Source organism: Lytechinus variegatus, chromosome 7 (assembly GCF_018143015.1).
Source record: "Lytechinus variegatus isolate NC3 chromosome 7, Lvar_3.0, whole genome shotgun sequence".
Classification (NCBI taxonomy): domain Eukaryota; kingdom Metazoa; phylum Echinodermata; class Echinoidea; order Temnopleuroida; family Toxopneustidae; genus Lytechinus; species Lytechinus variegatus.
In genome coordinates, this window is record NC_054746.1 from 43,222,505 (window position 1) to 43,510,862 (window position 288,358).

Below are 288,358 nucleotides of genomic sequence, written 5' to 3' on the forward strand. Positions count from 1 at the left end.
ATAATTCCTTGTTTTTTCCTCTTTCTATTCCTCTTTTCCAGATCATCACCATCCTGATAGTATGATGAGCATCCTGATAGTATGATGAGCATCTACATGTATAACCATACTGGTATTGTATGTATATTACCTCTCAAGCTTTCCTTGGGTTTTCTGGTCAAGCCTACTAATTTTTGGTTTGATACTTTATTATATTTTTTTTACTTAAAAAAATGAAAGACATTTTAATATATTTCTAAGTTCTTGGTGATCGAAATCCTCATTCTCAGACTGTACAGCATGGATGCATTATCCACCATGTCAAAATTGATGATGCTGCTCAAATTAACTTTCTACTGAAGATCAAAGTAGTGTTTTTCATCACATGGACAAAGCCCCAACTAAACTACCAGGTGTGCACAGTAATTACCATGTTACAGTGTAGCTGACATCCATACATGTACATGTATGTAGGGCCTATTCCCTCATCAATCCCCCCCCCTGCCCTCCCAAATTGCCAGAATAGAGACTTTTAGGAGCAGTAAACGAGAACGTAGCAGTCGTCTGATCGTTCGAGTCAACGTCGTCATTTGCCCTTGTTCACTACAGATGCGAATACCTTTCACTACAGATGCGAATGATTTCACTCGACTTGTACGTGTACGTACGTCCACGTGAAACAGCGAGATAACCAGCGGGTCATGACACGCTGCCCGACCCGGAAGATCCGGCGTATCATCGCGCGGCAACCCGGTCAGGTGATGCAAAGGTGCAACTTGTGCACACTTGCTCTTTCACTTGCTTTGATTCCTTTTTACGTGAGTTATATGTAGGATATATATCGATATATATTTTGGAGATCAGAAAGCAATTTCAAATATGATGAACATAATGCAACGTACAACTTACATTAATTTTGTAAAAAGTCACTGAAAACTGTTTTAAAAGGGAAAGGTTGATCTTCATGCTGGGCTTGAACGGTTAAAATGACGTCACTCGCGTGCATGTTGACTATGATTTTGGAGAACCGCAAAATGGATGTGGCGAGGTTCTCGATTCTGATAGTGGACGTGTGCGAAGACCTGAGGCATATGGAATGCCAAAAAATAACGTCATCTTGTATCAGTCGTCTATGTCGACGTGCATTTCTAAACGTGCTCAATTATCAAATAACTGTTGATGATAACAGTTCATACTTTAATTCCTATTAGAAATTCACACAGTACTAGCAAAATTCTTTGATATTTTGTATCCAATATCTCTGTATAGCATTTATCGGCCAAGTATGGAGTTCGATCTCCTTTATTAACATGTTTCATTTCTCAAACTGTGGTGTTTTCTTCAATATTTTTCATTCTTTTTTATGTCTTCCTCATTGATATGTTTATAAATACATGTACATGTAGATAAGATATTTTCAATATTTTCTAAACTAAATATTACACTCTCTAATTGATGTTCTAAATTTGAAAAGCATTCTGTAGTCAGGGAGGGCTTCCCTTTAACTTAAGACTAGCACTTCCTCTTGACTAAAAGTGCCCTTGAACACAACCAAGAATCTCAATCATAGACACACACACAATACTCTTCTGCAATCAAGCTCAAGACACAAAATCAAATCTAATTTGTTAGAAGTTATACAGTAGAACAAACTTGGCATTATAGAAATACAATGCAAGGTCTTGGATTCGAACCTGGCTAAGATAATTCATCTTTTTTTTTTGTTGAAACATAAATAACAGTTCTACAATCAATTTGAATTACTTCTCACACAAACCAGTGTGATTACAAACAAAATTCTGTTAGATCTGGTTGTTGTTATGCAACTTTTTCACAAAGATACAGTCCGATAAGTAATCGCATTTAAAGGTCAAGTCCACTTCAGATAAAAGTTGATTTGAATCAATAGAGAAAAATCAGACAAGCACAATGCTGAAGATTTCATCAAAATCGGATGTAAAATAAGAAAGTTATGACATTTCAAAGTTTCGCTTATTTTTAACAAAATAGTTTTATGAACGAGCCAGTTACATCCAAATGAGAGAGTCGATGATGTCACTCACTATTTCTTTTGTTTTTTATTGTTTGAATTATACAATATTTCAATTTTTACGAATTTGATGATAAGGACCTTGCCTGAAGCACAATATGTTAAAATAATGGAATTCCAAGTGTTCAGGGAGGAATGAAACTTCATTTCACATGACAATGACGAGAAAATAAAAATATTTCATATTTCATATAATAAAATAGAAAAGAAATAGTGAGTGAGTGATGTCATCAGTTCCTCATTTGCATACCGACCAAGATGTGCATATAAGTGTTTTGTGAAATGAAGCGAAATTTTAAAATACCATAACTTTCTTATTTTACTTCCAATTTTGATGAAATTTTCAGTGTTATGCTTGTTGAATTTTTCTCTTTTTATTCAAATCAAGTTTTTGTTGGGGTGGACTTGTCCTTTAAGTAATGTCTGAACTTTAACTGATACTCCCAAGAACCTGTATCACACTGAATTCTAGTCCTTACTGATGCTTAACTTCTTCAGTTTGACCCGATTATCTCTAATGAATCTTCGAGAAACTAGAATTAGTTTTTCTGACTTTGGTTAAACTCCCATAGAACCATCATGATAATGTTCTTGTCTATAAAAAATCTCAACTGTCTGTTTTATCACTTGCACAGGCATGTAGATTGTGGGCTTATAGGACCATTCAAGATCCTCCCCAAATACAAATGTATACCGGTATGGTCAAAGAGCCCTTTCCCTATCTGCCCCTGTACTCTAGAATTCTCTACAGTTCAACTGCACCATGCTCCATATTTAAATCTATTCTTAATATATTCTGTAAAGTGCATAGTCTTTTGACTATTATGCGCTATATAAATTTCAAATATCATTATTATTATTATTTAGAAAAAAGGAGGAAACAGAGAAAAGGAAAACAAAAATGGTGAAATGTGACATCAATTTCTGAAAATCATGTCAAAATCTATTACAAAATGATATTTTCATTTAATAAAGTCAAAACTTTAGAGGAATTTTGCCCAATGCGCCATGTTCTGTCTCTCAAAACTTTTGGCTCACAATATGCATGCTCACTAATCATTTGAGTAATTAAAATCTTTTGATTTTTTTGTTTGTAGTCTGTGGCTTGAGTCCTTCTTTTCCCCAATTATTTTCTGGCTCTCAGTGACAAATAATTAAGAACCAGGGAGATATACATGTAGGATAAAGAATACAAAGAAGAAATGAGTATGACAGAAAAAGAGAAAGTGTCATTGATGTAGATGTAAGGGGATACCAATAGAGTAAAAGCTACAAGGCTGAATTGAAAAAAGACTGCCAAGAAAATATAAGTGTTATACTCCCACATGATGACATACTGTATACTGAAACCAAAACTAACAAAAATATATCGATACCATATTATTAGAAGATACACAATGCTCTTTATGTTCATACTCATTAGAGTGGTCTCCATTTCCTGAAAATTAATATGAATTATTACAATATGATTGAGTGATATACTTTATTGGTTGTGCATAGGCCATAAGTAACCATATAGGCCTATGTACAGATGACATACATGTACATTTGTAAATCATCAAGTAAAACATAGGACAGCAAATGCACTGCAATCAACAGTGTACCTGGTGGGTGTTTAAAAGATGTTCATAAGTTATGCGCAACTTAAAAAAAAACGACTGTTGTTCCTTTCTTGTGGTAAATGATACACACCAAATTTTCATTTTCTAAAGAAAGGATCACCAGTCACTCGTAAAGTCACTTGTACAGGTAACTTATGAATAGCTTTGTGAATCACCTACCAGGATGGAGAAAATTGAGATTGTATTTCATTAATGAGCATTAGTTCTTGAATCTTAAAATCATATTAATTCACAAAACTGTCTTTATTCAACTATGATTGTGGATCATTAAATAATGATTATTGCACTTCACTACTGAACAGGGGGGTGTTTCACAAAGATTTAAGTATGACTTAGATTCGCACTTAAATGTCTTGTTGCGCGCAGTTTAAGAGGCATGACAGCATTGGTCAGATCAAGCCCAGAGGATGCGCACTACTGCGTATTGATCAATAAGATTGCGTGTTGCATATCATGTACGCGTCGACATTTAAGTGCGACCTAAGTCATACTTAAATCTTTGTGAAACACCCCCCAGGTCAAACAACTCTAATGAAGAGGACACTGAAACAGAAATAATCACATCTATCCACATCAATGAAAATCTAGAATTTGGAATCGACATGGCACAGATAATCTACACAGATTGAAGAGCTCCATCACCAACCAACCCTACATTGTAACTTTAGACCCTTTCCTTAGGAGCGGCAGAATGGGGGGGGGGGCAGGGGGACTTGCCCCAAAAAATTCACCACACAGAAAATTTTTTTTTTCCAAAATGGAAAATGCCCTTTTTTCAAAATAAAATATCCTGTTTGAACCTACTACATTCTGGGTTAAATAGTTACAATTTTTTTGGCTCATGCTTCATGCTCACATCAATAAGGGTGTTTTCATACTGAAGGCAAAGTGGAGTTACTCCAGAGTAACTCTGGATTGAGTTGATACGCTTGTACTGCGGATCAACATTACACCTAAGTTAAATACACCCCTTTCAAACTGGCAAGCTCCGCAGCTGTGTATCCGCAGTCATTTTCATGATTTCCAAGTGAGTTTTCGCCATATGTGTGGCACGCGAAAACTCCCCCATGCAGAAATGAATGATGTTGCGCGGGAGACAGGCGATACCACACTTCCGGTGTGGACTTACATGTACTCTGTTTGTAACCCTTTTCTTGACATGGGTTGAGTACTCTGCTTTGAATCTAGATCAAAATAATCCTTGAATTTTCGTACTGCCCTCCAAAGTGGAGTAACTCCACTTCAGCTATCAGTATGAAAGTAGTATTATTGTTTGGTAAGGTACTCATCCTGTTTATGGTTACAAAAGATGATTAAAATGTCCAGTTATCAGGTTGGAATATCACACATTTTTACTCGCATCAATAATTGTGTAAACTGTAGTGTAGTTAAGACCAAAAGCTTTGGTCTCTGTTATATTGGGTGTTCCACTGAACTCTGTTGGCTCCACTCACCAATTACAGAGACCGAAGTTCTAACTCATCTGTACAGGGGGACTCAATGGCCATATGTACATGGCAGCGAGTCCAAACTTCGCGTGTCCATAATGTGTCCGGACAGTCATTATCTAAAAAACGAACCAATATCCTTAAAATCTGACATTATCATTGTGAAAAGTGACCTAAAATTACCCTTTGATGTAAGTTTTTTTAGGACGAGTACAGTATTCATGAAAGTATTGACAAAAGATCGGCAAATCTGATATTCTCAACAAGCAGGACGATATCACCATTTTGCAAGCAGAAATCATTAAAAATGTGAGTTAAATGTGGTACTAACCGATTCTATAGCATTTTGCCATCAATCTGATATAAATATTTCAAGTTTAGAGCTTGAGTTTTTGTTTGAATCTCCACAAAAACTTTGGCCCGGGAAGTTAGGTCACACTCTTTCAGAACGGTTTTCAAGCACAGAATAGAATTTTGAGATCGCGATACCGGCGAAACCCCTCAACCTACTTTACATTTCCATCCATGATTTTATAGTTTACAATCTTGCCGTCAATGCATGGTAACTATTTCTTGAATTGGTTTGGTATAAATTATGAATATTTTGTGAACAAATTTTAGCCTGGTTCATATTTTTTAAAAGTCTGCGAAGTTTGGACACTCCATCATACAAAGTTCAGATAAACCAAGGAAATGGGAGTTGCGCAACAGCCAAAGTCACTGTTTTTTTTCCTTTTAAGTTCATTTTTTCCTGTTTTGGTGCATTTAAGGCCAAAATGGAATAAGCCTAATTTTGTCAAATTCTTTTTATATATTATAGACAAAAATGGATGAGCCCCGTCAGGGGATTTTGCGCTTAGACAGCAGAACTCCAAGACTGTTTAATTCTCAAGAAATTTATTTTTGAATGCTCTTAGAAACGCAACTTTTACACTCAATTTTTCTTACCGTGGGGGGTCCCACACCCTCTCCCGCTCGATCGCTTCCGTATCTCATGCTTTCAAAAATATTGTGCCCCCCGGGGGGCCACTTCCCATTCACGAGTGGATACCATGCGCGACCATGGGGTCTCGAAAAGCACCCTAAACACGTAATTTCCATATTCCGAAAATGCACCCCTTAACAAGTACAGGTATTGGCGTCTGAAACCCTACCCTTAACAAGTATTGGAAACAAAACGATACTCTTGGCAAATATTCCCTGAAATGAACCCCTAAACAAGTACAGGAATGTTTTCTTGTTACGGGTCCTTCGGTCGTCGGCTTTACCTTATTTGGTTTAGTATACGACCCCACCTTCTACACCTCGCGCAAATCGGACTCTAAACACAAAGTGTTGGGGCTAAAAGGACATCCTTTATAATACATTTTAATTTTGTTTTATCATCCCGCAAATTCGACCCTAAACACGTAATTTTCCTAGAGAAATAGATACCCTTTTTTCATTATTTTTGTGTTTTTGACACCCTTATCACGTTACGTACGTAACGTGCCCTATCGTGAAAAAGACATCCTTTTTATGTGTTTTTTTGGTAGCGCATGGTATCCACTCTTCAATGTAATGTAAGTGGCCCCCTCCCGGGTGTGCCCCCTTCGGGATTTTGCCCCCAAAAAACTGTAAGTGTTCCGGCGCGCCTGCATGCTGCCACCATAACGGAGTCCTCCATCTCTGTACTGTAGGACTGAAAAAAATCCTCCTATTAAAAACACTACACTAGTAACAGCAGATTATTCTGTCTAAATTGTCCAATGCTAACTATTAAAGACAAGACAAATCCCCAGAAAAGAAATTTATACCTATTTCAATTTCTAATGGGATACATTCCTGTCTTATTTAATAAAACTCAATCACTAGTACAGACACTACTAGATCTACATGTAGTCAACCCTTCATTTTTAAACATAACCCTTGAAGTTCAAACTAGATCTAGATCTAATCAATATAATCATGCCAAGATGTTAGCTAACCTATCGTATCAGGTGCCTTGCCTTGACGAGATAAAAGCCTGAAGCTGAGTCAGACACCTTGCGGAGCGTGGTTAGTGAGAAACCAGGTGAGTTGAACAGACATGATGACAATGAAAAAATGACAGATGATGTCGGTAGATTATTCCAAGTCAAAACAAACTTAAACTTAAAGAGAAGCTGACAAACACACACACGAAAAAAGGTGTCTGACTCTCTCTTTGTGTACCGGTATCGTCCCTGTATGTATCCTCACTGATATGACTTGTTTTATTGGAAGCTCCTTGATTTGACGACAGATCCATTCACAGACAGTCGGTAATCTTGATCAGCACCCATCAAAGTTCACCAGTTTTACTGAGCTGATCGCGATCGATCGCGAAGACCGACCAACTGTGTTGCTAGAATGGGCCGCAGACGTGGCATGGCCGCTGGGCGTTCGGTCGTACGAGGCTTGGGTATGGTATACCGGTACCGCACCGGTACGCTGCTTTGGGGCGGCTCCACTGTTTACTCGCTCGCTCAAAACTTTTTTCGACAAATTATGGTATCGGCAAGAAAGCAAATCATAAATAGGAAAATGTTGGAAAAGGGAATTGCAAAAAGCGGGTTCGTAAGACTAGTACATGGGGGATAAGGGGAGCCGGGCAGGGAAGTCAGCTTCCGCACAGCATTAGCAGCTACCAAAAAGTTGTTTTTTCTGGCTCTCGATCTAAATGCCTGAAGTTAAATCTGTAGAAAAGAAAGAGAAATAATTTTTTTTGTAGATAACCATAGCCCCCCGCCTCCCCTATTCCACAGAGGGGAGACCTTTGAAAGACCAAAAATTTGCAAGGTCTTACAGCAGTCTCCAAGATCACTGAAATTTGACATCTCTGTGGAATGGCTCAGAAAGACCCTTCAAAGAAAAAAAAAAGAAGCTGATTGGCACTTCTTGTCCCATAAGAGATCTTTTATGCAACAAGTGATCTTTCAGAATTATTTCCATGGACTTTACCTGTATCTTTCCCGAGGTCTTTCAATGATCTTTCCCGGCCAGGATCTAGTCTACAATTTCTCACGAGTCTTACAGCTATAGATCTCTGCACAAATCTTTAAAGACTGTTGAAAGATCACGCAAAGACTAAGAAATTTGAAAGTTCATCGAGAGACCAATCAAAGACTGCTGAAAGACCAGCACACCATTTTCCTGTAACACCGCTGAAAGACTATTGAACGGTTTCAAATAGTTTTGGAGATCATGGAGACCACAAAGACCACTGAAAGATCCATCAGGAATTGTGAAAGACCTCAGAGATCTTTGAAACTTTGTTGAAAGACTTTTGAAAGATCAAGCAAGTTTCATTTCCTTACAGCAGTCTTTCAGAGGTCTTGCTGTCTGTAGAATGGCCGGTAGAACATATCTTTTACTGGTTAGGGTCACTCATGATGTGTCATGAAGTGGTTCACTCCCGAATATGCATTAGGACTAATGTAAGTTCAGTTACAATACAAAGCAGGCAACTGCACTTCATATACCACTTGTAAGAACCGCTTTTGCTCTGAATACACTTGCTGAATATACTTGCTTGTACTGGTCCCAAGTTTCGGAATTCAAATTCCTGATTTAACTGGTTCTGCCAGTGTCTCTGTATTTAAATGCAAATTGAAATTGCTTCTACCAAGCAATTAGTTGAGAATATTTAATGTACATATAGTATGTCATGACTTTTTTTCTTAGCACCATAGTCTACTGGAGTCTACCCCTTCCAGGCTGGCCGCTCTCTATTTATTCGCCCACTTTGTTTTCTCTTGCAATTATTTTTTCACTTTTCCTTTTTTATCTTTCTTGCAATGCCCCCTACATGGGGCTTTTTTCTTTCTTTTTGTCCCTTTATTCTTTGTCATCTCCCCTCTCCACTCTTTTGTACCTTATGTGTTCCTTTCTACCTTTGCCTTTAGCAGATATCAAAGTCTCTTTTGCAAATTTACTCTCTCACAAATGTTATTTTTTTTCTCAAGGTAGTTTTACCTACATGAACTAGTAAAAACTTTCATGTACGATATTCTCTTTTGTGGAACTTGCTCTCACAAGCCCAGCTTCCTTTAAGGTCTCTTCCTGTTTAAGGAATATTTTTTTATGTTTTTGTTAAAATACATGTATCTTTAAAAACTCTAGTTACATGTAAAGGACAAGTCCACCCCAACAAAAAAGTTGATTTGAATAAAAACGAGAAAAATCTAACCAGCACAACTGAAAATTTCATCAAAATCAGATGTAAAATAAGAAAGTTATGACATTTTAAAGTTTTACTTAATTTCACATAAACAGTTTCACATTGTGCACATCCTGGTCAGTATGCAAATGAGGAGACAGATGACGTCATCTATTCACTGTTTCTTTTGTATTTTATTATATGAAATATTTGAATTTTCTCCTCATTGCCAAGTGAAACAATGATTAATTCCTCCCTGAACATGTGGAATTAGCATTGCTTAATACAATTATAATTCAATCAAGTTGGTCCTGAATAAAACGAAATTCAAACAATAAAAAACAAACTTGAATAGTGAGTGAAGAACATCAACTGTCCCATTTGCATGTCACTGTTTTGTTAAGAATAAGCAGAAATTCTAAATGTCATAAATTTTCTTATAGTACATCTGATATTTTTTTTTACTTTCAGCATTAAGCTAGTTTGATTTTTCTCTATTTTATAATCACATTTTCTGGGTGTGCTTGACCTTTAATTTTAAACTAATTTTCGAAAACACAGAAAAGAAATGAATGAAGACATTATAGATCCTTGTTCAGTAATCTTTATTAATATTTTGGTATTATAATATATATATATGTATATACATACAGTACATGTACATACATATATATGCCTGTAAATATTTACAGTATGAATGTATTCATAGATTTCAAAATCATTTTTTTATTATGCACGATTATTGAAAACATTCAACAAAGAGACAATGAGAAATTTGATCAAAATAGGATAATAAATAAATGATAAGAAATTTATCCTAAAGTAATGTAATCTATATCACTTGACTATCACCTATAAAGGCATTGATCAGAGCATAAGACAGACACAAGATATATAGAATATATCATGCATAATTTAATAGACCTTTCTTTTTTTAAATACATATAGAAAATAGTTGCATCAAATGTTAATTATACTGTATGGCTACAAATATAGAAATGCAATATTTTCTTGAACCCTTTCCCAATGTTTTGGGTTATTTCAAGAATACAGCGGCCTACTACCAAAACCATTCCCTACAATACCAATGAAATATATGAAACAAATGGATACCAGAAAGAGAAATAGAAAGCTAAATGTCTTGTGATGCTACACAATATTTTTCTAAAAGACATTATATAATGCAGTCAGAATAGATTTGAACATAATCTAAGTACTATAGAAATGCTTAAAATAGATATGTTGAACTAAAATCTTTAAAAACATTTTACATATAGTGTCATTTACACAAAAGATGCTTGTCTGATACCTATATGCTTTACAGATAAAAGTAAAATAATGAAAAACATGTTCATTAAAGAACATGTTAGCATAAAGAGCAATATTGCTCAAACGAAGCCTTAACTTAGCCATGTATTAGTACATACAAGTTGATTTAATGATCTAATTGCATTTTTTCTTCATTTGAAAACCATGTTAAGCATATTTTTTTTGCATTTTTACTGCAATCACATATCACAGCATGCACACTGGTGGATAATGCTTTGCATTTATTGGACTTAACACACATGCATTAAAAAGCGTGGGACCTTGTAATTTAAACTGTGTTCTTGCGTTATGACATTTTCCAAAATGTTAAGTACAGTGCATATTAATCAAGTTTTCTAGAACAAGTCAATTCCACTTCTGATGATTTATTCATAATTCATCTGATTTAATGATTCCATTATTTTTTAGGGGGGTATGTAAAAAAAAATTGCTCCATAATCTATATTTCAGTACTTTCAATTCTATCTTTTTTTAAATAACTTGTTTAGATTGAATGAACCTAAAGGGGGGGGGGGGGCATGTTGAATACCATCTTGTATTCCAGTCTTTTGCAACAAATATTTTTTGGTTGACCAGTTCAGATTGTGTTTTAATTTTACCTAAAATCAAATATTAATTATGATTTAATGCTGTAGGATGATTGAAATGAACTTGTTAGATAATTAAGTTTGTTGGGTATGGCCCTAATGATGTGAAAGACAGAATTAATATAATTTAATCTCAGACATGAGGATATACCAATTCATAAAATCATATTTAAAACTACTTACAGTATATCATCTACATCATTGTCTTATGGAACTTCAACAAATTCAGATCATACAAAGATAAACCAAATAAACATTCTTCTTCTTGGAACGTCATCACAACTATTTCTAAATCTTACCATAAATAATCAATAATTATAGTAAATGAGATTGCATATTGGTCCATACTCTTCTCTGGAAGGTCTTAATGAATTACATATATTAAAAACGACTACAAGTCTTTCATGAAAAAAAAAGAGAAAAAAACTTGCTAGATTCTCAGACTGCAAATTACGCCTCCGCCAATACCAAATCAGGAATATATATTGCACACTTCTAAAATTTTCAAAAACTTTGATAATCTTTAATTAGATCACTCCCATATGATTTCAAGAAAAAAAAGTTAAACTCTGATCTATCGGATATATAATTAATTGTGACAAGCCATAACATACAGAACCTTTGACTCAGTGACCCCCCCCCCCTTAAAAAAAACATCAATGTGACTTGAAAAGGCCCACAAACATGAGCCAACTTTGAAATGATTCCATCCTACAGTTTTCTTGTATATCATGAGAGCAAGCTATTTTCATTTACTGTATGTAATGACATTTGAACTTCATAACCCAATATCTGAAGAGATGATTGTCACTGCCGTATAATTGATTGAGTCATCTTCATTAATTGCAAGAATTAGCAGAGTCACTTTCATAAATGCAATGACCTCTGTGTCCTTGATCATGGCTCTAAGGACCTGATTCACACTACAGTAAGTTTGAATTTGATCCATCGAACTGTTATAACTGTTCATGAGAATTAAAACGGGATGAATGGAAAGACCGACCCAGCAACTAGGCATAAAAAAAGAGACTTACATTATTAATGGCAATATTCACACTTTTGGATCAACAAGTAAAGCAATGAAAAGAACAAAAAAAGAATATTAAAAAAATATACATTACATGTAGCAAATGAACTATACCAAATGATCCCATTATATCTCAACACACACAAAAAAAGTAATTCTATAATAGTGAAACTTTTCAATGAAAAAATTTGAAGGTATGTGTTTCAATAAAAAGCAAAAATAATCATTTTAAGTAACAAGGGTCAGCATATTCTGCATTTGGTTCATGTTTCACCACAACTCACTCCCTCACACCAATTATAATTTTTTTTACATTGTTATGACCAAAATTTAAAATTGCCATCCTTTTTCAATTTGAAATCATTTATCAATGAAATTTATTCAAATTCAAATGTATATTCAAACATTTCCAACAGAAGAGAGAAATGGCGTTATACATACTTGAATTACAGATACATGTATACATACATTGTAAACAACTCTTGGTAAATACGTACAATACATTGAAAAACACAAGTTTAGATATCTGTGGGGAAATGGAGGGTATACTAAAAGCATTGCTTGTGTAATTTAGACCAAATCCCTGCCCAAAAAGGGAGCAAAAAATAATTGGCTCGTGAAAAAAAAAACAGAACAGAGATGATAAGACACTGTAATGCTGCTGGACAAATGAAAAAGGGAAACAAGTAGCAAAGGATGTGATGACCATGTTGTAAAATGATAGAGTTACGACAATTTTTGCTTAAATGGTTTAATAGGCATAATATAAGTGATATGTAAATGACATTACATATTATTTCAATATGATTTTATTATATGAAATTGTGTATTTGAAATTATAGATTTTTAAACTTCATACTTAACTATACTTGTCAAACTTTTAAAATGAATGAATGAACCAAATTTTAATCCTAAGATTAATTGGCTCATTTAGATATGAGGATGGTGGGGGGAGCTGTTCTGATCAATTCTATCTATTCTGCTATCCATGCATCCACCCCAAAATTTGGTATGCACACCTCACTTAAATTTCAAGTTTTTAAATATCATTTTCCACATCTTAAAGATTTTCCAACAAAAAATGTAGCTATAGCAAAATCATTTTGAACATTTCTGTGTATTTATAGCTTTTCCTGATTTTGTAGTTTTCTATCTTTTGATTTCGTTGCTTTTCCAGTGGAAATCATTACACACATTCAAAAAGAAAATTTAATCCTTAATAAATCAATCAGATCAATTAGAATGAAAATCATCAAATTATCAACAATGTCATCTTCCAGTCATTTTGTACATCTCCCAGCCATTTTCTGTATATATATTTGCCTTACTCACAAGGCAATGCAAAGCTATACCCATTATGTCACAAATTTGGTCTCAAAATTGCAGGAGACCTCAATAAAGAAAGAAAAAAGTTAAATTTGGTGACCGTAACCTTGTGCATTCTGGTAAAATATCAAGAGGGACTATCTTTCGCCCCCCCCCCCTCCAAGTCCTTCTCAGGTTATTTCTGATTTATCCAAAGGATCTATGAATTATTGACAAGATGCAACCTTTTAATGACCATATGATATTACCATCACCCCCCCCCCCCTTCTGATACAACCAAGTTGTTAGTTCAAACGTGGCGCCTATGATAATAAATGATAATAATCACTTCTTTGAAAAAATCTTTTGTGATACTGACAAGAAAAAGTGGAGTTACATGTATATCCATACTCTGTGTTTGAACGTTTTTGACACCTTAATGGAATGTTCAATAAACAAGTGAGATTGAATTATCATTTTAAGGATGTTCTGCAGTTAAAATGAAGTCAGTGTAATTTTCACCATACTTTTCACAGAGGTACTTTAGTCCATGTGAACCATTATAGCTATTAAAAGGTCTTTATCTTTTACCTACAGACTTTGAATTTGCCATAATTGGATAGCATGGGAAACGGTGTACCCAAGAGATGGACCAATAATCATGATAGAATTCTAATAGGAGCTTGAAGATACCAAGAAGTAAACTCATTAAAACTGAGATAACATCCATCCCATTCATTTTCTGATACAGAAATATCTCAAGATTCATCAGTATTTAAAACTCTTTAAACAAAAGCTAAAATTAGATTTAACCATGTTCTACAAATACTATGAAAATTGGGTAAAAGATCCATCGCACTGTCTCTATTTCAAAATTTTGACTTGAAATTCTGGGACATGATATGTAATATTAGTAAATCCTTATGTACATGTACAAGCTTTATAGAAAAAGAAAAAAAACCTTTGGAAATTACTGGTAAATTTTGTATTTTTTAACTACTTACAATAAATGTAAAAAAAATCATGAATCAGGAAGTTCTTAAATTTGATAAATCCCATATCTAAAATATAATAGGAAAATTTTACTCTTTGATTGGATATTTACAACAGTAATAGTTGACCTACAGTATAATGATAGTTAGCCTTAAAGTTAAGGCCTAAAATCTTGTCACATCACACATATTTGGCAACTTTTATGTTTTAAGTTTCATTACATAAGAACCAATAAAATCATAATAATCTAACACAGATAAAGTTATTCATCTTCTTTAATGTTGACAATGCAGCCATACCACGTTTTTGCAAAACAGAATATTTTCTGAACTTTAATTCATCTGTAGAATTCAATAGGGATGGCTATTATGCATCTTATCAAAAGTCAAAACCACATCTTTTGTTAAGAAATCTTGCAAGAATATACACCAGGGGGGGGGCATTTCATGAAAGTAGTCAGCACCGACTAAATTGTCAGTGCTGACACTTTACTTAAATCCTTGGTTTTGATTGGCTGAAAGGCTCTAGCCTCTGACTGTTACTATAGGAACTGTCGGAGAAAGTCAATTTATCAGTGCTGACAACTTTCGTGAAATGGCATCCTGCTCATCCTCATATTCACAAAACATAACAAGCAGGAAAACAAATAGTGTCTTGGAATTTCAAATGCACCTTTCACTGTAGCTTTCCACATTGTTCTATCAATTATGATTGGGAGGATTAGAAATGGAAAGAAGCCTGCACGATTTCTACAGGGAAGACATGACTTTGCCTGTTGGTAACCTGCCTCAGTTAGAAGGATGTATAAGCATGTACGTGTGTGCTTGCATAAGCGCAGTTCCATTCCATGTAGTACTGTTGATACTTTGTTGTTTCAGGCTCATGCTAAATGATGGCGCTCTTCTGCATTCCATGCTCCAGATATTTACAACTAAAAATACTACAATCTCATTTTATAATCACAGTTCATTTCAGATACTAGGTAAATACTTTCAATTTTTGTTGTTTATATTAGGAGTAGAGGGAAAGTTCATGCTCTTGTTTTTTTTAATGAGATTTTTGTCTTTATGTTGCACGATTGATCAAATCAAAAATGCATTTACAATAATGTGTTTAGAATTGATTATCCATTTATGATTACCGACAAACCGTTCCTTTTTGAGAAATGCCAATTGTGAATACACCTGCTTGTGCTTTAAATCAGCAATAATTACAGAGGATACAAATCATATTAGGATAAGAAAAGCCTGATTTTTACCTGATAGAAAACACAAACACAAGCTATGACAACATTTAGCAACTCATTTTAGGGGTTATCATTCTTATTATAAAATTAAAAACAATTAAGGGGGGCTTTTTCACTCTATGAAATAGCATAGGTCAAAGTCAAATATGACTTCAATATATTTGTTCAACAATCTGCAGTGGCAATAAGGACAGCAAGTGAATAATAGATTCACCCAGGAGGTACACACATTAATCTACATGATCACCAGGACAGATCACAGATATTGCCTTACACATAAGTAGTACAGTAATAGAAGAATAAGAGCAGTAGATGCAGGTCTGACAAAGCTTTGAACCAAGGTGCCGATTTCATACCACTGTGCCTCCCATTGTTACTTGCTGAGTCATTCCCTGGAGAAGAGAAATAAGGAAAGAGGAGGGGGGATTCAGGTTAAAACTGTTTAAATCAATATAATACATGTACTGGAATTTCAAAATCATCAAAGTCTGCATTAATTTTTGGAAATGTATATGTGAAAAGACAACACATTTCAAACAACTTTAGTTCATTCATTGTGAGATAAATAAAATCATGATCACACATCAACACTTGTACATGTACCTAATATTGTATATCTAATCTAACATTGATAATATATGGGATAGCATTCACAACTATACTTTTGAAAATTTGTTTATTCATAAGTATTTACAAGACTTACATGTATATCATTACAATTTTGAATTGCTGAAATGGTCAGATCAGAGTTAGTTTGCACTAATGCAGAACTGCTTTTAGAAGCAACAGGCAGGAAATAACTGAAAGGTTTTCAGCATTACATATAAATCTAGGACAAAATGGGCCAAAGTCATTGCATGGTCAAAGGTCACTTGAGCGTGTGTACAAAATCTTACTTCTCACTGCAGTTACATGAAAATGATTCACTTAATTGTGTGAACTGGAGAATGATGTCACATATTCATGGAGATGGTGCAGAAGTGTGCAATTACCTACCAGTAGATAGATGGCTCCCTTTCAGAAGATTTATTGAAAGGCTACTACAGTACATGCTAAGAAAAGTTTTGAACCGACAAAAGTAGGAACCATCTTTGTTTAAAAATTCCCATAATGAGCTCCAAGAATAGTGAACCATGTATTCCACTTATTAACATCCATTTGTATCGTTTGGTAATTGTTTTTTTCTTTTGAAATTATTTCTCTCTGATAACCTCTTTAATTATTGTTGTCATTTTTTATATTAATGAAAATGAAGTGAAAATTGAAATGAAAAACCATGGTTAAAGAAATAGTAAACTGAAAATAAATTTTCAAAAAGTGATACCATCATATCATAGCAAAATATTGGTGAAACCTTTGAAAGGGGACCTTCGCTTCTAATGCACAGAACCCCAGGGGGGCCTGTCAAATATATTGCTGTACACACATGACCAAAAAATGCATTGACGGGTATTTTTTCAGTTTTGGGCGCGGGTCGCGCATGCACTCGTAAAGGGTATCAAAAACACAGATTTTCAGAAAAAAGGGTGGTTTTGAAAGACTGGTCATATTGTAAATTGCGGGGTCAAATGTATTTATGGTACGTTTTTTCCCCAAGCTTTATCCCTTTTTTTTTTTCTCCTTGTTTCTGAAAAGTGTGGTGTCTAATTTAACTGCACTGGGGGCATGTACCCATGAATTTAGTTTTGTCTCTTTAAGCTTATTGTTAGCAAGTACAAAAAAAAATTATTTAGGGGTAATATTCTGCCGACAAATTGTTTAGGAGCCAAAATGTGTAAATTAAGCCCGTGAAAAACTTGTTTAGGGGGTTATTTTGAACACAGAGAAAAACTCACATGTGTAAAGCATTATATTTGACTGCCCCCCCCCTCCCCGGGCATACAACCTTTAAAAGGAAAACTGAGGGTGCTTTAAATTTTGAAAATAAGTGATCTAGGACATCAAACATCCAAAATTTACCCTGTCCAATTTTTTCTTCAATCATTCACCATCCAATTATTCTTCTTTTTCACAATCATTATATCTTTTTACTACTTAACATAAGAACAGGCACAAAATAATAACATGATAACATGAAGCCATGAAGAGGTAAATAAAGCAAGCACTAACTGGTTTGAACTAGGCTCAGGCAATGACTGACTGACTGACAATGACGAAACATTCACCGTGACAATAACTCTCTTGAAGTACCACTCAGACCCTGTGGTGCAAGACGGAGGGGACAAAACGGATGGACAAAGGGGATGAAGAACGGAAAGAAAAAATATAGGAGTGGGGTGACAGAGGTACATTTTAAAAGAAATCAAGGAGGGGGATATTTGGAAGAAAAAAAATCAAAGAGGGGGAAATTGAGATAGAGAACAGGGAATGGATGAGAATGAATAAAAGGGTATAAATCAAACAATGATAATTATCAAAATGTGGAATAATAGAAGCAATGTTCCACATGATACAGTATATGACCAAGGCAAATATTGAAGGAAGGTAATGTTGTTGAAGGATGATGAAAGTGATGGGTGGAATAGAGCAACAAGGAGATACATGTAAATAAAGGATAATATAGATGATGAGGTGGATAGATAAATAGAAAAAAAGAGTGAAAAAAAATGGGGAGATGAAGTATACATATAGAAAAAATAGAGAAGGGAGAAATAGAGGATGAATAGAATGAAAGGTATGGGTGGAAGTAGTAAAAAGAGGGAGGGGAGAGGGTTGAGGGAAATATAATAAGGGATAAATAAATGTAAAGGTACATGAAGCAAACAGAGAAATGAAGGGAATAAGTGGAATAAAAAAACAGGGGTCAATAAGTGAATAGATAGGGTAGAGTGGGAGAAATTTTAAGTAATTGGGGAAAGTAAAGCATTTACAAGGGAGGAAGAAAGGGGATGATACAAAGGGTGGCAATGCAGGGAATGAAGGAGCAACATGGAAACAGAATAGAAATATTATATGAGAATGTACTATTATCTTAAGAGTAATATTTAACCAAAAATTATACATGATAGCCTGTATTTGAGGTGCAAATGTGACTGCAGTACAGATAAAATAAACTAATAAAGATTAAGCTCATGATGAAAACTGACTGAAGTTTCAGAGTAAGGGAGTAAGAAGGAAAAAGTGAGGTTGGCATGCAATTCCTCCCTACAAAAAAAAACAGAGCTACATGTACATTTCAAATGAAAAGTTCTCTTATAATCTTCCAATATAAGTTTTCCATGAAAAGTTTCATGAGATTTTGTAGCTCTGTAGGTACATTTGTTCGCCTATAAAATCTTTGCATGGGTGAATTTGAGAATCTCATTTCTCATTTACAAAAGGAGGGTTATTTCTTTCCATTTTCTCCTTTCATGGAAGTTGTTACCCCAGAGTCTCATCCTCCTTCTATATCATATGTTTTTGAGTATCTTACAGCACTTGTAATTGTTTGCATGCACTCTACTGAATATTTTAACTTGTATTAGAAAGGCATTGATCCATGTTTGCAACTTTTGTCCTTGTTTTTTTTTTTAATTCAACAACAATTATACATTGATTAGGCTCGAGCCAAAGGGAAAGGAACAAAATGACAAAGACTATTTGTTTTGCTCACATAGTATGGCTCATACAATATTTGCTCTGGCAACAAACTGTTCCGATAGAAAATCTACATAAAATAAATGTTCAACCGTACCAAAACCCAACCTTCACCTTACGTCTTATTGCAGAGGCAAAATGTCTGATAACCAAACTTTTTAGAAAAGATTTGCCAACAGATGTAAAAATGACTTTCTAAAAAATACTTACCACTTTCCCTGGCCTAGCCCATGTACTGACAAACCCTTCTTGACACGCTGTTACAAGACAGTCTTCTCTGAAGAGCAATGAAGTGAGTCTCTCATGTGCAACCTTTTTAGCCACAATTGGTTCTAATGTGAGAACTTCATCCAACCTTGGACATAGCTGAGTACCAATAGCTTTTGATGCTTCCTCAAAGATCCTCAGGTGCATCTTATTCAAATGTGAATGCACGCTACTCTTACTTGATACACTGTCCTTCTTGTTCTTCTCCTTGTGCTTGTCCGACAATGAAAGAGTAGAGAACTTTGAGTGGGTTCCATCAGGATGGTTAGAGCTGGCATTGCTTTTGTGTGAGATGTTATTGCAATGGGATGCAGACAGCTGAGTGTTGGTGCGAGTTCTTGCAGGGGGTTGGAACTGTTGGATCATGTCCTCTGTAAGTTCCCATAGGCACAACTGAGTATCTTGACCGATAGAGCCAAACCTGTATAGGTGTGGTGGAGGGAGGTCACTTGTACTGCGTATAGAGTTTCTTGAGTAGTTGCTGAATGAACGTTCCCTGTTATTACTCATGTCATTATTCTGAGAACCAAAGTCATCATCGCTACCAAAGTCTGTGCCATCCACATTCATCATCCCTGTCGTATAGTGATCAAAGGTCACTACACTCACCCAAGAACTATGACCCCTTCCCCTCGCTATGACCCTTTGTTCAAAGAATGACCATACAGTAACAAGATCATCCTCTCCACCTACTACAATGTACTTTCCATCAGGACTCCAACAAACACATATCAAGCCACCAAAGTAACTCTTCATCATCCCATGGAGTTCCATTGTGTCATAGTTGAACACGCGGAGGAAACCATCCTGCGAAACACATGCTAAATAATTAGCATCTGGAGAAAAGGCAAACTCATTGGCAGAACCTTCACCAACTGCCCATCTGTAGACGGGGTTCCTTGGCATTTTACTCTTACATGTGAAGACAGCATATCCTTCTCCCTGCTTTACAAGCTGGTAGTGAGGAGGTGTATTCACTGGTACTACAGTCTCATTGTATACATACATAAATCCACTCTGATGTGATGCAATGAACATGTGCTCAGTTCCAGGAACCCACTTTAGGCACATTACTTTGCTTTTGTCGATCATTCTCTGAAAATGACAATGATTAAAAAAGAAACAAAGAGAAAATTCAGGGAATTAGTTTTAAGGACTATGACGAGTATCAAAATCACATCAACCTTGACACGCCTAAACATGCAATATTTGTCTATTTGAAGTCAGAATACCACAGGGATTTCTTTACTTATTTAGTTTGTTGCTTGAGTACAATGTGTACATGTACTTAAATATCAGTTTCAGGGGTATCTTGTTCAGCAATTCACTTTAAAAGAATATATTGTGAAAAGGGAATCTACATGTACCTCCTACATGTGCATGTGGGTCTGATGACAAATGACGAAAATAAGATAAGCAGTTTTGTTTCTTCATACAATAAAACAGAGGAAGAATGCATATTCCCTCTAAGTAGGGTTTATTCCCAACTACATGTACATTTATAGGCTGTAACATTACATACTACACATAAGTAGCTAAAATGAATTCAAAGTATCATGCTCCAGCTGACAGATTGTTCTCTCTTCATTGAATAGGAAAACACATGCAAAATATAGATTAAGAAATTCAAATTCTACAATCAGGTCACCGACACTTACAAAAACAGCATTATAATGGTGGTCTGACATCTATTTCTGAAGCTATTACGTCAATGCTTAATGTCAAGTCTAAAACCTAAACACCGTTAATATTAGAACACAAAACAAGAGAAGACTTGCCTCTTCATTGTATATCCTGCTAATATCTTTTCTGATGGGATCAATAAGTTGAACTTGGCCAGCTGAGAAGCCTACTATAACAGATACACCCTTAGCATTGGCAGTAAGCTGGTTGAAATCATGACATGTTGGTAGTGTCCCTCCCTTGTATGTCCTCTTATCTAAAGGCTTGGTCAAATCAGCTGCCTGAAAATACAAATCATTAGAATTGAAAATGGTTAGATAACATTTTTAAAGAAATGATTTGCTCCAATGAATGCTGTACATGTACAGACTGAATGCTTGCCTACATGAAAAACAAGCAAGATTACAAAATGAATGTTCATGCATGCAAGTTTTCTTAAATTCATGTTCAGATGGAGCATGCCCATCAATTTTCAGTTTTCATGACAAAATCTCAAATTCCTTAAAATCTATTTTGCTATAAGAAGAGAACAGTGACACACACACAGTGTGAAATTTAACGGGAAACCTAGCATTTGTACAATTTCTAATTTGTGAATACGGAGACAGTAACAGAATATTGATATTCAGAAAATCTGAAGAAAAAAAATTATTGCAGTGGTTGCATACATTACATTGTACATCACAGGCCCACTTAATACTGACAAAATATGTATATGAGTGGTATTGAACAATTCTCATGTACATGTAGCCTCACAAGCAAGACTTGATGGATATACATGTATGTTGAATTTTCCCTCTCTGCAGGTTTTTTTTTTAAGTTGTAATTCAGATTGCCCTTTTTAAGCATATTTTTAGTTTGAAGCCTTTTAGGCCTGTGAGTTTATGTTGCTGTCTAAAATTTGAGTTTGTTCTCTGCAGCTATACTTTGAAAGATCTATAGACATATATTCATTAGATAATCAGAAAAGAATCATAACTATCATCATAAATTTCATCCATTTTCTGCTAGACGTCTCTAATAACCTCTGAATACTTGTGCAAAATTTGCAGACATGGGGCAAGGTTACCACTGTTGTGTTTTTCATACATGTACATGCACTAAAATGACATGCCATACATGTACATTGTACTTCATAAGATAAAGATAACAAGAACTTTTGTAACATGAAGACATGTCATAATGGCACCTTGAAACTCTTTAGGAAATGCTTCAAATCATCTAAAAGTATTTTAAGATAAATATTTTATGTTCTTCTTCTTCTTCCTGTTACTGCAGGCAAACTCCTCAATTGGTATATAATTGCTGCAGGCGTGTGTGGCTAATGATGTTCTTAAAGCTTCATAACCTGCTGGGCACTTCAATAGCATGGATGTGACTCACGTATTTTGGGATGAAAAGAATAGTAATCATAATCTACATAATAATTTTTTCACCTCAGTTTTTTCATGAAATTTATATTCTATGAATCCTATGACAAATCTATAAGTAAGACAGAAATTAATGTTCTATCTTTTTAAGGAGATGAAGGGAATGTATATTCTAAATCTGAATTATGATTCAATGTCAGAATCAACATGACTGATTTCTCATCATCATTATTACATGTTGATTCAATTTAGGAAGCAAGGATGATCGATTGCTTTGTGAGAATGATAAAAGTGAATAATGGTGGCACGGTTTCTGATCATGGATAGTTTGGATACCTCAATGATCTAATAAAATCGATATGCACTCTGAATCAAAGTTGAAGATCAGATGAAAGGTTGATGATTAATCACATAAATCACCTTATAGACCTACTTGGAGAGTATGCTTGCATAATAATTTTCACTGTCCAATGTATTCTGGCTCCTTATGATTGATCAGGGTTGCAATAAAAATGTTTTTCATAATAAACAACCTTTTTTAATTGTGCTTTTAAACATTTTAAAACCTTTCTTTTTCAACAAATGATGCAATTTTCTGTAAATCAATTAAACTATACAGTACTGGTTTAAGCTCTTGAGGTTTTAAATACATATTTGGAGTACATGCACCTAAGTAAGAGGTGACTACAACTTTTTTTTACTGAATTTCCAACAGAAAAGTTCATATTTCCCAAAGATTAATAAATCATGTAAATTGAATGCTTCAATAAAAAAGAACACTAAAGTTGACATTTTATTCCTCATACCTGTACATGAAGTCCAGAGGTATTTTGAGTCTTGTTAATCCAGGGGGTAGGGCCAACAAGTTAGGCTTAAATCTATAAATAAAGCTCTCCAAATGCTTGTTTTTAATTGAGGAATTCTGATCAAATACATGTTAAAAACCTTTACCTTCTTTATATTTCTTATGTAGTGTTTTTCCTTTTTTTTGTATTAAAATCTATTGGCAATAATTTTCCAATCATTAACAACAAGTACAAAAATGTTACATAATTTAGAGATAAAAATTATGGTAAGAATTCACACTGGATTTATACATGAAATTATGTTTTTGAGTAATTTGGGGTCTGACATGGACTTGTTGTGTAATATTATTACCACGTACCCATGCATGCATCCCAAAAATAATCTTGAACAATACGATGTAGCCCTGTCAAGTTATGAATTTATCATAGAAATTTTTGAGAGAGCCATTATGGTTCCCTCAGACTGTTAGGGTTAAGGTTTGCTAACTGATTATCTTAAACTGTTCAAATTAAAAGAACAAAGCACAAAGTTTCACCTACTTTTGTGTGCACCTCAGGATACAATGTCAGTTTTACAGTCAGAGTCTATAAAAAATATCATGATGCTTGTGCAACACTTAGTGGAAGCTGAAGGGTGACATCTGATGTAGACGAGTGGCACCTGTCTAGATCCGAGGTACATGTACACCCCAGAAGACTGTTAAATTTAGAGGTGGGAAAAGAATGGTGTGGGGCTACATCAGATATGGTGGTGTAAGAATGATCTGCAGAGTAGATTGGAACAGACGGCATGAAGTATCAACAGATTCTGATCTCCAGCTACATTCCCACCTACAAGAAAGGGCAGATTTTCCAGCAGAACAGAGCTCCTTCTCACCCTTCAGCTTCCACCAAGAAATTTCTTAAGCTCAAGAAGATCATATATCATGAAAATTGGCCAGCACAGTCTCCAGACATGAACATTATTGAGCAGAATGAAGGAGAACACATGTAAAACGAAGCCAATAAATGTAGAGGCATTCTGGAACACTTGTGAGGCTGTCTTTAATGCCATGCCATTCTTGAAACCCACATCAAACAACTGTATGACTCCCTCCTAAGATATATGGCAGACTGTTATCAAGGCCAAAAGGAAGTCACAGCAGATGCTTTAGTGTTAATTCCTGGTGTTGCAGTCAGTTTGATGTTGATATGATGTCAGAAATGTAGTTTGTTGATTCAGTCTGAATGATTTGTAAATTGCGACATGACTTTTGTCCAGCTGACAATAGACCTATGTGGCATTATTCATTTCATTGAATGGTTTATTTATTTCAAGTAAAACTATCATACACATACTGCAACCAAAAAACCTGAAATGTATGTAGTACATGTAGCATAAAACAAAAATGTACTAATGATAAAACTAATGGCACGTTAAGAAAAATCCAGTATACAAAATGAAATTATAATGAAATATGTACTTCACAAGTTAAGGAGATTGATAAAATACGGTATTGCACTGTCCTGCATGTTTATTGCATATATTTTTGTTTATTGCGTAAAGTCATGTGTCACTGTTCTAAGGTTAGATTAAATGTTGTATCATTAATAATATTTGAATAATGAGAAATAATTTGAAACATTATTTATCAAAGATAAGAGGATTTTTAGTAAAGTTAGAAAGTGTTTAATTCATCAGAAGTACCTGCAACAAGACTATGTCCATGACTGTACATGTATTTAGCTTATTTTAAATAGTGTATCTTTCTCTGTCCAAAAGTGAGCACAACACTAAGATGTTTGTTAAAATGAGTATATTCTGATGGATTGATGTGTACAATAAACAGGGAGAAAAGGAACATGACAAAGCAATGGCAAAGGGAGAAATAGAAAGAGGATTGAAAGAGTGGTTTTGAGAAACAGTTTTAGTTAGAGAAAATAATACACAACTTAAGAAATAAAAGTATTAAAAAGACATCTAAAATCTCATCCATGCAAATTTACAACGCATACATGTAAGTCTATGCAATGTTTGAAAATATTTTGGTTTCTAAAAAAGGGCAATTCAAAACGTGTTTGAAAAGTTAACGTTTTAAAACACCCGTTTAAAATATGCCAACCCTGTGATTGATACACAATTTGTGTGTATTTCCATCCAAATCTCACATCAATTAGATCACACTAAATTTAACGGAATCGATGTTTCCAATGCAATGTCCTGCATTACAATAAACTTCCATTAAAAAAACTCTACAAACTAGTAGACTATCACCTTTCTTTTTCTGATTTTGTTGTTTTGGGGGCATTTTTTTTCATTCACCCTTTTTTAGCCAGCCATGTTGGCCATGTTTATATCATAAACTCACATGCCTGGCTCTGGTGGGGACGAGTCAAATGTCAGAAATTATTTAAATCCCAGAAAAGGTGATTATTTCTTATTCAGTTCATTTCTTGCATAGTATAGAGTATACATGTAGATTTACCAAAGTACCATACTGGCAAAAACTAGGCCTGCATGTTAAGTTTAGTCTTGATTTTATATGCGCTTATCAGCAATGTGAATGCTGGTGTTCTTATTTCATGGTAATCAAGAAAAGGTCTCCAACATTCTTGTCTAACATTATATAAGGCCTTGCTTCTGCGAATTCTGCCATTCGCGACCGCACTCGCTCGGATTCCCCTCTGCTTCATCCACTTACCTTCCGTACTCCCTTGTATGGATAAAAGTATAGCTCTCGACCAACGTTGAAACATATCTTGTCATTACACACCCCAGTCTCATTGATACTGGTAAATGACACTTTTACGGGATGGCAGCACTGGACACTGTACGGTTGCCTGGTAGGTCTGGAATACTCAGACAAGGTCATGAGTTTATAAGTCCCCTCTCGAGTGGTGAATTGTGTTTTCACCTCGTCTTTTCCTCCTCCTTCTGCAGTCGCCATGTTTTTGGAAGCTGAACAGAATCCCGGATGTGAACGGCGCACGGTGGCGCTGCTGCTGGCCATAATATGCACGGGCGGCGGCTAATTCAAGCAGTTTGGTCTTGGTCTACACGCCCCTCTCGGCAGAGTCCGATCCTGGTTGGGGTTTATTACCCCCTCCCCCGACCCAAGGCAGAATGACAACATTGGTATATCTACGGGCCCATATTGAGAAATAATCGCGAATTTGACATTGTGTTCATGCACAGAATTCCCCAACCCTCATTTTAGAGAAATTTTGCAATTAAGCAAGTTTTCTTTGGCTACACTCTTTCCCGAATTTTGAAGCTCTTGTTTTATTCTTATGGGATTCTTATTAAGGTTCCTTAAAGAACCCAATAATTTTCTTTACACAACATTTGTTTTTGTTATGGTGTGGAGAAAGCAACAAATTTTGCACGGTCTTGATGATTACCCACATTCTTTAAGGTCAAGTCCACCTCAGAAAAACTTTTTTGATTTGAATCGCTAGAGAAAAATTGGAAAAATCAGACAAGCATAATGCTGAAAATTTCATCACGATCGTATATGAATGTATGTATGTATTTGAGTTTTGTCAGACGTGTATCAATCAGATATGATTATTTACGTCTGGGACCGACCTTTAACGTCACCATCCGAAAGACGTGACCAGGGCTCGAACCTCTGCATCAATTTGTAACTTCCCCACAGCTTGGATTACAGGCGCACGCCACAACGCCCAGTATATGAAATAAGAAAGTATATGAAATAAGAAAGTTATGACATTTTAAAGTTTCGCGTATTTTTCACAAAATAGTTACCGTATATATGCACAATTTAGTCACATCATGCAAATAAGAGAATCGATGATATCCCTCACTCACCATTTCTTTTGTTTTTTATTGTTTGAATCATACAATATCTCAATTTTTACAGATTTGACAATAAATACCAACTTGACTGAAACATAAAATGTTAAACAATGGTAATCCCACATGTTCAGGGTGAAATAAAACTTTGTTTCACAATGAGGAGACAATTAGAATATTTAATATTTCATATAATAAAATACAAAAGAAATAGTGAGTGTGTGATGTCATCAGTTCCATCATTTGCATACCGACTATAACTATTTTGTGAAATTAAGCGAAACTTAAAATTGTCATAACTTTCTTATTTTTGATCCGATTTTGATGAAGTTTTCAGTTTTATGCTAGTTGGATTTTTCTCTTTTTATTCAAATCCACTTTAGGTTGGGGTGGACTTTCACTTTAAGTTTACACCATCAAGAACCAATTGGGACTGGTCGACGGGTTTCTTATTATAATGGTTTTAAAGGACTGTTAATAATCATTGTCTGCTTCTTTCAAGAACCTTAATACGATAGGGGAGAGCGGGGCGAGCCAACCCCTTTTTCACGCTCTTCTAGAATCGTCATTTCTTTAGAAGGAATGTCGTGCTTTATAGGATGTGTAAAGGTCTATCTATCCTAATACCTTATTTTCGGCGAGGACATGCATACGGTTTTGGCAAAAATGGGCCATAAAGAAAATGTTCGCTGCAGGGCGAACCTGCCCCACCCACCGGTTAGGCGGGGAGAGTTCGACCACATACCGACATACATGTACTTGCATTCCGTGTCATGATTATAAGGATATTTTTGTAGGCCTATGGGTCTATATGTAGCGAAAAGTATAGGGCAGACGTCGCAAGACCCCACTCGGGCAGCCTAACGTGAGCTATGTAATTATATTTTTTTCACTTAATTCTTATATTTCTAATCTGCAATGTATTGTTTACTTGTGGGTTTTCTTGTTCTCCTTTATTACTTTTTTCCCTCTTTATCTTTTGCTACACTCCCTCTCTATTCTCACCTTTTCACATGCTCACTCTTGCCATTCTTGCTCCCCTTTCTTGCTCCTCACCTGTTTTTTTTTTTTTTTTTTTTTTATATGTATACACAAATTAAATCTGTCTTATTACATGCAACTTCTCATTCTATTTCTTTTTATACTATTACTGCATTTTAAACATAATGTTTTTTCTTCTTTAATGGTCACTGCATGTTATGTATTTATTTCTTTGTTATGTATTTTTTAAAATGTAAACTCACATTGTTAGTCCTCGAACTTTTTGATGATTATTTTTTAATAAAACCTAATTGAATTTGAATTTGAATATACACTTATATAATTTTCTAGACCTATATACAAATCTGAATTTCCTGCCCAAAAATTTCAAAGATATCAGCATTTAATATTTTCAAATGTAGGCCTATAAATGCTTAAAAATGATTTGTATAGGTATACACTGACATGAAAACAATGATATTTTTGAGCATGCATGAATTCCTGAGCAGGATAATAATTATTTATCTCACTGTGGGGGGGGGGGGTATAAGGGGCGACGTGCATATTGGTAAAGGCTCTCGTCTTTCAATCTGAGGGACGTAGGTTCGATTTCCAGGGATGGCGTGTTTTCTTTCTGCAAGAAATTTACCCACATTGTACTGCACTTAACCCAGGTGAGGTAAATGGGTACCGACAGGAAGTAATGCCTCAAAAAGCTATGAGCACCGGAATCGGTAGACGAGATGAGCCGGGGTAATATAGGAGCGCCTTGAGCACCTAACAAAGTGGACACGTACACAATAGAAATCTTATGTTATTTATTTATATATAGTTGAAAACGGGCCATATTAATCAAATTGTGCATTAGTGAACAGGATTGGTTTATATGTCTCATTAAAGCATGGGGGCTCAGTGGTAGAGCGCCCGCCTCATGGTTCGATCCTCGGCCGAGTCATACCAAAGACTATTAAGAATGGGACCTTACGCATTTCTGTTAGGCGCTCGGCATTTAGATTGGAGAAGGGTAATGGGGATGATAACAATATTATTAGTTAAGCACCCGGGGGGAGTCAAATACATTGCTGTACACGCGTGACCCCCCCCCCCAAAAAAATCAATAAATAGGGGTGTTTTTTCAGTTTTGCACGCGGGCCGCGCGTATCATAAACACCGATTAAAAAAAAGGGTTGTTTTGAAAGACTGGTCAATGATCAATCGCAGGGTCAAACGTATTAAGGATATTTTTCCAAAGCCCTTTTTTAAGGCTAGATAAACGTGTTTAGGGTATGTCCCCCAAGCTTTTCCCCGGGGTCATATTCTGGGGACAACTTGTTTAGAGGCCAAAATGTGTAAATAACTCCCGCGAAAATATTGTTTAAGGGGTTATTTTGCACAGAGAAAAACCCGTTTAGGGGGTGTTTAGAAATAATTTTGCCACGCGTGTGTACAGCAATACATTTGACTGCCCCCCCCCCTATAGCAGGGCCCGCTGGTAGAGCAGTTTCCCAACTGAAGTGGCTACCCTGAACGTTATCATCATTATCATCATGAAAGAAATGATAAAAACAATTTTTGTTACCATTAATTCAATCCGTATGTCGTCATATTACTGCGGGTCCCTGCGAGCATGAGCTGAGATTTGAGTTTGATAAAGTCCTGTTGACCTGAAACGGGACATTTTAAACAGTCTTTTGGCATTTTTTTAATGTCAATTTTCTGTCTCTATACCAGTGAACAAGAAATATTCACCTCAAAGGAGAAGGGGAAATTTTAAATAAAATAAATGAAAAATGAATGAATGAAAGGCATCTTGTCACATACTGATGATATCTTGATGCGATTCAGACGTCGGGGCTGGGGTGATCCTACTTCCTTTAAAAAACCCCTAATATTATTGTAAAGTTTATTTTTAATGGTCTCCTAATCACTCATATTACGCCTAATCCGTAAGCAGTCCTGGGGTTTAATTTATTATGTTTTAATTGTTTATTTTAGGTTTTCATTACTAATAATATTTTCTCTTTTTTTTTGGGGGGGGGGGAGGTTGGGGTCACACCCCCAGCGGGCCTATCTTTCGGGCCCAATATATTACAATTTTCGGAGGAAACTCGAGCTGTACACAGACCTTTTCGGGGTGCAGATTTTTAATGTTTCAAAGAAATCTGAAAGTGAAGGAACAAAGTGACCATGCTTATCACAAAAACAACAAAATTTGATACACAATTTTGGCGATTTACTGTAAGATTTCAGCAAAATGTGCAAGTTTTTACCATTTTACCATTCAGTAGATGGAAAGAGCAGCTGCCACCATCCTCTACCAACATTGGTGGTATAATAACAAACTCTCTTCTGTGGTGATTTATCCCCACATTTTTGGTGGCAATAACTTGATATTCAAGATAAATTTTTTGTGCCCTCTTTTGTAGTTAATGGAAATTTTATAAAATACTTAACTCATCATGATTTTAACAAGAGAAATTTTCCCCTGTATTTTGAAACTTGTTTTTTTGCAAAGGAACTTTAATATTTTTCTCCAAATAATTGCTCCAATAATAATAATAATGGCATTGAAGAACTGATATTTTACTACTAGGCCAATGTGACACTCCCAAAACGGCTTCTAGGAATGGTTGAGGCTAAAACTGGAACCCTATTATTCTACAGAGGAGAGAAGTAAAAAAAAAATAACAAAAGAAACACACAAACAACACACATACACACTTAAAAAAATCATTTCTAATTACATCTAGGGTATCACATTAGTAAAAAATAAAATCAGCTTAGAAAAATTGAAAAAAGTCATGAAATTTTTGGAAATATTTTCAGTGGTAAAAATATTGTTCCTTTCCATTGCTATTTGTTGGTGGTTGAAAATATTTGAAATGATAAATGTATAAAGAATTTTCCATAATTAAAGAAGCCATCAGAAATACTAATCAGCATAGTTTCAAGTCTTAAATTTGGGATATTACATCCATCAATCACACTTTTTCTTTATGGCTTGATACATGTAAGAACTTCAGAAGCAAAGCCTGTAGAATTCATTGTTATGAATAGGTAAATAAAAGTCTGGTTTAAGAGATTGACTTTTCTTTTACCCATCTTTCATGATTCCCCCTCTTCTCATTAGTTTGGGATGACCTGAAAAAAAAATCTTCATTGAATAGGAAAGACAAAGCTCTATTTACAAATCACATCAGTAACACACAACATTTTATTATATATGAGTCAATGATTTATTATCAGATAATAGGAAAATGTGTGCATACTAACAGTTCCATATAAAGTATCATACCAACAATATATATATATACACATAGGATCTTCTTTTTTACACACTTTTGTCAATTCTTCACAAATATGTCTGCACACAGATGAATGGCTGATCATGAATCATTTTCTCTTATATTTCATATGAAGGTTTAAGAAAACATTTTAAAATATTTTAGTTCATTTAGCCACTTTAAGACAGATTCACATGCAGGGAATGAATAAGAACTGTAAAAATCAAGTTGTGCAAAATAGCTTCATAGTGTTTTAAAACATTATAAAAACTCAGAACAAATCAAGTTAGGCAAGTTAATATTTTACTCTGTGTATGTACTCCATATGCTGGTTGGTAAACCACATCAAGAATGTGACCACTACATAATCCCATAATTATACAACTATTTTTTTGTATTCATGTGCTAGAGTTAATTCTGATGAATGGATAACACTGACTGCAGTTCTACCAGATAACAAGCAAGGCTTAATCTCCTTGAAGTCGTCAAGGACAAGTAATTAGTAATTCATGGTTTTGGTTTCAGTTTTTATCCAGATAAATTTTGAATCAAATATTAAAGTATTACTAAAATAAACTAAAGATTGTAGCCAATCACCTGTGTTTATTAGGTCACTTGCATCACTTGTACACCTTCTTATTGTCTGCACTAACATACACCAGAGTGCATTAAGTGCCCATCAAAGGCAAGTAATTAATGGCACACATAAGACATGCAATATATCTATTAATGTCATTGAGGATGTATGTGACCATGCTTTATTTGAATCTTAACAATCATTCAAGTTTGTGACCAGTTTAGGGGCCATTTATCCATATTCCAGACCAGTTATGTAACAAATAATGCACAGGTTTAACATTGTGATGCTAGTCATAATGCAGATATCTCAGGAATATTAATTATATTGTTGAGCTAAAACACACTCCTCATGTTGAATCATTATAAATCCCAAGGAGTGAACTGCATCCCTACATACACACCCACACCTTAACACGTACTTGTACATTGTATAGTGCACATAAGGCAAGAGTGGGTTAAAATCTGAAGAGTGATAACCATAAAGTTCATTGTTCTGTCCTTTCATATGACACCTAAATGAGGAATCATTTTAGTTCTGCTTAGATCATAACAAGCTTGATTTTGAACACAATTGATATAAACATGACATTTCATCTAGTAGCTTGTTGATACCTCAAGAGTGAAATCCACAATGTTATTCACTCCATCACCTTGACAATGATCTATGCATCAAATATTTTGTCAACTCAATACAATCAGTAACATTTTCACATTTTTTTTCATGTCTGAAAATGTCATGTCACAAAATTCTGGATTCAGGTGTAATATGAAAAACCGACAACCAATTGATGTTTTTCCTTGAAATTAAGATACTGCCAAAGATTAAGAGGGTGATCCAAGTCTTACATATATTTGTCACATCACAATCATCATTTGACTAAGTAAGCATAAAATCATAGTAATTTGTCAAATGACTCTCCAGGTTTAAAAATCAAATAATATGTACATGTGTTTGTTTTTGCTTTTTTAAAATCATGAGAAATGTTATTTACTAAAACTTACTGGAAACACTTTCTCCATTAAAAACTTTAAAGTAGAATTACAGGCAACGCAACAAGCTTTTAAGAATGGCACATTCTAATATGCATATTTCTTCAATGGTGATCTTCTTTTTTTCAATTTTCAATGAATTCAAGCTTGAATACATAATGACTTGTGGCAGAAGAATCAATACATTCTGGTAAGGGGCAGCTGGCTAAAACATATAATAAAATCATCTTATTTACTGTATGAACAGTTATAAAGAAATTAAAATATGAAAAATGTATGAATACAGTACAGGTAATGATATTAAAATAAATGAATACAGAAAAGGTAAGGTATATCTAATTTGGGGGTTACACATGTGTTGTATATGCATTATATATGAATATATCTTGTTGCTGAAACATAAAAAACAAAGTGAGGGTGGGCACAATTTTTTTTCTTCAAAGAAACAAATTGTTTCATTATTTAATCTTTGTTATTTTAATAGTAATTAATTTCTAAGTAATTCAAAGAAATAAAAATATGTCAGAATGATAAATAAGCATTTTCCTCTTTATTGCAGCATTAAACCTAAGATAAACTGAATATATATAATAATGTCAGGAGTGTAAGGATAAACAACCAAATAGTTAGTCTTTTAATGTCTGAAAAGCTTATTAGTGCATAATATCAAGATGTCTGACCACAAAATTGCATCAGAACTGATCAAGAAAATTTGAATTAATGTCTGAACAAGAAGCGGGGAATATTTTCTTTAAAAATGAATAAATTAAGAGGATCAAGTGATATAGGCAAGTCTATTTATGAAATATATTTAACATTTTGTAATATTGTACCAAGAGGAGTGTTCTCATGATTATTGTTTTGGAACATAGCTATTTAAAACACATCATTCCTAATTCATTCAAAGTGTTGAGATAATGTATTCACAGGCTGAATAGAACATTGTATATTGTGTAATTTTACACAGAATATGCTTGCGAATTGTGTTAAAACTCAAGCATATTCAACATTTAGGGCCTGCACTTCGCTTTCTTCCTTCAATAGAAATAAAACAATTATGTAAGATTTTTTTTTTCTAACAGAAGTAGAATAACCAAATTCTAAGTGAAATGTTATACCACCAATCTTCCATTAAAAATCATAATTTCTGGAATGGAATAAAGTAATATGGATATTTAAATACAAGCTGAATATTAATCAGATACCCCAACCTTTAAGACACAAGAATTGGAAGTCAAATTCATACATTTTCAGTTTCTTTACCATTTTTTTTACAAATGAACTAAATTATCAAAAGCTGGGCACACATACTGAGTGAAAATGATTAGAACCTTCTTATTACATCAGAGAAAGTATGTAAAAACTGAAGTCTAAAAAAATGAATAAATAGTTCACAAGATATTTTAGACAAACAGAAATCATACTGCTAAAGAAGCTTGCCCTCAATCAAAAATAACAGCAGAAAATTTTGAGAAAAATAATTCTAAAAGATTGACATTAATTGATCAAAATATAATAAATCACATGTGAGCCTATGCCATATAAAGCACATGAATGGTGTTTTTATTCAGTACATAATGAATACATATTATTTTTAGAGATATATATGAAATAACGTGTCTGATTAAACATTCATGCACAGGTAAAAAACAAAACAAAAAACAATGGCACTTTTAGTAATTTATGGTACACATGATATAGGAGAGCAGCCAGCATGTAAAATCACAAACCATGAATAAATGTCATATGCCTTACTGTTACTGCATGATGTATTCTTTGTCAAACATAAAACAAAGTGTTTCTCTCATTTTAATGCTTACATGAGCACCAACTTGAGATCAAGAGGACTTCCCTTAAAAATCAAGTCCACCCAAACCAGCAAACATTTCAATGTTTTAAAATTCAAATGTAAAATGATAAAATCTCTCTGTTCAAGTTACAAAGATGATTTTGGATATTGCTGCAAAAGTAGAATACACTGTGTTTTGAATTTCCAGAAAATGTAAAAAGAGAAAACCAAACAGGTTTGAATACAAACTACATTGTGTTAAATAAGTGAGAGTAATTAAAAAATCATTTCACATATTCAATTGAGCCTAATGTTAGGGTGTACTTTGACTGAATTGAGAGTAGAATTGTAGGTGAAGTCTTATTCATGAGGGCAATATACCAGAGCAAATTAAAAGAGAAAATAACTTACAGAAATAATCTTGATAGAAATTTCTGAAATTTGAATATATTTTAGTGAAAAGCTTCGATTATAAAAGTAATAGATCTGATGATGCACTTTGATATACAATTTTCATTCCTACTCAGGCACTTCACAAAGAAATCCTCTTTTTGTAGCAAAAAAAGCATTTACAGTATCAACAAATTCTTCATTCCTTCTTTTTGGTGCTCAGTCCTGAATACTTCATTTTCCTATTCCAAAACCTGTAGACTACGTGATTGGGTACCAGTAGCCAATAGGTAGAAGATAATACACACAAAAGCAACAAAAATATATATATATCAAAAAAAGAAAAGAAAAAAGGGAGATACATAATGTAATCTTTGTTTATGAGAAACAAGACAAAAAATATCTTGCGTATAAGAGTTCCTTGATGTGTATAATCTTGCATATAGATAAATGACTAATTTTATACAACCCCCTAACTCTTCAAATGCAAATATATGATAACATATCAAGAATCCCAATCACTAATTGTAATCATCATGTAGATTTCCCTATTCAATCTTGTACTGGTCCATACCTAATAGTACCAAACAACACATCTTTATTGAGTTTCATATCAATAGAATAGAAAATGTATAATATATTTATGTATATATTTATATATATAAAACCTATAAAATTATTGAACATTACAAGAAGTATTCACATATGTTACAATCAAAGTAAATTCTAAATATCTATCCTCCTCTCTCCCGCCTTCAGATGATATATATCATGAAGATAATGAACCACAATGGATAAGGAATATAGAAGTCTCTGTCCGTTAGGGAGGGCATTTGAAATCATATATACACATAAAGACAGTTGAATGGGGGGGGGGGGGAAGCATGACTGCAAAATTTGAAATAAAATATTTTGAAAAATCTTGTTAAGAATTACTTGATAGCCAAAGAAATAAAGGAGATGAGCTTTGGAGTGCTGAATGATATTTGCATCGTACCGGGTATTCACCTAACTAGGTGTAGATTGGCAAGGTATAAATACCCCCCTTGCCAAAGAATGCTATTACCTTGGTGGGATTTGAACCCCTGACCCTCTGATGTGAGAGTCAGAATCACTGCATCCAAACACAAGAATGAATCATTTCAAGCCTTATTTGATAAGATTTGAATCTTCAAATTGGCAATGATTATTTCTTTCTGAGATTGATAAAGTATTAGAAAGTGATAAATGTGCCATTTTGTACCTGATACATCCTGGTTCCCAATTCAACCCTCTTGATGCAACTTACTTCTGCGTTATTATTTACACGCTGTTATTCAAAATATATTTGATTTCTGTACAAGCTAAGGTAAATAATGGAATAATATAACTGGGCATTAAAGGAAATTTAGATTGAGGATAAAGGGATATACAGGTATTTACATAAAAAACACAAATGAAGAATATGTTGAATAGCAAACATTAGTGATAAGACATACACAGAGAAATGCTTAATAATCTTGGCTTACCCCAGAGATAAAAGTTGACAACTGATTTTATATGAGAACTGCATGGAAGACTAAATCACAGCTCATTTCAAGTTTTATCTAGATACATCATACCATTTCTTTGGGAAGATTTAGGAGTATTTCTCTTCTCTCTGGCAAGCGTTATCACCAGAAAGTTGAGAATGTTTTTCTACAATAACTCATTTCATATTGCTAGTATATTGATAACCGTCATGTAATTAAATGATAAAAAGCAGTGAGTCTTCAATCATACAATTGCTATTATCTGTAAAAATACAAATGGTATCTCCTGTAAAAATACAAATAGGAATGAACGTGTATTGGAAAATCAAGGAAATAAGAGGGAATGTACTGTTCTACCTGTCATTGCCTACAGCAACCAACCTCAATGTTACATGTTTGTGAGTCAGTGTGTTTTGACCAGACTTTTTTCTAAGACTGTCCAATGAATGGATTTTTAACTTTTTAACTCTCCAGAGGAGTTGTCCTCTGGAAGAACTTTCATCCAGGAAAGTTGTTCTAAGGAACCATCATCCAGAGGAGCTATCCTCTGGGGGAATCTGTCCTAGTTCTGCTGGTCATGATGCCTTGGTTCTAGAATTTCCTAGTCATTAATGAATGTGGTGTTTAACAAACATGGCAATTTTCTCAAAAAAGTTATTCTTCCTCATAATTACACCTTAAAGTCAAAATCTAAAGATCATTTATTTTTCCGATGTATTTGTAATAAATTCATTTTTAAAAAGAGGAATTCACTACCAAAATAAAGATGGTTGAAAATTTTAATATGGTCTAAAAAGGGAAGATGATTTTTTTTTTATTCATCACTATCTGAACTAGAAATAATCAATCATGCATCTATATCCGTATTGCACATTTAATTTCTAATTTCTAAAACTTTCATATATTTCATAATCTTGTCACATTTGCATAGGAGCCGACATGAAACAGAGTAACAATTTAATTTGGTTACTGGATCTATAAGCAATTTGCAGAACAAGCCATGTTTATGAATGGCATCTATTAACTTAGATATTTGACCTTGTCAAAGTTATATTGGGTCATTATGTTAAGGATGTTGACATTTCATAATTTGTGCTGTATGATAGATGATACAGGATTGCATGTCGTAGAGCTCTGTGCTAACTTGTGAACTCTGCTTCGCTGACCCGGGCTGACCAGCCAGGCATTCTTAATAATACAGTCCGGACTTGCTTCTTAAATCAGGTCAAATTTAATTGAGAATATAATCAGGGACAGGTAGGCTTGAGAGTTAGTCATATTACTTCTGATTTCAAGGTCAAGACCCTTGTTTTATGATATTTCATTTAAGAATATAATCAACATTGAAGAATGAAACCACAATTAATGAAAATCTTTGAGATTCTTGTAGTTAAAACATCATGTTGAGGTAACCTAGTAAAGTTTTCTATTTTCCATGTTCTACTTACTTAACCCTAAAAAGACTGGGCTAATTTGATGCCTTAAAGGACTCTGGGTGGGAGGCTGAATGATTCAGCCCCCCCCCCCATGAACTCAGCTGTTGACTGCATGATCAAGATGAAAATACGCATGCATGTTACTCATGGCATAATCTACAAAACTGTCTGATCAATTTTTTTTGAAAAATCTCATTATACATTAGTGTATTTGTAAGAAGTTGCTTTATGCAAGAGTGAATAAAAAATAGCAGTTTATTGAAGACAAATCAGGAATTCTCATAGCTTTTGACCCAGGAGGAAAATGACAAAGTAAGATGTCATTTCATAGTAGATCTAGAGTAGGCATATTAAAGAATCAAGTGTATTTAGACTTTCAGTTGCCACACCAAAGGGCTTGGGCTTATAGTTGTGCTGTGGTTTCATTGAACATGAAAACACACCTCTTACAGCAGTTAATGAAATACTCCAGAAGTGCATTACATGCAGCTCAACAAATAAGCTATTTTTATAGAAATTGTATATTGGACATAGTGACAATACCAACTGCATTATAAAGATGTCCAATCAAAACTCATCAGGTAAATCCAATTTAATCTGTCTCCTATCATACCTTGCTATCTCGAGATAGCAAGATACAGAAAATTTCTCAAGCAGTATGGCAATACAATACACCTGAAGCTGTGGTATTAGTTTATGATTGATATTCATTCAAGGAATGCACTCTTATCTTTGACATGCCTGAAGCATTCTAAGGCAGACAACATGGTGTTACAACTCATATCACAACAAAAATAAAATGGCTTCATAAGTGGTTATTCTGATATTACCCAAACTAAACAATAAAATAATGTTAAAATATCTGCGATCGAAGTATCATCCTTTTTCAAATCTTGTGCAATACTGGAGAAGAGGAGCTTTCCTTCAGTGATTTGAAGACTTTGAGGAAGTTTGTCATTGTCCAGACTGAATTGAAGGCAGATGATTAGCTTAACCAGTGAAGTGGTACCCACTGAGGTTGTATTTGTATCCTGTCTATTTCAGAGATCAAATCATTATAGGCACGGTCATGATCGTGATGTATGATCACATGATCAAAATAATGTCCATACATATCTTCCATCCCTCGTCCAGTGTCAATGATTTCTCTCAGTTCTTGCTCCTATCAAGATAAATCAAAAGGAGATACAATTATTGCAATAATCAACCCATAGAGGTCAACACCATAACTTTTATACCATGAAGATTTTCTGCTCTTTAAATTAGCAACAATTCTTAATTTTCTATTTATTGTCATGCATTAAAAAAAATCATATTGAGATAACACAAATCAAAATGAATAATGAATGTTAAATGTTTCTTAAGTTATCAAATTGCATTCTTAAACAGTGATTTTGTTGTTTCCATTGTATTGCCTTAGCTTAACGCTTCTTAGCTTTTTTCTATTCATTCAAATAAACTTTTTGTTGGGATGGATTTGCCATTAAAGTTAAATGGCTTTTATCTTGATCAGCACAACAAACTGCTCTGGAAATTGTAAACTTTTATCATTTATATTAGCTAAAAGGAGCTGATATTCTGTAGATTAAACTTAAAATTGTACTTTTGTTAAGATATGATTAGGGTTTAGAAAGTAGACTCCCATTATGTCAGAACAGATAGAATTTTGGGTATGTAATTCAGCACAAAAACGGATAACCAATCGAGGGTACCCAATTATTTATAAGTTACCTTAAGATTATGAATAGCCTCCTGGTAGGGATCATAATACACCTGAAAGAATCTAAAGAAAGAAGGTATAATTACCTTAAGAAGTTGACCTGCTTCTGTTCTCTGCTGTCTCAATCTATCAATGGAAGGTGGACAGATGAAGATGAAATAAGGCTTCAAACAAGACTTCTTCAGGATCTTAAGTGCCTGTAAAGACAATACATCGATCATTTCATTTGTATGTATATTGGAGAAGTTTAATCAAATAGCTTTTATGTGTATATGACAATGCATGAACTGATTTCTAAACAAACATAACAAAAAACAAAGACAAGGCATAAGCGATTTTGTGTCTCGCCCACTTGTGAAAATAACTAGAAATATCGCATCATAAGAGTCTTGCAAGTAAACTTTAACGTAGACCTCAAAACAACCTTTGACCTTTTCATGTTACCTCTGACTGCACCATGACATTCAGGTCTCCTTAACATGTCTACCACCCAAGTTTGGTTTAAAAGTGACTTACCGTTGCAGAGTTATGTGTCATAAGAGAGTCTTGCATGTAAACTTTAACGTAGACCTCAAATAACCTTTGACCTTTCCATGTTACCTCCGACTGCACCATGACATTCAGGTCTCCTTAACATGTCTACCACCCAAGTTTGGTTTAAAAGTGACTTACCGTTGCAGAGTTATGTGTCATAAGAGAGTCTTGCATGTAAACTTTAACGTAGACCTCAAAATAACCTTTGACCTTTCCATGTTACCTCTGACTGCACCATGACATTCAGGTCTCCTTAACATGTCTACCACCCAAGTTTGGTTTAAAAGTGACTTACCGTTGCAGAGTTATGTGTCATAAGAGAGTCTTGAATGTAAACTTTAACTTTGACCTCAAAATAACCTTTGACCTTACCATGTGACCTCTGACTGCAGCATAACATGCAGGTCCCCTAAGTCCATCTACCATCCAAGTTTGGTTGAAAAGTGACTTACGGATGCAGAGTTATGTGTCATAAGTGAGTCTTGAATGTAAACTTTAATGTTGACCTCAAAATGACCTTTTAACCTTACCATGTCACCTCCGAATGCAGTACAACTACAACCCAAGTTTGGGTGAAAAGTGACTTATGGTTGACTCTATGACCCAAGTTTGGGTAAAAAGAGACGGTTGCAGAGTTATGTGTCACAAGAGACTCTTGCACGTAAACAATGAAATTGACCTAAAATGACCTTTGACATTACCATGTGACCTCCGACTGCAGCATAGCACGCAGGTCTCATAAGTACCTCTACAACCCAAGTTTGGGTGAAAAGTGACTTATGGTTGAAGAGTTATGTGTCATAAAGTTTGTGACGGACAGACAGCATTTGGATCCTTTACGTCTCGCCTTCACCTCTGGTGAGCGAGACCAAGGTCCAAATATTAATACCTCAGGAGAGTAGTCTAGAATAAGTAGAAATACAATTGAATGTGAGGAACATTACACAATGGGAACACCATGACTTTAAACATGGTCACAATGTTTCTGACACATTCAAATAATGTGTCTTGCTTCTTTAATCCATGATAAATATCATGAGCATTGGGCATAGACTGAGGAAGTAGTTTGCTTTGGATTTTCTGATTTATTGCCCAAAGTCATAATACCACGGCAGTGCAGTATCCGACACATTGTAGCTATTCTTGCATACATGAAATCTGAATTTCTTGCGTTGAAATACCGTTTTAGGAACCCAAAATATATCGTTTCAAAGATGAAAGTGATATCTGGGGCCCGTCTTACAAAGAGTTGCGATTGATCTGATCAATCGCAACTATGGATGGCAAGCAACATCAACACATAAAATGCATGTTTTTTCAAAAAAATCTAGATATGATGTATACTTATAAATTCATCAATTACTTGACAATTTGGCATGTTCTCCTTTCTTTACAATGGACATTTTGCAAATTTCCTGTAGAAAGTTATGACACTGTTGGATTTCCAGAGTTATGATTGATTGGATCAATCGTATCTCTTTGTAAGATGGGGCCCTGGATTGATTTTATAGCAAAAGGCACACGTCAAATGAATTGAACTGATTAAAGATCAAACTCATTTTCTAATATTAGCACTTTTTAACTACCAAAATATGTTTTACATTATTATGAAAGCTATTACTTGACAAAATTCCATAAAATATTAAACTATGGGCATAATCAAGACAAATTCAAATAAAGCACTTTCACGAACATTGAGCTGGTTGAAATAGCTAAAACAATTCAGAACAACTCAGCCCAAGCTTGAAAAAGCTGGGCCGAGTTGTTCTGAACCTCATAGCAGATCATGCTTGGTAAAACATTTGACCATAACAACAGAGCATGCCAAACACCAAAAAGTCACACTATAGTTGCCCATTTTGGAATTCTATGGGGGGGGGGGGGTTGGAACATGGTTTGAAACTAAACTTTTTCAGGATTTTTCAGGGAAGATAGAAAATCTCCTCTAATTTGAAATGTTTTCAGGGGAAAATATGCTCAATGGCCCGCACATTGATTATTTCCTGAAAATTTGTAAATGTGCATATGGTACAGATGACCACTTTATAAAAGGGGGTGGGAGGGGATTGGTATTGCATTGCACTTATATTATCCAGAGTAATATATCAACCCTCATTTTATTGTGAAAGTTCTATCTCTTGCTGTGATAGTTAATACCTGCCCCATTATCATGTATTTAGGTAACGGACAGAATGCATTTACTTCACTTGTTGAAAAGAGTATGCAGAAATGCCACTGGAAGTATTACAAATTTGAAATTAATGTGCATGGGAGCAGAGAAAATGGTAGGGGTGGGAGGGGTCCCACCCAAGGCATGAATTTTGTTTGCTTGTTTTCAGAAAAGAATTATGGCTTTAGTGCATCAGACTAAAAATTTTAAATAGACTCTACTGATTCTCAAACATAAACCAACAAAGGATACACATTAATAACTTAATCTCATTGGTCTTTTAACTTGTGAAAATGCTTTAAAGTGGCAATATAAAGATTGACATGCATTTCATCTTGAGTCAAAATTCAATCACATCCATATGACAGCATGCAGATACTTGCAGACAAATATGAACAAAAAATGCTTGACTTATTAAAAAATGATTAACGAGGGCTTTCATTTCACATGCATTCTAATCTAATAAATGAATTCTCACAACTCAACCATTTCAATATCTTGTGCATACTTTATAGATTCTGAAATCCATATTTCATAATAGGACAAAATACATTTTAAAGATAGTGTCCATGAATGTAGAACATGCTAAATTTTGACAAAACAATGAATGAAACAGGAAAGCTGCTCTGAGATATGAATATTGGCTTTATGGCAGGATTTCTGATAATAGACATGGTATAGACATTTGATAAGGTGCTTTTTATCAATCAGGTATGAATATTCTGCTGCTGCATGAAGTCCATTCCAACCAACCTCAAAAACATTCCGAGCCTTTTTTATTTTTATTTCACAAAATTGCTAGACAAGAGAGCATACACAGGCCAATACAAGAAAAAACAAAAAGGCAGATGCATATGAGTAAACATTGAATACACACACCCGTTGGACAGGCCCTCGCCTGTACATGCATTCTCTAATTTCCGTAGGCTGGTGGCAGAGAGAATGAAAAAACAAAATATTATTGATGTTAATAATGATGAACTGGGTGGTGAAGTATTACATCATGTTTATACAGAATTTAATTATTAACACAAACATGCAGTTGGAAGGAATTAGTCATACAAAGAAATATGTTATTAAAGCATAAAGCATTTTGGTTGATATGTTTTCTAAGACTGGATTTTTAACCCTAATAAGATGGGGGGGGGCTGTTTCAGCCCCACCCCCGACATTTTTTTTGGATAAATCTGCTGCACAAAATTTTTTGACATCGCTCACTGAATTTTTATTTTCAAGTCTCACGCAACTTTTGAGACCAAATTTAAGACCCCCGAACACGCGGTTCCGAAATTATGCAACATTTGCTAAGTGCATGTAGACCCCAAATTGCTCAAAAACGTGAATTTGCGTACAAATCCAATGCAAATAGTGTTTTGAGCCAAAATTCATAAGTGTATCAATATTTTACTGATAAAAATCAATTAATTTCATCTTGCTTATAGTCAAATAAAGTCCCGTGCAATTAACATTGAAAAAACAATAAAAAACAAAAAGTAAAGAAATACATAAGAAATTTAGAAAACAATAAAATACATAAGAAATAAATGTGATGTTGAATTTTTTTACAGTAAATTTGATCAGATTCCTATTAAGACTCTGTGAATAAAAAAATTAGCATTTTATGGGCATTATTTAATTGATTGGAGCAAATTGTTGATTTTACGCATAAATTAACAATGAGATTTTTTGCAGAATTTGATCTTATACTTTTGTAGATTATGCTTTGGGTAACGCGCGTGCCAATTTTTTTTGGGATTGCACGATAGATGGCAGAGATCATAAGGGGGGGCTGAATCAGCCCCCCCCCAGTCTTCGTAGGTGTCAAAATAGCCCAGTCAATTTAGGGTTAATATCCATACTTCCCAAAAGTGTATTGCAACACATATCAACTGGAGGAGAGGTTAATCTATTCTTTTCCACTCACAATATGCTTTACAGAATGAAGCAATGATTAAGCATCTTTGCAAGTTAATTTGTGTATTATTGGTAATATGTCTCTACTGGAAATGTATTAGTGTAGGAGTATTGAACCAAGTGTTTGGTATGGTACCATAACATGCATATAGACAAATAATTTTGTGCTTAAATGATATTAAATCTCTACATTAATTTTTATTGATCAAACACAAAAATGTTCTCTCATGAATGTAACATGCAGGTGTGGTGACATTATACAAACCATCTCTAACCAAGGGTTAAGAAGCAAAGGACTTTCTATATGCATCTTGGTGTATCCACACTCATTGTTTGAAATGAGCCACTAAAACAAAAACACACGCACCAAAACCCAAGAACTATCTTAAATTAAAGAGTACTTTTTGATTCTGTAAATTTTACCTGAGCATGAAGATTTAGAAGACAGATCTTAGACTCGTCGATAACAGCTTGAATAGAATCCAATGATGTACCATAGAGGTTTCCTTCATAATCTCCATACTCTACAAACTTATTAGCTGCAACATCCTGTTCAAAACGTGTTTTACTGATGAAGTGGTAGTCAACACCGTTGATTTCATGCTCTTTCATCACTCTTGTAGTATCTGAAAAGAGAGATTTATGCAGAGAAATACAAATGTAGCACACACACAATACACACCCATTACATGCGTGAATTGACTGAAAAAAAAATATAATCTGATATCAAGTTTTGGACCCTAAATCAAATGGATGGGGAGGCGTGCTTGAGACCCATCCCCTCGCATGAAATTAATGATTGCACAATCCGACATATCAGAGCTGAAGAAAATTGCAAATATGTCATTAGTCCCGAGTCACAGACGAAACTGCTGTTTCGATTAACTGACCCTGGACAAAGACACTTCACTGTCATGAAGAGTTTGTGACAATAGTTTCTCAATGTTCCACAAAGCGTCTACGTAGCTGTTACAAAAACTCCCAAATAAAAGAGGAATGGTCATTTATACTGGCTGCTATAGAGTGCAATTGGGGGACTGCTGGTGAGTGCTGAGTATGTGAGCAAAATTTGAGTGGATTTATTATTAGTGAAAGCCACATCTGAGGAAATTGAGCATGACAGGGAGATTTCAACAAAGTAAATTAGATATGACATATATTTCATTCAAACAGTGTAGTAGGTTTCACAGTACACCATGTGTCTTTCTTGGGCGAGTGTTGGTCCTGAAAAGGACCACCTAAACTCGACGTTTTGACAAATGTGCTCTTGTCATCTTCAGGAGAATGAGCAAAGTTTGATAAAGCAGGCCTTATATACTCTTTCAAGGTGCCGTATGCACAGTGCCTTGCAGGGTACATGTCTCATTCAAACAATATTTACTAAATAAAAACCTTCAGTGGACCTATCAAATAATTGATGTATTTATAATGTTTAAAGTTCTTTTTTTTCACCCAAATCATCTGATTTTCGTTGATTTTTACTTACGAGGTACAGCTGCCTTGAATCTTCTATCTGATTCCAATAATCTTTGTTTGAGTTCTTGTCTTCCAACATGTGGAGGTCCAATCAGTACAATGGGTCTCTTTCTATGAGGTTCAGGTTGATACATACCTACCTCCTCATACGTTAGTGGCTCATCAATATCTACATCATTACAAATACAATTGGAAAAAGAAATTTTTATTCATAACTATGATAATGAATGAACAAAATTAAATTCTATTCATATCTGATAATGAAATGAACAAATGTTTGATTTACAGATAGAGTATTTTGCTGAAAGAGAGCTAACATTTACAAATAGCAAACACACTATGAAGAGGTATTAGGTAAAAAAATGTTACACGTAATATATGGAAACTTACCGTTTCGGTCGTTGTACATATTTTTCTTCTTTTTCTTTTTCTTGTTATTTTTCCCTCTACAGCTACAAAGGAGAGATGCTTTTTGTGGTTTTTGATCTTCATCATCATTTGATGGTTCCTTCATTGCTTCTCGTCTGTGAATCAAATAATTAACTTAGTTAGGATGATGAAAAATAGTCCTTTAATACATTTTGCATATTTAATGTTGATCCCTCAAATGAGACCAAAAAACAAAATGATTGAAAAGAAAACAATGATCTTTAACTTTTACAGTTGATACTCAAGAATCTATACCAATCCTTGTCACTCCTCTATGCATAGTTGGATCAGGTTTGTACTTGATCTGTCAATTATTCACTTATTGCAAGAATGGCAATGGGACAAACAAAACATAATGCCTCCTGTAGACAACTACCCATAGTGAGAAGGGGCATTAAAACAGGATATTGTACCCTTTTTCAAATGACTGCTTTCATTTAAAAATATCAAATGTGCAATTAGAATACAGGTAGCAGAAGAGGTAATATATACAGCTAACCAATCAATCAGTGGTGGAGTTAAAATCTTTTTCTCTCCCCCCCACCCCCATTCAAAAACAAACCGAATCTAATGTATCATAGTAATAAGGTATGTTGTTGATAAACTCACTGATTTTGGAAAGCTTTGCTTGGTACAAGGCCAGCCAATGATTGGTCTTCATCACCTTCTCTGAATGCTTGCCACCAGTTAGAATCATCAGCATTAATAATGTGTAAGATATCACCTTTGATGAATGATAAACCAAGCTCACGACATGGAATGTACATATCATCCTCAGGATCATAGTCAAAGTTGGCTCTCATGTGCATCTAAAGAAAAAACAATAAAATTGTGTCATATGCATCGAAAGATAAATGACAAAATTGTGTCATATGCATTGAAAGATAAATGACAAAATTGTGTCATATGGATCTAAAGAAAAACAGCAAAATTGTGTCATGTGCATCTAAAGATAAACGAGTTATGCCATACGGATCTGCTAATAAACAACAAATTGTATCATATGCATGTACAGATAAACAACATATAATTCAGCTAAAGATACACAACCAATTCAAACCATGATAAAGAAACCATTATAATGATACCAAATACTAGTACTCTATTGATTGGAGTAGTGGCAAATCCTTAGAATCAAAACTTGTAAGATGGCAGCCATGCATATTAATGAATGATGATATTTCTTACCAGTACAGTATTAGCAGTTGGTGGATGGTCTACATCGGCTTGTGATGGCACTATAAGGAATGTCATGGTACCAGTTTGATTCGCCTGTTGACAAAAAAACAAATAACTATTCATCTCTTACTCTACAAGTCAACGGTCAATAGAAATAGTGTTAATATTCTTCTAGAACATGAGCAAACTTGTGGCAGCCAAGCTTACCCTGTGCACAACTATTGATTTGGTCAATAAAAAAAAATATATCTTCACCATGTCATGAAGCAACTTAAACATTTGATCATAATTATGTAGAAGAGCCATGGTGTAGTATTTCAGACAAACAGAGGGTCATGCGTTGGAGTCCAACAGCGGTCTAGCGTCCTTTGGCAAGGCGGTAATCCACACTTCACCACTCTCGACCCAGGTGCTAAATGGGTACCCGGTAGGATGCGAAAGATATTGTATGTTTGATTTTACCAGCGCCATAATGAGGCTGCGATAAATGCAAGGAATGCTCCCCAGGGAGTGGAAATTGTGCACTTTTTGTGTGGGATTGAAATGAATCCAATGACCGGGGTAATAATGTGCTGTAACGAGCTATGAGCCATTCTGGAAAAAGCGCTTTATAAAAATTGGCTATTATTATCATCAGAATAGCAATGATGGAATAGATATCTCACTTATTATGAATAGTTATGAATGACATACCATGAGGTCTGATAGTTCATTAACTGATTTGCCAGTGACGATCTCATTATTGATTTGTAAGATCTCATCTCCTTCATGTAGTAGACCGCTCTTCTCTGCCATTCCACCTTTGATGATACGACCAATAATGATAGATTCATTCTCATTCAGGATTGTTGCACCCTAAATATAAACAAATTACAAGACACAACATATTTATTCACCTTTTCTCTCCTCCCAATTAAGAAATAAATATATATCACTATCCTCATTTGATACTCATTTCATGTGTAGTGTAGTAATTAAATATTGGCAAGGTATAATGGTGATGATGATACAGATGGTGGTGATGATCATGGTGACGATAATAATATTGATGGTGATGATGTTGATGATGATGGTAATACTGATGGTGGTGACAGTAACAGTGACAATGGTTGATAATGGTGGATGTGGTGATGAAAGTAATCATGACCCAGCACAGAACTTCTGTGAGACATGCCCTTAAACACTTATCTCTTCACTACAGTCTATCAATATCAGCCAATTTACATTGATTTTTTATAAGGATATGTGCACAAAAACTTGTCCTATCAATTATTAAATAAAAATACAAAAGCTCCAACAGATTATTCAGAAGTTGTAAAGCAAAGAATGTCACATCAAGATTCAATCTACCACCTCACAATATATCACTAGCTTTCCACAGGAGGAGAAAAATAATCAGACACAATAACAATAAAAGTTGTGTTTTAATTTGTTGATGGCTGTACTCACCAATGGTTCACCCGTCTTCTCAATCCTGACAATCTTAACTGAATCTTCAACATCATCAGGTAGCTCAATATCATGATATACATCATTAGGTAATTCACCAGGGTCAGGGTTGGCTACATTGTCATGTGCTCGCAAAAGACCCTACAAACAGAATATATAAATATGAAAACCAGTCACTTCGGACCGGTGTAAATACATGCAGTCAGTGAAAGTGATGGGACAAATGGATCACTTCATGGAGAAAAGTGTTTCATCCAATGACACCACAAGCCTAAGGTCATTAGGTTATACTTGATATTTCACACAGGGAACAATCAAATTATACTTTGTAGGAATAAAAGGTAGCATATTTCCCAAATAAATTAAACTAAACTGAAGTTACCATCATTATATGATGAAAATCATAAACCAGCACTAAAATGACAGATGATTCGTGGAGATAGTAGTAACTGCTCTGTAATGGGCAAAATGAGCAAGGCATCCGATAAGTAGATGAGTCTTTTTCCACGCAATGAATCATGCATGTGTCCACTTGCTCTTATTTGTGTTGGTAGTTTTATTTTAGCATACTTGGTGTGGATCATTTCACAATGTTTGGCCTACTTAACCTACAATATGTCAAAAAATAAAAAATCCTTCTCTGTGATATGAGAGCAATTAATCTAGACTTTCTCTGGATATCATTTTAACTGGAAGTATTCAACTTTAGCTATAAATTTACATATCATAATTTTTTTAATTGGGTCCATGTATAATAAAGAAATAAGAGGGAGTGAGTGATATTACCCTTAGAAGAGGATTGGAAAGCAATCTCCTGAGCTCATCGGCTTCTCCTTTAGAACCTCTTGCACTGTATGCAATCTATTTAGAGATAAACCAACAAGAAAAATCATTAGATGTAAAAAAATATATTACAAATATATAGTTTTCAACCATCAAATCAACATTTGCACAGGGGACTCAGGGCTGACATTTTAGGGCCTGAAATCTGTGACTATGGATGACTTTATTAGTCGGGAACTAGGTAAAACAGGGAGATAAATGTATCTATTATTATTGTTTTTGTGATATGTTTCATTACATGATCTTTCATGATATTTGACAGGGAATTAAAACTTTCACTAGTGGAATGCCTCTGGGATTCTTGCCTGCATTATGCAGTTCAATACAGAAGCAGTGTCAAGTGCTCATCAAATTTGTGGTACCTGTTAACCATTATATCCAAGCATAACATGATACTGACAGGTGAGACAAAATGAAACTCAAGATTTAATAAAATGTTAATACATGCTTTTATTACCTCTACCGCTAGTGTTTCACTGTTGGCTGCAACTGGCAGAGGGGGTGACTTTGATAATTGTAATTCTCCTACTGTATGTTGGATACCAACTGCATGCTGTACATCTGAGTTGTGGAAGAACTGTTGTATGAAGTTTAAATCCTCCCTATCCTGAGGACTACCAAGCTTACTCTGTGCAATGGCTAGAGTAGCAAAGAGATCTTGGAGGTCTAGAATAAAAATTAAAAGAGAGCAATGTAATGATTCATAAGACTACACCAGGGCAGGTATTGCATTGAAAGGTATAAGAATAAGACAAGTTGGTCAAGCATATTAAGCCTTTTGATGCAAAAACTGCTTAACCTTGTATTTCTTTTGTGTAGGATATCATGAGCTCTTGTGACCCTGCTGACTCTTGTAAAGAGGTAATTAGTAAAGCTAAACATCTTTCAGGAAATGCTTTGACTAAACCCCCAAAAAGGGAAAACTCATCAGGATAACACCTGAGAAATTATTTTGAGTTCAGTTCATTTAGACAAAACATCAGATACAAAGCAAATGAAAACAAATACATAAGGACTAATTGATATTGACCAATCATCCAAATGGTCATTTGGATGATAAAATATTGCAGACATACAAAAATAAGCATAATTGCGAGTATTTTTTAGTGAGTGACAGATCATTGCATGTGAATTGAAAAGTAGAAGAGAACTGGCATTTCATTCATTGTTCGATGTTTCCTGACCTAAACAAACCCTAAACCTGATCCTGCACACTCACTCAATATCTTTTTTGGAGGAGGCTGCCCTGGTGTAGAGTACTGTCTGGAAGTGCCTGCATCTTCAAAAAGTGGATTATCACTGACTGGCTCTAATGAAATGCTGCCCTGGCTGTTATTCTGACTGGAGTTCTGCAAATCATCAAAATAAAGAAAATCATTTTAAAAGGGTGATTCCTTGTGTGTTGTGGATTTTCTACCAAAAATAGTAAAAATGTATGCTTCCACCATTTTCAGATCAAGAATATATTACACAAATAACTTCTTAAATTTGCAAATGACCTCTGAGACCTTTGACCTTGTGATCCCATATCTATCCAGATCTATGAACATTGTTTTCTAACAAATCTTCATTTATAGCCAATAAGAAATGATTTCAGGGGCCTGTTGCATAAAACTTTTTACCTGAGAAAACTCTGGTAAAAACTGAAAACTAAGGTTAGTCTGATTTCTGCCATTGACTTTTACACAGGGCAAAAACTCCGGTAAAAACAACCTGAGTTTTCTCAGGTAAAAAGTTTTATGCAACAGGGCCCAGGTATCATATGACCGCTGTGACCTTCTGCTATGCCTTTGACTTCATGACCCTTGTAGATCATCATACATTCTATCTGCATACATAGACCCAAGATTGAACCTGAACCCTTATTGGGGGTTATCAGATCAAAAGCAATCATCATCAGTTGTGCTAAGTGTTTTTGGAATTTGAATTTTTAATTTGGAAAACAATAACATAAAATCTTGTCTACAAAAGAACACATTCAAACTCAATTCCATCCACATAGAATGATGTCTTATAATTCAGGTGATTGTGAAGCCAAGAAATCCTGCTATCAGGAATTATGAATTTGAGTATTTTCCTGAAGTAAAATCTAAAAATTTTGAATTCTGAATCTTCACAGCTTTCCAATACAGTCCGACCTCTCTTATCCGGACACGTTGGGACCAGCACCAATCCGGATAAGGGATTTATCCGGATCTGGGAGACCCAATATAAAATACATGCAGCTGCGCTGCCGGCTGCCTCCCCAGGCCACCGGCAGTAGCTACACTATTGTAGTGGGCGTATGGTACATATTCACTGCAGTGTCAGTGCAAATTATAGGCAGTTTTTTCATGGAAATGAAAGCAATCGATGTCCAAAACTCTTGGATAATTTACCTGCTAAAATGACTGAGGTATACATCGAGCATACCTCGAAAGAAAGAGAATGACTCGATGAAACCAAGTTTTACAATTAGATCATCGCGGCGGGTATCGCAGCTTCGCAATGTCAGCCATTGTTACACTGACTGTAGGCTCAAACATGATAGATGGCGCTGTCCGTATTGAGGCCTAAAGTTAGCTAGCAAGACATGTGTTGTTTTTCCCGCGAAGCAAAAAGAGAAACGTGATTAAATGTTTGCGCTGCACCCTGATTTACTGGAAATTATCATTCCTAAAGTTCTTTTGGTGATTTGGGTGAGATATTTTCATGAAAAATATGTTTGGTGTTGGGTGACTATGTTGGGAAATATATGTAATCCAAGTGAGATTACGTATAGGATTGAGTTTAGATGGAAATCTCATTTCCTCACGTACCGGTACTACATTGAAAAAAAAAAATCTCGGCAAGTGTGCGTCCGGATAATAGAGAGATCCGGATAAGGGGAGGCCGGATGAGAGAGGTCGGACTGTAGTTGTTTCGACTTCTTTATGACCTATTATCTGTGTGTTTCACTCCACTTACGATGAATGGCCAAAATGAAGACACTACTGGTGAACATTTATACATGGTCAATCATTTGCATTTCAGTTAATGATACAATGATTTTTCCCCTTTAGAAGTGGAATGTAGGTCATGAATAGAGTGTAGTTAATTCACTGCCAGTGCAAATTTAATACAGAGCAAAGAAAGTGCACACACTAGGGTAAAACTTAACCGAAATGCCTCCAAGAGCCCGAGAAAAGCTTTTAAAAGCCCCTGGTATTCACATGGGATCAAATGTCAACTGAAATACAATGTAGTAAATTTTGGCTGGTGAGCTTAAAAGAAGTAGCCCCATAAATTTTCATATAAATTGTTCTACACTGTGCACATGTAAGGCAGACATATCATTATTAAAATATGTTCTTACCTGCTGTATTGTAACACCATATTTGCTTGTTCCTGTTTGCTTATAACTCAGGTTATTGTTCTGTTTGGAGTTTGGGATCAAGTCTGTGCCATTGGTCAAAGTATGTCCATTAACTTTTACACTGGCTGTTGATTGAACAGGTGGATCTTTCATACCACTTGCTGCCACAAAATCTGCTGGACAGTCCACCCCCATCTCACGTTGGGGGCGTGATCCGACATGGACAGCCACACTTGGTTCTGGCATTGTGTTCTTTTGCCAAGTTCTGTTAGTTGGCAATGAGGCACTTTGTACATTAGATTGGACATCAAGGTTAGCAAGGTCCACAGGGGGCGATTCCTCACCGTTGAGCACTTTTGGTTGGACTAAAGGTTCCTGGACAGGAGGAGATGTTTCATGATGTGGAGATTCTGTCTCAGGGACACTAATATCTGATTGGAATTCTAAGCTGAAGGCTAGGTTGTCGTGCCCTTCCGGTTTGTTCACTGCCTGAAAGTCTTCACCAAACAGTTGATTCAACTGGTCATGGCTGTTGCCATCCTTGGATGCCTTGGCAGAGGTTGCCGTTAGTGGAGGTTCAACATGAGATTCACTGTTCTCGGGTTCATCGTATCCATTGCTATGAGTATGGAGTTCTACATGAGTATTGTTGAAGTCTACTGGATGATTTGAGTTGTTGAGAGTTGTAAGATCTACAGGCTCCACATTATTATCAGCAGCAATCTGGGCAATCTTATCCCTTGTCTGTTGCTCAACTGCAATCACATAAGCTTGCTGTAATCGCTTTTTCTCTAGATCATCAATACCTTTATGTATAGAAAAAAAAAACAGATCAAATATCATGATTAACATCAGGTTGACGTCAGGATATATCATGAGATAATTTTTTCATATCATAGTTGTATTGATAAATGAATATACTACAATAATCTTCTTGATTTCAAGATTAAGAATTCCTTTTTTTTTCATTTGCACAGGAAAATGACAATAACAATTATTCAGTGCTCAAATGGATTGAAACCTATAACACTTTACTAGGGTTTTTGTGATTTCCTTGTTTGGACCTATTAGGCCTAAATGCTATTTCAGAAAAAGTTGTTACACATAATCTCATTGTAAATAGAATTAGAGAGCTCTGTCAAACAAAGCAGGAAATAAAATATGACGACAGAAATTTTTCAAGATCTGTAGGTTTCATCAATACAAGCTGGCATGAAAATATATAATGTCCCTATGCAATAGAAGTGAAGACAAAATGCGTAATTGAAGAGCAGAAAATCACCCAGTTTTTCTTTGTACAAACCTAGCTATAAAAAAAGCTAGCCAAATGAGCAACATGGGGGGAGGGGGGGGGGGGGAACCATACAGTGAAAACAGTAAATATAGCATGGCATGGGGAATGTCGAACGAAGAGTTAAACACTGTTCTCATTGTACGTTCTTAAACTGGCTAACTGGATTTACTGGAAACCAGTTCAAGAAACCAGTTTTGAAGATCGTTTTGCTAGCGTACCCATTTGATCACCCGAAAGTGGTTTTCAAAACCACTTCACATATTAGCAGTCTTGTTGATGTGGGAACACTCAGTGGGGTAACATCTTTCACAAGAAATTCGAAACCGCAGCATAGGCATTCCACATACAGTGTGTGGAGTAGTACGCTCAAAACATGCCAAGATCGGTTCCAAAAGAACGGTTGTGTCCTCACTTACACTAAAACCAGTTTAACGAGGCAAAGCGATCTTCAAAACTACATCGCGAGGTGGTTTTTTAACCAGTTTGGAAGATCGCTTCGACCGTTCTCATTACACGTTACACTAGTTTCCAGTAAACTACTTTTAGAACAGCAGTGAGAACCAAAACGGGGTCTTATACTACTCCATGCTAAAATTCTATGACCTGTATTAAAACAGAGATACACTGTAGGGCAACCTGGGGCCCGTTGCAGAAAGAGTTGCAATCAATCACAACTCTAAAGAGTCATGAGCAACTTGATTTTCAACCAATCAGTAGCGCGCATTTGGGACTTGCAATTGATTTTTTTGACTTGCGTTTAAATGCAACTCTTTCTGCAATGGACCCCTGGCCCTGAGGAATGACCCTAGCCACAATTTTTATCTCTCAAGCAAATACATGTAGGACTGGAGAATTTAACACAAAAATCCTGTTTTGTATGCATTTTTATTGGTTAATTATGTGGGGTTTTTCAAATGTTAAAGATGAAGAAATAAACTTTTCTTTTGTTAAAAGCAATGGTAACTTTCCCCCAGTGCTTCATCATTACAATCACTATTAAAAAATAGGCAATGAATAAAATGAATGTGTATGCTCCAAGTCCAATAGTGATTTAAAAAATGAATTTTTGATTTTACATGAAAACTCATTCTGAAATAATGAATATAAAACATCCTTGTACTTTACATTAATTATGTTTAAGAACATGATGAAGTTCGGGTGGTTTTCTTTAGGAATTGAGATAAAAGGTAGCATTTTCATGAAATTGCCGAAAGTTGAAATGTTCGGGAGAAATGGAGGCCATCTAATTCTGGTATTAAAGGGGCAACAGGTACCCCTTTATTTAAGATATGGTGCCCCTACTAGTCTGTACACTTGTAAACACACCTCATAATTTTTATAAGACTTTGACATGTTTGAGCTTTTGCTTTGTTGGCATACATGTCCATAATGTCCTGCTAGTAGAATTGTGAAGATAAATGCACAGGCAAGCTGGGCAGACTTAAAGCAATGCATCATGCATACTAACCTTTCTGACACTACACATAACATAAGTACGTATCACAACCACCAGTGGCTCTAGCTCTTTGTGCACGACCATAAATCCATAACAAGAACTGCAATACTGCCGGACTACTTTACTCAAGTACAGCAAAGATCATTCAAATATATCCAAAAAAGAGAGTAGTATGCATGTATTATCTGCAGAAGTAGCATGTAAATTATAGATCCAGCGTCCTATTATGACTGAACATGCACACAATAACACACCAGTTGTTCTGCCACAGAATTTAGTGGAGGTGGCAGCGTATGCATGATTTCACTCCCTGCTACTCAGTGTCTATTTACACCATACCCATACATTACATGTAATTCAGAGATCAGAGCACTCACAATCACAGTCTACATTTCACACTTTAGTGACAATAATACACTTCACCAACTGTACGTCGCTGAGCACTAGACCATGATCAAGATTCAGTATACAGGTGTGGTAAAATATAACATGAGCTAATCAGCCTGTACGAGCCCCATGGTACACTAAAATATCTGATCCAGACTGATTTATACATAATTTCATAAAAAAGGGCTAACACAAAGACTACATTGTGAAAATCTCAGCTCCTTACTCATTTGACCTTCCTTCTAGACCTGCATTCTTTACATTCCTTTGTGACAAGGACTACTCCATTTGTATCATGAGGGGAGAATATATTTACTTTTGTCTGTTCATACTCCCTTCCATAGAGGTCCATGGTCTGATCACTTACAAACTTTATTTTGAATTGGTTGCTCACACCTTTAATTATCCCAATAGGCTCGTATATAAAAATTCTTCTCCTTTCTTGCTGGACACTTAGAATGGGAAATGGTATGCCTAATAAAAATTATTTTATTATTATTGATATCATTATTACTATTACATTAATAGTATTATTGTTATTATAATCATCATCATTATCATTATTATTATTAATATTATCATCACCATCATCATTATCATCCTTATTATTCTTACTATAATTCTCATTATCATCATCATCATCATCATCATTATCATTATTATTTTCATCACTATTATCATTAACTTATCATTATTTACCATCGTTATCATTATAATTGATAATATCATCAAAATACAATTACCGGTACTTTAATATTCTTTTAAATAAAGGCATGTTACCAGAAATGAGTATTAAAAGACGTAATTCACATTTCTAACCTTTGGCAGATGAATAAATATCAATCATAACATGAAAATATGTTTTCAATCATTTTTTTTGTGGGAGGCAGGCTGTAACCAAAAGAACTCCAAACATATAGTTGAGGAGGTTTAACCCTATCCAGCCCCGCCTCCCCCCTCCACATTGCATTGTCATGATAACTCTGTAATGCCAAAAGATCACGCTGCGACGTTTCATGACTTTATTCCTTCAAGTCTCGCGCAACTTTTAAGACCAAATTTGATTTTATATTTAATCCTATATTTATACATGTATATTATATTCCTAAATATCACCCCCCCTGAGAATACTCTGAATTTAATTTTCTAATATCTCCAAACCACCGGATCATTATATCTCAAACAAAAAATAAATGCTTTTATGTACCATACTTTTCCAAGGCAGTGTTTTTTAAATAGCAAATGAAGACTGCCATATTTATGTCTTCATTACCACTACTTGCTAGACACTATACGATACTAGTGAGAGTAGAATGCCAGTACAGCTGATATAACATTATGTTGCTATTTTAAATATGATTATTGCAGGGAGTGTCCTATGTGTAATGTCAAGTGCATTATGCCAAAGATACATATCTATATGTGCACTGCAAGCAGCTGTATGTCATTTACATTTTATCTAATTGTTTTGCGAGTGCCAATGCACATCACTCAGAATCTTATGTTCAAGTTATGATATAAAATTGAACCTGCTTTATTATGAAAACCTCTAATTCACTTAATTAATGTTAGTGTTACTCTTTTTCATTATCAAATAACCATAATTTTTTTTTATTATAAAAAAAAAGCTTTTTCATTATAGAAAAAAGCTTTTTTGTTTTTACAGTAAATTCCATAAACAGGCACTAAACTGCCTCTAAAGTATGAAAAGAAAGGGAACAAGATTTTGTGATATCATAATGCAATTACATGTATACCATTTATTAATTTATCTATCACAGCAAACCTACATGTATCAAATTCCTCATATTGTTTTGGACATGATTTGACAAGGACAATTATCTTGCTTTATGCACAAGCAAGAGTCCATGGGCAGGGGGAGGGGGGCTGTAGAAAGTTGCACTTATATACAACTCAAAATATTACAAGCAAGTCACAAATACAGTACACCAGTCTGGATTGGTTGAAATGGAAGTTTGTTTCATGTTTTACTTGCATTTAAAGAGAAATGCCAGTAGTTGCAGTAAACACTGATTTCATGAGAAAGTCTGTAAAACTAGGCTTAATTGTCAGAATATCATTGAGGATCTAGATCTGGTAAAGTTACGTAAACGCTGAAAATGTTCACACTGAATATCACCAACAAAGACAGGCACAAATGGGACAGTGTATTATTATTGCTGGAATAAAGACAATACACAATTTCTTCCAGAATCCTTTGGCACATATTTTTTATTCATACAAACAAACACTTGGGTGGTCATTATATAAGATTCTGTCAAAAGTCATTTTGAGATTGTGACCAAAACTGGAATTTATCTTTAAAGGTCAAGTCCACCTCAGAAAAATGTTGATTTGAATCAATAGAGAAAAATCAGATAAGCACAATGCTAAAAATTTCATCAAAATCGGATGTAAAATAAGAAAGTTATGACATTTCAAAGTTTCGCTTATTTTCAACAAAATAGTTATATGAACGAGCCAGTTACATCCAAATGAGAGAGTCGATGATGTCACTCTCTCACTATTTCTTTTGTTTTTTTATTGTTTGAATTATACAATATTTCAATTTTTACGAATTTGACGATTAGGACCTCCTTGCCTGAAGCACAAAATAAACTCCACGTGTTCAGGGCAAAATAAAACTTTGTTTCACAGGACAATGATGAGAAAATGAGAAAATGAGAATATTTCATATTTCATACAATAAAATACAAAAGAAATAGTGAGTGAGTGATGTCATCAACTCTTTCATTTGGATGTAACTGGCTCGTTCATATAACTATTTTGTTGAAAATAAGCGAAACTTTAAAATGCCATAACTTTCTTATTTTACATCCGATTTTGATCAAATTTTCAGTGTTATGCTTGTTGAATTTTTCTCTTTTTATTCAAATCAAGTTTTTGTTGGGGTGGACTTGTCCTTTAATGACAACTATTTGTACAACAATCCATTACACTGTTATCAAACAGGAAAACACACATTTCATGACAACCATGTCCTTCTATTGATTGTAAAGTACCCCCTCTGTAGCTAATTTATATTTATGTGTGCAGGTTCCTCCAGTGAGAATCCTGAGTCAATAAATTTCTAAAAGATTTATTATGTGCTTTTGATGCCTCTGTCCATGAGAACAAATTCCAAATCTAGCTATTTGGGGATATTTGGACAAGTGCCAAGTTTTACTGACCATGAATTTGACCCGATATCCCAAGTTTGATAGAAATTTAAATCTGGAACCCATTTCATAAAGAGTTAAAATAGTTGTAAATTTTATCAAATGGGACCTTTGGGCTTCAATGAGGTGCAAAGTGAGGTACTGATAAAAAGTGGTAGAGGGCATAAATATTCAGGATACTGGGATGTGGGGTCAAATAAGCACACGTCAGATTCAACTATTCAATTCATTCAGCTCCACAAATCACAATTTCATTGGCACTGTCTTGTATATCATGCAATGCAATGGAATATTTTACAATTTTATCCACGATAAAAACATTAATTGAAAATTAATAAAAAAAAATCATATTTAGCTTACCTCCATCTCTAATGGTCCTCCTTTTAACTCGCAGATTTATTGTTCTTGATTTTACACACTGGAAAACAGACAAGAGGAATAATACTTACATAATTACATTCTTAAAATTAACCCCAAATGAACATCAAATCTTTGTGATCTTACACACATGGGAACATCACACTGAATTTATGAACTTTTATTTAAAGCGAGATTTGAATAGTTACAATGATCAATAATTTCAAGAGAAAATGTTTAAAGGGAGAATCCAACCTTGGTAATAATATGATTCGTCTAAAGGAGAAAAATATATATATATAAGAAAAAGAAGTGCCATGATAAATGTTTGAAAGAAAATGAACAGTGAGTTATGGCTATTTTAAAATTGAATTCACGATAGACTATCAGCATTTTATTTGGTGATCTAGTAAAAATTGTGACAAATGGTATTGTATGCATGCAACTTATATGGCGTATAATTCCAAACTACCATACTAGATATCAGGAATTTCGGGGGGGGGGGTGCTTATAGGACTATTTCAGTGTTGATCAGAAGTGAAAAAAAGACTAGACTTACCTGATGAATATGTGCAATGACCTCTTCATGGGTTGCATTTTCTAATGACCTTCCATTGACCTCTAAGATTTCATCTCCAATTTCAAGATCTGCTCGATCAGCTGGGGAACCTGTATAATAAAGGAAAACTCATATCAAGCCTAGGCTAGGGGCTAATAGAATACTCACCCACCATCAATCTGGACCAATAAAATATAAAAATGTGATATCTGTTTATATATGTAAATGAACTCAATCTTCAATGCTTTCTGCTAGATCAAGCATCGAAATGGTCACATTAAATATTGAAAGAAATTAATCAATTCTGCTTCAAACATGCGATTCATAAATTATAGTCAGAATCTGGTAGCTCCAAAATTAGTAGGTTTCTTTGAGGTGGAAAAATAATATTGATGTGCATTAAATTCTAAAATAACTAACTTAAGCTTCAGGAATACATAGAAGTAACGGCACACTTGTATGGTACTAGTTGCGCTGACTGTGAACCATCAAAAAGTTTTGGGGCAAAAATAAAACATCAGCACTAGTTTTCACTCTCCACAAGCAAGTTTAAAACTAAATCACAACAGCACTACACCACCAATTTCTTAAATTTAACCGCAGTTCAGACATTTCGCTTACTAGCTCAGACCTGGCCAGAGGTAGCAAACATACCCCCATCCCGCTGGTCTAATGTACCTATGGTAGAACATGGACCTATAACAATTGTAATAGGTCCATGGGTAGAACCAGCATAATACCCCTTTCATAAACCCAATTATTCGGCTAATAGCAGCATAATTTGGTCGTAAAATCGGAGGAGGACCAGAGTTATCCGCATTATTTTGATGCTGCTATTATCCACATAAGAGCAGCATTGGGACCAGATTTTGACTTAATGAACGCATTTCCAAATAATGCGGATAATTGCCATGGTGCGGTGACAAGGTCACCCTTTTCCAACTCCATCGCATCGGAGGGGGCGTGTCCAGTTGTCATGACGATTATCCGCCTTTTTCTGGACGGTCGCTCGTAAAAATAGTGCGGATTATTTTCGGAGTTTGTGAACGCAATTTTTATTGAATTATCCGCATTACTCTTAGACGGCTAATTGGAGGATGGGTTTATGAAATGGGAACAAGATTACCTTTTAGCCTAGCGCACTATATGCGATGCGATTGCAACAAAATATTAGAATGTGCCCCAACCTGCAGTGCTCTGCAGCTGCAATCCGTCTTGTTGCAGAAAAATCACCGACCAAATCTTAGTCATTCGACATGTCAAAGCTTTCTGTGATTTTTCTGCAATTTTAATAATTTCACCTGATCAGATTTGTCCTAGACAATGAAATCATGACCAACTTTCTGCAGCACATAGTTTCTTCTGGTCTTGCCGCGTAGAGTTTGACTTAGTCGCCTGATTGGATTGTTGCGCTGGATATTCACACAACTCAACATAGTAAATTGGAAAATAACATCTTATTTAACTGGCCTGATTGGTGTAACTGCTTCAGAGCTGAGGTTGAACAATGCTTATCGGTCAAGTATACACGTAGATCTCAAATTTTGAATTTAAATTGATATTCAAGTCTAAAAATCTGAAATAAGCATGTTGTAACCCAAAATCTGGGGCAAAATTGCAAATCCGAGACAGAAAAAAAAAGTTCATCAAATTGGCCTTGCATCAGTGCAAGAAGGAGGCACCATGGAGATGCAGGGTTTTGCAGAGCTGGCCTGCAATGCAAATGCACCGATATGCAATTGGCAAATTGTTCCAATCGGATCTTAGTGCAATCACATCACATTTTGTGCACAGGGTTTTAGGAGCATTAAAAGAGCTGATCAGAGCTGCGCAAGGAAAAGTTTACAGAAAATTACATTAGAAACAAGGGAGATACCGCCTGTCCTTCCTATTCTGCAGTTATTACTAAAATATAATTCATCATGCGAGGCGTTAATACATTCCATGCAAAAAAATATCTAAATAATACTATTTCTAAAAGTCAAGAACCGATTTAAAAGGGACTTATGAGCATATGTTTGGTCAGGATATTACCCCAGTCAATAATTAACCCTCATGTATGTAATTAAAGCTGTAATTGGTGACACTAATGAGCAAACCATTTAGGAGACCAAACAGAAGGGATTGGAAGAGACAAGGACATTATTATTTTTTGTTAAGTATGGTTAGATCTGTATAATCATATACATGTACAGTACAATGGTACATATATCATTTTTGTGAAGACTTTGTAATGAAAACTATACCGGAATGCTACATGTACTACTACTCCTGCAATCGCTGCTATTAATATTTTTGAAGCATCAAACAGCTGATGAGGTTAAGTACAAGAAGAAAAACAAAGAGGGAGAAAAACATAAGAGAAAAAAAAGAGAAAGGGAAAGAAAACCAAGAAGGAAAAGATGGAGAAGGAAAAGAAGAAGGAGAAATAGTAGAAGACAAAGAAGATGATGAAGATCAAATAAAATACAAAAAACAAGTGGAACATCCCCCACAATCTCATCTGTATCATGCAATCAATTAATCATTCTTGAAATGTCCAAATGTCAGCGACTCCAAAGTCCATTATTTTTATAGGCATTTATGATAAGATACTGTCAAGCATTGATAATAAAATTTCAATTTGTATTTTTCTTGAATTTCTACAATAATCAGCAATAGTATCCAGCTTACCAAAGAGAAAATAAGTTTAAATAGATTAGAAATTTCAAAATCTTAACTTTGGTTATGAAATTGATGTTGATAATGCTACTGTGGTTGGAAAATCAGCACTATGTCTTACTTTTGCTGTATCACCAAGACAAAAAGGGTGTGTGAATTGTGTGTGCATTATGATATAATTGTAACGGGATTATTTAATAATCTACTGAGTTCTTGCATAAAAGTATTTTTCTCAATAATGCCTATTTTATGAATTTGCAGATGTGCATCAGATGCAGCTTAATTTGATTCAAGAAAGGTTAAAGGACCCAAATATGTCCCAATACTTGGGTTTTGCTTTTAAAAGGACTCAATATTGTTTGTTTTATTGTTTTGTTTTGTTAAATATGCATCAATAGGTGGTTTCAAACCGCCTCGATCACAAGAATCCCCGTTAAATTACGAGAACTTTTTAAGGCTAGAAAATACCCGTTAATTATTCCAGCATTCACACCGCCCCGAAACACATCCTTCGGGATAAGTTCCCGAAGTTACGAGCATGTGCAGTGTGGTCTGATAAGCAGGCAAGGCGGGAGATTCAAAATCACTAGCCCAGCAGCCACCCATGCCGCCGCGCCCAACGACACGCTGGGATAAAAGTTCCCGTAATTTGCTTTCACATCGCCAAAATACCTGCGACCTTGGAAAAAACCCCACGAAAGTTCTCCTAATTTCGCCAAGTACCTACTATTTAGCGGGTATTTTCTTTCGGGGATATTACACATAGTTTGCTTTCACATTACCAAAATACCTGGTATTTTCTGATCGGGGTAAATTTCCCGATCAGAGAATACCTGGAACTGGCGAACTTCGAGGCGGTCTGAAACCACCTAAAGACTTATTGTAAGCCACACTTCTTTCCCTTGCTGCACTAAAAAATAATGCACACTATTTCTGACTTCATAATGCAAGACAGACATACATGTATATCGCCGAGCTGCATTATTCTGATCTGTATTCAATCCGGACTATTTAAGGATAAATTCATGAAAGAGTTACAGTACTACCATGCCTTCAAAGATTTGACTGACCTTTGAGTGAGACTATTGAACAAATGCCCCCATTCCCTGTCAAATACTCATTTATGATAATAAATAATTATAAACTTCTTACATACAGAAGCCTTTACAAAATACACAAATCCCTTTTGTAAGTAAAATATTCCGATGAGTGAATAGAAAAAAATACAAAAAAATAGTTTTGAAAGTTCAGTCGACATGCTCAAGTGCGTTTGCATGAATTTCCCTGACTTTTTGACTGTTTGCGCAAAACAAAATAAATCAATTGTCTGGGTAAGTAGAGTTCACTTGGAGGTAAATAATGACTGTTTGTCTCACAGGGCCAATGGTGTCAAACAGTCATTGTATCACTTGTATTTTGTTATTTGAAATAATTCTATTTTACATGTACATCCAATAATTAACCTGGTTTGTAAAAAAAACACTAAATACCTGACAATATGATCATTTCATTTCACTTATTTTTGTATTTCTTTCTTTCACATACTAAAACCCCACTACAATAAATGCATAATCATGAAATCACAAACCAATAAAAAGTAAACAAGTACCATACACCTGTAGCAATACAATCAGTCAAGTAAATAAGGGTGTATTTATGCTTCCATTGCGAGGACAGAATCAGCGATTTCAAACGTCGATTCAAAACGCCGATCGTAAACGTGGTTCTGGGAGTGCTGTTAATGCTTAACTTTTCAGAGCAAATCATGATCTCCAGCTGGCTTCGCATTGTAAAGCGAGGTCAAATTGAGCGCGCCTTTTTTCGAAAGTTTTTTTTTCGGATTGTTGTTATTACGTGGAGATAACATGGAGCAATACGACTGTATTTGCCCGCAGATTTTCATCTCACCGGAAGCATGTACCAAATGACGTCATTTAAACACGTTTATGATCGTGGTTCTGTTTATACTTCCCCAGAAAGCCTGATTCTGGTCAAACGACGTTTACAAACACACCTTTTTGTGAGTTTACGATCGGCGTTTTGAAACAGCGTTTAAATGAAAGTAAGCATGGATGCAACCGTGTTTTGGACTAATCACATTTGGAAACGCTGATTCTGGCCTGAAAAGTGGAAGCATAAACACGGCTTTAGTTATATAAATAGCTTAACTGAAGTCAGATAGGTCATCCATAAAAAGCAAACTTGTAAAAACTGCCCTGATGAAATTATAAAGGGTGGAAGATGGATCTAATTTTATACATAAAAGATCAAAGTTTGATTTTAATTTGGATACGGAAAAGAAGGAAACATGTGAAAAGGAGAAAGAGGAGTGAACTGTAATACAAGTTATAAGACAAATAGTGTGTGACAATAGCAGCCTTATTTACATACAGGCCAAGATTTTGTAAAATGAAGTGAAATGTATTTGCATGACATAATTCATGAAGTGTATGAAGTTTCATGTTCAAGTGTAAAATCAATGATTTTGACATGTATTATTGATCTGTGGACATGGACACCATTCTCATCCATGTATCCTAACACTTGAACTGGAATATTTTTTTATCTCAATTCTGTGATCTGACATTTAGTGACTTTTAAATAGTACCATTAAATGGTAATCAAATAATTTCATTTCAACAATTGTTCTACCCTCGCAAAAATGTATGCAGTGTTCATCTACTGTTTGCTTCTTTTCCTATGCTAATGAGACCCCCCCCCAAAAAAAAAAAATGAAGTAAACTCCAAGAAATAAACGACTTATGGTATGTCTAGACCACTATAATGGGCTTACCATAGAGTTTGATCTTTTTGTTCTTCATTTCAGCCAGCATGATCATGTATCCTCCTATGTCCATCATTTTCTTCCTATGGTTTTGATTGGAGGGTGGGGAACTGGATTCTACAGGCACACCCATCATTCAATAATACTCCTCAGAAACTATTCCTTTGATTATCAGAGTCTATTTCATCAACACTGCAAAAATATCTTCAAGAGAATTGTAGTAACTGAAGAGTACATCTATTCTTGTTATTGCCAACAATTACAGCACCCACACAATGAAAGAGTATACTGAACAAAATCCAAAATGATCACAAAATCAAAATACATGTAAATCCATGGTCTTGTCTTTGCGTTAGATCAAATCCCTCAATAGACAATTTAAAAAAAAACTTATGCATCACAGAGCAGTTTTACAGAAAGGAGCACTCTTGCCAAATGACAATCCACTGAAGACTAGAGAGTATTATCATTGGTCAAATAGGATGAAGCTCCATGTATATCCAGATAAAGATGTATTCCTATCATGTAGACAGAGCAGAGCCAATATGTAACCTAATTAACATGATTAATAAAGTTGGAACAGAAATTAATCAAGTGTCCTGTCAGGAAGATTCTCATTGAACTATACATCGCCAGCTGCACAAGCATCAAGGTCTGAGCAGAAATTAAGCACGTAATTTGAGGATATACTTATTTTGTCCATCATTCAACCATGAACTTGCACCGGCTGACAGGATATTGATTCCTACCCTCAGTCTCAAGATATGTCTTCCCAAATGATCAGCGCTGTTAGAGCAAATAACAAGGTCAAGCAGCAATTGAGCACACTAAGAAGATGAAAGCATTTATCTCTCGGGTAAAAACTCCGGTACATCTTTCACATCGGATGCAGGTCTACCTAATCAATGGAACATCACCCCTCTAACATGTAGAGCTGGAATGTTGGTAGATGTTTTTACAGAAAGATCATTTACAGTGACACTCTCTATGATTGAAGACTTTATGATACTCAATAAGGAATGGGATGGCAAACAATATGATAAGAATAATCAGAGTTTAGCTATGGTCCAGTACCACCACCACTATTGTTTGCAAACTCCAAGGAATGCCAGGATCCTTTTTCGACCAAAAGAAACTCATCAACAAACAAAGTTTATCCATCAGTATAGAAAATATTTCCATAGAATGGGTAGAATGACCTCTTCGGTGACACTGCCAGCTTTTATGAGTTCGACTTGGGAAGTAAAGATACACTCGCAGTATGGAACCACAATCTCCCCCATACACCCGCAGAGATACGATATGCATACACTCATACAGACTCTTGATATTAGTTCACAAGCCCCTCCCCCTGGCCTGTTGAGTATTGCATCAATCTGGCTTGGATGTGTATATAGGCCAGGCTACAGGTAGCAAGGAAACTGAAGCAGCTTTGTTCCTGTTTACTTTCCAGATGATTTTCAGAGGGATTAACTTACATGCAACTTTATCACATATTAAAGCCTCTTACAATTTCTGGTAAATTCCCTATGTAGCCTACATGTACATGTCAGTGCATATAACTGTTCCAATTCAATACTAGATAAGAATGCGTATGCCTGAAAACAGTTATGAAGTACTAGTATGATGAGGGGAATATACATTTGTTGGAATTTGGAAATGTGACATTTACAATGTACTTTGATTTGGTGTTCATTTTTGTAATTATTAAAGCAGTTCTCAAGGATGCAAGGATAGAATAGGCTAACGCTTCAGAATAGTCTTTGTCTAATATGGCTTCCTAAAATCCAAGCACTTAATTAGTAAGAAACATGCTAAAAAATCACACTTTAAAAAAGAATCAATGACTAAAAAAAATCAAATATGGCCACTACACTTATCTAATCTTGACTAAAATGTGAGAGTGTGACCCTTTACCAAGATGCCTTCGACAGAATTACATGTAGCCACTGACATTAAGTTCAGTTTCAGCTAGTGTAAAATTGGTTTGTCTTGACCTTTTATGAGAAATGAATCACAAATTGTTCTCTAGAGCTACAAAAATAAACATGTACATGGAGGCACATGTCTAACATTTACTTCCACGTAATACTATTATTCTGGTCGAACCTCTCTCATATTACATGTAGGCTCCCAAAGAAGACAAAATAATCATCAGCAAACACTATAGTTGAATAAAATTTTCTTTTAATAATGTGACATCTACCAGAAAAATCTTGCTATGAAAATTGAAGCATCATTTTAGATATCAATTAGACCCATTATTTAACATGTTATACACTGTCTAAAATTATGTGAAAACAATAGTAGAGCAAGTCACAGTATTCATATTGAGTAATTGGGATTCATATTGTTATGGGAAACCTATATTAGCAATATAGCCCAGAAGGCAGAAGTCCCAAAATTTCATAACATTTGGGGTACATACATGTTCAGGGGCCTGTGAGGGAGCCATAAGATAGATTATTAATTCAACATATTGATAATAATAAAGTAAGTCAACTAACTTTTTCCTATCCTGCTTATATGTTTACATGTTTATATTTGTTATGGATCCCTTTTTTATTGATCTTTTCTTTACAATTGTAAATATCTATACTGGTAATTATTATTGTTTTGATTGTCAAAAAAGAAATACTATAGTAATCTGGACCATTTATATAGCGCAGTTATAATACTATGAGTATCTTTACTTGGTATCATAATTAACACCTCAAATGTAGCCAAGCCGCCAAATAGGTACTCAAGCATAATTCCAGGAATATCTTCCTACCAGGTACCCATTCACCTCACCTGGGTTGAGTGCAGCAAAATGTGGGTAAATCACTTTCAAACTACATCCCTCATAATAAAAACAAGTCATAACCACTAGACCATGACGCCCCCAATTAATGCACCCTACATACCCTTTCAGCAAAACTAGGGAATTTTCAGAGGAATTCAGCCTTGGTCATAGCATGTTGTGTTGGAAAGGAGAAAAATAAATTTGACATGTCCAAAGGACAAAAGACACAGATGCCCTCACTTTGATAATGCGATCAGAAATTCATTCAATATGATTGAACTTAATGTCGTGCAGAAACCAATATGCATAATGAACACATCAAGACCTTTGACCTAAAGACTCGCACTTTCCATTAAGATGATATGACGGTCAGGTCATTTGATATGACCTAACTGTATTTTGATGTCATCTATCTAAACACCCATTTAAAAAAATATTAGATGACATCACATAAGCAGCCAATTTGAAGTCTTCATGGGATTAGTGACTACCAATTATCACAACTTTTAAAATTGAGAACTTTCTTGCTGTGTATCAGATAATGTTCAAACTGTCACCTACCAACTTGTCTGATTTTCCTTTTTCTCTAAAAACAAATTTTTATTTGTGTTGGATTCCCCTTTAATACTGATAAAATGTTTTTTTCTTAATCAAGCCTGTCTCTCTTTCCTTCCATTGGAAAACACACAGTGTGAAAATAACAATATTGAACATTTAATAATTTACATGCCAATTTCCATTTCGCTATGACTACCAAGTATTTTCTTCAGTCAGTTTCTTTAATACTTTTTTCAATTATTTTTTTTTCTTTAAGAAAGAGGAGCTTTTGTGTTTATAGTGCATATATGTTTTCTGCATGAATTCCATTCATGAAAAGAGACATTTAGCCTCCATGCAAATCATCTCAACCCCTAGAAAGGAAGTATTCAATATAAATACCATGAGCAACCAAATGACAAATAAATCTACCCAAGTAATATGAGAGAAAGAGAGAGAGAGAAAATCACTTCTATTGCAGATTTCTTTGGATAGTGACAGTTAATTTTCATCACAATTCGGGTGGAGTCTACTTTAGATTTTAATCTCAATTTGACAGAAGACTTTCTGGGTGAGATTATGTCAGCCATGGAGGCTGCTTATCATTTAGAAACTACACGTATACACTGTAAGTTCAATGTCTTGGCATTTAAATTCTTGCTATAGTTTCACATCATGTGTACACATAATGTGTAAATCATAAATCTTGGTATCTTCATCATTATAAAAAAAGGTTTAAGTTAATAATATTTTGTAGTTTATAACCCTTACACTTTGCCATGTATCTGTTCAAATTCATTCACTTAAGTTACATGTCCGGGTTACATGTATATATCCCTGTACTATAAATAATAGTCATTGTTACAGCATTTCATATTTTGATTTGCAATGTGTATTAAAGGTTAAGTCCACCCAAACTAAAAGTTTTTATTCGGATGAATAGACAGCGTGCGACACTGGCACTGGTCTGACGGTTCCAGGTGGGTGTTTCATAAAGCTGTTCTTAAGTTAAGAACGACTGGTGATCCTTTTTTGTGGTAAATGGTATATACATTGGCGATGGTTAAGCGCATAAGAAAGGTTCACCAGTCGTTCTTAAAGTCGCTCTTATCTTACGAACAGCTTTATGAAACGGCCCCCAGACCAGTAAAATGGCTGCCAGGCCAGTAACTTTCAGAAATAGCCACAATTGCTGGTCCGACATGACCAATAAAATATATTCAATTCAATTCAATTCAGTATTTATTTATATATCAAACTGATACAAATGGTATTTTCAGATCATTTGTAAATTATCAAATGGCTCTGGTGTTATAACAAAATGGCTCTCTTAGATTTCTCTCATGAATTATGTTGTGCGTGCACTGTATGTATGTTTTTAGGGGGCAATAATAGCAATAAAAGACAGAACAAATAAATTCAAGTCTTTTTATTTATCCTTTTCTTTATTTTTCGGGACAAGTAAAATTCATGTTTGGACCAGTAAAAATTGGGTATCTACTCACTGGTCCAACATGAACAAGTTGGACCAGTAGAAAAAAAGGGGTTAGTGTGGAGCCCTGGATTAGAGAAAAATCAACAAGTATAATTTTGGAAATTTCATCAAAAAGTAACACTTAAAAGTTTAACATATTTTTCACAGCAGTTAGGCTTACATAGAGGTCTACCTCCATGATGCAAACGAGAGAGCCAATGATGTCACACACTCACTCTCTCTTTGTATTTTATATATAGAATTATAGATCATAAAACGTGTCCATGGTGCAGATTTGCCAAATAGAAAACTCTTCCTTGAATCACAAAACATGGCAATTCCACATGTTCAGGAAGGTATCAAACGATCTTTCACATTATGAGGGAAAAAAATAAAAATTATTTCATATTACAAATTTACGAAATCGAAAGAAATCATAAGAGTCATGGCTAATGTTATACATGTAGGTTCGCTTATTTGCAAACAGACCAGGATGTGCACTTCCATGACATTTAGGTAAGTGCAGTGCTTGAAACCCAGTGTAACAGCTGTAAATCCAGGGCAATTGCACTGCATTACCATAGAGTGCTTTCATACAGATTTATAACCAATTTCAAGGAAATGTTTATCCTTATTTCAGGGGTATGAGTGGTCACAAATAAAAAGATCTGAAAAAAGCTGAAGAATGATGAAAAAGTCTGAAATAAGAAACTTTTAGTACAGAGGAAAGCCAAAATAAGCTGAAATTAAACTGAAAATAAAAACAAAAAAATCTGAACTCTCACACCCCTGTTATTTGATATTACCTTTTGTATTGAAACCAACCCTTTTTGGGGGGTGGACTTCCTTTTTAAACAGTATCATTAGCATTTTTTCTACATTTATATTTCTCTGTCACTAACATTTTTCTTTAAGTGGAATATATAAAATTATTTTCTTAACTTGTACACTGTATAGAAAGAATGTTTCTAACGCGATTGACATTCCTTGATAATGGATGCACTACATGTACATGTATACAGGATACTGGACAAATAGTTTGATATTATCATTACATGATTACCATCATTATCAGGCCAGATTCTATCAACGTTGCACTGGTCAGAATCTGGTATTCCAAAACAGCATTTCAAAATTAAGGATCTATATAAGTTCCCAACATACATGTAAGGAAATAAATAAACTGATTTCAAAACCATGATCAAAGAAATCGGAAGCAATATGAAAATGTTACACCTCCTCACTTTCCTTTATCCAAATTGTACCTCATACAGGTCACCATGTCATGCATTATTAGTCACCACAGAGGGTGTATTCAGGTTGCTACATAACTTCTTAGATGAACTTGCCCTAAATGGCACTCAGTATATAATGCATAGTGGGTATGTGCCGTGAAGGGGACCCCCATTTTTACACTCAAATTTCCGTTCCAAGGCAAAGCATTTTTGTCTTATTGAGAAAAAGAACAAAGAAAGCCACTCCAAAGCATAGTATTTTCTTCTTTTTGAAAAAAAAGAAAGAAAGAAATCCGCTCCAAAGCTTGGCATATTTTTCGTTACGCCATTCCGGTCGCATTGATCTGCTACAATGAGCTGCAATTTTGGTGAAAAGCGGCCGAAGAGCACTGCCCGACCATTGCTTTTGCGTGAGCGCACCCGCCGGGCTAGCTGCATCATACACGCATGCCCGTTCCATAGGGATGCGTACACAGTCACACGCTGGCGATCCGTTCCAAGGACCCGTTTTCACAAACATTTGTAGTTCCGAAGCCTGTTCCGAGGACCCTCCTTTTTAAAATTAGCCCGCTCCAAGGCCCGTTTTTTGTCTCGCCCGCGGCACACTGCCACTACTTTTTTGGTCGAGTGCCCCCCCCCCCCCCCGGACGTGCTCTCACGTCCCAGCTTGCTCCTACTGCAGAAAACACTTTTCGTCAAATATGGATGATTATATGACACCTAGATAGATCCTTGTGATTTGATTGGTTGTTTGATATCGTTCATTCAGTCCATTTTGCAATGACATCATCAACTGTCCAAGTATTCTGTCCATTGCACTCATAACCATTCATTTATAAAATTTGTATACCAGTTAACTGAAGATGCCATCGAAGAATCAGGACAACAAACATAAGGACGAGGTCAAAAGGTGGTGTCAGTCATGTATGTAGAAGTTCAAAACAAACATCTATTTGAGCTGATCCAGGATACCAGACTCTAACAGGTTGGGCTGCAATTCTAGTCTGTGGCAGGTTCTTAAAGATTCAAACTTGCAAAAAAAAGTATTGCAGTGGTTTTTTTTTTAAGGTCAAGATTTTTATGATTTTAAAGCAAATTACAAGCACTGTAGTATTCAGGAAAGAAGAATGTGCATCTTTAGCTGAAAATGAGTCTTGTTGCTGGCTCAATGGGAAGAGTTAATACCTTAGGCAGCTCTTTCAAACCTAAACTGAGTTCACTTTGGACAAAAGCTACTTTCCTTTAAGCCACAGGGAGAATCACAAAAGTCAAGTTACATTATTCTCTTCTCCCCCCTCATCTACTTAATTTATAGCAGAATTGTAGTAATCAATGTGACTTTTGTGAGTCTTCCTCTATGTTTGGATTAGAAGAAAAAGCTTCCCTCAAAGAGGGGCCAACTTTGGGTGTGTTTATGCTTCCATTGCGGAGCCAGAATCAGCGCTTTCAAACATCGTGTCAGAACGCCAATCGCAAACGTGGTTCTGGGAGTGCTGTTTATGCTTGTTTTTCAGAGGTGAAATCTCAATCTGCAGCTGGCTTCTCATTGTAATTTTAGTTGAACAGGAAAGCAAGGTCAAATTGGGCGCGCCTTTTTCAAGTTTTTTTTCAGAATGTAGTTACAGTCGACTGCTATTTTAAATTGAAACAATTTATGATATTTCAGTATTTGCATAGAGCCACTTGACATGGCCATAGAATTTCTACCCTGGTGAGGATAATAATATCACAAAATAAAAAAGTATTAAAGTAGACAACCGAAGAATCAAAAGTATTTTATAATGACTTTTTTTGGTCATCATTGTAAAGGGGAAGTATTACTAATCAGATATATAACTTCACCTTTTAAAATAGTGATTAGAGTTTGCAGAAATCAGCTCTCAAAAATGACTTATTTTCATGGCATATTTCTGCCTTCGTCCGTCCTCTGGCGAGCTCCAGCTGAGTGACGTCACACCACGAGCAGTGAGCAGCTGAGCTGACAGCAGCCCACTGAAGACGATCTTTCCAATCAGTGTTTTTTGCTCTTAGAATAGTTTATTCCTCTCAAGATTGGTCTTATTACATAGATAAAAGTTTGAATTTTCTGAACAGTAAAATGAAATGCACATTTAACATATTTTGGTAACCGATATTTAGCTTAGAAAAAATTATTTGTTTTCAAGAAATATACGTGAATAAACAAAGCATATTTTCACTTAGAAATCATGCTTGCACCACATTGATATTATTATCAATATAAAGCATAGACATTCGTCTTCACAACTGAATAAAAATTATGAAATTTAATTACTTAGCAAGTTCAGGAACCACAAAAAAACACGGCAATATATGATCGCGAAATGATTGGAATTGCACTTGGATTGCCGAAGCATTGCGAGGCAACTGCAGCGAACGCACTTTGTTCATATATCGTTATGAACGCAGTCTATATAATAGCATGGTCTGTGGACAAATCTGTACGCACGCGTTTTTTTTTATGAGTGCGGGGATCCTGGTTCGAAACTCTTTGATTTTTTTTTGGTTCTGGATTTTTTTTTTTTTAATTATGTTCCTTCCCCATTCCTATCAGCTCTTTTTTCTCTTTTTATTTTCATGTGAGATTCTATTCAGTCCTGTATTTATTAAATCTTACTTCTTAATTGCTGCTTTTGATTTTCAAGTTCTTGATTAGATTCTCTACTTATAATTATTTGGGCAGCGACTCACTCACTCACTGACTGGAGTGGAGCAACACAATGACGACTGCAGTGGACAAAATTGGTCTTTACAGTCCACAATTCAATAAAAACGGGCAAAGGAACACAGTTCTGAATCACGTTTGGTCTGAAGTTGTCGAAAACAGAAGAAGAAAACGGTAAATTCGGAAGATATTGAATAGGTCAGTAAGGTGATTCAGTGCATGATGCACAGAGAGATGATGAGCACGTCGATTGTGTGACGTCATAATTCTCGACCGTTTTCGGCTGCGTGATTGTCGGTCTGGGGGGCTGAGAAGGGTGTCTAATAATTTCATTTCTTGCATTTCCACGACATCTATAAGACTTTTTAGTGACATATTTGTGTATAAAAAGACAATACCTTTCCATCCATATATAATTTGTCTATAATCATCACTTTCGTGAAATTTTCTTCGTGTGTCTCCTTTAAAAAAAAAGTTTAAATAAGACATAGGGATCCAAATGTCGTCCGTCCGTCACAAATCTAATGACACATAACTCCACAACCGCAAGGTGCTTTTCAACCAAACTTGGATGGTAGATGGACTTGGGGGACCTGCATGTTATGCTGCAGTTGGAGGTCACATGGTAAGGTCAAAGGTCATTTTCAGGTCAATGTTAAAGTTTACATGCAAGACTCTCTTATGACACCTAACTCCGCAACCGTAGGTCACTTTTCAACCAAACTTGGATGGTAGATGGACATGGGGGACCTGCATGTTATGCTGCAGTTGGAGGTCACATGGTAAGGTCAAAGGTCATTTTCAGGTCAACGTTAAAGTTTACATGCAAGACTCTCCTATGACACCTAACTCCGCAACCGTAAGTCGCTTTTCAACCAAACTTGGATGGTAGATGGACTTGGGGGACCTGCATGTTTGGCTGCAGTCGGAGGTCACATGGTAAGGTCAAAGGTCATTTTCAGGTCAACGTTAAAGTTTACATGCAAGACTCTCTTATGACACCTAACTCTGCAACCGTAAGTCACTTTTCAACCAAATTTGGATGGTGGATAGACTTGGGGGACCTGCATGTTATGCTGCAGTCGGAGGTCACACGATAAGGTCAAAGGTCATTTTCAGGTCAACCTTACCGAACTCCGCAACCGTAAGGTGCTTTTCAACCAAACTTGGATGGTAGATGGACTTGGGGGACCTGTATGCTATGCTGCAGTCGGAGGTCACATGATAAGGTCAAAGGTCATTTTCAGGTCAACATTAAAGTTTACGTGCAAGGCTCTTAAGGCAAGTGTTATTCCATCCCAGTCATATTACAATGAAGTTTTGATACAATTCTGTTGCATGCCCTCGCGAATCACGATATTTCTGGTTATTTTTATACGTGGGCGAGACACAAAATTGCTTTTGCCTTGTTTTATTCTACTTCTCTGGCTCAGCGATGTCTCATCATAACTCATGTTCTGTATTTTAAATCCCTCAACATTCATCGTGATACATGTAGTGATCACGGTGATAGAAGGGGAGACCGGGGTTAGTTTGAACAAGGGGCAAGTTGAAACGTTGTAATTTTCTTTAAAGCCTGTAGCATAAATTTATGCAATACTGCCCTCAATTTATTGCTATTAATAATACAACATTGTTGAATTATTATTGCAATATATTGAGGGCAGTATTGCATAAATTTATTTTACAGGCGTTAAAGAAAATTGCAATGTTTCAACTTACCCCATGTTCCAACTAACCCCAGTCTCCCCTACTTAATTTGATATTCACACATGCAAATGTACATTGGTCATTATTAAAACCAGGGAGATGAGAGATAATTCCATGGAGGTAACTCCCTGTAATAGCACCATGTAACTGCATTTGTCTGTGGATTTTCATCTCACAGAAAGCATACCAAATGACTTCATTTAAACACATTTACGATAGTGGTTCTGTTTATACTTCACTAGAAACCCTGATTCTGGTCAAATAATGTTTAAAAACACACCTTTTATAACTTTACAATCGTTTAAACGAAAGTAAGCAAGGATGCAACTGTGTTTTGGACTAATCAAGTAGGAAAACGTTGATTCTGACCTGAAAAGTGGAAGCATTAACACGCCCTTTGACTATTGGGATAGGATGTGCTGTAACAGCAGGTGATGGCATAGACAAATGTATAATTTAAATAAATCACCAGGTATTTTAGGGCCGGAACAAGCTATTGTAATTTATCATCACTAATTGTCATGCTTCTTACCTTGTAAGATGGCATCAACACTCGGTAAGAAACCTTCCTCTAGACCTCCCATCACAGAGAATCCAAATCGTTGATCGTTAGGTCCAATCTCTAGTATTGTTGTCATCTCTACCTCCTATAGAAAAAAAAATTATCCCCATGATTCACAAAGAAGGAAAGGTTTCATTGATACACGTAATTACATCTAGAATTTCTTGGAAAAACTAGCTGCAAGGATTAAGATGATGTATTTTCCTTTGATCAATTTCATGGCCAGTAGCCAAAGAAAACAAGCCTCCACTACGCGATTCAATAGGCGGTTTCAAACCGCCTCGATCACAAGAATCCCCGTTAAATTACGGGAACTGTTTTCGGCTAAAAAATACCCGTTAATTATTCCTGCATTCACACCGCCCCGAAACACATCCTTCGGGATAAGTTCCCGAAGTTTCGAGCATGCGCATTATGGTCTGATAAGCAGGCAAGGCGCGAAATTCAAAATCACTAGCCCAGCAGCCACCCACGCCGCCGCGCCCAACGACACGCTGGGCTAAAAGTTCCCGTAATTTGCTTTCACATCGCCAAAATACCTGCGACCTTGGAAAAATCCCCACGAAAGTTCTCGTAATTTCACCAAGTACCTACTATTTAGCGGGTATTTTCTTTTGGGGAAATTACGCGTAGTTTGCTTTCACATTACCAAAATACCTGGTATTTTCTGATCGGGGTAAATTTCCCGATCAGAGAATACCTGGAACTGGCGAACTTCGAGGCGGTCTGAAACCACCTCGCGATTCAATATAGCAGCAGCGCTGACTTTGAAAATGACTCTGAAATAATTATTCACAAAAAACATAATTCGTATAGAATGCTAGTACGTTCATTGACCCTAAATGACATTTGACCTTGATCAAGTGACCTACGCCTGGATTACCCATGAAAACATTTCATTAACTGTAAGATCTTTCAAAGTTAGCAATGATGGCAATTCAACAATTACCTACAACATGGCCAAAGTTCATTGACCTTAAATGACCTTTGATCTTAAGTCATGTGACCTGAAACTCATACAGGATGTTAAGTGATATTTCATTATTCTTATGTCCAAGTTTTATGAGCTAGATCTATAAACTTTAAAATTGATGATGGTAATTCAACAAATACCCCAAATATGACCAAAGTTCATTAACCCTAAATGATCTTTGACCTTGGAACTCGCACAGGATGTTCAGCGATACTTGATTACTTTTATGACTAAGGTTTATGAACTAGGTCCATATACTTTTTAAGTTATGATGCCATTATAAAACTTAACCTCGGGTTAAGATGATGTTGACAAGGCCACTGCCATAGGAAAAGCAGCATATAGGCTCGCTCTGCTATGCAAGAAAATTTAATCAAAATCGGATTAAAATAAGTAAGTTATGACATTTTAAGTTTTGCTTAATTTCACAAAACAGTTATATGCAAATCCCGGTCAGTATGCAAATGAGGGAACTGATTACATCACTCACTCACTTTTTTCTATTTCATTACAATGTATGAAATATTCTAATTTTCTCCTCAGATTTATTTTTCCCTGAACATATAAACATCTTACAGTTCAGTCCAGTTGGTACTTATTGTCAAATCTGTAAAATTTAAACAATTCAAACAACAAAAAACAAAAGAAATAGTGAGGGACATTGATTCTCTCATTTGCATTTGCCTAAATTGTGCAAGTAACTATTTTGTAAAATAAATAGTGAAACTTTAAAATGTTATAACTTTCTTTTTTTACACCCGATTTTGATGAAACTTTCAACTTTCTGAGATGGAATTGATTTCTAAATTAAAGGACAGATAGCCAATGCTTATAAACCCTTAATCAGATTAGATTAACTGACATACTTGTACATGTACATGTATGTTCATGAGCAAGTTTGAATTGGATTGAGACAGAAATTGCATACCATCTACCAGGAAGGCAGTTTATAAACATGTAGATAACCAAAATTATTCTTGTCAAAGTCTAAACTTTGGCCTTTAACTTTATGAATTACAATTGAATGACATTTTCTCGGGTGTGCATGTACATGTACATGTGAAAGAAACTTTGAAGTACACTTTCAATAATACAGTCTGACTCTCAGAATGATTTCTCCCAGTCACACATGAGTGCACTAATGTTCACTACATGCTTAACATAAGACTTATGTCTTAACACTGTTTTGTATCCTCAATGAAAAAGCGCTATCCAATCCAATTATTATTATTATAAACTGCACATTTCTCCAACATCCTTACATGGACTGTCCCAAATTTTAGCATAAAATTATTGCTTTTGAAATAATGATTAAGATTCTATGAACAATGTCAGGATACTAAATAAACCAAAGCCTCTTTTTATTGAAATTATGATGAAGATGTAATTCCATAACTTGAGATCCATGGAGTCTGTTTATCTTGTGCTGTTTTCGCCTCCAGATGGTGCTATTACACTTAACCAAACTCTGTACACAACCTCTGCATTATTATCTGCTCTGACAGATTTAAAAAAAAATTATTTTTTATAAGAAAATATTCCATGCATATTACCTACTTGTTAAAAAACTTGTGTGTATTTGAGAGTGATTTGGTTGTGTGTAGAATTATCATTTTTGGTTTGTTTCTAAATCACTGCACTCTGTTTATTTTTATATTTTTTTCAGTGTTGAAGCTAATTGTCATCCCCTTCGGCAAAATGCCAACCATGCTAGGCAAGTTGTCTTGGCCTAGGTAGGGCCGTCTGCACCAGCCCGAGTTTTCAAATTAGCGTGCTATTTCTGATCCGGCAAATTATCCCGATCTGAACAATCTCAAGATTATTTGTAATGGAGACGCACTTACATGTATTGTGATAGTTCGCTGGATTTATAGCGAGATTCCAAGCCCAAGTCAACTTGGGATTATTTGCAAAGTAGCGCACACTCTTACGAATTATCCCGCTAATTCACAGGTGCAGACGCACTTGGGATTATTTATTTATGGCGTCACATCATTATGCATTGATGTCTCGCTCGAACACGAATTGCTCTTTTTACAATGATGGAGACAGGGTTTCTTGAATCTTGAGATAAATCGCAAAGAGGGCTGATCGGACTAAACTCTTGAGATTGAGCAAACTCAGGCTGGTGCAGCACCACCTAGTGATTTTGATTTCTTGCATCAAACAAAATGTTTTGAATTGGAAGGTCATGTAAGTATAGCATTGATAGGTTATCATGGCCCAAAGCCCAGTCACAACAAACTTATTGACGAGTTTGTATTCATCATTATTTGAGCGAATTTTGAAGACTGTCAGAAATCTATACCTACATGTACTGTACTTGTAGACTAAGGGTGTGTTCAATGTCAATATTCAAATTTAAAGGTAAAAGACAGTTGCAGCAAACAATAGTTTCATGAGAAAGTCTTTCAAATCAAGGCTAATTGTCAAAATATTATCATACATGTAGATCTGGTTTATTAATGTAAAATCATGAAATCTGTCGCTCAAAATCAATAACTTTGATGATCACTAAAACAGAAAAGCATACAGGTGAGAATTTGTATTGATATTGCTTCCAAAAAATACCCAACGTTTGATGGAATTCCGCACTTATTTTGCTCATTTCTCGGTAGGTACGCATTTTCTTCCACAGCTTTTTGGCACATATTTTTAATTTATACATACAAACACTTTGGTGGTAATTTCATTGGATTCTGTTCAAACTCATTTTGAGATTGTTACCACAACTGGTATTTATCTTTAAAAAGCAACATGAAAAGCAATTACAAAACACAGAAATAATGAGAATTATGAGATACAAAGGGTGTGTTCAATGTCCTCCATTCCCAGTCGTAAAAATAAACATCTTTCAGATCACGATTTGGAGGAATATTGAAACGCTAAAAAAAGTAAGTTTGGAAAGCGATCAGCACAGATATGACGTTAAAAATTGCAAATGCTACAAAATGCAACACTGAACACAATTGAGTTTTGAAACGTCTGTAAATTTCCTCTCACAATAGAAGACTACTTGTGTCAGAATTGACTTTTCTTGAGAATAGTCAAACTTTGCAGGAAGTTGATCAACAAGAGCAGGGAAATTAAAGATAATTAATGTAGTTATCAACAGCTTTATTTTTTACACTGAAAATTGCACCCTGAGCATGTTTGTGTTTTATAATTGCATTTTCAATCTTGATTCATGTTGCTGTTAAAATTTGAAAATCAACATTGAACACACCCTAATTATGGGAAATTTACCGAAAACAGGATGATCATTGCTGTTGAAGACAAGGACATGGTAAACATATTTTCCATTTTATGCTTCATGGTGATGGTCTAATAATTTGTTAATAAAATTGTATTATAAGTCAATTTACAATTTAATTTACATACCTCTACATGCTTGTTTGAGGACCAGCTACTCTCTTCATGAAGTTCAAATCCATCATTCTCATAACCCTCATTATCTTGGTTGCCATAGTGACTACCCCCATTGACAGAGATTGGCCCCAGCTTAACATCTCCATTCATCATCATGAGGAAGTGATCTCAAATCCAGCATCAACTTGCTGGTCAGTGGCTAAAAAAATATAAGTATTAATACTATATTAATATTACATTTAATTTGTCACCATGATGAATACATGTTGCCATGACATAATGAAATACACACATAGAGCATGTGACAGTGACATTGTGATTGATTACGGTATATAGACAACACTGGCAAAATGATGATATGGGTATAACATGGTGGAGAAAATTTTCTAAATGGTTCCAAGCAAAAGCAAGTGGAGTGCCTCTGGCCTGTGGCAGTCTCGCTTGCATTACATGATTCAATAAAGCAGCAGTGCTGACTTTGAAAACTACTATAAAATAATTATTCACAAAAAAACAAGTTTCATACAATGTTCATTTACCCTAATTGACCTTGATCATGTGACCTAAGACTTGTCAGTGATACTTGATTACCATTTCATAAACTATATCCATAAACTTTGTTATGATGGTAATTAAACAATTACCCTCAACATGGTTCATTGAACTCAAATGACCTTTGACTTTGGTCATGTGACCTGAAACTCGCATAGGATGTTCAGTGATACATGATTACTCTTATGTCCAAGTTTTTATGGACTAAATCCATAAACATTCAAAGTTATGATGGTATATGTATTAAACAAATACCCCCAACTTAGACAAAGTTCATTGACCCTAAATGACCTTTGACTTTGGTCATATGACCTGAAACATAGGCAGGATATTTTAAATACTTAATAACCTTATGTAATTCCACTTGCGTCCAACCTCAAACCCTCGCACATGCGATGTTTTGAAATCGGCAGCGAATTATTTATATGTGTGAGGAACTCCAGTTGGCTCTAAATCACCAATTTTGAGACTGATACAGGCACATGTGGAAAAAAAGGTGAAACTCTGTGTAAAGTAAGAATACTAGTTTTTATTTTTTTAAATATCATGATGTTGCATGAATTTTATATTTCCCCCCATAAAATCCCACCTTTGTCATTCGTAGTATCAGAGTGAGTTTTTGGTCTCGATGTTCGGGTAGGTGGAAGGGTGGAAGGAAGCAATTTTGGTCAAAAAAAAACAAGTGGAATGCCTCTGGCGGTCTCACCTGCATCACGCAATTCAATATAGCAGCAGTGCTAACTTTGAAAACTACTATAACTCACACAAGATGTTCAGTGATACTTGGATGTTCAGTGATACTCTTATGTCCACGTTTATGAACTAGACCAATACACTTACAGAGATACATGTATGATGGTAATTCAACAAATAGCCCCATCATGGCCAAAGATCATTGACATTACATGACCTTTGACCTTGATCATGTGACCTGAAACTTGCACAGGATGCTCAGTTATACTTGATTACTATTATGTCCAAGTTTCATGAATCTGATCCACAAACTTTCAAAGTTATGATGGTAATTCAACAGATACCCCCAATTCGGCCAAAGTTCATTGACCCTAAATGACCTTTGACCTTGGTCATGTGACGTGAAACTCATGCAGGATGTTCAGTGATACTTGAATAACCTTCTGAACAAGTTTCATGTACTAAGTCCATATACTCTATAACTTATGATGACATTTCAAAAACTTAACCTTAGGTGAAGATTTTGATGTTGATTCCCCCAACATGGTCTAAGTTCATTGACCCTAAATGACCTTTGACCTTGGTCATGTGACATGAAACTCAGGCAGGATGTTCAGTAATACTTGATTAACCTTCTGGCCAAGTTTCATGTACTAAGTCCATATACTTTCTAAGTTATGCTGTCATTTCAAAAAGTTAACCTTCGGTTAAGATTTGGTGTTGACGCTGCCGCCGTCGAAAAGCAGCGCCTACAGTCTCACACTGCTATGCAGGTGAGACACAAAATTACAAGAAAAAAAAAACACACAAAACAAAGCAAAATTACACCTAAATGAAGGGGCTTTCGGTCAAATATTTAAAAAGGACCCTGGGAACTATTTTTTTAATGGGGCGCTGAAATAAATATGCAAAGAAAAAAAAAGGGTTTTCACAACATTCCCTAATTCTTTTTCCTCACTCATCTATTAGTATTTAGGGATGATTTTAATTTTCTCACATTATGTTCTCCTTTCCTTCCTTTCATTCTTTCCTCGTGTTTGACTTTTTTTATATCTATATTGTTTCTTTCCCTTCATCTACTTTTCTCTTTTACCCTGTCCATTTTCCTTTCTTGCCCCCCCCCCCCCCCGCTCTTTTTCTTCTCATTCTATCCCTTTCCCTCTTCTCCTTTTGCCTTTTCAATTTTTTTTTCTTGGCGAAATCTGTCACTGTTGGGGGGGGGGTGTCCCCTGCCCTGCCTGTAATGTCACTGTTAGTAGTGAAAAGACTAGGAAACACTCAATTCCCATTATAAACACACATATATTTTATCTTGCCTATCTGCACTCGCAACATTTATTTAGCAAGATACCAATGTGTTGGGTGTTAGCAAGAAGTGGTGACGGATGACCAAAAAAAGCAGATTAGGGGGTGATACTGATCTTCCTTTTTCATTTCATTTCATTAATTTTGAAAATAATAGCAATCAAAGTAAATACATTATTTTCATCTCAACATCATTGGGGAAAGGAGATACAATAATTACATCAAAATAAAACAATACATTCATGAAAGTAGCAAAATACATGTAATAATGATCATGTAACTTAAAAAAAATGTCACGTGGAGGAAATCTGAGAAAGCAGGTCATGAAATAGGTTCCCCATATAATCAACTTTTATGATTGTGGGGAACAATGGGAAGACAAGACAAGACAAGACAATCATTTTCATAATTACAAAAATTATCTAGAATGTTCCATTTTAATTGGTCAAAATCTAAATGGGAAAAAACCTCGCAAATGGCGCAGTCGCTATCATTAATTTAAGCCTTATTTGATAATTTAATATTGGCTATAAGAATAAAACTTAATATCAAGGCTCGACATTAGCGGTGGCCCGGGGCCACTAAAATTCATCTTGGGCAACCATTATTGAAAAAATGTTAAGTTTTGGTGGCCCGAATCGGGCAACCAATAATTTTCAAAGTAGCGCAATTTTTCTCCCGATTTTGCATGCATTTATCAACTTTCTATAGTTCAAATTGCAAGTCAATTCGTCATGCGCCTTTTTTGTTAATCTACACACAAATAGACCCACACAAAGATTGCACAGTCATGACAGTATGTAGGCCTACCGCTAGCATACAGTAACTATTATTCAGCCGGCCGTGCCGGCTGTCTGGCTGAGCTTTGCATGCATCAAACCACTGCAGCTGGCTGTGCGCTAGTAGACTATTCAGACTCAGGGAGCTGCGATGCGAAATGTTACTGCTAAGAAATCTTCCCCAGAACTTTGAAAATCTACGTCAAAGTCACATTTTACACCAAAGAAATGCCCTTCTACTGTCCATAAATATTACTGAAACCTGATAATTTGCAAGCATTAAAAGGAGGAATTATGACCTCTCTTTTGACTCAAAAAGACCGATTTCCAAATGCATTAATACACATAAAACACATAGGTGAGTACATCACAGTCCCACATGTGCATTTATATGTATGTTGATATTTGGTTTATTTTCGAAGCTGTCTTGAATAGACAGCTTCTTTCTTTCTTGTTTATAAATGACTTCTTAAACCACTCTTAAAGGATACACACAAAGAAAATTCACGAAAGTGATGATTATAGACAAATTATATATGAATGGAAAGGTCTTGTCTTTTTATACACAAATACATGTCACTAAAAAGTCTTTATTATACAGATGTTGTGGAAATGCAAGAAATGAAATTAATAGAGACCCTTCTCAGCCCCCCAGCCGCCCCCAGGCAGACATTCACGCGATCGAAAACAGTCGAGAATAATGACGTCACATGATCGACTACACACTATCTCTCTGACTCTGTGCATAATACACTGATACACCTTCCTGGTCTCTATTTTTCTTCGAATTTACCGTTTTCTTCATGTGTTGTGATATCCGATTTCGACATCTTCAGACTATAAGAGAACCAGAACTGTGTTACTTTGTCCATTTTTATTGAATTATGAACTGGAAAGACCGATTTTGTCCACTCGACAGTCTTCGTTGTGTTGCTCTGATTCCAAGCTGTACGGTCCCATTCACTTGCTGCCGATGCAGGTTACGCTGCACTGTTTGATCCAGTCAAAAGTCAAGGTAAGCATGTTTGGAAACTGTAGTCTGTACTTGTTCTGACGATGCATTCAGGTCAGATGACAGATACAGATCTGATATAATTTTAGAATCATGCATTTTGGCATGACTACTATTAAAATTAAAAAGTCTTTATTTTAGAAATAATGTTTTTGCACAATTCCAGCAGATTTTTCTTCACAAAGACTTCAGTCAGATTTCTAAATAAACTGGTCAGGACTCAGGCGATTAAATTATTTAGGAGCATGAGCACTGGCATGGACCATGGCTGAAAATATGCTGTTTCATAGGAATGTTTGGCATTATCGTAGTTTTTGTCACCAGTCCATTCACTGCCGTTTATTTCGTCAACGGCGGTGATCCACTCCCATTGACTTTGTACACAACGAGCGCACAAACACCAAATTTCACGATAAGGCCAAATGTTTAAGTTTTTATTATACACAGGTCTAGTACCCAATGCGTTTATGCTCAGGAGGGCCCTGTATCGTATACATCCAGATACACAGAATTATATCACCATAATGCCGATGTCATGAAGCAAGACAAATTTTCAGCAGTGGTTACCCTGATCATGCTGATTCCTGGCCAAAACTAGAGTCTGGTGTTTCTTTCTGATTAGAGTGCTTCTACATATGAATGCGTAGTGCCTTCAACATAAAACAATGAAGATAAATGCACTCTTTGTAATGACACAGAGTACCGTACCTCAAGTGATTCACTACCGCTAAGCGGTAAGTAGAGTGGGGCCTACACAAACATCACTTGAGCGTTGAGGTAGAGCACCAGTGTTCTGAGTGGAATTTTCAGGTGTCTAAACCTACTATTATTTGTTGTTGACCGGGAATTACATGCCACCGCACGTCGTCAATCATCAAGATAATGAAATTCATACTTTGATTTGATTATTTAAATTATTTCTTTATTTTTTCTCTCTTCTACACACAGATCTGCACACTTGCTGACTCTGGTGACTTCTGGTCTCTGCTCGCTACTTCAATCTGGGAGATTCCATCATGTCCTCTTACTGATTTGGATATAGCCATTTTTTTCTTCACTCTTTCCAGGAGCTACGGTGCAAGTTTTGGACTGATAATGATGCAACAGAAAATTTATCTTTATCGATCTTGGAAACGATTTTGAGCACAGTTTTGGAGAGAACTAAAAAAATTGACTTGGACAGGAATACAGCTTGTCGAAAATAAGAACACACAACTTAAAACGAAAAAAACAATTTTAATGTTATTAGGGCATTTTGCAAGAAATTTTCTAATCAATCACACGTCCCAAATCAAGGGTAAGTCCTTTGATTAAAGACAAACATGTACATGTAGTTGAACTGCTATTGCAACTCGACCTTATTACGCTTGAATTTGAATTTAAAACTTACGCTTGATTTGCAATGGAACATAAGTTTCTTGCAGTGCCCCATATTTGTGTTTTGTTATCTAACATGCTGATTTTTCTCGAAAGGTATAATATATTTGTCCTTTTAAACGGTATTTGAATATGGGTACGCCTTTTATTTGTTTTCCACAATATTTATTGCATGTACATGTATGAACAGAAGTGAAATATTTATTGTGAAGCACTGAATGTTGTGTGCTGTTGTGTGATGGTTCATCATTTTTTTTTGTTCTAAGACTGTAAGCCTGGTGGGTGTGAGGAAGTGGCCTGGATGAAAGAAAAGTGAACATGTGCCCAATTACAGATTTGCATATTTTAAGACAATTTTGTTTCTGGATAAATATTGCTATGCATTCCCTACATTAAGAGTAAAGGAGAAGTCCACACAATCAAAAATTCATTTGAATTTAAAGAAAAATAAGATATTGCAGGAAATTTCATAAAAACTTTGATTCAAATTTATATAATTACTACTCTAACATTGAGAAATTTTGCCTAATTTATAAAACGATGATATGCTCATCTGTGTCGATGTGCAAATTACACTAACCGTTATGTCACACGCACTAAGTTCTTTTGTATTTTGTTGTTTGATATATTTACATGACATGTAGATTTGATATTTAATTTTCTATTTATTTTCTGAAAAATTTTCAGAGGGATTTTAATTCCTCCAAATAACATTTAGAGTTACAGTTCCGTAAATGTAACCTATTGTGTTCGGATGAAGAAATTCCTATACTCAAATCTGCAAAGAATTAAAAAACAAAATGCCACAAAAAAATTAGAAACGAATGTGATGTGAGTGACAACACTAATTTGCATATCATTGTTTTGTGACTGTTTTGAGTAAAAACAGCAAGGGAAATTACTCTATTCAAATAATTTTTAGTTGATGTGGACTTGACTTTTAACTCATCCTGTACCCCTCCCATCCCAAATAAGAGTAGAATCTAATCAAGAACTTGAAAATCAAAAGCAGCAATTAAATAAGATTTGATAAATACAGGTCTGAATGGGATTTCACAAGAAAAAAAAGCTGGGTAGGGACGAGAAGGAATAAAAAAAATACCCGTTTTAATCCGAGTTTTGAACCAGGGTCCTCGCACACGACAAAACGATGGCCAACACGTTTGGCCACAGACCATTCCCTACATTGCAGCGGGCTTTTAAGATATATGAAACAAAGTCCGCTCGTCGCTGTGGGCTAATCATGTTTCGGCAATTCAACTGCAATTTCAATCATTTCGCGATGGATATTGCCATGTTATTTTGTGGTTCCTGACTTTGTTACGTAATGAAATTTCATAATTTTTTTTTCAGTCGTGACGAAGAATGTCTATGCTTTATATTGATTATAATATCAATTTGTCGCAAGTGTGATTTCTAAGTGAAAATATGCTTTGTTTATTCAAATATATTTCTTGAAAAAAAAAATCATTTTTTCTAAGCTAAATATCGGTTACCAAAATACGTTAAATGTGCACTTTATTTCACTGTTCAGTAAATTCAAACTTTTATCTATATAACAAGACCAATCTTGTGAGGAATAAACAATTCTAAGAGCAAAAAACGCTGATTGGAAAGATCGTCTTCAATGGGCTGCTGTCAGCTCAGCTGCTCACGCTCATTGTGTGACGTCACTCAGCTGGAGCTCGCAAGAGGACCGATGGAAGGCAGAAATATGGCATGAAAATAAATCATTTTTGAGAGCTGATTTCTGCAAACTCTAATGACTATTTTGAAAAGTGAAGTTATATATCTGATTAGTAATACTTCCCCTTTACAATGATGACCACAAAAAGGCATTATAAAATACTTTGGATTCTTCGAGTGTCTCCTTTAAGGAAGTACATGTAAATACTTTGGGAAGGCATTTTATTGATATGAAATGTGAATTTTTCCATCATTTTGTCAAATATAGGGAAGGAATTTTCTCACTGTTTTTTTCCAGATAACTTGCCGTTTTCTTATTTTTCTGTCATTTTTTTTTACAGTGATTAAACCATTTATACCCCTTCCCATTGAATATGCCTGATTAAAGAACATGTTTCTACTGAATAATAATAATTTTCCCCATTTTTCTGATAATTTAGTCTTATTGATTTTTCTTACATATTCTTTTGTTTTTTTCTCATTTTTTTCCTGTTCTTTGTTTTTTCTTACTTCATTATTTTATTTGTCTTATTTCACTAATTCATTTTTACAATTTTTTTTTTTTTTTCAATATACTATTCTAAAAATTATTTTGTTTATTTCCCCCTTTTATACATTGTTCTCATTCTGCAGCATATTTTCTGTGATTTTCTCCTGCTATAATATGCTGGAAAAGAGAAAATAAACTGGATTTGGGGCCTGCATAATCTAGGTTTTACGATAAAAAAGGAAGGAAAAATCATTGTTTTGTAAATCAATCTGAGTTTGCTATATGCACTATTTATTTACTTTACCATTATGAGTGTGTGTCTATACAGAGATTAAAAGTCCACACAACCTGGGAACAATACAATTTTATTCTTTCAATCATTTCATATTCACAATGATAGAACAATTTATATATTACCACAAAATAAGCAAAGTAAAATAACAGCAAGCACGATTTACACACAAGATGTACAAAGAATAGTGGTACGTGGTAGTGACTGCAGAATATTTGTTTGTTTTTCTTTATATTTTTAATAAATGTTTTTCTTTATATTTTTCGGGCCACCAAACTTTACTAATGGGCCACCAAAAAAAATTATTTGAAGGTTTTGGTGGCCCGTTCGGGCAAAAAAAAGTTAATGTGGAGCCTTGTTAATATACTTAAAACTTCAGACTTCATACAGTAAGGACTTCCCCTTCTACTTTTTAATTGAGGGTGTAAATATCGACTCCCCCCCCCCCATTTTGATAATTCTGCCTCGAATGATAATTGTAGCACCATCAGAGTCTTTACTTCCTTCTTTAATAACCTACATATTGTATGGTGAAAGGGCCTATGATAATTAATTTATAAATCCTCAGGAAATGTCATTTACACTTTTTTATTCTTTAAATGTTTATCGAGACGAAACAAGATTACCAATTTGTCTTGATAGAGGCTATCGAGACTTCCTTACCAGAATGCATCACAATTCACAAGCAGAGTTTCGTCCAAATGGGTGGACAAACCTCTCTGGTTTTGCGAGATTTTTTTCTTTTTCAAATTGTCACTGTTGAACACCATAGCAGCAACCGAGAGGATCAATCGCCATCAAGCATAAATTTCGGTGAGTTTTTATTCATTTTTTTTAAGTTAGGTCAGTGAGAATGATCTTCTTGTGAAAAGATGTTCCAAAAGTAGGCCTATCACATTTATAAAATTGCATGAGTTCCCCAACGTTATGCGACGCACCCGTTTATAATGTTGGTGAAGAACAGGAAACAAGATGGCGGCATAAAAACACCGGGCAAGTCTCTTCTGTCTTTTCATAATATTTTTCTCATTTTTTGATGAATTCTTTTTTAAAAATAAAATCGATAACGTTGAAATGTTGGAAATGAAGTTGTAAACTTGTACCGCATGTACATGATTTAGAAGGAAAGTAGAAATCTCGGGGGCGAAAGTTTCAGGTTATTTAGCGGTACACGCAGATGAATGGGAAGGAATACCTGGCTTCGTTGAGAATGAGAGTAAGCATACGTTAGTAGATCTAGACTAGCCTAGGTCTAAATGATTTTTACTCTCTAACGCAGAAGCCTCCTGCTGAGAACGAGGTTATAAACCTCGTTCGTAGGATGAGTGACTGAAATCTTCATTCTCTCAACTCATGACTCATGTTCACAACATTGCAGTCACAGCAATTATCACACACCAAAGCCATTTCTATCAAACAAGCATGCAATTCTGGTGCACACACTTCCAATGGATGTATCAGAATTTTGTGATACACTCATGCGAATTGCACGCGAGCTAAATCCTAGTCAAAGTCTACGGTAGCAATCATTGGTTTATCGAATTAGATCCAAATACCAGTATACGGTAAACGTAAGTCGTAACGCTCATTTCGCGATCGACTTCAAGTTCAAGTAACTTAATAATCTATTTACTAGTGATACTTCAGAGAAAAGGTCGACTAACCTGTGATAATATTGAATAAGGCAAATCCGCCGGTATCTTTTGAGACTAAGAATAGTTCTACAATATAACTTAAAAAAGAGTCGGTTTGGTGACCTCATTAACTTCCCACCGCTTGTATTAGCTAGCCGGTTAGTTGCGCTGCGCTGCAAATGCAGAAACCGGAACATATTCTCAAAAAAAGGCGCAAACAAATAAAAGGAAAACTAAGGAAATAATGGGATATCAATTGTCTCTCTACTGTATATTTTACTCAAGTAAAAAAAAAAGACTTATATCTGACAGGGTACTACTAGTAGTGACTTCTTCATACTTTTGTGACTTTGTTTTAGCTTGCTTTATTTGCGCAATGAATTAGCTTTAGACATCTCAAAACAATTTGGGACAACTCTGTCCCCCGCCCCCCCCCCCCCCTTGTCATGGCCCACTCAGTATTGCGGGCACCAAAGGGACTAAGTGACAGCGTTATTTAGACTTGGATTTTATAATTTATTATGTTTGTCAAATCAATTAAAGCCTAAATTAGAAAAGTGATACTGTTTTCCATTAAATAATTTGATGAGAGGACAGAACGTACTGGGCGATCGCGAGATCGACATAATAGTCGATCCACTGGTAGATCCAGGGGGCTCATCCAGCTCGTCCCCACCCCCCCCCCTTGAAAGCCATAATCAAAATTTTTAATGTAAATATGCCATCCGCATTTCGACCCAAGTGTGCCCCCTCCTACAAATCGAGGACCTATATTTTTTCCTTTTTTTTTGCTCGGTCAAATTTTATCGGGAAAAAGTGCCCCCCCTTTGGGAAAATCCTGGATCCACCCCAGAATCAATCCAAAGTAAGTCTAATGTTATATTTTTAAAAAGGACATCTGCAGAGGAAAGGAACACGGTAGAACAAATTAGAATACTAGAAAGAAATCAAATTTCGAAGAATCTCAACACAAACTGAGAAAAAAATATCATTTGCATATTATGAAATTGATAAAAATTTGTTTAAAAAAAATATATATATACATAAATATATATATACATATATAATATAATATAATATATATATATATATATATATATATATATATACATATATATATATATATATATATATATATTTATATATGTTTCTGTCGGCGTATGTCCCCAACTCCAAGTTCAACGGAGCATCAGAAAAATAGAATTTATGCCATAACATATATGGGCCCATAATCTGATGTGGTATACCAGAAAGCAGACCAAAAGCATTGATGTATATACTTTTTCCCCTGGGCCTACGTGGAAGTAGAAACCATCGTGATCTGACCGACCTCTAACTGGGACCGACCTGATCCCTATTTTATGATAGAATACTACACCGTACCCCCCCCCCTTTTTTACATTATTATCATTAAAAAAAACAAGTGCACACCTAGTTACCGATAACATTTCCATTTATTTAAAAGCAACATAAAAGAGCATTGTAGATTAAATGCTTTGCTCAATGCTTTGCCGCGGCTGTGGATCGAACATTATGTCAGTGTATTCGATCATTAAGGTCTGAAATCCGAGACTACGTCTGAATCCGCCTCCTCTCGCTCGCTTGCTTTACTTCATTTCGAGTCCAGCTCCGATATGATCGAACGAGGCTGAGCCGAGCTTCGTAATCCTAAACCTTATTCAGTATTAAATAATTTAAAACTGCACGTTAAACCTGTAATCAAATTAAATCGGTATAATTACCGGGTACCTGATTTCGGCAAAACGTCCATTAAAATTTTGAATATACTTAATATTTATCGCATGTAGTCTTCATTCAGACGAGGTGGCCGAGTGGTTAAGGCGATGGACTGCTAATCCATTGTGCTCTGCACGCGTGGGTTCGAATCCCATCCTCGTCGAGTTTTTTTTTTTTTTACGTAGTAGTAGTTATATTAGGATGGGGGTCGAGTGTCCGGATACTTTTATTTCTAAGGCGATGGACTGCTAATCCATTGTGCTCTGCACGCGTGGGTTCGAATCCCATCCTCGTCGAGTTTTTTTTTTTTTTACGTAGTAGTAGTATATTAGGATGGGGGTCGAGTGTCCGGACACTTTTATTTTTGAAGCTTTCTTTTTTGTCTTAGGACTACACTAAAAATGTTAATAGTTGTAATCATCTTCTATTTTGTTCTCTACAATATTCTCATAACTTCATTCGCTTGTAAATTTTTCCAAATTAGTTTCTAAATTTGAGATCGTCCGGACATACAACCTGTCCGGATACACAACATCTGGGTATAGTAGCACACTGCAAAACACAGGTAACTCATTGGTGTTGCTATATTAATGCCAATTTGCCGTTAGCCTACCGCCAAACCGGCGTTGTTTCTCTTGTGTGGACCGATATTGATACCAGGCTGGTGTTAATTTAACACCAGCGTTTTTGCAGTGTAGTTGTAGATGCAGTATTTTATTACTATCATCATTATTTTGGTTTAACTTGAAGTTTTTTTGTGAAACTTCTCTTTATTGTCTCGCGGGCCGCAGTTTCAGAGCCCAGGCAACAGACGAAAGACGTTACAGAAATACAAACCCGGATACAAATACAATTTTGTTGGTTTACTAATGGACCTACATGGATTTACTCTGCAAATCAGATATCAGTTTTCAGGTTTTTCAAGTTTATTTATTAAACAACCAAAAACATCACATCATAATCATAGTAGATATACATACAACGTAAATGGGTACATAAACATACATTAATTAGATTATTGCATAGACGAATTGGTTTTAGGACCCCTTTAAAAGCAAAACTTGTGAGTAGGGCCCTGGAATACTTATGATTATTAACATAAAACATAGGACTAATCTACAAGATACAAAGGAGAGAAAAAAAAATACATAATAAGGTTAAGATGCTAAAAATAGAATGGAAAACTAGTACAAACACACATATATACACCTTCCACACACACACACACACACACACACACACACACACGACCACATCCACCCGCATTATGCACATACTAAACATATAGGTTATCCACTTAAATGCAAATACACAAAAATACATATTGAAGGAAGATAATCAGAATCTGTCAAGATCGAAAGCAAGTTTTTGGATAATCTATTGAACATGAAAAGTGTTTTACTATTTTCATATCAGCAGGTAAATTGTTCCACTCTTTTAAACAGGATACAGAGCATGAATGCGCCCTCTATCTATACGTCATCAGTCTTTATTAAAAAAATCAAACGGGCACACACCACGAACTTTTCCCCATAGACTCATGTGTTAAAAATGAGATTTTAAAAATTCGCCCAAATTGATAATGTCTTAATAATGACACCCTCCAAACCTTTATCATTCGATAGTTCATCTTTAAGCGCTTATAAAAAGGGGGTTTTCATCATTTTTTCGTGCTATAGCGGCCCAAACCAAGACTACGTGTAAACTCGGCCCCCCCCCCCATATTGGTGTAGCAAAAAAGAGAAAAGGGGAATAAAGAAAAAAAGGAGGTAAAACAGAGGAGAACAAAAGAAGAGGAGGAAGACGAGTGAATAAAATAAGATGAGGGAAAGGCTTGGAAAATAAAAAGAATCTTTCATGTCACTATATCAAAATTTCGCTCGGGCTTCGCGCTCGCATTGCCTGTTTGGTGATTTTCATATCTTGTTCAATAAATAAATATCAAGTTTGGAAGTCAATTTACAAAATACATTTCACCGCTCGGAAATCGAACTTTTATTATTTTATGTGATTTACAAATTGACTTTTAAATAGTGCTCTGTAAAATTTCAGAATATGATATGCGTTGTTGGGTTGTGGTATATATGAATGTCTACCCACCTAGAACATGCAAAACGTTTACTAGTAACTAGTGACTATTATACTACTAGACCGATTTTTTACTCAAACAAGAGCGACTTTTGTTAGGAATAGAGTTATGGAGTGCTCAGCTCAAGAAGCTCACGAATTACTCATTAAAATATTGACGACTTGCCTACGTGCCCCTACTAAAACATGTTACAAAGCCGCTAGGACAGAACATCATTTTTGTCTCGCCTACATAGCAGAGCGAGACAATAATTGGCGCCTCTTTTTGACGATGGGGACGGCGTCAACACTGAAATCTTAACCAAAGTTAAGGTTTTGAAATGTCATAGTTCATGAAACTTGGAAACAAGGGTCATAAAGTATAGCGGAATATCCTGACTACGTTTGTTTAAGGTAACATGACCAAGGTCAAAGGTAATTCAGGGGTGGATCCAGCCTTCGCCAATAGGGGGCCCCGGAATTTTTTTTCAGCCATATTTTCCCCGATCGGCCGCTCGAAGATGCCTATACCTGTTAAAGAGTAATTGCAGTTATAGCCATGAAGACGTTACATATTTCAACAATCAAATAATGCGAGCGCGAAGCGCGAGCTGAAAAATTTTGACATTTCTACATAAGGAATGGAAAACTTTAATCAATTTTTGTAATCATGAACATCATAGCTATATAACTAAACGATTGATGCGAGCGCGAAGCGCGATCAGAAAAATTATAGTTTTAGACCTAGAACGGGACACTCTGTTCATGTTTTGTAAATCGTGAAAAGGATGAGTAAGAGGGGAACTTCCTACATTAATAATTCGCAGGGGCGGAAATCTCTCTCAAAAGGTAGGGGGACACAGGGGCGGATCCAGCCTTTCCCCAATAGGGGGGGGGGGCGGAAATTTGTTTCAGCCATCTTTTCCCCGATCGGCAGCTCGAAGATGATTTTTGTTTGTTTCTTTGAAGGGGTAGTCCTCATTAGTCACTTCTTAGCTTTATTCTTATAAATTAATACATAAAATCATAATCCTTATGATGCGAGCGCGAAGCGCGAGCTAATTTTTTTTGGAAATTTTATGTATTTTTTCTTAAAATGTGAAAATTCTGGGCAATGTTTGTTATCCTGAAAAAATGTGTGTGCAACTTAATAAATACTACGAACGCAAAGCGCGAGCAGAAATAAACTGATGGAAAAGATACCTGTTAAAGACTGCGTGCAGTTAGCATTTAACAATCAAATAATGCGAGCGCGAAGCGCGAGCTGATTTTTTTACATTTTCACCTTAAGAATGAAAATTCTAAGCACTTTTTGTAACTCAAGCAGAATAGGTATAATAATAAGTATACAATTGATGCGAGAGCGAAGCGTGAGCGGAAAATTTCGAGATTTAGTCCTATAATATTTACTGAAAGACACTCTATTCATGTTTTGTAAATCATGAAAAGGATGAGTATTAATAATGCGAGCGCAAAGCGCGAGCAGAAAATTTTTATATACGTTTAGAACTGGTACCTGTTGAAAAGGTACCTGTTAAGGACTGATTGCACTTAGTCATGAAGGCGTTACATATTTCAACAATTAAAAACTGCGGGCGCGAAGCGCGAGCTGAAAAAATGAAATCTCTAAGGAAACAATGGAAAATTTTTATCAATTTTTCTAATCGTGATCAGGATAGCTATATAATTCAACAATTGATGCGAGTGCGAAGGGCGAGCAGAAAAAAAATTATATATTAAAAAAGATTTAGTTTTGAAATGGGATGAGTAATTGGGAGTCTTCCTACATTAATAATGCGGGCACAAAGCCGAGCAGAAAATTTTCGATATTGTGATCTGAAACTGGATATTGATTTGAATAGAGAATAAGTTGCGCATCTGAATAAACTTGCGGGCGCGTTTCAAACTTAGACCTATAGAATCTAGGCATTCTAAATACATCTTGATAAAAATCAAAGCGATCGCGAAGCGCACTCTTAAAATATTTAATATTCCGATCTGAAAAAGAGTCAATTACAGCATTATATTTGAAGCACTTTTTAGCAAAATTGTGAGGTTTGTTTGCTTGAAATTTATTTCTGCGTTCCACATGTTCAACATAATACAACATAATCAATTATTACATAGATTCTACATATATATACATTTTAGACACACATATCATTTACAATCTCTTTCTGAATATAAAAAAGTATATGAAAAATATGATTTAACTGAATTTCAGAACGCAGGAGACCGTCGTCATGAGAGACCTGCTTGATGTTGACGACGGCCTCGACGGATATTGATCGCACTTTAAAAAAAAGAGCAAAAATTTCCATTATTATTACTTTGAGTTTTGACATATAGGACCGGGACATCTTTTCGACATGTCATGAAAATGATGACTATCTTTCTATTCCTCTTGCTAAGCGCGAGATGAAACAAAAGGAACAATTTGATTATTAAATTGATATCATATTTATTAATGTCTAATGGGGGCGGGAAATCTGATGATATTATGGCATAAAAACTGGACATTTCACTTTTGTAACTATGAATAGGATGCATCAATTAATATATTTTTTACCATCAATGTGAGCGAAAATTGCGAGCTAAAATTTTTGATAAACTGTCATGAAAAGGGGATTTAAGTAGTTTGTTGTATAATCAATATTGAAACCTATATAACTCGCCAATCAAATGCCAGCGTGCAGACAATCAGACCTCAATAGGTGTATTTTAAAAACTATGGAATACACGAATTTCACGAAAATAATAGGTACCTGATAAATCAATATTTGCGAGCGCGTTTTTACAGACATTTTTACAGAGCACTTTTATAAATCAATTTGTTAATCACACAAAATAACAAAAGTTCGATTTCCGAGGTGAAATATGTTTTGTATATTGACTTCCAAACTTGATATTTGAGCTCCATATGGAACAAGACATGTAAATCACCTAACAGGCAATGAGCGAAAATTTTATATAGTGGCACGAAAGATTTCTTTTATTTTCGAAGTCTTCTCCTCATCTTATTTTATGCACTCGTCGTCCTTCTCTTCTTTTTCTCATTTCTTTTCCCCTTTTCCTTCTTTCTTTCCCTTTTTTTCTTTGTTTTGCTCCGCCGATAAGGGGGGGGGGGTGGCCCCCTGGATCCGCCTATGGGGACAAGGGGCGGGAAAATTTGACGAGCAAAAAAAAGGTTATCATCCCAAAGTACGGTCATCTCGTCCCAACTCGTCCCAAAATACATGTTTTATTTCGATTTAGAATGATGTATTTCTTACCATCATAAAAGACAAAAAAAAGTAGGGGGACATTTGATATTGTGTCCCCCCTATTATTTTGAGTAGGGGGGACACGTCCCCCCTGCCCCCTGGGATTTCCGCCCATGATAATTCGAGCACAAAGGGTGAGCAGAAAAATTTTGATATTGTGTTTTGAAACTGGATACATCTTTTATCATGAAAATAAAAGCGAGTGCGAAGCGCGAGCATAAAATATTTGATATTCCGATCTAAAAAAAGGGATCAATTTCAGCTTTATATTTCAAACACTTAAGGTGGATATAAAGTCTTAAAAACTTGATAAAGTCTTTCCAAGTCTTCCTCTCATCCTAGTTTATTCACTCGTCTTCCTCCTCTTCTTTTTCTCTTTTCTTCCCTCTTCTTTCCTCCCTTTTTTTTTTCTTTCCCCCTTTTTTCTTGCTCCGCAATAGGGGGGGGGGATCGGGCCCCTCGGGATCTGGATCCGCCTATGTAATTTAGGGTCAATGCAGGCCTGGCCGCCTGGGTCAATGAACTTAGAAAATGTTGGGAGAATTAACATCCAAATCTTACCAACATTTGCTGGCCATGGTACTTGAGAACTTTGTAATTGGGCGTGGTCGCCTGGGCGCCATGAGTTGCAGACTGGAGAGTTTGAATTCGCGCCTAGCCCGCTTTCCAGACCATAATGCGCTTGCTCGTAACTTCGAGAACTTCGATAATTTCTCAGAAGTCTCTTTGGGACGGAATGTATGAATGCGGAAATAATAACACAAAGTCTTAAGGCCTGAACAACTTCTTGTAATGTGATCGAGGCGGTCTGAATATAATACGGATTATTAATTTCCACTTTCCAAATAACTATGGAGCGCAAGTTATCCCGACCTAAAACTAGCTACACGGCGGGTCATTGCTTGCTTGTTATTTGTGTTGAACGTGACCATGTAAACATGTGCTTTGTAATCTTTGCAATTATAGGCATATGGCTTAAAAAGAATGCAACTTATATAACTTATACTAGTTGCATTCTTTTTAAGCCATACCCATACTCAATTTCAGCGCCCCTTAGTTCTAACATCAGTTTGGCGCCCCCTCGTTCGAACATCAATTCGGCGCCCCCTAGTTCGAACATCAATTCGGCGCATCCCCCCGTTCGAACATCATTTTGGCATCCCTTCGAACTCAATTTGCCTTCCCTAGTTCGAATATCATTTCGCCCCCCCCCCTTAGCTCGAATATCAATTTGGCGCCCCTAGTTCTAACATCAATTTGGCGCCCCCCTAGTTTGAGTATCAATCTGGCGCCCCCTAGCTCGAACATCGATTCGGCCCCTCCCCAGTTCGAGTATCAATTTGGCGCCTCCAGTTCGAACATCATTTCGGCGCCCTCCTAGTTCTAATATCATTTCGGCGCCCCTACATGTTGGTCCAACATCAATTTGGCGTCCCTAGTTCGAATATCAATTCGGCGCCCCTACATGTAGGTCGATCGTCAATTCGGCCCCCAGTTCGAACATCATTTGGCATCCCTTCGAACTCAATTTGCCTTCCATAGTCCGAATATCATTTCGCCCCCTCCCCCTAGCTCGAGTATCAATTTTGCGCCCCTTAGTTCGAACATCAATTCGGCGCCCCCCTAGTTTGAGTATCAATTTGGCGCCCCCAGTTCGAACATCATTTCGGCGCCCTCCTAGTTCGAATATCAATTCGGCGCCCCTAGTTCGAATATCATTTCGCCCCCCCCCCTAGGTCGAGTATCAATTTGGCGCCACCTAGTTCCAACATGAATTTGGCGCCCCCTAGTTCCAACATCAATTTGGCGCCCCTACGTCAAACATCAATCCCCCCCTGTTCGAACATCGATTTGGCCCCCAGTTCGAACATCGTTTTGACATTCCTTCGAACATCATTTCGGCGCCCTTTTGGTTCAACATCATTTTCTTTCCTCCTCTTCCTCTTTTTTCTTCTCGTCCTTCCCCCTCTTCCTCTCCCTTCCCCCCCTTCTCTCTCTTTTTTCTTCTCTTCTTTCTTCCCTCTTCCTCTCTCTCCCTTTTTCTCCTTTTCCCCCTCTTCCTCTCTCTTTCCCCCCTCTTCTTTCCCCTCTTGCTCTTTTTTCTCCCCCTCTCTTTTCTTCTCTTCCTTCCCCCTCTTCCTCTTTTTCTTCCCCCTCCCCCTCCCTTTTTCTTCTCTTCCTTCCTCTTTTTTTCTCTTTCTTTCCCCTCTTCTCCTTTTTCATCTTTTCTTTCCCCTCTTCTTTTTCTTCTTTTCTTTCCCCTCTCCTTTTCTTCTCTTCTTTCCTCACTCTCTCTCTCTCTCCCTTTTCTTTTCCTCTCATCCTCTTTTTTCTTCCCCCTCTCCCTTTTCTTCTCTTCCTCTTTTTCTTTCCTCTTTTTCCTCTCTCTCTTTTTTCTCCTTTTCCTTTCTCTCTCTCTTTCCTTCTCTTTCTTTCCCCTTTCCTCTCCCTTTTCTTTCCCTTCTTCCCCCTCTTCCCTTTTTCTTCTTTTCTTTCCCCCTTTCCTCTCTCTTTTTTCTCCTCTTCTTCCTTCTCCCTCTTCCTCTCTCTTTCCCCTCTTCTTTTCCCCTTTCTCTCTCTTCTCTTCTTTCCTCCTTCTTCCTCTCTCCTTTTTTTCTCCTTTCCCTTCCCCCTCTCTCCTTTCCTCTTTTCTTTCCCCCTTTTCCTCTCTCCTTTTTTTCTCCTTTCCCTTCCCCCTCTCTCCTTTCCTCTTTTCTTTCCCCCTTTTCCTCTCTCGTTTTTTCTTCCCTTCTTCCCCCTCTTCCTTTCTTCTTTTTCTTTTTCTCTTTCACCTCTTCCCCTCTTTTTTCTCTTTCTTCTCTCTCTTCTTTTTTTTTTAGCCGAAGGGGGGGGGGGCAAGGCCCCCCATGGATCTGCGCCTGCATCTGTCACCTCAAGAGGCGTAAGATATTTATTTATGTTTTTTTTAGTTTTTGAGTGTTATATTTCCTGTAATAAAAGAAAAGGAAATTCACTTTCAACTTATTTCATTGTTATTTGTTGCAGTATCGTAACAGTACATTACTCCCGCGCTCAATCTTAATTTGGCAATGAACCTGACTTTTTTCAGGGGTAGCCCCCACTAAATTCTGAAGTTTTGTGTACATCTTGTTTTTTTTCCAAAGAAGATTCAATGCAGGCGTGCGCCCAGGATTCTGCACCTGGGGGCCCGACCTGGTTTTGGTACCCCTGTGTACTATTGTAAAATGGTGCCCCCATGAACATGAACCATGAAAACGATGGGTATCTAAATTATGCGAGCGCGTAAAGTGAGCTGAAATTTTTTTATATTCCGACATGAAACTGGACATTCTGCAGGGGTCGCGGAACGGTTTTCAAAGTGGGAGGGGAAGGCTGACCATGCAAAAAATCACAAACCTATGGTCACTTTTACGTTTTGTAAATGGTTTTGGAAAAAAGTTGGGGCTGAAGCCCCCAGGCCCCCCCCCCCCGTTTCCGCGGCCCCTATTGTAACATCCATGAACAGGATGGGTACATAATATCTAAACAACTAATGCGAGAGTGAAGCGCTAGCTGAAAAAGATTTTGGACATTCTAAGTACTTTTAGTATTATGAACAAGATGGGTATCCAGTGGCATACCGTGAGTCACGGCATGGGGGGGGGGGGGGACCAGCAAAAAAATTGAGTCACCTAGTAAGCTGGTTTGCTGATCTAACAGAGACATTTTAAGGACAGTGTCATTAAACGAATTTGTATGTCACTGATCATATAATGCGAGCGCGAAGCGCGAGCTAAAATTTTTTGATATTCAGACCTAAAAGGGACATTATAAGCAAATTTTGTAATCATGATATGACCTGTTTCGCTAAACAAACAATGCGAGCGCGAATTTTTTTATATATTGACCCCAAGCAGACATTGTAAGGGCTATATTTTAGGAATCTATTAAGAGTATACATATCTCACCATAGTAATCTAATGCGAGTGCCAAGCGCTTGCTGATTTTTTTTTTTGAGTTATATGCATCCAAACACATAACTCTAATCATGATTAGCATGCGCATCTCACTAATCAAATATTGCAAGCGCGAGCTGAAAATTTAGGAAATTCAGACCTGAAGAGGGACATTTTTAAGGTTTGTTTTTAGGAATTCACGAAGACCATACCTATTTCACTAACCAAATGAAGCGAGCGCGAAGCGCGAGCTGAAATTTTTGTATGAATTGACCCCAAACATGATATTTTAAGGACTATTTTTTAAAAGAATCCATTATGAGTGCACATATCTCACCATATTCATCTAATGCGAGTGTCAAGCGCAAGCTGGTTTAGTTAGAATTACACATAGAGACATATTTTTTGAAGTCATGATTATCATACGCATCTCACTAGTCAAATATTGCGAGCGCGAAGCGCGAGCTGAAAAATCAGGAAATTCACACCTTAAGAGGGGCATTCTAAGGCTTGTTTATAGGAATTCATGTAGACCATGCGTATTTAATCAAACGATCTAATCAAACGATGCGAGCGCAAGCTGAATTTTTTTATATTCAGATCAGAAAAAGGGACATTTTAAGGACTGATATTAGGAATTCATGAAGAGCAGGCATATTTCATTAATCCACTATTGCGGACGGGATATGTTTTACATTAAGACCTTAAAATTATATGTCACTACATAAAACAATAATAATTCGAAGTGCGAGGAAATATATTTGGTGTATATTGACTTGAAAACGGCAGGTTTGAGTACAACAGGATTATATATTTCGTTAAACAGACAATGCGAGCGTCAGGAACAATGAAGACAAATGCCCTGAGTAAATTATGTTTCATAAAGTTATGATATTTTTTTATTTTCATGTAATATAACATATCATTATAATGAAATATAACATAATCAACAATAATTTCTTCCTTCCCACTACGTTTCTCTCACTTTCTCCCTCTTTTTCTCTTTTCCCCCGTTTTTTTTTTTTTTTGCCAGCCGATTGTAATTTTTTGTAAGCAAGAACAGAATGCAATGAAAACTCGATTTCGCGAGGAATATGATTTGCGCATATTGACTTTAAAATGGGATATTCAATGTTCCGTGTTATATCCTCGTGAGCAGATTATCTTCTTGTACAGGGAATACGACCGCGAAGCGCGAGCCAATATTTTCATTTTTTTTATGGACCGTTCTTTTTTTTTCCTATTCCCTTTTGCGCGCACATTCATGCCAATCCTCTCGCGTACAGTGATCTCTTTTTTTTCGCGCACCAAACATTATACGCGCGTCTGTGTGAGATTATGCAGAGATATTTTGATTGGGAGCGAGCAGGTGCTGCGTGCTTCATTTGTTTATGCATACAGAAGAAACAATTGGATCCAGGAGATTTAGTTTTGGTTGTATTTCCGAATTTTTTCTCAAATTATCAAATCCACTTTCTCTTTAGAATGGAGGATATGACAGAACTACCAAATGAAAAGCCGATGCAGGAAAGAGGAGAGAATGAAGGAAACCCAATGAGGTATCCTCCAAGACAATTTGCAGCCACACCCGATCCTGAAAACCCTCACAGAGTTTTGAGAGTGGATGGTGAAGAACTAAGGATTGCACGGGATCGAAACAATGTGCCTGAAATCACCATCGAGTCAATGACTTCAACCACCGAGGAGTCAAAAGATGATGCGCACGATGGGGGAGATGAAGAGGGGGAACAACAAAGCGTGGTGAGAGATAAGAAAGAATCTGAAGAGAAGGAAAATACGGAAAATGAATCCCAAAGGTGAGTTAATGGTTCCGTAGTAGAATCTTCTTCATCTTCTGTATCCTTCCTCCGCTGTATCGGAGATCCGCAGTTTGATACTGCATTAATGGTAGCGTTACATATTTTGACGTGAGAGTAAGGTAGATCGAGAGAGGTGAATCTTATGCAAGAAATTTAAGACAAGTAGGTTAAGGTCGTTTCTGGAGGAATCTGCTAATTCGACGTCAGGTAGAAACAGGACGGAAGCGGTAAATTGTTGAGGTTCTTGATCATTGAAATACACAGAAAAATACTGCAGTTCCTCGTCTTCTTTTATTAAGTGTAGAAGTGTTTTCCTGTGTGTGCTAAACGCTGGGCATTCTCCAACAAAATGTACAACGCTTTCCACTTCGGAGTGGCAGAACTTGCAGGACGTTGTGGTACTTTGATTCAGAGAGAATAATCTTCTATTCGTTGGGTATGTACTGCAGGATAATTGAGCTCTGATGGATATAGCTTCCCTCAAGAGAGGGCTGGAGACTTGCTTTGGGTAATAATTCTTTTTATTACGTTGGGTCATGCCCGACCATAGACTTAGAGAAGATTTTTTAGCAACTGCAATTTCAAGGGCTGCATAGTGTTGTTTATAAATTTTTCCCATTGCTAGCTTTTTCCATACTTTATATGGAATGCGCTCTCTAAGGATGTTAGTGAGACTTGGAAGCTCATAACTATTGAGAATTTTTATCCAGCGTCTTACCAATGGTGTGTTGTTTGCTATACCATTCAATAGGATTCTTCTTTCAGTGCGCTCGTCTGAAAGGCTTGCATATTGCCCAAGTAAGAGAAGAATTTCATAGTCGATTCGCTTATCCATTGGAAGGATATCTAGCAATAAATAAACAATTTCGTCAGCCGCACTCCTTGGCAAACCAAGCACTCTTTTAAAAAGAAAAGATTGAGCCTTGTTCAGACGGGACAGCATGTAGTTGGTAAGTTGGATAATCTGAATCCCATATAGCATTCTTGGTATGCAGAACATTTTCCAAAGATGAGTACATATTGGTGGCAGCAGGCGTAGAGTTCCTTGCTTTGTTCCAGTAAGCGAGAAGAAGGTGTTATATCCCTTTGATATGATGTCATTGGTGTGATCAATATTACAATTGCTTTTTATTATGCCAAGGTGTGGGTGCTCTCTGCTTTCCTTGATCGTCATTCCTCCCATTTTCCACTCGATTGAACTTACACTGGTTGATGTTTTTTTGTTTATTACTACTACGGCACTTTTTTGTGGATTAATTGTATATCTCCAGGCACAGGAATAATTGAAGGTGAGGTCCAGCATTGATTGGAGTTCACGAGGGCATGTACTGATAAGAGCAACGTCATCTGCTAGTACTATCACTCCCATGTAGCAACCGTTAATAGAGCATCCTAGACAAGCATTCCTTAGTGATTTGATCAGGCCATCGATGAAGACTGTATATAAGGTGGGAGAGAGCACACTTCCCTGTTTTACACCTTGAAGGATTTGAAAAGGAGAGCTGACTTTTCCTTCCCACATGACTCTACTGGTACTACCATTGTAGAATTCTTCCAGTGTAGATAACAGAGATTCATGGAGGCCTAGGTTTTGAAGCTTAGAAAATAGGCCTTTATGCCAAACGATGTCAAATGCTTTCTGTGCATCAAGAAGAGCAAGATATGTTGTGCATTTCTTGGCAGAGTTCAGTTGGATTATTAATTCCAGTGAGGATGCAGTAAGGAGGCAAGATTTGCCTTTCTGGAATCCAAATTGTAACTGGTCTGGGACATCATTTATTGCAAGTGGAATTTCTAGTTGAGATTTGATGAGCATTTCCAAAACTTTACCAATTGTTGAAGAAACTGTTATGCCTCGGTAGTTAGAAGGATCTTTAACATCTTTTCCTTTTCCTTTGTGAACTGGGACTATAAGGCCGGACTTCAAAGGTTCAGGAATATACTTTAGGGATATACATCGATTGAAGAGGGCGAGGAGTAATTTCCGAGCTATTGGGCCAAGATAAATAAGATGCTCAGGAGATATATTATCAGGTCCTGCAGCTTTTTGTTTCTTGAGAGAGTTAATAGCTTCATCTAGATCTTTTGAAGTAGAGGGTTGAAGTGGTTGATTCAGATTGTCCTGGAACGGGCGAGTGGGGAAGGCTTCATCTATTTCAGGCGGAGAAGAGGCATTTATATAATCCGGTTTAGCAAGATCTGAGAAATATGTGTTGAAGCCATCTAAAACTGCCTCTCCTTCATACGTTGTACCCCTATAAGACAGTGTGTCGGTGGACCGAGATCCTTTGGTGCGTTTGACAAGCCTATAGAAGAGTTTGTCATTGCTACCTTTAGCATCCTCAATTTCTGAAAGGAGATTATTGTGACACATCCTCCGTGCTTGCCTGATGCTACTTCTGAAAAGACGTTTGGTGTATATATGCTTGATCCAGAGAGGGTCCTTGCCTTTTGGTTTCCCGCTGGCCCTCCAGAGACGCCAATAATGTTGAGATTGTTTATAACATGCCTCTACCTTTTTTGTCCACTCTCTTTTCCCTTTCCTTTTTCTTTTCTGACGGCCCTTCGAGTGTGGTAGAGTTAGTGATACCTTCAGCATTTCTTTGCTAAGTTGATCAAGCAACAAGTCAATTTTAGTCGGATCCAAACACATTGTAGGAAGATTAAAGAAAAGTTTCTTTGATATTTGTTCCATAGGAAGAGTATAGAGATGGTGCCGCTGGTCTGCACTGCACTGATGCCAAAATATCTTAGGACGAAGTATACACTTTCCAGATCCTCCAGTAATGCGATCAGGTATATCATGATCTACTTGATAATTGGCTGAAAGTGGTAGTGAAAATGTCACTTTAACCGGTGTGTGGTCAGAGGTGTTTAGAGGATCATCATGCTCAATAAGAAGGTCAGAGAAGCAGTTTTCTAGTTTTGCAGGTATTATAAAGTCATCAATGTATGAATGTCGTAAACCATCATCTGATTGGAAGGTGTACAGCTCCTTTTTATTTTGGAGAGATGACAAGTTAATCATGTTCTCACTAATCAGAAATTCCTTTAGAATACGTTTTGTAGGTTTCTTGCACGATGCATTTGTCAGATCAGCATTCAGATCTCCACCAAGTATAATCAAGGCCTCTTTATGAGTTGTTTCGATGTGGGATATGGTAGAGAGCATATGATGATACTCAGAAATACTATTGGCATCAACATCACACGGAAAGTATCCATTGCAGATAATTAAATGCGAGTTTGATGGCTCATGGAGTAGATCTGTAATAATTAATCTTTGTGATTGAGATTCTATCTTTGTTGCTTTCCAAGAGCTTGATGTTCTGATGAATGTAGCTACTCCACCCTTTGCTCTCCTTCTTGGTAGTGGTAACGATGAGTTATTTTGCTGTGATATACTAAAGACTTGGAAGTTATCATTGATATTAGCAAGCTCATTAAGGTCCCAATGGTAAAGCCAGTGTTCTTGAATTAATAGGATATCCAATTCTTCTAATAGACGTGATATGAAAGCATTGTTAGACTGTGCCCCCCTGCAGTTGAAGGTTCCCATTCTTAGTTGTTTTCCTTGTTGTTTTCTAGTAAGTGGAGACTTGTGGAGGTTAAGTGTAGTATTTGTTGGTGTTGGGCTCTCAGTGCTTGGCGAATGACAGGGTCTGTAGTGGATAGGGGTAGTGCTAGAAGATTTATTGTATACATCACTGCCTGGTAAGTGTTCTCCATTAGAGTTTTGTGGTCGGCGGTTGAGGCTCGGCCCTGCCGAAAATCCTGTTGCTTTGGTGAAGGTGTTAGGTTGGAGGCCTCCTGATTCAGTTCTTGAGTGACTGATGATCTATCTTTTGTGATGCTGTTATCCTGTTGTTTCCTGGGCTGTTGTAATATAAGGCATTCTTGAAGAGATATTGGGCTGAGGGGCCTAGAGGTGTGGTAGTGGCTGTTTCTATTTTTCTTTCTCTGAGGTAGATCTGAATCATTGGTATCATGACGAGAGTTACTCTGCTCTTGACCATCTTTAACCTTGTCTGCATAAGATACAAACTGTGCCTGCATATCGTTTATATCTCTTGCTGTATCCTGTTGAGTTTTTGATGTTACATAACTTGTTTGTGCTGGCCATTGTTCATTATAGTTGACTGCACTTTGCCTTCTTTCATTTGAATGAAACTTGGTGTTTTGACTCTTCCTGTTATTATTATTTATTCCTTTGCTGACATATGGATGGTTTGGTTTCCTTCTGATGAATTCTGGGTGTTTCTTTTTCTCACTGAAGGGAGGTTGAGCCTGAATACTAGTGTCATAGTTAGAAGCCTTGTCTGAGCTGGTATCGTCAGATAAGAAGCATTCATCAATCAATGGAGAAAATGAGTTCCTGATGGGTATTCTATCTCTAGTATTACATGTAGATGTTCTCCTTTTCATCTGACCTTTAGGCTCATTTCTGACTCTAGAAGTTGACTTTGAGGTATGTTGCAGGGGAGGATTCTCATTCATCATAAGATCAACTCCTTGTTGAAGGCACTGTGCATATATGAAGTCGAGTTGAAGTTGTAAGTCATATACTGTATCATCCCGATCTTTTACAGCCTTCTCTAATTTATGAATGTAGTGATCTTTCTGTTTAAGTAGATTCTGATCATTAAAACGCAGATCTTGTAACTGCTTGATTTCTCTGGTAGACTCCCCCATCTGCCTGTGAAGACTCTCATTTTCGCTCATGGTCAGGCTAGTAAGTGATCTCTGAACTTTGAGGTCTTCTCTCAATCGATCTTTTTCTTTTTTCATTTTGAAACAATGAGTGCAGGGACCTGTAGAATCCAAAGAGTCTTGACTTTGATTGACATTATTACTCTTCTTGAGTAATTTTTCCCCTTCTGGCTCTAACTGCTCTACTGGAGAGATGATGGAGGGGGACTGGTTAGCATTAGGAACTGGGTCAGGAGTACCAGATTCTTCTTCCAAAACCTCTGGAGTCTCCATGCTCAAGGTTGGAGGATTCACAATACTACAGGAGGAGCAGATAACTGATTCGTCTTTAACTGCTCTGGTAGGGAGGCAATGAAGGTGAAACCACTTGCAGCAATCTTGACATTCAACAGAGTTTTCAGTATTTGGTGAATTGCAAATAGCACAGTTTTCTTCTTGAGAAACCTGACTTTCTTGAGATGGTGTAGGTGGTGTAGACAGCTTCATAGGTATATCTTCCTGGAATCTGCAATCTGCACAGATGAAATCAATCTCATCCATACCTAGAAGGTGGGTCAAGTCTTGTGGAGACAAGATTGTGCATTCAAAATGTAGCCATCTGTTGCAGGAGGCACAAAGAATAGTCTCTGTACAGGCATGTGCTTCGCAAACTGGACATGTACATGTTGCCTTTCCTTTTCTTTTGCAGTCGCACCCATTGCGCTTCATGGGAGTCTTTTTGGAGAGCAGGTCAAGTCTTCTTTTAATCTCTTCAAGAGTTGATTTTACATCAGTCATATCCACTTGAAGATCAGAAGCATCCATGTTAATGATTTTTGATAACAGCTCTGGAATCAGCTGTGTCTGCTTTCCTCTGACTAGTAATTTGCTAGTTGCTCCGAAGAAAGTGATGGTTAATTTCTTCTGTTTGCCTCGCTTCCCATTAACGAGTTTATTGTAAGTTTCGATGGTATTCTTTGCAATCCCTTTGATTTAATCTTCGAGATCATGGAGATATGCTGCAGAGCCCTTTGATGATTACAGCACATGATGATGAAGAGATGATCTAGATCTGCTTGAGCCTAGGCTAGGCCTTATATTTCCCAGGTATATTTCCCACTAGGATTTATTTTCAGGGATCTCAAAAGAGGGGGAGGAGACACGGGCCGGATGTGCACCCACCGTGATCTGCCTATGCTTCTTTTTGCATAACTTTTTTGCATGCCCGTCTGAATTCTTTCTCAACTTTGTTTTAGGCCCACCTTTTGTTTTGTTGGGATTTATTTAGGACCCGCGTAGCTTTAGGACCACCTGCCGTTTTTTTTTTTTTTTTTGCTTGTCAATTTTTTTTTCTGGTACTAAATCCTTTATTTGTGGTTGACCCTTTTTTTTTGCTTCTCAATTTTTTTGGCGAACGAATTTGCCCCCCCCCCCTCCCCTTTGGAAAATCCTAGGTACGCCACTGCCCCCTGCCATACAGATCTTGGGCCTACTATATTTTTCCTTTGTTTTAATTATTTTGCAGTTTTGGCCAAGCATTTTTCCTCCTTGTACCATCCCCGGTGTTGTTATCATGTTCTTTCTATGATGGTTGTCTTTGAACAGAATAGATTTTGGTAAACCGGTTGAAAGAGTAGCATCTCCGATGAAGCCACGACCATCGTCTCCGATTCCTGGACGACGACCTCAGATCCCATTAATGGCTTTAGTTGTTGGAGCAGCCGTGGAGAAAAGTAGATTGGATGATACATTGGGAAGCGACGAGGCCATTTATCAACAATCAGCGTCCAAATACAACTCTCTTTTGAATCCACGCGGTATTTACTTTAAAAATAAATATATATTGTGTACAAGTTGCCAGTGTTTAATAAAGCTGTTCGTAAGAACAAGAAAATTTCTTGCATTCGAGGTCGGGGAGCAATTCATCACTATTTTTGTTGATTGCCTGAGAAGCAATGTTACTCCGGGCTGTTACTATGGTAACCAGGGGCGGATCCAGCTTTCGCCAATAAGGGGGGGGGGGCGAAAATTATTTTCATCAACATTTTTCTCGATTGGCCGCTATAATCTGATTCTTTTGGTTGGTTTTTCAGGGGGTAGTCGTAACTAAAAACTGAAGTTTTAAGTATATGTTATTTTTTATTGTTTATAAACAAGATAAGGTATATCATATGGTCTTAATGTATAATGCGAGCGCGAAGCGCGAGCTAAAATTGTTTGATATTTTATGTCCTTAGAACTGAAGATTCTGAGCAGTTTTTATAATCATGAACAAAGATAAGTATCCAACTAAGCAATGCGAGCGCGAAGCGCGAGCTGAAATTTTATTATAGTAACGTGAAAAGGAATTTAATTAGGACTGTTTTTAGTGATTAATGAAGAGGATATACAAGGATCACCAATTAAATAATGAGAGTGCGGAGGGCGAGTTCAATTTTTTTTAGCCAAAAGGTTGTCAATCAATGGAATAAACTCCCACAGTCCATAGTTGAGGCACCAACACTCCTGCAATTTAAGACACAATTATCTAAATTGGGGTGTTTTTTTTTTTGGGGGGGGGGGTCTAAGAGCCTTCTTAACCTTGCCACACTCATCTGTACATCCTCGTCATGAATACAGTGAGATGCAGCCATCAAGGTAACTTCAAGGTAACAAGGTAACTGAAAACTAGACAGTCTAAGCACGTTTTTATTTAAATAAAGAACAAGCTGTGTGTCTCAAACAATTAAATGCGAGCGCGAAGCACGATCGTAATTTGTTGATATACTGACATGATAAAGGAGCATTTTGACAAATTTTGGAAAGAATTTTCAAAGAGGATATGTATCTCACAAATCAAACAATGCGAGCGCGCAGCGCGAGCTGAAAATTTTGATATAACAATTTGTGTAAATCAAACAAAATAATGAAAGCTTGATGTGCGAGCTAAAATATTGCGTGCAAATCGATTTCAGAACTGGATATATGAAGTGTCATTTAATCCTTTTGAATGGGATTAATTACAAAGGCAATGCGAGCGCGAAGCGAGAGCGAAATTTTTTATAGAAAGTCTATTTTCCAATTCTTCCCCTCACCTTTCTCACCTTTTTCTTATTTCCTTTTTGGGTCGGGCCGGCCATTACGAGGCTGTAAATTACACATCATAGGTATAATACCTCTTTCTTATTTTTCTTTCTGTTTTTCGTAGTTTCTATCAAGGTAAAGAGAACACATTTCTTTCTGCAGGTTGTCAAAAAATAGGGGGGCCGGGGCCGGATCGGCCCCCTCCTGGATCCGCGCCTGGTAACTGTCAGATAAAAAAGTCCGACAAGTCCTATCATGGAAGGCTCCCACAAGTCACAATTGGCACATGTCGTGTGTAAATTCAATATTAGTTACAGTTACAGTTGATTCTATTTCTCATTTAATTTTTGCAAACGGTAAATTGTAGAATCCATTTAAGTTTACTCGAATGTTCTGACATTTAATGAATTATTGCTGGCAATTAAGACAAAGAAACATTAATACCATTATCAAGATAAGCTAAAACGTCATTAAAAAGAAACAGTAAGAGGTATGATAACCAATACCGCATACATTCGTAATTCCGAAGGTTCGTAATTCCGAAGGTTCGGAATTCCGAAGGTTCGTAATTCCGAAGGTTCGTCAATCCGAAAACGAAATAAGGTTCGTAATTCCGAAGGTTCGTTAATCCGAAAACGAAATAAGGTTCGTAATTCCGAAAGTTCGTTAATCCGAAAACAAAATAAGGTTCGTAATTCCGAAGGTTCGTTAATCCGAAAACGAAATAAGGTTCGTTAATCCGAAAATTAAATAAGGTTCGTATTTCCGAAAATGAAAATAATTCATTTTGGTAACAAAAACGATGTTGTCATTACAAGATTACACGATATTATGCAATGATAGTAATAACGATCGATGATACATGCTTGTGTTGGGGCCAAAGCATGTATTTCATTAAGAATATAGGCGCCCTGATCAAACATAGGCTAATTTCGATTTTATCTGAGCAATTGCTGCCTAAGCAAATGGTTTAATTAAAGATGCAGGGGATCAAGTGTGTTGGAAGCGTGCGAGAAACCTCTAGATAATAGGATTTGTATTGGAGGGGATGTCATTTTTAATAACAGCTTCTGCTGGTAATAAAAATAAAAATAATACTAATAATGATCCTTGTGAGATGTTGAAAGCGCGAATCGCAAGCTCAAACTAGTAGACATTTCATGTAACAAGACGCGAAGTGAGCATTCGGAGCATTTTTTGTAATCGTGAGAAAGATGTGTATCTTTCTAAAGAATTAATGCGAGGGCGAGCTGTAATTTGTTTATATACTGGCCTGGGGCCCGTTGCATGAAACTTTTTACCTGAGAAAACTCAGGTTGTTTTTACAGGAGTTTTTGCCCTGTGCTAAAGTCAATGGCGGAAATCAGACTAACCTTAGTTTTCAGTTTTTACCAGAGTTTTCTCAGGTAAAAAGTTTTATGCAACAGGCTTCAGAAAGTAATCTTTTAAGGACTGCATTTAGTGACTCATGAATAGAATATATATCTCACGAACTAAATAATGAGAGCGCGAACAGCAAGCTTGAAATTTGTGATATTCCAACCTAAAAACTGGACATTTCATACTTCTTTTTTTGTAACCAGGAATAGAATGAGTTCCTCAATGAACAATACTTGATGCGAGCGAGAAACGTGAGCCAAATTTTTCCGATTTTCCAACCTAAAACTGGACATTCTAAGCATTCTTGTAAAAAAAATAATAATAGCTGGGAGAATAGTTTTCAGAACTGAAGTGGCTTCCCTGGGTAAATAATATCTATATCAATATTATCATTCTAGGCCCACATGAAATTTCCAAAAGTTTGAGCACGTGATTCGCTCGCAACATCTCACAAGGATGCCCTTTTAACAGTAATTGACCAAAAAGGTGAATTTTACATCTTCAGATTTGACTTTTTCCCCCAAACCGCTTGCTCTGTTCGCTCGCAGAAATGAAACGTAAATATATAACTTTAGTGATCACTTAAAAAATTGTGCTCAAGTTAGTTACTACAAAACACACAACCTCAATTACACAGATGATAATCTAATGGTGAAAATATCCGTTTGCATCAAATTGCCCCTATTGGCCCCTGTTTTTTTGCTTTGCCCCCCCCCCAAAAAAAAAAACGTTCCGCCGCCATTGGTTAAAACACGCATCGTCTTCATGGCTAACTGCAAAAAGTTCTTAAAATGTCCCCTTTAGATCAGGTCAGAGCTTATATATTTAAAAATTCTGTTCGCGCTTCTTGCTAGCAGTTATTATCTAAATTTAGTTACATAGGCATCTCGCTTTGAAGATCACAAACATATTAAAAAAAATATATAGCTCGCGCTCGCATTATTTAAAAAGGGTTTATCATGTTATTACATATTTACTTTATTTTATAAGGATAAAGCTAATTATTGACTGTTAGGACTACCCTTTCAAAGAAACAAACAAAAATCAACTTTAAACTGCCGATCAAGGAAAATATGGCTAAAAAAATTGCCCCCCCCCCCTCTATTTGACGAGAGTTGGATCCGCCGGGAGGGAGGCAGGGGGCATCAAAAATGAAGTAAAAAACAGGGAATTAATATTTTCCCAAATGGGAAAGTTCCTTTTTCAAAAATAAATATGCCGTTTTTCATTTTTTTTTTTTTATAAAATACTCTTTTTAAAGTATACAAGTTAAGTTTTTAGGCTGGAATATTGAAAATTTTCAGCTTGCGCTTCGCACTCTCATTCGATTGGTGAAATATGCATCCTAAAGAGGTCACTAAATGCTTTCTTTAACATGTTCCTTTTCTGGTCAGTATGTTTAAGCTCGCGTTTTGCGCTCGTGTTAATTCTTTAGTTAGATGCACATCTTTTTAATGACAGCAGAAATCTGCTCGGATTTTTAAAAACTAATTTTCATTTTTTATTGAAATAACCTAAAGTTTTAGCTTGTGATTCACGCTCGCAACACCTCGCAATAATGCCATTTTAAGAATAACTGACCACAAAAAACGTTATACAACTTCACCTTTGATTTTGTTTTACCAAGCCGCTCGCTCATTATATTCTCTCCCGAAAAATAAAGCCTAAATATACATTTTGCCATGATAAGAAGTCACTTCAAAAAAGTTTTTCTCTACTTAATCAAACTTCAAGCAGATGATAATCTTAAGGTGAAAATATCACCAAAGTGCCCATTTTGACGTATGAGTTTCATTTTTTGGCTTTACCCCCAACGAAAATTCGTTCGGCCGCCCTTGCCTTCGCATCCTCATAATAATTGAACGGCAACAGTGTCCCCCGCCCCCCTCCCCTTGCCTCTGCCTCTGCTTTCCCGGTTTTCATTTTTCGGATTAACGAACCGTATTTTGTTTTCGGATTAACGAACCTTATTTTATTTTCGGATTAACGAACCTTATTTCGTTTTCGGATTAACGAACCTTCGGAAAAAAAACGAACCTTATTTCGTTTTCGGATCAACGAACCTTCGGAAAAACGAACCTTATTTCGTTTTCGGATCAACGAACCTTCGGAACAACGAACCTTTTTTCGTTTTCGGATTAACGAACCTTCGGAACAACGAACCTTATTTCGTTTTCGGATTAACGAACCTTCGGAACAACGAACCTTATTTCGTTTTCGGATTACCAAACTTCGGAATAACGAATCGTCGGAATTACGCCACAAATGTTCGGATTAACGAACCCTTTTTCGTTTTCGGATTAACGAACATCGAGGTATAGGCAATTTACGTGTTTCGGAATTACGAACCTTCGGAATAAAGAACCTTCGGAATTACGAAGCTTCGGAATTACGAAGTGTAACCAAAAAAAACGGCCCTCTCAACCTCAAGAGTTCTGTTTGCCTCGTGATGTCAACGCCCCACACCCCTTTCCTGCATTGTTAGTGTATTGCTTTGAAAATTGAACCTGTAACTTGGATCAATCACTCCCTTTATCACAAACATAACTCTCATCTTTCTGATCTCGATCAGAAGGGGTGGGTATAAGTTTATTGGGACCAGCTCATAAACTAGAGGGGCAGCGATCCTGACGGGGGGGGGGGTCGGGTTTTTTTTAGGCGACTGTACCTGATATAATTTATGTGGGCATAGCCGTTTTTGCTTTGTTAACATTGTTATATATCATTTTACTTCCCATCATTATTGGTGATGATGAGTCACCCGGCTAAAAATTAGTATAATAAAATAGAATGTATTTATTAATTTTCTTTCAATATGAGAAGACAACCAGGTGAGCAGGAAGTCTCTTGTTGCTGAGATAATGCAAACAGATCCACACGGGAACAAACTAGAGAGAGCACCATCCCTCGGTCGTTATCAACCTATGGGATCAGATGATGTTAGTCTACTCAGACCAAGTGAGATGCAATCATACAAGTACGTTGTCTGACATCGTATCGATTAAAAAACTATCCTGATCCAAGAAATTCAAACTCGAATACATTTTATTATGCGCAAAGGTATATACTACTTTGCTGTTTTCATCTTCCCTTTTATGCGCATTATCTGAGCCCCTTCTGAGCCCGGAAATTTCAGTCATTATCTCTGAGCTGGAACCAGATTTATTGATTATGACAAACTGCAATACAATGGCAATTTTTATGGGAATTTATCATCACTGCTTTTAACCAATATTTTACCGGAGTTATAATTGACTATATCATTATAAGAAACTATATGAAGCGGATCCTTGGTTGAAATCAGTCGCCATTCACCAGTCATGATTCATATCTATATTCATATTATATTACCGCATATCGTTCTGACTGGGAAATGAATTCTGAATGAAAGGAGAAGAGAAGGTTGATGGAACTTGGACTTTAAAAAAGTGAAAAACCGGGGGATTCCAATCAATAAAGTTACCTGCTGTTTGTCACTACTGGGGCCCATTGCATAAAACTTTTTACCTGAGAAAACTCAGGTTGTTTTTACCAGAGTTTTTTCCCTGTGTCAAAGTCAATGGCAGAAATCAGACTAACCTTAGTTTCCAGTTTTTACCAGAGTTTTCTCAGGTAAAAAGTTTTATGCAACAGGCCCCTTGTCTGATACCCGGTCTGTACCCTTCTAATTTCTAAAGCACGATTTCGTTTGTATATAAAACGTTGTACTCATGATTACCACTCCCATCTGCCAACAACTAGAAGTTTTATTTAGTGAATACTACATGGAAGCTATTTTACGAAATGGTGTGATTATCATGATACATAATAAATTGTGTTGTCATGTAAAAATAGATAGTCAAGCATGACGAAATACGTCAAGTTAACCTTGCCAAATTGACTTATATATAAAAAGTTTTATACCGTCATGGTGAGATCAGTTATCTGGTCATGACGATTTATTTTCATTTGGTCCAATGTCAATGCGTCCAATTGCCAACTCGTCTACTATCATTTGGTTTACCATCAGTTCATCGAATAACCACATGGTCTAATTGCCATTTCGTCTAATAACTATTTAGTCCATATACCATTTGGTCTAATTAGAAAAAGTGTTAATTGGGCAAAGTAAAATATAAATATTAGACCAACTGGTTATGAGACGAAATTGTCATAGACGAACTGGTTTGATTACACGAAGTGATGATTGGACCAAATGGTTGTTATACGAAATTTACCGTCATTGCGACTATCATAACTCTTTATAATGTCGACATGGCAAGAAAAAACATATCGCTATTTCGTCACGTGCACCTTAAAGCTTCTGTAATATGTAACCAAATTCATTTAGAATAGGGGGAGAAAAAAGTGCGGCAACGTAGGCCTGAAATCAAAATCTTTAATTGATCATGAACGCCCCTCGTCCAAAATTATATTCACGAATCTCCGAATAATTGTGATGATAGGTCAAGAAGCTCATCTGAAACGCAGCATTCAGTGTCTCAATCAGAAAAGCTATCTCCTACAGAATCAGCAGGGAAGGAGAGTATAGAAGTAACCAAGGAAACCGACACAGATAAAGGAATATCTTTCCTTAAAAAATTCCTTGGCGCGCGGGGTAAGTTGACTTTTGTTTCATCTTTATTTTATTACTTAGAGGGGGGGGAGGGAGCAACAAGGACGTATGACGCGAGTCATGGGACAACATATTTTTTCTTGGGGGAGGGGGGGGGGGTGTTTCAATCAATCTTCTGGTCAATCAAATTCATAAGAATTGTTATGGTTTCAAGCTCTGAAAGTTTCGAGTTTATTCATTTCCATATTCAGAGAATGAACTTAGCAACGAACACATATAAAAGTAAAGTCATATATGAACATATAATTAAAAAATAAACGTCATAACAAATACTTCAGTCATAACTAATATCGTAAGGAAATGATCAGTAACAAATAATAGTTGTTTCAAAATACTATTTGAAATTTTTATTTTAAACAATATAGATTATAAATTAAGATAAACTTATCAATGACTCTTCTACAGTTGCAGATGAAGGTTGGCTCCTAATGCAATTTGCCTCCCCTTTCAGTTGCTTTACAGATATGTTTTTTTTTTTTTGGGGGGGGGGAATGATCTCACGCGGCTTTGTATTAGAAAATGCTTTCGTCATTGAGCATGGGTTTTTGTATATGTATTTTTTTGTAGGTTCGGATTCTGGTCCGGTCTCCTCAGCAGACAAGGTTTGTATATCTTGCATGGTGATTGATAAAAAAGGGTCTCCGTATTATTTTGATTTGAAAACATTTATCTATAGAGGTAATAATTCGATTACACCTACGTGACGCGAAAAACTTTATCCTCTTCAAGTAAAAAAATATGATTGCCCACATGACCAGTGTAGGTCTATATTTTCTAATTGAATATAAAACTAAATTTTGAACCTCCCCCTATTAAAAGGGAGGGCCACCAAGGGAACATTACTTATTTTTTTACGCATTCTTAGTTGTATTCATTGCTTACCTTGTAATAAAGTCAATAGGTGTGATTTTTTTTCTTCTTCCCCGTCTCCTCCCCATTGTTCCCTCAACAGACTTTAAATTACAAACTGATTCTGATCTTATTCAACTGAATAAATCCACAAAGTGCATTATCCTTTTTTACTTTTTATTTTTTAATTCTTAAATGAATCCAAACTGAAAATGGTCTATCCATCCATCCATCCGTGTTTTTTTTTTTGGCTTTTATACGGAAAATAAATACTATACTATAGTCTACTATGAAAAAATACAAACATGAAAAAGGGAGATGGGACCTTTGCGATTCCAATATAAAGTGAATAGTTTTGTAAACGCGCTGAGACAGTAAACTTCGAAAGGAATTGCTCTTTTCTCAGTTGAATAATGAATGAATATGAAGGACAAATCAATAGTTTATTCAATGTTATATTCTAAAGGTGCTCTTGTTCATTGGATGACGAATAATTAATTTTGAATTGAGATGCTTGAAAAGAACAAGAATTTCAATTTACGCAGATTCATGCCAACACTATCACCCTTCTCCATTCCGCGAGCATTTAGGCTAGCTATATGCCACTGAATTGGAATATATTGTAAAATTTCTCCCAGTCAATGTTTCGTTCACCGTTAACGATATCAAATCCCAGCGTCTCTCAAATTAATATTTTTTGTTCAATTCTTTCAGAAACCAGTGACATCCTCAAAAGACGCTGATGTAAATGAAAGTGGTACGTATATTTATCATGCTTGTCAATAATCTTCAGTGACCACAACACTCCTGAAGATTTTATGACATTTTGTTGTTTAATTCACATTTCTGACTCTTTTTTTAAACAAGTTTACCAAAAGGAAATTAGATCGGCTTTTAAACACTTTTACGCTTGACAATCACGCATTGATAGGAATTTCATTTTGAATTTGTCATGTATTTATAACAGGAGGTTTAGCATCAACTGCTGGTGTTTTAACATCAATGATCAGATGGAAAACGAAAAAGAAACTGCATACAGGAACTCGAGAAACTCGTGAAAAGGTAATCCTTCAATACGAATTTGTTCTTTTATCCATTTTCAAAACATAGCTTTCTTTTTCAAATAAGAATTTGGAAGTTGTTTTGATCTGTCTCATCATGACTGATTAGAGAGACGGACATTAAATAAAACCGACGTTTTACTTCAAGTAGAAGCCATTTTGACCACTCTAAATATTCCATGTATATCATAATCTGATAGATTGCTTAATTTTCGTTTTTTTTTCTTCTTTGCGAAAGTATCCGGGATATTTAGATCTGTTCACTCGACTATCACGTGAATTAAATACATCAGTGCCATTTCCGATTCTTCTTCAAACTCGACGAGAGGCTTTGCCAATTATTCAGAACATCGCCAAAGGTTTGTGATCTTCTTTGTTCTACTCATTGAATCATAATTCAGAATAAATCAAAGAGCACAATGCGAAGCTCCCAGCCCACAGAAAATCGCAGTACAATAACTGATTGATTCACATTATTTATCGTGAAATTACCCAATATCTGTGACGCATCTAATGTTTGGGGGAGTGGATTATTTTTCTTCATACATTATTAACAGTGGTGTAGTGAGGCAAACATTTTGAGGGGGCTCGATATGGTGTATCATGTAAAATCAATAAAAAGTTGCAAGCGAGCAAAAAATTTGACATTCTTATTGACTTAATATTCAGAAATAATATCACAGTTCACCCTTATCCCTTTCCTTTTCTCTTATTTATTTGGTCGTGAAAGATGGGGGGGGGGGGGGTGGGGGGCAAAGCCCCCATCTGTACGCCAGTGATTATCAATAATCAGTAACAAGCCATGGGTTAATATTCTAGTTTATAAAAAAATGATTTTAAAAATTAAAGAAGTTTTAAAATTCACAACGGTTAAAAAATGAAGAGTAAGCAAAAATACAAATTTTCAACAGAATTTTCTTTTTTTTTCTTCAAACGGATGAAAAGCCTGATTTTGAAAGTTATTTCATGGCTTTATCCACAACTAAAACAAACCCCCAAATCACTCGGTTACACTTATAGTTAAATAGAAAGAAACGAGTGCTCCTTGATTATAAGTGATTTGTAAGAAAATCAGATTTCTTGTAAGAATGTTAATACTTCAATAGAAGAAACATTTGGTTTTGAGACACACTGTACAGTTACATGTACTTGAACAGATTTAAGACCTGTATTCATAGGAGATAATTAACATTAACTTTCATTTGCAGCATACAAGTCTACATTAGGTCTCCATCATCAAATGACTCGACAAGCCTGTGCCAAGGTGGAGAAGTTGCGGTCAGAATTACAAGATAGCGATGTGTTTCTGTGATTTAGTATCATCAGATGATAGAACAACTTGGGCATAGATGGAGAAAATACGAGCCGAAATACATGATAGTGATGAGTTTCTGTGATGATAGGATCAGTTTGTAACACGCAAGGTTGACGATTCATTTATGATCAGAATTACAGGATAGCTGTGTTTTTCTGTGATCATCAAAATAATGATTGAACAAGCATGTGTGTAGATGGAGAGGTTCAATCAGGACTACATGTTACGGTGGTGAGGTTCTTCATCATGTCAGACTGAACATTATGGAAGAATACTTTCCCGCAAAATCGTTGAACATTTACGTTCAGATTTATACACATAGAAACTATTTGTTTTTCAGAATTTTAGTTGTTACTGAAAATCTGATGGAAATAGTAAACTTAGAGTGGGTGGACTTAAATTGATTCTAACAAACAAAACAATGATGTACTAACATCTAATATTATTTTTGTGTTGCATCTGTCCCAGTTGAAAAGTAAAAATTGATGTACAATGATATCACAATAACATTGTATGAAATTTATACGAGGTAGGTCCTTCACTTAGGAAATGGCTTAAACCTCTTTTGTGAATGTGAGCATTAATATATACCATGTCCACTTTATTAAATATTTCACTACAAAATGAAAGTTACTTTGGACCGGACAAATTTGACTGGCCAAAAAATAAGTTTTCACTTTGTTTGAGTTCAAGATTCAGAGTAAAAAACTAAACAAGTGGTACTATTCTGAACACCCTGAAGTTTTCATCTATTCCAAGCTCAAGTAGTTTGAGATGGATGTGTTGAGCAGAGAAAGATGATGATGACCATATGGAAAGAACATGGGATCTGGAACAAGGATGGTGAAAGATGAATGAGGAAGATAAAAGATTACATTGAATGATATGATGAAGGAAAGCAGCAAGGTAGGTCTAAAGATGGAGCATTTTCAAAGCAGAAAGAAGAGGAAGGAGGGAATGTAGTCCATAAAGTGAAGAGTTAAGAACCCCTCATAAGAGGGAAATGCTGACTGGAATGAATTATGAAATCTGTCAATGTTGAACCACTAGATTTGAAGAATATATTTTGAATTCAAATTTGTTTCTCTTTGAAGAACGAATAATGAAACAAATAAGAACAAAGTATTACTGAACAGCAAACACATAATATATTTGACATCCATCACTGAGCATTCAAGTTACACAGTCCACTAAAACATTTTCTTAAAATTATTTATAAAAGTAATATGACATAAATATACATCTTTTTGAAAGAGGAAAAATAAAATGTTACAGTTTGTACATGCATCTCAACAAAACCATATTGCGCCCTGTAAAAGTTACTTTTAATAGTAACATCTACAAACATTCAAGTATGCTTCTGACTGACCAATCACATGGCATCACATGGAAAAAAAAACATTGATCAGAACATCATTACTATTCATCAAAGGCTATGTCCACACAAACAATTTTCCTTTCAAATAATTAAAGAACAATCAAAGAGATACAACATTCAAATTTAATAAATCAGAAGTAAAATAAAAACTTAAGAAATGTTGAAGTTTTGATTAATTTTACAAAATAGTGATATGCCAATCCTGGTTGGTACACAAATGAGGGTATCAATGACACCACCCACTCACTATTTCTTTCGAATGGGATTATATGAAGTATGAATTTTTTTTTCTTCATCAAATTAAGTAATACATGTGTTAGGTTAGCTTCTTGAAAATTTTATACAATTTTGTAAAGAGGTTTGTACACCAATTTTGCTATCATTGTTCTTTATGATTGTGATGTTGAAACATACAGTAGTTATTAATTCATTTATACACATTATCATGGAATGTAAAGTATACAAATACAAATGCCCTTAGATAGCCAATCATTACATAAAAATCAATATCACCTTGGGGATAGTAGTCACTATATAGTAATGGAGCATAAAATTTAAAAGGAATAACCATTCCAAGCAGTATTATGCAAGTACTAGATTTTAAGAAGACTGATGTTGTTTGAATCAAATACTCTCTATACACAAGTTTTGTTTGATTCTTGATATATTATCAAGTGCAATCTTCAAGTGATTTATAGGAAAGAGAATTGAATAAATACATAAACTTGATAATGATCTTGTCACAACTTTCACACTTTAGGCTTAATCTCTATCTTCCTTTTAAGCTCTTATTTTGAGTTGGTTACGGAAATAATCACCAAATACATTATATTCATACTTCATGATAGTACTTGATGATAAGGGCCCTGTTTCACAAAGAGTTGCAATTGATCCAATAAATTGTGACTATGGAAATCCATCAGTGTTATACTTTTTTCTTCAGGAAATTTGCAAAATGTCCTTTGTAAACAATGTAAACAAAGGAGTACACCCCAAAATCTTCAAGAAATTAATGAATACCGGTATATGGATATACATTCATTTTAAAACATACATGTATTTTATATGTTGATTTTGCTGGCTTTCCAGAGTTGCGATTGATTAGATCAATTGTAACTCTTTGTAAGACGGGACCCAGAGCTCCATCTTACAAAGAGTTGCGATTTATCTGGGCCCCGTCTTACAAAGAATTATGATAAATCCGATCAACCTCAACTGTATGAAAATTTGCAAACTGTCCTTTGTAAACGGAGAAGCACACTGAATTTTTAAGAAAATTACATTTGCATGAAAATGTGTAATATCTAGAATATATTTTGATTTTACATGCACTATATATGCTGGTGTTGCTGGCTTTCCATATTGCGATTGATTGGATCAAATGCAATTCTTTGACATTGATGGCTTGCCATGGTTAAGATTGATCAGATTACTTGCAAATCTTTGTGAAACAGGGCCCAGTTGCTCTCTTAATGAAACTCTAATTTGGTCCAATCAGTGGGCCTCTGCAGCTTTATGTTTGATCAAGTAAATCCCCTTTAACTCATATATTTTAAAGGCAGTAGACAGGATTCAAGATTTCACAAAAATTGAAGCAGGATGAAAAATGACTTTTAAAGACAAGTTCAAACAGCATCATACCTCGCTTGAATCACTTATAATTTATGCAATCCTGCATAACATAATATGTTATCATTACCCTTCTCCGTCCTTAAAACGTCGAGCACCTGATGAGGAAGATGGTCCCAATTTTTATAGTCTTTGGTGGAGATGGAACCTTCAACCTCCCATTCATGTCGTGAATGCTCTACCACTGACCCACCACGCCTTTCTTTCAATGGTTTTGATATCAATTTTTCAGTCTGTTGTCCCAATATTTTATGTTCATCTCAAGCTCAATCCATAGCATTCTAGATCCATTTCGATTGAAATAAAGCTCCAATTTACATTATTTTATAGGGTACCTGTAAGTACCTAGGCAAGTATTCAATTCAATACTTTTCGCCAGAATTTTAAGTATATACTCGGTATACTGCTCAATCAAAATGCTGAACATTCTTTGCTATTTAATTGCCATTTTGTCTAAGTATTTTACTTAAAAGTGTACAGCTTACAAATGAACGAATGCATAATCAACTTTGCTATGCACAGATCGATACAAGCATTGCACATTATTTGGCTCAGATGTCATGAAGTCAATGTTTATTAGAAGTTTGCTTGATAAGGTGAAATTCTTACGGGTGATCTGAATAAGCATATTGCTTAGCCAGGTAAAATGCTAAATAATTTACTGATTTTTAATACTTTGAATTTAATATCAGCCCTAGTTGGAGAGTAGCCAGGTGTGAATTGATGCCAGTTTCCTATTGGAATAATAATAATTAACAGTTCTTGTATAGTGCATACCACAATTATCAATAACGTCTCTATGCGCTTCTAAAGGACTGGGATATTATTACCCCAGCTGTAGCTTAGCAGCCGTAATTACTAAGATTACAGCGCACACGCATTTCAAGGAATAAATTCCTGCCAGGTACCAATTCACCTCACCTGGGTTGAGTGCAGCACAATGTGGATAAATTTCTTGACGAAGGAAATTACACCATGGCTGGGATTCGAACACACGACCCTCTGTTTCAATGTGGAGACTAATCTACTGGGCCACAACGCTCCACAATTTTAACACATGACCCTCTGATTACAAAGCTACAGAGTTCAAACCATTTCAAAACATTACTTCGACACTACATTTACATACATGTATGTGCAAATGAGAATACCATTTATTTGAAGGATAATCTATAAGTTCACCAAATCTATGCCAATATACAAGAGCAACGATGGCAGTGTTACATTTCATCCAGATCCAGGTCCTCTTCAGGAAAGTCACCTGTCGTCACATATTCAGGTTTTACAAAGCCACCATACTTAGGAGGGCATTCAAAGTATCTCTTACCACCAACACTGAAAAATGAAACAAAGAAAATAATTTAATATAAAAAACAAAGAAAAGGAAAGCAGAAGTCAAAATAACTGGCATTGGATATTTGAGGAACTTATCCAAACTGAAATTGTATACTTGATGGAATCAAAAGAACAGAACTGAGCACCATACATGTACAAATAAAATATATAAATATAACGAAACTCTCAAAATGCAAGCAATGTTGTAAAATGTACTTGTGAATAATGTCTGCAATTTAGATAAGTAGTTTATAGATATAAATTTGAAAAGAAAAATAGATTCTTTACTGCACAGTCAAAATGCATTCCTTCACCAATGCCAATCCAAAAATACATTAATAAAAAAGGCTTCAATTTTTTTTTCTTCCAAAAATGAGTTTCGAGTTTTAACCTCAAAATCTAATAAGACCATCTTCACTCAAGAGTTTGAAATTGTTTTGTCTGATGAAATGTGAGGATAAGTGATGAAAAGGCATTTGCTGGATTCATGCAGGGAAAGAAAGATATGGCTATGACTGCATAACATAAAAGCTGATCATCTTGTTAATAAATGGGGGTAATAATCTGATTTTCTATCAGGATATATAAGACTTACCTGCCATCATTCTTGCCTAGAGGTTCATCATATTGTACACCAACCCAGAAGCCAGGTTTGAAGTCTGTCTTCCCTATAAACACAAACAATGGCATGGCTCATATTACAATTGGAGTTTAGATTTGTTTTCGAAGGGAGAGGACGTGTTTTTGCTTTGCTCTGAATATTGTCAACAAATAGCCGAAAGCACATGGAAATGACAGTTAAATTTTAGATCGTATGAAAGCTGATCGGACACCAGAGACAGTGATGTGATTTTTAGTGTTTGACTCTTGAAGACTGCGACGTTATCGTCGGTAAGAACATTAATTTTCGTCAACTTAAATATTCAATATTGTTTGAAAATCAACATCACGCGTGAGATACTAACGCGCATCACTAAGACGCACATGACTTTACGCTAAAATAAGGCATCTTTGAAGCGCAACATCCATCTCCATCCATCTCATCTAAATCAGGTCGGGTCATTGTGACGTCATCGATAAACAGAGTATGCCAGGGCCTAAGAAAAATCAATCCATAACGTTCGAAGATTTCATTGAAATCAAGTCTGAACTTCAAAAACAAAACTCTGACATCACAACTCAATGAAATAAAATCTGGTCAAGATGAGCTTCGAAAATCTGCTGAGTTCTTTAGCGATAAAGTGGATGAGCTCACCTGCGAGGTGAAAGGACTGAGTAGTGAGAATGCTTCCATGAAGAGAGAAAATGAGCAACTGAAAGCAAAGATGACGGCACTTGAACACCAGGTGAATGACTTGGATCAATATCATAGAAGGATAATAATAATAATACACAACATTTATAAAGTGCTTTATACATAATGTTTCAAAGCGCAAGAGGATCAACTTAGAAGTGGCAGGCGTTCCTGAGAAGGAAGGTGAGAATGTGAGAGAGGCTGTCCTTCACGTCATAAAGAAAATTTCACCAGAGGTATCCAACGTCGACATTGATGTGACACATCGACTTGGTCAGAGGAGAGAAGATGGTCCAGCCAGACCAATCATCGTTCAATTCACAACCAGGAGGATGAAGGATACTCTATACTCAGGCCGTAAAAAACTGAGGGAAACATCAACCCGTCAACTGGGATTCTCAAGAGATGAAGGAAAGGTGTTCCTCAACGAAAATCTAGCCCCAGCCAAGAAGTCTCTCCTGAAGAAAGCGAATGACGAGAGGAAGAAGGCGGGATACAACTTCTTATGGACAACGAATGGCACCATTCTGGTGAGGAAGAGCTTGAATGTTCCACTGGTTGCTATTCATTGAGAAGAGGATCTGAACAAAATTAAGTAAAACTCTCTTACGCATATATTGTTGATGTTTTATGTAAATAATGATTGACTTTGATATGATTACGAATATTTCAAACGATTCCAATGATTTTATTTATGATATTGGTGTTAATAATGATGAACTTAAAATTGATTTAGATCCAAACGATGAGGCTTCGAGTGTCATATTTTCAAACTACTACACTCAGGCTTCAGCCAAAAACATTTTCAAAGGTTTACCTTCTTCCTGCTTGTCTATTTTGCATCTTAATATCAGAAGCCTAAACAAGAATTTTGAGCAATTTCGTTTATTTTTAGATAACTCAGGTGTTTCCCAAAATACAGTAATAGGTTTAACTGAGACATGGCTGTCAGATAAATATATTAATATGAATGCACTCCCAGGTTATGATATACTTACAAATAATCGTGTTGATAAAATTGGTGGTGGTGTTGCAATTTTTGTGCCAAGTCAATTTAAGTATGTTATTATTGAAGAAATGAATTTAATGAATGAAACTGCAGAAACTTTATTCATTGAAATTAGTGATCGTGATAACAAAAAAACTGTATTGGGAGTTGTTTTTAAGCCCCCTTGCAGCAATAGTGCTGATTTTCTAGAAACTTTAAATAATTTACTACATTATCATTTTGTTCAAAACAAAAGATGTATCATAATGGGAGACTTTAATTATGACCTGTTAGCGAGTGATACTAATATTTTAGCAAATGACTTTTTAGAGACATTCCTTTCTGCCTCCTTTTTGCCACTTATTTCTAGACCCACTAGAATTACTAATACTTCCGCAACTCTGATTGACAATTTTTTCTCCAATATTCGTTTAGAATTTAAAGCTGGTATAATTATCTCAGACATGTCTGATCATTTCCCAATTTTCATGTATTGTTCTAATCAATATCAGCCAAACAACTTTCCCAATTATGTACCTAAGAGGCGTGTATATAGTGATCTAAATATATCTCGTTTGAAACAGAGTTTACAAGAAACTTGGGATGATGTATAAAGTACAGAATGTGTTGACGAGTCCTACGAAACATTTATTGATATCTTCATGAGTCATGTTAATGAAAATATCCCTTTTGCAAAGCCCAAGTCTAAAAATTATAAAAGATCACCTAGATTACCTTGGATAACGAATTCAATTCTTCATTCGATAAATAAAAAAAATTGATTATACTATAAATATATATCAAGATTAACTGAGAATACTCGGAGCCAATATACCAATTATAAGAATATACTAACAGGGGTCATCCGTACTGCTAAAAAGGCATATTACAATGTTCAATTTAATCAATGCAAGAATGATCTTAAAAAAACATGGAAATTGATCAATTCTACCATCAATAATGGACCAAAGTTTTCAAAGATAACCAAGCTTATGCATAATGATTCTATTATTGAAGATGGCAAATATTTTCAATAATTATTTTTCACAAATTGGATTTGAGCTCTCTAGAAGTATACCAACAAATTCCCATTCATTTCATCAATATCTGGGAGATAGAAATCAAAATTCTATGTTTTTTTCTCCTACGAACGCACAGGAGATAATTAAAATTATATCTAGCCTAAAATCAAATAAAAGTGCAGGTTTCCATAATATTGATAACATCCTTTTACAGAAAACTATGAATTATATAATTGACCCTCTTATTTATATATTCAATTTGTCATTATCATCGGGAATTATTCCAAAATCAATGAAAATTTCTAAGATAATATCAGTCTTCAAAAAGGGTGATAGTTCTTTAGCAAGTAACTACAGACCCATTTCATTGCTTACAAACTTATCTAAAATTCTTGAAAAATTGGTTCACATACGAACCATAGGTTTTTTTAAAAAGCACAACATCCTATCCGATACTCAATTTGGTTTCCAAGAAAAGAGTAGCACTTCCCATGCAATACTTTCTTTAGTTCAAACAGTTGCCAAAGCTTATGACAAGTCTTCGAATACGATTGGTATGTTCTTAGATTTTTCATTTGATCATAATATTCTCCTTTATAAACTTTCTCATTATGGAATTAGAGGGGAACCACTAAAGTGGTTCAAGAATTATCTAACCGGGTGTTCACAGTTTGTTTCACTTGATGGTAATATTTCTGAACGTAAACCTGTTCTTTGTGGAGTTCCACAGGGCAGCATTCTTGGCCTACTTTTGTTCATTACTTATATAAATGATATTGATATGTCATCAAGATTGCTTCAATTTATACTTTTCGCTGATGACTCTAATATATTTCTGTCGCACCCCGACCCAGATCAATTGATGCAAATATTCAATGACGAACTAAAAAATGTTTCTAATTGGATAACAGCTAACAAACTTTCTCTTAACCTAGCAAAAACTAGCTACATGCTATTTAGCAACAAGATTACGACTGTACCAAAAGACGTAATTTTAAATGATACTGGTATTCAAAGAGTGCGATCAACTAAATTTTTGGGACTGATCATTGACGATAAACTTCCTTGGAAAACACATATTGATAATATTTGTAAAATCATTGCTCGCAATATTGGTGTCATTAGAAAATTAAGTCACTTCTTACCCCATTATATTTTGTTATCATTATATTCAACGTTAATTTTACCTTATCTGAATTACGGAGTTGTTGCATGGGGTAGCGCAGCGAATTCTCAAATTAATAGACTTTTTATATTACAAAAAAGAGCGATTCGTATTATTAGTCATGCAGATTTCAGGGCACATACAAATATTCTGTTTTTGAAAAATAAAGTCTTGAAGGTAAAAGATTTATATTCTTTTCAACTCGGACAGTTAAAGTACAAGTTTATTACTAAACAATTACCGTTACCGTTTGATAATATGTTTGTAAAAAATGATACAATTCATAAGCACTTCACTTGCCAGGCGAGTTCCTTTCATTTACCTCTGAATAGAACATCGTTTGCACAGAAGACATTTGTTTTTACTGGTCCAAAATTATGGAATTCTTTTTTAAAGGAAATTATACAATGTAATTCAATACAAAATTTCAAAGGAAACTTAAATTTCATATTAAATTATCGGGTTTTTTTTCCACAAAGTTATGTAACTCAGAACTTAATATGTAAATGTGTTTGTTAATTTCTCTTTGGATATATATGTTTAATCGTTTTATGATTTCTGTATACAGTGTATACTGATTCATTAATTTTTATTTTTATTTATTTTTATTCTTGTTTATTTTTTATTCATTGTATATATGTATTGTTTATTTCTTTATTTTATCTTATTCTTATTCATAAAATGTATTTATGAAAGGGGGCCTTCACCCTACAAGCTCTGCTTTTTAGTTGGTCTCCTTCTCTTTCGATTTCATAGTATTATTGTATTATAGAAATGCTTTATATATCATATTTTGTAAATATGTATATTGAACTATCATTGTAAATGTAAAAAGATTGAAAGAGAAAATAAATGAATTGAAATTCATCAACAGCTACAAGATACTGAGAATTTCGCAGATTTTATAAGTGTAAAGTGAAATTTCTTTTTTTTTTTTTTTTTTTTAAATAGATATTTGATTTACATGACTTTTGATCCCGGACTTCATGTACACTCTGATGTCTCCATGGAAAGCTAGTCTACTGACCATGTTTCGATCCTAATTCAAATTTAAGTCAAGAATTCCAGTAGAATATTGCAAGTTAATTTACAATGTGACCTGATTGAACCATTAAGTTAAACCATGACTTTTGATCTCTTTGAACTAATATACACTCCAGTGCTCTGTTTACAATGGCAATTGGTCAAAGCTCTGCCCCCCTCCCCTCTTCTCAGTCACTCTGCTACCTTTGCAATGTCTCTCTTCAGGGGCATGTTTCACAAAGATTAAATTGTAACTTAAGCCAACGTGCTCATTATGTAATCTGATTGATGTATATGCAGTAGTGTGCATGATCTGACTATTGCTGAGATGTACTATATACCACATGCAACTGACATCTAAGTGCAACTGTAATTCACACTTAACTCTTGGTGAAACACCCCATAAGTCTGCATCCATGCAACACTGATAACATCAATAGTAATCTTGCATTATTTTAAGTTGAAAGCCATGATACACATAGACTAAAATACACTTGAGCTTAAAACATTCAATAACCTTTCACAAGAAACAGCTTTATATTTACCAACAAATTTGACAGTTCCTCTTTTAGTGGGTGGTGCATTAGGTACAGCAACTTCACATCTTGATTCCACTGTAATAGCATTAGCAAGTCTTTCTTCTTCTGCTGCTTTCTCTTCTTTCTCTGCATCTATCCTTGCTTGTTCCTCAGGACTCACCTCCTTGAATTGTCCCATCTTCATTTTCTTCTTGAATGCTCGCACAGAATCTGTTTCACCCATTATTTGGGAAGAAATAGTCAATGAACTATATTCTCACTCCCTTTTCAATATAACACGTGCATTTTTTACGTTGTAATGCTATACATGTACTTAGGTGTGAAAAACAGAGGGTTACAATTATGGAATAAGAATTTCTAGACGCAGAACCTGCCAGGTAAAAGCAAATATTGTAATTAAAATCATGAAACTTGAACAATAATACAGGTATGTTAAGTCAGTTTTCTCACTGGGCTTGTGAAGTAGCCACAACATGGTAACACCCCAAATGTGCTGAACAATATAAAACTTGACAAAGCCTGAAATGGGTCAGGGTATGACATTAGACAAGGCCTGTAATCTGACAACTTTGCAAACCATTCAGCAAACTACACATCTACTCGCTCTTTGCTAAAGAAAACTTGAGCATTGGTAGCATTCTATATTCAGTCCCGGGACTATACTTGCCTGCTCTTTTATCGTATTCATCTTGAGAAATCTCAAATTTCTCCACCTTTGAGACATCTTCAAATTCCCCTGCAGCTCTGTTGGTATCCCTATTGATTACCTGTATGTAAAGATAAATTAGATTCAATAAAAAATAAGATTTGATATGGATATTTAATAACCCAATAACAATTTTCAAGAGTTTTTTTAAGGGTTGGAACAAAATCATGATTTTTCTAACTTTATTATACAAATTTCAAAGTTGAACATTATTTTATAAATGTTTTTCATGCACTTTAAGCTCTAAAACAAAAAAAGATTGAATAATTTAGAAAATTGATTGATTTTAGAAGAAACGCTTATGATGTACTTAGTGTTGTTGAAATGTTGATTATTTTTCATAAATTACCTCCTTTATTAGACCATTACTATGAAATGGCCATACATATACACCTGTGTAATCAAAGCAAATAAGCTAAATATAAAACAAAATCAAACTCACATGAATCCTCATTCCATCTTCTACTGGGTAAGATCCTAACAAAGCATCATCATTATTGATAGGTCCAACTAACTTTCCTTCTGATGTATAGAGCTCTAGATCTGTAGCTGCTGCATTGCATCCCGTTATCAACTCAAATTTACCCTGAAAATAATACAAAATGTAACATTCATAACAAGCATTACCTTTAATACTTAGCTCTAAATGACTGGAGGATTGATGTCAACTGAGCAAATGTCATGTGTGTTTGTGATAGCATCAACCAAATGTAGTATGTCTTCTAGGGTCTATCACTCTACAAGAAGGACTATAAAATCATGACAATGACTCAGAGCCAGACAGTGTCGAGAAATTGGACTGAGGCTCTCTGTGTGGCATGTAAACCCAGTTGTTATGTGTCCGGATATGCATGACAGATTGTGTGTCTGGATAACTGATTTTCAGTAGATCAAGGCATAGCTAGACTGTTTGAAGAGCTTGACATTAGCAGTGACCTGGGCCAACCAAAAATGAGATTCGGGCCACCAAAATTCTGTAAAAGCTAACACTTGGTGGCCCAGTTGGCAAGGCTACGTAAGTTTTGATAAATAGTAATATTTTCTATTGTTTTAGAAACTTAGGGTCACTAAATTTGCTTTGTGGGCCAACAAAATTGTGAAATTGATGATTTTGGTAGACCAATCAAGCCACCAAGAATTTTTTAGTGTGAAGCCTTGCTATTTTGAAAAATTAAGAAGCAAACTTTATCAATTTTAGTATGGCAAGTTCCCCAAAGTCTGCGCAGTCCCCTTGTCTGTGCATATGCCTATCTGTGTTATAAGAAGATATGCCAAAAACCCAAACTTTACACATGCATTACATAGCGCAAATATTCATTACAAAATCTGTAAAATGGTGGAAAAATAATGAATTTTGGGCATTTCATTAGGCGGCCTCTAAATGCAGCATTTCTCATCAAAATCCCTGAATCTCGTACAAAGTGAATGGGTGCGCAGACATTGGGCACCATTTTTTGTTCAATCTGAAAATGACTGCCCATGTTTTTTTTTGCAGTACTTATTATGCAAAGTTCAAGACAAAAGAGTTGAATACCACCACTCTACCAGGATGGTACTGGAAGTAGTAAAACATTGACAGAATCAGATCAGATGTAGGGAAATCAAGTGCACTATTGAAATATTTTTCTAGTGTCTGTACTAAAGATCCTGATAAACCTCTCCCATCTGTTCACATCATGATATGGGGGGGGGGGCACTCACATACATTGGTGGTACGGGGACGTGTCGCTTTTATGACCTAAATTTCTGTTCTCTAGATACCCTGAATGACAAAAGTTCAGTTCAGAAGCTGCCCAGCCCCGCTCGCAAGACCCCCTTACGAGACATCTCAGTTCCCCAGCCCTGTATATTGTCAAGCGCAGGCACCACATGCAAGAGGATGAACGTACGGCTTCGCAACTCCCTACACATAACTAGTAGCCGCTCCATGCATGGCTAGTGCATGCCCGGGGGGGGGGGACCAAAAAAGAAGTAGGTATGTGCCGCAGGCGAGACAAAAAACGGAGGCCTTGGAGCGGGCTTATTGTAAAAAGGAGGGACCTCGAAACTACAAATGTTTGTGAAAACGGGGGTCCTTGGAACGGGTCGCCTGCGAGTGCGTATGCATCCCTATGGAACGTGCATGCAGCTAGCTCGGCGGCACAGGCGCCGGGTGCGTTAGCACAGAGACGATGGTCGGACAGCGCTCTGCGGCCGCTTTTCACCAAAATTGCAGCTCATCGTAGCAGATCAATGTGGCCGGAACGGCGTAACGGGAAATATGCGAAGCTTTGGAGCGGATTTCTTTGTTCTTTTTATCAATAAGACAAAAATGCTATGCCTTGGAACAGAAATTTGAGTGTAAAAATGGGGGTCCCCTCCGCGGCACATACCCACTATGCATTCCATACTGAGTGCCCCCCCTTCCCCGGAGCATGCACAGCGCTATACCAAGTTACCAACAGTGCCGCAATCCTGTTTCGTAGACCCTGTTTTTCACAACACGCGGTGTATATTTAGTTCCCAAGACCCCGTACTTAACCTTTTTAGTCAGTTCCTTAGACCCCCATTTCAGAGTTTTGTGAGGCACACTCCCATCAACAAATAATTTGAATTCTTCATATTTTAGACACAATTGTTATTACTGAAGAATGTGTATTAAAGAAATTAGAGAATTTTAATATATCGAAATCACCAGGTCCAGATGGGTTGCATAACTTGCATCTCCGTGTCTCGCGTGAACTGGCACCTGTTCTTGCAAAATCTTTGATTATTATTTACTCAAACTCTCTTGCATTTATAAGGCATAGTACCAAATGTGTGGAAAAAAGCCAATGATAGTGCCGTATTCAAAAAGGGTGATCATAAACTCCTTTCAAACTACAGACCAATAAGTCTTACATGTAATGAAATGTAAAATCATGGAGTCTATCCTGAGGGATAAAATAAATGAGCAACAATCTTCTCAGTGCAAAACAAATTGAATTTGTATTAGGTCGATCTACAATGTTGCAAATATTCAATGTTCTAGATGAGTGGACAAATATGTTGAAAGTTGGTAATGCAGTTGAGGTCATCTACCTAGACTCCATGAAGGCCTTTGATAAGGTCCCACACCAGAGACTTTTAGCTAAAAAGTTGAGGGATTTGGCATATCTTACATTGACAAGTGGGTACCATACCATGCATGACCCAAAAAACATGCAAAAAGAATGTCTTTTTTCAAGATAGGGCTCGTTTCGTACGTAACGTAATAAGGGTGTCAAAAACAATTCTCTTATCTTTGCATTCTGTTAACTTCCTTGCAAACTACATGAAAATATACAAGAGGTAGGGGGCTATTGTAACTTAATGATGAATGCGATATTTCTCGGTCAACAATAATAATTTCTTGCTGCATACCGCAAGAACATCATGTTTACAAAAGGAGACATTCCAAAGACGTTATAACAACGGATTGGTAGAATTTTCAGCAATTGAAAATTGGCAATCGAGATGATTAATTTTTTCAGAGAAAATATGACTCTTAGAGCCATGTGTTTTAGCACAGTAGCATACAAACATAAGCGTTGGTGGTGCAAAGGAAAGTACCCCACAAGTCAGCGATGCGCTTATTTATTTGTTTGGATGGGACGCTTCTATTGGTTGGCTGAAACATATAAAAGTTTGATGATTGGTTGATGATAAAATATTATTAGGCATGTCAGAGATAAAATAGGGGATGTCCTTACAGAGATAAGACAATTTTCAGAATACCGATTTAAAAAAATTTTGGCGAGCTGTTATCTTACAAGAAAAGTTAAGACAATTTTCAGAATACCACCTTTTGTTTTACCATAAGTAACGGTGTATTAACCGCACCCGTGTATTAACCGCACCCCAACTTTGGAGTAAAAAAAAAAAAAAAAAAAAATTTCTCACATTTACATGCATATTTGAGGTACGAAGAAACAAAATCTAAGTTTTTTAAGATTTCAAAGTATCCAAAAAGATTACCGGTATGCAGATATATGCTGTTCTTGATCAATTCATCTACAAATGTTAGAAAGAAAGAACGGTCCCGACAATATTGGCAACTTACACACTCGCTCACCTCACAGTCACAGTGTACACACACAGCACTGCCATTACATTGCAAACTACGATACAGTACAAGTCATGCCAGTACATCTTATCAAATTATGATCTGTGTCTTTCCCAGGCCCAGCGTAGGAGGAAGAAACATTCACATTTCTTGCATCACAATCTCACAATCACTTTCAGAAATTTGATGTCTTAGCATGAATTTTGGATACGGGATTATAGGAAGGTTCAAGAAACAAAGAAATTGGCATTTTTTCCATTTGTTTTTTACGGCTTCTTGCCGTCTCTCTCGTGCGTGGTTTACATGGTATCTTGTGAAAAGCAAACAGGAAGGAAAAAAAACAAGCTGGCGCGAAACGGGACTTTGAATAGCGCCAGCTTAAGTCGCACTATAACCACATTACAACGCAATCTCTAAGCTCACTCAACTCTCGCTCAGCGGTGACAAAATATTACCGAGTATGCTTGGCGTCTCTTTAAATTCGCCAGGGAACTTCACTACTTTGAATCGAGAATAAAGTCAAAATTAGTGTCATGAAGGTGGGTGCGTTTGTTATGGACAACATTTAATTAATATTGCAATAATCGCTTCCCATTATCCGCGGCTCATACCCCTCTAAACGACATTGCCTGGGCGGCTACGCCCGGCCACTCGATGTGTTGTGAACTGGCAGACATCGTACATGTACGGGAGGGGTTACGGCGGGCTGGCTCAGACCCGTCACCGTGTATAAACCGCACCCCCGACTTTTGCTTCTGCCCCGCCGAGAAAAAGGTGCAGTTAATACACCGTTACTTACGGTAATATTCAGTACTATAGTACAGGCACATGGCCAATATTGGAGACTGTCTCCAATGTGGGAGATTATCTCTAAGTCCAATATCAGAGACTTTTGTAAAGAATTTGGGTATCCAATTTCAGAGACAGTCTCCAGTTTTGGGGATCAATTTCCTTTGTTTACATTTGCTGCAAAAGGATTACCTTGGCGGAAAATAAAAATGTGATAAGCAGATTCCTCATGAAAATTTACCCCTTTTCACTGTGACCGTCTACTTTAAAAATTCACCGTCTACTTTTGTTATGATAAGGATTTTTGTTGTCAATCACAAACGAAACAAATGGGCTTCTGACCTCAGTGAGACAAAATTTTGGGTGGAAAAAATCATGTTTTTGTTGGTGTTGTTTCTTTTGTCCTTTTGCAAAGCAAGTCTCCAATGTGGGAGATTGTCTTCCCTATTGCACTTGTTCACTGCTACCACCCTGCCTGTGGGGAATCTACAGATAGGACTATGGTATGCCAATGTTGCACAGAGCACACACTTTAAAAATCATTGAAATATCACTTTTGTGACCAAAATTACTAATTTCCATACAGTTGCAATTTATTTTTCATTCGTAACTTGGGAATAATTTTTGTATTCACCAGAGCACTCAAAAACTTGAATTTGGGGCATATTTTTGTGTACGCCCTCTTTTGGTGAAAAGTAATATGGCAAGAAAATTTTTATTTTTTGATCTCTATTTTTAATTAAGAAAAAAATGATTTAAAGAATCAAATTTAAATAAGAGCCAAGATGTAGGAAAAATAGGTGTAATGAAAACTGTCAGTGTAAAAAAATCAAGCATTTGCCCCAAAGAAAAAGAGAAAATAAGCCAAACATTGCCACCCTTATTTTGCCACACAAGGATACATAACTGAGAACAAGGTTATATTATAACCTTGTTCATTGAATGAGTGCCCTATTGGGGAGAGTCTCCCATATTGGCCATGCGCCTCTACTGATTATTCTTCTTCTTCTGGAAACAGTACAGTCCACCGTCTGGTGTATTGTCGTACTGGTGAAGTGCAGCGTGCAAGTGTATGTACAGTACATTGTCATTATCAGATAAAAAAATTGCTTAAGTTACAGTGTGCAAGTACAAACAAAAAAATTTTGGGAGAGTTAGATCTATAAACTGAAGATGACATACAACTGAACTACTGAATTCATATTTTTTTGTGTGTGATTCAAAGACAAAACAGAAGAATTCCAATGTCAATGAAATTGTATCTTTTTTTTCTAAAAATGTCCGGACACCCAACCTCCCAGCATACGTCGTGACTGAACTCCACGCCCACGGGGCGGGGCTCTGGCCCGACGACTGGCGTCAGAGCCCCCCGCTCGCGCTCAGTGAACTTACCTTCAGCTCAGCAATGGTAATACTTTTCGGAAATCGCTTTTCTGATGCAAATGACGTCAATGAGTTCGAGATTTGCACGTTGACATAACTGGCCGTTACCACGGAGTAATCACCCGCCATATTTTTAAACTACGATAGAGAAAATTGATTAATAAATAAGAAACTGTAGTGTAATGTCAGACAGGAGAAATTGGTTCCTCTTGATGAAGCTCAATAACACAACTCTGTGGTACGTGTCATGTACGTACGTACCGTGTGTGCCATGTGCCATTGAGCTTCATCATGCACCATCAATAGCGTGGCGCGCTCTCTGGCTCAGCAGGGAAATTCCCTTTGAGCTGGCGTGAGCTTCAGATTTATGACTGAGATGTGAGGGTCTGGACAGTGCTAAAAACTATGCTGCTCATGAGCTTGTAATGACAGAAAAGAGAACTTCATTTGATCAAATTTATTATACCGTACATGATTTACAGGATATACAGAAATGACTGTTTGGGAAGATAAAGTGCGGGAACTTGCCATCGGCGAGATAAAACGTAAGTAATTTCCACATGGCAGACGTAGACGCAGCGGCACGTGCGATACTTGTTTACACGTTTCGATGAGGATTATCACAGTTCTATGATTGCCCTATTTGAATTGCATAGGACCTTAATTGCTGAGTCCGTCACGCTACTGTTCTTCAATAATCTTCCAAGGGCCCGTTTCTCAACACCGTCATAAGTTCCCATAAGACGATAAGTCTAACTTCTTGACTAAATTAGAGATAGTGAGCTACTTGTCCGCTAACAGTTTCATGAAGCCCTCCTTGCCAAGATCGAGTACAACAACCTCACTAAATATTTTAGGACACCCCCGAACCTGTCATAACTTCTTTCTGAATTTCAATACACTAGTTCAATTTCATTTGTTAAAGGTCAAGTCCACCTCAGAAAAATGTTGATTTGAATCAGACAAAAAAAATCAGACAAGCACAATGTTAAAAATTTCATCAAAATCGGATGTAAAATAAGAAAGTTATGACATTTCAAAGTTTCGCTTATTTTTAACAAGATAGTTTATGAATGAGCCAGTTACATCCAAATGAGAGAGTCGATGATGTCACTCACTCACTATTTCTTTTGTTTTTTATTGTTTGAATTATACAGTATTTCAATTTTTACGAATTTGACGATTAGGACCTTGCCTGAAGCTGAAGCACAAAATGTTAAAATAATGGAATTCCACATGTTCAGGGAGGAATGAAACTTCATTTCACATGACAATGACGAGAAAATAAAAGTATTTCATATAATAAAATACAAAAGAAATAGTGAGTGAGTGATGTCATTAGTTCCTCATTTGCATACTAATCGAGATGTGCATTTGTTGTGAAATTAAGCGAAACTTTAAAATGCCATAACTTTCTTATTTTACATCCGATTTTGATGAAATTTTCAGTGTTATGCTTGTTGAAATTTTTCTCTTTTTATTAATCAATTCAAGTTTTTGTTGGGGTGGACTTGTCCTTTAATACTATGTCTTTTTTTCTTATATAACTTAATTTCCAATGATTTCGTCTATTAGATCTTATGCATTCATATCTTTTATATGCAGATATTGAAATCAAAGACAATGATTTTGAAGAGACCAATATTTATGCCAATAAATTGAAAAGAGTAAAATATTGAAAGATGAATATATGCTTGTGAAAAAGCTATACTATAGGCCTACTGAAAAGATGTCATCATCAAGAGATGAAAAGATTGAAGTAAATCTATATCTGTTGATGAAATAAGAAAAATCCTTGTTTTATGAAATATTCTTTTTATTTATGAAATGCAGGATATGAGGTTTCAGAGATGGAATTTCATTTTCCATGGAGGCCATTTCTGCAAAATTTGTCCAAAGACTCATCAAATAAATGGGCTGCACACATTAAAGAGGTAATTATTATTAATTTTAACGATATGATATTAAGACACAAATTAAGAAGACACTGTTTCATTGGACTGTTTGTAAATTATGTGAGACTTTTCACTGGTTACCTTTTCTTCAATTTCTTGGGTGCTAAATCAGATTTTCATTTAAGTGGAATCCTATCCAAATAATCTTTTTTAAAGCAAAAAGAAAAATCAGACAGGTTGATTGGTGAAAGTTTGAACAATATCGGATAAACAAAATTATGAATTATTAAAAGGAGTAAAACTTAGTAATCACTATACCCATGGAGACTTCAAATTGGCCGCATATGTGATGTCATAGTGATGTGAGGCAAGGACTGCTCTTCCTTGTACTCCAATACATAAAATGGCTAAAATGGCCTTTAAAAAAGTTATTCTTCAAAATTTCAAATATTTTTCTTTCATGAGGACATCAAACAATATACTACTTGGGTTATATTTAGATTACTGCCCCTGCCCTGGGGAATTGGTACTTAAGAGAAAACAACAATTGCCTGATAATTAAGTACATGGCCTATGAGAAAGTTGTCCTTGCCCCTTGTCTTAATTTACTTACCCAGTTGCCAATTTAAAATCTACATAGTCTTAGAGATCTCAAATTTAAAGCAGCCATAACTTTCTTATCGCCTGTCTGATTTCTGTCAATTTTTCACCATTCTGTTTTCTTATTTTTTTCCTTTCCAACACAACATTTATGACCAAGGCTTGGTCATAAAGTCCTGATTTTAAAAAGCTTCTATTTGAAAAAACTGAATGAAAAAAGGGGAGGTAGTTATAGGGAATGCTCTTTCACTCTGTTAAAGGTAAATGCTAATTTTGGTAACAATATCAAAATGAGTTTGTACAGAATCCAATGAAATGACCACCAAAGTGTCTGTTTGTATTTAATGCATGTGCCAAGGGATTCTGGAAGAAATTGGGTAATTGCTGAGAAATCAGCAAATAAGCACAGGATTTGGGTAGAGCATCGGGCCCGACGCTCACGTAAGCAATAATTATACATTGTCCCACGTGCGCTTAATTGTGTTGGGGATCTTCGGTGTGAACATTTTTCAGCGCAGATTTCAAGATTCACAAAGTTCAGTTAATGTAACTGTACCAGATCTAGATCCTTGATTATATACTGACAATTAAGCCTTGTTTTACAGACTTTTTCATGAAATCAGTGTTTACTGCAACTACTAGAATTTCTCTTTAAAACAAGGAAAATTTGTGGTAGGACGTTTTGTAGCACAAAAACAGTCACCGATGAATCCTTAGGGCATTTGATTGTGAAGTCATGCATACCTCCAGAACAAACTTGTTAAATGGTCCTTAGCAGCGGTAGTGCCAAATCATTTCAAAATAGTCCTTAGCTCAACAATCAAAAGAAGACATTATTTTCATTATCAATTTATTATTATTGTGTTGTGGTTTGTAAAATGTGTGCACACAGAGACATGTTCAAATATTATCGTCCGAAAATTTTTTATCTTGAGTGCACTCATATGAAGGTTCAAATCTTGCTTCCACATACTTTCTCATATCACAAAAAGGAAAATGAAAATAAAGTTATTGAGATTTTTTTGTCTTTTCACTTTGATCCAGTTTGGTTCCTACATCAAGAAGTTGGAATGGAAAGATGTAAAGTTTGAGGAAGTTGAAATTCTTTCTCATTTTCTGCCAAAACTGTTTACTGTTTTAGACTCCAAAGATTTAGGATGCAGAGCTGTGAGAGGGTAAGGATTATTATGTTATTCTATAAATTATCAGTAACTTGATTGATAAAAATTCAGTAGTAATGTGTTTCAATATGGGAATCTGGCAGATATATGATTATAAATCATAAGCCAATTTTAAAAGAAAATATTAAAAATGAAACTATTAATGCATGATGAATCTGTATACAAAACAAACATGACTACATCAGTATGATCATCATCATTGTTATAATCATATATATCAGACATCTGTGGAATCAGTCTGATAAAAGTATTAACTAACACAAAATTTACAAATTGACATTTTATCAAGAGATTAGAATCCAAGACCAATTGCATGAACGAGTCTTTGCAAGGACAATGATTCCTGTCCCAGGTTTATTATTATGATGCACATACAAGATTCCTTACTAAAATTATTGTCAACTAATATAATAATGAACTTAATCAGCTCAATTTTACATCCATTTTAATATGTAATGACATTTATGTTATTCATAATGATAAAGGGGAATTTGATAATGAAGGAGATCAGATGGAGGTGATGGTGGCAATAATGGTGATGGGGTGGATGTGATTATGGTGGTGGGGGTGATAATGGTGGTAGGGTGGTTGTGATTATTGTAGTGGGGTGATAACGGTGGTAGGGTGGTTGTGATTATGGTGGTGGGGTGATAACGGTGGTAGGGTGGTTGTTATTATGGTGGTGGGGTGATAATGGTGGAAGGGTGGTTGTGATTATGGTAGTGGGGTGATGTGGTGGTAGGGTGGTTGTGATTATGGTGGTCGGGGTGATAATGGTGGTAGGGTGGTTGTGATTATGGTGGTGGGGTGATAATGGTGGTAGGGTGGTTGTGATTATGGTGGTGGGGTGATAATGGTGGTAGGGTGGTTGTGATTATGGTGATGGGGTGATAATGGTGGTAGGATGGTTGTGATTATGGTGGTGGGGTGATAATGGTGGTAGGATGGTTGTGATTATGGTGGTGGGGTGACAATGGTGGTAGGGTGGTTGTGATTATGGTGGTGGAGGTGATAATGGTGGTAGGGTGGTTGTGATTATGGTGGTGGGGTGATAATGGTGGTAGGGTGGTTGTGATTATGGTGGTGGGGGTGATAATGGTGGTAGGGTGGTTGTGATTATGGTGGTGGGGTGATAATGGTGGTAGGGTGGTTGTGATTATGGTGGTGGGGATGGTTGTGATCGTGGTGGTGGTGGGGGTGTTTGTGATTATGGTGGTGATGGTTGTGATTATGGTGGTGATGGTTGTGATTATGGTGGTGGTGGTTGTGATTATGGTGGGGGTGGTTGTGATTGTAGTGGTAGGGATGAAGGTGGTGGTGAATCTGGTCATGATGTTATAAGCGTTGAGGTGGTTCAGGGGTGTGAGAGTTCAGATTTTTATCTGATTTCACATTTTTTGGGTGTGATTTTCAGCTTAATATCAGCTCTTTTTTTTTGGCTTTGCTCTGTACAAAAAGTACCGGTATGTGAGCTCGTTCTATTTCAGGGATTTTCACATTTTGTCATTCCTCAGCTTTTTTCAGATCTTTTTTATTTGTGACCACTCACGCCCCTGGTGGTTGTGAGACTTATGATAATGGCAGTACTTATGATTGTGGTGGTTAGGAATTTGATGATGATCCACTCAGGAAAAAATATGTCCATCAAATCTGGTCTTGTTCTTCCATGCACAGTATTTAAATGAGAAAAGTAACCAGATCTTAATTCTTGCGATTTCTTTGTAGAATCCTTCAAAGTTTACCAGCTCTTTACCATGAAAACATAGTGAATACCATGGCAACCCTACTCTGTGAAACCATAGCAGCAGTGGATAACACAGACAAACAGCAGATACAAAATATGCTTTGTATGCTTCGGACTCATCTTGAAAATTTCAAACTAGGAGAAGAATGTGTTAAACAAGAGGTTGTTGTTGGTAAGTATAGTATGTTGGACATATACTATGACATGATCAGTTTTTAATGATAAGCTCCCCCAAAATACTTCTGTGTGCAAATCTAATTATATATTGCAGAAAAGATAGAAATACTGCCCCAAACTACTTGTTTAATGCCTAAAAATTCTATAACTCCTCTTAATGATGTTTGCAATCTCTGTTTCATGTTTGAAAATAATCATTTTTTTTAGAATCACCGTCCCTTGTATTATCCTATGACAATGGCAGCTTATTCTTTTATCATAAGACATGTTTTCATACAATATCTGATTTTATTTTGATTTTTGTTTACTTACAGTGATGACCTTTTTGGCAGAATCATTAGCTGTTCTGGTTTCATATAGTAGGTGAGAAAATTGTTGAGTTTTATACAGCTTTGACATAAGTTGGAAATGGTATTAGGCCAAGAAAAAAAGAAAACAAATTAATGAAGAGTTTCAAAATGATTTGAATTATTTTAAAGTACAAATCCATGATCCCCCTTTTCTAGTTTGCCTGTTAATTCAAAGCTCATTTTCAGTGCTGTCGGGCAAGATAATATTGATCAGACTAAATCATCTAGTGTTAAAAAAGTTGAAACCTTATGAGATCTGAAAAACAAATGAAGACATTCTGAATATACTGAATATTATAAACATTCAGACTGTAGCATGGCACAAATAGATTACTGATCAACAATATGGTATTCATTCAATAATCATATACTCTCATTGGATGACCTTCTAATTCATTTAAACATTAGATCTGATAGCAGTACTCTACTTCAAAGTCAGGCTATGCAGCAATGCCTAGTGCTAATAAAAACAGGTTTGACTGTCATACAGAAGTGTTCATCCTCTATTAGTAGTAGAATTGAAGCAAGGTGTATGGAAACCATATCATCCCTTGAGACTTTGCTAAGACTTCTTGCAACTATTCTCAAAACAGGTGAGTTGTATCCTTTAAATTTTGTAATGATGATAATAATAGTCAGTTCTTGTATAGCGTATAACATATTATAAACAATGTCTCTTTGTGCTTCCAAAGTACTTGGATATTATTACCCTGGCTTTAGCCCCGCAGCCTTTTACAGCACTGTAACATTTCAAGGAATAAATTCCTGCCAGACACCCATTCACCTAACCTGGGTTGAGTGCAGCACAATGTGGATAAATTTCTTGCTGAAGGAAACTAAGCCATGGCTGGGATTTGAACCCATGACCCTCTGTTTCAAAGTCTGGAGACTAGTCCACTGGGCCACAACGCTCCACAAATAATTGTATAATTGTGTTAATTTTTGTTTCCATCATGTGATAGATTTCATCAGTTTATTAATATTAGATAAATAGAAGAGATTGTTTTCTATTGATATTTGTTTAGCAGATTGCTGAATGAATCTAAGCATGACACTTGTATCAGTCCCTCCACTTTAGTAATATTCAAATGTTAGAGTTACAGTGTTAAATTTATTGATATAAAATCTTTACTGAAATTTCAGACAGGCTTTAAAACAGCTTGTTCTACAGCATTGTCATCTGTAATCTTTCAAAATGATAATGTAGTGATCGGACCATCATTAACCATTCTCTTATTTGTGATTTTATTTGAATAACTACAGTAAGAAATCAAAGTAACTAAGTCATTCCCAATATATGTTAATTTAGACATGTTCTTAGCTGACTGCCGAAGTGCTGCTAGTCTGATGTTTGCTTTGATCTGTAAAACATGGATTCCGTCAGGGAAACATCTTGTTGATATGGTAAGGGCACATGCACTTAAACAAAGAAAGGTAAACACTGGTAAAGTTGTAGATCATACCCATATCTAAAATAGAGACACAACACTTAATTTGAATGTCATAAGACAAACATGTTTAAATGGATCTAACTGGATTAGTTTGCAAAAAAATGTCCATTTGGTTTGAAATATTATTGGCAAAAGAATTGTAAGTGTGAGTTGATTTTGAGACCAGGGCGAATTAGGATTGCGGAAAGAAAAATAAAGAATTGCTAGGACAGTTTTGGTATGGGATTTACGTTATGCATCATGTAACTATTCTATTCCTCCATTTTGAAAGATAACTTGATATTTAAGTTTTAGAGGATGATGTCTGAGTTATGTCTTCAATTCCATTTACAAAGAATTGAATAAGAAAATGATGATTTTGTATTATATTTTTTTGCAGGTAGCATCAATGTTTCATTATTCCCAGACTCCAGCTGTTGAATCAAGCCATCTCCATCAGCTCACCTGTGATCTATGTCAGAGTGTACCTGATCTCTCTTGTTTGTATCTATGCCATGGGTTTATAGTGATGTTAGAACCACAGGATCTGATCCAGGATCTTGGTCAGGGTAACACATTGATGTTAGATGTGTTCTTCCCTCGTATTCATCAACTCACACAACGGTAAAACATCTTGTATCTCAATAGTGTAGTAGGTTTCTCGGTACACCATGTATTTTTCATGTATCTTTCTTGAGCAAGTGTTGGTCCTGAAAAGGACCACCCAGAGTTGGATGGTCCTTTTCAGGACCAACACTTGCTCAAGAAAGATACATGGTGTACTGTGAAACCTACTACACTATTCTTCTTCACCATGGAAACCTTCAGAAGTTAATATTTTATCTCTCTTAAGTTTGTGCCTTTCTTTGTATGTAGCCTTTGATTGCATGCTTTGGAGATGTGTGTTGAATTCAAGTGCAAGACAGTACACAGTGCAATGAACTTGTTTCTATTTAAAGGGGAAATTCACCCTGAAGGAAAGTTTGTTGTTAAATAGTAGAAAAATAATTTTAAAAATATTGGAGAAGGTTTGAGAAAAATATAGTAAAGATTAAGAAAGATATTAGAATTTTAAATTTGGGATTTGTGACATCATAAATAAGCAGCTGCCCCATATGTTATTTGATATAAAATGCATAAATTTCCATTTTTTTATGGTTCATGATGATTTTTTTTGTTTTCTGTTTAAGAATGGGTGTGAAATGATTTGTCTATTGATATAAAGTGCAGTAAAAAACATTTTCAATATTCTAAGAAAATGACATTCCATTGATTTTTTACCAAACGATATGTATGAAAGCTGCTCTGATGCCACAAATCAAATAATTGAAATTCTAATAACTTTTTCATTCTTTGATGGATTTTTCTCAAACCTTTGGCAATATTTTTTATTGATTTTTCTACTATTTTTGCAATATACTTTTTGTCAGGTTGAAATTCCCCTTTAAAGATAACACAGTGAAATGCTGTACACAATGTTGTAATAATGGGCAATATATCGCTTGATTTACTTATTAGGCAGCAACATTTTTAGTTTGAAGAATATAAAATGGGATAGCTTCTTTCTTATAATTATTAGAATAGATCAAGGTCAAAAATTAAATGTTAGATGGTAAATAGTTAAATGTTAACATCTTCAATTACTTTATCACAATATTTCAGACTTTCAGTATTCTTTATCTAAACTTATCTTCATTATCCATATGTTTAAGATTTGAAAAGTACTAATTCTACTTGATGGAATTGACAGTACATCTTCCAACATATTTTATTTGCTTTTCCCATGCAGCCTTGCTAATTCTAGTTCATCATTAGCAGCAGCCAGAACGCTGTGTCAATGGGTGGAGGTAACAGTGAATGCGGTAGAATCAACGCATTTCATGAGTACCCTCTCTGGTCCATCACCTATTCCTCAGAATCTCCTCATGTATGTAATGACCCATTGGGACCATCCGATCGATGTAAGTTGTTAATTAATTTTAAATATATATGACTTATATAAAACTCGGTTTCCTTGTGTTTATTTTCACTAAAAAAAAAGCATTTCAATTTCCAGCTGTGTATGATATAATAACATATCACTGAATTGGTCAGATTACACTTGGAGACGCATTCTACAATGTGATTATTGATGAGATTACAGCACTTAAGAATGACTTCAAGTTAGACTTTTGTCTTTGTAAAACACCCTCTGGATGAGTAAGGGTTTGAGAAGAGAGATGACAGATGAAGGAGAGAGGGGATATGAAAGAATAATTTGATTGGGTAATAGTAAGAAAGGTTTTATTCAGGGACTATCCCATAGTTCCAATGGTTTAAATAGTCAATGGATTAACCTTTTGACTACTGAATTCTCTCATTTATATATATTTGCAACTCAATTGTTGTAAACGTTTTGTGTCTTTTCACAGGGTATCCGTCATCAGACCAAAGCAATATTTGAAGGTGTAATGAAGCTACATGTCAAGTCTCTTGTTAGCGGTAAGATTTACTCCCTCTTTAAGACATTATTGCCCATTTTGATAGATAGTGCTATTAATCAGTTTATTATACTTATATAAATACAACACAAATGGAAGTCATACATGTATATAGGGTCTCCCTTCTCTCATTTGTATCATAAAAATGAAAGAAAATTGAAGTGTTCTTTGCCAGTCATATTGATGCTTGGGTGATATATTAAAAAAGAAATTTCAGGAGAGTAAGAAAATGTTATTGCCAAAACAGAGAGCTGACACATGACTGAATATCACTGAAAAGCTAGTCACATCTGAATAGATTTCAAGACACAGTAATTATCATCTTGTCAATTTTATAAGCAAGGTACATAAATATTGTTGTCATGCAGTCAAGAATCAATCTGTATTTGTAATAGTACTCCTCTTGCATCTGGAGCTATAAATATAAGTGATCTCTAATGAAATTAAATTAAGTGCTGTTTTCTTGGTTTATAACTAGTTGCTGCACACCAGGACGCTTTCACACTGGACATACTATCCACTCTGGTAAACAGTGATTGGCATACAAGAGGAAAGTATGGAGTGTTAGGATGTATGGTTGAGGTTGTAGGAGCATCTAATGTTATCAACCTTTATCCTGGTATTCTCCAACAACTTCTGACAGTGATGAGTGAACATGCCATGGCAACACATGTAAGTTTCATTATCATCAGCAATAGACTAGTTCATTGTTCGTCATTCAAATTTTCTCATATCTTTAAACATGGAGAAGTCATTTTTGTCAGCTTAGAGCAGTCGATCACTAAGTAACAGAGATGTCCCATTTTGACCTAAAATTCCCTTTTGAAAAATGAATTCTTCTTGATATCATGAATATATCATGAATGAACAATAGACAGCTACAGTACAGTATTCCATTCAATGCATACACACTTCACTCACAGACATATGGAGAGTACTTTTTCTTTTTGCTTGACTTATTAAAGCTTGATGTTTATTATGAAGCTGGCATGAAATAAGTGTTGCTATGTCAGGAAATTGCAGAGTTGCATGTTTGTGAGTTTTAGATTTTTGTTTCATGTTACATGTACCTTAATCTGCACATGTTCAGATTATTTCTATGAACTGGCTCAATATTAATTTCTTCCCCTTATTCATTTGTATGTTTATTGTATCCTCTTGGAGCCTATATTTGGGTCAGAAATATAAACATTCATTGATGCCAAAGGATTGATAGTTTCCTTAATCCAGGTCTGATATTAATCAGCTTTCATTACAGTATTTACATCTTTTTTTTATGAACATTATTATGCAAATGTTGAAGCCTGATATTTGACAAAGCTGTCACTTGAAAGTGAACTCAAGGGCATTGATGGTCAGAGATATGTCAATATATTTTCCTTTCAGTCATGTGAAGTAATAGAGAAACTCTTCAACCAACACAAGAAAGAATTGGAACAGATGAAGGGTAATGTTTCTCTCGTGTGGAATGAAACTTGGATTATACCAATCCTAGATGTATTGAGTGACCAAACCAAACCAAACAAACAAAAAGGATTCATTATTGATGTGAGTATTATATAACTTCAAATTCTGAAAGATATCTATTTTCTTGTCATGGATTCAACTCAGGATTTTATTTAAACTTTGCATTAATGAAGAAAAATGGCTCCTTACATTTTAAAAACATTATATTATTGTATAATTATCTAAGTAATGATCCTAGATTCATTATTGCGGATTGAAATAATCGCTAGAGGGTATTCATTTGTCTCGCAATCTACTATGGTCAACAAGGAAATTCGTGATCACTCTCGCAAAAAGTGTTCACTGGCTTTCTAGGAAATTTGTGATCACTCTCGCAAAAAGTGTTCACTAGCTTACAAGTTCACGAGCTTTCGAGTGCCGCTGCAACTCTTTATCAAGTGACACGGATTGTCCGATATCGTTTATTTATACTAACCTCCAAGACCGTACGCACTAACGCGAGAACAATAGGTAGGCACTGATCCGTTGTGTGATTGGTCAGGAGTTATGCAAATAAGCCGGGGGTATATGCAAATACGCCGTGGGTCGGCAATATTCGGCAATATGCAAATGAGACCAAAATTGGCGGGCTCGCTAGTTTCCCGAGGGCGGGGGTTGACTGGCTGAGCGGTCCCTCGATCGGGGCCGGGAACGATCGGGTCGGCGTGCACTGCCAGGTAAGGGGGTATTGTGCTGTTGGATGGTTCGCATCCAGAAATCGGGGATGTCGATCCCGCTGTCTCTGTTGAAATTGTTAGGACAAAGACGTATACTAATAGCCTCCTTAATCGACATCCCCGATTTCTGGATGCGAACCATCCGACAGCACAATACCCCCTTACCTGGCAGTGCACGCCGACCCGATCGTTCCCGGCCCCGATCGAGGGACCGCTCAGCCAGTCAACCCCCGCCCACGGGAAACTAGCGAGCCCGCCAATTTTGGTCTCATTTGCATATTGCCGACCCACGGCGTATTTGCATATACCCCCGGCTTATTTGCATAACTCCTGACCAATCACACAACGGATCAGTGCCCACCTATTGTTCTCGCGTTTGTGCGTACGGTCTTGGAGGTTAGTATAAATAGAGTACGATATCGGACAATCCGTGTCACTTGATAAAGAGTTGCAGCGGCACTCGAAAGCTCGTGAACTTGTAAGCTAGCGAACACTTTTTGCGAGAGTGATCACGAATTTCCTAGAAAGCCAGTGAACACTTTTTGCGAGAGTGATCACGAATTTCCTTGTTGACCATAGTAGATTGCGAGACAAATGAATACCCTCTAGCGATTAATGATCCTAGAATTTATGATTATAATTTGTCTGTACTACTTTCTAATTGATTGATTGGATAAATGTATATATTCAAGTCAATGTATTGATGCTTATTTATTGAAAAAGCCAGATTGATTATGTTGCATTTAGTTTAGAGCGCTTAGAGGCTTCTGATAAAAGAGGTGTTAAGTGCTATATATTAAAGTAAGTATAATCATTATTAATCATTGTAAGTTTTTAAAAGTAAAATCAGTCCTCATATTAAAATATCACTGTTTTGAATTATACTTTTGAATCATTAATCATAAATATAGTGGTCTTTATTATTTCATATTTTCTTATTTTGTAAATTTGATTTGATACAGTATCTGATCCCCAAGCTCCTGAAATGTCATCCAACAAGCCTTGAATTCATCATACAACACCTGAGCTGTGAGGATTCTTCTTCTGCTCCAAGAAAGGAAAAAGACAAACCTACCAGTGATGCCTTCCAGCCTAGTAGATCACCCTCTGATGGTGGGAGATTAGGGGCTCTTTTGTCTTGTCTGAAGATGGCTAGATCACTGGGGTTGCTTAGGAGTGTTCAAGATAACACAAAGAAGAAGAAACGAAACAAGGACTTGGGTGGAGAAGAGCAGAACAAAAAAGAGAAATCAGATTTGAAAGAAATGGAAGATGATAAATCAAGAGTATGGAAGGGCCTTGTTCCGGTTAGACTTCTCTATCAAGCTGTGTGCCACTCCACTCATCAGGTATGCTGCTATTCATTCTCATTACAATTCATAAATTATTATTATTTGTTTGGTATCACTTGTGCCTGGGAGGCAAAAAGCAAACTGAAACACCGTGACCTGCAGGTCTCTCCTCCCAATATATGAAAAAATGAAAATCAATTATTAACTGTTCGAAATAGAAATTTGCAACAGAAATACTCCGAAAATTTGTTTTGCCACTTGATAGACAGAATGACGTAGCTCTGTCCCTTGAATCGTTGAGTGTCAAATAGGGTAGCAGCAAGTCCTATCTTTTAACATCTTTTGGCCTGATATGGCCGGGGTTTGAACTCCTGACCTCCCAGTTGTGAGGCGGACTTGCTACCTACTGAGCCAACACACCGCTATATAAAACGGTATATTATTATTATATCATTTATGAGATATTATATGTTGCTCTATTAGGCCTACTATTAATGTAAAGGTACAGTCTGTTACGGTTGATGGGTAACTTGGCATCGATGGATGATTTTATAAATAAGGAGCTTAATCAAAAGGTTGTAATATATTGCTCGTTATCTTTCAGATTCGTATTGATACCATTGGTCTTCTGTGTGACTCTAACAAGACAACGGAGGACGTCTCAGAGATGGATCTTTCACTTCTTATCTTTGCTCTTGCCTTCAATCTCAACAATCCCTCTCCATCATTCAGGCAACAGTTTATCAGTCATATTAAGAAAGTAAGTCAATTCTCATGAATAAGTGATAACCCCCTCTGGTTGCCCCCCCCCCCCCATTTACCTGAAATTATCCATTCCAACAATGTTTAATTTCAGTTTGGGACAAGTTCAAGTCTCTTTTTGAACTTTTGCAGTGACCCAATTTTATTTGATTTTTTTTCTGTATATGTGAAATCCATACCATTTCTGTGTTTGTGTAAATTGTATTGTATTCAGATGTAAATCTTGTAAATTTGTATGTATGAATTGTATCTTTTTATCGAATGGAATGACTAAATCTTGAATCATGATATAGAAATGTCCTGCCATGATTAATTAATGAACAGATGAAATACTAATTATGATGTGTCATTTTTAGATGTTAAGTAAAAGTTAACTACTAATGAGAACAGCATACTTCTTTCATTCTACATCTGTTCCTTCCAATTCAATTCCTTTAAATCTCTTGGCCCACTTTGGAATGAATTCCCTCCAATTTTACACAAGACTAAAATAATTTTTTGAAACACATCTTTTATGTTAAATCTTAGTGTTTTTATGCCTCCAACAACACTTTGTATCCTCTGAAACGGTGTTAGTTATTATTATTGTTATTTTTATTTCCCCTCTCTGAGTAACAAATGAGCCAGTTTTTCTCACCAGAAAGGAAAGATTTTTTATGGGATTTACTGCAAATGAAGAAATCAAAATCATTTTGCATTTTGTCTGCAATTAAATCATCCCTTCACAATCACCTCAGATCAGAGAATGGTTTTGACAGTGCCCCCCCCCCTCAGAAGTATTCTTTGATATGATGTTTCCATGATCCTATCAATCTTGATAGCTTTGATCTGTTTTTCGTGCAGCTTCTCGTTCGCTTGAGGGAAAGTGGAAGAATCCTTTCAATGAAATCCCAGAGAGCCGGAGATTCCAATGATAATTCTTCAGGATTGCATATCAAGTATAAGGTTGGTGTCTCCTTTTCTAAAATGTCTATATTTCTTTCAGATATTTTTCAAGTTCTCAAATCTGATCCAACAATTCACTGTGTTTCTTTAAGAAGAAAATCATGAGGCAATAATGAAGCATGTATTGATCACCATGATGTCATGTTATCCTCAATAATACCTGTATATAACAGGTCTTTGGTTACCTCAGGCAACCTTTGCCCAAGGCCAGCAGGTCCTAAGCAGAATGTAGCCTCAAGACTGGCCTTGACTTCATACCTGTAAATGATCAGGGATTCTTAGATTTGCTCTCATGTGAATCTTCTTTTTTTTATCTTTACTGATTGTAGGAATTCCTTGAATGGTTGTGTTCATTGATGTTTGACAATCTGAGTCCAGGGTTTGGTTACCCATGTCGAGCTACCTCACTTCAAATCTTAACAGCTATCCATTCAACCTTTAATGGGTCAAGCAGTGGTGAGCATCCTTACATTACACATCAGATTTCCACCGAGGCATTGTACAGGGACAACCCAGTTCCAATAGGCAATGGGTTAGCCAAATGATTACTGAAAGGGGTTACCTGGTTCCAGTAGGCAATGTATTGACTGCTGAATTATGTTATATCCGTAGGAATCGCCTCTTTTGTTATCACTGATTTATTATTTGAATAGACTTTTTGATTACAGTTTCACAATGCTTTACTCCTCTGTATAGCAACCAGTCCTCTGCTATAAATTGATGCTTATAGCAGAGGAGATTTAAATGTAGTTTGGACGTTGGAATAGATACATCTTACCCAGAAATCACAGGTCATTTGAGCTTTTTCTTAAAGATTTGCCTTCAGTAAGGGAAAAATTGAAACACTTTGCTTTCACTCGATTGTAGAAGTTCCTTTAGATAACAGTTGTAGATTGCAACAAAAAGTAACATTGAGCAAACTTTACAAATTGCCTATATTTATGTAATTGTGTTTGATATACTCTCCATATGTGTTGCATTATTAAGTTCAAATGTGACTTCTTCATCCTTTTGTGTTGTTCATTTTAATGATCAAATAAAACAATTCTCTTCATGATTTTTCAGGTCTGTTTGACACATCATTGTTATGGTGTAGAAACAGAGTTAATCTCCTTGTGATGAGACTAATGGATAACTATGAGAGCAATAGGATCATGGCCTTTGACCTCTTAGCTAGTCTTCCACAAGACATTCTTGGATTACAGGTAAATTAAAATGAGTTCAGGTATTAAAGTTTAATAATTTCAATCTTCCGTGACAGGAATTTGTCTTAAAGTGCAAGAGTACTAAAATGAATAAATTACACATGCAAACAGCTTTTGCAGCACATCTACTAATGTACTTTTACATGGATGTGAACTTATCTCACTGATCCAAATTATGCTGAGGGAATTGTTGATGACATAATATTCAGATAAATTTGATTAAGGGGATAATCATTATAATAATCATAATGTAGACTTTCACATACTCTAAGATGTGCATTGCATGATTTCATGTTTGTTTTAAAGGGGAAGTTCACCCTAAAGAAAACTTTATTGTGAAAATAGCAGAAAAAATAGTAAAAAATATTGGTGAAGGTTTGAGGAAAATCCGTTAAAGAGTAAGAAAGTTATTAGAGTTCAAAATTTTGGATTTGTGACATCATAAACGAGCAGCTGCCCCATGTGTTATGTAATATAAAATGTATGAATTTCAAATTTTGTATGGTTCCTGATGACTTAATTTTGTATTCTTTTCATGATCGGGTGTGAAATGATTTGTCTATTGATATACAAAAGTTACAGTGAAAACCATTTTCAATTTTCTGAGAAAATGACATTTCATTGATTTTTTACCATTCGCTATGTAGGAATGCTGCTCGTATATGACGTCACAAATCAAATAATTGAAATTCTAATAACTTTTTAATTATTTGATGAATTTTTCTCAAACCCTCGGCAATATTTTTTATTATTTTTTCTGCTATTTTTACAATAAACTTTTTGTCAGGGTGAAATTCCCCTTTAAGTTTTGAATTGTTCTATCACCTGTAACAGGATGCTCAAGAGCTTGAAGATTGCTACAGAGTTGCATACAATCTTGCTGTCAGCAACAAACCTTACAACTGTGAAACAGCAGCCTTTGTCTTCAGACTTCTCATCAGACAAACCCAACCTAGTCTCCATACCAGTCTATCAAAAAACAGCAATACAGAGGCAAAAGAGAACCAACCCCAAGCTAGACTTGATGTTAGGAGTTCCACAGAATCCAACACAATCTGTGTTATTCAGAACCTATGTGATACTCTTGAAGGACAGGTAGAAGTGGCTGGAGAGAGTCTATTAGAGGCTGCTGTACAGGGCCCTATGTATGGATTGTTGCATTGTTTGAGGATTCTGCTAAGAGACACAGATCTTAGGTGAGATAGAGAGAGAAAGAAAAAGATAGCTCTTATATATAAAATGGTATGAAATTGTTGTGCACTTGCAATTTTCACAATTGAAATTGTTAGATATTCTGCTGGGAAAAATTTTCATGCTATGAAAGTGACCATTAACAGTCCACAATAAATTATAATTTCACAGTACACAATTTTAAATAAAAAAAAATCTCATAACATTTTATGCAGGAAAATCAATTCCTAGCAGGGCGGGCTATAAACAATCATGGAATAAAAATTAGAGACATTTGGGAAAATTTGATGTTTCAACTTGCATAGCTCCAGTCGTCATACTCTTTTGATAATGAACATTAGAGGAATTTACAGGAAACTATCAAGACAAATGTTTTGTGATGATTTTTATTTTTATGAAAGCAACATAATTCATGATACTATTCAAAATCAATGATGTACCTTATATGATAATAACATATGATGGTTTATTTGATATAGAACGGTGCAAATGGCTGATGCTTGGAAGTGTATTATTACAAGGTTCATTCAGCTTTGTTTTGATGTTGCTGAAGTGGCTGCCACAGTGGTATGCAACTCTTCTCCTGAGGGATTCATTCCATCTGAACAGAAACAAGGTACAATGGTCCAGACAAATCATTTTCTATTTTTTTTCATAATTGTAAATATTACTTATTTGGAATGATACATCAAAGGAAAAGGGGTGGGGTTTACTAGCTGGAATATAGTTGTTTTTTAATCAGTTGGGAATATATTTATATCCAAAGTGAAATAAATAATAACTCTGTCTGATGTAAATAAATACTAACTCAACAAAGCAGATAGAATGCATTAGATCAATATATTCACCCTTAGTGGTAAAAGCTGCTTTCAAGTGAGATATAACAATTTTACCCAGTTACATTGATTGAAGAAAAAAAGGTCAAATATTGATATGACATAGGTAGAAATGAACAAAAAGATTGAGTAATACATGAGAAAGTTGCCAATGTGCATATTATAAGCAGGATTCTATCTCATTCATTGGGTTGCAAACTTAGAGTGCATAAAGATAAGCTTCAGTGAAATCACTTTTATGAATAAATGGCATATCATACTGCATTGGAATTGTTTTACAATATGGGTTTCTCTCACCGTTTTCCATACTTGCTAAAGATGAAGAGGAAGTGTGCAAAGTGTCTTTTAAAGTAGACAGCGCCTGGCTGGGTTAATAATATCATTAATTATCTTCTTGTTGTCGCTGTAGTTTTGGATGAAGAATGTCCTTCAGTGGAAGAGGATGAACCAAGCAGTAAACTGGAGACATTCCATGTGACTCCTCAGATGATTCTTGTCTGTTGTTGGAGGAGTATGAAGGAGGTGTCTTTACTCCTTGGTGAATTAAGTCAAAGAACACCCATGGAGGATGGTGATAGTGAAGGACTTATCACTAGTGCACAGGTGAGAAATGGTCATATTATACACATCAAGCACCTTTGACTTTCAATCCAGATACTTAATGTTACTGTTACTGACCTATTTGCATCTTATTTCATTGGCCCCTGAATAACTTTTTAATATAAATTGACAAAATATGAACTATTGACTCAATCCAAGATCATCGTACTAACATCTATCTCTCTTATTTCATTGTTCCCACTCACTACCCCCCCCCCCCTCTCTCATATGCTGCCTGTAAACTTGCAGACAAGATCCCATTAATACTTTCGAGACATCAAAATGTTTTAAGTTCAAAGAGCTTGTTAAGTTTTTATGACGATCAACATTCTTTATCCTTTTTTTTCTGTGTTCAATATGTCTTTATGTTTTTTTTTTTGTGTGTGATACAGATGGATTCTATTGGGAATTTCTTTATGAAGCTACTTAGAGAATCCAAGCACAGAGGAGCATTTGAATTGGCTTATGCTGGTTTCATTCAACTTACTACTAGGATATGGAGGTAGGTTACTACTTATTAAAAAAATTTACAAATAATCAAGGTTTGCTATTCATTGTGCATTGGATTGCTTATTGAAGCGGCATGTGATATGGTGGTACCAGTATCGCAACATCAAGATATCATAATGAATAACTGACCACTTAACTTATAATGCTCTGACCATTCTTGTCTGAACATAAAGATCAAAATTAAAATTATATTAGTACCCAAATCATCTGAATCATTGATTAATAATAATAATAATAATAGCGGCATATTTACCCAGGGTAGCCACTTCAGTTCCGAAAACTGTTCTCCCAGCAGGCCCTGTTATTATTACCCCGGCTTTAGCACGGCTACCTTGATGGGGTGCTCGAGCATTCGAGGAATTTCTTCCTACCGGGTACCCATTCACCTCACCTGGGTCGAGTGCAGCACAATGTGGACAAATTTCTTGCTGAAGGAAATTACGCCATGGCTGGGATTCGAACCCACGACCCTCTGTTTCAAAGTCCGAAGACTAATCCACTGGGCCACAACGCTCCACTGATTTTGAAGAATCCTAGACAAAGTTACTGACACCCTGGTAAAAACTAATTATTAGAAATGGTGCAAAATCTTCTACTCATTGTTTTCATAGAAAAAAGGATAAAAATTTGTATATACTACATTTTTTAAAGGTTAGAAAGTGAGTATAAAATTCCAATATAACTCACAATATTGAACCTTTGCCAAAACTAAAGATATGCTTTGATAAAAAGCTCTGTTCTACTGTACATTTAAAAAAAAAAAAATTAAGATTTTAAAGCACAGGAATGATAATGCTTGTTGTGTGTTTGTTTTCAGTGAACCAAGCAGTATTGATGGTCTGCCGCAACAATGGTTGTCAGAATTGCTTCAAGAGATCACAAGCAACCAATCTATGTTATGTGCAACAAGACGAAGTGCTGGAATCCCATTCGCTATTCAGGTAAGCTCATATCACTGGTTATTGCATTTATTGGTTTTCAACGCGAGGGATTCACAAAGTTATAAAGTGTTGGTATATTACATGTAAATCACCAGTTGCTTGTGGTACAACTCATCATTTTCAGTATCATTTTTTTAGTACATTTTTTGTCTCGCTTGCACAGCAGAGCGAAACTATAGGCATTGCTTTTCTCATCATATTTCATTTGGAATAAAGAGTGACAGAAAAAGAGTATCCTAAAAGATAACTGTACTTGATCATGAACAGTTTTGTTATCTTTACCAGGCCCTCCTGTTACCTGAGCCTAAAGAAGTTGGCAAACCTCTCTTTCATCATACCATGACGACATTGCTAGAATTGGCACAACCATCATCTGACATTCAGGATCACACAGCTCGGGTAAGTAGGATTTCTTTTCTTAGGGACTTTTGCACCTTCACAGATCAATCTAGGTCTTCAATACAGGGTCATCCAGCATCATATAAAAAACACAAACTTAACAAAACTGTGTCAAGATGACTGGAGATGTTCCAGTTGAGAACCTTATCTATCCACATGGACACTATACTTTACTGTATATAAATACCCAGCTCGGTACTGCAAGAGAAATATTGATTTACAACCTTGAACACCACTTATTCAGATCCTTGATGATCCATTTTGCAGTCTGTGAATGTTTATAAGCTTCTCTTCTCTCCCTTCCTATATACAAGTAGGCCCAATCTCGTGATACCAAGCAATTGACATTATAAAAATTGTGTTTCAACTTTTAAAATCTGCAAATTCTGCCCTATACTTTTTTCTTCAAAATTTTGCAATGGTGGAACAATAAAATAAGCCCCACATCATTTCATTTGCATTGATTTATAAAGACCATGTTCATATTCAATTAATTTCTAGAACTCTGAATAATGAAAAGTAGCTAAGGACACATGGCAACAATTTCATGTTGTAAATTATGGCAATGCTCTTTTTGCCATAAAGTATGTAGAAAATACTTGTTATATGTCAAATTATTTGGCACATAATTCATTTATAAAAACAAACACTTGGATGTTCTTTTATTATTATTTTGTTGAATTAATTTGTTATTACCACAACTGTATTATGTAACAATTGATTAAAGTTTTGCTGTCAACACAAGAAAAAAATATCTAGAAAAGTCACTTTGCTGAGGAATGCTGCAGTCAGTAGCAGAAAATTTCGAGGTTACTTTTCAAGATAAGTTTTCCTTGTGTTGAAAGAAAAATTTTAATCATTTCTTACTTTCAACCAAGACAGACGAGTTTTCATAGTCGCAACTTTAATATGTACGGATTTGATTTTGATTAGGTACATGCTCTGAACATTCTGCGAGCTCTATTCCGTGATACCAAATTAGGTCAAGAGGTTCTACCTTATATTGGTGATGGAGTCAAAGCTGCTATTTTAGGATTTGCTGCCAAACTTTGGGCTGTAAGTAAAAAATTTATATCTTGCAAATTTTTTAATCAAATTTTAGCCTTTGATTGATTCAACTAACCAGTTCTGTATGAATGTACACGAGTACAGAAACATGTTTTACTTGATATCAATCTATTAAACAATTTAAGTGAAAGTACCTCTGACAAAATTTTATATAGTTTTATCAAGAAGGTTTGCTAGTCAAAATACATTGTGTATCAAATATTTTAAATTGACTAATTTTTCTGTGATTTTGGTATTGTTCCTTGTATTCCCTACATTGTATTTAATGGCCCACTAGCATAAAATATTATTGTCGCTTTAAATAATGCGATATGAGATATGATATATGTGAATTGTTGTAGAATCTGTCAAAATTAACCCCACTGGAGCTTCCTAATAATGAAAGAACATGACATGGGTAAAACTTTTTAATATCTTGCACACGAATACTACAGTAAATAATTGTGCAATTCTATGAATGACAGCCATGAGCTTAACGCAATACATCAGTTTTAGTATCTCTCTATTGTTTTCGTTATTTTATTTCATTGTAAAGGTGCGTAATTCAGCCACGATGCTATTTAGTGCCCTCATATCTAGAATATTTGGAGTCAAGAGAGCAAGAGATGAACTGGCAAGGAAGAATTGGTAAATAGTCTTTTATATTCACAAGTCAATTTGTTGTGCAGCTAAAACAATCATTATTGAGGAGGCGCGATAGCTCAGTCGGTAGAGCGGGGGATTCGTATTCCGTTGACCCGGGTTCGATTCCCACTTAGTGCGCTAGTGCCCATTGGTAAGGCATTAATCCTCAGTACCAGGTCCTTCGGAGAGGACCTTAAGCCGTCGGTCCTCTGGTTGCTTGCTTACAAGCATCCATGCTTTCTTAGCAATCAGGTAAAAAATCACCACTAATCAATCAAAATCAATCAATTATTGTGTAACATCATAAACACTTTCAATTGCTTAGAACCAATTTGTAATTAAACTTATTATTATATTATTGGTTTAAGACCCTCCCCCCCTCTTTTGGGAATATATTTGGTATATCTTTTGCTTTGTTCTGTTGTATGCTGTAGATTGTGATTGTTGAATACTTAGACGATAATGATGATGATAATATATGTATATTTACCCAGGGAAGCCAGGGAAAATGAATGCATCACTGTCTTAGGTGCCTTACCAATATTGAAAGCTGCTTCTTTTCCTGCATAAATCCCTCAAGTATATTTTCATCTCTGATCCTCAAATTTCACCATAGACAAATGAGTAAGGCTGTGGGAAAGATACCAGGCACAAAGACTTTTTACAGGAATCTCACTATAAAGGCATTTTAGCTTCCTTACAGTACTATTGTTTTTTTTCTCGTTAATATAGGATATTTATATTACGCACATATCCACCTTGTTAGGTGCTCAAGGCGCTCCTATATTACCCGGCTAAGCTAGGCATTCATAGCGCACACAGCTTCTTAAGGAATTACTTCCTACCGGTACCCATTTACCTCACCTGGGTTGAGTGCAGCACATTGTGGATCAGTTTCTTGCTGAAGGAAATTACGCCATGGATTCAAACCCACGACCCTCTGTTTCAAAGTCCGAAGACTAATCCACTAGGCCACAACGCTCCACAGATGCATGTTGATTAGTGATTATTAGATGCTTGATGAATTCCTGTTGGAAATATGTGGCTCTTCTTTATCTTATAAGGTGCTTCAGTTCTATCTAGCATAGTAATGAGATATCTTCTGCTTGAAGATCACAGAATGGGAAATCATTTGTTTTTTCATTGCTCTCTGTCTACAGCATGACTGGTAGAGAATTCTTCTCCAGATTTCCATCGCTTCATAGTTTCCTCTTAGAGCAGTTCCAACATGCACAAGAAGTGGAGAACAATTCAAAGTGAGTTCTATTCCCTCCTCCAAATGTTTATGCCTCTCCCACCAACAATGGTCGGCAATAATTTGTGTACGAATTGCAAAATCTATGACATATGAGGCATCAACAAACAAATGATGCAGACATGGAGGATATTTTTCAGTTGCGTAGCGAGGAAAAACTGTGTTGAAAGAATTCTTAAAGAGTACAAAATTAGTTCTACCCAAAGTCTGCAGAGAAACATAGTACATCATAATGATATAATTATCAATTATGATACCATGCTTTTATTCAGGCAATTTTAGACTGGAGGCATTTAGGCCTTCTTTAGGAGTTGATGAAATGTATGAACACCATTAAAAAAATGTTGCTTGTCTTAAATGCTCCATAACTAAAGTAGACAGTCGCCATTGATATTGGACATCCATTCATTCATTTTGGTTTATTGCAGAAACTTCCTTGTTAAAGCAGAAGGAAGACTGACTATAGTCAAACCTGCCTTAGCAACCTTCTGTATAGAAGGACCGCCTGTTTATAAAGACCACTATGTTAGTTTCCCTTGAATACTGTTTCAAATTGAATATGCATCATAAAAACAGGGAGCCCTAATCATCAAGATCAGATAAACCATACAAACTATTTATCATATGTATATTGGATTGATGATGATCTGGGCTCCGTAACACAAAGATTAGTGATCAATTGCTAAATAAACTGACCAATCAAGATCAAGTTTACACACAAATTTGGCGCAAAATACTGACCAGGAACCAATCAGAAGTGTTCTTTCATATTTGCAATTCATCGCAAACCTTTGTGTTACGGGGCCCAGATTAGATTAAACTGTATAACATATTTCACATCCGGCAATGACTGATTTCCAAGTGGGATTGACAAGTCATTTAATATGTTTTATTCATTTAGAAATGTTTTCTATTCTGATTTGATTTCAGAGCTGGTGTGACTACTCTACATCCTAGTTTATTCCCATGTCTTCTCTTATTATCAAGACTTTATCCTTCTCCTAATGATGCTAATAATACCAATATGAGTATGTCATCATTTATGCCACATGTTATCAGGTAATCAGACATTTAATAATCCCTATGTCCATCCCTCATTTTATAAACTAGCAAAAACTACAGGAAAAAAAAAATCTTTTTTTTAATTTCGAGTTTTTCATTTTTGACATCTTCAACTATTGTCTTTAATTTCACAAAGTTTCAGACTCTGCAAATGATTTATTGTGTTGTTGTATGGTGATTTGTGATAATAATGATAAAGATGCTTGAAAATTGTGACTTATGCTTTTACAAAATGGTAGATTTCTGTGATCCCATATGTTTTGCATATGGTATTTGTCACTTTATAAAAAAGTAAAAGAATGAGTGACCTTGATTTCATTTAATGTGTCTGTTTATTTTATTTTTTCCTCACTACCAAATATTTGGGTGAGAAATATCTTATGAATATGTGCAGGTTAGATAACTTTGATACAGTTTAGCCTAAGGCTACTTATTTTCTTATTATAATGTATATACACATGCATATTCATGGTAATAGGATGTGACATGATGTTGGTTCGAATCCAGATAAATATAGCAAGTTTTGGATTATGAAATTACATATAAATTCTTCTTTTTAGTATTTATATATTCTGAACATTGATTTTATCCTATTGTGTGTAGAGCCGGATGTAGTGCCGTACATAAGACCCGCAGCATTGCAGCTACTGCCCTTGTTCCGCTGGTCCCACCTAATCAGCTAGTACATACATTAAATCATCTCATAGATGTACTACTAGGAGCAGCGAATCACCCTAAACCACATCCGAATGCTATACATGGTATCCTCATTCAGGTTAGTCAACATGTTGATAGGAAATGTTTCCTATTTACTTTGTTTATGTCCATACTTTGTTTAAGACAAATCATCTGTTGATACTAATGTACGTTTTGTTTAATGTAACTATTTCATGTTGTAGATTCTTGTAATATGATTATGCAGTCCACAGTTTGTGCATGTAGAAAAAAGCCAATGTTGATTTTTTAACTCTGCTATTTGAACTAACTTTATTTGGCTGCCATGCACAAGTCAGTCAAAATGAAATTTGTGTTTTCTATGCAGTTTGAAAAAGCAGATCCTAAGCTTTAAAATGATAAATTGAATTTATTGAATTTCCACAATCAAATAACTTGATGACAAAAACTAGTTAATTCAATGGGAAGAATTTGAGAAAGAAATTCACGGAATAATGAGAAATCAGGGAGAGGAGTTTGATGTTAATAAATATTTATCAGTATGTTTTATTATTACGATATAAATAATGAATTAATGGAGATAAGCTATTACAGTGAAAACAATATAATTTATTTTTTTGGAGCTAGTCTTGAATAAGGATTGACCTTATTTTGATATTTTTAGATTGATGGTTTATTGAAGAAGAATCTAAGAGAGAGCATCTTACCCGAGAGCATCCTAGATGACCTAACATCAACCATTCTTCCTAGAATTCCTCAACTAATGTGGCTAGTATCAAGGTAGGGTGGTATCATTCTCAGACTGTCAGATGTCTCTATGGATAGATACTGTATATATCACCCATTATTGATCAGATCTTATTGCTGTTTGCTTTAATCATCATTTGATCTAATACCCATTTGGGTTCCATGGATGTTCGAATCATGAATTTAAAAAAAAATCAAGTATTCATCAAATTAAAATTCATTAAAAATGTTGTGCATTCAAATTGTGCAATAACATTGGGGTTTTAAATCTAAAAAAAAATTTAAAAAATAAGTGTAAGTTCCAAATAGTCCAGATCATAATATATGTATATGTTAGTTGTTATATGATTAATTATTTTATTTAGATTTATATATTTTTTTAACTTACTGATCTGCAGTGAAAACAAGTCATACATCACACGAGCAGTATTTACATCAATTATCAAGGATTTCTTTGTGGATAGCAGATGGATGCAAATACCAAGGTACAGGACTCTCTTATTGGATCCAATCTTAACAGTTGCAAAGAATGTTGTCGATTGTGGAGAACTTGATGATGTGTCTTCATCAAGTTGTCCAGGCTTTCATCAATGGCAAGGAATCTTTGCATCATTGTGTTTGAAGCTTAGAGATACAGTCTTGCTCATGCAAACGGAAGAAGAAGAGAAGGATCCAGCCCATAATTCAGTTTCCATGCCACCAACAGGGCAACCAAAGCTGTATCATCAGCATCAAGAACATCCTGAAAGGAATCCTTCTGAGCTGGGGTGTACAGAGGGCTTACATCTCTATTTCCTCCATTCTACATTCCCTGAAGTGAGAATGGTTGCCTTGTCTCACCTTGTCCAAATAATGGAACAGTCCACATGTCAAAGTTCAAATCTGGGAAATACCACTACTCATATAGGGGTGTGCAATAAGAAGGAATTGGTGAAATCACTGATGGATATGATGTTACATGAAGAAGATCATCAGTGTTTAGCTAAGGTATTTAACATTCTCTTCTATGGTTTCATATCAGTGCAGACCACATACTGGTTGAATAAGGCCATGGATGATTAAAATTCTAGTTAGATTCCTATTGACACTCAGTGTTGAATACAACTTGTATAATGTTACAAAACTATCCAAATTTATAGTGTAGAAGAATTTTGATGAATTTTTGAAAAAATATCTATCAACTTGCTAAGATCCACCCCTTAGAAAACCTAGATCTCCTTCCTTGTTAGCTCACTGACAAATGGCTTGTCATCTGATTCTGTATTTTCCACCAATACCTGCCTCTAGAGACAGAAGTTTTTGTTAACTCTAATTTCTTTGAAGAATTATTTGCTTTGATTTTATTCGTACCAGCTTATGTAGAAATTAATCTGAGAAAGAAATGGATTCTGAACTTGAAGTTAAATTTCCCTGCAATTTTTTTATTGTTTCTTGTATTTGATTGAACTAGGTATGTGAAGCATTGAATGCTGTTGTATCATCACCCTCATCATCATCTGGTTTGGTAGATGATCCAAAGATGCTTGTCAGACAGTGTATTGATTTAGCCAAAGAAAATGATCCAAGGTAAGTCTAAACAAAGACTTTTTGAAAGAGTCTTAGGAATCAAAGAAGCTTTTCAACATTCATTCTGTGACCATTATATAGTGGAAGTATTGAAAACAGACAATTCTGAATTATTTGTTTATGATTGACAAGGTGCCCCCTAAAGTATAGCACTGTCCATATAGGTGATACCCAATTGCTTGCTTATTAATATGACCACTTCAAGAAGGAGAGAATTAGCTTACACCATATTCAGGGGTTATATATCTAATGTCTGTAAAGCACTCGGAAACATGGCTAATATATTTTACAAATAATTCATATCATCATTGCATTAGTAAGAATTACAGGTAAAAGGTACATTTGGACCAGTTCTACAATACGATGATGTTCGTTCTTCACTTTTGAAGACAACCACAACTTCACAAATTCTTGTGGGTTCAAAGATGGCTGAATAGACAATTCTTCTTCCGAAAAGCTTTTGAGCAGTGTGGACACACAAAAGCCTGCAATGGGGCAGGCACTTATGTTATTTAAATCATTAAATTTACTTTGTTTTATTAAGTTTTTGAAGGTCTTGTGCTTCATACATCCAAATCTCATATCTATCCACAGAGAAGAGGTTCTTGGTTCTATTGTTACTTTGACTGGTACAGTACTTCCTTTGATGGACCTTTCTACTCAGGTAAACCATGTTTCAAATGAGTGTACCATACAATATGAGTCATTTATATTTTTTGAAATTAGAAAGTTGCTCTTTATGCTTGTTAAAGTTTATTTACTGACAGTTTGTGTGAATATGATCCAGAACTAGATTGATCTCCAATTGTACATTTATGAATAAAGTCAATGTACATTAATTTTAAAAGAAAATAAGTGCTTTCTCCTGACCAAGTCACCATTTATTAAAATCCCATGATTCCCAAGGTAGAAGTATTATTTTAATACGGTTAGATTCAGGTTCCTAAACATGTTATTCCATGCCCATCAGATAAAGTTATCTGAGCTTATTCATAGTTTCACTGATGTATTGTTTTGAAAACTTTCCAAGATTTATCATATCTCTCTTTGATATATAATATGTTGTCTATATACACATTTCTTTTTAGTTCAAATTATATTTTTAAAAAAATATTTGAGAAATATTTCTTACAAGTCTTATTAATTTTGTTACCCCTCTGCCCACCTTACTTGAGTCCTTGAGGTATTATGTTTTGAGTTCATCCATCTGTTCATTCCATTTTCACTCTTGCACGAAAGAACTATTTGATAGATCAAATTTGATCTTGGTCATGTATGCATATGTGACAATGATCTGATTAGCTTTGGGGTTATTAAGGTCAAAGGTCACAGAGGTAATTATATACTTTAAACATCCTATTCTTACAATTCCTTAAAGAACTATTTGAGGATTCATTTTCAAACTTATGATCTGAGGATCACGAGGTCAAAGGTCATAGAGGTTATTGCAGATATTGAAGTATCTCATCTTCGTAGGAAAGATCACTCTTGACTATCTATACATTGAATTTTTATAGACCCTTTTTACGTCCAAGACAGAATTCATGGTATACCACAAAGCCTCTCTGTTAATTCCCTTTCCAACAACCTTCAAAGTTTTGCTGGAAGCAAAATCTTTGCTGGTAAATTCCTATTGGTAATGATATTCATTTCCTCCATTCTTCATGATATAGGTTGCAGATGTTGATCAACACTTATTCCAAAGTTGGTTAAATCTGATTAAGTCATGTAGTGGATCAGAAAGAGGTGCTCAACTCAGACATGCAGTAGCCAAAGTCATTCTTCATTCTGCCATATCACTACTTGGTGTACCTCAACAACATATAGGTAACATATCATATATAAAGTCATATATCCAGTGGAAAGTATTAATGCTAGTCTGCTGGGCAAACCCTTCACTCGAAATAAGGGTCTGAATGTGCAGCCTACTCTTGCCTTATGTACTGAAGGCTCATTGGAACAGCAAGTTTTGTATGTGCTAGTCTTTGGTGGAGGCACACTTGTTGATCAAAGTTCCAATGAGGGTCTGTGCCTGCAGACTATATTAATGCTGTCCCTCGGGATCCATCTTTAAAGGACAAGTCCACCCCAACAAAAACTTGATTTGAATAAAAAGAGAAAAATTCATCAAGCATAACACTGAAAATTTCATCAAAATCGGATGTAAAATAAGAAAGTTATGGCATTTTAAAATTTCGCTTATTTTCAACAAAATAGTTATATGAACGAGCCAGTTACACCCAAATGAGAGAGTTGATGACATCACTCACTCAATATTCCTTTTGTAATTTATTATATAAAATATGAAATATCTTTATTTTCTCGTCATTATCATGTGAAATGAAGTTTAATTCCTCCCTGAACACGTGGAATTCCATTATTTTAACATTTTGTGCTTCAGGCAATGAGGTCCTAATCATCAAATTCGTAAAAATTGAAATATTGTTTCATTCAAACAATAAAAAATAAAAGAAATTGTGAGTGAGTGACGTCATCGACTCTCTTATTTGGATGTAACTGGCTCGTTCATATAACTATTTTGTTGAAAATAAGTGAAACTTTGAAATGCCATAACTTTCTTATTTTACATCCGATTTTGATCAAATTTTCAGCATTGTGCTTGTCTGATTTTTCTCTATTGATTCAAATCAACATTTTTCTTAGGTGGACTTGACCTTTAAGTGGGCCAAAGGCCTATATCTTTTTTTATTGCTTATACACACTGTAGGCCACATTTCTGTAACTGTAAGTGATGTTGCCATAGTGTTGCATCTTTTATAGGATCAAAGGTCATTCTTTGGAGTCAGGATGAGTGGACTTGTCTTGGCAGGCATATAATGCTTCATTATTATTAGTTTCACAAGAAATGGGCAAATTATAAAGCATAATATTAATTTATTACATACATATTACATATTGTGCTTCTACCAATGTAAGTTCATATGAGCCACCTCTGGAATACTTTAGTACCGTGAACATTGTTTGTGAAACACTGACACCACTATCATTATCTTTTGATGATTCATTTATTTTGTCTGAAAGAATAATTCAACACCTTTTCAGATCAGAGATTTGAATGAAGTTGAAAGATAAAGGACCACATGTGTTTGATTGAAACCCATAATATTTTTTCAAGAAAAGAAAATAAAATTCATTGGAAAGATATATAGCAGGATATGACAATCTACAATGCCTTACAAAGTAATTAACACATAATAATTACAAGTGCTATTGGCTTAAAATGTTATTTCCTTTTCCCCTTTTATATTCTTTCAAAATTTTATTTGTTCATTTCATATTATGATTCTTGTGAAAGATGATTATTGGTATTATTTAATCTTCAGTATAAATATACATAAAATGACCATATGACATAGTTGAAATAATATGATGTAGAGTTCGTTAGTGTATTGAGATGATATGTTATATGCATTTTGTCTTACCTGTATAGCAGGAGTGAGACAAAGTGCCATTTATTGATTCAAAGGCTAAATAAAGGAATGTTTGATATTTCAATGTCACAAAGTCAACATTGCTGCTATATTGATTTGCATAATGTAGGGGATGTTGCCAGGGGAATTCCTCTTTGTTTCTTATAATAAAATTCACCAATCATTAAATTATTTATCTACAGATAAATGAATGTGATTATATCTGTATTCCAGTTGAATCTGTATCTATCTGTTGGTCTCGTCTTCTCCCGGTAACCTAATCTTCTCCTCTCTCATGCCTTCTTTGCCTCTGTTGCAGCTGATGAACAGTTATCTCTATGGGACATTGTGGTAGCTTTCCTACAAGATGATGATGATGATGTTAGGAGAACTGCTGCGAGATGTGTTATGAAAACAACTCATTTGATTAAGCCTATGAAAGGTAATGACAGATCTATTACTTTCGACAATGAATAGTAGTAGTTCATTGATGATGGGATGGAAGGTTGCAACAAAGATAATGACGGTGATGATAATGATTATGGTGATAGTTGTAATTTTGATGGTGGTGGTGATGATGATGATGACATGAATGATAGATATGATAATAATTGATAAGTATGAATAATGATTTGGTGAATGAATGTTTTGACATCAACAAAAAAGAAGCATATAATAAAACAAAAATACACCGAATATCAAGGTCCTATTAATCTTGTTGCTCAGTATAGATTTATTTCCAATTGAAGTGATGATTCTTGGAAATAATAGATCATTATCTCTCTGCAATCAGTTGAAGTTTAACTCTTTTTATGTTTAGAATTTTCAGAATTCACTACAGAAACGTTCCTGAGGAGATTGAATGATGCTGTAACAGATGTGGATACATGTGATTACAATAAGGTATAATAATAAGTGGTAGACTTTTGGTTAGAAGGTGCTGTAATTACAATAAATTTTATTACTAAGTAAATGTGTACATTCACATCTTTTTGAAGAAAAGGAAAGCATCTTTAGAATCAGAAAATTACTAAGTTTTCAAACACACTTTACTCTGAGAATATGTATATATGCATCATGAAATTCACTCTTATTGTTTTTTGTGATATCTGTTTGTCAAACAATGGTTTGGTTTAAATTTAATGAATATTGATGTATTGATCCATCGAGTGGTGTCCAATTGGGATGGTTAGGTGTGGTATATTCACTACTAATGCTGCTGGTATTAAAATCTTATTTTTTAATAAAGTTTATCTTGTTCCCTTTTTCAGATGAAAGAAACTCAAAACTCATCTGATTGGTCCATTCTCCTCAACTCAAAGGAGGAGCCTGTTTCTATGGAAATGCTGAAGAGAATGGTAGAAACCTACAGACGTGTCTACAGTATCCTGCTAAGCAATGAGATTGGTAAGTTAGATTATCAGACTGAATTTGTCATATTTTCTGAAGAAAAAAATGCAGTAGGAAAGTGAGGATGTAAATAAAAGTGAGATTTTGTTTTTGAGTAAATTACCTTTGTCACTATAATACAAGCAGAGAAAGTGAGTAAGGAACTCAATGGAACAAAATAAAATCAAATTAGTTTATAGAAATAGAACATGATATGTCATCAATATACAAGACATTGAGAAAAATCATAAATCAACTGCTGAGAGCGAAATGTAGATGTTTGTTTAAAATACCAGCATAAATATTAAAGTGATTATTTCATTCTAATTTTTCTTCTATTGATTAGACCTTGGGTCCTGGGATCTTCACCCATTCCTGCTGCTATTTGTGACACCATATCTCCTATCTCATCTTCATCTAAAACAAAACCCAAATGGTAGCCTAGCAACTATTATCTGCTGGGTCAGAGAGGGAGGTATAGAATCCACATTCAACAATGAAGAGGTAAGTCATGGCCCAATCACTTTTACCTAGTTTATAGCATTTCTAGAATATAAGTTCGAACATTTTTCCCCAAAGTTACTGCAAAATTCCATCATTCAATATTTTTTTGTATGAGGAATACCCAAGGTAAAAGTTGTAACCTAATTCCAAAAGTAAGTTGATTGACTGGGCATGATGGTTCAGTAGTAAAGTGCCCACCTCGAGAGTGGGAGGTTGTTGGTTCAATCCCATCCATGTCATGCCAAAGACTTAAAAATTGGTACCATCTGCCTTCTTGTCAGGCACATGATATAGAATTGAGAAGGGTACTATATTTATATAAGGCCCACTGGAAGATGAACTAATGGCTTGAGTGGCTATCCTGAGTTGAAAAGATAATCAATTTTGTCATTACAATGTATCACAAATATGTGACACAGCTGCTTTGTCATAAAGTAAAGCTGAAAACTTAGTTTATGAAGGTTTCTTGTTATTATTATTTTGAAACCTTAATTTAAAGTAATTGTTCAAAGGCCATTATACCATTACATAAAACTAAATGCAATAGGTGGTTATAAGAAGGTTCATGTGAAAATCAGAACGCTACTATAATATAATTGTGTCATGTAGTCATCTAGACAAGATTATCAGGACCCCGTCTTACAAACCATTGTGATCGATCCCATCGATCTCAGCTGTAGAAATCCATTAATATCATAATTCTCCATGCAGGATGTGTACGCAATATCCTTTGAAAACAAAGACGAGCACTGATTTGGCATGAGGATAATGCATGCAACAGTATACATTGTATTTAGAAACATATATTGAACAGATGTATGAATATGATGACATCTATGGCTTTACATAGTGATTTATATGATTAATCACAAGTCTTTATTAAGACTCAGTGCAGAAGACAACTTTCAAATCTCAACAATTGAAAAGCTCTCCATGTTGCTATTAGGCTTCCTTTCTAAACCTTGTCTTTCATTGTAAATCCTGGACCCTGTTAAGCATCTTTTTTCTTGTAATCCTGAGTGGTAACCCTTACACAACAGAATATTGGTGGTACCTGAGACACCTTACCTTACGTCATAGGTCCTGCAAACATCTTCTCAACCCTAATTCTCACATTCATCATAGACAGAATATTACTGCAGAATGTGAGAGGTACATGGTGATTTATGGGATTCAAAGCCATCATCCATTTCTTGCATTTCTCATTGGTTTGTCTTTGTGAGGATTAGGGAAGATTCTTACAAGGTTCCTGTATGAAAGACACACTTTTTCCTTTTGGTATGGTGCCTGAGTAAACTGCCAGCCTTGATGCATGTATAATAAATTCATTTTTATTTAAGGAGTTCGACCCATTTGCGCATGCTCGAGATAGCGTATATCCAGCGAACAGACCTGATTCTGTGCCGCCAGGAGTTTGTAAGAACCCTTGCGTTGTTTTAGTTGCTTCATTTGAATATACAGCTGGTACCAAGCCTAACTTGTTTTCAAAGCTATTTTACCATTTTTATTTAGTACTTCGTTGTTTCTTATCACCCCCTTTCTCTCTCTCTCTCTCTCTCTTCATTTCTCTTTGTTTATTTCCTTCTCTATTTCTCTCACACAGTTTCTATTCTTACTCCTCTCTCTCTCTCTCTCTTTCTCACTCTCATCTGCCCTCAATCTTTCTCTAAATCTCTCACTTTATATCTCTGTCTTTCTTTCCCATTTTCATTTATTGTCTCTCATACTCTGACTTTGTATGATTACAAAGTGTACTAATAAGCCCTGAATATCCTTATGATGAACTACCCACAATGCCTTCACTTGATGTTGATTTTTACCTTGTCATTGTAAGAAGTGAGAAACAGGAAATATAAGGAGCTTTTTAAAGATTCTCTACTTACCTGTCTAGACAGGGGGTTTTATAATAACTCCAGAGTTTCATTATTTTATAGTCCATTTAACTCTCTCCTCAACTTCCCTAGTCTTCTCTCTTATTGAGTAATAAAGATTACAGCTTTTTATTTACAATCTGCAATGATTTGAGATCACTTTTATGATGACAACTCATGGTATTTGCAGGGTGCCATATATCTGTTTAAAAACATTTAAAGGTATTGACTGCTTAAAAAGTGTTAGCATTCAATGTCTGGCAAGGAATGTGAGTCTTGATTTAAGGTTTGAAGTGTTCCAAATTTTCTTCAGTTGAAGCCAGAGTTGTCTGTGTCATCTGTGAAGTGATTCTAATGAAAGTTTATCAAACTAATTAATTTTGCTGTCTTTTTTTTGCTTTAGTATTGATTTCACTGGTATCCTTTGTTTCCAACATTGCTAAGTGGTCACTTTGTAGTCTAGTGAAAATGGACATAAGTCCATCATGCCAGTTCACTGGAATATTATTTGTACCAATATTTGCATTGTCTATGGTTTCATTGATTATGGTTCAGAACTTGATGTTCTTGAGGTGTTTGTTATAACTTTTCCATTTCATGATATCTTCATACTGGAATATTAGTTTACAATCAATAAGATGTCACCAAAAACTGAAAAGAACATGTATGACTTGAAACATTTTTGATGAGCAACATTTATATAAAAATATAAATAAAAAAATGTCAATCTATCCTTTAAATTTATCCATCCGATCATACATCTACATGTATCTATTTTCTTTCTATCTCTGCAAATATTTATTAATTTATCTATCTATAGATCTATCTTTCTACTTATCTATTTATCTATCTATCTTTCTACCTATCTATTTATCTATCTATCTTTCAGTCAGTCTATCTATTTTTCTTTTTTCATAGTGATATAACCTCATTTGATTATGATTAGTTTCTTATTTGTAATATTTTAATCTTTTTGATATTTAAAGAAATTATATTGAGACCCATTTTTGCTATGAAACAGAATACCTTGTACATATCATCTCCTCATAAAATCTCTTTAGTGAAGCGCAAGACATCCTGCTGTGTTCATACAATTCCTCTCTTACCCACAAGAAATTATGTGAACGTGTCTGCTATCTTGTGTACCAATTGTATTATGAGATGACAGTTCATATTACCATGGGTTTCATATTTAAGTGATGGAGATAACTTGTGTCATTTTTAGTTTCTGTTTCTATTTTATGTGTTAAACATTAGTATAACCTGTATGTCAAGTTGTCAGAACAGTTAACATCAAATTGTTCATGTCAATCACATGGGATCACACCTTCTCTTCTTAAATTGTCTCTGCCTCTCGTTTTTCTGGGAAAGATGCCAGTAATATAAAATTCTTAAATTGTTGCATGATGCAAAATGTACATTTTTATTGTTATTTCGTTGTGACTGCTGTGATTTTCACTTAGTTATGAGAGCTGCTACTCTCTTGTACTGTATCAGTGAAAATGGGTTTGCTAATTGTTTTATTGGACTTGTTAGTTTTGTTTATTTAGTTAGTTATTTGGGTCTTTTTTAAACAGGATAGCCTTAGCAATAATCTAAAACTGCAATATAGAATCCCCATAATTGAGTCTCAAATTTTAGGTTTTTCTTTACCCATTCTCAACAACTTCGTTAACTGCTGTTTATCTGCCTTAGTGTTATGTAATTTGATACCTTTTCAATGTTACTTTGAATCTAATAGCCTGTGTCTTTATTTAGAGTTTTTCTAATATAACTACCTGATTAATATAATTTCCTGTGCAAATTATAACCTGTTCAGTCTATGAATCAGTTTCTGAAGATGATCTGAAACAGAGATGGAAAATTTGAAACTCAATCATAGAAACAGTGCCTAGCAGCCAATGATATTTTGTTTGTGAAATCGTAATTACATGCTGCTGCTTATATTGATTTGATACACATCTAGAGCTAATATATGTGTGATTTTTGTAAATGATAAATCTCAAAATAAATATACCAGATTCTTGCATGATAGTAGTTCTATGTGTAAATATTCTACAACCTCAAAGATAAAATGGTTCTAAATTCTTTTGATGGTGCTAAAAGTTCAAGTTGAGGCTGGTAGGGTTGGTGCTCTCAACAGGAAATTCCTGTTACCTTTGCTCAACAATTGTTGTATCGTAAACGAGAGATGCGAACGACAGCTATACAACGCTCATCACCATCAGACTTGATTTCGTGCAGATTATCACTCTTTGTCCAAACAGGTGGCTTATTGTTTTGAGAGAGGGATTAAAGAATCCCTCCACCCCCTCTGCATCCATGGGTATTCATTAGCTTTGAATGAGGCTAACCTGACAGATAAAATAGCAACAGCAGCAGTTAGCAGCTGTTCTCTTTACTGTTCATGTTTCCTTATAGTGTAGAGCTATAGATGTGAGGGGTTACAAGTTTTTCTATGCCAGCTCTATTTATTCTTTACTGTTGTCTTTTAAGGTGTTGATGAATAAGAACACATGTTATCTGAGTGCTCCTCTTTCAAATTTGGTAGATTTTTATGTTTTTCATGTTTTTTTTTTTCTAGTTTATGAATAATCTACAAAGGGATGAAACATTTGAGGTTATATAGTTGACTTGGATGTGACAAGTGAATGGTGGTGTGATAATGATGGATGCTTTAAACATGAACATCATAAGACTTTGGATAAATCTCTGGGTTTTTTATTTTAAAGGAAGGTTAGAAAAGATAGACCTCCAATTTACACCCTTTCCACTTGAACTGACCTCACCCCACAAAGGTGTTTCCATCCATTGGCTTACAACTCATAATACTTTTAATAGAAATATGAGCCAACTCAGCCAAGGTTTGTTTCAAATCAACCTTATTTAAATGAAATTATTTGTAACCAAATAGTGACATGTTGAAACCAGTTAAAACTCCATTTGCCTGACTTCAAAGTTGATTTGTAACAAGTTGACTATTACTTGCTCTAAACTTCAAAACCAAGCAAAGCGGTAGACAGTCCACTTTTTGTATAATATAGACTTGGCTCCAGTGTATTTCTCCAGAATTGAAACATAATGCAATATTGCTTTGAGGTGAGACTATTATAGAATGGTTCATGTGTTTTGATGAGGAAACTTGTGTTATTGATGACAGGGCATTCAACTTGGTTTTTATGAGTGTATTGAGAGTAAGGAACTAGTCAGACTAAGTGCTTATAAAGCATTTTACTTGTAATTTATTCCCATCTATATTTGACAAGTATAATCTACATCTTGTCCACTGAGCCATGATACCTATTGAGTAAAGAATTACAGTATATTAAACTCTGTGGTACACACATGTCGCAATTTAGGTCTATACTTTTAGTTGGCAAATTTCAGAGCACTTTGTTTTCAGGTATTATTTTTTAATGGCGAATCCAACCTAAATAAAAACTTGTTTTTAGAGGAAAAAGAAAAATCAGACAAGTAGAGAGTTATGAATTTTTGAAAGTTGTGAAAAATTTATCTCTATACCCATGGATATTTCAAATTGGCCACATATGTGACGTCACAGTGATGTGTGGCAAGAAGGACTACTATTCCATGTCCTCCAATACATAAAATTGCTAAAATTTCTCTTTTGTTTCATAAGTTTTACTTCAAATTATATTTTTCATTTATGAGAACATAAAACAATACACTACCTGGGTTATAGTAAGATTGCTGCCCCAGGGGAATGGGTACTTAGGAGAAAACCACCAATCCCTGATAATTAAGTACATGGCCTTTGGGAAAGTTGTCTTCGCCCCTTGTGATAATTTACCGTACTTACCCAGTTGCCGATTTGAAATTTACATAGTCTTAGGGATCTCAATTTTAGAGCAGCCTTTCTGATTGCTTGTCTGATTTCTTTCAAACTTTCACCATTATGTTTTATCCATTTTTCTCCTTTACAACACGGCAGTGTTTTTAAAAAGGCTGGATTCTCCTTTAATGTTCGACCAACTCCCTGGTTTGACTAGCAAGAACCATGGAGGATTGCTTGAGCCATGTTGGCACTTACTAGATATAGATTAATGATGATATGATCAGTTCACCTGCATTTTAAAGACTTTCACTTGGCTCTGTTGTTGATACTGTTTCTCACCTGAGTATTTAGAATCCCCACCCCCTGCCTGAGGGCCCCCTTGCTGCTTGAGTCACCGCCTCATTGGGGAGTTCAAACAGGAAGCCGTGTGTTAGCTCATGCTTGCTTCTACACTCTAGTCCCCTTGATTTTCTTTCTCAATCTTTCTCTTCATTCTCTCTTCATGTATCACTCTATCCTCTATTGTCTATATTGTATTATGACCTTTAGGCTATAGGTGACTTTCTCTCTAGTCTCTCAGAGGTTTTCTCATTGTGAACAATACCCTATACTTTGTTGTATTTTGTTTCTCTAGTTTCATTCTCGCTTTTTCTTCTGTTGTTTCTGTTGACTGTGACATTTTGCTCCTAATTATTAGTACTCTAATTATTTATTTAGTGTTTCAGAAACTATCAATATTTACAAGACTTCATTTTCCAAATTGTATATTTTGTTGTTCTAACATTTTCACTCAAAGTTTGAAACTTTGTCTGTACCAATGTACATCTTTAGGCTATGTATGTCGAATGAGTAGCAGAAGACATTGTATGAATTCATCAACATTGTTTTGGGCACTGCTTCACAAAAGTTACTATTAAAGTAACACTGCCATCCAATGGTAACTACCCTGAAATCCTTGATTCTGATTGGCTGATTAGTATTGTTACCATGGTAGTTATCATTGGATGGCAAAGTTTTATGCAACAGGGCCCTACAGATCTGACTCAAGTGAGGTAAATGGATGTTGGCATAATGGAATCCCTAAAAATGTTGTATCTGTCCTGAGCACTTTGCAAGGTGGATATGTGCACAAATAAAGTGCATTTCAATCATTGTTGAATATTAGAGTTTTTTCTCTACTTTTCATTGAAAAAAAGCACCATTTTCATATTGTTCATGTGCAATAATATTTACATCTCTATAAATCTAACTTATAAAGTTGTCCTTAGGCCTATATTTAAAATGTACTTTTGTGTCTAAAGAACATTATTATTAAAAACATCATTGAAATTTTGTTTAAACTGTTCGTGAAAATAAGTAGACGAATAAACTTCATAATATCCATAAGGAGATGAATTTTGTCAAAAATCGCTGGGTTTGATTGAGGAAGGGGAGGCTACTGAGGATTGTTTTGATCTTCATATAAACCACATGGAAAAGTTGACCATACTACTCTGGGAATTTCTGGCAATGCTCCAGTTGTGGTAGGGGATAAAAAAAATGAAATGGCAAATGTGGGGACAAGCGAGTCATGGTTGTAAACCTTATGGGGATGCCTAGAGCTCCTGTTCATACAAGACCTATTCATACCTAGAACTAATTCAGTAAAGTCAAAAGTCAACTGCTGATTTTAGTTGGGGTGATTGAACAGTACCCCCCTCATTCACAGTAGAACACATCCTGACACCACTACTATTTCTATATTCCTCATCCATCACATTACATTCTACATTAGTATGTGCACTGTAGGCCACAATGCTCAATTGATTCCTTCCAAGTAATACCCTTTTCATAAACCTATCCTCCAATTAGCCGCCTAAGAGTAATGCGGATAATTCAATAAAAATTGCGTTCACAAACTCCGAAAATAAGCCGCATTATTTTTACGAGCGCCCATCCTGAAAAAGGCGGATAATCGTCATGACAACTGGACACGCCCCCTCCGATGCGGTTGTGTTGGAAAAGGGTGACCTTGTGACCGCACCATGGCAATTATCCGCATTATTTGGAAATGCGTTCATAAACTCAAAATCTTATCCCGATGATGCTATTATGCGGATAATAGCAGCATCAGAGTAATGCGGATAACTCTTGTCCTCCAATTTTACGACCAAATTATGCTGTTATTAGCCGCATAATTCATTTTAATTGGGTTTATGAAAGGGGTATAAGGTATGGAGGAGGGTCTGTCCAGTAGGTCCATGATCTAGGAACTTCATTTCTTAGTGATGCTGCTCCGAGTGTTCCTCCTCATCATCATTATCATCAACATTGCCATCATCATTGTCATCAACATTGCCATCATCATTATTATCATCAACATTGCTTGCTATCATCATTGTCATCAACATTGCCATCATCATTATCATCATCAACATTGCCATCATCATTATTATCATCATCATTGTCATCAACATTGCCATCATCATTATTATCATCAACATTGCTATCATCATTGTCATCAAAATTGCCATCATCATTGTCATCAACATTGCCATCATCATCATCATCAACATTGCCATCATCATTATTATCATCATCAACATTGCCATCATCATCATCATCAACATTGCCATCATCATTATTATCATCATCAACATTGCCATCATCATCATCATCAACATTGCCATCATCATTATTATCATCACCATTGCCATCATCATTGTCATCAATATTGCCATCATCAATATCGTCATCATTATCATCACATTTGAATGACAATGTTTTGTTGTTTTTTCAGACTCATTTCTATTCCAAACTTTTTTTATGATATTAGATCACAGACCTGTTGTGTGATCCTCATCATTGACCTCTTTGAAATAATATTGCTAAAATATGATTAAACCCAAAACAATATTTATGTGCTTTATCTTTAATCAACATCACTGATACCTTGTAGTTGTGATTACCCCCTCCCATAATCTATTTTTTTTCCTTTGACAGTAAATCCAATACGTATATATGAATATGATCTTGTGCAGTTAATATACACCACAATGTGCTATGAAATACGAAAGTTTTTATCCTTCGTCCCTCTTTGCTAACTAGATAGGTTGGAAAGTTGGTCCTCGAAGAATGTAAAAGAGTCATATTTTAATTGAGAAGGATTAGTCGATCAGACCTTGCCCTTTACTTCATGGTGATGAACTGATCATCTCTCTTTCTCTCTCCCACACACACACTCAGTAGGTGTCTTTTCAAGGAATTGTTGATAATTGTATCATGAAATCGTGTATCTAGTTGCCATAGTAATCAAACAAACGGTAACCGCAACCATGTGGCCAGTGTAGCTGTTTCTATGTGACATTTAACAGAGCTGACAACATTAACCAATAAAAACATGTTGCGTTTAGGTAAGCTTAAACATTCATCAGCCAGTAGTGCTCGTTGTATATCAAAGTTTGTTAATACATTAACTTGTTTGATATTGAACCACTAGTATAGATCTGAATGGCTCTTTAACTTAGTTAAGTAACCATGGCTTGAATAAATAATACCAAATCCGAGAAGTTATACATAATATGAAGGAAATTGGAACATCTCCAGCCACCAAGTAAAATGACGCTATAACTTTCATGTTCAGAAGTTTGTTGTTGTTTCTGATTTTATTTGATACTAATCAAAGTGACAAAAGGGGTTTCAGATTGTATTTACGACAACAAAGTCTCATTCCACTGATATGATTTGTCAAACACATTTTAGATCAAACTGAATACATGAGGCAGTGTGCCTGCGATTATATCACAAATTTTTCTTACATCAAACATTGACTTATTGCATGTCGTTCCAGATTTTGGACGATGTGGGAACCCATTTTCATGTTTGAGATTTTGATATTGTGCAAGGTTGTTAATGCTCCGATTTCATTTCGCATTGAGATGGCATCATCTTTGTAGCTCTCCATTATGTTGACATGTAAATCCTGTTATACCACATTTCACTAATTCATGAATGCGGACTTAAAGAATTAAAGGGATGGTCCGGGCTGAAAATATTTATATCTAAATAAGTAAAATTCACGGAGCAAAATGGTGAAATTTTTATCAAAATAGGATATAAAATAACAAAGTTATTGAATTTTTAAGTTTTGCAATATTTTGTGAAAAGTTATATGCACGTTGTGATGACATCATCATCACTTCCTTTTTCTTATGTTATTACATGAAATCATAGATATTATTTCACAGTTACATGTATGTGAACAATTTGATCTCCCTTATAATGAAATAAGTTGCAGCAATGAATATCTAATGCACTAAATAAGTTGACAATCCAATCTTTTTGGTTCATGGAGGAAAAAGTTGAATAGACCTAAATTCATATAATAAAATACAAAAGAACAAGTGGGGAACTGACATCATCAATTTGCTCATTGAATATTTATATAATATTGACTAGCCTTGAGGGGAACATCAAATATATTGCCAGCAAATGAATCATATTGGCCCGAGTCTTTAGACGAGGGCAATATGGGTCATTTAAGGGCAATATATTTGATGTTCCCCGAAAGAAGAGCTAGTCAATATTTTTATTATCATCCAAATCAGATATCTAGAGCAAAAATGATGATAATGGTGATATTTCTTTTAAAAATAGAGTTCTACTGTGTCGGTCTAGGCTCTGCACTTTACCATTATGACGTACTTGCAAGCGCTCGGAACCAGCGTTGTCTTTATTATGACTTATATTGTTGGTGCGTGGATCCTTATGAAGCGTATCTCTTTATACGCATCCTAAAATGCCCGGATGTGAGACCAGGGAAAATACAAAGGTATATTTTGCATCGTCTCTGCATGCAAAGTAAATACGCGCATTGAGACCGAGGAAAATACAAACAATATACCTACCCTTTCCGATATTCAGAAAATGTAGGGCAATACGGTTTTGTAAATGACCAGCTCAGATGTCTGATACGGGTGATAATCATGTAGACGCGCCTAGAACTGTTTCACGGGAAAATTCAAAGATCTTTAAAATGTCATTTAACTTTGTTATTCCTTGTCTGATTTTGATCAAATTTTCAGTATTTTGTTTGTCTGATTTTTCTTTATATGTTCAAATCATATTAACTTCCAGTTCAAGAAAGGTCCAGGACCAGAATAGTTCATGGTACTCTACTGCTGCTTGAAAGACCCAGTCTGTACTTGTTATAGGTGGCACACTCGATCTCATCTTGGAAATAAACAAGATTCTAATGGTAAACTACTGATTCGTCTATCACCAACTTTTCTACTCATTGGGCGGTCTACCTTCATTTTGTCTGATGCCATTCCATCCAACATTTCGTCTAACAGTCATTTGGTCCAATAATCATTTGATCCAATAATCACTCCGTCTAATCACTATGTCTATGACTCCGTCTAATCACTTGTCTATGACCATTTCGTATCATAACCAGTTGGTCTAATAACAATTATCTTTTCATTGATTTCGTCCAGTTAGACCAAATGGAATATGGACCATTTGGACCAAATAGTATATGTACCATTTAGACCAAATGGTATATGGACCATTTAGACCAAATGGTATATGGACCATTTGGACCAAATAGTATATGGACTGGTTATTAGATGAAGTGGTGAGTGGACGAAATTGCAATAAGACCATGTGGATAATGGACGAACTGATGGTAGACCAAATGATAATAGACGGGTTGGTAATTGGAGAATCGGCATTAGACCAATTATAAATAAACCCTTCTAATATAGTGCAGACACTGTGGTCAGAGGTAACATGCTTTATGAACACCATGACACTGCATTGTGTGCTTTACTATGACGTTTAATAGTCCACACTACTTCCTTACTGCACTCGTAAAGAAGTAATGCACACTATTGCAGAAATCTTGCAATTTTTATGTTCGGATCTGTACTTTTCTGACCTGGATTATTTGAGGCAGAGATGCCAAGTTCAAAGACCAGCTATGCGTGAGATTTTTTGTGAATCTGAGTGAGATCACAGACATTGTGTACAATGTATATGGGGATAGGCTGTGATAGTTGCGTGAGACAGAGATTTGAAGGGATGAACAAGAGTCCAAAATGCTTGATACTTGGTAGCTCTGTTGAGGTGGAATCAATGAAAGGGTTATACTCTAATGTGTGATATGCTTCAAAGCCTCTTATGTTAACTGACCTCCAAATCATTGAACTTTACTCAACTTATCTTCAACCCTTAATAAAACTTAATGGAAAATATGAAATATACAATGTGATAATGAAATAAATATGAAATATGTCATTATGATGATAAAATACATTTTGGTAGAGGGAGGGAATGTTACAGGTACCAGCATCGTACTTACGTTATCTGATGTCACTCATCATTGGGAACAGGGTCCTTATCTGTCTTTTACAGTGTGAATAGGGGTTAGATAGGATAGCAAGTGCTCATGTTCACACCAATTGCTCACTCACCCACAGACATCAGACCCACATCATAGATAAGTACTCAAGATAATTGTTATCAACAACGTGTCTTTGTATTCAATTAAAGATGATGCCTGCCTATATTGTCGCTTCTGAAAATTCAATATATTCATGATATTTTTATGATGCTATTGCTAAAAATATATGATGGCCTTATACATGGTGGCATAATGAGGCTCTATATTCGAGGGGGACAGGGCACAATATGCATATTGGGCAAAGTAGCAAGTAGGCAAAATGAGTGAGCAAACAAATTGGCCATTTTAAAATTTTGTTGTACAGATTATTACATAATTAATTTTATTGTCTTTCCCCTCCGTGTTTTTTCTTGGTCATTGCGATTTGGAGAACACCGCCCCCCTTCTTTATGGCAGTGACCTTATGTGCCTATTTCTTTCTTCATATGGGACTTTTAAAAGTCCTGTACTAATAATACTATCTCTTTATTAGGTTTTTATTTTCATAAATATTTAGATACTAAGTATGTAGCACAAGCTTTATAGGAAAAGTGTTCCACTTGTATTTTCAATATATGATCTGTGAGAAGTTTAAGGGAAGTTATTTCCTGAGAGTTATTTGCAGAAGAAAGGAAAAAACTGTTATATTCCATTTCATTTTTGAGAACCTGATTCACCCCTTTAGAGGTGCAGCGACTTTGACCCACATTCCATGACCTTTAGATCAAGAAAGAAAGAAATCATTTAGACGATGATCATGATGTAATGATGTTTAATTAGCCTTCTGGAGAAAGTTTGTTTAAGATTATAATTCATAGATAGTTTAGAAGAGGAAATGTTGCTCATTAACAAGACAGGATAAGTAATCCTACAATTATTGGTTTTCTGGCTGCCACATTTAAATTGCTGTTGCTTGAGCAATGAATTGAGACATTTCAGTCATAATGCGTGGGCTAAAGATCTTAATACTCTGCATGTGGTTTGGCGTGGGAGGAGGATGATATTTATCATTTTCACGGGGTTTGGAAAGGTTAAATTGGGTGGAAGATCATTTCTAAGAAAGCCATTTTGATGAGAGGTGAGAGAGAGGAAGATAATCATAGAAAGATAGGAAGATGAGAGACTGAGAGAAAAAAGGAGAAAGGAAAAGAAAAAGAGAGATATAGAAAGGAAGAGAAAGAGAGAAAGTACATAGCCATTTAAAGTTAAATGCTAGTTTTGGTAACGATATCAAAATGAGTTCGTACAGAATCCAATGAAATGACCACCAAAGTGTCTGTTTGTATAAATAAAACGCATGTGCCAAAGGATTCTGGAAGAAATTGTGTAATTGCTGAGAAATCAGCAAATAAGCACAGGATTCGGGTAGAGCATCGGGCCCGACGCTCTAAGCAATAATTATACATTGTCCCACGTGCACTTATCTGTGTTGGGGATCTTCGGTGTGAACATTTTTCAGCGAAGATTTCAAGATTTCACAAAGTTCAGTTAATGTAACTGTACCAGATCTAGATCCTCGATGATATACTGACAATTAAGCCTTGTTTTACAGACTTTCTCATGAAATCAGTGTTTAGTGCAACTACTGGAATTTCTCTTTAAGTGGCAGTGTTGTATCCATGGCCGGCTCAGCCGAGGCTGAGACATGGCTCAGGCTTTGAGGCCGGGGATGCATTATCCAGCCTTAAGACCGGCCTCTAGGATGCGGCCAGCTTTGAGGCATACAACTATTTATTTTCAATTTTGACTAAATGCAATCGTGATTCATAATCGTAATTTAAATCATGATTCAAAACACAAACATGAATCACCATACCACAGAATCAGGGTTTAGACAACCTTCATTCTCACACTGTTTCTCCTTGGATTTGGGCTTATCCAGTGCGCATCACAGTGCGCGGCTTAACACCCTAAGTATAGGTCACCTTTTTTGTGCGTGTTTCAGCTCTCGAAAAAAACAATTTTTTTTGCTTCCAGAATTCAGTCTGTTATACCTCATTTTGTTTATTTCTATTCATCTTGTTTATAGAAAATGGTGTTCGGAAGTGAATTTCAGCGTACATGACGAAAATCTTGTGTTTAAGAGCAGTATACCCCAAGTTTCCCTTATCATCAAATCTCTTCTCAAAACCCTATTGCCCTCAAGCATAAAATTTAAGTATAGAAACACCTGTTTCTTGACCTCGGTCCGAAGATAATACACCCCAGCATCAACGGTCACAGCAGGGGGCCACACACGATGGATTGCAATGTGTGTTCTGGTGAGTGCATGGAGTTCCATGTATACACGCGTTGATAGAAACTTTTTTCTTCCTTTCTTTCTTTCTTTCTTTTTCTTTCTTTCTTTCTTTCTTTCTTTCTCTCTCTCTCTCTTCCTTCCTTCCTTTCTTTCGTTAAGACTGTATCGTTGCGCGAGTGAACGGCATGCATCCCATATTTTCTTGCTGTACGGATCGGACAGAAACTAGATGGGATGCATCGCGGTCCTTGCATGCTAAGCATACCGTAATTTTTATTCCGCATACTTTCCTTATTTCGAGGTCGATTTTCTTCGTTCGAAATTGAAAATGGACTAGTATTGGATGTCTGAATGTAATATGCCTTTGAAAACGTGATTAATATCGAATACAATAATTTCATTCCGAAGATCCTTCTACAGGCAGACAAGTCTTACGTAATAGCACAGCTGTTGTTGTTTATCATTTCGTCCTTGGCTCAACGCTCGTTTAGCTGGCCCGTGGTGGTGAAATCGAGACAAGGGGATTACCTGGCCAAGATGGGTTTATCGGGGTTGGAAAAGTTGTTTGAGATTTCCCAAACACAAAATGGGGTATGCGACCGCAGTTTGCAGTCCGAAGTGAGGTCGAGAATCAAACGGGAAATTTTCGTAATGGATCAAATTTGATATTGACACTGTTTTAGTGTTAACTCAGCGATAACTGAGATCATTGTCCAGTTACTTCATTTACTAGTTGATGCCATGACCCCCCAAAAAAGAAAAGCAAAGGATGATACGATGACCAAACACAGAACTTGAAGTTAAATGCACAATGAAATGACAAGATGATGACAAGAAATGCATGGATAGCACATAATAGTTCATGCCTTGAGCTGGCAAGAGTCAAACCGAAAGTAGCCTGACACAGTGAAGTCATAGAATTATGATTCAAATCACCATTGTGTTTATTCAACCTTTTTCGTTTGTGATTCTACAGAAAATTTTTCCAAACGCCCCTTTTCCGTGTTTCATGTTTGTGATTTGAAAAACGTTTATTTTCGCTTTGGTGTTTTGTCTCACCTGCGTAGCAGAGTGAGACTATAGGTGCTGCTTTTCCGACGGCGGCAGCAGTGTCAACATCAAATCTGAACCTAAGATTAAGTTTTTAAAATGACATCATAACTCAGAAAGTATATGGACCTAGTTCTGAAACTTGGCCATAAGGTTAATCAAGTATTACTGAACATCCTATTAGAGTTTCATGTCACATGACCAAGGTCAAAGGTCATTTAGGGTCAATGAACTTAGACTATGTTGGGGGGATCAACATCAAAATCTTAACCTGAGGTTAAGTTTTTGAAATGTCATCATAAACTTGGACATAAGGTTAATCAAGTATCACCAAATCATGCATGAGTTTCACGTCATATGACCAAGGTCAAAGGTCATTTAGGGTCAATGAACTTTGGCCGATTTGGGGGTATCTGTTGAATTACAATCAACACTTTAGAAGTTTTTGGATCTTATTCATGAAACTTGAACATAATAGTAATCAAGTATCACTGAACATCCTGTGCAAGTTTCAGATCACATGATCAAGGTCAAAGGTCATTTAGGGTCAATGAACTTTGGCCGAATTAGGGGTATTTGTTGAATTACCATCACAACTTTGAAAGTATGTTGGTCTAGTTCATAAAACTTGGACATAAGAGTAATCAAGTATCACTGAACATCCTGTGCGCATTTTAGTTCACATGACCAAGGTCCAAGGTCAATGAACTTTGGCCATAATGGGGGTATCTGTTGAATTACCATCATAACTTTGCAAGTTTATTGATCTGACTTTTGAAACTTGGACATAAGAGAATAAGTATCACTGAATATCCTGTGCAAGTTTCAGGTGACATGCTCAAGGTCAAAGGTCATGTGAGATCAATTAACTTTGGCCACATTGGGGGTATTTGTTGAATTACCATCCTATCTCTGTAAGTGTATTGGTCTAATTCATAAAACGTGGAAATAAGAGTAACCAAGTATCACTGAACATCTTGTGTGAGTTACAGTCGTTTTCAAAGTCACCACTGCTGTTATGTTGAATCGCGTGATGCAGGTGAGACGGCAAGAGGCATTCCACTTGTTACTAAATGCAATCGTGATTTTGCAGAATCATGGTTTTTGGGTAAAAAATGGTGCATAAATGCAAACCTAGAATTTTGGCTCTGAGGATGAGGCCATAATTTCTGGCTTCGAGGCATACAACACTGTTCAGTAGTTTCTTAAACTCTCATGTCCGTATTCTGAACTCGGTTTGATTTAAACTCTGGTATAAAGTTGTGGTTTAACTATGGATAGCCAATTGTGACGTTTTTTTTTTATAGCACATGTCCAATTTGTCAACTTATTCGACACTCAAATCATAACTAACTTGGAATAATTACTGAAATAGTTTTCTTCATTAAAAAAATGATGAAAGAACCAAGTAAAGGGATAGGAAATACAATGTAAATACAATTTTAAAATATTTGGCTTACCATAATTTTGACACAGAGTTAGACCATGGCATAATAAGTATAACCATATTTCTGGATACAGGGCTAAAGTGATTTTCACCAAGAACTGCTATAAGATACTTAAGGTCCTGTCACATTGTTCCATGCAAGCGTTGCGGGCAATCACCCGCAAATTTTTTTTGAGCATGCTCAAAATTTCTCTGCGTGCAAATCAGCCTTGAGTGCACTTATGTGGGCGACTGCTTGGGAGATACATGCAAGGTACTGTCAATGTGGGCAACCTGCGGGTAGCAAAAATAGTCACCCACAAGTAGCATGCAAGGCTTGCACGTAACGATGTTTAACGATGAAAGGATATTTATGAATGGGAACGTGTGACAAGTCGCTTGATGAAATCATCCTCTGGCCCTGAAACACAATGGTTTGATATCAATTATTTGTTTCATGAATGATTGCATTGAGTGCTATGTACAACCATACTATCAATCACAAGGCATGGTGTCAAGTGCTCCAGGAATGGAGTGCCTGTATTAACCACAATGAGGATATTGATTTTGATGATTGCCTGTGGGTGAAGGATATCAGTAGGATTACTGCCTCCCTAACCATCCTTTCCTTCTTATCAAATTGCTCTGACAATTTTAAGTGTAAACTTTCTCCTCTTCCTTCACGAAGATCAATGTATCAAATTCACAGTTTAGAAAGCTTATAAAAAAAGTTTTTGATTAATAAGCCCTTGCAACCTAAATTTAAGTTTATTCATATTGATGCACTGTGTTGAATCATGGACCTACCAGCAGTCCATGGTTGAATCCTGGAACTCAGGTTCTGCTATTTAAGTATCTAATTATGTTCCATAGTTTTTAAGAAAAAAGTTTTTGTGATTTTAGTTTCATGATTAAAACAGCTTTGTGTGTATCATCTGCATGAATAATACCCTGAAACATGTTTTGAAACCGGAATTCTTCCCCAAGAAATAGATGATAAACGTACGCTTAGTCAGGTTGTAAAGCTGTCTTGATAATGAATGAGAAGTAAACATGAATAGTCAATTTCTTCATACTATCACGATGTTATATCTTGATGGGTAAGGATGATGTCAATCTCAATGCACCTGCAGACATTATCGTCTTCATCTTCAACCTTTACAATTTATATTCTTTTCCTTCCTTCCTTCCTGCTTGCCACAAGATATCTTGAGATGATTATGATCTCTTTTATTGGATAGGTGCGTTGTTGTAGCATGAACTTAGTAAGCATAAAAAGCAAGTGGGAGTTAAATTTGTATTAGGCCTAATTAGTAAAGAAATGAATTTCACTATAAATTTTGTTCTTTTAAAGGGGAAGTTCACCCTGACAAAAAGTTTATTGTAAAAATAACAGAAAAAATAATAAAAATATTGCCGAAGGTTTGAGAAAAATTCATCAAATAATTAAAAAGTTATTAGAATTTCAATTATTTGATTTGTGACGTCATATGCGAGCAGCATTCATACATAGTGAATGGCAAAAAATCAAAGAAATGTCATTTTCTCAGAAAATTGAAAATGGTTTTCACTGTACCTTTTGTATATCAATAGACAAATCATTTCACACTTTATCGTGAATAGAAAACAAAATTAAGTCATCAGGAACCATACAAAATTTGAAATTCATGCATTTTATATTACATAACACATGGGGCAGCTGCTCGTTTATGACGTCACAAATCCAAAAGTTTGAATTCTAATAACTTTCTTACTTTTTAACAGATTTTCCTCAAACCTTCACCAATATTTTTTACTATTTTTTGTTCTATTTTGACAATAAAGTTTTCTTCAGGGTGATCTTCCCCTTTAATTCACAAATTTAATGAAAGAAAAGAAGAATGAAAAAAGTTCAAGAAATAATATTCCTGGTATTGGGTTGCAATTTGCTCTATAGGCCTATTTATATATTTTTTTTATGACTGCTTCTCAAAATTTCCTTTGTGCAGCAATGTTATTACATAGGACTGTAAAAAAACAAATCAAATTTGAGAAGAAAAATTATTCTGTTAAGTTGTCTTGTGTGAAAACAGATTTATTTAATGAATTTTTGAGAAAAATTGAACAAAAGTTATGAGCATTTGAATGTTGAGATCACTAATGTGGATATCCTCCAATTGGCAATTACCAGCCTGTGTAAAGTCACACTTGTGCAACTCCCCAATTACTTTTCTACATTCTCAAGTCTTTGTGATAGGTCCATGGCCGTAAGTTACAAGTTTTGCGTAATAGCATCAGACTCATCAAGGCAGAGAGAAGCTGTGGGCTTACTAGTTTTGATCAGAAAGACAAGTTCTAGCAATGTGAACCTGACTTTGTTGAGCCTAGAGACTCAAGCTATTCTTGTCCCCTTCCCTCTCCATTCCTTACTTTCCACCAAGTTAGATAGCCTTGTGTCCAGATTAAATGACTTCTCCCTTGGTTCCAGGAATAATAATACCAGTGATGATAGAAGATGTTGTCAAGGCATAGTCTTACTGTTCTTTTGGGTTTTGAGTGATTCCTCATCAGTCAAGGTTATTACAGCAGCTAGTGTAGTCATATCAGTACCCTACCCTTCTTGGATAGAAATGGAGAAAAAATCATTTTGATTTTTATCTATTTTAAAAAAAATTCTTTTATTTTTTTTTTTTTTGGGGGGGGGGGGGTTGATAAGGTTTGTCACTAAAGTTGAAATTCAAATTTAATTCCATATAGGACAAGTCTGTTGAGATTAAATATGTCACTATTCTCTTCATATTCAGGTGATTCCACATAAGGCTAGGTTATTTGAGCAGCTATCATCTCCCCCTCTCCATCCCCTCATTGTAAAGAAATTGATTTTTTTTAATAAATAGGGGGGTTGGGAGTTGTTTTACAAATGTGAAAGTAAAATTTAAACCAGTTAAGGAAATTAATTACATATTATGAGAGGTCTATCATTTATTGAAATAATATTGTTTCCAGATTTAGCCATAAAAAGTTAAAATTTGACAGGGCAAAAAGTTACTTCAAAACTTTGACTCAGTTTTTGTGTGATCACATTCAAGATCCATTGATAACTCCAACATGAACACTAACTCCACCCCCCCCCTTTTACATTAGCATATCACAGCAGTTAAACATGGGCATTTGTTGTGCAAATGTTTGAACTCTTTTTGGTGTTGTGTGAATGAATCAGCCCCAGTATGAACACAAAGTTCATACAAATTTTTCAGTGTTAGTGTAAATCTTAAAAGCTCTGGCCTCTTGGGTCAAGGTTTTACAGTGTTAGGAAGTCTGAGACCACTCATCTCTTTGAAACTTATATACTTGGAAATAGATCTAATGGCCTCTATACTTTTTTGTGATATTGGTATGTAAGAATGGTATTCCAATATATAATTCACATTTATTTTTCAATATAATATTTTTCTTATATATTTTTTTATTTTGTATGTATCTTTTTGTTTTTTTTGCCAAAAATCATTGGCAAATTTATTTTGACCATAAACTAGGTGTACTAAATAATATTTTTATGAATTTAGGGTAAAAATACTATTTGTATCGGATTTGTAAACAGATTCTTGTTTTCTGAGCAATGTTGGGTTTGACAACCACTTATGAATAGGTAATTTTAGAACAGCACACCTTGTGTTGCAAATTTGGTCTAAAAAATTGCATATGACTTTGGAGAAAAAAGTTGTGGAATGATGCTTATGAACTTTTCGCATTACAGATTTATGATGAAAGATGTTGATGGGGGTAAGCCACCCCCCATCAACATCTTATTTGGGTTAAGACCATCTAGAAATATCATTGGTTTAATCTCACGTCCCTGGTTTAATCACGCTCTTTATTGTATTTGAAAGTAAAAATAGATTACGATGGAATTAAACAAAAATTAATTCAGTTGTCATACAGGAGTGGAATTCCTGGGGCTATTGTTTTTTGAATTGATTGCACCCTTCCATCAGTTTAATTTTTTACTCTGAAGTTATATCATTCATAGAATGGATATCCACAACACTCCTTTCCCTTTCCATGTCGCTTTCTGCAACATCCAATAACAAGTGCTTGAAATATTCTGCATAAATAATGAGTACTGGAAGTCAGGAACACCATTGTATACAAATATAGTAGCTCTATTTTCTGGGTTTTTCTCTTCTATGATTAGGCGGTTTCAGAATGCCTTGATCATAAGAATTCCTGTTAAATTACGAGAATTTTTTTGGGCTAAAAAATACCCATTAATTATTCCTGCATTCAAACCGCCCCGAAACATACCCTTCGGGATAATTCCTGAAGTTACGAGCATGCGCAGTATAGTCTGGTAAGCAGGCAAGGCATGAGATTCAAAATCACGAGCCCAGCAGACACCCACGGCGCCTGCGCTAACGACACGCTGGGATAAAGGTTCCAGTAGTTTGCTTTTACATTACCAAAATACCTGGTATTTTGTGATCGGGGTAAATTTCCCGATAAGAGAATACCAGGAACTGACGAACTTTGAGGTTGTCTGAAACCATCTATTGAGGTTTGTTTGTCTGATTCAGCACCTGATAACTTCAATTTGACCTGTATCATTTAAATCTTACTTATTCATGGTGAAACAATAATCATAGTTATAATACCTTGAGTTGTTAATCTGTCAAATTCATATTTTCCCTTAACTCTGATGGATGTAAAGAGGGTTTTCACACAAGAGCAATAGAGGGTTTTCACACAAGAGCAACTTTTCTGACAGAAATAAAGGTCTGTTTTGGGACTATTTATTACTCTGACATTCACAGGTAAGTTGGTAAGATTTTGTATGAGCTGTGTTATGGAAAAAATTACCCTGAAAATTAACAAAAGAGCCCTGGAAAATAAAAAAGAGCCTCTGGAACATCTCCACTTACTGCTATGTTGAATCTTAACAAATGCTGCAGATTTATGCAATATAGGTTGTGAAATATAGCCCTGAAAATGAAATCCTTCTTCAATATTTCCAATTAAATACTGGTCCAAAGCAAAATAACAAGAATTTTCAATCAAAATATACTTTCAGACTCACATGATAAACAAAATAACCACAAATCTATGAGAACCTGACTTTTCCCAGTGAGTTCCTAAAGTTAACAAAATTTTATCAAGATACTGAAAATCCAAATAAGACACCGTTCTCCTTAGACACCTTTCACACTACCATCCTAAAACTAGTTTAACAAAGCAAAGTGATCTTCAAAACTACATCGCCTCCGAGACCGCTTTGACCATTCTCATTAAACGTTAAACTAGTTTCCAGTAAACTAGTTTTAGGACAGTAGTGAGAATGGTGTCTTACACTATTCTGAAACATTGTTTTTTTTTTTAAATTAGAGAGTGAGAAGTCAAAAGATTAGGCATGCTGTGTACATTATTTTTGCAATGAGGGTTTTCCAAACAAAATAACTATTAACATCCAGATCTAGACTAACACATCAAGTTATTCTGGGTTTTGTGATTAGTCTTCTTTTCAGTGACTTTCAGTGGTATTTAATTTAAACAATCACAGGGTCTTGTCTGAAAGCAACTCATTCCTGTACTCAGAATCCAAACCTGATGTACATGTCACATCAGATCAATAAATTCAATGAGAAATATTCTCAAAACACTTCAACTTTAAAGAGAAATGCCAGTAGTTGCAGTAAACACTGATTTCATGAGAAAATCTGCAAAAACCAAGCTTATTGTCAGTATATCATCGAGGATCTAGATCTGGTACCGTTACATAAACTGAACTTTGTGAAATCTTGAAATCTACGCTGAATAATGTTCACACTGAAGTTCACTAACACAGATAGGCACACGTGGGACAGTGTATTATTATTGCTGGAATAAAGACCCGACGGAAGTGACCGAATCCGCGCTTATTTTGCTCAGCAATTACACAATTTCTTCCAGAATCCTTTGGCACATATTTTTTATTCATACAAACAGACACTTGGGTGGTCATTATATTAGATTCTGTAAAAAGTCATTTTGAGATCGTTACCAATACTGGAATTTATCTTTAATTGAGACCATGGAGTTATAATTTTTTGTTTGGTAGGTTGGTTGTAGAGCTGTCAGCATAGTATGATTAGTTTGGATCACTCAATGATGGTATCAGTACCAAAACCCAGGGGCACCATCTCAACCTTCTTTCAGTCATTTTACCCAGGTCAAACCTGATTCATATTTCCTTTTAACAGCGTTGAACATCCAAGTAGTTTAATTGATGGCAAAAAGGAGTCTTAAAGATGGAGAGGAAATTTAATCATGTGATTATAAGAAACAAAAAATTAAAGTCAAGATGAAATGTTTATGTGAATGAATGACTCTATTTGAGAACCCTGAGAACAACAATAATATCAATGAACTGTTGGTTAGCTTAAAAGCCTGCAGCATAATCTCCAAGGAAATGATTAGAAGTTACTTTCAATATATCACTTTGTAATGAAGCAGATTAATCAATAATAATCAAAGAAATATTCCTTTTTGCATTAACCCAGTCATTGTGAGTGAGTGATCATTTGTACTATGATGTAAAAAGGGAACAAGGGTATAATTTGGACGATTTGTGATAGAGAATTTTGGCGGAATGAAGTTTATCATGTGATATTTCACATTTTTCAATTTTTACTCCAATTATGCAAATCATAGCTTCCTCATTCTCAAAATAAAAATGAAATATGCACTAATATTCAATTCAATCTCTTGCTTGATTCTTTTTTTTTCTGTTATTCTAATCAAATGGATGTGCCACCAGTATAACCTTTAGGAATAATATGGAAAATCTGTATTCTCTCTTTCTCTCTCTTTTTCTTTCTCTTTCCTTTTATCGTTCTCTCTCTCTTTTTAACACCTCCTCTCCCTCTCAGTTTATCTCCCGTCTTTTTCTCTTTTGTTTTAATGTGTATGAACATGAGAGGAAACATGTAATTAATAATTTTAACAGCAAAGCAGCATGCCATTGACATCTGTTGTTGGGTTTATTTTCTTGCCAAGAAAGTTGTGTCAACTCTCATTAAGGGTGATACTACGCTACAATGAATGTTAATAATGTTAACCCAGATAGCTTCATAGAAGGTGTGAAAGTTCATTGTCAAATGTGTGTTTCGGAGAGATTTGTGGATACCATGGTGATCTCATTGAATTTCATTTGGACCTTACAATAATAATTTAGATGATTTTAATCATTCTAATCTCAAGATTTGTTTTAAAAGAAAAAAAGATTTGATTACTACTTGCCTCCCCGTGCTATTTAATGTAAGATCCCTGCTACACATGAAACATCTGACCTTGAAGTCACCTTCGCATCTACAAATTACAAGGCACCTTGAGATGATTTACCTCTGTTACATATATTCTTGGGCTAACAATTTTGGTCCCAGCTCTACTTATGATGCACTGACGTTACACGGATGAGACTTCTTTCCGTACAACCATGTAACCGTTTTTTCTTACTTTGAAATTCTACTAGTAATTGATTATATGTATTATGTAACCTGATATGTATACGTCATGTACCTTTTTCACATATTGGAGTGGCTGTGCTAAGTGTGTTTGATGAAGATTTTATTACTTTGATCTGATATTTGGTTTTGATTTTTTTTTTATTTATTCATTTTTTGTGGGGGTGTGCAAAATGTTGACAAGGTGAGTTGTTCAGTAATTTGATTTAGTTCGTAGTCTAGTATTCATCTTTTACGAGGAATACCATATTACAGTCAATTGCTCAGATTAGTATTTTGCAGGAACTTTAACAACAACAAAAATCATGTCCATTTTTTTGTGGTGGATTGCCTTTCCTGTCCAAACTGTTTGAAATTGCATTGCTGATAATTTATTTCCCACAATTTATGGTGAACTCATTTGGAATTGACATTGGTTTGGTTTTATGTTCCCCGCCCCTAAGGAGTCATTTCATGCCCATATACAGCATCTTATTTTCCCTTGAGGGGTAACTCCTATGGGAGTCATTACTTTATGATACTTTCCTCCGTATTATCCAAACATTTTCTACCTCTTCTTCATGAATATAAAGTTGTTGTTTTAAGTGGTAAATATTCACCCATTCTAAATTAGTAATGCCTGATAATACAACCTAAAAGCGGTTTCAAATTCTGCTGTAAGATTCATTCATTTTCCCATGCTTAATTTGCTCTTTACATTAATAGCAATTACGCCATTTTGATTTCATACATGTTACATAAAACATGAACACTTGAACATTTTGGGATCTTTACCACAGCTAGAATGTATGTTTAAAGTTCAAGTACATTATTCATGCAAGGTAGAATTTGTATGCTGGTTATATGCAGAGATGATATGGATGTTAATCATGAGGTCAGGGATTTGATTACCACCACAGCACTTGTGTCCTTTGGCAAGGCATTTATCTACATTTGCCATTATCCACCCAGGTGTAGTAAATTAGTACCTGTTAGGAAGAAATTCCTTGAATGCACCGAAGCAGCCATGCTTATTATTAGGCCTATAGTTTACAATGTAGACAATCTGCTGATGATATCAAATCTTTTCCTGTTCCCCTATTTATTGTGGTTAAGGATCTTGATAAGATCAATATGATTTTTATGCTGGTCTCAGCATAAAAAATAGGCATTTTAGTAGGACATGAATTATCTTTGACTAATGACTGATATTGAAGCAACTCCTTAATAAACAAGAGCATTCATCTTTGAATAATTCATTGATGATTTTACTAACAGGAGTGAACCTGATTTTTGTTCATTTTTTTTTTGTTTTTGATACATTTTATGGAGTGACTTTTTTCCTGTTTTTCATTAAAATAATCAGTTTATGCAATGCAGACCTGCACCTCGTTTGAAATATTGACAAAAATAAATTCGAATTTTTAACAAAATTGTCATGTTTTGAAATGATAAAATTTATACTATTTATCCTTTAAATAATTGATGTGGTTTCCTTCAAAGCACGAAGCTGTGAGCATCAGAAAAAAACTAAAAGCTTTGAACGTGATTATCTCCAACTCTTTTTTTAAGACCAGCTGAGGTTTATGCCGGTCCATAAACTCACAGACAATTTGACAGAAGAGTGATAAGTTTCAGATTTATCTTGTAAGTGGAAACATGACAGGAGCGACTCAGGATTTATAAATAAAGTTATCAATTCAATGATTCTCATATCATGTCCATGTAGAATGAGGAAGAGAGAATGAATTAGCAATTAATACTTGAATATAACAAAACTTTTTTTTCAATTTTTAATCACTATACAGTTATTCTTCTGTTCTATAGGCCCTTCAGTCTGGTCTGTTATTAATAAAGATTAAATAGCATTGAAACATTCTGTACATTAATCATCTTCCACATTGGAAATGTGTGACAGTGTGAACATTACTTGTACACTTGGTAACAGGTTGAATCTGTAAGGCAAGTGAGTGGTTTGGGTTGCCTTTAGGTGGTTTCAAACCGCCTCGATCACAAGAATCCCCGTTAATTACGAGAACTTTTTTTAGGCTGAAAAATACCCATTAATTATTCCTGCATTCACACCGCCCAGAAACATACCCCTTCGGGATAAGTTCCTGAAGTTACGAGCATGCACAGTAAGGTCTGATAAGCAGGCAAGGCGCGAGATTCAAAATCAATAGCCCAGCAGCCACCCACGGCGCCGCACCCAACGACACGCTGGGTTAAAAGTTCCCGTAATTTGCTTTCACATCGCCAAAATACCTGCGACCTTGGAAAAATCCCCGCGAAAGTTCTCGTAATTTCGCCAAGTACCTACTATTTAGCGGGTATTTTCTTTCGGGGAAATTACGCGTAGTTTGCTTTCACATTACCAAAATACCTGGTATTTTCTGATCAGGGTAAATTTCCCGATCAGAGAATACCTGGAACTGACGAACTTTGAGGCAGTCTGAAACCACCTATTGAGATTTGAGACTCAGCGGGAGACCATACACTTACTGACATGTAATGCCATCAACAAATTGCAATTGTTCTCCAAAATAACCAACCTAAAGAAAGTAGAAATGAATAGAGAGGAATCAAATCCAAATTTAGAAATCAAGACCAACAGAACGTAGATTGTATTTATTGCGGCATCCTTCATACAGTGCCACTTTGATCATTGGAGAATGCCAGATGAAATTGATGAACTTCAGGCATACAATTTTCAAAACTTTACATTCAACAAAATTGTAGAAGCGAGGATACCCATGATATTGGTGTGGGTACAGCTATTGTAGAGTCAGAGCTAGTTTCCTAAGGTTAGAAATATGCCTAACAAGATTATTTCTCTTCTGACATAGCAACACACCTGACTCGTTGCGTAACATAGGGTTTATTTAGTTTGGAGGTTAGGTGGTTTTAGGTTTGACTTGATGCGTATATTTTCCATCGGAGCTATTGTCATGGAACCGATCCTATTCATGGAAGAGAAGACACACATACCAGAAATGAAATGGGATCGCTCCAGGGGTATTCCAGAGATTGGTCCAACATTGTTTAGGATTTGTGAATTTGAACTGATATTTCATATGAAGGCCTAAATTGAATTATGTGCAGTCATGCATTGTTTTCTTTGACTATGAGATTTATTTCACTTTAGCTCGGCTGAGCTCCTCAGAAAATTTATAATTTTTGACTTATACCCCTTTCATGAATTGTGGACGTGGACTACCGGGTATTCTCTTCATGAAAGGTTTCAGATCAGAACAGTCTGGACTATTTGAGTATTGCTATTAAGAGATCCAACTCTACCTCCTCTTGGAATTGGTCTTTACTCTGCAGTCAATTTCATGTGGCTTTGAATTATCCGCAAACAGTTTCATTAAACATTAAATTTCCAGTGCTTTAACATTTGCTGGTTACTTTCATAATAATCTGAGTTATTTTGCTGCTTCATTCATGAAAACACAAACTACTTCTGAATTCATCTGCACTATTTTTATTAACAGGTTCACAGATATTCTAATCCAGACTCGGTCCAGTATGTTTAGGGTGATTTTCATTAAAGGGGTATAGGTTGAATGTTAGATTACGGTTAGCCTTTTGACATGGCCTTGCAACTTGGCTGCATTCCTAGTGGCCAAGAGGAGACTAGAGAATATATGCAACTCGGTTGAGCGCAAGATCGAGCAACATTTATGGTCGTGAGGGCTTTTGGAATCCGTAGGAGACATAAATGTATGCATTATTCATGAGCATGCTAATGCGCCATTCTGCACCGTTGGTGTTGATAATGTCATGGGACCGGCAAAGTTCACTTCTGTGGTACAGGATCATACAGGGTTCATTGATTTGAATGATACGCTCGTTGATAATCGCAAGTCAGAAACATGATTAACATTAGAAATCCTAGTCGGGTTCCCAGAGGCCCTGTGACTGGGCACGCAATCCTCGCATTTCACCCGGCTCTTCACGAATTGTCTTTTTTTCCGGTCAATAAGCATTTGATATAAATATCATAACAAACACAGGGTCTTGTTTAAAGGTATGCTCCGGGCTAAAGATGTTTCTATCTAAATAAATAGAGTAAAATTCACAGAGCAAAATGCTGAAAATTTCATCAAAATCAGATAGCAAATAACAAAGTTATTCAATTTCAAAGATTTGCATTATTCCGGTGAAACAGTTCTCGGCATGTCTTCATGAATATTCATTAGGTGGGCTGCATGATGTTACATCCCACTTTCCTTTTTCTTATGCTATTACATGAAATCATAATTTTTTCATATATGTGTAAATGATGTGTCTCCATTATGATGAAATGAGTTGCAGCAAGAAATAACTAATGTACTTAATCAGTTGTAAATCCCACTGTTTTAGTTCTTGATAGAATTTTTTTAATACACCAAATTTGATGTAATTAAATACAAAAGAACAAGTGCAGATATGACATCACTAGCCCACCTAATGATTATTTACAGACAGGCCTAGAACTGTTTCACCAGAGAAATGCAAATTCAATAATTTTGTTATTTGTTTTCTGATTTTGATCAAATTTTCAGCATATTGCTCTGTAAATTTTACTACATTGAGATATAAATATCTTCAGCCCGGAGCATCCCTTCAAAGGCGAGATTTAGGTTAGAATTATTTTATTAACATTCCGTCAGATCTGGAAGGTTTAGTAAGAAATAATGGGTACAGATAATGATTGTAATCAATGGCAGTGCCGTAGAGTGGACTGCAGGGGGCAATAAATATTCACCCCCCCCAAAAAAAAAAAAAATAGTGTAAAAAAGAGAAAGAGGGGGTATTTAAAAATAAAGAATGAAGATGTGTCCGAGTTGTGGAACTCTGTCATACCCTTATCTTTAATTGAAAAAAAGATGATGTTAATAGCTTGGTCACATTTGATCTACGGCGGCCATATGGCGAGTCGACAACAGCCGTTTTATTAACTTTATTTCAAACCACCTATATAATTGGTACAAAAAATGTTGAAATGGCCGTTTTCGACTCGCCGTAGAGCAAATGTGACCATGGAATAACTTTCAGTCATCAAGCCAGTCCAGCCCCTTCCATAAAAACAATGTGTGGCTGCTTCTTATTGTACTAGTGGATTAAATTGTTGAATAATATGTGGATATGTTAAGGATCAGTGGATAAATCTTATAGCGCTCATGTCCATTAACAAGGCATTTACCTGTATTTGCCACTCTCAATCCAAGTAAAGTAATTGGCTTCCTGCTACCAGTAGGAAGGAATGCTTGAGCCCCTGATAAAAAAAAGAAGCTGTGCAGAAGCTGGGATGACAGATAATTTGCATCACTTAGAAACAGACTGTCTGCATCTCATACAATGTCTGCATGTTTCTACATATGAATTGAAATATTGCTCTTTTTATTTAGAATACCCTTTGGTAAAGCATCAATCCTCATCACCAGCATCCATGTGAATTGTATTATGGATCATATAGTCTTATCTTTTGATTTCTTACAGGATTCCTACATTCAAAGAAAAAAAACACAAACTATAAAAAAACATAGGAATTATTCCCTCGCGAATAATGTCCTATCAAAGCACAGGTGGTTAGACTTTCAATACAGAGTTGAAGAAGAATAATTCTAAATACAGGTTTAGTATGCCTTCTCTGAAAGAGAAAACAAAAAGAGAATTGATGTGTTTTTGGCAGCATATGACGTTTCATCAGGTGGTAGTATAAGATAATGTATTGTTTTCAACCTAGCTTTGACTTTACATTTGTTTAGACATGGAAATTGGTTTACCAACTGGGTTGATTCATGGCCAAGGATAGATTTCAGTTTTTTTTTTCTTTATCCAGTTTTTCGTATCCTGGGAAATTCACTCCCAGAAGTCCTTTAGGTCTGTTTTATTTCTTATAGGTCTGATTTGGAGCTAAACTTGGAGGAATGATCAGCTGGTTGACTGTTATTATTATTGAACTCTATACTTAGAATCCGTTTTCATAATTTTTACAGTCATTTATCGCTCTCAGGGGAAACTATTTTTTTTTCTAGTTTTGTTGCTATTTTTGCCCATTTCCTGGTTGAATTTTATGGGAAGAAAATCAATTAAACTATGCACTAATTTATCATTCGACCATGTGTGACTTGATTGTTAATAATGATATTGTTATACATTTAAAATTTCACACATTCCATAGTGATTAAGGTGTAATTAATGCAAATGTCCACCCCTGGTATATGCCAGAGGCATTAATGCTTTCAGGTCTTTTGCGCATCAATCTGTCTTGTTTTCACAACTAAAGAACCACTCCACACCTCAACTTTAAATTTGATCCATGTATTAGGGTGATGATGATCTGACGAGTTATTGGGTATCAAGGTCAAATGTCACCGAGGTCATAATGTATCCCAAGATATCTTATACTCATCTGAACTAGAGAATCGATACCAACTTTAATTTTAAAAATATTTTGGATAAAATTAAATTTCAGTTTAGCATTTTCTAAGAAAAATAACAGAATGTAAGGGGTCAGTTTGAAACGATTTGTTTGGAAGCCCAATGAAGACCGCTGCATATAAAGCAGGCGTAACCACCAGCCGAGTTCCACTTATTTTGTTGGCATATCAGCGAAAAGTAGAATGTTGACCTTCATTTTCTGGTAGATGAAATACAACCACACATTACAAATTTCCAAAAGGACAAGATATGCCTGGCTCTATTTCCAGGCTGACATTTAACAGGTTATTTAATTTGATGATATTTGTAGTGAGGGGTATAACTGATGGGCAGGATCTAGTCTTGATTCATTGACTCTGATATGGTGACAGATAATCTGGTTTAAATGCCAAATACAACTCAACAGCAGGTTCATGTGAATAAATTCAAATAAATGAATTCCATCAAAACTTCACAAAATTCAGATGTAATGTTCTTTTTTAAATCTGACATATTAAATTTGCACTTGATATTTTCACAAGACCATTATATTGACACCCTGGCCTGAATGCAAATGATAAAACCGATGATGATATACGGGGGGGAGGCAGCACTCAGTATATAATGCATAGTGGGTATGTGCTGCGGAAGGGACCCCCATTTTAACACTCAAATTTCCGTTCCATAGCATTTTTGTCCTATAAAAAGAAGAAAGAAATCCGCTCCAAAGCTTCGCATATTTTCCGTTACGCCGTTCCGGCCGCATTGATCTGCTACAATGAGCTGCAATTTTGGTGAAAAGCGACCACAGAGTGCTGTCCGACCATCGCCTCTGCGCTAATGAACCCGGTACCCATGCTGCCGGGCTAGCTGCGATGCACGTTCCATAGGGACGCAAGCGCACTCACACACAGGCGACCCGTTCCAAGGACCCCTGTTTTCATAAACATTTGTAGTTCCGAAGCCCTTTAGCCCACTCCAAGGCCCCCTTTTTTGTCTTGCCCGCGGCACATACCTAATACTTTTTTTGTCGAGTACCCCCCCCCCTCGGTCCTCACTATCTCTTATACTTGATTATAAGGTATGTCATATGAGGGGGTTTCTTATTGGTTCTTGCCATAGTGTAATATGGCCGTGACCATTTGATATAGGCCCACCAATGATTTCTGCACATATTTTTATATTCAAATTCCTATACAAGTTTATGAGCCCATGAAATGATGTCACCTTTATGATGAGATACATCAGAACATAGTAAGATGCAATGGTCTGAAGTTATATCCTGTTTTTAATGTGTATGTTTAAAATGTCAAGTGATGTCTGCTCAACTCTCAATGAACTGAGTAACTAAGGGCTCATTTTGCTGACTTTGCGATGGTAGAGATTTTTGAAACGTTCATATCGTATTATTCGTTTACATGTAATGGCAATGCACTTCCACGGTCCACCTAAGGCTTCTGCATTTTTACTGTTCATGCTATGGTGGCCTGGTGAGAGAGGTCATGGAGGGGTGTTTCCTCTTATTTGTGTAGAATTATTAAGTGTTGCATGCTTTTATATTTGTAATTTTGTGTGTGTCTTTTTTTTGTCTTTGCAGGAATTTGAAGATCGCTTGTTTGATAAAGGAGAGGGCAACAGCAAAAATGAAGAGATCCAGCTAAGATTGGCTTCATATCTTCATCTATCCAATCTTCAATCTCAGCTCAAACAAAGTTAGATCCAGCTAAGATTGGCTTCATATCTTCATCTATCCCATCTTCAATCCCAGCTCAAACCAAGTAGATCCAGCTAAGATTGGTTTCATATCTTCATCTATACCCTTTTCAATTCCAACTCAAACAAAGTTAGATCCAGCTAAGATTGGCTTCATATCTTCATCTATCCCATCTTCAATCCCAGCTCAAACCAAGTTAGATCCAGCTAAGATTGGCTTCATATCTTCATCTATCCCATCTTCAATCCCAACTCAAACCAAGTTAGATCCAGCTAAGATTGGCTTCATATCTTCATCTATCCAATCTTCAGTCTCAGCTCAAACAAAGTTAGATCCAGCTAAGATTGGCTTCATATCTTCATCTATCCCATCTTCAATCCCAACTCAAACCAAGTTAGATCCAGCTAAGATTGGCTTCATATCTTCATCTATACCATCTTCAATCTCAGCTCAAACCAAGTTAGATCCAGCTAAGATTGGCTTCATATCTTCATCTATCCCATCTTCAATCCCAGCTCAAACCAAGTTAGATCCAGCTAAGATTGGCTTCATATCTTCATCTATCCCATCTTCAATCCCAACTCAAACCAAGTTAGATCCAGCTAAGATTGGCTTCATATCTTCATCTATACCATCTTCAATCTCAGCTCAAACCAAGTTAGATCCAGCTAAGATTGGCTTCATATCTTCATCTATCCCATCTTCAATCTCAGCTCAAACCAAGTTAGATCCAGCTAAGTTTGGTTTCATATCTTCATCTATACCATCTTTAATCCCAACTCAAACCAAGTTAGATCCAGCTAAGATTGGCTTCATATCTTCATCTATACCATCTTTAATCTCAGCTCAAACAAAGTAAGATCCAGCTAAGATAGGCTTATTATCTCCATCTATCCCATCTTTAATCTCAGCTCAAACAAAGTTAGATCCAGCTAAGATTGGCTTATTATCTCCATCTATACCATCTTTAATCTCAGCTCAAACAAAGTTAGATCCAGCTAAGATTGGCTTCATATCTTCATCTATACCATCTTTAATCTCAGCTCAAACAAAGTAAGATCCAGCTAAGATTGGCTTATTATCTTAATCTATACCATCTTTAATCTCAGCTCAAACCAAATTAGATCCATCTAAGATTGGTTTCATATCTTCATCTATCAATCTTCAACCCCAGCCCAATCGAAGTTTTGATTAAAGTTTTTAAACTATGGATCCTTCTGCCATCTTTAAATCAAGAATTTTTTTTTGATAAACCCTGAATAGGTCATTCAGGATATATCCTCATCATTGATAGATGTGTAACTACCATCACCAACTCTGCAATCAATTTTGTATTAGACTGTTTTCTCTAGCTCAATGCAGATTTAGAATCTTGTGAATCGTTTGCAAAATGGAGATGTCGCAATTGTAGAAGCGGCTTTACTAGGGTTATTATGCTTTCCCAGATTTATACCATTATCACAGCATAGCTTTTACTACATGACAAAACATTCTTCGAAAGAGTCATTCATTTTTATTTGATACTATGTTTTCTTATTTACAAATCAATAGATTTATAATTGCATTCATTTTCATTCGTCATATTGAATTAGACCAGGACAATGCCTGATGGTACTCTGACTTTCCCACGTATAACAATTAATGCAAATCTCATTTTATTTGTAAGAGGTGAATTGCATCTGTCATATTTCATATGGTAATCATATTCATGATGCTAGTATGTTCATGGTATGATCCACGTACCTTTGGACACTATAAGGTTCTACACTTCTACCCCATTGAGAGAAAAGTCCTAAAAATTTGCTTCTTTTCAGTATAATGTATCAATAAAGTTTATCATTTCTTTCAGAAGATTCTTTGAAATGTTAATATTGTGCAATATTAGATAGCCAAGACAGGTAGCCAAGCACAATTGATCCATAGCTTCTCATGTGATATGATCAAAATCTTTGTATTTTTCACCTTCGATGAATATATTGATCAACCAGTCCATCAATATATTTTTCTACATGTATGGGGCCCTATCATGTACTAGATGTAACCAATTACATGGAAATAACATATGTGGGACTAAAGTAGTGATTGTTTGCAATCGATGAACACTTGTTATCAATTGGAATCAATTTTCAGACCGGATTACGGAATTTAAGTGAGTCCGACGTACTACGAGTTAGGTTTAATGTTAGATCTAACTTTAGGCTTTCTTCAGTTACTAAAATGGAGCCTAGATTTGTGTAGACAGGAATAACCATTGTTTCTTGGGGATTTATTTAAGAATTTCTGGAGATGTATTGTTGAGTGGAGCCAAAGTAGTTCAGCGGATAGAGACTGAAGGTGAACTGATCTAACGTTAGTTTTATTTAGTTTTGATCTAACGTAAAACATTTGTGATGTTGATGACCAATTGGGAATTAGATCAACTGTTAGACGTAAAAGTTGGGTAAGTAGATCTGGATTTAGGCCTTGGCCCAGATCTTTAAGTTAGGTCTCAATTTTTAACGTGTTAGACCTTGATCTAGACTAGAGTCTAAGTCATTAGAGAAATCTAATCTTGCTAACGTTAGAATCTCGATCTAGTCACTAGATCTAGTGCTAATGAAATTTTAGATTCGGTACTGGACCTGGTTCGACAACAGAAATATCAGGACCATCACCAACATTACAGCCGTGATCTAGTCTGACATAGATCCAATCTAGATCTAGACCTCGTCATGTTTTATCTTATTTCCAAGATCAGATCAGAATGTGCACTGCATCATGGCTCAACATGCATTCTCAGTCTGCCTTAATTGGGTCCTGGAGTCTAGACCTGGACGGACTCTAGATCTAAACAAACTTGATTTTGATTAGAAAAGGGTCATTCACTGTGCTTAATGTTAGACTAAAGTTATACCAGTTCCATCAGTCATTGTGAATATCATGAATAAGTCTAGATCTACTGCATGCATCATAGACCTAGATAAATCTTTAATTCTTCATCATTCAAGGTGATCTAATATAACAGATTTTGACTAATGGGATGTGTACAATAACATTCTTTGCACCACCTGCAACTCTTTCTGCAACGGGCCCCAGGAGCCCTTTGCAGAAAGAGTTGCAATCAATCGCAACTCTAAAAATCAAAATCAAGCGTAACTTGATTTTCAACCAATCAACAGCGCGCATTTGGGACTTGCGTTTGATTTTTTGACTTGCGTTTAAACGCAACTCTTTCTGCAACAGACCCCTGAAGGATTTATATTTTCCTTCGTGATCACATTTTTCCTCAGTGCTGCGTGCTCTGGGAAAATAAATCCGGTGGTCCAAAGAGTATTTATATTACACACCCCATCAGCCGATATCTGTATATTAATCTAGTTGGGGGGGTCACAGCAAAATAGGGTATATTAATATAAAATCTGTTTTACAGTTATCAATGTAGCACTGCATATTAGAAAAATATGCATTTTAAACATTATTTTACTAAACACAAGATCTATTTGTAAAACCACATGTATCATGCACATAGTTTTTAGCAGCCTAAACCACAGTTTGTCAAAGCACTGATGATTATGTGCAACATCTAAGTCGGGTCCTGGACCCCTACGCGCCATTCAGGAGACTGCTATAATAATAGTGTAGAAACGATAGTTTAGAACGCTTTGTAAAATTAAAGAAAGTGATCGTTTCTACACTATTATTATATACTCTTTTAAAAAATAAGAATATTTATCTTGAATTTGGTAACTCAATAGAGTTCATGACAGGCTATCAGAATATGCAAAAAAAAAAATCAACTTCAGAAATTTGACCCCAGTCATGTTTATCACATTATTAAGGTCTTTGAAATTAAAAGTATTAGGATCCGGTGGTCAGTGATTAATGGCCAGACTGTCATTTGACTGATTAAAATGGAATGTCTAAATTTATGAATAAATTGTCTTTGTATAATGATGCATCATTGTATTAAACACTGTTTAAAATTGTAAGCATGTTGTTTGAGCCTGTCACTCTAACAACTACTGTTTAAACTTTTAAGCAACTGTTTAATCTTTTTAAACAAGTTGTTTAAAAAGTTTAAACAATTGCAAAAAAATTTAAACAACTTGTTGTTAGAGTGACAGGCTTAAACAGCATGCTATATTTTACTGTGTAATTAATTAATGTCAGCATGATTGTTAGTAATATCATGACCACCAGTCTATTAATTCTTTGTTTAAAAAACCTTGATTATTTTTAAATCAATCATGTTATGATATCTTTGTAATTCTATATTTATCAAAATGAATAAAACAATTCCAGAAACCTTTTGTAAACCTGTGTTTGTTTGTTTTTTTCATTTTCATATCATTGCTTCAAGATGTAAATCCTATTTATTATGGGCTATGGATTCAAACTGACTGGAGTAGACTGTGAATATCAACGCATTTTATACGTGGTGAGCTTACAGAGCTTAATATTTAAAACTGAAAGTTAAGTTTTAATCTTCTCATGATTTTTTCAGAATAGTCTTTCATTTCACTTCAGGTTGATAATAATAATGATGATGATAATAATACTTAATAGTAATAATGATAATAGGACATCCCTATTTTTTAATTATTCTCCACTCATTTTTGCAAACCAATGTACTCTATGAAATATGTAATGAAAATTATCAAGATAGTATCATAAGAGATCTGTGAAATATTTATATTGTTTTAAATATACCCCCTCGTTAGATTTGAAATGTTGTAAAATGGATGAAAAAAATATTTTACAAAATATCACCCCCCCCAAAAAAAAAAAAATGATAATAATAAAAGTCAGCTTTTTATAAAATGAATGGCTAGGTCTTTCAAATAGATTGAATGGTGAGTGAATTGTACAGATTGATATGTTGATATAAACATTCATGATAACAAAATATGAAAGTATACGTTATCAAAATGACCCAGGAGGAATAAACAAAGACTACACGATTACCTGTCTTCACGAGTTTTGAGGGGCAATGATGAGTATACGGGGTATATTTTGAAACGTGAAATGTTAAATTACCTAAGTGCTTTCCACAAGCACGTTTCTTTGTTTTGATGGTGTATCTTCTGAAAATTGTCATTCATGTGGTTTTTAATTGAAAAATTTAGATGCACCTCGAAGTAGTAGTGTCTACCAGATATTTCAAACGTCATTTTTATTGTCTGTTAAGCATGATGCACCATTTAGATGAGCTGCTATCAAAAAGAAGATTATTCGGTTGTTTTCAATCGCAATTCATTTCTTGTGTATATAACACACAGGCCAGGATCTACTGATGAGGACTATGAACACTACAAGCAGATGTCGTAGTGTTTATTCTGCTTATAATTATGGTTAAATTCGATGCCGATTTTTTTTTATATTTATAATATTATACCGATTAAAAAAGAACGATTGAATGAAATATCTGTAACCTAAATATTTCTTGAATTGGAACATATCGGAAATATTTGTGAAAGAGATGGAGAGTATTTGACTGAAGTGCCCCTCAGAAGAATATTAGCTTTTTATGCCCCTGATAGAGCAAAGAACACGCTTTTATATCGAATCAATTTCCCCAAAAGGGGCGTAAGGCGAATATCGCGATTGTTATGATTTGGTGATTTCAAGTTCAATTTGGATATTTTATGTGCATTTTGGTAATATTGTGATCTAGCACTAAAATGAAATCCAAGGACCAAGTATCCGCTATAACAGCGAAATGCACCTCTTGCATTGTCTATCGATGACTTTCACTCTAAAATCATAACTCAATCACCCTTCCCGTCCTTTGTCACTTTCTCCCGCGCTTGTATAAATTTGGCGCGCTTTTAGCTTCTTGGTCTTTTGTTACGAGCTGATGGGATCAAATAAAAATGCATCCGTCAGCCTTGGTTACTCCCTGGCACTATAGTTGAAGAGTAAGCGAGGATGATCTCAAGTCAAATAGAATAAGCCTATCCTTGGTAGACATCTCTATAATGATATGGCATTTGCATACTGAATTGATAATTATGCTCTTTATTTTTCATTATCGATATAATTATTTTCGAAAGTTGAATCTCATGGCAAAAATTTACTATCAGTCTCCAAACTCAGTATGATTCGGTTTTCCATTTTGGTAGAGTTTTGATATACCTTGTATGGTTATTTTGGTTTGGTTTCGTGTGCATGATAATTTGTGGAAGCGTATGCGTTTAACACAAGAGACTGACTTGATATCATTTCAAAGTAGTAATGATTTGCAATATGAAGAACAGAGGCAGCCATATGTCATGATTTTTATCTCTTATGATCACATCACGTAGGATTATAAAGTAACTATGATAAGATGTAAGGCACGCGACAACACAAGGGACTCATATTAGGTGAGTCCTATTCTGTTCAGTAGTAGCACGTGACCAATAAATGCCGACCAGTAAGTCTCATCCACAAAAAAAAATAATATGAAGGTTTCACGTATTGGCTTCAATAATGTAACAAAATAATGCGAGGATATAATGATTTTGATTGCCAATGAATTTTCGACGGTCCTCCGCATTTAGGAGTTTACAATGTTAATGTGTATGTATACAAGTATACTCCAAAAAGGGCCATATCTGGTTGAAACATTCCCGTGGGCACTCTGAGTTCCTTGGTGCACCTATTTTATCAAGGGTTTAACAGAGGCAGAAGTTAAAATAATGGTCAATGTCGTGGAATGAATAATAATAATTAAAGAAAACATTGGAATGCTGTAAACAAAACAAGTGCAGAAATGAAATTAGATCATGAATGACATAAAGAGACGAGAGAAGGCAGGTTGAAAGGGTGAGAAACACAGGTTATAATTTATGAAATTGTGAAACCACGCAGAATTGTAGTACTTATTGTCCATTTTGTATTCACACACTAAGATTTGAGTTTGCACTGGATCTCCGGGGCGCCTTCTGCTTTATTGTAGGCCTTATACCAGCGCATAAAATGGTTCAAAATATCGTGAATCCACATTTTTTGGTGCATACATTGACTATTGCGTGACATTAAACAAAAAAATATGGGACGGATTAAAGCAGCTTGTAAACGTACTATTAGGCCTACTGTAATACATGGGCGGAAATCCAAGGGGGGCGCGTCCCCCTACCCAAAATAGGAGGGGGGCACAATATCATATGTCCCCCTATTATTTTTGGTCTTTAATGATGGAGAAAAATATATCACTTCACAATCGAAATAATCAATGTATTTTGGACTAAATAATCTTACATTATTGGTGAAAACCTTTTTTTTTTGGGGGGGGGGGGCTTGTCATTTTTTTGGGGTCAAAATTACCTTACATTTTTGGTGATAACTTTTTATTTTTTTGCTTGTCAAATTATCCAGCGGCTCTGGTCCCCCTACCTTTGGGGACAGATTTTTGCCCATGCTGTAAGTGTAATATATATGATAAGTATAGAAAGCAGAATAACACTTTTATATACCATTTCAAGATGTTAATCGCAAAATACTAATGTATTGATTCGGAAAGACATATAGATGATATAACATCTTTCAAAGAGTGGATTTACAGAAAACGAGGTTTTCTGACTTCGGCAGTTAAAACCAATACATTACATAGGTTGAGTATAGAAGCGCGCGCCTGAAAATAAAATTTCCCGCCATGCACGTGCCTCGACGATCGCAGCTGGTTGAGTAAACAATATTCCACTCGGTTGTCCCTTTCGACCAACGTCGCGAGCCATCCCGAGCCATATCCTCTCGATACCAGCCTGGGACGGTCACGGGGCAAGCGAGCGTTCCGTCACTCGTCCAATAAATTCCGATAAGTTCTTTTCCAGCCTTTTGATCAACTACAGCTCTATTCGTAGTATGACTGAGATGGTATAAACAATAATACCCACTTTCTCCCAGAGTAGCAACCTTCTGCATCGAATCCCTCTAAATGACTGTTTTTCCCGCGCAAACCATCTCTTGTTGTCCATTTCATTTCTCGCTCAAAATCTGCGTGTGAAATGGAAAGATAAGAGTCTGAAGGGGAGATCTCCCGGTGGAGTTCACGGGATCTATCTGCTTATCTCGGTATACCAGGCACGATGAATGTTGACCAATCAATTATATATGTATTTAAAAAAAAACAGAACACATTGTTCTCGGCGGAAACAAGAAGACTCAAGGGATTCTCTTTGGAAAACTTTTCTCAATATAGTCTGAAATTAATTTTGTACAAAAAAAATGTTTTAAGCTAAAACTTTGGCTTTCACTATCGCAATGAAGCTAATTAAAAAAATAGTAGGCCTATTTTCATGATTATAAGACGAATGATGGCATTGTATCAAGGTAAATACATGTCAATTACAATCAATCATAACGTTTAGGGTCTTAATTAATTATTGCTATGTCGGGGAAACGGGGAGTTTCCCCGACCAGATGGTTTACAATTCGTGTTCTGGTCAGTAAGAAAGTTGGAAATGACGAAGATATCGATGCAATTCAGATAAAAATGAATTGAAAACTGATAGTACCGTATCAAACATCCGATTGGTTTGGATAATCATGGGTTAAAAAGAGCAACATCTACCTGCATGGGATATGTGCACATGCAAGTGGCACGGCAAGAAGATAGAAAATGACTGCATACTCGTATATCGTGCAAAGCCTGGAATTTGTTCCATGTGGAAGCCCGTTTCAGCACTGCGCTAGTGTACAATATGAGGCCAAGTAAAAAAAGATAGTAGTTGATCGTCCGGGTTTTTTGAGAGCGGTGATGAGGGAGGTCCTTGCTATTTGCTATCTTACTATTTTTTTTAAGAACACGGAGGCATTTTCTCGGTCTGATTTTTGACATCAGTGATGAGGGAGGTCCTTACTATTTACTATTTTTTTTGATATTTTTTATTCAAATGATTGTCAGGCCATGTCAAGCTCGAATTATGTGATGGATGTATGCTCAATAGTAATAATAAATGATTAGAAACATATCTACGATTGATTGGAAATCTATGGAAAATAAAATCTATTGATGTATTATTACTGATGTATACTGGTACTGTATTGTTGTCAAACAGAATGTTCATGTCAAGTGAATAATTTAAACATTTTAATTTATGTAAGGGTAAAAAAAAATGCATGGGGGGTCTTTTTTATTGTCATGGAGTCTTGTTCAATTTTCCAGAGCCAATCTCATTTTTAGCTCTGGGTATGGTTTCGCATCGCAGGTTCCGGGTGCTTGATCGTGTACATAATGTTTAATACTACTGCTCAATTTTTATTCATTTTTAAAATTGATATTGAATATTAAATCCCTCATTGAATATTCGATGCATTGCCTCCTGACATTAGAAATCTCGAAGGAAAATTCAATGCATTTCACAAATTCACATGCTACGCCAGCACAGTCAATCACATCATCCTAGCACACATGCAGTTCACCCAACAGAGTCACAAGCACACAATCACCGTAACACACGTCGAAGTACAGGCGCAATCACTCACCAAAAAAACCCGCTGAAATACAAATTACGTCATTAGAATTGATTTATCTGCGCCATATTTCAAGAGCATGCGACGGAATAGTTCAGATTCAGTAAGCAGGGTCCCCGAAAATGCACTAAAAATGAAGAAATCCGCGATCTTTTCCGAGTTTGCAAACTTTATTTCCTTGCTAATTTATGATGGTATCTTCAAAATCCAATAAAAAAACAAATCAGAATTTTTTTCTTTCTTGCAATTACGGCGATATCGGACTTTGCAATTGTTTTTGAAGTTGCGAGAGAGATCCCAGAGTAATCTTGTGAATTTTTTCATTATTCAGCAGCCATAAAAATAGTTAATAACAAGAAAATTGATGCTGCAATTAAAAAGGGAAGATGGCGAGGACGAGAAACAACACAATTTTTTTTTTTTTTTTTTTTTTTTTAGAAAATAGTAAATAGCAAAAATTTTCATGCGGCGGCCAAAAGTGATGCGCGCGAGGACGATCAACTACTTTCTTATTTTACTTGGCCTGAAACTGAAATGTCACAATTTTTTAATTCCATTTAGCACTATAGAATGTGACTTTTTAATCCGTTTTTATCGATTGTTGCAAAACTGCGATCCTTTTGCAGCTTTGTTTGTGTTTCAATCACAAACAGAAAGCACCCACGTGTTTTTTTTTTGGTTATGTTTTTTTTATACATATATATATACATGTACATGCCACGTTCATTCCGATATACCACTGGAGGTTTCAGAAAGAGTACACATGCATGGATCGCGGAATGTACGCATTCTTCGTACGCACGCTGGTTGTTGATTTCGCCACATACTGTATGTTAATTTCAACACGGATTTATATTTGCGGTTTCTGTGGTTTAACATATCGAGGGTACTTTGAACTTTGCACTTTTTAGGGTACGTTGAACTATTAAAAAATCGACCAGTTTCATTTCGGATTACAAGAAATAATGTAGGCCTACAGTGTAACAAAAATGCGAAAATATCAGTTAAAATGTTGAAGTCTACAGCCTATAATACAGACAACATAAAGCCACACTACCTACTATTATTACGTACATAAATAACACTGGAGAAAAAACGTACAAAATAACTTATATAGAATTTTGTGAAAAATACGTTTAATTAACTTGGCAAGTCTATACTCCGACCTCCAATTTCTTGTTTAAAAATAAGTAATGAGGATTGCCATCAATTTTTCTTTACCCATTTTGTTAGTTATCGTAAGGAGATCAATCCAACCATCCACAGAAGCCTCTCGAAGAGTTGAACAATTGATCCGTGACTCTAATTGAAATGTCGCCCTCACATTGTGTCTTGTTCAGGTTCTCAACATCTACATGCATGGCATTACGTAGTCTGTTTACTGTATCTCGTCCTACTACACGAATGAATCACGATAAACCACCTGCCTTGCTTCGCGTTCTTGGCTGTGCATAAAACTTTTGCCTATGCAGCAATGTTTACTGCCAATACAAAATTCCAATGAGTTCTGCTTTATATGTGATTTTTTTCATTGGACAACATGTGTGTGTCCGTTATTATTGTAGTTTGATAAGGATGAGGCCTGTATGATAACAATACGTTGATAATGGTAAAGAAGTTAACAAGGAACAGAAGAGATGTTGTTTAGGCCTATAATAAAAATCGCCTATCAGTTAAAAATAAAGTACTAGGAAACGATAGAATTGCATTAAGAAATGTGTTTCACGTGCACAGGCATCTTTTTAACCCCCTCCTCTTTTTGATATCCACTTCTTTAGATGAATCTACGCAGAACTTTAGATCTAGCCTCTTATACTCATCAATGCATCTGTTTTATTTTACATAAAAAGAGTGTTTCCAAAATGTCTGAAAATGTTATGATACCACATAACTGGTGAGGAAAAATTACCGTAAGAATATTTATGCTGACAAATGTTTCACATATCGAAGTTTGATAGCCTGAATCAAATTGTATATGTGCCTGCCCAGCGATGTATCCCCATACCCTTGCTTGATTGCGCCCTTTAAAAAAAGTCACTCGCACAAGCCGCTGACTCGACTTATGTTTTCCTTTTCATTTTTTTTCTGGAGTTTTCCCCCCTTTCGACTGTGCCACATTGCTCCACACACTGCATGCACTGCAGCGTTGCTCGACTGTACACTCGACTGCTAAACCAATCACAAATTCTGAAAACACGTCATACTTCTTATTTGGTAGCACCGAAGTAGCTGATTGGACATTCGAAATAAATATTCATGACTACCTGTTGAAGCCCAGCCCACGTGTGAAGGTATTTCTAGTAATTTGTCTGCAGTATTGTGACTGTCAGAAGGCAATGTAGAATGCTCAAATATATGTACTATATGCGACTTAATCATTCAGAAAGAGTATAAAACGAACAGTACGAATGCATTTCAGGGTGGTTTATTTAATTTCAGAATGTTAACTTTGTCAAAGCTGTGGGTGAGTTGCGAAAATTTATTGTGAAACACGCCCACAATGCGAGTGCTCAGTAAGCCCCGCCCACTATTATTCTTTTCTGCCTTTTTGCAATGACTCCCGTTCAGCTTAGCGTGCTCCAGCTCCCTAGCCCTGCACGCGTTTTCCCTTGATCTCGCTGGCAAAAACCGCAACCAGTTTTTTTTATATGAACTTCAGCATATCACGAGTTGGGGATAGGTAGATATAGGAGTTCGACAGCGCCGGGAAGTTAGTGTAACCAAGTTTTTCTAGCTTCTTCGCATCTTCTCCTGAAAAATGTCCACCGCAATGGTATCAGCCTTTTACGATGTTGGAGATATGCTGTTTAGTCATAAGGTAATTTTGTAGAATGCCTCGTAGCTTTCATTAGATCGCAGTAGATTTTAAATACTTAGGCCACTGTGCATGAATATTTCGCGTGAATTTCACCACGCTACACAGTGTGTTGGAATGTCTGCGCTGCACACTTGTTGAATGTGGCTATGTTGTGCAGCTCAGACTCGGTGAAGCCATTTTCCCCTCATCTTAACATGCTTGTAATGTATGAAGCTTACATTATGATCACACTTGAGTTTCGTACCTTGGTACATGCGACGTCAGCAACAAATTGTGTTTTTACTGTTCTTAGTCGTAAAGTAAGAAATCCGCTCGAACTTGATTTTAGATTTTTTCTAGATTCTAGCGTAAAACTTGGTTCGAAGGCTGGATCTAGATCAAGACTGATGGACGCATAGATTCTATGCATTTCTCTAAGATTTCTAAGTTAGAGCTCTAACAACATGTCTAAGCTAACTTAAACCGGCTCCAGACCTACCTGTCATGCCTGTATGTCATGTATGTTCAGCTCTGATATCATAATCAAGATCATGTTTTCATGATTATGTATATTTCCAGAGTCTTATTCCAGACCCTGTTCAGTGTTTTGGGGCCAAGTTTTTTTTCTCTGTACTACTGTAGATCTAGGCCCTAGGCCTAGAGGTATTAATGTTAGATTAGTACAATTTAATGGCTCAACGCCCAGATCTATAGACGTCAATGTTGAATAGGTTCTTATGAATTTCACCTTTGTTAATCTTGTCTTTTCTTTTTTTTCTTTTTTCAGAATGTGTCGTCATTGATACATGCCAAAACGCAGCTGAGAGGGGACACTCGGGCCGTAGGAACTCCTATAAATGGATCAAATGGTGCACATCTTCTTCGAAGGCATTCCACGAGTGCAACCACTGGGTCAACAAGTCCAATAAGCACCAACCACCTCAATGGAAATTCCTTGTTCACACAACAGTTGGAAGCTGTATACAACAAGGAAAATCTCAACAACAAACCAAGGGACCGGGCTCTGAGTGAGAGCGATCGCAATAACCAAACCCGCAATCAGAACTCGAGTCGGTATAAAACGGAGTTATGCAGGCCTTATGAAGAGAATGGCACCTGTAAATACGGGGACAAATGCCAATTTGCTCATGGTATCCATGAACTTCGAGTCTTGTCACGACATCCCAAGTACAAGACAGAGTTATGCCGTACCTTCCACACTGTTGGATTCTGCCCGTATGGACCTAGGTGTCATTTCATCCACAATCCTGATGAGAGGAAATTATCATCGCCTGGTCCATCAAGCAAATCTAGCCGTGAGCGTACAATCGAGAGGCCCAAGCTCCTGCACTTCCCCAGTGCACCCCTTGGTTCAGCAGGTGGTGATCTGACACCACCACCCATGTCCATGTGCGATAGCCCTCTTCCTCTCACACCACCACCAGCAATAGATCTTCTTAGTCAAGATGAGTTACTTGCCACGCTTACCAACAATGCTATGACTTTGAGTCAGATGCAGCATGATGTAGGACCACTTCTCTCTCCTTCTGCATTATCTCCTACCAGTCTGCAAAATGCCTTCACTGCTGCTCCATCTTCCCCTTTCATCCCACTTCAACCAATCAATGATGATTTGGAGCAACTCGCAGTGCTACGTCTAGCCAGTAAACAAGGAAGTAATAGTGTGTTCTTCCCAGTAGATGAGCCTGTTGTAACCAACAACTTCAGACCACCATCACCACCTGAATCCTTGTCTGATCCTGAATCTTTAGCAGACACTAACATGACCTCAACATCTCCTACAGCTAGTCCGGTGGGGGCTAGGCTTGGACGCTTACCCATCTTCAGAGGCATTTCCCAAGAAGACCAACGTTTCTAAAATTCTTTCCAACCCAGACAAGGAGATAACCTTGCTAAAAAATCACACAAATGAAGTCTAGATCTCTCATTAATTTATCATGGACATCATTTGTTTTTGTTCTTTTGTGGACAGGCAAACATTTTGTATGATCTCCTAATTATATATTATGAAAACCTCATTTTGTGAAAAAAAAGCTGTTCAAATATTTTATTGATGTACATGTAGATTCTAATGGATGCATCTAAAGTTTCTAGAATTATTTATATATCGACTATTTGGTCCATTCCTGGCAATTTTGCTCAGAGGGATCTTGTGCTTATTCTTTTTTATTATTTTCTTCTGTGCAGTATTTTATCTGCCAGGTTATATACTCTTTGTGTTCAACATGACTATTTATAGTCTTATGTTTGTGTGGCAATTCCTTTATATAAAAAAATCAATTTATGTTATATGTTTTGTCTGTGTATCATTTATTCCAGCCTGTTTTTTGACTACAGCAAATAGTGAACACTACATATGTATTTAAGTTATCTTGTAATATTTATTTTCAAATTGATTAAACAAAAGTGCAGTCTGTTTGGATGAATTTATCATCATGTTGAAAAGAATTCTTATTTATCAGGTTATTTTAAAAGATTGATTAGTATATGTTTATATCATTCAAGCATCTAACTTATCAATGTGCTTCATTCTGATTTAACAATGAATTGAATGATTTTCTGTTTTTTCTTTGTAGCCATGTTGATTTGCGTGGATTAGTACTTAGTGTCAGCACTGGTTAATGCCCTGCTGGAGGTACTGGTCAGGACCAGCAGCTTCATATATCCATTTGTGTCATGTTTTTCTGTGCCAATATACCTATTTAGCTTATGTACAGTGTGGTCACCTGTACTAAAGTTAAACGGGGTTGTAGTTTTACCTTATATAGACCTGTATTTAGTAATTTATTGTCAAACCACCTAACTTAACAAGGAAAAAACAGTGCAAGAGACTTGTTTAATAACGAAATGCAGCCCTTTATCTTATTTATTGTCGAAGTTTCATTATTAAACTATCAGCTTTATGATAGTATTAATATATTTGTGAATATAGTACTTGTTGTGCATAGACTCTTATGTAATTGATTTATTTAACACTGCCTCGTAGGTTTCATATTGTCACTATTCAATCTGGAATAATCCCTGCAAAATGAACTCATTGATATCTAGTTACAATTTATTATTTATCACATTAAGACTCCTGGTAACCGACACTGTACAGAAAAAAAAAGATCTCCATTGAAATCTACTTAAAGGTTGTTATTTTTAGTGCTGATTGAAATGCACTCTGCTGTTATGCATATATGCTAACTTGCCTTATAAAACTTAGCAATTTTGAACTGTAGCCTTACCATGTAACTGGGTTTATACTTCCATGCGTTCATTCTCTCTTGTTATCTCCCCGCACTCTTGGGTTTCAGGAAGTCAAAGCATGAATCAATTACAGTATGTCTGTTGGTGTTTGGGTTAGACTTCTGGGCCAGGCTCTTGCTCATAACTCCTGGTGTAATCTTTTTAGTCAAGTTATATGGATTTTTCAATTTGTTGTATTCGTCTTGGAGTTATTGCAAGCATAGTAATCTGCCCATGAACCAAAATCAATAGGATTTCTTTTTTTCCAAGAAATATTAATTGTTCAATGTTCAATACTGTTTTTATGATATAAACTATTCTCATTTGATGATTGGATATCTACAAATGTTTGATTATGTTCAAACGAAAGACAATGTTTGACACATTTTTGTCATTTTCTCTGGTTTGCCTAATCTATGCAATATGAGTAAAACCATGTGATGTAATTAATCTTCCATAATAGATTGAAAGCACAAATGTCTTCCATGAAACACCGAGCTCATTTTCTAGCTCATTTCTATATTTTTGTTTGAAATGGTGCTAATTGGCCGATTTTGTGAGAAATTGATTGAAAAGAAAAACTTGAAACCAAGTGCCTCAAGGTCGTAAGAATGACTCGATAAATGGATTTTATTTTTCTTTCTCTAGTTAAATCTTTAACAAACCGTCAGTAATTAGAATATTGGGTGAAGACAAAGTTAATATTTAGCTTTGTTCATTTTGTGTGGATTTCTGAGCTAGGAGCCGTTTGGTTATTTAACATGAGAAAAATCGTGCTTGTTTATCTTGGCTGTGCCATTTAATTCTATTTTCTTGTACAGTATAGATATTGTAATTTATTGTAAAATGTTGGGCTCGCCCTTCTCAAAAGTTTTGACAACTCAAAAAGTTGAACAACAACGTTTCATAAACAGTTTGCAACCTCCATTGAGGAGAACTAGTGCAACGAAGTATTTTTCACACCTCAATGCTTAATCACTCTATCATCAAGATTTGTTTGTATCTTTTAAGAAAACAAAAAGTGCCTTGCCTTCCGTCTTAAGTAATTCATTCAAAGAGATTCCTATTTCAAATTGTTCCATTAAATTTCTCAATCCTAATGTTTACTCATGTCACTTCGTCCAGTGCTTCATGTATTTGAGAACTGGTCGTTGGAGAAATGTTTGAGTTTGCAAGAGTTGTTAATGTATTATTTAATTTTATTAATAAAACTGAAGAAAATCCTATAAAAAATTATCACGTTCATTTATTTTCTTACGTTCAATTTAGATCACAACAAATTGTTCCAATCAACATTTAAAAGGGACGTCCCCCCCAAAAAAAAAAGGATGTTGATTGGAATAAAATGGAGTGTGTGTGTGTGTGTGTGTCTACATAATACGTGTAAATTGAAATGATATTGCGCGTGGATTTCGTTAATTTTTTAAGTCACAAATAATTGTGTACTAATATGACCTGCTGGAGTATCTGATCACTGAGTTGACTGTTGGTTGTGTGTATGACTATGATATATCAAAGTACAAGTGCGAGTTTTATCGTGTGGTTTTAAGTTGCACACTGGCGCTGGCTGATAATATCTTTTGTGAAATACGTAATCCAGACCTGTGTCAATTTGAGAATATGATATGATTTGCAATATTATGATCTCATTTCATCGGAGTAGTAATAGAGAATGAATGAGAGCAAAATACAGACATTCAAGTACATCGTCTGTAGGCCTATATGTTTTGATTAATAACGGTTATGTACAGGGAGAACCAAAATAAACTGTTTCAGAAGTATAGGTGACCAGTCAATCGAATATTAAATGGCCATGTGGATAAGCGCTAGGCAATTTAAATCTCCATTAGAGAGCGTAAGAATAGAAGAGAATGGGAGAGCCAGTGAAAAGAAGTTGTACTTTACCCCCTTACAACAAAAGGTAATCTCAAGGTATTGATTTTTTTCTTTCTTTCTTCAGTCCCAATTCTTTATCGGGGTAGTATGGTATAGCGAGCCGGGAGAGTTCCTATTGTATCTCTGTATATTATAGTTGTTTTTGTGAAGGCGAGGTAATTGCGGGAGGTGTATATCATCACGTGACTAAAACGGAGGGAAAGCTTAGGCAGCATCGAAGCCGAGGTTTCTGTCTGTATCGCAGCCGGCCATGTGCGCGCTAGTAAAGGCCTACGTGGATTATCAGTATGTTTTTTTCCGCTTGCTAGAACTCAGATGGGAGGTGCAAAATATTTTCAGAATACTCTCACCCTTTTATATTTTGCTAGGTCCAAGTCCTACTACATCTAAGAAGTTTATTAAATGAAAAGAGAAATGAAAAAAAAAGCATTGCTGTATTGCTTTGAATTTATCATAATTGGGTGGATAGAATAAATAAAGAATTTTAATGTGCCAATTTAGAGTTTCGATTCAACGTCTTAACATGGAGGTAATTGGTTTCACAAAACAATTGTGTGTACTATACTGCGCCTTGAATATACGGGGTCATCATTATTAGAACCTAATAATTAATGATTATATAAATTCAAGATTGGTGGGGGGGTTAACTAAAAAGTTTTCTTGTTCTTTTAATTTTCTTTATCAAACTTAACCTTTATACATACACTACACACTTTTCCATGCTCGGAAGTCAATCTTTTCCTCTACTTATTAAAAAAAATATCAGGTTGAAATCAGATCAGACACGTGTACATACAATTAGACCACGCCCTATGATTAGACCACGCCTATGATGTACGAGTACGCGCGCCAAATTGTGAACGAGTGAGGTCAAAGCGCGCCAATTTTACACGCGCTCGTGCGTGTTACTTAGTATTGGATTTTTGAAAAATTGTTTTTTAATGGTCGAGCGCGAGAGGTAAAACACTGGAATAGACTGATGGAGCTAGTTCATAGATGGCCCGCGAAACCGGAATGGGGGAGGGGCTTTAGCCTCCTACCTTACCTGTACAAAAACATCATCTGATCAAGGAGTTGTGATTTTTCACATGGTCACCCCCCCCCCACACACACACACACACGTCCTGCGGCCCCTGTGTATATGGTATTCATTGCCATCCAACATACGTGTAAATATGTAAATATTTTCTCTCGGTCTTGGTTTTGTGCTATATGATTTTACCAGTCACCCCCCCCCCTTCTCTCCCTCTTCTTACCGCCATCGTTTTCACTGTATGTATTATATCAGTATGTACTGTGATAGGTGACAGTACGAAAATAGAAGGTAAGGGGGGTGTTATGAGCACATAAAATGCAGCTTCAGTTTGGCCGACTTTCGAGCTGCTACTAGCATCAGACGGAAACACATTTTTTCCTCTTTCCTTATGCGTCACATCCCCCTAGCTTCAGCAAGCAGTCAATATCACAGTCCACCAATAAAACAAACTCCTAATCGACTAAAATAGTATAATTGGAAATAGATTAGAACGATCTCCGTTTTATTTTGTTTGACTTAAAAGCTAGGAGTAAAATCTATCATACATAATTTTGAAGTTCACTTGGTTTTTCGTCCACATCCGATTTGCTTTTTCTTAAAAATTTCCGAATTTCCCACTAACAAACAACCGATTGAAGTTACAATCCTCAAGCCAACATTCTAGTTATTTTGATTTCGATTTGAAAAAAACAAAATGGTTCCCTTTCTATGTTGAAAAATAAGAATAGGCCTACAAAGGCTGTTCAACAACTAGGGTCTACCGTTTTCTTTACTGCGCCAATATAGGAATATGAACTACAGTCATATACTATGACCTTATAAAAGGGCTAACACTCTTGCCAATATGTTCCATGGACTAACTCCGACCCAGATAAGATTTCAATTTTATTCATCATTCAAGAATTCTTATATCGGATGCACGAAGACGAAGTTCACTTAAAAACTCAAAAAATACACAATATGAACCCAACTACGGCCTATAGACTCGTTCAAAAGTTGAAATCTTACGTCTAATGGTTTGTTTACTACGAACCAGTAGACATGTGTTTACACATTACTCGCTAATAATTACCATCCAATTAGAGCAAATTACGACACAGGAGGTTTTACGACAAAACTTCAATGAAGTAAACGATGAATCATTTTACTGTGTAGGTGTGCATTGCGACAAACTCCTGTTGAAAGGAATGCACTGGCGTATAGAACTATGATTATGTTATGAAGATGATTAATATTATTCCAAACAAAGCAGTCTCCGGAATAGTCATGTTAAATCATGATTAAATCAAATCGCTCGCCTATTTAATTTTGGTTGAGCTATTTCGCGATTTAGCTGAAAATAATGTTTTTATTTATCCATTTGAATCCTTTCCGTGAAGAGAATTCGTCAGGACAAGATAGGATAGGATAATAATAATTACTAGTTGATGCAAACAATTTGGTAGAGTAAAGTTGTGTGAATTTACAGCCTAAACAGGTCCTGAGTTCAACAGGTTGTATTTGTGCTAGTCTTGTCTCAAGTCTAATCAGGCTCTGTGTCTGCAGACCGACAAAATTCCAGATTTTTTCCTGTTTTATTTGAAAATACAGGCATACACGTACGATCGTAATTGTGGAATGGAACCAAATATTAATTTTTGGTTAACTCCGTGGGGATTAGGAACGATCAAAGCAGAAGCAAAATGTCTCGAAAGTACGAACTCAATATTGCTATAAGCCCACTAAGGTGACACATAGAGATCAAACTTTGGTTTATAAATTGAGTAGATGGCATATTCAATTTAGAACAACTGATTTAGGTCTTCATCGGGGGAGGGGGTAATATTTGGTAAAATTTTTACCATCACGAGGGTAATTATGTATCCAACCAATTTTGGGCAGTAGTTTACCCAATGTGGGAAGCATATTGTCCAGTAGGGTTAAAAATAAGCAGCAATTGCTTTAGGATGGGCAACATTTTCATCACACTGGATAAATAAAAATGCCTAAAAGAAAAGCGCAATGTTGGTTGCCCTCATGGAGCACTTTAACCCAATATTTTTAGAGTGTAGGCCTATATGATCAGTTTCCAACAAAAGTCGATGGAATCTTCAATGATATACCACTTCAACTTTTTTTGTTTCTTGTTTTCTTTATTTGCCAATGGGTAGGTCGATGATAATACCAAAAAAAAGGAAGGCGATCATCGGCCAGGGCAATCATATCACAGTGAATCAGCAGCTAGAAGTAGTAAAATAATTTCTATCTTCCCCAAAACTGGCATGATGCGACCCAATGATTGACCCCGTACACGCTAATACTCTGGAGGCATGAACTGTGCGTGACGTCACAATATAATCTGTTTACGTCATCATTTATTCTTGAACTCCAGCATCATGACACTTGACCCTTCTAGTATCCTGAATATATCTCTTCACATTTTCACATCGATTGACTTTTTTTTTAATAGCAATAATGTCTTAATTATACAAGATCATGGGCACAGCAGCCAAACGCTAAAACAATGAAAACAAAATCTCAATGACTTTCCATTTCGCATCATTACCTCTGACTTGCCAGAAAAGGGTACTAAAATCTGGGACTGGTATATGTATATTATGAAAATTTATAATTTTGCTCATCAAAGATGAGTCAAGAAAATATATAAAATATCAAAGATTAATTTTTATTTTATTGGGGGAGATGATTAAAACCATTCAGAATTTTGGCAAATAAAAGCTACATTACAGAGTTATTGTTCATTTATTTGAAAAATCCTGTTACGGGTTTCCGTCAGTTTCCCATAATTTTCCCGCTGAGCCTACTGAAAACGGAAATTAGATGTAAAACAAATAAAACCGGGTCTTCGATACTTTCTATCTGCCCATTCCATATTCCTTTGCACGCGATCAAAATACCCAAGTAAATTTGCCCTTTGGTAACTCATGTTTTGACCATGGTTGTAAATGATATTCCCCTCTTACATCTGTATTGAATTATATCCCTTCTTCATTACAAAGTTTTTAATTATCTATCAGTGAATTGGTCATTAATAAACAATGAAACTATGATTGATTATATACGAATGCTTTAATCATATACACAAGTATCTGTCACTTGCATTGTTTACAAAAGCGGTACAAAAGGCACATACTTCTGTATATGTGAGGTACAGTATAAATCGGTAGCCCAGTGCACAGTCGAGTATGATAGCGTGATGTGTTGGGTAATTGAATTTGAATGAAAAAAGTAAATTTGAAACAAGAAGTTCAAGATAAACAACAACAAAACGACTGCGAAAGAGAAAGAATCATCGGGTCAAGACCCCTGTCCAAGAAAGACGCTTGTCATTCTAAATTTCCGCTGTTCCCGCCACTTTCAACGGGCCATTTGATAAGTTATGACAGTGACAAGGCCGTGGGTAGCATCACCATGACAACCAGAGTCTTCCAGATGAGCACGAGATTATGAGAGGTGATTACCTCCATCCAGACTTCTACAATTTTTTTTCGTATTTCTGTTGTTTCATTCTATTTGTCAATAATTTTTTTTACATGACATTTGAATTATGAAAAAATTGAGTACTTCATATTTCATATAATAAACTATTAAAAATAGTGAATGGGTGACGTCATCAGTCCCCCTCATTTGCATATCAACCAGGATATATATGCATATCTGTTTGTGAACTTACGCGAACATTAAAAATGTCATAACTTACTTGTTTTACATCCGATTGATGAAAATTTCATTGATATACTTATTTTTTTGTTGGATTTTTTTTATTCAATCAACTCTTTTTTGGGGTGGACTTGTTCAAGCGTATATCTTTCACTGGAAAAGGAAATATTGAAAGTTTGCTAATAGAATTTTCAAATGTATAATATAATCTGTTAAAATAGTCTAAATGTTAGGGCGCGTGTGAAATCGGACACAACAAGATAAGTATGTCAGCTGTTATAGGAAATATTATTTTACTGTATTTATTGAGCATCAAAAACTGTGGTGTTAACCGGTGTACATAAAGGATCACGCCAGTTATTTTACACCTGTGTTAAATTGGTGGTTTTAGTTTTACACCTATAGGTGTTATTACAACACCTTTTGTTTTTACAACACCTTTTGTTTACACTCTTTAGTGTTATGTTTAATCTCTAGGATGTAATTTTAACACCTCATTGGTGTCAGTTTTAACACCGCAGCTTTTACAGTGTCCGAAGTGCAATATTGATAGATACAGTTATTTTTGCTAGATGAAAAGACTAAATTCTCGAAACCGGTATTTTCACTTTTTTTTCAAATTGAGTTGAATGACGTCAACAAACCGACATGCTTATAAATACGACCTAAACATGAATGGGGAATGTAGGTTATATCGTTTTGGTCAAACTTCCGAGAATCACGGTCATTTCAGGCCAGTGTCATAGTATTATTTATGGTCAATTGGCCAGCCACTATGCGTCCTCGTCAAAATCTTGACCGCTCTTTGTATCCGTCTCGAAACAAGGATGACTCATTCTTTTCTCATGTTTTTTAGCATGTAGCTAAAATAGATATCATACGTTGCAACGATGTAGACCTATACACTGTAGAAAACAATTTCTAAAAATGAAGAAAATGTCTTTCCAATAATCAAATTTATCTGTCGCTTTCATTTGCACATCAACTTGATTTACATTAACTGATTTTATTTTATTTTCTATTTTACAAGGGTAGCAACCGGGCTAGCAAATACATAAGAAAAGCATCTGACTTTGAATTCAAATCTATAGAGGGTCTACACGTTTTTTTTTTTTTATAAATTCGAGGCATTAAAATTTAGGCCGATTGTTATACTAGTATCTATAACAGATTTTTTTTACTCCCCCGTTTGCATGGCAAATAGCAACATCAATCGGACCCTCTTGTACCCTCCAAAGAAAAATATAAACACTAATAAACCACGCTTTCTGAGAAAATAAAGGCAAGTTCTGGTTAACATCGGGAATTAGATTGGTACATCCTGTTAGAAGGAAAGAATCCGTCATTTCACATCTCCTTGTCAAGTTACGGAACAGGACAATGACTAACCAGAACTTTGATTGCATCCCAAGTCCAATCGTTTCTCAATTTGCAAACAATTTCACACTATCTTTGAATATTTTTTGTTTATAAAAATAAAAGAAAATGGAAATTTTATGGAAATTTAGATGATAGCGAAAGGAAAATTTATGCTTTTTATCAGTTTTCAGATTTAGCCACTCATACCAGCGCCAGAAGGCACTAGATCTATTTTCGAAAGCAATCATGGATACACACAAATATGAATTTCTTGGCTGCATCCAGCAGTCTGTATGTGTATAGTAAACACACATACAGTCAGCGGAGTGACACCGATGATCGCGTTAGTCTGTGTGTAGCTTTATGGTCTGTCTGTGTGTATAGCACACACAACCTAACGTCAATGAGCGCTAAATTATGAATGCAGTAAAGCGCGTAAAGAGGAAGTAATGTGATACATTTTGTCTGGACGCGAATATTGCATCGATGACGCATGCGCAGTATATATGTAATTTGTAAACATGACTACTGTATATACACCGAATGCCCATCAGTAAACAAACATGAGCAAGTACAGTAACTGCATATTTTAATATGCACAATTTATAGTTTTTATATTTTGCCAGTTCTATACTAGTAAACAACTGATGCTATACTGTATACATCATACATCATGTTTATACTGGTATAAATGTTTTGTATTTTTATGTGACATTATCATGAGCCATACATTAACTTCTTTATTTTAGATATGTTTCGAACTTACTATATTATAACAAAATCACGTACAATAAAATCATTATTTGGAGGGGAGAAATGTTTTTCCCTTTCACTGACTTCATCTGTCCATTGTTCTGTTTCAGGGAGTGGTTGAAAATGTATGGACGATATACATACGATTATCGATAAAGATCATTATTTTTGTAATAGTCTGTGCGTATTGGAACCCATAATAACATTTAACTATTTGTCTTTCCGCACTCGGATAGTTTCCATGTAAAAACAAAAAAAAGACAACTTGGGTTAACTGGTACACGGATCTCGCTGGAAAATTATACAATATGAAAAATGACATTGGATAAAAAAAAATCCTTTATCCTATTATAACTTTTAGTGTTGGTTTTCCCCATAATATTTAATTCATTGAACAAATTCAGTAAGTTATCAACGTTTATGCATTTTATGAAAATGGCTGATATTTTTACGCCGTGACAGTCAATTCAGGTGCAAACCCATATTTGTCAAAACAAACTGAAGTGGTCTGAATTTTTAGGCCTATACCATGGCGTGAATTAAATTGTGTTTAGTTGCATTTGTTGGGGTTAGTCTTCTTTTTATTTGATATTTTCGGTCTTTTTACTATTTTCACCATTAAAAATATTGCGTTTGTTTTAGACATGACTTTTCTCTGAGCTATAACATGCCAACATATAAAAAGCGATTTGGACGTATATATGAATATATATATATATAAATGTAACATTATTTTGATAGTGGAGGGTGAGGGTATCATAATTCCAGTCTATAACTTATTTTCCGACAAAAGTAGTTAACAATAACGGTGAATCTGAAAAAAAATAGTCAAATTATAGCTTTATTTTTAAGTTCCCGGACGAAGAGCCCCTGGAAATTAGGAAGGTCTAATCAAGGAGGGAACGAGTCGGTGATAGGCCCATACTGCGGGTATTTCTTCGAAACCAACTTCCTTGTTATCTCAAATCGTGATGAGTATTGATTCAATTGTTCTATTCAAGCCATTGATATGAGGTAAGAAAAGGAGTCCAGTCATTCGATGGAGATGATAAGAGGATTAAATTCACAGTTCAAACCGCAACCTCACCAGATTAAAGATAAAAAGAAGCTTGGTCAGAGCTTCTGAACAAATATAGAGTAATGAGATTTCTACACCGGGTTCTTCAGAGATCGGATTCTGAATTTCAAGACTGGACATCAACTACCTGATTATTCAACTCTTGCAACATAAATTTGTCAATAAGTATTTTATAGAAATGCGATATGATAGTTCTATCGGAATGTGCAACGAGGTTACAGGGGATCTACAGTAATCGAGAGAACGACTAAATTGTTTCATATTCATAGGTCTAGCTGTTGTGGAGCGCGGACATGTATATAGGCATTTTATTAACATAAAACAGTGAAAAAACAAACAAAATTCTAATAATAAACGAAACCCCATGCCCCCTCCCCCTCCCCGCCCATCAACACCACGGGGTCGCATTCCCCTAATAAATAAATTGATCTGAAGTTTTAGACTACGAAGTGCTAGTCTCAAAGTTAAAGATTTTCTGGGTCTGTGGTCGCAGTCTATTCATTCCCAGAATGATCGCGTAACACTGGAATCTCGGATCTACTATCTCTTGAAAGCAGGGGTCCAACGTCACAAGATCTTGTTTATTGAGAGCTCCGGTTCAGACACCCAAATTATAATAACAATAGATCTTTAGCTGTTACGGTTAGGAAGATTGCTCATTAACACATTTATCCCTCTCTAAGCTGACCATCAGTTCTTTCCATTGATTGTGACGTCATATTAAGGGTAACAAATTCCAGGGCATGAAACGAATATTGTACAATAGGCCTACGCACAATTATTGTTCCGTATAAGAAAGCCAAAACACAAATCTGAAACAGTAGGCCTAGACTTTTATTCGAAGGTTCACTTTACCAGTTCATTTCTCATTCTTATAATTCATGAATACTGCCTTAGAATGAGTGATAACTAAAATAGTTCAATTCACCACAAGCACAGAAAAATTAGAGCACGATAAACATGTAAACAAGTCAACATTTTGATATTTTCGGCTTCCCATATTTTTAGCTCAGAGTTATAATTCACAATACTGGCCATTGATTTTTACATTACCTTCAAGAATGAAATGGAGGCCAATCAAAGGCCAGTGTTATCTTTACCTAGCATCATTCTTGCTCAGGAAAATAAACAGCAACTAATAATACATTCACTTATTATTTACAAGGTAACACATTTACAAAATCCATGTGAGAAAATAACCCAAAACATTTCTTTACTACATGTGCTATTATCGATATTCAAATATTTATGTCTTCAAAAGTGATATCTCAAGCAGGACCCTGAGTATCAATTTGATTACTGATGGGGCTACCCTTGTGAATAGAGATTTACAAAGGGGGGGGGGTGAAAATGAACATTATGTTTTCAAATAAAATCTGTATAACGTTCACATATTGTTTGCATCCAAAATTTAATTGTTTAAAAATTTCTTTTTAGATCTTATATAGACAATTACCATTCAGTATTCCGGTTGAAATTATAGTTGAAACTTTTCTCAGATCCAGCACATAATTCCCGAATCCAGTCTTCAGTAGCCTTAACATTTAGACCCTGTTATGTGTTTTGACAAATTGATGGCTTACATGGGTTTATTTCCAATTCGTCCAATTACCAACTCGTCTACTATCATTTGGTCTACCATCAGTTCGTCCACTATCCACGCATGGTTTCATTGTCATTTCGTCCACTTACCACTTCGTCTAATCATACCAGTTGGTCCAAAAGCCATTTAGTATATATATGTATAATTTGGTCTAATTGGCCAAAATTAATAAAATGGTCATAAACGAAGCGGTGTTCGTGGACTTAATGGTTATTCGACAAAATGGATGTTAGACGAAATGTTGATGGACGAAATGGCATTAACGTAGACCATGTGATGCGAGGACGAGTTGTCAGTAGACGAATCAGCAATCAGCACCCTTGTGATGTGCCTGAGTCATATGCTTGGCAAACCCTTCACTCGAGTTAAGGGTCTGAATGTGCAGCCTACTCATGCCCTGTGTACTGAAGACTCTCTCGCGCAGGAACAGCAAGTTTTGTATGTGCTAGTCTTTGCGTGGAGGCACACTTGTTGATCAAAGTTCCAACGAGGGTCTGTGCCTGCAGACTAGTGCCTGAGTGCCGGAGAGATGCCATCTCATTGCAGACCAAGGAGTTTGCTCCATGATGAGACTGTAATCCGGGATCCGCATCCGGGATACGCTTACACTAACAACAAGTCGTCTGTCAATAATGTCATGTCTAGAGCATCTTTTATTTACAAACCTCCTTGCTTGAAGTTGAAGTAGTTCCATGCTTGAATCAGTCGGAGGGGGGGGGGGTGGGTTGGTGACGTGATACTTATCAAATTTAAAAGTCTGTGAATGTAGACTAGGTAGTATAAACACAATCATGTTCTCCCTCCACTTGTGGAAACTGGACTCGGTCTCAATCGAAACTGAGAGTGAAAAGCCAAGCCATGACAAACTCTGATAGCTTCAATAATGATGAGCATGATCGATGTGGTTTACAGCAAGATAGACTCACTCACTAGCAAATTAAAGGCATTATTTTCTTGATGATTGATTTTTGAAAGCGTCCACTTATTGAAAGTAATTATAATGCTGACGGCGAGCTGACAACAAATTCCATGGATCTGTGCGGACAAAGTAAACAGAGTAAATATTTTATTTTTGAATGATCTAGTTGCATCATACCTAGGATTTGATCGTGTATACCGAGTCCAAGCTACATGTTCCAAGGAGGAGGGGGAGAGCTAAACCACAAAATTCGCATGATATAGACACATATAATATTCCCAAGACAAAGTCACTGAAGAAGAAGGCAAGAACATTAGAATAATTGAAATGCTTCAATGTAGGTCTTTTCATCAAAGTAAAGAAGCAGAAAAAGAAGAGGGAGAAGAAAAAGAAAAAAAGCCAGAAGAAGAATAAGAAGGGGGAAGAAGAAGAAAAGGAGGAGGATAATAGAAGAAAAAGGATAAGAGGAAGAAGAAAAAGGAGAAGAGGAAGAAGAAAAAATCAGACTCCGTAAGAGGTTTCAGACAATATCACCCAAGATAAGTGTCAATGCACTTAACTATGTTTATTGACAGTTCCGTTTCACTTTGGATGATTTTACATAGAGATCGTATGTAATATTCTGTAGACTGTGTATATAGAAACAAACAAAACAAAATTATTTATCACTTGGCGTGATAACATCTGATAAAATAAGTCACAAACAAACCAGTCCCCGAATTCTCGATCTCCAATCTCATTATTTACCAATTTCTTTATGTTTCTTTCTCTTTTGTAAAAATAACAAAAACCAAATACACGATCCAGTTCGTTAATCGTGTGGTTAGGGTGATTCCCCATACGTCATCGCTATTTTTGTAGTACGGTTGCGTGCACTCGACGTTTATTGTGACGTCATACAAAAACATTACGAGCGGTCCATGATTTTGATGATGGTGACGAACTATGGACAGACGATCGTGAATCATTGTCAAATTTTACTTTGTCAGCTATAACAATAAGTATAGCTTTCTATTATTTTTGTTCGACAATGTTCTATTTTGGTCTACTTTATCATATACAGGCAGTATTCGCGTTGGTCTCGAATTAGATTACTGCAATCATCACTAAAGATTACACACTGGTTGTTTACCCGTTCCTGTGAAGATTTTTACATGTTTTTCACTTTTTATGACATACGATGACCTAAAATAGCATCAAAATTATAAAATACCAAACATGATACATAGAAAGATTTTTAAATTTCAACATTATTTGAGAATACAAATCACATGCATGTGTAAATCATGTCCGAAATTATAAATTGCAGTGCTTTTGAAAATATTAGTTATGATAATTGAATTATTGCAAATTGATTGGCAGACAAGACAGTGTTAAAAAACATTAAACATACATCATGAAATGATGATAGAAATCAAAGTAAAGAAGTCTCGATTATCAGCATTGAAAAATACATAAATTTCACCTTTTTTTTAATTGATCAATAGGTCCGAATTGAAATAAAATTTTAGAAAGGTCTAATTATTATTAGTGAGAGCATATTCAAATTTTCATATTTTTTAAATGAAGTATATGCCTATATCATGCCTGTTATCTGTCTGCTTATTATAATAAGTAGTCATAAACATAGGAAATTGTAATATATTTACAAGAAAATACATAGTTATATTATTTATTGCCAAGATAGTAAACAGGCGTATTAAAATATACGGAATTCCATGATGCTGTTGGAAAAACAAACCCATTACTTGTAAAATAATGATTGACGGTAAAGGCCTTTAAAAGACGGTATCGCGTGATTCGTTATATCCTGGCACCCATTCTTGCTATTGATTACACATTTTAAGAAATATTATGCAATCCACGGTCTGATCAATATAGAGATTTGGGAGGGATTGCACTCATTGCAAGCATGAATGGGTCTCTTGCGATGGGTAGGCCCATAGCCCCATTTAATTGAAGATGATTGAAAAGTATATGAAAAATACATTACCACGATTTAGAGGGGGTGATACATTATTGGGATGAGACAAGGAGAAAAGGGGAACACTGTTAGGACAAGATAAGAAAAACAAAGTCTGCATATAACGACACCATATATATAGGCTAAATTATCATGCGCATAAAGAATCAACCCTCATTCTCTCCTTTTAATAATTATACTGGTATATCGTATAATCAGGTTAAATGAAATTTGATCATCGAGAAGGAGATTTTTTGCCACTTTCATTGTGCTTAGAAAAAGGCTACACAATATTCTTGGTCACTTGCACAGAGTCATTTTTTATAACTAACACAAAACGAATATATGAACGTATCTTTGAATAAAAATGTTCAAAAATAATGTTCTATGGGTATGTATACACTTGACAAGGACATTTTTTTACTTCTTTTTTATTTCACTCAAGCAACAGTCGCACTATTTCTATCATTGATAGGCCCTACTTTGATAAAACATTTTGTATATTTTTGATGAATTATTTCAATCAACAAAGAATGTGATTTTTACTTAAGCCTGTCCAGAATGCATTGCACGTGGATGAATAACCCATGTGCGCCCTGTAATAGTAAGGTATCAAACGTTAAGAGTGTATACAGAGGGGCAACTACCCCTTCCCTCGGCCCTCTACGTGCATGTGTCATGAAAACTGTCAATGTGTTTAAGTAACGTGTGCGAATATTTTAGTTAATACTTATTCAAGATTCAATTCAAACATTAAGCCTTATACAAGCTAAAACAATTCTATATTTTGTTCAATGGTTCATTTTATCAAAACTGAATATATTTCTTTTCTTCATATACACTCTAAAATCGTAGAAATATAGATTCAATTTCCGTTGTGGTATGTCATCATTGTGGTCTACGAAGATGGAGCCAGTTTCAGTAAAGTTTTCCTCATTCTCTATTTTTTTTATGAAATTCAATTTGACGTCATGCAGGAGGGCTTCCTTTTTAATGAAATATCAGATTTATATTAAAGAACAAAAATGAAGAGTAATGTATGACATTCCGTATGACGCGGGATGACATGGTCCTTGCCATACTTGCCATTTGATTTAAAGTAGTAAAACTATACACTCGTCATTGTCATACAACCCGGAAACGGAAGTACATACGGAACTGACCTGGTTATTATCAATCTCTGTTTCCTTTACGTATTATGACGCGTATTAAACGGGGAAAGAATAACCTGTCAAATGGGAAATAGCGATATGATTTTGGTCAAGTGGTAATGGCACTGGCTTACCTACGGGGGGGGGGGGGGCAGTCTGCCCCCCTGACGAGCTTGAAGACCCTTTTTTTCTGCTTGTCAAATTTTTTGGCGGACGGTTTTGCCCCCCCCTGTGGAAAATCCTAGGTACGCCACTGGGAAATGGATAAATGGCACTCGGCTCACAGCCACAACCCATGTAGGTTCGAATCAAGGAGTATTTTTTGTTATCTTATATTTTTTTAAAGAAACCTGCTGATACCTGCAGCATGCCCAACCTGTATTTTGTATAAAGAATTTTTCATTTATTTTCAGTGCTGACATCCCGATTGAATCTGGATCAACACACGATATAAAGATGATAAATAAGGTGATTATCCCACGATTATCCCGGTATATATAAGCATGTTTATCGACTTACTACATACTTCTTTTTCTGGTCGAAGTGATTTTCACATGAAAAGTTTGGCTGCCCAAGAAATTTGCCCAAATTCATATATTAAATCCATGCATGCATTTGCAAAAAAAATACAGGAATATTGAGTTTGCACAATTGAACGACAGATTTAAACACTAATAACTAATGCAATATAGGCGAAATGGTCAAGTTCTTGCAGTGTGAGCACCGGGTGTCTGGCGAAAAAGACAGGTTTTTATAACGAGGGGAGGGGGGGGGGGCAGTGATTTCATATTTAGGAACTCCAGCTTTTTGCTCTTTATTATCTGAGAAAAAAATATCCTCTATGCGATACCCTTTATCTGTGCTTTTTTATACAGATGTGAATTTTGACAATAATGGATGCCGACAAGATATCTTCAAATTTGACATTTTATGCTAATCGCAGAGTTGCAAAAGAAATTTTGCCATTTAGTATAATATCGCCCTGGGGTATATGACTAGAATTGCTTTTCAAATGTTCACTCATTATTCCACTATACTATTCATGAGTTTTGGCTCAGGTTGGTCGGATAGCCGGTGAATATCTTGAAAAGAAATAGTGCCTCAAAGCATAGGCGTCGGAAGCGGGGGGGGGGGGGAGGGGGACGTGTCCCCCCCAAAAAAAATAGGGAGGATCGCCTCCCTAATTTTTTTTCCGCCACCAATGCCTCAAAGCAAAATCTATCGGGGGGGGGGGGGAGGGTCGAACGATTCTTTAAAGAATCGGAAAAAAAAGTGAAAACAACATGTTTGGTAAATCATGATATTGATTATTGAAAATTATGACGTCACATTTTCTTGTTCACACTTAATTTTGTCTAAAAAATCTCTTTATTTAGAAGATCTATTTATACACCATGCACTTAACAATCATGTTCAAATAATAATTCAAGTCTGAGGGGTTGAAGTTGAAGCAACACTTTCATCAAGGGAGCATGCAGGAGGGCGAGGGGGGGGGGACCAGTTTGGCCACTTGTCAAAGCCCAACATAGAGGGAGACTCATAGAAAACTCGTAACTCCCTACTCACCCAGTCTAATTAACACTGAAGTGAAATGAGGGTTTCATTAGTCTATTGCCAATACGTCCAATTACCAACTCGCCTATACTATCTACAATTAGTCCATTATCCACATGGTTTCATTACCATTTCGTCTAATAACCAGTTGGTCCAATAGCCATTCAGGCATTCAGTCCATTTGGTCTATAATTGTTGGGCGAAATGAATGAAAACAAAATAGATAGACCAACCGGGTACGAAACGAAATGGTCTAAGACGAACTGTTGATTAAACAAAGTGATGATTGAACTAACTGGCTGTTGGACCAAATGGTTCTTAGACGAAATGTGATGAGTGGAAGAGTCGACAATATACGAATCAGCAATTTACCGAAATGGGGGGGAGGCTAATTTGAGCTTCAATATTGAGGAAAGTATATTTCCTTGCACAAGGGGTGAACATTGACTACAGGGGTGGGGGGGGGGGGTGATAAGAGGACATGTGTAATAATGAGAATAGTTTGGTGTGATACTCAATCATGTTTATCAATGACAGGTAAGAAATCATAATAAAACCATTTCTAAATGCTTTCCCTACTTTATTAATATTTATTTATTTTCCCCCTTTTTGTGGGGGTTATAACTCTCTCAATAGTCTAAAAAATAAAATAGGCGAGGATGACTTCGACGATATGAAATACTGATTAAATTAGGGAGGTGAAGAAAACGGGTAAAGAATGATAAGCAATGTTTACCGTACTTACCGTTATAGCTGATCCGATATACCATTACATAATACCTTATATAGTCAAGACCTTCACAAAACTTTACGCAATATTGACAAGTAATTTTACAGAGGTCACTTATCCGTCAGAAATCGGTTGTTCAGTTTTTAACCAAATCTTACCAAACGTTAGGTCGTATTCTGTCCACTATACATATTTTGGCAATTGCCAAATCCCCATAGTTTGGTCACGAGTATATTTTCAGTATTTGCAATTATTGTTTCAGATTCATAAAAGTCACAATTCAAGACGATGCTGAAAAGGTATTGAGATCGATATGATATTTAAAAACAATGAGAATAAAAAATATACATCATGTGACCAACGAACCCAGAGAGGTCCGGCCGCGGGCCGGAGCTCTCTATATGTTATAATGATCAACCCAAATAATGGTTTGACTGACCACGCGTCAAGATCCTGTTCATTTGGTCATTTTGGTTTTATATTGAAATGTGTAATTTCATGGTTTCGATAAAGGTATTAGCTTCTTAGGCTGGATAATTTGATAAAGAGTAAAGAAAGGAACGACAAAGACAAAACACAACAACAAAGAAAAACATTTACAAAAACCCATATAAAATCCCAATTTTTCATAAAATTGCATAATGAATATAATACGTTTGCTGCAATAAAATGTAATTTCGTACAAAAAGAAATACACGCAACCAAACAAAAGCAACCCCCCTTTTCAGTCAACATAATTTACACTAAAAGGTTTTAACGAAACAAGTTTGTGATGAATTATCTGGCAGATTTTTTTCTTCTCTCATTTGACAATTATCCTGTGAAAATCATGATTGATTCACCATGTGATGCTGTATGTAATAAAACATGACTTTTCAAATGTCACAGGGGCAAATGTGTGTGGCTCAGTGGATAAGTCTCTGGAATCTGAACCACAAGGTCCGGGGTTCAAATCACAACGCAGCACTTGCGTTATTTGGCAAGGCATTTATCTACATTTGCCACTCTTCACCCAGGTGTAGTAAATGGGTACCCGGTTGGAAGGAATTCCGTGAATGCTTGTGCTAAAGCCGAGGTAATAGCTCTATGGTATATGCAGCGCTTATAATAAAACATTTGTATTAAGCACTATATAAAAGTAACATAGGCCCTAATATCATTATTATGATTGATTTGAGGATTTTTGTTTTTATAAATTTCTTTTTGGAAAAATTCTGTTTTGGTGTATAATCAAGCGTTAGTAATATCGTTTGACGAATTCTGACACTGTCTTATCACAATTTTTCTGATTAAAAGATTTTCCTTCTAAATTTTTATATTTTTGGAAAGAGTTTATTCACAATATACTACTCTTTCAAAACACTTCGATCTGTTTTGAAAAAACTCCACTTGTTTCATTCAAATTTACAGCAAATTATTTTTGTAAGGAAATTGAGTAACTTGATATGTACTTGATATGTACTACCATCAATGTTTTCTCTTAGTCTTCTTTCTGTTCACTAAGGAAATTGGAATCTGTGGCTGGAAGACCAATCATGCTCATCTCTCTTTTTTTTTCTTCAACCACCATCACCACCACCATTATCATTATCATCATTATCATCATCATCATCATCATCGTCATTATCATCATCATCATCATCATCATCACCATCATCATAATTATTACAACCATCATCACCATTATAGTCATCATCGTCACTATCATCATTGCAATAGTCATCATCGCTGTCATAACCATCATTACCACTGCTATCATCATTGTCGTTGTCATAATGATCAACATCTTCATAATGATGATGATGATCATCATCATCATTACCATCATCATCACCATCATCATCATCATCATCTTCATCATCATCATCACCATGATTGCGTAAAACACGTTTTTTTAGGTAATTGGATACATTTCCACACATTGCATAAACTGACACATCTTTTGGGGAAGTTTATCAACACACATTCATGCACCCTCTTAACCCATTATTATATTCTTGGAACATAGCATCATAATGGGATATATAATGGAAATATTTCTTCCTGCTACTATGAAGAATAAATTTTCCACATTTTTATTTCATTTTTATTTTCACACTAATTTTCCTTTTCTTCTTTAATGACACTAAGATAATAATCAACAATAAAAAAAATAATTCCAATAATTTCTATATTGTTAAAGACCTGAAAAAGACATGAGAAAAATGCTGAATGTTTCTACTTTTACATATTTATTTCTTCATGAAACATATTCATTGTTTGAAATCATTAAGATCTAATATTAAAAAATGTTTCTCTGAAAACAAACTAGTTAAAATGACTACATCACTAGGCATACTCAGCTGGGTTCAACTAAAAGCCATATTTTTAACCACAAAGTTAGAACATGCTAAGTGGTAATCAAATGTGATTATATAGATATACTAGTTGAAAAAATACAAAAACAAAACAGATACATCCAGGTAACCTTGCAATCTAGTCACTTTTAACTAGTTTGTTCTACAAGTGTTCTACAGGCCATCTTCCACAGTGAAATAACACTTCATAGGCATATTACTGATTACAAGCTAGTTCTCCTTCCTCTCTTCATTAACGCCTGTTGTTTAAAGTCCATGCAAGGGCATAATACTTAACACAAAAAACTTGAACTTTTAAGACTATAACATGAACTCTAATATTATACTGTAACTGCACAGTAGATGGCTGAATGTTTGCTACAGCCACTGCTCAATGTAGGTTTCTTATCATTTGTCTAAGGTATAGTCCAAAGTTTAATCCAAATGGGCTGATATTCACAACCTGATACTGATATACAAACAAATGATAATGATATCAAGTGTGTATGATGCCACTCAAAAATTAGGTTTGATTAAGAAACTCCCACCTCGTCTCAACAAAATGTCACATATATTTTTTTGTATTAAGATTAATGGGTGCATGGCGTTTTATAAAACTGAATATAAGTTACATGCAACCTCACACACAACTACTGACATGTTCTGAGGTTATAAATCAGATTCCAATAATTTCGATTACCACAAAATAAAGTTTTAAATGTGATATTTGTAAATTAGAATGCTTGTTGAAGTTGTCAAATTTTTTTAAATGGTTAAAAAGGATTCACTGCTATGAGGTTATAAGATCTGACAAATTATATAAAGCATAAAAATAGATGTAGTTGTTCACAGTTTTTCTTACAACGAGCTTTATAAAACACCACACATCTGTGTTAACTGAATTAGAACAGATTAAGCCAACATAGATTAACTTCTTAATTATAGTATTAAAATACTCACTCACTATATATTTCAAACAAATTGAGTGCAATTCCCTACAGTTCATGACTTTAATCTTTTTCTACCTGTCTGATAACAATTGTTTTTGACATAAAATATAGTATGCTTCTCATCTTTTATATTCAAATGAGGTAGACTCTTCTTATCATTGTTTGTAGACTCCTCGGTTAATAGTTGCCTTTCATTGAGGAATATAAGATAGACTTTAAACTTTTAAATAAGATATGCTGATAAGAATTCTATCATGCCATTGAAGTAGTCTTCAAATAAGGGCAATTAAAGGGGAAACGTTTACTGGTTTTATTTTACTATTCATAAATCTCTAAGCAATCAAAGATGGTTTTGATGACGATGGCAACTTTACAGAAACACATTAAATTTGTTTAAACTTTATGGCAACAATGAAGATAGCACTTAAAAAAATAATATTATGCTAACAACACATCTCTTTGCAAAGTGATCATTCAAATAAGTACACAGAATGAAATAATTTCAAAGTTGCACAACTGAATTATACTGGCCTTGACTATAACAGGGTTGATAACCTTTGATGTAGACAGAGTTCATTGATCCTTTAAATGAGATAAAGGCAATCAAACTCATTAAGATAAGCCAGAACAGGATAAAAGACACTGTTTTGTCCCCTGTAATCATCACCTATTTTGGCATGATTACTTCATTCTCTATACTGTCTACAAGAGGATGCTGGAAGATTTCATTGGTTTCAAAATTTTCACAAATTTCAAACAAGGACAATAATGAACAAAAAACGAATTTTGCTAAATATTGTCTAAATCTGAAATAAAAATTCAAGAGGGTCTCATGAAGCTTCTTATAAAATTAGTGTATTGTAGTTACACAGACTAATCACTGTCTTGTAAGGGGCGTTTGGCTCTTACAAACAGGTTAAAGTGACAGTGTGTTCATGATCAATGCTACCAATTTTCATTCTTCTGAATAGAGATAGAGTATATTGTAACATGTATTTCAAATAGCTAGAAACAAATCCCTTAAGATGAAAACCTACATTAAAACAATATGAATAATGAAATTACTGTTGATTTTTTACAACATATGAACTGATTAAACTTGTCTTTCCGATCTGCACTTTGGGATTGCATAGTTCTGAATATCTCTTTTCACAGTTCTCTCTGTCTGCTACTGTAATCCTTAGGACATGGTATTGTGATGAAGGTACTTGAACTGATCATCTGAAAGAGGTATAGAAAATAGAACAAAAAAATAATGTATTATAATTCGATGAAATCTCGAAACTTTCCCACACCATTTCAAAGCAGAGTACTAAACCGTCACTGCCAAATCAAAGTTAATGAATCTATATAAAGACTGCAATACACAGAACTTGGTCAACAATGACCTTGGTCAGTCAGCATGAAAATGCTTGACCATTTGGCTTCATGGTCTTGATGAATCTAATACATGTTCAAGTGCATAGACCCACTATGTCCTGGGGAAGATTGGGGGGTGTTCCCAGCCATTAATCTATCATCAAGTTTATTATGTGTGCATACATGGGTCAAGAATGTGACCTCAAGGAGTACAGAATTGACCTTTTGTCTGGACCAGTTTGATTAATTGACCTATCATAACACAGTCCCCCCCTCCCCTTTGAGTGTTGTCTCAGGAAAGTAAGATTTAAAGGGATGGTCCAGGCTGGAGATATTTATATCTCAACAAAATAAAACTTCACAGAGCAAAATGCTGAAAATTTGATCAAAATCGGATTACAAATAATGAAGTTATTGAATTTTAAGGAGTTACATTATTCCAGCGAAACAGTTCTAGGCATGTCTTTATAAATATTCATTAGGAGGGCTGATGATAGCATGTCCCCACTTGTTTTTTTTGTATTTCATTATATGAAATTAGGTTTATTGATTTTTGTCTACCAAGAACTATAACAATTGGATTGACAACTGATTTAGTGCATTAGTTATTTATTGCTGCAACCTATCTCATCATAACGGAGACACACCATTTACACATGTATGAAAAAGTAAACAATTATGATTTCATGTAATAACATAAGAAAAAGGAAAGTTGGGATGTAACATCATCAACCCACCTAATGAAATTCATGATGATGTGCATAAGACTCTCTTCACAAAATATCGATAATCTTTATAATTCGATATAATTTTCAGCATTTTGATTAGTGAATTTTACTCTATTTATTTAGATATAAATATTTTCAGCCTAGACCATTTTTAAAGGTCAAGTCCACCTCAGAAAAATGTTGATTTGAATCAATAGAGAAAAATTAGACAAGCACAATGCTGAAAATTTCATCAAAATCGGATGTAAAATAAGAAAGTTATGACATTTCAAAGTTTCACTTATTTTCAACAAAATAGTTATATGAACGAGCCAGTTACATCCAAATGAGAGAGTCGATGATGTCACTCACTCACTATTTCTTTTGTTTTTTATTGTTTGAATTATACAATATTTCAATTTTTACGAATTTGATGATTAGGACCTCCTTGCCTGAAGCACAAAATGTAAAAAAAATAATGGAATTCCACGTGTTCAGGGAGGAATGAAACTTCATTTCACATGACAATGACGAGAAAATAAAAATATTTCATATTTCATATAATAAAATACAAAAGAAATAGTGAGTGAGTGATGTCATCAACTCTCTCATTTGGATGTAACTGGCTCGTTCATATAAATATTTTGTTGAAAATAAGCGAAACTTTAAAATGCCATAACTTTCTTATTTTACATCCGATTTTGATGAAATTTTCAGTGTTATGCTTGTTGAATTTTTCTCTTTGAATTCAAATCAAGTTTTTGTTGGGGTGGACTTGTCCTTTAAGGACACAGCAGTCAGCTCAATTTGACTGAGATTTCACATTACCCTTCTCAATTCTGTTCAGACAAAAAAAAATCCAAGTTAGAACAATCTATTGATTATTCATTAAAAAAAAACAATTAGCAGGCTACTAATATAGGTTTAACACTTTAACCATTCATTTTGTATTTTATTGTCTGGAATGAGAAATGTTGAATTCTGATACTTTTTGTGTGGTGAAACAGAATTTGGTTGCTTCTTAAACATGTGTGGTAAACCTATTGTGATTCAAAGGAAAGTTTCCCAATTATTTTTAAATCTGCCAAAAGTAAAATATTCTCTCTTATTTCACATCATAGAATACCAGTACAGATTGCTTATCACCTATGTTGTGCATAAAAATTATATGGAGAGAGAGGTAGAGAGAGTGAGAGGGGGGACATTTTGTGAAAACTATAAAGATACAGTAAAAGGAAAAAAGTGAGGAATAGATAGAACAAGACAGAGTGGTAAGTAAACAGTATAAGACATGGAGCTAACAGAGATGGTATAAGACAGAGGAAAAGACGCAGATGCAATGTTATTATTAAATCTGTCACACTAAACCTCCCACATGAATTTACCCTTGGATGTAAATGGAATAGTCCAGCAGCCTGTACCAATTCTTACCGAAATAGTAGTAATAATAGTACTGGTCATGTGACCGTTGGCTATTCCATTAGTTTCTGGAGGAGAAGTAAGCAATGTTGGCATTGCCTTGAGGGGATCACTGAGATGCTGCTGGTCAGGGGTGTATTTCATGACACAATTTGACAGTGATTTTTATTTACAATTGTTAAAAGCTACTGTAATCCTTGCATCTGATTGGTCAAGAGCATTTAATCTGACAAAATGCTTCATGAAATGCATACAAGAGTAGTTTGTCTTCTGAAATTCATTACCGAATCTGGTCAAATAAGGCTGTGCTTCAGGCCTGCTCTCCAATTTAAAAAAAAAATTCTGATTTAGGCTAAAAACTAGGATTTACAATTAATCAGAATGTTGGTTCAAATGCTATTCTGCCAGATTGCATTATTGGAGACCAAGCGAGTCAACGAACTGAGTTGAAATGCTGAGTAATTAGTCCGGTATTGATCCATTCCTATACACACTCAAATCTTATTATTACTCATCTGTTGTCTGTCAAAATCCAAACAATGCAATGTGAGAGGATGAAGAGAGAGAAAGGATGGGGGGTTGAGGATATACACTAGCTGGTTCCCACACTCCATAGCAGATAATTAATGAGACTGACTAAAGACCATCTCCACAGGAATGCAACAAACATGTTCACATTTGAAAGTTACAAGAAAAAAAATGAAGGAATTTAATTTTTAAGTTACATAGTAGGTCAGTCTAAGAATATGATAGCTTTAGTCTGATTATATACTGGTAGATTATGCTTCAAGATCTGTTATGTTAAATACTGTCCTGATATATTAGGTACAGATCTATCTACACAAACTGAGAATATTGTACTTGATATAAAATTTGCAGAAAAAGAACTGCATTTGTACAAGATATACAAGATCAGGGATTGAGATAAATACTAAACCAATCCATTACATAAGAATATAACCTGATCTGATTGAATATCCTCCTTTGAATCTCGTAATACAATTATTTTTTCAATTACCTGATAATTCATTTGTGTATGCATTGATTTATACATATATTTAATAATCTACTCATTCACTTTTTCTTTTATTATTCATTCAACTACACATTATTTTGTGTTTTATCTATCCATTAGTAATTTGGGAGGTGTTGTAATTAATTAAGATGCGTGAGTAATCTTAGAGTTGTAAGATTAAGCCAGGTATCATGTGAGTTTCTGATGACCTGACTGATCATTAAGCTTGACATCTATCTTGTAAAGATAATGACCTCTTATACCCCTTTCATAAACCTATCCTCCAATTAGCCACCTAAGAGTAATGAGGATAATTCAATAAAAAATGCATTCATAAACTCCGAAAATAATCCGCACTATTTAAAAAAAAAAAAAAATTAAAAACATATTGTAAGGATGAAAAGAAAGTCACATTAAAGCATGTTGACTTTTACGACTGGGAATAGAGGACATTGAACATACCCTTTGTTTCTCATTATATCTGCATTTTGTAATCACGTTTTCAATCATGATCCATGTTGCCGTTTAAATTTGGAAACCGACATTGAACACACCCTTAGAGATGATTATATTTCTGATGTGAATTAGGTTCACCCCTCCTTCAAACATTGCCCCCTCTCAACTCCAAACGTTCTCACACGGATTTACGTTCTCTTCAATGCTGGTTCTATACACAGCATGTGATAATGATTCTTAACCCCTATTCAGACTAGGGAAAATCCCTTCTTGAACTTCAGTGGTTAAGGTAAAACTGGACATACAGGGACGGTCTAAAAATTAACAATTGCTTATGAAGATCTGCTCCTTACTACCTACTCATCAGTAAGTGCTTATAATACCCCTTTTTAATTTCTCTTGTATCGTTAACACTATCTTTTAAATATTTAAACTACCAGTGTAAAAGAGGCTCTTTAATATATCTTTGTCAATTAATATTTTGAAATAAGAAAAATGACATTTGATTAAATTTTGACAGTTAACTTTAGCTTTTTAATTTTATGAAACTTTAAACAAAAAATGAAGGGGTAGCCTAATAGTATGATTTTGTCTCTACTAGTGTAAAGAGGGGTTGGCTATGACTGGGAAGGCCTAATCCTCAAGGAGGATTGAAAGGAATTCCTGGAGATGAGTGAGTGGACAAGATTTCTCTTCCTTTTAGACTGAACAAAGCCAAGTTAATGAGGATTAATTAAAATGGTTTTAGTCTCTGCAGCTGGTTCCTAATCCTGAAACAAAAACATGATAAGGTGAGAAGATGTGTTTACAAGAGAAAGTGATGTTAGGTGGTTTCAAACCGCCTCGATCACAAGAATCCCCGTTAAATTACGGGAACTTTTTAGGCTAAAAAATACCCATTAATACCTGCATTCACACCGCCCCGAAACATACCTTTCGGGATAAGTTCCTGAAGTTACGAACATGCGCTGTATGGTCTGTATAAGCAGGCAAGGTGCGAGATTCAAAATCACTAGCCCAGCAGCCACCCACGGCACCCACGTCCAAACGACACGCTGGGTTAAAAGTTCTCGTAAATTGCTTTCACATCGCCCAAATACCTGCAACCTTGGAAAAATCCCCGCAAAAGTTCTCGTAATTTTGCCAAGTACCTACTATTTAGCGGGTATTTGCTTTAAGGGAAATTACGCGTAGTTTGCTTTCACATTACCAAAATACCTTGTATTTTCTAATCAGGGTAAATTTCCTGATCAGAGAATACCTGGAACTGGCAAACTTCGAGGCGGTCTGAAACCACCTTACGGCTCTGTTCATCATAACTTCAACCCAGAAAACACAATTTTTCAGTTTAATCTAAGTTGTGTTCACACGATTGTTGTCGGTCATAAAAATAAATTTATTTCAGAATTCAAACACATGATATGACGTTGCCATTACAATGTGATTTCCCACACATTCAATGAATAACTTTAATAAAACAAAGTTTCATCTTTTCACAATCAATTTTGTTTTTTACCATGTGAGCTTTTGCCTACTCATTTCTGCAGGCTTCTTCAGATCTAGGTCCATGTTCAGACTAGCGCTGACTTGTCTTAGAAAGGGGTAGTATCGGCAGCGAGGCAGTCCATGAGAAACTGAAAATGAAAAGATGAAAATTTGTTTCATGAGTCCTATCAATAGGATGGATCTCTTTAATTATATCTCTTTAATAAATAACTTTGTTTTGCATGTCTTCACTCCAAGATCAATAGACTCATGAGCATTGGGTGAAAACTGAGGTAGTAGTTTGCTCTGCACTATTTCCCCCTGATTTAACGTGCTGTTTAAATAATAATGCCATTAGACAGGTATCAGACTCCATCACTCTGATACCCCTAATTATTCTTTCTTTACATGTTTATATCTTATGCTGACAAAAGCTCTAGAACATCCATTCTCAATTACTTTTTTGGAAGCGCCACATTTCTTGTTGAGAATCGGTAATGCTCCACTATCCATTACGCAATATCAGCGGAGGGGGTCCAGAGGCCCCTGATGGGGGTCGAGGGGGCAGAGCCCCCAGAAGTTTTGGAATATGAGGCCTTTTAAATTGCCCATGCAGAGGTGCTGCAATTAATATCAACAGAAAAAATACAAATGCCAACAAACTACACAATATTAATATTAAAAGAAAAATGACCAGTGACTTTTTCACAACATACCAATGATACCACTAGTTCAGACTGTTCTGCACCAGATCTATTGGCTGAAGCAAGTGGCGTAATGGGTAAAAAAAATCAAGAGGGCTAGATATGGCAGCTGAAGTAAAAATATTGAACTTTTCAATACAAAATATATATTTTGACATAATATTAAGATAATTCCACTCGTTCCCTTTCTTTTTCTTTCCCTTTCTCCTTTTTTGCTTGGCCGTGAAACACATGGGGCCCCCCATCTGTACCCCAGTGGCTAAAGTTACGTTCCCCGATTTTGCAAGGGCTGAAAATTAGGCGTTACACTGCCCTAGCCCCCCAAACTGCCCATCTTTCTCTACAACTCACGTGCAGTATTATTCATTCAGTTCGTCTTTAGCAAGAGTGCATGCAGACAATCACGGCAAGCAATACATCTGAGCATACATATATTTCACTTTTACAACTTCGGATTTCAAGCTCCGGAAACAAGGTTTCTGCTTGTTATGTCCCAAATTCATAATCTATTATGATCAGGATGTTCTTTAAATATCACATTATTTGATGTTTAACTCTTAACCAAAACTTATACTCTGGAAATGCAAAATTTATCGCCGTTGAAATAGAAATCCTACAAACGGGGTTTTCATATCACTTCTGTGGCACATAAACTTTGTAAGAATAAATAAAAAGGAGAACACCATCGATCCTCCATAATAGGGGTTATCGAGTGCTAAATTGGACAAAATTTGAGGAAATCAATTAGCAATTAAGTGTCAAGTAAAGAGTTTTTGTTTTCTCTTTGTATTAAAATGATCACCAAATCCTTATTTCCAGGTTACTGGTAGATACATTTTTATTTCCCCAATTTTTCCTTATTTTTACTTTTTTTTATACCAACTCCCAAGCGCCACTCCGCAAGGCTCGGTGCGCCACCATTTGAGAATCCCTGCTCTAGAACTTATCAATCAAAGCCATTTATATACCTGTCAATTGCTGGTTTTACAACTAGTTTTCCTCTTTTAAATCTTTCAACTTTATAGGTCATAAATATTTGTCAAGAGATGAGATGAACAAATTCATTTTTTCTTTCTTTACTCTTGCAAATCATTAGCCTATAGATAAGAGCACTCAACAATTGTTTGTTCATAGTGTCATTATGGAGGTCTTTTACCTCCATAGTTACATGAATGAACCAACCCTATTGGAATAAAGCACCACATCTCTGGAGGCGGTTTCAAACCGCCTCGATCACAAGAATCCCCGTTAAATTACGAGAACTTTTTAAGGCTAAATAATACCCGTTAATTATTCCTGCATTCACACCGCCCCGAAACACATCCTTCGGGATAAGTTCCCGAAGTTACGAGCATGCGCAGTGTGGTCTGATAAGCAGGCAAGGCGGGAGATTCAAAATCTCTAGCCCAGCAGCCACCCACGCCGCCGCGCCCAACGACACGCTGGGATAAAAGTTCCCGTAATTTGCTTTCACATCGCCAAAATACCTGCGACCTTGGAAAAATCCCCACGAAAGTTCTCGTAATTTCGCCAAGTACCTACTATTTAGCGGGTATTTTCTTTCGGGGAGATTACGCGTAGTTTGCTTTCACATTACCAAAATACCTGGTATTTTCTGATCGGGGTAAATTTCCCGATCAGAGAATACCTGGAACTGGCGAACTTCGAGGCGGTCTGAAACCACCTTATGAAGGATATCATAGGAAGTAGATTCCTGCATAGTGTATGGCAGTGGTTTTTGCATACGGTTTGTATTCTTGTGCATCAGATGTATTAAGGCCACCGCACACCTTTTATGACTGGCTTGTGACTGAGTGAGTAGAGATGAATCGCAAGGTAGTCATAAGCCTCGACACTGCACACCTTGCAATCCGTCTGCGACTCACGCATGCGCTTTTCGATTTTGCCATAGCAACTGAGAAAATGACGCTTACTACTGCATATCGACGTTGTATACCACAATACGCGTCATGCAACTCTGCTGTCTGATTGGCTGGAAGTTGGATTGAGCCTCAGGGAAGGGGGGGGGGGGGGCAGTCAAATGTATTGCTGTACACATACATGGCCAAATTATTTCCATACACCCCCTAAACAATTTTTTTTTCTGCAAAATAACCCCCTAAACAAGTTTTTTCACGGTCTTTATTTACACATTTTGGCCCCTAAACAAGTTGTCGCCAGAATATGACCCAGAAGAAAAACTTTTGGGAAAATAAAAACATACCCTAAACACGTTTGACCCTGCAATTGACTAGTCTTTCAAAACCACCCTTTTTTTATCTGTGTTTTTGATATCCTTAAAGGTCAAGTCCACCTCAGAAAAATGTTGATTGGAACCAATAGAGAAAAATCAGACAAGCACAATGCTGCAAATTTCATCAAAATCGGATGTAAAATATGAAAGTTATGACATTTCAAAATTTCGCTTATTTTTAACAAAATAGTTATATGAACGCGCCAGTTACATCCAAATGATTCGATGATGTCACTCACTCACTATTTCTTTTGTTTTTTATTGTTTGAATTATATAATATTTCAATTTTTACGAATTTGACAATTAGGAACTCCTTGTCTGAACCACAAAATGTTAAAAAAATGGAATTCCACGTGTTCAGGGAGGAATGAAACTTCATTTCACATGACAATGACGAGAAAATCAAAATATTTCATATAATAAAATACAAAAGAAATAGTGAGTGATGTCATCAACCCCCTCATTTGGATGTAACTGGCTCGTTCATATAACTGTTTTTTGAAATGAAGCAAAACTTTGATATGTCATAACTTTCTTACTTTACATCCGATTTTGATGAATTTTTCAGCATTGAGCTTGATGAATTTTTCTCATTTTTTCAAATCAAGTTTTTGTTTGGGTGGACTTGTCCTTTAATGATTGCACGCGTGGCCCACATCCAAAACTGAAAAAACGCCCCTTTAAACGTGTTTTTTGACATGCGTGTGTACAGCAATATATTTGACTGCCCCCCCCCCCCAGGTTATGAAAGGAGACATCACTTACAGGGAAATCTACCAGAAAAAACTGTTGGATACCTCACCATTTCTTCTGCATGAATTAATCATTTAATCCCTTTTTGACAGCTTTCAGCATTTATCATTAGACCCAATTTCATAATTCTATTCTTGAGATTGGATTTTGGTTGACTGAGCATGAAATATGTGAATGCACTTTTCTTCTTTAGTGTTCACATTATCTACTAAAGGGGCTTTTATACCAGGGAGTTGGGAGGGATTGCAACTATCATCCTTTTTCCAGGGTGCAATGTCACGGTGCTCATTACACTTTTGGGTGTGTATATGATCTCTAATACCCCTTTCATAAACCCAATTATGCGGCTAATAGCAGCATAATTTGGTCGTAAAATTGGAGGAGGACCAGAGTTATCCGCATTATTTTGATGCTGCTATTATCCGCATAATAGCAGCATCGGGACAAGATTTTGAGTTTATGAATGCATTTCCAAATAATGCGGATAATTGCCATGGTGCGGTCACAAGGTCACCCTTTTCCAACACAACCGCATCAGAGGGGGCGTGCCAGTTGTCATGACGATTATCCGCCTTTTTCAGGACGGGCACTCGTAAAAATAATGCGGCTTATTTTCGGAGTTTGCGAACGCAATTTTTATTGAATTATCCTCATTACTCTTAGCCGGCTAATTGGAGGATAGGTTTATGAAAAGAGTATAAGTGGACATTTACAAGGATGATATTTATATCAAGTGAAGGGTACACACAGATAGACAAGGCTGCAATGTAGACTTTGCCTAAAAAGTTCTTGAAGCTATGAAGGAGTATAGATGGTACTGAACCCTTACACAGTCAAAGTAAACGGTCTCTACTGGGATGTCATAGGAGATTTGTAAGATGATATCACAATTTGAATCTTTCATATGAACAGAATGATATATTCTATTTCTTTGCTATGACCATGGACCTATTACAAACCCTTAGGCGATTACATAGAGCTATTAACAGAGCTCCATGGGCGATTAGATATATGTTCTGTTTAAAATGTGTCATAATTATACCTCCTCCCGATTCTGGCCAGTCAAAACGGTCTTGAAGGGGAATAGGGTGATCAATTTTACCATTTAAATTGGGCAAAATGGCAGGTTTCATGTCTTACGACCCCAATCTCTCAAAAAATTCTAAATGTATGACATCTGTAAACTCTTATGATTGTTTTTCAAAGGAATGTTTTTCATTTAAAAATAATCCAAATGGAATGACTGAACAATTTTGTATCCTGAAATCCAGATGATATCATGATTGAATGGCTCTGTGGGGTTAAATATGTTTAACCCATATCATAATCTTCATCTTATTGTATTTCACCTTCCTTGAAGGGAAAGAGAATCATGGGAAGGGTTTCTGATCATATTTTCTGATAAGAAATCAAAACCCTGAAGACCTTACAGGGTGTGCAAATACATTATTCTTTTCACCTCTTTTGAGGCAGATTAGTATCATTACATCAATAAAGATTATTATCATAAAGTTAGCATAATGTTAGTCATGTTCTTATTTTAGTTTCACTCTGATAAACATCTTCTAGGATTGGTATACTCATATCAGGGGTGGCAAGAGAGGGAGAGAGGGGGAAAATGCCCAAATAATTTCTTAAAAAGTGAAGAAAAAAAGAAGAGAAGCAGTAGAAAAAACATGAAAAAAAATGCCAACAAGGAAGAAAAAGGGTATGAAAAAGAGAGATGTTGGTTGTGTTCCTCTATAATAAGCCTGAGAAAAAAAATGTTGTTATTCCTTTTACTTTGTTGATGGTTTGAAAATCTATGTTCAATGAACTCTGCTGTTGCAACTTAAATGTTATTTTTGTTTTTTTCAGAGGAATTAAGGGAAAACTAAAAATTGGTATCTAGAAAAAGTAATTTTCATTACTCTTATTAATATAAAATTTGCCATACATGGAAATACTTCCCATCAAAAGAAATTTGTTTCAATCATAAATATCGTACATCACTTATACATTTCGTAAAAACACAATGCAGTGTAATTATGGAATGGAGGAAAAACAAAATACAAACAAACATAGTTCAACAAGTCTCTCTACCAAAAGTTTTGTCATTAATTAACAAATGTACAAGTGGAGTGAAAGGATGAAATAATTGAACTGAGAATCTGTTATTTGTACATCAAGTTTCAATAAAAAAATAATGGAGAATATAAAATTCAAAATGTCTCACATTTATGTAAAATGCTTTAAGAGTGAAAATAAGCAAACAAGAGTCTATATATTTCAACACTGCTCCATTAGCATATGCAGGGGGTGGTTACAGGTGTTCAAACCCCCCTTAATTTTTCTTTTTATACCAAGAAAACCCATAAGAATTAAGAATCCCCTGCTAAAAAATAAGAAAAAAAGTTTAAGACCCTTTTTTTTTGCTTGTCAAGTTTTTTTTAAGGGTAGTAAACAATGTAAAATTGTTGTTGAAGACCTTTTTTTGCTTGTCAACATTTCATTCAGCTTGAACCCCCCTTTCAAAAGTCCTGCGTACGCTACTGCACTGCTCAATACATGTTTTTCATGTGAAGATTTAGGCCGTGTTTATGCTTCCACTTTTCAGGCCAGAATCAGCGTTTCCAAACGTGATTAGTCCAAAACACGGTTGCGTCCATGCTTACTTTCATTTAAACGCTGTTTCAAAACGCCGATCGTAAACTCACAAAAAGGTGCGTTTGTAAACGTCGTTTGACTAGTATCAGGCTTTCTGGGGAAGTATAAACAGAACTACGATCGTAAACGTGTTTAAATGACGTCATTTGGTACATGCTTCCGGTGAGATGAAAATACAGTCGTATTGCTCCATGTTATCTCCACGTAATAACAACAATCGGAAAAAAAAACTTTCGAAAAAAGGCGCGCCCAATTTGACCTCGCTTTACGATGCGAAGCCAGCTTAAGCATAAACAGCACTCCCAGAACCACGTTTACGATCGGCGTTTTTCTGTCCTCACAATGGAAGCATAAACACACCCTTAGTTACATATTTGATGCACATGACTATGCTCCTCCTTTGGAATTTAATGCCATAAATAGAAAAAAAGGCTATGCAAAACAAAAACAACACAGGATGGAAAAGAACCAAGACAAAGTACTCCAGATTTTCTTCGCGGTGTAAAATGCTAGACTACTAAAACTTATTAACTGCGGACCAGTATATTTTGCTGGTGTAAATGGGCCAAGTAAGAATTTATGATGAATTTCGGTAGAATAAAATGGGAGAACATTAGTTCTCACAATATTTACAGGTGATTACTCAACTAATGAGGGAGAGATAGAAAGAAAATACAGAAGAGGAGACAGGTAGCAGGAGAGCAGTTATGGTGGTGGAAATAGGTGATAAAAGGGAATGAAGGAAATAACGAACAACAAAAAAATGAGAGGAAGAGAGATAGACAGAACAAAATCGGAGATAGAAATAAAAAGAGTGAGCAAGGTACGACGAGGTGATTAAAAATAATAACTACAAAGTGTATGATTTATGAAAAGAGTTTCTGCGGTTTCACAGCGAGAAGGTTTCCATAGAAAATCAGCAGGCAAATCGTGTTTATTGGGAGTCATTGAATCAGAATGAAATGGCGTGATAGCTGAGAGAGAATAGAACAAATCATCGGCACCCAACTTCTTTTTAAAGGAATTATCCTCTATATCATAAATTTCATATAAATCCAAATAATTCTTTATCATCAGATCGACACTGCAATGCTGTTTGTATGTTCAGAAATGAAACACAAAGTGCATGTGGATTAATGCCTTGCCAAAGGATGCCATTTACGTGGATTGATATGAACTTGCGTTCTCTGATTACAAGTGTGATTCAAACTATGATTATTCAACAGTGTACCTTTAAACATTCAGGAGACAAATTGTTTGGTTCATTCGTGAATGGCGGTTCAATCCAGCCTACTGAATATATAAAACTGTGAATAATAACCATGGAAGGGTTTGGGGGGTTAGACTTAATAAAATAAAAATAGTAGAATAACAAAATGAAAGACATGTGGTTTTATATTTTGCCAAGTAAGCAAATGCTCTTTTCATCATATTTTCTTCATTTTCACCAAAAACCCCAACAAAATGATGGTTGTTTCATCAGAGTGGTTGGAAAAGCGGTTGAACAAATCAGATGTTTTTTCCAACAGTGGCAACCTCTCTCTAGTTTACTCTTCACACTCTAAACCATAATTGACTAACAATTGTAGACACTTGTGTGTTTACCTTCTTAAACGACCTGAATAGCGATGCATATTTAAAGAGAAGCTTCTTCTGGTTTTCTTGTTATAAAGCGCAGAATGAAGCAAGAGGAAAATGCAGAGCCGTGAAAGACTTGCTTTGATCTGGTGACGTACCCACTTGGATGGTGCTATCAGAACTCTGATTACTCCTCCAGAAATGAGGAGTGTGGGAAAAGATTTTGGTCTGTTTGCTAGATCACATGAAGAGGCTACAAGAATGTGAACATCTATTCATATAGACTTTCTGTGTGTGTGTATCATGCATTGTCTCGCTTTCTACATCTTTCTCCTTAATTCTTCCTCCTATTATTTTTGTCGTCTTCAATACAGGAGATAATGAAAATGGAAGAGAGCGGGAGAGATATGCAGGATGAGAATAATGAATGTAGTGTATCATGTCTATGATCATTGTATAGCCATAGGGGCTCAATCAGAATCTTATAAGTGGAGTTGGGACTGGAGGTTGGGCAAGGGACCTCAAAATTGTTTTGCTTTTTTGTGAAAAAAAATGTTTTCATTGAGGCCATCTATGTAAATCGAAGGATCGTACCCCCCCCCGGATCTTCCACTCTTATAGATATCAGCTTCTTAAACCAAAATTCTGGAAGAGTGCTGTGGATCCCACTTGTCATGCTTCTTGTTCTGTGCCATTTTCACCCTTCTCATTGAGTTGTATCTGTAGTATCATTTTGGCTCAGATCTGCATCTTCTTTTATTGATGGTATCAGATTTACATTACAAGAACTATGACAGAAAAAGACATTATAAAGTGAAATTGTATCGCATCCTTTTTTGAATATTAAAAAAAGCAAAATTAAATGTGTTACAACAGAGGAAAAAAGCATCAAAACAATAAACTTATATGAAGTCTGCCCATCCCCTAAAAAATGTAGCATTCAATCGATATTACCCTGCCAATTAAAGAATGCATGCTATAGTACTTGATCAGAAAATCTTTTCCTAAATTCTTCAGCTCACTTGTTAAAGTCAAATACTTGCATACTGTCTGAGTGAAGTGTTTATTATGCTTCTACCATCCAATCTCCTACTCTGTGTACACTTGTCTGAGTCGTTGATTGAAATTCATAAAATGCAAACAAAGCTCTTCTTTTCTATATCTTTAGAATAGTTTGCCCTCCTTCATTTCCTGATCTTGTACCTTTTCATGGTGTCAAAGACAAATACAACTAAATGTGCATACAAGTGAATGGCATCACTATTATTTATGCTCTATAAATTTCCAATTCCTCAAACTGTGATTTCACATTGACTGGATCATTAAAGTAAAACTTGTTCTTGCCTCAATACCATATACCTAATTGATAACAATTTTTCACATTTGTATACTCACCTGAGCAATACCGGTCGGGATAAATTCTAAAAGTTACTAACACACAAGTATGGTATGATTTGGGGAAGAGCTGCAAGATTTAAAACCGCTAGATCACATTGCATGACTATCAGTCACCTTGGAAAAATCTCTGCAAAAGTTTTTGTAATCTCAACAAGTAGCATGTATTTTCTTTTGGTGTTCTGAGTTTTAGAAAACAAAGTATAGGGCCTTTAGGCCTATCAACACTGTACATTTTGATGTTTAATGTAAAGTTATCAGGTGGAAGTTTAAGCAGGATTGTAACCACAAGGGGGTAGCAATTGATCAGAAAACCTACATTACACACCCTTACAGTGAATTAATATAAAAAAAAGTTCTAGAAAACTGTCGTTTGGCAAGGCAAAACTGAATAAACTGAACAGTTCTGAGAGTGATACGGATGACGAAAGACTACAATTTCCTTCAACTTTTTAGAAGTTTGAAAGTACAAATCTGTGAATAAAAAAATATGAATGGTGATGTCTGTATGGAAAAAAAATGCCCCCAGATAATTATCTTTTGAAATGTCTCATTAGGCAAAGATATTTGTGCATGGTCCATTGCTTATTACACAGGTAACAAAATATTGTATAGCACCTGTGATGAGGTCAGATTTAGTTTCAAAAGAAAAACCCTTATTGCATACTTTGCAAAAACTTGGATTGATATATAATACAAGACTGATGTAATCATGTTTATGCTTCATACATTTGGTTTTTCATATGTTCTTGCATAGTCTGGTGCAGTTAGACCATGGAGCTATTATAGCTCTATGGTTAGACTCTGCTCAATGCTTTAGAATTGTGGCTAAGTTTCATAATACAGTCTGCATGAGTAGACTATCTCAGATCATTGAGAATCATCTCAGACCCATGTTTCAAGAGTCTGATCTCACACCTGCAATTTTGGAAGTAGTTTGAAGATCTATAACCTCTGTTACACCAAGGAATACATTGTATATGTGGTAACATGTAACAGGAAAGTAATTTTTTCTTAAGTCTAAACATTGGCCAACTAAGGACTGCCTTCAGACATGACCTGAGACTAGTACTATCAGAGGTAGATGGATCGAGTGGTTGATCAAAGGGGGGGGGGGAGGGGGAGTATTTCTGGCCTGCGCTCTCCCCTTTGAGAATCATAGTCAATATTTCTTGAAGTAAATAGTTCGTTCATACACCAGTGTGCCCCCCTCCCCTTTGAGAGTCACACCAAAATTTTTCAATGGGAAATATGGCATTTTTTATTGAAAACCTTTTTTTTTGCTTGTCAAATTTTAAGGCTGAGAAAATGTCTTTCAGTTTTGAGTGAAAACCTTTTTAATTTCTTTTTTTTTATTTGAGTGATCTGAGACCACTTTCAGAGGTAGATAGATCTGTGTGTGACAAGGTCTTACTTCTCAAGTTTGATCTTTTAATGGAGTGATCTGAGACCACTATCAGAGGTAGATAGATCTGTGTATGACAGGGTCTAACTTCTGAAGTTTGATCTTTTAATTGAGTGATCTGACACCACTATCAGAGGTAGATAGATCTGTGTGTGACAGGGTCTTACTTCTCAAGTGTGATCTTTTAATGAGGTGATCTGAGACCACTATCAGAGGTAGATAGATCTGTGTGTGACAGGGTCTTACTTCTCAAGTGTGATCTTTTAATGGAGTGATCTGAGACCACTATCAGAGGTAGATAGATCTGTGTGTGACAGGGTCTTACTTCTCAAGTATGATATTTTAATTGAGTGATCTGAGACCACTATCAGAGGTAGATAGATCTGTGTGTGACAGGGTCTTACTTCTCAAGTATGATCTTTTAATTGAGTGATCTGAGACCACTATCAGAGGTAGATAGATCTGTGTGTGACAGGGTCTTACTTCTTAAGTATGATCTTTTAATTGAGTGATCTGAGACCACTATCAGAGGTAGATAGATCTGTTTGTGACATGGTTTTACTTCTCAAGTATGATCTTCTAATTGAGTGATCTGAGACCACTATCAGAGGTAGATAGATCTGTGTGTGACAGTCTTACTTCTCAAGTGTGATCTTTTAATTGAGTGATCTGAGACCACTATCAGAGGTAGATAGATCTGTTTGTGACAGGGTCTTACTTCTCAAGTTTGATCTTTTATTTGAGTGATCTGAGACCACTATCAGAGGTAGATAGATCTGTGTGTGACAGGGTCTTACTTCTCAAGTTTGATCTTTTAATTGAGTGATCTGAGACCACTATCAGAGGTAGATAGATCTGTGTGTGACAGTCTTACTTCTCAAGTGTGATCTTTTAATTGAGTGATCTGAGACCACTATCAGAGGTAGATAGATCTGTTTGTGACAGGGTCTTACTTCTCAAGTATGATCTTTTAATTGAGTGATCTGAGACCACTATCAGAGGTAGATAGATCTGTGTGTGACAGGGTCTTACTTCTCAAGTATGATCTTTTAATTGAGTGATCTGAGACCACTATCAGAGGTAGATAGATCTGTTTGTGACATGGTCTTACTTCTCAAGTATGATCTTTTAATTGAGTGATCTGAGACCACTATCAGAGGTAGATAGATCTGTGTGTGACAGGGTCTTACTTCTCAAGTATGATCTTTTAATTGAGTGATCTGAGACCACTATCAGAGGTAGATAGATCTGTGTGTGACAGTCTTACTTCTCAAGTGTGATCTTTTAATTGAGTGATCTGAGACCACTATCAGAGGTAGATAGATCTGTGTATGACAGGGTCTTACTTCTCAAGGTTGATCTTTTAATGGAGTCATTAAGACACAATGAGGGCAGTGAACTAAATGAAGATAAATATTCAATTTCTCTTCTTTGATGTTGCGCATTACAAAGCCTTGGTATATTCAGTGTCATACCTCATCAGTTAAGTGATTCCTTTCAATACCTACATACTTAGATCAAAGAGCCTCTGGGAAAGAGATTGAGGGGGGGGGGGGGCTGTCTTCATAATATGTGATTAACAGGGGGAGGGGGTGGCAACATTGAGAGTCTACAATTATTATTGACTGAAAAGAGCAAACCAGAACCAAGTGGGCCACTCATTTATATCATTGTATGTTGACAAGTTCAATGTGATAAACCTGTGTAAAGGATAGCTTTCATTTGGTCAAGATTTGATATGTGGATGGTACTTTGGGATGCCCCCCCCCTTTGTTTGATGTTCTTTCCCAAATGCCTCTTGACATCATTCTGCTGATATCAATACAAACTCTAATGAGCTCCGATAAAGAAAAGAAACCTTTGGTGCTTTTATGTTATCATTCACCTAAATCACAAAGATTTGAATAACCAGGGATATTTCTAGTTACCATCAAAGTGTTTGATGCCTCCAGCAATGAATGTAATATTAGCTTGTTATGAACCATTAGTTTGTATTTATAAAATGAAACCGTTCTTTTTTTTATTGTCACTTATTCAAATATTATGTTGGCATTCAAACATTATAGAAATGGACTTTCAGAGGTTCTATAACAAAGCTGTTTCTAATGTACCATTGAATAAAAAAAATCAAAGAACTGATTGCATCTCTATCATACATTCAACGATTTCATCTTAAATAGCAAAATGACCAATAAAACTCTTGGTTTAAAGGAACAAAAAGGGATGAGTAAAAGTAACTCAAACAAGGTAACTCTAGTGAATACTAAAATTTATCTTGATTAAACCTGAACTTTCCTGGCAGGATTGAAGGAAAAGGACTTGTCAGCAAGGGGATTTAGGTCAAAATGGTAATTAAGGCTCAATCAGAATTAATTCTCAACAATTTCCTGAGAAGCATTTTTGGAACTTCTCTTCCCCTCTCCATGTGTCAGATTATATCTAGCTCGATTGATTCAGACCATGCTATGGAATATCATAATTAATGAACATTACATGTTTCATAGCTTGAATGTAAAATCCTAGAATAAGAAAGAAATAGTTGTCCTCATTTCCCATGATAGTCTTTTTTACATGTGATTTAGAATTAAGAAGTGAAATTGATTTTTGCCAGTTGGCTCAGGACGACTGTAGGCAAGCCAGTTGTGACATAGGTTTTAACTGGGCAATTTTTTTTAATTAAAATTTTTCAAACATGAGAAACTTATGCTTTTTGTTTGGTGAGCCCAAATCATGGTAATGTAAATGAATCAAAGGAATAGAAAGTGGTTCATTTCTATAGCACTCAATAACTTAACTTCAGCACAGCTACTCAGGGTTTTAAGGAAATCCTTCCTACTGGGTACCCACTAAATTCAGCTGGGTAGAGAGTGGCAAATACAGATAAATGCCTTGCCAAAGGATGTGAGTGCTGTTGTGAGATCTGTTGGTCTTTCAGTCTCTCTTCTCTTTCTCATCAAACTTTTATATGTCAATGATGTGAGTGTTAGATCAGAGACACTAATCCATCCTTTTCCTATTTTCATTTAGTATTGGTTTGGAGGTTGGTTGCTTGAGGTTAATACTATAATGAGGGAATGAGAGATCTTAATGTGAGAAGGAACAAGACTATTTACGATCCTTTCCCTTATTTTTCTGGTGAAGGCATGGTGTACATGCACTGCAAAAACTAACTTAGATATTCTCTGTCTTTATTCAGAATTTCCTTTGCTGGGTTTCAGTCTCATTTTCAACCAGATCATTTAGTTGTGGGGAATATTCTTTCATATTTTCATATTCAAATTGACAGACTATGAGAAATAAGTATGGTCCAAACCATGATTATTGATTAAGTTACTGTGAACATTGCCTTACTGGTTCCATATGCATACAGGTGACCGTAAGGTTCTCAGTGGTCAATGGGTGTGCATAATGATAGAATTATGTATGAGACCATTTATTAGATTATTAATATGTTCCCCTTTTATTAAAACAAGTACGGCATCCTTGCTCTTTGCACATTTTACAAACCTATTTAGATGGATTGATTTTAGAATTAAATAAGTAAGATTTCTATTGTATAGATTTAATCTAAATTTGGATATGCCAAAGCAAAAAAAATGTTTTTGTAATTCATGTCACACAAATCTAATAAGTTTGATGACCAAATTAAAAAAGAATACTTTTTTTCCATATCACATCAGGCCTATGTTATCAATAACATTTATGATTATATCACATTATCAAAACATAAAACTCAGCATTTACTATTAGAAGCACTTGTAATATTATTCACCATTATCATGGAATATTAAAGCCCACCACCCCGCCCCTCACAGAGATAGGTTATAGATTGATAAGAAAAACAGAATGCTCTCCCTAAGAAACATTAAAAAATGCTAGATATAACCAAGAAAGAAAAACTTTAATTTTCTACCATTCTAATGACAAGAGAAGTGAAACTAAGTCCCAGTACTAGTGTATCAAACTTTACTATTAAAATGCAATTGCCCTAAACGGTGTGACAATAAAAGCTGAGTCATTACTTCTTTTCTCTATAATTCTAGGAACAATAGCGGAATAAATCATTGAGGATATGTGGAAAATCATTCAACTATGAATACAGGATGAGGAAAAAGCTGCCATTTTCTTTACTCTAATCAGGGAGAAAAATGATGGAAATGGATACCAAAGTGACTGATTATTCTTGATGACCCATGACTATTTTCAAAAATAGAATCTAATTGTGACTGAAAACCATGGCCTACTTTGGTGTTAACTGGATGAGATGTGAATGACTGGGGTTTTATTTGTATCTAACCACAGTGTTGCTTATTGGTCTGAAAATATATCCTTGTACCCTCATGAAGAAAAGATTCTCAGAACTTAGAAAAAGAGTGATTGTTCCTCTCTTTGTATACACAAGGAAAAATAGTGATTCTCTTCTTCACAAGAATAGTTATTTGTCAAGTCTGATATTTTGCTAAAAAATGAAATAATTGCCTCAAAGATTGGTACTTTGAATGAAAGTTTGTGTATAAACAAGCTGATTATGCAAGATTCAAGAACACACATTTTCATGGACCCCAGTATATTGGTCTTAGTCCCATGTTTGGTTTATCAACTCAATTCATTTATTTTTATCAATTCTATACATTTATCTTTATCAATGCAATTAATTCATTTTTTCTGATTATGATAAAACATACAAAATATAGTCATAAGTACATTGTAAAAACACCAATAGACCAATCCAAAAGAACAAAATACAAAGGAAATATAGTCAATTGGGCAAAATAAATTTTCAGAATATTTCTATTTCGAACAATAGAATATGGATTTTCATTTTATTTTCTTCATCATTACTATCATCAGCATAATTATCTTCATAATTATTATAATCATCAATCATTATCATTATTCTTGTCTTTACTATTGATGATATTAGTTACTTTTGAATAATCCAGACAAAATTATTCATAACAGGTTTAAACAGAGTGACAAGCTTTTGAGCCAAGTAGACAGCTAACCATAACAAGCTCTATTAGGATCCAACCAATTTTATTACACATTTTTTTTCTTGTTGATATAGAATTCATTCACAAACAATTTCTTACAGGAAGGTATGATAAAATATGGCCTTCAATCTATTGAGAGCAAATGACAAGAATTACAAGCACCTTAGGAACAACAGAGTAATCAAATCATATTACTGGTACTTTACAATCATATCATATTTCTCTTAAGTCCAAAGTCTGCTCTAATGTTTCCAGTCTAAAATATGAAGATATATCTGGTGCTGGAAATGCAAAGAAAATGGATATTAAAATACGATAAAGAAAATGGATATTAAAATACGATAAAGAAAATATTTACCAAGGAAATCATGTATAATTAAGAAATTGGTTAATGTGAAAAAGCACTCTGGAATAATGACAAGAGGTGTAATTAAGACAAATGGGGGGGGGGGGGGGAGTGGTGGCTACAATGGTAAAAGAAAATCAACTTTGTTTCCTTTACGTCTCAAACTATGTTATGATTTCTTCTGGATATTGAAGTTAAAGGGATCATAGAGTGTGCTCAATGACAATTTTCAAATTCAAAAAGCAACATGAATCATAATTGAAAACACAATTACAAAGCACCGAACCCAAATACAATCAGCAGTGCACTGATCAGTGTTGAAAATATAAATTGAATATTTGTTGATTGTCTTTAAATTTCCCACTCTCTTTTATTGCGCAGTTTGAACCATTGTAGGAAAGGTCAAGTCTGGCACATGATCGTGTAGGCTCCCACTGAAAGAGCAAATTTTAACACATTTCAAAACTCAACTGTGTTCAATGTCACATTCATGATGCTGAAGACCGTAAAATCTGAGCTGATCTCGTTTCCAAATGCATCTTTTACGACATTTAAATTTTCCTCCAAATTGTAATTTGAAAGACGTTTAATTTTACGAGGACATTGAACACACCCTTTGTTTCTCATTATATCCATGTTTTGTAATAGCGTTTGCAATCATGATTCAAGTTGCTGTTTAAATTTGAAAACCGACATTGTGCACAACCTACAGTCACTTTGCATATAAGCAGATGGTCTATTTTTCAGGTAGTCAAGTACTACATTTGATCTACTATCAATTGTTGATTAGTCTACACAGCTACACTTGATCTAATTCAATAGTCTAATGCTCAGTTGGTCAATTTCCGCATAAGGTGTGTTTAATATCGGTTTCCAAATTTAAACAGCAACATGGATCATGATTTAAAACGCGACATAATGAAAAACAAAGGGTGTGTTCAATGTCCACTATTCCCAGTAATAAAAGTAAATGTCTTTCAAATCAGGATTCGGAGGAAATTTAAACGTTATAAAAGGAGCGTTTGTAAACAGGATTTGCTCAAATTACGATCTCGAGTATAGCGAATGCGACATTGAACACAATGGCATTTTGAAAAGTCTTTAAATTTTTCTTGCAGTGGAAGACATAAACAGGTGCCAGAACTGAACTTTCTTGTGATAGGTCAAACTGCGATCTAAAGCTGCGCTAACGAAGGCGGGAAATATAAAGACAATCAACATATAAATGGCTTTTTATTTTCGACACTGAACAGTGCACTGCTGATCGTGTGTATTGAGTTTTCAATCCTAATTAATGTTGCTGTTAAAATTTGAGAATCGACATTAAACATTCCCTTTTTTTTTTTGCATTGTCAAATGAACATTCTGTTCATAAACTTTCCATCTAACCAAATCGATGAATGCTATATAATAAATGGGATAAATCATGCCAAATCCACAAACTGGTTTTAGATGAACAAAGAGTAGACCATTAGGGATGATACAAACATGGAAAATAGACAGGATTTAGACCAATTGGCAATTCACTAATATTAAAAAAAAACTTGAGAAAATAAGAGAGAAAGGGTGAAGAACAGTGTGATGGGGATACAACAACATAACAGATTAGTCTTTTAAAATATAACATATTGAGGTAGAACTATGTTTTGCAAAAGGTGAAACAAATAGGCTGAAAATACTAAGTTTTTCTGATTTTCCATACTTCTACCAGTAAATTGTGTCATATATTTTGAGCAAAGAGTTGAAACAAGCAAAGACTAAAGTTAACCAGGAATGGAGAGGTTTATGACCCTGACACAAAAAAAAAAAACAAGAACCAATTATGATTGATGCACTGCTCTCATACTTTGTGGCTTTTCTTTCCACCATCATAAGATCATTTTCTTTTGTATTTAGGGGTGAATGCTTGAGGCAGAAAGCTGGTAGAATTGGACTTGTGAATAGGGTAATCAGTTGGAATGATGGTTACAAGGTCGTACAAGCCAGGTCTCTCCTCATCTCTCCTCGTTTAACTATTATTTTTCACACAATGCAAAATACCTTTTTAAATCTCTGATTTGTCCCCAAGGCTATCAATTTTGTGAGAATTTTTTTACAAAAGATATGTGCCAATTGGATGAAAATGATAAGCTCTTAAGCAAGGTAAGTTTGCAACACATTTATTATTATAATATGCTTATTGCATAAGTTTAAAAAGGTGGCAAAACAAAAGTTCTATTTATCCTATTTACCCTGCTAGCAGGATCTTTTGCATGGCTAGGGTCTATGCATTTTTTTTTCATCAAAATTTCAATAGAAAAGCATGAACATCCCCCCTTGTGTCAATCTAGTGATATCAACATGGGTAATTCCAGTGGCAATATGAATACGGCCACCCAAATCCTATCATCACTGTTCAATCGCTGTAGCCTCTCTAAAAATATTTTGGGATCCTCAATGCCACATATTTCTTACTATTCCTATTGAAAAGCAGAGTAGAGGTTGATTCTACCTCTGATATTACATAAAGCACTCAAACACTGCCAAGTTTAAGTTGGTATTAAGGGGCTTTTACATCAGGTGGTTTCAAACTGCCTCGATCACAAGAATCCCCGTTAAATTACGAGAACTTTTTAAAGCTAAAAAATACCCGTTAATTATTCCTGCATTCACACCGCCCCGAAACACATCCTTCGGGATAAGTTCCTGAAGTTACGAACATGCGCAGTGTGGTCTGATAAGCAGGCAAGGCGGGAGATTCAAAATCACTAGCCCAGCAGCCACCCCCGCCGCCGCGCCCAACGACACGCTGGGATAAAAGTTCCCGTAATTTGCTTTCACATCGCCAAAATACCTGCGACCTTGGAAAAATCCCCACGAAAGTTCTCGTAATTTCGCCAAGTACCTACTATTTAGCGGGTATTTTCTTTCGGGGAAATTACGCGTAGTTTGCTTTCACATTACCAAAATACCTGGTATTTTCTGATCGGGGTAAATTTCCCGATCAGAGAATACCTGGAACTGGCGAACTTCGAGGCGGTCTGAAAATACCTAATTTCACCGATCCAACACAGATGATCCCAGTTGAGGTATCTGGTGGGTTGCACTTGTTGTCACAATGCTGGGTATATATTTGGACAGTCAAGGCTGCAACATGAACCTTGCCAAAAGAGTCAAGTAGCATAAACATCTTTCATAACGCTCCCATATTTCAATTTCATGTTTGTGATTTTGAAATACAATTACTTTTAATATTGATTGATCAGAGCCGTTATTTTGCAGAAACATCTTTCAAATCATGATTCTAACTCTAGGGTAAAAAGTGGCAATTAAATGCACCCCTAGACTATATTACAATGTGTCCAAACTTGACCACCATTCAACCACTGCCATGCCCCCCTGTCTACCAGTACTACGTGTGTCAGGGGCGTAAACAAACCCCTCCTAACCGTTTTTTCTCACTCCAGCACGTGTGCAACTGATTGGGTCATGTGCCACTGACCACAAAGAGTTTTAACACTTCCTTAGAGGTTGACTAGGAGTCTAGGACCTTGAAACCTTAATCTTTTGATTGGACCGCACTTGAATTGTAGGATCCAGGTCAACATAAAATCATCAAGGCTCATTTTTATGATTCTGATTCTTGGAATCACCACCACAGTACTCAACTTGATGCCATCAAGAAATACCAGTTTAGCAATACCAAGGAGGTGCTGGTAACTCCATGGTAACATCCCATTTCACAAATGTGGAAGCGTCGTGGTGTAGCTGTTCTGACTCTTGCCTTGTAATCAGAGGGTTGTGTGGTTGAATCCCACCACAGCCTAGCGTCCTTTGGCAAGACGTCAATCCACAATGTGCCACTCTCCACCCACGGCCAGGTGTTAACTGGGTACCCGGTGGGATGTGAAAGCCGATCTAGTATGCCTAGCAATTGAGTCTTGGAACTCTTGTTGGAATACTCCCCAGGGAGTGGAGAAGGTGCAAACATTGTATGCGGGCATGCAAGGATTCGATGACCGGGCTAATATATCTGTAAAGCGCTTAGAGACGTTGTTCCGATGTGGAAAGCGCTATATAAATGCGGAATATTACTTTTAAATTCACCCTTAAAAAATCCTGATTGGGAAAGTACAAATTGCACTAATTATTTTTAAACAGTCTGCACTTTTTCATTATGAGTGCAAAAAGGAATCATGCAGACTGCTCGAGTTTTTTCTTTAACAAGAAATCCTGCAAGCTATCCAAAAGATGAACGATCTCAAGAATATTTGTATAAATGGAGACACAACTATTTGGATATTTTGTAGGCTTAAAAAGGTAATTGCAACTTATTAGTATTTACAAAATGATAAGCTATTATGCAAATTATCAAACCAATTCACAGGCAGAGAAACACTCAGGTTTTGGCTAGGTATAAACCCTGAAGAGGGTTATTTGGAATAGTAACTTGAGAATGAGTAAACTTGGCTGATGAAGCTCCAGCTTTCAATCATGTATGGCATGCCAACTTCAACCTCCTAAAGGTATTAAAGAAAGGGATTAACACCTCCTCGAAGGAAGGTTACTACCAATAGAAGAAGGCATTCACCTTACCTTCAACAAAAACTTGAAAATTTTGAAACGTTGGATGACAAATGTTATATTTTCCAATAAAGTGGGATGGAAATTATTTTCTCTTGTTTTAAGATTTTTTTTTTGTGTGTGGAGGATAGCACACTGGGTGCTCAAGCATTTAAAGAGAGAGAAAAGTCTCACAATAAACCATAGCATATGACTGGCAAATCTCCTAGACTCTATAAACTGTGTTCTGTTTAGAAGAAAACCCTTACAGTTCCTAAATGGAGAGATATTGACAATGAAACCTCTATGCTTTCTGCATCAACCATAATCTGAAAAGTTAAGTTTTCGAAAGGATTGGTCAAATAAATGATAATTTGTCGAAATCAATGAATATTTGGTTAGAATCTAAAAGTTTGTTGATTTTAACATTTTCTGTTAAAGGACAAGTCCACCCCAATAAAAACTTGATTTGAATAAAAAGAGAAAATTCAACAAGCATAACACTGAAAATTTCATCAAAAACGGATGTAAAATAAGAAAGTTATGGCACTTTAAAGTTTCGCTTATTTTCAACAAAATAGTTATATGAACGAGCCAGTTACATCCAAATGAGAGAGTTGATGACATCACTCACTCACTATCTCTTTTGTATTTTATTATATGAAATATGAAATATTTTTATTTTCTCATCATTGTCATGTGAAATGAAGTTTCATTCCTCCCTGAACACGTGGAATTCCATTATTTTAACATTTTGTGTTTCAGGCAAGGAGGTCCTAATCGTCAAATTCGTAAAAATTGAAATATTGTATAATTCAAACAATAAAAAACAAAAGAAATAGTGAGTGAGTGACGTCATCGACTCTCTCATTTGGATGTAACTGGCTCGTTTATATAACTAATTTGTTGAAAATAAGCGAAACTTTGAAATGTCATAACTTTCTTATTTTACATCCGATTTTGATGAAATTTTCAGCATTATGCTTGTCAGATTTTTCTCTATTGATTCAAATAAAAAAATTTCTGAGGTGGACTTGACCTTTAAAGTAACTTATGCTTTAACAACTGCACAAGAAAATGTAAAGGAGTAGGCCTAATGATTTTCTTTCTCAAATTGTTTCATTTCTGTGGTATGTCAGAGTTGTATAAAACGATATCACAGTGAGACACAGGTAGTGATACAGGGGTCGATTGCACGAAAGGGTCTTTCCAAGGACCGTCTTTCGTGTCGCCCATCTTTTATGATACGCTATAAGCGGAGCGTTTTTGAAATTTCTGATAAAGAATAAGATTCGTTAGCTTGCTTTTTAATCAAATTTTATACAATTTCATGATATATCACATCATTTTATAAACAAATATTTTGTTTATTTTAACGGATGAATGAAATATGTTTGCAGATGATTTATTTAAAATGCTTTTCACATGGCGCATCATAAAAGATGGGCGACACGAAAGACGGTCCTTGGAAAGACCCTTTCGTGCAATCGGCCCCAGGGGTCGATTGCACGAAAGGGTCTTTCCAAGGACCGTCTTTCGTGTCGCCCATCTTTTATGATACGCTATAAGCGGAGCGTTTTTGAAATTTCTGATAAAGAATAAGATTCGTTAGCTTGCTTTTTAATCAAATTTTATACAATTTCATGATATATCACATCATTTTATAAACAAATATTTTGTTTATTTTAACGGATGAATGAAATATGTTTGCAGATGATTTATTTAAAATGCTTTTCACATGGCGCATCATAAAAGATGGGCGACACGAAAGACGGTCCTTGGAAAGACCCTTTCGTGCAATCGGCCCCAGAATGACAGGTAAACACAGACAGTAGTAAGATGGAGGCTAACTTATACCCTTTTTACACACGCTAAAATTTCCTTAACCCCGTACTATAGGTAGGGCTAAATTGCCATTTAGCCCCACCTATAGTACGGGGTTAAGCTTAGCCCACTTTCTTTTTACACAGCATTTTTGCAAAGTGGGCTAACCCCACCTTTAGTACGGGATTATTTGGCCCTGCAAAAAAGCAGGGTTATCCCACCAATTGCGGTGCTAAGAGCGATAGAACAGGGTTAAGATCGCTAGTGTAAAACGAAAGTGGGGCTAAGTGCTCCCATTCATGCCCCGCAACAGAGTCGGCCCTGTTGTCCAATCAGAGGTAAGCATAATGAATATTCATGAACAGCGAACACGGCGATGAGAAAAAGCACACGCCATATTAAAGTCAGCGAGTTGGAATTCGTGTTTTAATACTTTCCTCATCGACACTCGTGAATATTCATGATCTACCACTAGTCCGGGGTTAGTGAGTTTCGTGTGTGAAAAGCAAACATTCCTTATCCGGGGTTAGCAATAACAATTTGGCATGTGTGAAAAGGGAAAAATAGTACGGGGTTAAGGATAGTACGGGGTTAGCAATAGTATGGGGCTAAGAAAATCCTGTGTAAAAAGGGTAATAGGGTACTTTCAGACTCATTCAATCACAGAAAACAAATGGTATTTTTTATCATGAATTCTGCCGATATCAGATAACACCAAACGTTTTGCAAGTATGAAAGCAAATCACTTGATTATCTTTGGAAGAAAAAGAACGCTAATTGCTGGATACTTTTCAAAGTTATGAGAACTTTCACAGGAATTGACCCAAAGTCGAAGGGATCTTTTTGGCAGTGTAAAAAAACATGAACTATGAGTAGATATAAGGCAAGTGGAACAGGTAGGGAGCCTATATGCTTATTATAGGAATGCAAGAGTCTTGTTGCTGGATCATAACTACAGTAATTCATCTGGTTCAGGTGTGTGTGATCATGATTTATCAGGTAAGTTTAGCCTGATCAAGCAAAGTACATTTATTTTGTGATGGAGTGGGTGTGAACTCATCTTCATAGGGACTGTGGAAAGACAAGGTCTAGGCTACAGGTAAGAAGAGAATGCTGTAGAAAATAGGAAGAACTCCCGCTGAATGATAGTACATACAGAACTGACCCCCAACCTGTAAGGTCAAGACTTGGTAGTATTACCTTGTCTAGCTGGTGGTATGGTGTCAGGAGCTGACATCACCTTAAGAAACACAAGGAGGCATTCCTGATACATGTCAGCCCCAAAGGGGGAATGCTTGGGATGATATGACGAATGAAATTTATAAACTTCACATGTATTTTTACAGACACAGGAGAGGGGAAATCATCAAATATCTAACAAGTACTTTTCTTAGCAGAACAGACACTTCCCCCAAAATACAGGGTTTAGAAACCTAATTTTAAGTTTCGGTAAATCCTTTTGAAATGTCTGTCATTGTTACATTTCAATAATATACATGATGTGACAGCGTAAGCCTATTATGTCCTAAACCTGATATGGTGTGGATGATACAAAATAGTAACAAGACACAATTTATAAATTTTATGATCTACAGGGGTGGCCCTATTATTTTTCAAGTAAAACCACTTTGCAAATGTCAAATTGGCTGAAAACTTCATGAAATAACCTTTTAATTTTATGAAGCTTTCTGATATTCATTCAGCAAATTTGATAAAAATACAAATTCAAATCACAAACAATCAACAGCAGAAAAAAGACAGATTTATCATAAAATTTGATGGTTGCTTCACTTTATAGCAGAACTTCCATCTATCTTGTATTTGCAATTAATAAACTTATTAACCCTTTTTTTCATTCATATCTGAGTCATGAAAGATAAGAATACATAGTACCATTTGAAAACCAACCCGAATATGATCACAGACATAACCATCTAAGGCCAAAGGTCTGTCAATAGGATACAAGTATACATTAAAAGTTTGAAGCTGTTCACGTTGCAATTTGTTTATTATCTGTCCATATCTGTTTAAGGATCCAAAGTTCTGTTTAATAAGCTGATTAATAATTTGAATGATTCTGTGGTTTTTAAACTGTAAACATTTGGATCTATATACCCCTTTTATCTTCAGATAAGATTAAAAATCAGTAGCATCTTGTTTACTCCTTCATAAAATATTATTATGACACCAATAAGAGATACCCTTTTATAATCTAATCTTATTTCATTTCTCACAAGAAAGTAAAAAAGTTTTAAATGAGTAAACAGTCATTATGTACACAGGACCATGCCTCTATCAATAAACTGTTCAGCAGCTGCCTATTCAAAATGACACACCCCTTAATAGAATTGATGATGCAAGTTCTTTACCCTTTCTTTATGGGTTCTGTTCATATTCTATATTCTTCTACATTTCATCTATGATGTATAATTTCTAATAATACTACATGTTTATTAGATATTACTTATGTTTTCTTTATTTCTTGTGGGAGTACAAGAATTTCTTCAGACTGAATTTCATTTAATTTGTTTAAGGGTATTAGATTATTATTATTATCATTATTATCATTACGTTAATAATAAGATGCATTTGAAAAAAATGGGAATTCATTTTGCTGATTATCCCAAAAGTGAGTCCTCCTGAAATTATGGAAATACCGTAGTAATACATGTAAATATACAAACGATGCATGCAATGGGTGCCTCAAATCATGAAAACAACTTGAAGAAATGATTTATTATGAATCAGTTGGTTGTTGCTCTAGCATGAACCTGGGTGTCTTCAATACAAGTCAGTCCAGCATTTTACCTTGTATATTATATTCACCAGGAATGTCAAAGCTTTGGAAAGGCAGGCCCCCTACTTTGTCTACAATCAGTGAAATGAATTAGAATAGTTTCTGTGACACTTGTAATGATTTTAAGTCATTCTTTGTTCATTAGAACTATCTGAATAAAGGATAATATATATCAAATAACTTTTTAAAGACTATACGTACCTGGTTTGTGTATCTCGTCTTATCTTGTTCGTTCATGAAGTGAGTGATTTGTTTCCTGACAATCTCTCTTGGATTTCGTCACCACCCATGTTCACCATGACCTCAGAAAGACACTCATCATCCTCTAGACAAGCTTCTATTCTGGGGAAAATTAAGAGTTATTTGAGAATTAATCTTTAGTTCGAACCTTTGTCATATAAGAGAATGAAATAAAAAAGATAAGATATGGTGCACAAAACTGTAGCCATTCCATCAATCAATCAATCAAATAACCTAAGATATAAGCATTTGTGAAATGCAAGATTGTTTGAAAATTCAGAGGCATTTATAGAGCACAAAGTTACCCCACAAATTCAATTACAAATTTCATTGATAGCAGTTTCAAACTTCTGCCTACCATTTTTACTTTTTTTTATATCATAAGATTTGAACAGATAAATTTTCATTTCAATCTGAAAAATAATCCCTTATCGTGTAGGGTTCAATGGAGACCCACTTTTCATTTGTTAATTATTCATCTTCACAAAGGAAAAATACATAAGTGTATGATTTTAGTATAGCTTTTGTCACATTGCTAACTAGCTCATAACATTTCTTTTCTAAATACATGTATAAATATTGCATTATTTGTTGTGAAAAACTATTCTCTATTTTCATTCACAATGTGTCACCAATCCTATCCTTGTTTTCTAGAATATGATCCCCTTCTAATTGCACAGGCTTAAATACAGTAATCCACTCTCCCTAGTTGGAAAGATGCCAAAAGAAAATGGGATTCTAGGAAGTGAAACAACTATACCCTGAGGTACAGACAGTATGACGTAGACACTGCACGACAAAAGGAAATACAACACTTCTGATAATTTCATTCCTTAATCACACTGTTTCTGTTGGGTTTTAAATAAAATGTGACACAAGGAATATTGTGGTGACTCAAGTCAGTTTAATTCTTTATTTACATATTGCATGTTTGTAACAATATCTTGTTCAGTTATAATCTTTCTTACTTATATACATTCTGTTCTGTATTTAAATCAATTTATATTGAATTTTGTAAGCGAGTCATATTACTCAATAATGAAAAACTATAAACGCATTTACATACATTTTAAACATTTATCCACCTTAAAATCATTAATCGAACACATTTTTTTTTCCTTTTTAAAATCTCATATCTATAATTTTGGAACCCACTATTATCGTAACTTTGCCAATCAATGGTAACTACCACGGTAACACTGATCAGCAGCCAATCATAATCAAGGATTCCATGACAGACACGATCGGATGACAAAGTTACCATAATGGTAACTTTTATGCAACAGGGCACAGGGTGAATTATACACATGTCTCATGAATAATATATTTTAGGCCTGATATTTTTAAAAGGCCATGATATATTTGAATTGAGGAGAAAGAAAGGTCTGCATTTTCATTTTATTTTGCATTTTACTCTTGACACTTTGCCAAATTCAACCAAAACTAAAACCAAGACTGAAACGCTGAGTGTAATCAACATTGGAATCTGCATTGTTTGGATCATACTAATTTATGCTTCACACCTAGGTACAATCAAATTGTGAACCACAATTTTTGATGGATGTTTCCTTTCCTTCTGTTATTTTGATTATTCAAGGAGCATTGGAATGGGTATTAAATCTATTCATTTTGGTCATCAGTTTGAAATTAATGCAAGTTGGGGACCAATGAGTTTAACACACAGCTATACAACAGGCAGATGCTATGTTCACACAATATCAAAAGTGTGAGAAATGCCATATATATGACCCATTTTTATGATTAGTTACAAACCACACAAAAAAATCAAAACTGTCTCACCTTTCTTCAAAGATACCACTTTTTTGCTGGCTAAACTAGTAAGATATTTTGCAGTAAATCACAAATTAATGAACTGTTATGTGAACATAGCTGGCATTCCCTCACCACAAACATGAGTAGAAGGAAAGGATAAAATCTCAATTTTATTTTCTTTGATTTGGCAAGGTGAATGCCCTCTAGATTCGATGGAGAGGAAGTCATGGTAAATTAAAGAAGAAGTTTTCAATGTCAAGTGTCAAGAATGATTCTGAGAGTGTTTCAAGGCAAGTATACTATTTGGTACTACCATCCTTCCTCCTTTATTGATATGACTGACCAAACCTTCTCGGATGTAACTCAACACAAATAAAAAAATAAATACTTTTATTTTACCTTTGCAAGTACTATCATACAGATAAGTAAAATTAAAATAATTTGTTCACAATTGCTATATTGGCCCAGATATAACTGATAACTTTCTATTAATCTCTGGACCATGTCCAGTCTGGACCTGGCCTGAACCCACATTCCCCAGAGCAGTGCTGTTTTGATCTGGACTATTTGGCCCGACCCTTTTATACCCCTTTCATTTTGATTTTGACTTTATGAACGCATTTCGAAAGTAATGCGGATAATTGCCATGGAGCGGTCACAAGGTCACCCTTTTCCAACGCAACCGCATCGGAGGGGGTGTGTGCGGTTGCCATGACGATTATCCTCCTTTTTCAGGACGGGCGCTCGTAAAAACAGTGCGGATTATTTTTGGAGTTTATGAATGCAATTTTTATTGAATTATCCGCATTACTCTTAGGCCGCTAATTGGAGGATAGGTTTATGAAAGGGGTATTAGTAAATGAAAATGTAAGACGCCGATTAGTGCAACTTACTGAAAGGGATATATTCATTGAGTTGAAAATCAGCAGAGTTCTGTACAGGTCACAGAACCTGCAGCAAAACTTGAAGCAGCTTGATAGGAAATTTTCCACTTCCATAGAAAGTTTGGATGCTATGAAAATGATGATTGATAGAGGAAGGTAAAAGATTAAGAGAGAGGAAGAGAGATAGGAAGAGGAAGAAGGGTTAGGTGATGGGTGAGGTACATGGATAAACTAAGGTGTGTTCAAGATTCGTTTGGAGACACACCAAGTTCAAAACACACTTGCGTTATTCGGCTTTCATTTATGTAGGAATACATCATTTTCAAAATAAGATTCTTTGGTGAAATAAAAACTTGAAAATTTATTTTTCTGTGATTCATAGGCCATGCTGCTAAACTATTAAAGTGTTCCTGGTTAAAAGTTAATTTTCTAATTTTTCTGTTTACCTAAAGATTATTCATTTCCAAAGTTAATATTCGTTATTGGATAAAATGAAGGAGTGCATCACTGCAGCTTGTCTAATTGTTTGGTTACTCTCTAAATTTCAAGGATTTGAAATATATCCAGATTTGTTGGAATAGTGATGGCAAATTGTTTATTTTTTTATCACAAAGAATACCCTTTTAAGTCTCTAAAGATTAAGAAGTTAATCCTTAGTATCATCCAGATACCTTCTACATATCTACGGATTTAAAAGCTGATCCTTGGTATTCGCTTCTTAAAGTGTTTATAAACAACATTCCACAACTTTGGACATTTTCTCCAATGACTAAATCTTACATTTAAATATGGTTTATATTTTGCAGGTTGTTTTAAAGGTCAAGTCCACCTCAGGGAAATGTTGATTTAAATCAATAGAGAAAAATCAGACAAGCACAATGCTGAAAATTTCATCAAAATCAGATGTAAAATAAGAAAGTTATGACATTTCAAAGTTTCGCTTATTTTCAACAAAATAGTTATATGAACGAGCCAGTCACATCCAAATGAGAGAGTCGATGACGTCACTCACTCACTATTTCTTTTGTTTTTTATTGTTTGAATTTTTACGAATTTGATGATTAGGACCTCATTGCAAAATGTTAAATAATGGAATTCCACATGTTCAGGGAGGAATGAAACTTCATTTCACATGACAATGATGAGAAAATTAAAATATTTCATATTTCATATAATAAAATACAAAAGAAATAGTGAGTGAGTGATGTCATCAACTCTCTCATTTGGATGTAACTGGCTCGTTTTTATTTTTTATTGGGGTGGACTTGTCCTTTAACATGTTCAGGGGAAGTTTACCTCCCCAGTTGTACGTACACCCACCACCACTTTGAACGTTGTGGAGCGTTGCGGCCCAGTGGATTAGTCTTCTGACTTTGAAACAGAGGGTCGTGGGTTCGAATCCCAGCCATGACGTAGTTTCCTTCAGGAAGAAACTGATCCACAGTGTGCTGCACCCAACCCAGGTGAGGTAAATGGGTACCGGTAGGAAGTAATTCCTTAAAAAGCTGTGTGCGCTATGAATGCCTAGCTTAGCCGGGTAATATAGGAGCGCCTTGAGCACCTAACAAGGTGGATATGTGCGCAATATAAATATCCTATATTATTATTATTTTCCAATCCTTTCTCCCACCCCCCTCTGTAGGAATGATCATATCTCATGCTGTTTACCATGACGATTCATGATGACACTCTCGCTCTCTCTATGGCTGCGTTTATGCGACCTCGACCCAGAATCATGATTTGAATCACCATTTGAATCATGATTCAAAACAGCAGCATGAATCACGATCCGACAGAATCAGCGTTTATACGACCATCTTTCTAACGCTGTTTCTCCCTGAATTCGGGCCGATCCAGTGCGCATCACAGTGGGCAGTTTGACCCAGGAAGTATAGGTCAACATTTTCGCACGTGTTTCTAACTTCACGTCGGCTGCTAGATTTTTGCTGCCGCCGGAGCTAACGCGCGATCGTTTGTGCAAGTGCAACGCTTACTCGGCTTCCGAAAAATAAATCTTTCACTTCCATAATTCCGTGTATTGTACCTCATATTGTTTTTGATCGGGAACCAGAAGGGGTCATCATCCTCCCTCCCACCTCCTGATCGATTTTTCTTGTCTATGATGGTTCTGTACTGGGCACGAATTCTGTTAATTTTGTCTCGACAGGCGGTGCCACATCTCCGTTGAAATCCCTCCCTCGCAAGCGCCGCTGAAAGGGATCGTCTTATTTCTGTGAATCCCGGTAAGGGATGCTTGTGCTTCAGGCTGAGCCCAAAGCACAAGCAGAGCCCTGAGTTCATCGTCAGTCCAATTTGTGCCTTTGGAACTTGAAGAAATGATGGATGAAAACAATGAAATATACAAATGACGCTACAGTACAACCCCGGGGGTACAATACACAGAATGATAATTCCTAAATGCTGGCAATACTGCTACACGAAAATTAACCTGCACGAAACACAGCGCGCGCCTTTGAGTCGAACCCGGAAGAAGCACGACACAATGACGTCATAGAATCATGATTCAAATCACGATATCGTTCATACGACCTTTTTCGTTCGTGATTCTAATCATGATTATATTCAATTTCGACTAAGGGTGCGTTTATTCGACACTTTTTTACCCTAGAATCATGATTAGAATCATGATTCAAATCACGATTCTGCAGAATCACGATTGCGTTTAGTCGAAATTGAATATAATCATGATTAGAATCACAAACATGAAACACGAAAAAAGGGGCGTTTGGAAAGACGTTTCTGTAGAATCACGAACGAAAAAGGTCGTATAAACGATATCGTGATTTGAATCATGATTCTATGACGTCATTGTGTCGTGCTTCTTCCGGGTTCGACTCAAAGGCGCGCGCTGTGTTTCGTGCAGGTTAATTTTCGTGTAGCAGTATTGCCAGCATTTAGGAATTATCATTCTGTGTATTGTACCCCCGGGGTTGTACTGTAGCGTCATTTGTATATTTCATTGTTTTCATCAATCATTTCTTCAAGTTCCAAAGGCACAAATTGGACCGATCGACGATGCATTAACTCGGGGCTCTGCTTGTGCTTTGGGCTCAGCCTGAAGCACAAGCATCCCTTACCGGGATTCACAGAAATAAGACGATCCCTTTCAGCGGCGCTTGCGAGGGAGGGATTTCAACGGAGATGTGGCACCGCCTGTCGAGACAAAATTAACAGAATTCGTGCCCAGTACAGGACCATCATAGACAAGAAAAATCGATCGGGAGGTGGGAGGATAATGACCCCTTCTGGTTCCCGATCAAAAACAATATGAGGTACAATACACGGAATTCTGGAAGTAAAAGATTTATTTTTCGGAAGCCGAGTAAGCGTTGCACTTGCACAAACGTTTGCTCGTTAGCTCCGGCGGCAGCAAAAATCTAGCAGCCGACGTGAAGTTAGAAACACGTGCGAAAATGTTGACCTATACTTCCTGGGTCAAACTGCGCACTGTGATGCGCACTGGATCGGCCCGAATTCAGGGAGAAACAGCGTTAGAAAGATGGTCGTATAAACGCTGATTCTGTCGGATCGTGATTCATGCTGCTGTTTTGAATCATGATTCAAATTGTGATTCAAATCATGATTCTGGGTCGAGGTCGCATAAACGCAGCCTAAACGCAATCGTGATTCTGCAGAATCGTGATTTGAATCATGATTCTAATCATGATTCTAGGGTAAAAAAGTGTCGAATAAACGCACCCTAAGAATGATCATATCTCATATGGTTTACCATGAAGATCCATGATGACTCAATGCTGACAGGAGACCTTGCTGAAGGAAAAGTCTCTTGAACTAAACTGATGTGGTAGACCACAAGACTTAATAAGATGAACAGCATGGCATCCAATATCAAGATCACTGGGTGTTCCCCTGTCTACCTGTGATGGAGAGAGAATACAATCAGATGACCATCATCTTTTGACAGCAAAGGGAATGAAATCAGGATTATGAAATGGTGAGGGTCACTTCTGCCAACTTGACTCAACCATGGAGCTATTACAGAGAAACTGTGCTTGCAGTGTGATAAGAAAGTGAAATGGGGATTCAGTATAAAATAGAAAAAGAGAAATTTGGAAAATCAGGTCTCCGGCTGAATAGTCTTCTATTGATCCATGGTGCTGTAATCAGGGATTCTTATTGAAATGCGCATATTCCCTTTCAGATTATAAAGCAACGTGGTATGAAAAGAATTATTTGATATTTTCATTAGGCCTCCTCCTTCATTCAAAGTTCTTTACTTTGTTTTCTCCTTTGGATGCCTAATGCAAAGCCTTTTTTGTCAATGTTGTTGCTACTACAGTACTTGCTAGTAAATGCCAAGTAACTAAATATAGACTAGACATCCCCCCAAAAAACAACTGACCCCCCCCAGCTCATCCACACCCTTCTGATGGAGCGCATTGAAAAAGACACACAACTTTGATTATTATTTACATGTGTATGGCTGCTATATGAAGTGAAAGCAAAGAATATGACTATCAGCATGCAGTTTGGACTGAAAATGAAAGTGGGCTCGATAATGGCATAGAATAATGATTCAAATCACTGGTACATTTAGGGTGCGTTTATTCGACACTTTTTTACCCTAGAATCATGATTAGAATCATGATTCAAATCACGATTCTGCAGAATCACGATTGCGTTTAGTCGAAATTGAATATAATCATGATTAGAATCACAAACATGAAACACGGAAAAAAGGGCGTTTGGAAAGACGTTTCTGTAGAATCACGAACGAAAAAGGTCGTATGAACGATATCGTGATTTGAATCATGATTCTATGACGTCATTGTGTCGTGCTTCTTCCGGGTTCGACTCAAAGGCGCGCGCTGTGTTTCGTGCAGGTTAATTTTCGTGTAGCAGTATTGCCAGCATTTAGGAATTATCATTCTGTGTATTGTACCCCCAGGGTTGTACTGTAGCGTCATTTGTATATTTCATTGTTTTCATCCATCATTTCTTCAAGTTCCAAAGGCACAAATTGGACTGACGATGAACTCAGGGCTCTGCTTGTGCTTTGGGCTCAGCCTGAAGCACAAGCATCCCTTACCAGGATTCACAGAAATATTAAGACGATCCCTTTCAGCGGCGCTTGCGAGGGAGGGATTTCAACGGAGATGTGGCACCGCCTGTCGAGACAAAATTAACAGAATTCGTGCCCAGTACAGGACCATCATAGACAAGAAAAATCGATCGGGAGGTGGGAGGGAGGATGATGACCCCTTCTGGTTCCCGATCAAAGACAATACGAGGTACAATACACGGAATTCTGGAAGTAAAAGATTTATTTTTCGGGAGCGGAGTAAGCGTTGCACTTGCACAAACGATCGCGCGTTAGCTCCGGCGGCAGCAAAAATCTAGCAGCCGACGTGAAGTTAGAAACACGTGCGAAAATGTTGACCTATACTTCCTGGGTCAAACTGCGCACTGTGATGCGCACTGGATCGGCCCGAATTCAGGGAGAAACAGCATTAGAAAGATGGTCGTATAAACGCTGATTCTGTCGGATCGTGATTCATGCTGCTGTTTTGAATCATGATTCAAATGGTGATTCAAATCATGATTCTGGGTCGAGGTCGCATAAACCCAGCCTTATTCCACCTTTTTGAACATGTTTCTGCAGAAATGTCTCTCTAAACGTTCCCTTTTTCAATGTTTCATGTTTGTGATTTGAAACATGCTTACTTTTACTTTTGACTAAATGCAACCATGGTTCTACAGAAACATGTTTCTAAACGGTTTCAAATCACGATTCTCGGGTAAAAAAAAGTGGCACATAAATGCACCCATAGTCTCCTCTCATTCCCTGTGCAGCATAACCTCATTCAGAATGCCTTGATAAAAGGCTACTCCATCAGTGGTTTAGTACATGGTAAACTGATTAATGAGATGTGACTTTAAAAGAAAACAAGGGATGTAATTGCATAAGGATGTGACCTTGATGAGAACGCTCACCCTGATGAGCTCCTCTCTTCTAACAACACATCTTTATTCCATTACATTAATGATACCTTCAAATTGAGAAGCCAAACAAGCTATGAGGGGTGGGGCAGAGAGACAGGGGAAGGGGGAGAAAAATGAATGCCAAAGAAAGAGACATTGAGGGGAATCACAAATGTAAAAGTTTGTTTATGACACTGTTCTCATTATCAATATCAAACAAGTTTCGTGGAAACTAGTGTAACAAGTAATGAGAACAGTCGAAGCGGTCTTGGAAGCAATCTTCCTGACCAGTTCGAAAACCACCTCGCGATATAGTTTTCAAGATGGCTTTGCCTTGTTAAAATGGTTTTAGTGTAAGTGAGCAAACAACAGTTCTTCAGGAACTGATCTTCGCACATTTTGAGCGCGCTTCTCCATACATGTGTGTTGAATTTCTACATCGCGGCTTCAAATTTCGCGCAAAACATGTTACCCCTGAAAGCATTCCCATGGCAACAAGACTGCTTTACGTGAAGTGGGTTTTGAAAACCATTGCTAAGTGATCAAATGGGATCGCTAGCGCTAGCAACACGATCTTCCAAACTAGTTTCCTGAACAGGTTTCCACTAAACTAATTTTAGGATTTTAATGAGAGCAGTGTCTATGAGGCTGTTCTCACTACGTTCCTAAAACTAGTTTACTGGAAACTAGTTTAGTGGAAACTAGTTTAACGCCTAGTGAGAACGGTCAAAGCGGTCTTGGAAGCGATCTTCCAAACCAGTTTGGAAAACCACCTCGCGATGTAGTTTTCAAGATCGCTTTGCCTCGTTAAACTGGTTTTACCGTGAGGACACATGTATACGCGCGTTGATAGAAACTTTTTCTTCCTTCCTTCCTTTCGTTAAGACTGTATCATTGCGTGAGTGAACGGCATGCATCCCATATTTTCTTGCTGGACGGACAGAAACTATATGGGATGCATCGCGGTCCTTGCATGCTAAGCATACCGTAATTTTTATTCGCTTACTTTCCTTATTTCGAGGTCGATTTTCTTCGTTCGAAATTGAAAATGGACTAGTATTGGATGTCTGAATGTAATATGCCTTTGAAAACGTGATTAATATCGAATACAATAATTTCATTTCGAAGATCCTTCTACAGGCAGACAAGTCTTACGTAATAGCACAGCTGTTGTTTATCATTTCGTCCTTGGCTCAATGCTCGTTTGGCTGGCCCGTGGTGGTGAAATTGAGACAAGGGGATTACCTGGCCAAGATGGGTTTATCGGGGTTGGAAATGTTGTTTGAGAGTTTCCAAACGAAAAACGGGGTATCCGACCGCAGTTTGCAGTCCGAAGTGCGGTCGAGAATCAAACGGGAAATTTTCGTAATGCTAGTTTTAGAAAGCGTAATGAGAACAGCCTCTATGTGTGTGAGGGTGAGTTTAGGTGGTTTCACATCGCCTTGATCATAAGAATCCTCATTAAATTACGAGAACTTTTTTAGGCTAAAAAAATACCCATTAATTATTCCTGCACCCACACCGCCCTGAAACATAACCCTCGGGATAAGTTCCTGAAGTTACGAGCATGCACAGTATGGTCTGATAAGCAGGCAAGACGCGAGATTCAAAATCACTAGCCCCGCAGCCACCCACGGCACCCGCACCCAACAACACGCTGAGCTTAAAGTTCCCGTAAATTGCTTTCTCATTGCCAAAATACCTGCGACCTACTATTTAGTGGGTATTTTTTTTCGGGGGAAATTACGCGTAGTTTGCTTTCAGATTACCAAAATACCTGGTATTTTCTGATCGGGGTAAATTTCCCGATCAGAGAATAACTGGAACTGACAAACTTTGAGGCGGTCTGAAACCACCTTATGTAAGTGTGTGTGTGGAGGGGGGGGAGCAGTGGTGAAAAGATCACATGTTAGTATTCTCTATGTTGATATGGGGTGTTTTGGAATGTTACGAACCCCTAGGCATCTCTCTTCCTGATCCAAACTGATCCCTACAAAATAATATCTGGTTACCATTTACCAAGGGGTAATGTTTCACATTGTGGTTTATGTACTGTTATCCGATGAAGATTGTAAACTATTCAATCCAATCAATGTACACAAGGGGAGCTATTCACATCCATCAGATTATAAAAGTATGTGCCAATTTAATATCAACACTCGTTCAGGCTTAAAAGAAAACAGTAATTGATTTCATACAATCACACCAGCTTGACCTGATAAAATCACAGTGGATACAAGACAGAAAGAAACTAGACTCACAAGATAAGCATTTTACTTGTTTCAAAAGATCTCCACAGAATGCTAAATATATTTTAAAAAACATTAATAAGAACAATCCCACTCCACTTTGATCCACAATAAAAATGGTGAATTAAAATAATCCATTTTAATAACCTTTTCTAATGACTGGTCAGTCATTGCCCTGTAATACCCATTGAGAGAACGGTAGTAAACACATCTCATGCTGTTTAGTGTAAAGCATTGTCATTCTTCATTATAAGAAAGGGTTACATTCTTACAGGCATCAACTGACTGGCCATATATTAGTTTTTACATCACCATGGATTTCAGTGAAAGAGCATATCGTCAGTGATTTTACGAACTCGGCCGGTCCCCAAAACATGACTTTGAGATAATCGGGTTTGGATGTTTTACAGATGCTCATAACTTCAAACTTTATTTATACCAATTTAAAGCATATATTTCATTCTTCTGTAATATACAAAATTTTGTCCTCAATTTGTATTTATTCTGTCAATATTTGAAATGAAGCGCTTATATGCATTTCAGAAGCTGCTAAATTTTACCCAAAACAAGGGGTTTGAGCCGGTTCGAAAAACCATGCGCACCATGCGCATTGTTTTTTAAGCGGCACAAACCACGGTTAAAACCAGTTCGTAAAATCATTTATGCCATGCGCATTTTATTTTAGAGGCACAAACCCTGCGCAAAGCATGTACACACCACATACGCGTCGTATCTAGGTTGGGTCTTTGACCTGTGATCGCCATTCCAGAGACTTTATAGTACGCAAAGAATGGTTTGAGCCGGTTCGTAAAATCAAAGGAGGGGGTTGAGCCAGTTCGTAAAAATATTAAATATGCCCTTATTTTTTAAATAATCACAATTTTTATCTGAAATTTTGGAAATCAATAGAGTAGATCCCTAGCTTCAAGAATATGTAAAGAAATAAATTTAGAAAATTTGACAAAAAATTGGGTTTGAGCCAGTTCGTAATAAATCACTGATGATATGATCACAGGTGAAGATTAGACCTAAACCATATAATATGGATGCAAAATTTAAACATCAATAAATTGAAGGATAAAAAAATTGTCTTACTTGGTAAATTATATGCTTCATAAAAATAAAATGATGATATGAGACGTTTGCAAATTTTTTAAAATACTCATGTACCTTATTTCATTCAAATATGGTAAATGCGATCATATTTAAATGGCTGTTTACTTGAAGATGTGAATTACTATAAAAACCGATCAATTCATAGTCACTCTCCACCTAGGTGTGGAATGGGTAGGCTTGCCCTGTAGGAGGCTATAGCATGCATAGCAACTGAGTTTAGAAACTCTGGTTCAAATGCTCCCCAGGAAGTGGAGAAAACGCTCAGAGAATATTGCAATGTATTAAGCATATATGAAAAACAGAATATTATTAGGTCAATTATCATACTATCACTACGCCTCACACAAGACTGCTCAGCATTTAAGAAAATATGAAACAGCTCACAATAATGTCTAAAACCCCATAGGTATCCATCAAATCTATTCACCGTATGACTTCATTCACTTGATATCACATAGGCCTATCAACCCGCATCATTTCATCACTTCAATTATACCAGAACAAAAGATATAACATAAACATGCCCATATTTCTGCCCATCAAGCTCCCATATCTCAATTTACTTTTTTACGCCTGCCCGCAAATCAATTTGTAATTTGAAAATGATTATGAAAATATTATTTTTTCGCTCCATATTTCTTGAGGGGGTATGGCAATGGGAGTACGGGATGGAGTCTAAATCATTTTGCACACTTGTGCAAATAGGGGCAAAACAAGCAATTTTGCAATTATTCTCAGTTTCAACAGTACACAGAGGTCAATACCCTTGATCAGTGCCTGGTGGTGGTGCCACCAGTGAAAACAAAAACAGCTACTGATCTATTCAACAGAAGTGGGAGGAAAAACATAGAAAGAGTGAATGAGGAGGGAGGAAGAGAGAGAGAGAGAGAGAGGGGGGGGGGCACACAGTAAGCTGTTTAGGTAACATTTCTCCTGTTAATAAAAAACAAGATTTTGAATATGCCAAATTGATTTATAAACATATCTAAATCGGTGATTAAATTAAGAATATTCTTGTTATACATGGAAAAGTCTCGGATGACATACTTATGCCGAAACCCCCAGAAAGCAACTATGAAACACAACATGATGTATCTTTTTAGGCAGATAAATGCAGGCTTTAAAATATAATTATTTATTAAACTAACTTTGAAATTACCACATAAGTGTATATATGAATATGAAAAGTAAATACAAATTCAGCCTTCATATCACAGAGCACTGTAAAGGAATGTTGTAATCATGCTGGAGGGAGTAAACTTGCTATTCACTACCCCTCCCCAAGCCATTCACATACCACCTGTCACCTTATACTTTCGCACAAGAAATGTTACAGGTTTCATTTTAAAGCTGCAGTACACCTATAGATTGGAAAATATCAAAATACTTATTTTCAAAGTTGGAAGTCATTGTCAGAAAAAAAGAAAAAGAGGTAAGATTAGGCCGTTAATCTGTGAAAATACAAGTTTATCATGGATGATAGAAAATGGATCATAGTTTACAAAGAGGTTTCATTATTAATTTTTTTTACCAATTTATATATTTTTTTTGTGGGGGGGGGGGGGGTGAGTTCCAGAAAATGATTCACTTTGTGGTAGGACTATTAAAAATCACTTGAACAATCATTTGGCTACATTTCATGGAAAAGCATAAACATATTTTTGGATTTTGGTCATATCTTTTTCTGACCAGATTGTATTACATACCTTTGTATGAATTACATACCTTTTCAAGTCAAAACAGATTTTGGTCGTCATAAGATATTTGACTTCGAGAGACTCACCTATATTCTTTTTTTTTATGAATTAGTTTTACTGCAGTTAGGTCAATGTAATATGAAATTATAGTTAAGAGTAATACCATTACTTCATAAACATTTCACGCAGGTTACCAATGACATTATACATAACTGCAATATTTCATTAAAATATAGACTACATATTTTCTGTACGAACGGCTGTTTTTTTCTATTCATAGAATAATGAAACCGTGTTAATCCTAAGTAATCCATGCAATCCATCTTTAAGACCCTCATTTTTTTCTATAAAGGAAGGGTAGAGAGTTTATTTTTACTGAGATTTTGTTGGGATCAGCAGATGCCCAACCCTCCAGAGAGCATTTGGTGAAATTGTAAACTGATTCAAGCAATGGAATTCAAGACATTATCATAAATTCAACTGCTTCACAGTGGTCTTTCCTTATTCAATTTCACAAAATAATTTGCTAGTTGAAAGAAGCTGAGTGAGTTGAGATCTAACTTCTAGCTTTCAAGATAAATAGGATGTGTAATATTTCATCCTGGAATTGATTTGGCAGATATAAAGTACCAGACAAACATGTTTCCTATCAAATTTCAGACCTGACCATAATTTTGAGTAAAGTAATGATGCTATTTCTGAGGAAACTTGGTCCCTGGCAAACATCTACATTAGGTGGTTTCAGACCGCCTTGAAGTTAATCAGTTCCTGGTATTTTAGCAGTGTGAAAGCAAATTATGCGTAATCTCTCCAAAAGAAAATACCCACTAAATAGTAGCTACTTGTCAAAATTATAACTTTTGCGGGGATTTTTCCGGGGGGGGGGGGGGGGGGGACCAGTCAAATATATTACTGTACACACGAGTGACCAATAAACGCATTTAAAGGGATGTTTTTTCAGTTTTGGACGCGGTCTGCGCGTGGACTCGTTAAGGGTATCAAAAACACTGATTTTCAAGAAAAAGGGTGGTTTTGAAAGACTGGTCAATGGTCAATCGCGGGGTCAAACGTATTTAGGTTATATTTTTTTAAAGACTAGCCAACTTTGTTTAGGATATGTTATTCCCCAAGCTTTTTCTCCCGAGGTCATATTTTGGTGACAACTTGTTTAGGAGCCAAAATGTGTAAATAAAGCCCGCGAAAAAACTTGTTTAGGGGGTTATTTTGAACACAGAGAAAAACTTGTTTAGGGGGTGTTTGGAAATCACACATGTGTATAGCAATATATATTTGACTGCCTGCGAAAGTTCTCGTAATTTCAACAAGTACCTACTATTTAGTGTGTATTTTCTTTCGGGGAAATAACACGTTATTTGCTTTCACATTGCCAATATTACCTGGTATTTTTTGATCGGGGTAAATTTCCCAATCAGAAAATACCTGGAACTGACGAACTTCGAGGCGGTCTGAAACCACCTACTATTTCACTTCTATTCTATCAATAGAACAAAATCACGGAATAAAGCAATTTGTGGATTAAATGTGATGATGTATTCATTGGTATGAGAGAAGAAAAAGATTGTAGAGAAATCTTTTTATTTGGAGGATTACATCTAGCCACAACATAACTGTTTCTATTCATAAATAACCAGGGACATTGGCATATGTGGTTCACCAGCAAGAGAGAGAGAGAGGGAGAAAGGATTTCTTGCTTTTTCCCCCCTTACTTGCTAACTAGATAAATCATAACCAACAATGATAAAAACCACAGTCAAACTAAGATGTTACAAAAAAAATAAATAAATAAATAGAATAATGAAAGGAAGGTAACAATGAAATTTATATTTCATGTCTCAATAAGCTCACAGTAGGTTTATTATGGAAATAAGTTTGAATCTGATTAAGGATAATATTAAGCTTTATGAATCTCACACTGAGACCTGAACATTAATGATTGTAGATTAACAACTATAATCTAAAAGTCTCATACTATAAAACAATATAAAAAATATATATAATTAAAAATCTGCTGAAAGCTACCATTTTTTAATATCTCTTTTGATATCTTCATTAGATATGAAAAAAATCTCTTGAATTTATATAAACAGGTGAATTATAGTTTATATAGGACCCATATTAATGTCTCGTATTGTAATATTTTAGAGAAGTATTTTTAAATGAACATCAGTATTTGCAATCATTTCAATTCTAGCTGACAAAGCAGTTCAAGGGGCAACTTCCCCACTACTGAACGAATTACTAGTAATTACATCTATAGTATCATGCAATCATCAATTTTTTTACTACAAATACACTAATATCCGTTTAGATCTGCCAGAACTCTAGAGTACCTCCTGAGGTTACCACTGGTCATTCTAGATGAGGTGTTAGATCTAAACGATCTCGGCATATAGGACCGTGTAAAGTCCATGATAGGACAAAGCACTAATCTGAGGTAATCGCGAGGGAAAATACACCTAGACAGTCTAGCACAATCACAAGATTACATGGCGCGATCCACTGTTGGACTGTAGATCAAGAGTCAAGAGTCTCAGCATAAACTCGGCATAGAAAACGGAAGTCCTTTATCTGAGCGCATGGTCCAAAGAGAAACGATGTACCTCGCGATTACCGCAGATGATCTAAATGGCCCCTTGTCTTTTGATAAGGAATTTGATGCCATGTTCTCTCC

General features: G+C 35.7%; 6 protein-coding genes, 2 long non-coding RNA genes and 1 other non-coding gene across 12 annotated transcripts; 5 read left to right on the forward strand and 4 right to left on the reverse strand.

Moving 5' to 3' along the window:
- Positions 1–14,817: 14,817 nt before the first annotated feature.
- LOC121419385 (WD repeat-containing protein 20-like) lies at positions 14,818–26,415 on the reverse strand. Of its 2 annotated transcripts, XR_005970587.1 has the most exons (5): positions 26,129–26,415; positions 21,367–21,552; positions 19,532–20,683; positions 17,855–17,945; positions 14,818–16,137 (listed from the first exon to the last, which is right to left on the reverse strand). XR_005970587.1 is itself a non-coding variant. In XM_041613839.1 (4 exons), exons 1-4 carry the CDS (start codon positions 26,372–26,374, stop codon positions 16,096–16,098), a joined length of 1,626 nt encoding a protein of 541 aa, XP_041469773.1. In that variant the 5' UTR covers positions 26,375–26,415; the 3' UTR covers positions 14,818–16,095. The 2 variants fall into 2 exon arrangements, 1 of the variants encoding a protein (XP_041469773.1); XM_041613839.1 differs by lacking the exon at positions 17,855–17,945.
- An 11,270-nt stretch (positions 26,416–37,685) lies between these two features.
- On the reverse strand, positions 37,686–91,248 carry LOC121419386 (MAGUK p55 subfamily member 5-like). 2 transcript variants are annotated; one of them, XM_041613840.1, is made up of 18 exons: positions 91,108–91,248; positions 81,270–81,456; positions 76,886–77,000; positions 60,484–60,593; positions 59,928–59,985; positions 53,252–54,057; positions 51,137–51,266; positions 50,375–50,583; positions 49,861–49,935; positions 49,075–49,215; positions 48,319–48,480; positions 47,635–47,718; positions 47,056–47,255; positions 46,408–46,541; positions 46,028–46,186; positions 44,965–45,167; positions 40,010–40,120; positions 37,686–39,365 (listed from the first exon to the last, which is right to left on the reverse strand). In XM_041613840.1, exons 2-18 carry the CDS (start codon positions 81,411–81,413, stop codon positions 39,189–39,191), a joined length of 3,018 nt encoding a protein of 1,005 aa, XP_041469774.1. In that variant the 5' UTR covers positions 81,414–81,456; positions 91,108–91,248; the 3' UTR covers positions 37,686–39,188. The 2 variants fall into 2 exon arrangements, with proteins under 2 accessions (XP_041469774.1, XP_041469775.1); XM_041613841.1 differs by lacking the exons at positions 76,886–77,000; positions 81,270–81,456; positions 91,108–91,248 and adding an exon at positions 65,939–66,969.
- Positions 91,249–92,895: 1,647 nt separating this feature from the next.
- TRNAS-GCU lies at positions 92,896–92,977 on the forward strand. The gene has a single exon. It is a non-coding gene; the product is annotated as a tRNA-Ser (tRNA).
- Positions 92,978–103,397: 10,420 nt separating this feature from the next.
- LOC121419449 lies at positions 103,398–118,332 on the forward strand. The gene is made up of 5 exons (XM_041613928.1): positions 103,398–103,878; positions 110,176–110,387; positions 115,837–115,990; positions 117,459–117,610; positions 118,196–118,332. The coding sequence occupies exons 1-5, from the start codon at positions 103,400–103,402 to the stop codon at positions 118,330–118,332; spliced, it is 1,134 nt and encodes a 377-aa protein (XP_041469862.1). The 5' UTR covers positions 103,398–103,399.
- Positions 118,333–119,191: 859 nt separating this feature from the next.
- Positions 119,192–122,233, forward strand: LOC121419387. The gene is made up of 4 exons (XR_005970588.1): positions 119,192–119,234; positions 119,445–119,539; positions 119,777–119,897; positions 120,747–122,233. It is a non-coding gene; the product is annotated as an uncharacterized LOC121419387 (long non-coding RNA).
- Positions 122,234–124,930: 2,697 nt separating this feature from the next.
- Positions 124,931–138,399, reverse strand: LOC121419388 (tubulin-folding cofactor B-like). Its single transcript, XM_041613842.1, has 6 exons — positions 138,177–138,399; positions 132,375–132,518; positions 131,894–131,993; positions 131,233–131,436; positions 125,791–125,863; positions 124,931–125,195 (listed from the first exon to the last, which is right to left on the reverse strand). Exons 1-6 carry the CDS (start codon positions 138,294–138,296, stop codon positions 125,081–125,083), a joined length of 756 nt encoding a protein of 251 aa, XP_041469776.1. The 5' UTR covers positions 138,297–138,399; the 3' UTR covers positions 124,931–125,080.
- Positions 138,400–138,552: 153 nt separating this feature from the next.
- Positions 138,553–204,450, forward strand: LOC121419450 (thyroid adenoma-associated protein homolog). Its single transcript, XM_041613929.1, has 39 exons — positions 138,553–138,712; positions 140,001–140,101; positions 141,707–141,837; positions 143,569–143,759; positions 144,079–144,127; positions 144,523–144,707; positions 145,424–145,518; positions 145,945–146,168; positions 147,334–147,505; positions 147,956–148,025; positions 148,503–148,696; positions 149,411–149,572; positions 151,170–151,556; positions 152,104–152,259; positions 153,105–153,206; positions 153,536–153,662; positions 154,272–154,411; positions 155,246–155,607; positions 156,082–156,218; positions 156,860–157,041; positions 157,431–157,540; positions 158,366–158,489; positions 158,775–158,888; positions 159,822–159,944; positions 160,492–160,583; positions 161,741–161,836; positions 162,766–162,894; positions 163,501–163,672; positions 164,237–164,352; positions 164,718–165,306; positions 165,770–165,885; positions 166,480–166,549; positions 167,559–167,712; positions 169,636–169,758; positions 170,137–170,219; positions 170,588–170,723; positions 171,052–171,209; positions 203,475–203,589; positions 203,777–204,450. Exons 1-39 carry the CDS (start codon positions 138,661–138,663, stop codon positions 204,448–204,450), a joined length of 6,513 nt encoding a protein of 2,170 aa, XP_041469863.1. The 5' UTR covers positions 138,553–138,660.
- An 11,198-nt stretch (positions 204,451–215,648) lies between these two features.
- LOC121419389 (mRNA decay activator protein ZFP36L2-A-like) lies at positions 215,649–220,296 on the forward strand. The gene is made up of 2 exons (XM_041613843.1): positions 215,649–215,844; positions 216,611–220,296. The coding sequence occupies exons 1-2, from the start codon at positions 215,785–215,787 to the stop codon at positions 217,700–217,702; spliced, it is 1,152 nt and encodes a 383-aa protein (XP_041469777.1). The 5' UTR covers positions 215,649–215,784; the 3' UTR covers positions 217,703–220,296.
- Positions 220,297–239,125: 18,829 nt separating this feature from the next.
- LOC121419391 lies at positions 239,126–279,201 on the reverse strand. 2 transcript variants are annotated; one of them, XR_005970590.1, is made up of 4 exons: positions 278,392–279,201; positions 271,945–272,080; positions 246,536–246,653; positions 239,126–241,284 (listed from the first exon to the last, which is right to left on the reverse strand). It is a non-coding gene; the product is annotated as an uncharacterized LOC121419391 (long non-coding RNA). The 2 variants fall into 2 exon arrangements; XR_005970589.1 differs by having other exon boundaries at positions 271,945–272,085.
- Between the last annotated feature and the right edge of the window lie 9,157 nt (positions 279,202–288,358).

Bases quoted from the DNA above. Each gene is read 5' to 3' on its own strand.
- LOC121419385 (XM_041613839.1), bottom strand. From the start codon at position 26,374: ATGGCGACTGCAGAAGGAGGAGGAAAAGACGAGGTGAAAACACAATTC. The intron at 21,553-26,128 runs GTAAGTGGATGA...TTGTATTTTCAG, and splicing joins CATACAAGGGAGTACGGAAG to GCAGCTGATTTGACCAAGCC. The intron at 16,138-19,531 runs GTAAGTATTTTT...TCTCTTCTCCAG, and splicing joins GGGCTAGGCCAGGGAAAGTG to GGAATGACTCAGCAAGTAAC.
- LOC121419386 (XM_041613840.1), bottom strand. From the start codon at position 81,413: ATGATGATGAATGGAGATGTTAAGCTGGGGCCAATCTCTGTCAATGGG. The intron at 77,001-81,269 runs GTATGTAAATTA...TTTTTTCTATAG, and splicing joins CCTCAAACAAGCATGTAGAG to GAGGTAGAGATGACAACAAT. The intron at 49,216-49,860 runs GTAATATCACTC...TTCTGTTTGTAG, and splicing joins TTTCCAATCCTCTTCTAAGG to GGTCTTTTGCGAGCACATGA.
- LOC121419449 (XM_041613928.1), top strand. From the start codon at position 103,400: ATGCAGAGATATTTTGATTGGGAGCGAGCAGGTGCTGCGTGCTTCATT. The intron at 110,388-115,836 runs GTATTTACTTTA...CAATATGAGAAG, and splicing joins CTCTCTTTTGAATCCACGCG to ACAACCAGGTGAGCAGGAAG. The intron at 117,611-118,195 runs GTAAGTTGACTT...ATTTTTTTGTAG, and splicing joins AAAATTCCTTGGCGCGCGGG to GTTCGGATTCTGGTCCGGTC.
- LOC121419388 (XM_041613842.1), bottom strand. From the start codon at position 138,296: ATGGCGGGTGATTACTCCGTGGTAACGGCCAGTTATGTCAACGTGCAA. The intron at 125,864-131,232 runs GTAAATATAAAG...TTGTGTTTATAG, and splicing joins AGGAACTGTCAAATTTGTTG to GGAAGACAGACTTCAAACCT. The intron at 125,196-125,790 runs GTAAGTCTTATA...TTCATTTTTCAG, and splicing joins CTAGGCAAGAATGATGGCAG to TGTTGGTGGTAAGAGATACT.
- LOC121419450 (XM_041613929.1), top strand. From the start codon at position 138,661: ATGACTGTTTGGGAAGATAAAGTGCGGGAACTTGCCATCGGCGAGATA. The intron at 149,573-151,169 runs GTGAGTATTATA...GATTTGATACAG, and splicing joins AAAAAGGATTCATTATTGAT to TATCTGATCCCCAAGCTCCT. The intron at 154,412-155,245 runs GTAAATTAAAAT...CACCTGTAACAG, and splicing joins AAGACATTCTTGGATTACAG to GATGCTCAAGAGCTTGAAGA.
- LOC121419389 (XM_041613843.1), top strand. From the start codon at position 215,785: ATGTCCACCGCAATGGTATCAGCCTTTTACGATGTTGGAGATATGCTG. The intron at 215,845-216,610 runs GTAATTTTGTAG...TTCTTTTTTCAG, and splicing joins ATATGCTGTTTAGTCATAAG to AATGTGTCGTCATTGATACA.